Consider the following 255,746-nt stretch of genomic DNA (forward strand, 5'->3'; position numbering starts at 1 on the left):
ATAAGATGATCAAATGAGGCCCCAAGTTCAGAATAAATCTAGCCTCAGACTTATGCTTATATGAGAAGCTGGGGTTTCATGCCCGCTAAATGCCTTGAGACACTTAGAAATTCTAAGACATGCACAGTAGCAATTGCTTCTTCTTCATTTTGATTATGGAAAAATTACAGTTAAGCAATACTGCCTGTTGATCTTGTACACAACCCTTAATTCAACAAACCACTGGGCTTAGCATTCATTCTCCCTCTTTTCCCCTGTCTTCTCTATACTTGGGTTCAGGGTGAAGGAGCAGGTGGACCACCTCCCAAAGGCCTGATATACTCAATCAACCTTGACAAAGTTGACAACCTGGACAAGTTTGGAAAACCCATCGTTGGCATGTGCAAGGGGGTTCCAGCATACATGGCTGAAGAAATTCATGGTGAGTAGCCACCCGACTATGCATTCCAAATCAGTAGAATGCCAAACTATTCTCAAGGTGTGTCCACAGAGAGCACCAACTACTCAGAGATGTCAAAGCTAATACTTAGGTAGTGCTTGCTCCCTGCCATGCACTACTCTATGTGACTTAAGTATGTTAATTCATTTGTTCCTGGATGAGGAAACTGAGGCACAGAGGTCACAAAACCCTTGACTGGGTCAATTCTAAGCCTTTTGGCTCTGGATCCTATGTTCTTAAGGATTTGGGAATACTGCTTTTCAAGGTGAATCTAGAGACCACTCATAGCATCTTCAAAGAAAAGCATGAGTTACTAAATGAAAGGACAATACCAAGAGAGTCTATTGACTTTTTATAGCTGAAGCAATCACTTCATTTCCGGGCATTCAAAGAATAATTTACACAAAAGCAAAGGATCCACCTAGAAACCTAACCTAACAGCAATTTTCCAGATCTTTGAATCAATTGATTTAATGTTGATAGCTAACTAGCTAGATCTTGAAATTGTTGAAAACTATGACATCTAGTTTGGAAACTGTGACATCCCCTTTTCCCCACCTTCTACCCACATTCCCACATTCCTAAACAAGTCCTAGAAAAGATATTGATATTGTGTGTTTTTCTTTTCTTTTCTTTTTACCAGGAACAAGCCTAGCCTTTTCGTTAAAATTGTGCTTCAATACTGAAATAACCCCGTTTTTGACCCTTTCCTTCTGTGGAACTTTATAGCAAAAGTAAGAAAACAAAGTTGCTGTGGATTTAGTCATCAAAATATTTTATGCAGAAAGATATGAGTTCTAATGGATTTTAATCATGTCATACTGAAATGTTTGGTTTCTTTAAATTTCAATAAAACTATTTGGCACTGAATGTAGTTTAACCTAAAATTCCTTATGGTTTCCACTTGATCAAAAGTGTAATGTCATGGTAGCGAGTTGTCAAAATGCATTAGACCCAACGATTAGCCTAATTCAGGAACTGTCCCTTATTAACAACCCTTCAGATGCTTCAGATCTGAGAATGGTTCCAAGATCATTTGACCGCTCTGAAGATTTCTCTATAGTTGATGTGCACAGTAACATTTCAGATCAGCAAGGGTAGAAATTCACTCAAAGTCACATGAGCCAGAAAAGGGGGTTAATTGCCAGGATGCTCAGAAATCTAAATAATCTGATGGGGGGAAAAAGCAGCTTGTATCAAGGAACTGTTTTGACACACAGACCCAAATCTCCTTCTCTCTCCCTGAAGCCATGTTTCACTCTTCTCAGCCCCTCTCTAAATTCTGTTTTCCTCCTCTTTCCATCTAGCAGATGGCTTTTTCTATATTCATGACAGAAATGCCTGAACCAAAATGTTAGCTTCATCTCCCATGTCTACCTGTCTTTCTAGCATAAGAGGTGGTGTCTAATCCTTTTTAATCCTGATTCAAATTTTTCTGGACCCTGTTTGGTTCAACCGTTCATAACCTCCACACTTTGATGGCCAGGGAAGTGAGCCACATGTTCCCAATACAGCATTGGGGTGTCCAGTGAAAGAGGAAGATTTCAGAGAAAATGGAGACTCCAAATATTATGCATTTTCTGTTTGTTTTTTGTTTAAGTCATGTTTTACTTCTAAATTACAATTAACATATAATGTTATATTAGTTTCAGGTGTACATCCCAGTAATCAGTACCATATAAAACTACAGTTTATTTTTAAATGTTAACTCCCATACCTTTTCTTTAAATCTTGAATGCCATAAAAGTATATCTAATCATTCCCATGTCTTCAGATGGGATATCCCTGTATTCCCCTGTGCCACGCCAGCACAGCCAAGGGTTCGGTGAACCTGAGGGAGGGCCTGCAAAGGATGAAGAAAAGACAGACAAAAAGAATAAGTTGGGTCTATGTGGATCTTCTGTGTGTGACTGAGACCACAGAACAGATCCAGACTATAAGGTGATGCTTTATTTTATAGAGGTAGACAAGGTAATTTACAATGTTCTTGTAAGTTTCCCTTGTTTTGGCAGCACTTGCTGCACCTCCCACAGCCCATTAGCTACCAGGAAAGATCTAGGGAGCAGCCACAAGATCAAGCTTAATTATGCTAAGAGGGCTGTGCCCTCTAAGCTGGGACTTGTTTTCGGCTTTGCCATAAGGTCAATCCAAAACTTAACCCTATAGCCGCTCCCTACATTCCCCTACCTAACAAAGACTTGAATTTCCACCATTTGAAACACTGTCAATATTTACCACCCTAATTGGGAGGAAATGATAATTTTCTTTTGCATGAGGCAATTTCATTGCTGTTCACAAGAAGTGTACTGTCAGTTTAGTAGAACTTCCAAAATACTGTATCCTAAAGTAATGAGGTGTGGAACCCTGTCAAATACTGCCTTACTGTGAGTGACAAAGAAATAAAACTGAAACTTACAAGCTGGATACAATGTCATGTGGCTGACTTAGACAAGTGGTGAATCCCATGTCATGGAAAAATTGTCTAGTCACTATTTTAGGTAGGGGCGAGTGGTGTTCACCAGATTGATACAGATTCAATCTCATTGCCAGTGCTGGGTCTGAAGTCACTCAGTAAATGTCTGAAGGTATACCAAGTCTAGCTGCCCCCTACAGGATGCCCACAGATCTTTGTGGTGGTGTCTCAGAGAGTCAGCAAGGTGATGCCAGCAGAGTTTATCAGGCCCAAACAGACTAAGATTTGATTTTGTGAAGGGAGGGCTCTGTGCCGGCTAGGAATATAGGGAGAAAATGGCCCCTGCCCTAGAGCCACACAACTCAGAATAACCCATATTCTGCTGGGAGCCCTAGTTCAACAGGGTGGAGTTATGAAAATAGAGCTAATGGATATCCTGTGAGGAAAAGCTGCCAATCAAGCTTGGGAGAAGATGAGAGGGAGTAGGCCTAGCTCAGAGTCACACAACTTAGCTTATCTTAGGTTCTGCCCAGACCTCCAGAGGAGCCCACATTCTGCAGAGTGGGGCCACCAGGAGTCAGGAGGGTGGGACTGCCAGGAGCCTGGAGGATTTGGCTAGCAGATCTCCCTTGAGGGGGAGGCACCAATCAGATTCATTGGAATGACCCCTACCTCGAAGTCGTACAACTCAGTCATTGACACCCCTAAATCTTCCTGACCTTTACTTTCTGATCCAGGCAGCTGACTCCTCAGCAGGGTGGGACAACATGAGCTCCACAGGGTGGGACAACAGGGAGTCCAGAGAGTATGGCTGTTGCATTGCCCCATGCTTATGCCATGGGAAGGGAGTGCTCCATTTAAGAAAGATGACTTCTGTGGTATGGAAGCGAGGCTCAGCACAGGGTTCCTGGCAACTGTCCCTTCAGCTATCTCCCCAGAGCCACAAACCCCAGTCTCTGCTCACATGACACTAGTCCACTTTGCCTTCACTCCACCTGAACCCAGGGTGAGTGGCTGCAGAGCCCAGGGGAGTGACTATGAACAATATTTTCTGTGTTGGCCCTTTAATAGGGTGCCTGTGTCTCTAACAGACTCTTGTCTCTCCCTGGTGGACAGAATGTTATGTGGACACCTGTTCCCAGCTCTGGTACTCTGGGCTGGGGAATCTGGTGTAGAGTTGAGACACCATGCTCCTCAGGGGGAAGGTGACAAAAGAATAAAACTGAAGGAGATGAAGTAGTTAGCCTTGCACATATTTCTGGGAGAAAAGCATTATGGGCAAAGGAAATAGCCTGTGCTTAGGCCTAATATGTCTAGCATATTCAAGTGGTTGAAGCAGGAAAAACAAAACATAGAGTAGAAGAAGATAAGGGCAAGGAGGTAAGGGGAACCATATCATGCCATTGTTAGAACACTGAGTAAGATTATGAATAAAATAGGGAGACATCGCAGGAATTTGAGCCAAAATAGGATATGCTCTTATTTAATAATAAAATACACAAAAGTAAAATGTTGACAAACTTTGCTATATTAAAAATAAGAATATCTGTTTATCCCAAAACACCAAAATTAGAGTGATAAGCCACAAACTAGTATAGATATCTATAAGAAATAAACTGGATAAGTAATTAGTACAAAAATTATATAAAGAATTCTTACAGCCCTAACCGGTTTGGCTCAGTGGATGGAGCATCGGCCTGTGGACTCAAGGGTCCCAGGTTCTATTCCAGTCAAGGGCATGTACCTTGGTTTCTGGTACATCCCCAGTAGGGGGTGTGCAGGAGACAGCTAATTTATGTTTCTCTCTCATCGATGTTTCTAAGTCTTTCTCCCTCTCTCTTCCTCTCTGTAAAAAATCAATAAAATATGTTTTTAAAAAGAATTCTTACATATTAACAAGAAAAAGATGAATAAGCAATAAAAATTGACATAAACACATTACTAACAGAAAAGAAACCCTGAATAGTAAATCTAGATGTGAAGATATCTTAATTTCCTTAGTATAAGGAAAGTGCAAATTAAACCACAAGAAATCACTTCATACCCATCTGATTGGCAATGAAAAAGTCTAATACCATGTGTTGGAGAAAATGTAGCATGACAAGAACAGCCAGGACAAGCATGAAATGATACAACTGCTTTGAAAAATAATTCAACATTGTCTAATAAGCTAAAGATGTGACTATCCTATGTTCCAGCAATCCCACTCTTAGAGAAATTTTTGCACACAGACATCTAGAAACATGCGCAAGCATGTTCGTAGTAGCAGTGTTTGGAACAGCAAAAACCTAGAAACAATTGAAATGTTTGCCAAAAGCAGAATAGATAAATAAACTGTGATGTGTTTATTTGTAGAATACTAAACATTACCCCCCAAAAAACCAAATTAGTCACAGCCACACACAACAACCATAGATGACTCTGAAAAATAATCTTGAGTCCAAAAAGCAAATTGTAGAAGAACATATACTATATCTATATAAGTCCCACAAACAAACAGAACTAAACGACACATATTTTTTAGAAATACATGCATATCTGGTAAATCTTACAGCAAACAAATAACACAAAAATTCATATGCCGTGTACCCCTGACAGGGAAAGAAAGGTTCATGGAGGGACAAATGGAAGACTTCCAAGATGGTGGTAATACTTTTTCTCTCTCTCTCAAACTAGACTGAGGGGCGAGAGTTCATGAATATGTGTTGTATCATTAACCTTTATAGTTTACATATATTTTAAAGTAGTCTTTTGCATGTAATACTTCATTGTAATTTTTTAAAGTTAAAAGCACAGTAAGTAAGATACAATGAAGACAGTAAGAGGGTAAACCTGTCTGGATGGAAAGAAACTGCTCTTTTCATTCCAACATGAGGCTTCTCATCTGTTGCTCAACTTTGAGGCTGGCGGTTCCAAACATCCAGCCTTTGACCCATGTCCCTAGAAGAGCCGGGTAAGTGAAAATGAGTTCATTCAGCACCAGGATGCCAAGAGCTCTGTAGGGAGAAGCGGCTGCTGTTCCTGGCTGTGCCAGTGCCAAGCCCTGCTGTCCACAAGACTCTAAATCACTGCCTGGAAGCCTGCTGGGCAGCTTCCCATTGACAGTTTTGTTTGGCTGTGTGAATAGCCCGAGTCGCTCATACGGAATCATGGCTCCCCCTCGCACCTCAGCCCACCAAAGTCAGGAGGAGATGCAGGGCTGGCTGGCCGGGTCATCAGTAGTGTTAGTGATTTCATACCCCCAAGAGGCACCAGCGAGGAGCAGATAATATCCTGTTGCAAGCATGATCTAGGAGAGAAGCATTAATAGAAATATTTTAGATAAGCCCTTGCCCATTGTTAGAGTCTCTTTCTGGTCTCCTCCCAATTGTACTTCTGAAATAACTAAATACAATAGTTTAAACCAAACCTCCAGCTGTTGAACCCTTCCAGAACATTCACTAATAAATTTTAACCCAAAGTCAGTTTTTCCAAGGTACTTTCATATGAATAGATACTTATATCTATTTGCTGAGGTTTATACTTCCCAAATATTTGGAAGTTAGAAGTAAACAATTAAGAATTGTTTAGGAAGTACAACCAAATTCAAACATAAAAGAAAGTATGCCAAACATTACCTTTCAATCACTCCTATTCAAATATTCAAAATAGGCTGGCTTTGTTTTCTAGTATTATTTTGATCTACAAGATTCAAATCAGACAACATAAGTTATATCTTATGATAGTTCCCTTAATTAGGAGCATCATCAATATCACATCCTATTTGCAACTCTATATTTATGGCCTTCTTCCTTCCTTCCTTCCTTACTTCCTTTCTCCCTTCCTCCCTTCCTCCCTTCCTTCCCTTTTTACTTCCTTCTTTTCTTGCTTCTTTCCTTCATTTAACAAGTATCATTGAGCATCTCCTATGTGACTGACTTTTCTGGGGACTGGAGATAAAGCAGAAAAAAAGCAATTAAAGTGTCTATCTTCATGAAGTTTACATTTGTAGTGGAGAAAAACAATCAATAAATAAGCAAACAAACAATATAAGTAATAATGGTAATTGCTAAGGAAGGAACAAACTAACATGAGGGAAGAAGGAGAACCATCAATAGAAGGTTGAGGTGGGGGAAGGGTTGTATTTTATATTAGACAGGAAGGTGTGTAATAAAGAATGTTGCTGGCTTCTGTTTCGGGTCCCTGGGAGGTAGTCTCAAAACCCTTGTCACTTCCCAAGTGATGGAAACTTCTTTATTATTCGTAGTGGTCCCCTCAGACCACAGATGATAGTTTATGCTAATAAGATGACTCCTGGTGGACCCTTAGATAGTTTCAGTAAAGGAGATGACTCCAAATGGCAGCTGGTCATGCCAGAAAGACCAACCATGTGATTAGAGGGTTTGGGCTTTGAGCCACATGATAACATCCTGACCACAGGGGCGAGGAGGAGGCTGGAGATTTAGTCACATGATCAATGATTCAACCAATCTAGCCTATATAATGGCCAATGATTCAGTTAATCTTGTCTATATAATAAAACCAAAATAAAAACTAGGAACATTGAAGCTTGGATGAGCTTCCCTAGTTGGCAATACTCTGTATTAAATGTGCCAGTCACAATCCTGACTCTACGGAGAGAGGACAAAGAAAACTTTACCAAAACAAGAAAGCAATCAACTGAATGGGAGATAATATTTGCAAACAACAGCTTCAACATAGGGTCAAAATCCAAAATATAGAAAGAACTCATACAATTCAACACCAAACAAATAATTAAATTAAAAATTGGGCAGAGGACCTGAGCAGATACCTCTCCCAGAAGATATACAAATGGTCAACAGATATATGAAAAATTTCAACTTTACTAGCTCTTAGTGAACCACAAATCAAAACTACAAAGAGTATATCACCTCATACCTGTGAGAATGGGTATTATCAACAACACAGGAAAGGTTGTGAAGTAAAGGGAACCCTCATTCATTGCTGGTAGAAATGTAAATTGGTACAGCCACTGTGGAAAATAGTAAGGTGGTTCTTCAGAACATTAAGAATAGAGTTACCATATGACCCATCAATCCCTCTTCTGGGTACCTACCCAAAACACTTGAGAGTTCTTATATGCAAAGATATATGCACCCTTAGGTTCATTGCAGCATTAGTCACAGTGACCAAAACATGGAGACAATCAAAATGTCCTTAGAGCACATGTGTCAAACACAAGGCCCGCGGGCCAAATCCAGCCCGCCAGGCCTTGCAATGTGGCCCGCACTGCGCTGTCATCACTGCACTCCGCTGTCAGTTTATGACATTGTCAGTTTATGACTGTTCAGTAAACCATTCGGCCCGCGATTTAGGCTGGATTTTAGATTTTGGCCCCTTCTCTGATTGAGTTCGACACCCCTACCTTAGAGGATTGAATAAAGAAGATGTGGTACATATATACTATGTAATACTACTCAGCCAGAAGAAAAGATGAAATACTGCCATTTGTGACAACACAAATGGACCCTGAGAATATTATGCTAAGTGAAATAAGTCAATCACAAAAAGCTAAGAACCATATGATTTCATAAAACTAAAATTCATAGATACAGACAACAGTAAGGTGAATGGAGTGAATGGAGTTGGGGGGGGGGGGGGCATAAAGGGTAAAGGTAGCCAAATATATGGTGATGGAAGATGATTTGAATTGGGAACTCTCTGTACTATCTTCACAACTTCTCTATAAATCTAAAATTATTTCAAGATAAACATGAGCCCAGTGCTTTTTCTCTCACGCATTTATTTACATAATATCATTCATTAAGAGAGCAAGTATCCACTCTAATATAAGAGTAAAATGCAAATTAACCATCACTCCGCTACACTTATAAGCCATGCCCACAACCCAATCAGAAGTGAGTATGCAAATTAAAACCCAACCAAGCTGTCTGTGGCCAAGGAGCAAGCAGGAGGCTTGGGTTTCTCCAGTAATGGAGGAAGCCAAACTTTCCTCACACCGTGGCAGGCCTAGACCTCCACTCAAGGCTACAAAGTTTCAATTATAGAAGATAAATAAATCCCAGATACCAGGGCCTCCACTTGGGTAGTCAGGGGACATGGCTGGCCTGATAATCACCACAGGCCCCTCACCCAGGCTGCCCCATACTCCAAGGGAATCCCCACCCTTATCTAAGACACCCTTTAGGACAAACCTAAAGCTGCCCCGACCCATGCACCAGGCCTCCAACCTATCTAATAAAAGAATAATATGCAAATTGACCATCACTCCAACACACAAGATGGCTGCTCCCATGTGGTCAAAGATGGCTGCCCCATGTGGACACAAGATGGCCAGCAGGGGAGGGCAGTTGGGAGGGAACAGGCCTGCAAGGGAGGGCAGTTGGGAACGATCAAGCCTACAGGGGAGGGCAGTTAGGGGTGACCAAGCGGCAGAGGAGGGAAGTTGGGGGCAACTGGGCCTGCAGGGAAGGGTAGTTGTGGGGGACACAAGCCTTCAGGGGAGAGCATGTGGGGGGAGCCAGGCCTGCAGGGGAGGACAGTTAGGAGAAAACAGGCTGGCAGGGAAGCAGTTAGGCATCAATCAGGCTGACAAGCAGAAACAGTTAGGGTCAATCAGGAAAGCAGGCAGGCGAACAGTAGGAAACCAGCAATCCTGGATTGTGAGAGGGATGTCCGACTGCCCTCAAAGGGTCCCAAATTGGAGAAGGTGCAGGCTGGGCTGAGGGACACACCCCTCCTGTGCACGAATTTTGTGCACTGGGCCTCTAGTGTAATATAAAAGAGAGAGCTTTGATCTGTATAAATATCAAAAGCTAAGTCTTAAATGAATGTCTCTGTTCTTGCTGTGAAGAGCATCAAGTGTTAGAGCTTTGGAGTACAGAGTTCCCATCCTCCTCATTCATGCACACATGCACACTACACATGCATGCATGCACGTGCAGAGTTAATCTCTGTGATGCCCTCCCAGGCCCTTTTGAGTCTTTTAGTTAATCATACAAGACAGTTACTACAGCAACAATTCTCTTTCATGCTTGAGCTCTATAGATGGGCCCTGCTCTTTCAGTTGTTTATCTCTTCCGTGGAGATTGATTAAGAAGCAGTGAAACTCAGCACAGCAATACCCCCTCCTAACCCACACACACCCTAAGATAAATATCATCAACAATCTCTAATAACTTCCTAGGGAAGCAATATAGGCAGAAGCCTTCCCACTTACGTCGCTAGAAATTAGTCTCCTTCAACTCCCCACCCCTTGAGGCAGTGTAGGAGCTTGGTCACACCTGCCTGTAGTACTAGTGTAGTAGACAGTGTGAAGTAAGCACAGCTCAAATAAAAATCTGGCTCTCAGGTAAGTTAATTAACTGCTCAGGGCCCCAGGAAAAGAACATAAAGCTAGTAATGCCTACTGTATTAGTCAACTACTTCATGCAACCACAAAATCTCAGTAGCATTTCTTTTTTATCATCTATGGTCAGCTAGCTGGGAATTGGATGACCTAGACTGGGCTGGGCTTAATCTCGTGCATTAAGTTAGAAATCTAGCTGGCTCTGGTCTGTTCCATATTTCTTATTCTGGGTTCCAGGTGGTAGACACAACGCCAACTTTGAAAAAACTTTTCTCATGGCAAGAACAAAAATGCCGTAAAGCATAGCCAACCACACAAGTACGTTTCAAACCCTGTTTGCACCACAACTACTGTCATCCTATGGACCAATGAAAGTCATGGCCAAGCCAAAAGTCAAGTTACAGAAAGTAATCTTCTACATACTCGTCATGTGACAGGCACTGAAAAGATATGTGCAAAAAGCATGGGCCCAAGAAAGGGTGAAGAACTAGAGCCAGAAAATCAATTGGGGCTGGCAGCTGCCTCTCACATCCATGATGGTAGTGGCCTCACTCACGCCCGCTGCCAATGCCCTGTGCTGGTCCCGATCACTTGGAACCATCAGCAAGTGAGAGCTGCAGCTGCAGGTCTCCATCACCCCTGAGGGCTTCTCCTCCTCCCCCTGCTCCTGAGGGGTGATTGGGGCAGCAGCTATTGCTTACTTCTGCTGATGGTGCCAGCCCCAATCGCTTCGTGCCATCAGCAGGCGCAAGCAAGGCTGGCACTGTCAGTGCATGGGAGCAGTGACAGCTGGAGTGGGGCTGCAGGAAGACAGGGGACCAGGGTCTGCAGTTGGAGGGGCCATGCGGGGGTGCGGAGGATGGGCTGAGACCTGTCCCTGTGCCCACTGCAGCCTCTTGGCCCACAGTTCCTTTCAATAATTGCTGCACTGGGCCCCTAGTTACATATAATAATGTATGCAAAGATGCTGATGCATAATAAACATTAATAAACCTTTTGTTGCACTTCATTGCATACATACATTTCAGGCCCACCACTGTCATGCTCTGGCTGATGTGTATTCAGGCTGCAGTAGACTCTTAAAATATAGCCTCCATCAGTCCCTTACCTCCCTACATAAGCATGCCTTTCCTGAAATCGAAAAGTATAATCTAATTCTTGCCCCTGAAATATAAGCTTGCCTCAATTACTTCTCTTGACCAATAAAGAGAAGGAGAAGTGACATTCAGATACTTTCAAGAATCAGACATACAAAGACTTGCCTCGTCTGAGTCCTTTTGGCATGCTCAATCTTGGACCACTTCTTTTAGAAATTGAGTCTCCAAGCTGTTAGAACCCCAAACCACATGGGAAGGACACATATGCATATTGCATTTAAAAACTCCATCTGAGCTCCCAGATGATAGTCAACATCAACTGCCAGCCATGTTAGTGGCCATCTTGAATATCCAACTCAACTGATCCTTTGGATGACTGCAGCCCAGCTGATATCTTGCTGCAACCATATGGGAGACCCCAACTGAGAAATGCCCATCTGAGCTCCTGTCAACCCACAGAACCATGATCAATGATAATGAGTTATTGTTTCAAGTCATTGCATTTGGGGTTGGTTTATTTTGTAGTAGTATCCAGAATACTAACCAACACTAATCTCTCTACCTGCCCCTGGAGCCATGCAGGACCGTGGGGACAGAGAACCTGCAACTCTATAATTTTCCCTCTCACCTTCAGCTCACTCTTGGTGTCGGTCCTGCCTTCCCTTCCCAGCACTGTCAAAGCCCTTGATAAAGGTTTTGGCATTTGTTCAGCTCCCTCTCCAGATCATTTTACTTCAAAGATGTCCATGGTGTGAGGATTAAATTGGAAGCAACTTTGGGAGATGTAGACACGCAGGTTTAAGTCCTCCCAGGATTTAAAAGGGGATGGCAGTTCTGAGGTCTGCATGCCGGTATATTTCCCCTCCTCCCCACTTCAGGAAGACTCAGCTTCCGATGGACTTAATTGACCGTTGGGCTTCCGACTAGTAGATAATCTTTGCCTTTCACCCCAAACATACTTAATGTCATATTCAAGAGGCACTTGAGAATCCGACTCCCTGGAACTCTGCACTGACCTCTGCTACTTTACAAGCTCCAAGGAGCACAGGCCTGTGGGTAGGCATATGCAGCTGGACAGACTGCCCGACCATGCTGGCAGTATCTCAGCTCCCCCTTCTTCTGAGGTCTCACCCTTTAAGCATGGGAAGGGATGTCCACAGGAGCCCACCACATTCTTAGAAACAAAATGCAGTTGCAACACTGTCATTCAAGTGGCTTCCCTGTTCTCTGATTCTGTACCTCTGCTCTGCAGGAGTCATTTTACAGTAAAGGAACTATCACCCCTGTGTTTGAATTCAAGGATCTTTATCCTTTACACAAGTCAAAGGAAGAAGTCTCATCATCCACTTGCCTAAATATAAGATGGCCATTATTTAAAAACAGTTAGGTAGTTTGCAAATTGATGATACAAAAACAGTAAAATAAAGAAATGTCAGAGTTAAGTATTGTACTTTGTTATGCCAAGCACTGTGTTTTGAATGGAATCCGGGAGATCAAGTTCCCAGAAACTCCTGCAGTGCAAGAAAATTGCACAAAAAGGATTATCATGTTTAAACTTAGTCTTTCAAAACTTCAACTCCTCATCTTCCCACTTATAGACTTGTCAACATCTTTCCCACTATCTCAAAGGGTCACGTGGTGGAAAGAGCACAGACAAATACTGTTAAGTACAAGTCTGCATTCCAGCTCTATTGCTTCCAAGCACACAGATTTTGGAAGAAAGTTATATGACCTCTCTGAGCCTCAGGCTTGAAATGAGGAACATGATACTGAAATCATAGTTGCTGTATTAAATGAAATCCAGCACCTGTGACCTCTTAGGAGCATTCCTGTCTTACAGTAGTTCAGTTCCTTGGTCCATGCTAACCTTTTCTCTCTGTGCTCTAAGTCCCACCTTCCTGCCCCCTCATGCCAACACGCCACCTCTCTCCTTTCCTCCTTTCATCACTCATCTCTAAGTTAAAATAAAATAAAAAATCCCAGGAACAAGCAAACACAAAAATCTCCTTCAATTCAACCTTTTCTGTTCTTTCCCTTATCTCACCTAGTGCCTCTTCACAGTTTTCCAGTTAATTTGTTATATTGTGTCTCCTTTAATCTACTCTGTTTCTAACATTACTGTACTTGATTTGTAAAATTTGCTTTTGAGCTCTTATCCACATATTTTTCATAGTCCCCATCATAACCAACATGTATTCTAAATGTATTCTAAATGTAACAACATGACGCACTATTCATATTTTACAGTCTTCATGTGTTTTCATCTTTTGTAAAAAAATATTTTTATTGATTTCAGACAGGAAGGGAAAAGAAGAGAGAGAGATGGAAACATCAATGACGAGAGAGAATCATTGATTGGCTGCTTCCTACATGGCCCCACTGGGGATCGAGCCCCAACCTAGGCATGTGCCCTGGCCAGGAATCAACTGTGACCTCCTGGTTCATAGCTTGACACTCAACCACGGAGCCATGACGGCTGGGCTCATGTATTTCATTTTAAGGGCCATGTAATATACCACTTTGTTAATGATCCAAAAATGTTTAAATCATTCTCCTAATATTAGGCATTCTTTTATAACTGTGTATACATTTATATATATATATATGTATATATAAATGTATACTACATTATATATATATATGTGTGTGTGTGTGTATATATATATATATATATATATATATATATATATCATGTAGTAATTTACAAACATTGAAGACAACACCAAATATACATATATATGTATATTTGGTGTTGTCTTCAATGTTTGTAAATTACTACATGATATATATATATATATATATATATATATATATATGTTTGTAAATATATATATAATATGCTTTGTGTATACATATGTGTATAATGATTTTTGGTGTTTCTTTTTCTTTTTTTAATATATTTTATTGATTTTTTTTTTTTTTACAGCGAGGAAGGAAGAGAGATAGAGAGTTAGAAACATCAATGAGAGAGAGTCATCGATCAGCTGCCTCCTGCACACCTCCTACGGGGGATATGCCCACAACCAAGGTACTTGCCCTTGACCGGAATTGGACCCAGGACCCTTCAGTCCGTCCACAGGCCGACACTCTATCCACTGAGCCAAACCGGTTTTGGCCATTTCTTTCAAAATTTATAAATTCTCTGTGCTTTTTTTATTTTTCAACCTTTTCTATTTTTAGCCTTATTTTATAAATATCTCCATGTATTGATATCTAGCCCATGTGATTGTTACTCTTAAAGACAACATGGCATACCTTTGTGCTAATTGCTCAATATAATAAAACAAACTTTGCAGAATTCCTTAGCAGAATTTTTAGTAAAATATGAAGCCTCTTATTTTTAAAATATTACAAATTTATATTCAAAATAATAGAAGCAAATAGTTTAAAAGTCAAACTGTCTAAAAGTCTTATAACAAAACTAGAGGCCCAGTGCACAAAATTTGTGCACAGGAAGGGGCGTCCCCTCACCCCAGCCTGCACCCTCTCCAATCTAGGACCCCTTGAGGGGGTGACTGACTGCTGGTTTAGGCTCGACTGGCAGTGGAACATCCCTCTCACAATCCGGAACCACTAGCTCCTAACTGCTCACCTGCCTAACTGCCTGATCACATCTAACTGCCCCCTGTGCTGACCTAATCACTCTCACTGGTTGCCCCTACCCCTTACTATCTCACCTGCTGGCTTGGTCAACCCTACTTCCCCCCTCTTCTGGCCTGGTCACCCCTCACTGCCCCCCCACCCCACCCCAGGCCTGATCACCCACACACAGCCTGATGTTCAGTCATTTGGTCACCCCTGACTAATGCCCTGCTGGGAAAAGAAGGGAAAAGAAGGGAAAAGAAGAGAGAGATGACCATAGCCTGTTTGGTCATTCATTCGGTTGCAATGGTTGCTTCTATAGATGTTCACATTTCTTGCCCCACCATTCTCCACAGCTCCTAGTCTCCACCCTTTTAACTACTTTAGGTAATTCTCCTGACATTTATACATTTCCATGTTTCTATAATAAATGATATGCACATTGCTATATTTTGGTTCATCATTATCCATTGATTTTCTATTTTAAAGGTGAGATTTAACTCTCCTGTGTCAATCACATTGAGGTAGCTATCAATTTCTCTTTCCCCAGTGGCAGAATCCTTCTAGGAGACCTTTGTTCTCCCATCTGGATTGGCTGCTCTCCAGGCCATCTCCATGCCTGTTGTCCTAGAACATGACTTTGCTACCATCCTAAGAATTATCTTGCCTCTATCCTGAGCTGGTGCATTGGTCAGAGTTCTCCAGAGAAATAGAACCAAAAGGATGCATAAAAAGAGAGAGAAAAAGAGAGGAATTTATTGACTCATATAATTGTAGAGGTTGGTAAGTCCAAAATGTGCAGAGCAGGACAGCATGCTGGAGACCCAGGGAAGAGTTAATATTGTGCTCTTGAATCTCAAGGTGGTGTGGAGGCAGATTTTTTTCAGGTTATCTCAATCTTTGCTCATATGACCTTTAACTGTGTGAATGAGGTCTACCCATGTTATGGAAGGTGATCCGCTTTACTCAAAGTCTACTGATTTCAGTGTTGATCACATTTTTTAAAAAAAGTATCTTCACAGCAACATCTATGACTACATGACTAAAAACTAAGGCTTATCCATGTTGGCATGTAAAATTAACCATGGTAGATGAGTTCCCTTTTTCCTTGGTATCATATCTTCATTTTGAGGGGTTTACTTCCTCATTTTTGGTGAAGCTCCTCCAGCACCATCTTGAGAACATATTTGTGGCAAGTAAACTTTTTGGGATCATGCATGGCTGAACATGCCCTAATCTATCCTGTCATTTCATTGATAGTTTGGCTGTGTATAAAATTCTGGGTTGTAAGTTGTTTTTCTTGAGAAGTTTGAAAGCTCCATTACCTACTAAACTCAAATATTGTTGTTGAGGAATCCAAGGCCATTCTGTTCCTTTTTGTTGACCTTATTTTTGCCTGTAGACTCTCATGAAATCTGCTGTGTCCCAAATGCTATGAAATTTAATAGAGGGGTTGCTGGAGATCTATTTTTAGGCCTTGTTTCAAATAATCAGAGCTCTTTTCAAACTAGAAATTCTTGATCTTTATTCTAGGAAATTTTCTTTGTGATTTCTTCTCCCTATGGTCTATGTTCTCACATTTTGTAATTTGTTATTCATATATTGGACCTCCTGCACTTGTCCATTATTTAGCATATGTTTTCCTCCTCACCTTTTTCTTATCTTTTTACTCCCTGAAAGCAGTGTTTTCAATCTTATTTTTTATTTATTTTGTTGAATGTTTTAAATTTTACTATTGGTTCTTCAATTTTTTAAACTCATTTATTTTTACATTTTAAAAAATATTTTCAATTATAATAGACATATAATATTATATTAGTTTCAGGTGTACAACATAGTAATTACACATATATATTACTTATGAAATGATCACCCAATAAGTCTAGTACCCATCTGACATCATATTAATTATTAAAATATTATTGACTATATTCCCTGTGCTGTGCTTACATCCCCATGGCTGTTTTTATAACTGGCAGTTCATACATCTTAACCATTTTCCTTCTTTTCACCCAACAACCCCCAATCCATGTGCTTTAATTTCTAAGAGTTCTTTTCTTTTCTGTGATAATACTTTTTTTCTAGAATCATTTCCATTAAGCTCCTTTTATAAAAGCCACCACAAAACTTCTAGTTGATAAATCTAATTTCAGTTCTATTATCCTTACCATCTCCATCCCAATTGATACTCATGACAATTTCTTTTCTAGAAATGTTTTATTTCCCTTTTTGATTCCTTTCTCTATCAAACTATATAAAAATACTGATGTTCTCCTGGACTCCATCCTTAACCCTCATTTCTTATCACTGTATTCACCTAGCCCAGCATGCTATGCAAGCACATTCATAGTTCCAATTTATATGCTCATGACTTCCAGAGCTCTTCAGACTACTCATTGTTCTTGAGTGTAAGATTCACATATGTAAATATCTTCTGGATTCTAATTTCCCAATTCAATATGAAACACCAATAATCAAATATGGAACAACCAGTTTGGTTTAGTAGATAGAGTGTCAGCCCTGAATGGGAATATCATAGAGAGGAAAACAAAGACTGGGTAGCAGCACCATCCTCATGTTGAGCTCTGCCAATTTTTAAAGGCATCTTCTCTAGCTTCAAGAATCAATTCTGTCTCAGGAGACATAGAGGTCCCTTCATAATGAATGACAAATGACCTTATCAGTGTTACTTTGAACACTGTTTGGGAAAATGCTGTTATATTTGAGATTCCAGGGTGAGCCTACTTCTTAGACATCCATTTTGGACTCATGCTCAATGGAGCCTGAAAATCTGTTACAAAGAAATCACCCAGATCTAACTGCTGCTCAAGCAGTTCTCTAAAGAGTCAGCACTCAGAGGCAAACTTATCAGGTAGATGCATGCCTGTTGCTACCTATAGCTCAGCCCACAAGCCCTTCAGTGTCCTGATTATCCATGGTAGTTTATGAGTAGGGACAAGGATCCTGAGAATTCCTTTCACCCAGACTGGAGGCAGTTTAAGTAGTTCAGATCTTTTCTTTTTGCCATGTGCTCCCTCCTGATCACTTTTGGATCTTCTTAGAGAAGGAGTATCTCATTAATAGTAGGAAGAGGCATTTGTCATGTCTTAACTCATGCACATTCTGGGACAAGCCATCCCAAAGAGTTATGTTCCAACTGCATATCACTGTGGATTCCCTTATGTCAGATCTACTTCTCCTTGGAATTAGCATGATGGGGTAGAGAGGACATGTAGAGTTTCTTCTAGAAGATAAGTTAAGCACACTGTTGTCCCAATACCTGCTTATATATTTGTGTCTCCCAACTAAACTCTCAAGCTCTGTATTGTATTCATTTTTTTTTATCTTCAGTGTAAGATCGAGGCCTACTCTATAATATATATCTAAAAACTATTTTTGAATGAATTGATTAATTAATAAAGCTGAAAATAATAAGATTTTTAATGGATTATTATATCTCAAAATTGTTAGATTATATTAGATTTTGAAGGAAAAAAAAACAGTGTCAGAAAGAAACATCTCGGAATATAACCATTTTCTCAGACGTTTCGTTAGAGTTTAGCTATCTACCATTCTTGGCTTGCAGAAGAAGCAATGCTGCCAATAGATTATTGATAGTCCCAAAGCATGTTTTCTATTTGTTTTCTGCATGCATCCTAGGAAACGATCAACTCCCAGTAGTTCCAGGATGAGCTAGAATCTTCATCTTTGCATTTCTCAATGTTAACAATATGAATGTCTATGGTACAGAAACAGTCGTGTATCATTGTTATTAGAAAAACCAAACAATCTGAAAGTTGTTCTTTTAAATTTATTATTTTCATCTCTAGAAGAAATTCACATGCAATTTCCCACAATTCTCCAATAACAATGAAAGCCAACATCCATTATGTGTTTCCTCTGGGCCATACATGGCATACCTTATCTCATTGAAACCACATGACAACACTTTGAGGTAGATAATATTATAATCCCCATTGTATAGATAAGAAGGTTTGGGCAGGTCATTCATTTGTACAGTCACCCAGTTAGAAATGGAGGAGCTGTGCTTTGCCCCAAATGGCCTGATGTGTGGTCACTCTATAATTAGTCTGTTGTCCTGCCTAGTGATCAAAGAGTTTATGGAAATTACCCGTAATACTGTCTACTTAAATAGAACTGATCAGAGAAGAGGAGTGTATGAGGCATGAGGGAAAGAAATTGGCCACTGTAAGGCTGTGTTAAACTACACATGTTCTGAAAACTCCGCCTCTATTCCTGGTTGCTACAAATATATGTATCTTGAAAAAGCTTCATTGGTTATTCCAGAGCGAGTAAGCCTCCTTGCCATCACCTTCTCAGTGCCTCTTCCACATATCCCATCACACACTCTGAGAACCACTGCTCTTTCTGGCTTTGGATTTGGACACATTAGCCAAAGCACTGAAGGAGTTATGGGTTTGGTGGGTCTAAATAGATTTTCTTCTGGTATCTTAAGTTATAATCTGGCCTGAGGTCTCTGAGAAAGATCCTGGTCATAGATATACTTAAATATCCCAGAGCTGAGCAGGATAGGACAAAAAGGGGCTAACTTGATCTTGGACTTAGCTTTGTGCTAGTCTGATATAGTCTTCCATTAGGCATTTGTAAACCCTGGGTTTGCCAGTTCCCTGCACTGTCCATTTCATTCCTTGTCTGTGCTCTGGGTTAGATTGGCCTTGTCTCTGTTTTAGATGAAATGAACATTTTGTTATCAAGGCTTTTCCTCTGGAGGATCTGATATGTATTTTTTAGGACATGCTGGTATGAGTTACATATTGTTCTCTTGTCTGAGTCTCTGTTGGAATGTGCTCATCACAAGACTTGCTGTGGTAGGCTTTGAGCTTTGACTAGATTTTAGCTGGATTGGGCTATAAGAAAATTGGTGTTTAAACTTCATATTGTGATGGGCTTGGTTTAGGACAAACTGAGATGGTTTGTTGATTTAGCTGAGCTTGGTTTCGAACCAGATGAAACAAAATTTGTCTTTGGGCTGACATCGACTTATCTATGAAATTGGCTCATATTTTTCTGGATTAATCAGAGTTGGGATGTGGCTGTGTTAAGTGAGCCTTATCTGTGCATTTGGGTTAATAGGGCTTTTGGGTGGGATTTTAAATGGCCGAATTGAATCAAGGAATATGTTGGACTACATTTATTTTATAGCCAGACTGGGCTGGGCTCTGGATAAGGTTAGTAATGGGATGTTGGGTTCAACCAGGCTCTGGGCTAAAGTTGTGAATGACCTGGGCTCTCAGATGCCTTTAAGGTATCTTTCTCTAGATCATGGTTCTGCCTCTGGGCTTAAAGTTATTACCATAACCTCTGCTTTTTCTGTGGCCAAAGCCATTATTGAATGATTCAGATTCTTTAGAAACTCTGTTTTTCCAGATAATAAATTGTTTCTGGGAATGCACTCTTGACTACTTGCAAACGGTAGTTCCATGAAGAACAAGCATGAAGGAAATCTAATAACAATGAAAAGAGTCTGTTTTTACTAAATAATGGTTTGCTTTAGAAGGTATCACCAAAACCCAAGTATCAGTGGGAATTCCAAGAACTTGGCAAACACTGGACCTATTTGATTGACACAAATTTAGTAGGGAGTGTCAGATCTGTTCATATTATAGACAGGTATTTCTATGTAAAACTTCCCCAAGTTTTTGCCCTTGCTGGTTTGGCTCAGGGGATAGAGCATCAGACTGAAGATTGAAGGTCCTAGGTTTGATTCCGATCAAGGGCACATGCCTGGGTTGCGGGCTCGATCCCCAGTAGGGGGCGTGCAGGAGGCAGCCAGTCAATGATTCTCTCTCATCATTGATGTTTCTATCCTTCTCGCTGCCTCCCTTCCTTTCTGAAATCAATAAAAATGTACTTAATAACTTTTTTTTTTTTAATCCCATTAGAGCAATTTTCTTAACCGGTGAACTAAAGGAAAGCTTTTTTAAAAAAAATGTCCCCCCAAGTTTTCTTGGATAGTCTGTATTATCTGGAGCTTTTTTTGAACTTTTACCAAGAACCCAGACAAATGGTGCTTTAGTACCCAATGAGACTCTTGGAAGAATAGATGTCCTAACAACAGCAAACTTTGTTTTAGACAGTTTTACAAAAGGGGCTCAGTCACATCTGTTGGAGAGTGGGGGGAAAGTAAGGGAGAGAGACATTGGCAGCTGGTAAACAGGCAGGTCATATTTAACAAATTTTATCTCCAAAAAGGAAATCTGGAAAATTCAGGTAGAACAGCAATTAGGGTGCAGGACTAAAGTTTTAAGATGATCAGTCTAATAAGAAAATTTCTCTAGTCTTTTGGAAGACAAAGGACTTGAAATTCCTGGCATCTTTAGATACCTTGGGGTCCTTCCTGCTAGCATATAAAACATTTACAAGTTGCCCCCTTATCCCTCTCTCTTCTTGAAAGAGAAGTTCCCCTTCCCAGTAACCCAATGCAACCTAACATCCCCTTGTACTACTCCACTGCAAGGTTCTTTGGTAACACAATACATTTGTGTCATATCAAAGGAATGTTCTCAGGGCTTATCTTCTTCACATCCTACTTGTTGACAAGTAGGCACTGTTGACTACTTCTCCCTCCAAGAATCTCTTCCCTGCCTTGACTTTCAGGTTATCGCTCAATCAGTTCCACATGCATATTAAATTTGCCTTTGTGCTTCTCCAGCCTCAAAAATATCAACCTATAGCCCAACATCACCATTTATATTGTTCTAATGCTGACTTGAATTTGAGAGACAGAGGAGTTTCTTACAAAACTCTTGTATCTATCTCTATGGACCTTGGGAAAGCCAATTAATCTCCAGAAACACTGGGGTCCTTGTAAAGGGTTAGAAACCAGGACACCTTCAGTTCAATCAGAGCATCAAGGTGTCCCTTGAGAAGATGGTAACATTTGCATAAGGGGATTTTGATACTTGGATATTTCTGAGCTGTAAAATTAATCTGGGAAATGCAAGCAGGAATCCATTGAAGACTCTTCCCTAGCCCTCCTCCAACCTTTAGTGACATCCAGCTCTCTCCCTTTTCCCTACATGCACTAATCTATATACTATATATAAAAGCCTAAGTGACTGTAATGACTGGTCGACCAAACAACCAGTCGCTATGATGACACACCGACCACCAGGGGGAAGACGCTCAATGCAGGAGCTGCCCCCTGGTGGTCAGTGCAATCCCATAGCCAACCTCCGTGGCCAGCCAACTTCCCATGGTCCCTCCCTTCAGCTGGCAGCCCTGAGATAAGCCCCAATGGCTGGCCAATCCAAGGGACCCCACCCATGCACAAATTCGTGCACCAGGCCTCTAGTTTATTATAAGGCTGCTATATCCCACCAACAGAAGAAAAAATGTTTCCAATTCAGAGAACCTGATAATATCTTTTCTTGCAGACCTGCTGAGCCTCCACATTGAGATCATACTAGGGGCTTCATTTACCTGTTATAAACTCTAGATATCTGTTCAACCTTTTATATCTGTAGCTTAATGTCAAATTCACTTCATGAGCATATTTGTATGATACCTCCTCATAGTGAGTGAGGCTGACACAATTAGAAGAAGTGCCTGGAAAGGAAGGCAGAGCAGATTTAAGATCTATGGAATGGTCAGCCTGTATTAATAGGCCTCTTTCTAGAATATTGGAGGAAGGTGAACATTCAAGTGCTTAAGTCCCTCTAACTATCCCTCTGCCTGATAAAGCATCATCTTTGTCCCAGGGGAGCCTCTTCCACTCCCTCCCATTTCCCACAACTTTGCTTTACATTGAATTTCCTTCCCCCTTGGAGAGCTGTGCTCCCACCTCTCTTTAATAATAGTGTCTTTACAGTGATGTAAACACTTAATATTGCATAATTTCTGTGGGTCAGGAAGCTGGAAATGGCTTAGCGTATGGTCTGGCTTGGGGTTTCTCATGAGGTTGTAGCCAAGATGTTGGCCAGGGCTGCAGTCATCTGAAAGCTTGACTGGGGTTGGAGAATCCACTTCCAAGATAAATCGCTCACCTGGCTGGAAATTGATGCTGACTGTCAGCAGGGAATCTCAGTTTCTTGCTACATGGACTTTTCCATAGGGCTGCATGGGTGGCCTCCTGACATGGCAGTGGACACCTCTTCTCCTGAGCAAGTGATCCAAGAGAGCAAGAAGGAAACCACAATGACCGAACCTCAGAACTTACACACCTTCATTTCCACCATAGATTATAAATTACACCCAGATCAGCCCTATTCAGTTTGGGTGGCGGTGGTGAGTGAATACTAGGCAATAAGAAACATTTTGGAGGAAGGCTAGTGCAATACATTACAATCTTCAAAACTTGTGACAACAAAATTACTGTTTAATGGGTTATTCCAAGACAGTAGGATTCCATGATACATAAGGTGGGGGAAATCACCATGGATGGTCACATTGGGGAGTGAGGGTCTCAGAGGGTCATAAATGAGGGGTCGATGTGTGTCTGGAGAGGTCATTCTGAAAAAGAAGTATATAATTGAGAACTCCCAGACTAAAAGGCATATGAAGCCAAAACTGAGTTCCTGCCTGGAACTGGGGCTCAGGGGCCACTCTAAAGATCTCTCACGTTAGAAAGGCTACACAAGGTGTCCCTGCCAGTCCCAAACTGGTTGAAAGGTCCATACCCTTGTAGACTATTTATTTCCTCTGTCCTACATCAAAGATAGAGAGGGGGGGGGAGGTCAAAGTTCATAGGCTGAAAGAATTATCACAGAATCTCTAAAATCTGGAGATGGAGATAATGTAGAACGCTCAGTCTTTCCATGCCAAGAGGGAGCAGGCTTCTTTGTGGGACTGTTCATGCTGTTCCCAGCCACATAACTGGACCCCAACAGTCTCTTTTGTGATCTGCGCTAAGAGTACAGTGAAGTCACTTGGGCGATGCAGAAAAGTCACTTGGGCGATGCAGATCACAAAAGCCCCGTTCTTCTCTGCTTAATTTGCACAGTGACTTGTTTGCAAAGGCCCCAGTCTGGGGTTGGAGGAAATAACTTCTCATCCAAAGTTTACAGTGATTATCAAAAGCCCCAGCAAAGGAGATGAAAGGGCAAGGGAGGGAAAGGCTAGAGAATGAGAAATAATTTAAAATGGGGGAGAAGCCATGGGGGAAGGGACCGGAAGGGAAGAGAAGGTGCATGAGAAAAAGAAAACCTGCTCCCACGAACGCCGAAGAGCGCTTTCCTCATCTTGGGCCACTAGGTGGCGCCCTTTGGACTCACTTCCCCCATCAAAATAAGCAAAACGGGGTGGAGAGGAGGGAGGAAAGGCAAAGCACTCCCCCAACCAAGAACAATTTGAAAACCCACCCCATAATATTTAAAAACCTGGGACAAAGAACCGTCTGGACACGGAACTGCTTCCATTGCAAAAGCCCAGCGCAGCCTCGGGAGCGCCCGGCGGCGGGCCGGCGTCCGAACAGCCCCTTTAAAAAAAAAGCAGCGGAGTACAGTATTGGGATCCTTGAAACCTGAAACCTAGAAACAGAATCGAAGCGGAAACCAGAAGGAAAACCTTGAACTCCTCCAGACAATTGCTTCCGGGGAGTTTCGGGAGAGCGTGGGGGAATCAAGGGCCCGAGAGGAGGGTCCCCTCGGATGGCGCGTCCCTGAGGGTCCTGGCGAGTTCGAGGCGCGTGGGAAGGAGAGGACCCGACCCTCTCCCCGGGCTGCAGGTCATGGCCACCGCGGAGCCCAAAGCCCTGGGCACTGGCTTCAAGTGGCTCTCCTTGGCCACTTTCGTGCTCCTCTGCGCCGGGCACGGGGGACGCAGGGAGGAAGGGGGTCCAGCCTGCTACGGCGGATTTGACCTGTACTTCATTCTGGACAAGTAAGTGCCCTGAGGTGTTCCGCACGAGGCTGAGCCGAGGATGCTTCCTCCCGGGCTGGGCTTGCTGGCGGGGTGGCTTTGGGACCGGCCGGCGCGCCTGCCCGGGGACCGGGAGGGACCCAGAGGGACCCGGCGCTGCGCCTTTGTCAGGGGAGCGCGCGCCTCGCCTCCCAACCTCCGCTGCCCGCGGCGTCTGCGGGGGAGGTGTCCCTCCTGGTTCGGGAGACAGCTTCTTTTCTGCCTTGCTTTCTGTGACCCAGGAGTGTGCAAGGGAATGTGAGGATGTGTTGACCTACTACGTTTCTGTCAATCTTTCTCCTTTGCTGCAAGAAACCTCAGGGAGAAAAGCTTGCTTTAGGAGAGGCAGAACTTTTTGAGGCACCTCTAGCCTAAGGCGTGGGCTGCTCAGTCTGCCGGTTCCTTTTTTTAAAAAAAACAACGCTGCCCTACTTAATGCAGTACCTTTGTTCCTAATAACAGAATGCATGTGGACCGGGCAGTGAGTGGAAATGTAGGTAGATTTCTCCATCGCCCCGCTATGGAGCTGCCGGCTGGGGAATGCTTTGTTGTGGGGCGGTCTTGTGCATTGAAGGGTGTTTATCAGCATCCCCTGTCTCTACCCACTGCTGCCAAGTGAGGATGCCGGGACCACCCCTCCTCCCTCCTCCCTCTTTCCCACTCTCCCCCCGCCCCCAGTCCCAAAGTGGAGACAACCAAAAATGTCTCCAGACGTTGCCAAGAGTCCCTTGCGGGACATAAACAGCCCGGGACTTGAGAACCACGGATGCAGGCAAATTCAAGTTCTTGGCGATTTGACTGGTGGGCTGCCAGGGAGATGCAGGAGCCCTGGTTTCAGCATGAGAAAGGGTCCTGGTTAGGCATCTGGATTGTGCTCCAGGGAGAGCTGAACTCAGATCGATGAAACGCTTTCCAAATCCCCTTAGATTTGCCAAGCAGCAGGCATTCAAGGAATCTCCATGCTCCCTACTCATAAACAACTTCAACAATAAAAAGGCTCTCAGAGGAGATCGGAGCTCCTGGGGAGCTGTGAGCTCCCCAGCGCCAGGAGAGGCGCTCCGATGCTGCAGTGGTGGGGAGATGAATTTCACAGACTGGAAAGTATTTGGGGATTGGAAAAAAGAGTCCTGCAGAAGAAGCTGGCCAGCTAGAAACCAAATGTGCTTTGCAGTTGCCCCTAGAGTTTGATTTTTCCGTAAAGGCTGTTTTGAACTCCAGATTCTTTGGCTGAAAAGTGAGATCTTTCTTGCAGATTTATGAGAAGGTGGATACTGAAAATATACTCCAGTGCTAAGAAGTGGAATTTCTTTTGTTGCTTCTAGTGGCTGGGAGCACCCGCTCACAGGTTCAGAGACTGTCTGAAGTCAGTCAGAGATCCATCACTGAGCTTTAAAAAAAAAAAAAGAAAAGTGTGTAGGTTTGTTGTTTTTTAAGCCAGTTGAGAAGGATATACAGTGAACCTTAAAAAAAATGGACAGAATCACCAGGTCCCTAAATGGAACTGTAGTCCATACTGTAGAGATAATAAATTCTCCCCAAATCAATTTATAAATTGAATTCAAGTTTTCAATCAAAGTTCTGAATGAGTTTATTTTGTTGGTGAGGACTTTAACACAATAAGTCTAGGTTTATCTTGGGTGGGGAGGGCAAAAGAGCTAAAACATTTTTGAGGAAAAGAATAGTGAAGAGATGCTTATACCTCTGAATATTGAAATGTATTATAAAGTAAGTTAATAAAACAAGAATGGTAAAAGCCAAAAAAAAAAAAATAGGTGGACAGAGTAGAAAATCAAGACATAGTTTCAAGGATATGTAAGCATCTAGAGGAAGTTCAAATCAGTGCGGATTAATTTATTGTTTTAAAAGAAATGATTCTTGAACAATGGTTGATGACATGGGAAAAGAAAAGGTTATATTTATTTATACTTTATATCACACAGCAAGATGAATTCCAGGACTGAAAATTTAAATGTTTAAAATGAAATGATGAAAGAACTAGAATAAATTTTAGGTAGATATTACTATAATCTTAGTTTTAGAGTTTTTAAAAAGGCAAAAACAACAGAGAAAACTATAAAAAGATTTAAATATACTAAAATTTTAAGTTTCTATAAGTGAAAAAATGCCATAAATAAAAGATAATAACCAGTTGCAAAAACTTTTGCAATGCAAATTACTCTTTAAATATATATAAAAATCAGTTTTTAAAAGATCATTCTAATAAAAATAGTATTACTATATAAATAATTCATAAAAATATGTATCAAAGGCAAATAAATTTAAAAGTTCAACTTTACTAGTAAGCAAAGAAAAGAAAAATCAAGATATAATTTGTATTAAGTTAGAAAATGTAAAATTTTATATATATATTATTAATTTTTTTACAGAGAGGAAGGGAGAGGGATAGAGAGCTAGGAACATCCATCATCTGCCTCCTGCACACCCCCTACTGGGGACATGCCCACAACCAAGGTACATGCCCTTGACTGGAATCCAACCTAAGACCCTTCAGTCCTCAGGCCGACGCTCTATCCACTGAGCCAAACCAGTCAGGGAGGCAAAATTTTTTAAAAAGAATAACAATATTTAGTGTTGGCCAACTTGTAAGAGTAGGCACTGCCATATTTTACTAAGGAAAATATAAATTTGTACATTCTTTCTAGAGTTGTGCTGTGCAATGGAACTTTCTGTGGTGCTGGAAATGTTCTTTATCTGTGCTGTCCAATATGGCAGCTACTAACCATATATGGCTGTTGAACATTTGAAATGTAATTAGTGTGATTGAGAAAGCGTACTTCTAAATTTATTTAAGTTTAATTAATTTAACTTTAAATAGCCCACATATGGTTACCATATTGGATAGCGAAGACAGGAAGATAATTTAGCAACATGTATCAGATGCTTTTTAAAAATAGGTTTCTGCTTTTCCATCTTGCAATTCCATATCCTAAAGAAAAAAAAAATCCAAGACTCACATCGAAGTGCTTATGTGTGTGTTCATGGCAGTGCTATTTGTAAATAAACCTGATCATTAACTAAATATTCAACAACAGGAGATTATTAAGTAAGGCGTGATAAATGCCTACTATGCATATTTGTGAGATGTTTTAGGAAAAATATTTAATGCTCATAATATACTCTTAGGTGAAAATGCAATTACCAAACATTATATACATTATGATTCTACCTTTGAAAAAAAGCTTAATAAATGCCTATATTTATCCAATATGTAAATAGTATTTCTAGAGAGAAATTTTTCTCTAGAAATACTATTTACATATAGTTTTGACAAATTTACATATAGTTTTGACAAATAGTTTTGAATTCTGTTTTTATGCTTTTCTGAATTTTCAAAAGTAACAAGGAACATGTTACTTTTATATTCAACAAAAACAAGTTATTACTTTGGGTTTTAAAAAAATCATTTCAAGTGTGAGGAGGATCTCTCGTATGCTGAGCTCTGAGCCTCTCACCATTGTAGAGAATGCTGCTTATTGCACATAAAATCCTGGAATCAATTTCTAAATGCACCATGTCATTATGGACCCCAAAATGCTTCGGGAAACAAATTGTGGGGGAACCTTTACAGGTACCTACTTTACATTTGCCTGGACCCCTCTGACTTCCTTCAGTTGTCCTATTGCCTGAAGTGAGGGAGATGGAGGTGCCGAATGAAAAGCTTGCTAGGACAGCTACCTTTTGGTAGCTAGGGCGAGTGCTGCTGTCCGTAACTTACAGATGAGAAAACTGTTCAAGCTTTGTCAATTCACTGGGTGAAGTGACTACCCAAGAACCTAGGATTAGATCATGGCAGAGCTGGGACAATGTCTGTCCCTGATTCCTAGCCCAGATCTAGCTTGCCATCTGGATCCAGGCGAATTTCTCTGGTTGTGGAGCCCAGAGCCAGAAGCTAACAGGCCCCTGGGTGAGCCCTAAAGACATGGTCTTCTCTTCAGAGATAAGAACTTCCCCAATTAGTGCTGTCCAGCACCCAACCACAGCAGAGCGGAAAGATGAAGAATGCTAACTTGTTTTCCTTTGGACTTCTAAGGTCCTTTGTCCAGAAAGACATTGTCTTCAGGTTGAAACCAGTGGGTCACAGGGCCCTGAATTCACCATTCTTCTCCCCGCCCCTCAAGTCCCCTTTTCCCAGTGGATGGTTCTCCTCTTTTTTATAACATCGAATCTCAGCTCATTTCAGCTTTAAGCAGGATGCATCTCTGGCCTGGAAGGAACCCAGATTATACATTTAATGGAACGTCATGTTTTCTCAACCAGGAGCAAAAGACTTTATAATGATAACCTAGGCCACCACAGTAACACAATAGGGCATTATTAGCGGCTTTGGCGATGGGGTTGGTGGACTGAGCTTCACAAGGCTTTATACCGATGGAATTTCATGTTCATTTAAACATGCTTTTCTGGTGACAGTCAGGAAAAGTAGATGGCTGGAAATTCAATCAGGGGTTTCAAAAGGCAGCGTCGAAAGGCCTTTATCCAGAGGGGAAAAAAAACAGTCAAGGAGCTTCCTTTAAATCTTCCAGGGCGTCCGCTAAGATCGATGCACTCCCATTGACTAATACACAGACAGGACTGTACTTCTCCTCCCTCCCACAGGGCTCTTCTGCTACTGCGCTGTGTATTTATGTATCATATATTGGTCTGTTTTATAGAGAACTATTCACCATTTAAGTGGAAAAGGGTGGAGTCTTCATTGTGGGTCTCAGGAGAGTGCTGGCTATAGGCATGTGTGCCCTAAATACTTCAAAACTAGAATGGCGGCATGGAGAGCTGGAGGAACGGAGGATACAGTGAGCTGGAGGGTGACGTGAGCACTGAATAGCTTTATTTATGGTACTTGCTAAAGCCACAGCCTGTCACCCAATAAATCCTGCGTTTGTAAAGGCCCCCCACAGGCTTACCAGGTGCTCCTTCGTCATTTGAACCTCTGTACCCCTCCCTCTGCCACTTCCTTTTTGTCCAGCACCAATTTTCTCTCTCCCTTAACCCCGCACAAGGGGACCTTGTCTCGCCACTCAGAGTTCCAAGCCCAGGACCCACCACTGAGTGATCCCCTGGTGGTAATGAGCCATCATTACTACGTGTTATACCTCAGGACCCTGGTCATTAAAGATTTTTTATAACATGAGGCTGGGAATCTCACTACCTGGCATACTATATTGTTTTTCTGGGAAAATACAGTCCAGATTCCCAACTACTAACTTACAAAAGAAATCTTTCGAGTCAGAACTAAAGTTTCCCAATACGTATGCCATCCACAGACGTGCCAAAGACAAAATTGTTTGGTAGCTAGGACAAGCCCTACCGTCCTTCACTTACAGATGAGAAAACTGTCCACCTTTGTCAGTTCGCTGGGTGAAATGACCTACCCAAGGACCTAGGATTAGATCATGACAGCTGAGACGATGTCTGCTCCCAACTCCCAGTCCGGCTCTTTCCACTCATCACTGTGCAGTCGGGTCATAATGGGAAGCACATGTCAACACAACGAGAGATACTGGTGAATTCCTGGAATTAAAAATCCTTGCATCAGAGTTTCAGTAAACGGTGGTGTATAAGACAATTAATATACTTAGTGGAAGGATACCACTCTGCTCTTAAGTCAGCTGTCTTAGATTGAACGCTTTAGGACTTGAATCCCCTGCCCTCCACTCACAAAGATGCTTCCAAGATTTGGAGGGATGGATTGGATGATTATGATGCACTTAAAGGTCAAATAAATTAGTAACTTGTTCAGATTGAACCTGATGGAGAAGGGAGATTCATCTCTGTCGAAGTGTAAAAGCACACCGATGTTGCGTGTTTTCAGGTATGCTTGGAAGAGAACTTTGCGTAGTGAAAATGTGACCTGGGCTCTGAATAAGGAAAACAGAGATCATTAGAAGGCGCCTTTAAAATGCTACAGTGATGATTGTAAGGGGAAAAAGTGTTCAGGGGCCAGGAGTGCGGTGTGTGTGTGTGTGTGTGTGTGTGTGTGTGTGTGTGTGATTGAGATGGATTCTATGGTTAGTTGTAAATGTTCCTCCAATTAGCTTCAGTGTTTGGAGAGGACTTATCAGACCAGGTAATAGTTGTTAGAGCTGCCTACAGGTTGGAAGGTTTGGCATATGGATCAAAAATAAATAAGGCACAGTGTTTTTGATGTTTTGTTTGTGTTGTGTTTCTGTCTGGGTCAGTCAAGTAATTAGCTCCAGTTTCCTTAGCAGTGGAGACCTGGTAACACTCTGTCTCAGCTGAGAATAGAATCCAGGAGTGTTGGGGGAAGGCACCCGTCCTGAGATAACCTGTAATTATCTCCAAATGCTAAAGGACTCCCAGTGGCGCAGAAATAAACTCTGGCATCCCTTAGTGAGACTTGGCTGTCACATAAATGCAAATTTGCTTTATGCTAATTTAGAATGTTTGTCTTTTTTATGTCTGACCAAGTGATTAGATTTCGCCTCTCTTAGCCATTACTTGCCAGCAAAAGACCAAGTGAATATCTGAACATTTCTGACATGTTTCTCAGACATGCCAGGTTCATAATGAAAAAAAAAGTAATCAGATTTCTTCAATTTGGTTGAGCATATTCTTTCACTCATTTGTCATAAATATCTTCTCAATTCCAATAACAAATATGCAATCTATTAAAGGCATGGATAACACTATGCCCATTGGAAGCAATGTCCTGTTCTGGGAGATGCAAGAGATGTTTAAAAAAAAAAAAAAAAGGGCAAAAAGCAGTCCCGGACTTGTTACTTTTTAGGCAGAAGCATTCCAGGCTACAATGAGGATTTGGGTAGGGGGCTGGCAGAGAAAAGTTTAGATCAAATAATAGGTAAAATTTACTGAGCCTGTGTTAGCTTCCAGGCACTCTGGTAAGTGCTTTGCCTGTATGATCCGATTTCCTCTCTGCAACCACATAAGGTCAGTACAGTCATCATTTGACACATGAAGACACTGAGTTTTAGAAAAGTTACCCAAGGTCACTCTAAGTGATGAAACTCAGCCTCAGACCCAAGTCTGACTCGTGATCTATGGACAAAGATTAAAAAAAAAAAATCTTAACTTGTAAAAGAACATTGAGTCAATCAGGGTTGGTAAGATTATGCTGTGGTAACAAACAATTCCCAAAATCTCAATCACACAAAACAACTAAGTTACCAACTTTGCCTAGCTACCTGTGATGAGGGTCAGCAGGGGACTGCTCATTAGCTGTTCGGGGAGTCAGGCTGGTGGAGCGCCTTCTCAATGCCTGTTTCCCTAGGCTGGGAGGGAAGAAAATGCCAGGGGGTCTCTGGCTGGCAATGAAATGCTGCAGCCGGAAGTGACATGCCTCCTTCCACTCACAGCCCATTGGTCAGAACTAGTCACATGTAAAGAAGATGAAAATAATGTCATCCTTCCATGTATGTAAATGGAGAGGAAAGCCAGACATAGGTGGGCATCAAAAGCCTCTACTGCAAGCATGTAATTATTCACTGCTTTGGCCTGAGTGGGTCAAGAGATAAGAGTCTTCTAGAAAAGAGTCCATTTGGAGCTCTACATCTTAGATGTCCTTACCGAGGTGGAATTATTATTAGACATGACAGTTCAAATCCACGCGTGAGGCAGTGAGGGCTCCTGTTCTTTTCCTCCCTTCCTCATTGCTCCCATACTTTTTTAGTGGTTCTCAATCTTTGTAAGGCCAAGACCTTTTAATACAGTTCTTCATATTGTGGTGACCCCCAAACATAAAATTATTTTCATTGCTAATTCATAACTGTAATTTTGCTACTATTAATGAATTGTAATGTAAATATATGTGTTTTCCGATGGTCTTAGGCTCTACAGCAGCGGTTCTCAACCCACAGGTTGAGAACTGCTAGCAGAGTCGCTAGCATGTGAGGAACTGTATTAAAGGGTCGGGGCATTCAAAAGGCTGAGAACCACTGCTTTAGATGAGACATCCAATGCAGTGGGCAAAGGTTTAATTAGATGAAATGGGAGGTGGAAATAGAGATCAGACATGTTTCCCTGCTACCTGCATGTTACAGGAATGTACTGGAAATCTAAGACTCTCTTTGCCATTAGTCTGTGGCATATGAGGGAATTTGAAAGGCTGGGAAGGGAGAGCAGCCCCTGGAACTGCAGCAGCTGAGCTGAGAGGATGCCCGGATGTTGCAGAGGCTGATTCAGAGTTTGAGAACAGAAATACAACGAAATGTATTTCTGAATGGGAGTGCTGTAGGCATTTTTGGTGGGACAATTTTTCACTGCAGGATGCTCAATCTTTCTGATATCTGCTTTGTTCTTAGCTTCTTGGTCAATGAGATAACCAATAAATAATGCCTATACATTTGTTTTTAAATACCCTCCCATGAGATGGTACCACCCCAATTGAGAATCCCTAACTGAGAGACTGCAAGATAGAGCAAGGCAAGCCAATGATGCTGATTCCTAGCATCCCTGGACTATATCTGAGCAGGAGGAAGGAGGTAGGCTTTAGTGATAATTAGGCCAGGAGAAATTGTAAACCTTGGAAAGGAATATGCTAAACCAGTGAATGACAGCACCATGAATCCAGCCACTTAGGCAGAAGATCTGGACATAATCCTCTTTCTCATACTGCCTGATCCTATCTGCTCCCACATTTCTCCTGTGTCTACCCCATTCTCTGCCTTGCCATTGTCTTAGTTCTTAGCTCCAGCCATTTATGATCCAGTTCACTGAAACATTCTTTAAATTGGTCTCTTTCATGTCTTTTCTTAGCCACCACCACCCCCCAATACCAAAATTGACCTTTTTAGAACACAAATTGTATCCTCACATTATTCTCCCTAACCCTTTAATCTTGAAACACAGCCAAAGCTCTTTAATTTTTTTTTTTTAACTATAAGAGTTTACTATTGATTAGGAAAGGCTTACAAGTTTTTGGAAGAACTTTCACATCTTTAACATTACAATGTATTTAACCATTTAACAATGGTTCTTTTATTGCCTCTAAGGTTATTTCTTAGCAAGGTACTCAAGAATATTGCACAGCCACTGTACATTCCCTAGCTTTATCTCTTTCCACACTCTGTGGTTTCCAGTAAAGCCACACTATGAACTAACCCATGCCCTCTCTTGCCTTTAGCTATAATACTCTACATGACTCCTCCTGTCTTTACATAACTGATTTACTAATTACCTATGATTACTAATACTTGGTGCTCTCCCATCACTAGTTGTTCATTGACTGAGGTAATAAAAATTAAAAAGAATCACCTCGCTGAAGCCGGTTTGGCTCAGCGGCAGAGCATCGGCCTGTGGACTGAAAGGTCCCAGGTTCGATTCCGGTCAAGGGCATGTACATTGGTTGCGGGCATATCCCCACTTAAGAGTGTGCAAGAGGCAGCTGGTCGATGTTTCTCTCTCATAAACATTTCTAGCTCTCTATCTCTCTCCCTTCCTCTCTGTAAAAAAATCAATAAAATATATATATAAAAAAAAAAGAAAAGAAAAGAATCACCTCTTCCCCAGGTTGGTGTTGCTAAGTGGTTAAAGCATTGACTCATGCACTGAAGGGATCCAATTCCCACTCAAGGGCACATACCTGGGTTGCAAATTTGATCCCAGGCCCCAGTGGGGGTGGGAAACAACCAATTCATGTGCCTCTCTCACTTTGATATTTTCCTCTATTCTTCTCTCTCTTATTCTCTTCCCCCTCTTTCCCCCTTTTTCCCTTCCACTCTCTCTGAAAATCAATGGAAAAATATCCTTGGGTGAGGTTTCACACACACATACACACACACACACACACTGAAATTAATACCGCTTTACATCACATCATTCAAAATTCATTCTCTTTTCAGACTCTCTCATCTCATATTTCCTGATAAGCAGCAGATTGTCCATTATCAAGAAATGGAGATGAATAACTTCTAGTGTTTGTCTTTGTGTCATATTTAGTGGCCTTACCATCTTTTCCTCAAACTTGGATGTTCAACCATATTCAGTTTCAATTATAAGTAGCTGTAGGAACCACCTGGCACAGGGCTTTCCCAATATCTTGGTAGGAAAAGGATTGTGATCAGAATCAGAATCTTCCTGCTATCATTCCCTACATAAAAGATAAGTGAAGCATTCTAACTGTAACTGTACACCAGTCACAGATGTAATGTACGGCCAAGGGATTACAAAATACCATTGGACAGCCATACTCTAACCATAAATAGACAAATGTATGAGTCAGGACAGTCCTGGTCTATGCTTTTTGTCCCAGTATAGCTATTAGTTCCTTTCTATTTTATTCTTGAAAGTATCTCAGTTGAGATTTTAAATTATATGGTCATCTTGATTATTAACTGCCATAAAAGACTATCAAATGAGCAAAAAGTGTGAGGATTGAAGGCCAAACAGGTGAAGTCCTTGTAAACTTTATTCCATTACGATAAGCAACCAGCTCAGCAATCCTGATTCCTTTTAAGTGCCTCAATTTTAAGCTTTTTCTGGTATACCCGCTCCCAAATTCCCATCATTTGTGGAAAATCTCTAGTCCTTCTCACTATCTTAGCACCCATCACTATGAATTATATACATTTCATTACCCTCCATGGGGAGGCAGTGTTGCATAGGTGTTAAGAGCCCAGGCTTAAAGAGCAGAAAAGAGTATATGAGTTTAGTGTTTGGACTAAGAACATGGACAATAGGGCCAGACCACCAGCGTTCAAGTCCCACCCCTACCACTTACCTGTTACTTCGTCTCTTTGTGAACTCGGTTTCCTCATCTATAAAAGGGGAGCAAGTTACTTCGTCTCTTTGTGAACTCGGTTTCCTCATCTATAAAAGGGGAGCTAATCGAATTATAATATAGGGTTGTTCTGCTCAGAACAGAGTCTGATGTACTCATCTAGTGCTAGCAATTATTATTAAATGGAATTGAATATAAAATGTTCAGCACAATGCCTAATGCTTAGTAGGTACTCAATAAATGTTGAGTTATATTGCTTTTAATCTTTATAGATTCTAAAGAACCTACCAGGCATTCAAAAATCAGTTTGCTGAATCATTAAATATTATGTTATATTGGAACCTACTAAAAATAGATCCAGCAGGAAAGAACAGAGAGGGGCCATATGCTTTGGCAAAAATAAAGGCGTTGCTGACCTTTGGAAGTGCTGTGTCTTTAGGGAATCATAAGTGCAGAAACTGAAATTGAATGAGTGAAAGGGCTTTCTGGGAGATGAGAAAGCAAATTTGTTTCTGACTTCTGGAAAAAAAAACCCCAAAAATTCCAAAAGCTGTACATAGACAGCTTCTCCTTCACTTCCTCCCTCACTATCATCTAGAACTGTTCCCCTCCCCCCAAACAGAAAGTTTTAAGGAGGCGTCTGGGGGGATCCTGATTCAGGTCTAAAGACAAAGGACAGGACACTGACCTGTAACACACTTGTGAGAAGTTCCACCAGAAACAAAGCAGATGGATTGAATTTGAAGGAGGTCAGCCAAGGTCTACTTTCAACTCTGCTTCCAAGTTGTAAAAAAAAAACATGTAGAGGAAGATTCTAGAAGAGTCCCAAGAATAATCCCAAATCTGGAAGTGAGATTGCAGTTGCGAGTGGGAAGAAGCGGGATGAGAACCATCCCCTTGTGCCCTGCTGTGCGCCTCAGCATCATGCAGAGGCAGTTGCACTGGGCAGTTGAAGGGGCAGTTTCACCACAAAAGAGTGAGTCCATGAACACCAGGCATCTTTCTGATTTTGCCCTCCCCCAATTCAATCCAGACACATGAAGAAGGACTAGTTTGCCCTTGTGAGTATGCCCTTTGGTTTTAGACCAGGTGGTTTCATGGAAAGTTGTAGCACATCTTCAAGGAACAGAAAATTTCAGTTTTAGTTAAACTCTTCGAGAAAACAGAAAGAATTGAAGTTTCCCAATTTGTTTTAGGAAGCTAGCATATGTCTGATATCAATATCTACCAAAGATAACACATTCAGATGCAAAACTTCTGACCAAATTGGTATAAAAACTTAAATCTGAATCAAATATAATCATAGCAAAACTAACAGTGTACTAAGGAATAATACATCAAGGCCAACTAAAATGTATCCTAGGAATGCAAGAGTGCTTCAGTACTTGGGAAACATATTACAGTAACTCACATCTACTTTGAATGCTGAAGATGAAACCAAGTTATTTCCTCAGCAGAATCTGAAAAAACATCTCTCCGAATACTTAAATGTTCAAAGGATACAGAGGATATGAATAATAATTAATGAGGTTGATTTAATAAATATATTTTGAATTCTATACCCCACAGAGAATAAACTTTCCTTTCAAATGCCCATGAAATATGTATTAGGTCACAAAGAATGCCTCCCTATATATCCCAAGGCACAATTTTTCCAGTCTACACTCTCAGCAATAAATAACAGGAAATGAATAGCCAAAGTATACTAACCCTCAGCTACTAGGAAAAAAAAAAATTAGATTTTTATATTATCTTGTCATGAGGAGGACTGAAAGAAAGTGACTCTCCAGGACATAGGATGGCAAACTATGGCTGGCAGACTGTTTTGGTAAATAAAATTTTATTGTAGCACCACCACACCCATTTTGTTCAGCTACTATCAATGGCTACTTTTGTGTTACAACAGCAGAGTTGAGTAGTTGCCATGGCAACCACATAGCCCTCAGAGCCTACATGACATACTGTCTAGCCCTCCACAAAAAGAGTTTACTGACTTCTGGATTAAGAAAACATTTGTACCCCAATAGAAAATGGGCAGAGAATATTGGGACCAAGGTCAGCCATTGCCCAGGGACCTGCACTCAGTTTAATGCTCTGCGTACACCATCTTTAAATTCATAATAATTTTTGTACAAGAAGACCCTGAGTCATTTTGCATTGGATTCTACTAATCATGTAGCTGCTCTTAATTGATACTCAATGTTTTTAAAACAAAGAAAATCAAATGAACCATAGATATTAAAAAAAAAAAATCAGTGGTTTATCCTATCTAATAAAAAGGGAATATGCTAATTGACCATTATGCCATCACAAGATGGCTGGGCCCACAGCCAATAAAAATGGAATATGCTACTTGACTGCCCTCACCCTCACAAGATGGCAATGCCCACAGCCACAAAATGGCAGTGCCTAGTCCCCAGAGTCCCTCCTCATTCAGCCAGAATCCCCCAGTCCCCTCAGCCCCACTTCATCCAGCCTCAGTCCTCTGAGCCCTGTAGGGGAAGGAAGTGCGGGGTGATCAGGCCAGCAGGGGAGGGCAGATGGAGGTGATTGGGCCAGCAGGGGAGTGCAGTTAGGGATGATTATGCCAGCAGGGGAGTAGTTAGTCATCAATCAGGCCAGCAGGGAAGCAGTTAGGGGGATATCAGGCTGGCATGCAGAGTGGTTAGGGGTAATTAGGCAGGCAGACAGGCGAGTGGTTGGGAGCCAGCAGTCTGGATTGTGAGAGGGATCCCAGATTGGAGAGTGTGCAGGCTGAGCTGAGGGACACCACCCCCGGGCATGAATTTCATGCACTGGGTCTTTAGTAATAAATAAAATGCATCCACATAAAAACTATAATGAAAATCTATATTCACTTAGTAAATATACAGATATTTCGGCAAGAACTAATCCTGAGTGTGGGTGAAGAGTAAAAATATGAGTCTTTCCAATCTTATTCCCGAGGGTTTAATAGTCATGAGGGTGGGAAGTGAGTTCCAGCAGCTACCAAGTCCTGCACTGAGGTCACTGTGTTCCCAGCAGGATGCTTGTCACCTTATAAACATTAGATTTAATCCTCAAAACGATCGTTAGCAGATAGGTGCTATTGTCTCCATTGCATAACGGAGGAGGCTGGCGTTTTAAAGGTGAAACATCTTGTTCAGATGTCACCCTAGAAGTGGAAGAATAGGAGTCTGAGCTCACATCGGCCAGCCAGTTGGTGCTCATAACTGCTGGTCTGGGCAGTCTCAAGAGTACATTGTCTCATATCACTGGGGGAGTTTGGTCATAGTTACCCAAGACTCTTAGAATTTGTATAAACTTTAACCCAGATATTTTTTAATCCAGTATGGAGAAACACAGTAATTAAAAATACAAATGTCTCAAGGTAGAAAAACTTATTCCTGCTGTACCAAAATTTATAGAAAATAAGTGAAAGCTGCTTAGCTTATCTTCGAAAGACTTTCCTCCTGGGTGCAAGTGTGGTGAGGAGAGGGAGCAACTTTCTTCCAAACTGGAAATCTTTGTCCAATGCAAGAATTTAAATCCTCAGTAATTTGTCTTTTTAAGTTTTGCTCCTACCCGCTTCTCTCGCTCTTACAGATGCGTGTTTGAGGGGAGGCTTATTGGGTCCTTGGGCATGCGCTTGAAGGGGGCCTCTGACTTCCCTTGTCTGGTCGTGGTCTCCTGCTGATCATCCATAGATCATATTGGTGGCTTTGGCTAGTGACCTGTGGGTCTCATTTATCACATCTTGGTGCACATTGCAGTTATGAGAAATACCTTTGGGCAGCTAACCAGTTTCCTGTGTGTTTTTAACAACAATGATAACAAGTTTGTGTTGCATTTGCACGAGAGTACCAATAGATATCAGAAAATATTTTTAAATTTTCCTGGTGTGTGTGTGTGTGTGTGTGTTGAAAAAGGAGAATTAGTGGAGGTGAAAGGAGACCGTATTTTGCTATAATATCCTCTTGATCTTGAAAAAATAGTTTACATCTTGACCCAGTATATATACATTACTTACACATAACTGGCCAAAAATTTCACATAGTATTACTTTCTGTATGCAATGTATCCTGATATTTCTAGTCCAGGGGTCGGCAAACTGCGACTCGCGAGCCACATGCGGCTCTTTGGCCCCTTGAGTGTGGCTCTTCCACAAAATACCAGGTGTGGGTGCACACACGTACAGTGTGATTAAAACTTCATGGCCCATGCGCAGAAGTCGGTTTTGACTCTCAGAAGAAATTTCAGTCGTACTGTTGATATTTGGCTCTGTTGACTAATGAGTTTTCCCCCAATCACTAATAGTTTGCATTCTATAGTCATGGTTTCCATAGCCATCTGTTAAATTGACTGAAAGGGAGATTCTTCACAAGTCAGCAGGGTGGAGCAGGGCACCCTGGGCTGGGGTCTGCCTGACACTGGCAGGAGCAGGGTGAGTAACCTCAAACTCAAAATACAGTAGTGCTTCGTGGCTTGGTTTGGGTCTGGACTGATATCTGAAGAAGTCGGGGTGGAAGCAAGAGTTGAGGTCAATCTTTTTGAGCAGGAAGGAGGCTTGGCCATGACCCCAGACAGTAATAGGAGGGTTAGGGCTGAAGGACTGGGCTGCATTTAGGGTTCCAGCCAATTAGCATGCAGTGTGAGGTTATGAGGAAGGAAGGAAAACCAAGAAAGAAGCCAGGGAGTGGAGGAAGGGGGCAAATGAACTTGGGGTCTTTCGTGGCAGAACTAATTGCTGGTCCCTATAGTGGTGCCCGAGGCTGCCATATCCTTCAGGATTAGCTGGGGATCTGGGAGAGTTATTGAGGACATCAATGCCTTCAGCGGGGTGGGGCTAAGGAAAAGCAGGGACTGACAGTTTTTTAATTTCCTCCCTTAAAGCAATTCTGCCCTTCCAGATTTATAAGATTCCTGGGTGACGGTTCCAACCATGAGCTCTCTTTTTTTCCCTTTCGTTTTATTCTAACCCATGTGCAAAAGAAGGGGAAACAGTTTAAACTCAATTAGGCCCTCTTGATTTTTACTCTGGTTGTGTGTGTGGCTAATGGAAAGAGCCTGTGTTTCTAAGGAGCTTAACCACAGGGAGGTTTGGAAACTCACATAAACACAAAAGAATGTATTTCAGAAAACAAATCAGAATGAGACTCAGAGATCTTGTTTTTCTTCTACTCTTTGCATATTAGACCCTTAGAAATAATTGAATGGCAATCTGAAGGCAATGCAAAAATCCCTTACTGGGAACACACAGTGATTGCAATACAAAAAAATGTTGACTTATTTTTTTTTAAAATATTTTACTTATTGAAGAGAGAGAGAGAGAGAGAGAGAGAGAGAGAGAGAGAGAGAGAGAGAGAGAGAGATATCTGTTGTTCCTCTTAGTTGTGCATTCATTGGTTGCTTCTTGTATGTGCCCTGATCAGGGGACCAAACCTGCAATCTTGGCATATCAGGATGATGCTATAACCAACTGAGTTTCCTGGCTAGGGCTGTTGACTTCTTACCATGCTCCAAACACCGGAGAGGGCATCTAAAAACAAAAAGATGTAAGAAATGCTGGGGCTTTCCCCAGCAGTGACCTTGAGGGCTGATGGCTTTGCCTCCCTATGATCTGGGAAGTCCTCAAAGAATAGACCCAGGTATATTGAATGAATCTTCCAGCAAAAAACTCTGTACACTGTGTTCAAGCAGAATTCCTGGGAGGTTACTTGCATTCCAAGTTTCATTGCGACTTATATTTGTGGACACAAAATGCCAAGAAGGGATCCTCTTGAATCCTCTACACCATCCTACTATGCAGCTGGCCCATTGGGCTGGAATTATATTTGAGGTAGGATTTCATTGACTCAAATATCAGGGACCTTTCACATCCACTGATTTGTAAAATGAGCATTTCAACTTTCTGTGGCTATCATTTGTTCAGCTATTGTGTGTTAAAACAAATTGGTTTTTATAAAAATAAAAATAAAAAAAACAATCCACAACAGAGTCCAATGGAACATTTCCCAGCACCACTTATATTTGAGTTATGAAAGAGTTTTTATTTTTTTTCCTTGGAACTTCATTCACAATGGCTGGGAGAACCATCCATACCTGAAGAGAACATCAGGATTCCATAGCTGGGCTTTTAAGATCAGTAACTCTTAAACCGGTGCGCAGATAAATGAGATATTTTACACATTGCAGGGTGGAGAGATGCTGGAATTGGATCCATTCTCTGCCACTTCCCCAACCAACACCCTACTTCTGGCGGTGACCAGGAGTCCACTTAGGTCCTTGGGGTTGAGAGGAAGCCAAGGATCTGAATATGGACACACCACCCTGGATCGATTATTCTGGGAGTAGCTACTGGGGCTGATTTCAAACCAGAAAATCAGTTTACAAGGCAAAGTGCAGATGATGCATGTGTGTTTTAACAGAAAATCCAAACTGAGTCCGAGGCCCAGCATATCCACCCCTGTGGGAGAAGGGAAGGAGGCTGATTGAGGTGCCATGGGCAGGTGCCAGACACCAGGGGGATGAGGTAATTAGAGTTCAGGGTGGTGGTGAGGCAGAGGAGAGGACTGTACACCAGGCAGGAAAGCAAGCCTCTTGCTCCTGGGGATTTGGGTAAAAGAAATATAAGCAACACCCCCATCAGAGCTCTTTCCTTTTCCATGGGGTGATTTGTTCTTGGGGGAGACAGAGCATGGGTTAAGGAGGCTCAGTAATAAGGACTAGAAGAAGTCCTAGGTACAGATCTATTGTAGATAACCCTATACTCTGCCCCTTTAGCAGCTGCGACCCCTTGGGATCTCATGGTAACCCAGAGAACACAAAGCCAGTTTGGTTCCCAGAATCTTAGGAGATTATATTTACCCTCAATGCTTGAGGGAACAAGCTATGTACATCTCAAGTGTGTCCCAGAGGGGTTATATTTTGGTCGAGGCTTACATAATTGTGTAAAGCGTGATCATGTATAAATATGAAACAAACCTCAACAGTAATAGGGCAAGTATGATCAGAGTTAGAATGAGTGAATCAAGCTGGGCAATACCTCATCGCCTGCAGTTTTGTCTTGGGGGCCTTATTTTATTTTATTTTATTATTTATTTTCTCCTACCCATTAACAAGAAAGTTTTCTAGATAGATCTAATCTTTTCTCAACACCACAGTATATTTCTTGACTCTTTCCCTATGTCTAGCACCAGCAAATCAGATGGATACCAAAATTGTATAAATTTTACATGTTATTCAAAAGAATAGTAAAAATGAAATGTTTTAAGATGAAAGAAAGTGAATAATTATGGCATGATCCTTTCTAATGAATAAAGGAATGCAAGTTGATTTGTGGCTGTGAAATAGAGCTAGTCCTTGAAACAAAGAAGTAGTAAACCAAGAAAAGATGGACTCCAAACACTTTCCCCTTAAGCTGAGAGTCAAGAAAATCTCTCCAGTCTAGTTCAAGTCCCCATTTCACCAGCACTTTGCCTCCCCTCCCAGTATAATCTCCTCAAAGCACAACTTCTCTACTGATCGAACTCAGGATAGAGGAGGTATGGAGATTTTTCTTCAAATCAAAAGGCATCTTACAGTCCCTCAGAGCAACCAAACTTTCAAGTAGTACTTGTCCTGGTCATTTGGACCAAAACACAGCATTGCACTTCAGAAATAGACCCAGATGACTAGTGTCTAAGGAAATCTCTTGACTCTAATGGAAAGGCGTTACAGAGTTCTGGATTGGATCATGGCTTAGAGTCAGTCATGTGTTGTCTCTTCTGAGGCACTTACACAGCATTGGGCCATATCCACCAGACTCTCCCCAGGACCCCCAGGACCAGAGCATCTCCACCCCATTGCTGAAGGAGAGCAGCCGGGACCAGTTTTCGAGATTTAAAGTATACAACTGAATGCTTTTCAGGATTATGGCTGAGATTCTAATGAATAAGGATTTCTAAAATATTAAAAGCCCAAGGGTAATATGTGCCGTTCTATTAAGCTCTTAGGAGACTTCCAGCTGCCATGAAGCTCAGAGGTCTATCACGGATGATTAAGTAGGAGCATTTGCCAAGGAGCCGTGCTCTAGACTCATTGGCCCAGCTGCGAAGGCTCCTCGGGTTCACATAGGGTCATGGGAATTGGCTGGAGTCATCTGAGCCCAAACCCAGAGTATTTCACCAAATGAGGGAGGAAGAGGTGATGTCCAGCTGGCCAAAGATCAGGACCTTCCATGAGCAATAGAGCTTTCTCCTCTCCGTGCTCTTCTTTCATCCACTCAACAAATAGATAGGTGCTGGAGAGAAAATACCCCTAAGACCCCCACAAGGGGAGCTTGAGAAAAAAAGTGATTGCAACCTAATATCAGAGGTTGATGACTGAGAGACGTACACTATGCTCTGATCTCAGGAGGCAGGGACAGTGATCCCCACCTTTGTTGTCAAAGGCATCAGACCGAGCCTGAGTTGTGTCTCGAAGAAAGAGTAGAAATGTGCCAGTGTGGACATTGAGTGTCCCAAGCAGAGGGAATATGTATAAAAACTTAGAGACTGGAATGGAAAAGGTTTATTGGAAAGGTTTATTTTTGACAGGAGGGGCCCCATCCCTCTCTCCACACTGACCTCTTTCCCCATCTCCCACCTTCTCACCCTCTACTGTATGTGCTGCTGCCACATGAAAGGGCTGGCTCTTCCCTAAGGTATTTAAATATAGCATTGGGGGAAAAGTAGATTTACAGTTGTAATACAAATAAATAACATAATAATTAAATAACAGCACAATTATGAACTCTGTTTCACTTATAACTGTAAACCTACTTTTGCCCATTCTCTATGCATTTCTATATTTTTCTAGAAGAGTTGAATGATTTTTCAAATACTGATTTGCCATCCTTCAGGGGATTGCCTGATCTGATCCTTTGTCTATTTGCCTTTTGAATGTTTACTCGTACCAATTATTTACTAGTACATATCCTGGATTTGAATCTTTTGCCTTTTATATGTGTTGTAGACCAATCTTCCCTCATTCTTTTCTTATCTTTGAACCTGTTTATGGTATATTTTATAGTTCAGGATTTTTTTATACTTCTGGAGTCAAAATATCCTTTTCTAAAAAAATAATTCCTACTTCCTGCATCTGGGTGAAGAATCCCTTCACTAATCTGATGACATAAAAATCTATAATTTGCTCAGTGGATTTAAAGGTTTGTCATTCCCATTAGGCTTTCATACATCCAGGGTTACATTTGGTATGAAATTGTGATTCAATCAGTTTTTCCCAATTAGAAGTACATTGTCATAGCATCATACTAAAAGGCTTATTCTTCCTCCTCAATTTGAATCACCTCTTCCACTTTATAGCAAGACCTCACACAATTGAGGGCCAGGTTCTCTGTTCTATCCCATTGGCTCTGCTGTTATGTCATGTATTCTACATATGGGGTCATTATAGCTGATAGGGCCAGCTTTCTAATCTTGCTCTTCATTTTCACAATTGCCCTGATGACATTTAGACCTTTAATCTTCATTTCATTTTTAAAGTCAGTTTTCTAGTTTCATAAAACATCCTATCATTTTTTCCCCCTAGAATTGAACTTATAGGATAACTTGGGTAAAGTGAGATATCCCTATGATATGGATTCTCACTGTAGAATTGTAACGTACTTTATCGTTTGTGTTCAAATCAGACAGACATGTCTGTCTAGATGAGGGAAAGAGGTAAATAAATTCTTCTCTAGAGCTGGAATACATTCAGTGAGAATTCTTGGGGATTTTGTACCATGAAAAGGAAAGCATAAGATATACTTTATGCTTCATCTTAAATAGTCTGAAACAAAGGAAAATGGTCATAAATAACTCTCTAGAAGTTAAAATTAAGGTAAATGAAATTAATCTGAAACAAGTGGAAAATGTTTGTAGTAGAAAATGCCAGACTAAAAGGGACAAACTCTAACCTCAACAGTTATTAGAATGATAGGCAGAAATGCAGAGCTCAGCTGAAATAGATCCTTGAGTGAAAAAGAGAGAGAGAGAGAGAGAGAGAGAGAGAGAGAGAGAGAGAGACATCATAGCTTCAGAAAACAGTGGGTTAGAACAGAAAAAATCTACTATGAAGCCATTGCAACAAATTGAGTACATGCACTATGGAAATAATTATAAGCTAAATTGAAGCCATGATAAATAGTATCAGTAAAACAAAAGTCAACCTTGAGAAATAAAGAAACCCCTTCCAGATTTAAAATTCTATAATTCCATGTGCCCCTAGAGAATATTTCCCTCTTTCTCCAGTAAGGGATTTCCTTTTTAATAAATGAAAGGCTGTGTAGTTATTCTTCTTTTATTTTTTAGAATGACTAGTTACACTAGATTTCCTTACATGTCAAACTGTCAATACACTCCTGAAATAAATGTTGCCAATTAATCTATTATTATTCTTTTGGATTCCTGTTGGATTCATTTTGCTAACATTTTCTTTGGAAAATTTGCATATATATATATATATATATATATATATATATATATAATTTGTGCTAATCTCATTCAACTAAATTGGTGTTGTCTCCCTGCTCTTATGAAAGAGTAATTTAAATAACACACAAAAATAACAGTTTCTTAAAGATTTGAAACTAACCTATAAGTCTGATTGAGCCCCGGGTTTGTTTGTTTGTTTGTTTGTTTGTTTTAGTGAATGAGTGTGTGGCATGGGAATAGGAATGAGTGGGAAGTGCAGTGAAGGAGTTCTTTAACAAAACTTTTAAGAATTCTAACATTAACTCTAAACACCATTTCAGATAATTTCCAAACTTACAGAAGTTTCAGAGAATGAACCCAGTTAATAGATAGGTCCAGCATCAATTAATAGAATATGAAAAGAAATGATGAAAGGTAAAGGCAAATGAATAGCTGATTAAGTAACATCTGCTTTTGTTTTCCTAGATCAGGAAGTGTGATGCACCATTGGAATGAGATCTATTACTTTGTGGAACAGTTGGCTCATAAGTTCATCAGGTAAGAAATACATGCATAGTTCTTTGCCATGAGCAAAGCCGGCCTGTATTTGCTATTCTACAAATTACTACTCCAGGGATACTTTTTGACAAAGGTAGACCCTCAAATCTTGGACGAGACTTTGTTTTTGTCTTTGCCACATATTAGACTATTAGCTTCATGTTTTCAAGAGGACCCCGATTTAATTGAAAGACCAATATTTTAACCTTGTCCCTCTTTTGCTGAAAAATACATTCTTCTAGAAGGATAATTAATGTTATTGCACAGTGTATCAAGCTGGAGCCATTGGCTCATTGTAGGAGGGAGTATAGGTATATGTAAAGTGACCAAGTCATCCCAGTTTACCCAGAACTTTTCCAGTTTTAACACTGAAAGCCTCACTTTCTGGGAACTCCCTTGTTCTCCGGGCAAACTAGCTATGTGCTCTATCAGGTGGAATTCTCTGAGCATTCCCAACACTGCTTTCCTAGAGAGGACAATGCAGTTTTGAACATCATCATTCTAAACATTGTAGGGATCTTGGAGGTCCCACTTTCCAATAAGTATAGACACTCACTAGTGAAGGAAAGAAGGCAATTTCAACCTCCTTGGGATAAGCAACTGTAATAGCTTTCATTGAAGCCAGCTGGCAAGGTCTTTGGTAAAATTGTTTCCAATTGTAAATTCTAAAGCAGCTCCTCTCATCCTGGCCAAAGTGGCTCTGTTAGTTGGTTGGGCATCATCCTATGCACCAAAATGTGGGTTCCATTCCCAATCAGCTTCATCCATGGTAGGGAAGTGTACAGGAGGCAGCCAATTGATTTTTCATTCTCACTCCAATCTCTCTCTCTCTCTCTCTCTCTCTCTCTCTCTCTCTCTCTCTCTCTCTCTCTCTCTCTTTCTCTCTCTCTCTCCTCCTCCTCCTCCTCCTCCTCCTCCTCCTCCTCCTCCTCCTTTTTCTACTCCTCCTCCTTTTCCTCCTCCTCCTCCTCCCTTTCTCCCTCCCTCCCTCCTTTCCTCTCTCTCTAAAAATAACTTTTAAAAAATTAAAAATAATAATAAAGCAGCCGAAACCAGTTTGGCTCAGTGGTAGAGCGTTGGTCTGCAGACTGAAAGGTCCCAGGTTCGATTCCGGTCAAGGGCATGTACATTGGTTGTGGGCACATCCCCGGTAAGGGGTGTGCAAGAGGCAGCTGGTCGATGTTTCTCTCTCATCGATGTTTCTAGCTCTCTATCCCTCTCTCCTCCTCTCTGCAAAAAATCAATAAAATATTTAAAAAATAATAATAATAATAATAAAGCAGCTCCTCTCCTGCTGATGGCCTCTGTAAAGTCTTCCAGCCAATATGAGTAACCATACACTTTTTGAATGAAGTTTTTTATCTCAGAAGACAGTTCTTCTCTGAGATCAGGGTGATGACAAACTCAGTTAACAATCTCAACATGTACCTGCCTGCCAGTTTGGAGGGATATATCCTCTCTGTGATACCAAAAATTGGAAGCTGCAGCAGGAAGCAGCTACACCCTGATGAATGAGAAAAACAGATGCTGAGAGGAGAGAGGTGAATGGGGGGAAGTCGGGAAGTCGAGAGAAAAAAAAAGAAGCAGATACACAAGTGGCATTAAATGCAAAATATTTAAGAGACTTCTAGAAGTTTAGAATTGAAAGGAACAATCTACCGATTTATCTATTCCAAGAGGCATTCCCTCTCAACTTTAATAGCTTTGGTGAGAAACTGCTGCCCATTGGACAGTTCCAGTTTCCAGAAAGGTCTTTTTGTCATCGGGCCAAAATATCCTCTCCTGCGCTTTACCCATCGATCCTGTGGAGTGATAGAAGACAAATCCGCTCCAGACATTAGACAGTATCTGCTATGTCTCTGTCCTTCTGGCCTTCTGTTCCCCTGAAATGGAGGAATCTACCAGGAGAAGCTTTGAAGTTAGGCAGATGCAGATTTTAATCTAAGCTCCATTGTGCAACCCTAGTAATTAACTCGGCTGGACCCTAGTTTGCATGTAAAGATTATGGGAGAAAACCTGTGCAAACCAACTAGCCCAGCACCCAATTTAGAGTGGGTGCTAGACACTTCTCTTTGCCAGATCCTTCAGCAACTCCAGACACTTCAGTGTCTTAGAATCAAAGGAAGTTAGAGGGGAGGGGTTAGGGGAGCTATGAGACCACTTAATCCAATCCTCTCATTTTATAGATAAAGAAACTGAGGAGCATTGACTTGACCTAACCCAGACCTCGAGGCACTTTCCTCTGGTTATCGACACTGTCCTCCCTGGCTATGGGCCCCATCCAAGTGTGGCACCAACACATTACTGTCACGCAAACTCCAAGCAGGAGAGACTATTTCATTGAAAGACCAACATTTTAATAAGAGTGCCTGACATAACAGTGCCTGGCACTTTGTATATGATCAGTCAATAATTTGGAGTAAGTGAGTACATTTTGAAAAGGGATGACTGGTTTTTATTTATCATTGTAATAAATAGTTTAGGCAGCTGATACAGCAGAGGAGAAGTTTATTCAATAACAGTGATTGATAACGGTATAAATATGTATATCATTTCTCATTTCAGTGAGATCCTTGAAACTTGAAGTCCTATTATTTGTCTTTATTCCAACCCCTTCACATTGTCCTAATAGTGAGTCTAACTTCACCATTTTCTTTAAGCCTCCAAGCTACACCTCACACCCATCACTCTCAGCAAGGAGCCTCACTTCCTATTTCACCAGGAACCTGGAGAATAGCAGACAACTGAGTATCTCAAGTTCCATGTATTATCATCACAAGATGCATGCATGTCCTTCTCATTGTCTCTGAGATGCAAGTGCCCCACTGCTTTAGGCCAGTTCCCGCACTGTAGTCCATTTTATCCCACCGTTTCCAGTCTCCTCCAGGTCTTTATTTCTTTTTTAAGTTTTTCTATACCTTTCCCCTGCCTCCATTTCCACTGTTAATAGACACAAACTAATCTCTACTGCCCCTCTTCTAAAAAGGAGAAGCAACAAATCTCTTGTCATGTGTTCCTGTCAATACCAACATATCTTACTGGTTTCTCACTCAAATATCCTTAAAGACTCTATCTGTCTCTATATTCTTACTTCTTTTTTAAAATTTATCTTTATTATTGAAAGTATTACAGATGTACCCTTTCTTCTCCCATTAACACCCTCTACCCTACTCCTGCCTCCCCCACAGGCCTTCCTTATATGTGCATATAAGTTCTTTAGTGAAACTGCACCCCCCACCCCTGAAATAGTCTCTGGACCTATTTTGTCTTTGGTTCATTAGTTTCCACATACAAGTGAGATCATCTGATACTTGTCTTTCTCTGACTGACTTATTTCACTTAGCTTCTTTTTTTTTTTTTTAAATATATTTTATTGATTTTTTACAGAGAGGAAGGGAGAGAGAGAGAGTTAGAAACATCGATGAGAGAGATACATCCATCAGCTGCCTCTTGCACCTAGGGGATGTGCCCGCAACCAAGGTACATGCCCTTGACCGGAATCGAACCCGGGACCTCTCAGTCCGCAGGCTGATGCTCTATCCACTGAACCAAACCGGTTTTGGCCACTTAGCTTCTTATTCATCCCTTAACTCACTGCCAACTGGCTGCTATAGCCACCTTCCAGCTGCTTGTTCTCGCGAAGGCTCTACATGGTGCCCTAGAGGACAGAGCCTGTGAGCGCCTTGCAGCTTCTTCAGCTGGATAGAGGAACCCCATGGAGTCAGGTTTATCTTTCCTTGGAATTTCTCCTCCTTTGGCTTCCAGTTCTCCTTTCATCTCACTGACCAGAGCCAGGCCTGTAAATGCTGAGGTTGGTTTCAAATTTGGCTCACATTCCTCCTTGCTGTTGACACTTTCTTTGAACAGTTTTACTCACATGCTAAGTATGCTGAGAACTCCGAAATTATGCCTCTAAGCCCAGACTCATACACCAACAGCCCCTTGGAGACCTGCGTTTCCCACATCAACACTGTATTCTTCCCAAGATCTGAGCTCTCTGTAAGGGAGACAGTGCCCTTTAGTGCTTAAGAGCCCGAGTTCTAGAATGAGAATGTTTGGTTTCAAGCCCCAGATCCACCATTCTCCCACTGTGTGACCTTTATCTTTCAGGGTCTCAAGTTTCTTTTGTGAAAAGTAAGAATAATAACAGTACTGATATCACAAAGTTGTTCTAAGTGTATTGAGATAATACTCGCAAAACACTCAACAGTAATGTCGGGTACATAGTAAGAACTTGATAAGTTTGGCCAAAATTAGTATGATCATTATTATTGTTATTTAGGACATGGGCCAGCACCGGTGAGGTAGTAACAGGTAGTTACTGTGGTGTCATGCACAGAGAACCTAAGTCTGTTTCAGAAACCAATACTCAATACACAACTGCTTGGGCTCCTACCAAGCATTAAATACCATGCTAACGGTTTCCAAAGATGCTTCAAACATATGACAGGTAATGAATGTAGATTTCATCCTGGAAGCAATAGGAGCCATTAGAGGTTTTATTGCAAATGATTGACAACATCTGATTTATATTTTAGGAAAACAATTCTGGGGGTAGGGGAACAAGGAATGATGATAGATAAGGTCATCCCCAGGCAATAACTGCAGTGGTCAGATAATTGAGGTCAAGTTCTTAAGCTAAGAGATGAAGGGAAAAAAAAAAAAAGAGGGACAGGTTTGAGAAACATTTAGGAAGTGAGCGCTATAATAGTTGGGGCTAGATCAGGTTTGGGGGGGTATTACATTGTGAAGAAATAGGTTGGTGCTTATTGGATGAACCAGTTGGCCTCACAGTGACAGCCCTGCAATCTGACAGTCCATCCTGCAGACAGGAGCATATTTGGTCCTTAGCTGAGAGTTGTTCTGACTCCCATAATGGGTAAAATTCATCAGTTGTACATTGACAAAGCTTCCAAATACTGCTGTATAAAATCATGCCAATATATTAATTACTAATGAGAAATATAACTATCAACTGCATTGATATGCTTGTGGCCCATCAGCACATTCTCTCCTTATCGGATAACCTCCTTGGGAAGCCAAGTAGAAATTAAAAGCTGATGGGGTGATCCTACTTTCAGAGCCAAAGGAGCTCATGTGTGATCTTAATGGCTGATGGGAACTAGCTGCAACTATCTGAGACACTCTCTTCCTTATAGGGTACGCCAGATTGACTGCGGAGACACTCTCAAATTCTGTCTATTGAAATCCCCTTTTTGTAGACACAAAAGTCCTCTCGAAGGGACACTCTTCTTCAGACAGAGCACAGGAAGTGATGAATTGTAGCTTTCTTCCTTATAATCCGCGCTCACTGAGTGGTGGTGCTGAGTCAGAAGCAGGCTCCAGGCAGACAACATGGGTCTTCTCTTTGGTCCATAGCTTCAAGTCTTCTGCTGGCTAAATGTTTACACCAATGATGGAAGCCCCTTGGGTTGTAAGTCCTCGGTTTTGGCAGCCTTCATATAAAGGGCAGGGCAGGGAGGAAGCCTGGATGAGAATGGCATTCCGCTGTCTCTCTATTGGCCCTAATAGAATTTCTTTTCCTTTCCAGCCCACAGCTAAGGATGTCCTTTATTGTCTTCTCTACTCAAGGAACAACCCTAATGAAGCTAACAGAAGATAGGTAAGCATGCCCCTCCCTGTCATAAAAATGCTCATCTTTCCTCAAGTAGTTCTCCTATTTCTGCCCTACTGCCAACCTTGACCTGTCGATCATTTTAATCTAATAGTTCTCTATTTTCACGAAAGCCTTGAACTTTGCACACTGATCCATCTGCTAGTTTACTCTGTGATGATTTTGATGGAATTTCCTGATGTTGGTGAAATTTTATAAGTGACTAAATCACATTAAGGTAAATCTTGCATTTGATTGGTGACTCGGTCTGCTAACTTGGAGCAAAACGTTAGCAAAACCATTTCTTAGGGGACTATATTTTCTTTTCTTTTAATTAGATTTATTTTGTGGGTTAAGGTTTCAACATATAATAAGCACACTGTGAGAGAGGGAAGATCTTGAAATATTGTCATACATAATTACTAAGGCAGGGGAGAGAAAGGGAAGGTTTATAATACCACAAAATAAAAGGAAATTTGAATCAAGTGTGGGAAAATGCTGTTGACATAAAAGGATTTGTTAAACCTAGCTTAACAAAAATATTATTTTGGATTTTACCACCTGCAGATGAAAACTAATGCTTACAGAGATGTTATCATTCGTTCATAGTTAGGATGGTATATTGAGAGTAGAGATGATAGTTTTGAGTTCATGAAACTTTGTTTACTTTTTAAAAATTAATGTGGTCCCCATGAGAGATGCACCATTAAGTTGGGGTGAGGGGGGACATGTGGGACTTATGTACAGACATATTGGAAAAAGGGAAGGAAAAAGGGTAAGTCTAGGGAGGGCAGGAAGACTTTATTCTATAACATTCTTCTTCTAAAACTAACAGGACAGAGTAAGGTGTTCTGGATTTTACAAGGACACAGCAAATCGGAGCTAGTCCCCATTTTTCTCCATATCTTTGTTTTCTATTTGTAACAAAAGGAGTACTTCATACCATCTAGATGCTTTCAATCCCTATTTCTCTTTCAGCAGTATCTATTATCAGAGGCCCAGTGCATGAAAATTCATGCACTCGGGTGGGGGGGGGGGGGTCTTGCAGTCTGAGACCCCCTTGGGGGATGTCCACCTGCCAACTTAGGTCCCCAGGGTATCAGGCCTAAGCTGGCAGTCAGACATCACTCTGGCATCCTGGGAGCCCTCAGGGGGTGTCCAACTGAAGCTTCAGTCTGCTCCCTGGCCTAAGCTGCAGTCAAACAACCTTAGCACTGCCAAGGAGGTGGGAAAAGCTCCCACCACCCCTCTATGCTCACAGCCGTCAGCCTGGCTTGTGGCTGAGTGGAGCTTTCCTGTGGGAGCACATGACTACCAGCTCCTGTGTTGAGTGTCTGCCCCCTAGTGGTCTGTGTGCATCATAACGACTGGTCATTCATGGTCATTCTGCTGTTAGGGTCAATTTGCATATTACCCTTTTATTATATAGGATATGCACATATGATTTGAGATTAACAGAAACCTATTTTGAAAACAGGAGTTTCTGCCCTGTCTGGGTGGCTTATTTGGTTGGAGCGTCATCCTGTGCACCAAAAGGTTGTGGTTTGATTCTCAGTCAGTGCACACACCTAGATTGTGGGTTTGGGGAGCATATGGGAGGTAACCGATATTTCTCTCTCACTTCAATGTTTTGCTCTGTCTCTCTCTTCCCCCCCACCTCTCTAAAATCAATAAAAAAACAAATCCTCAGATGAGGGTTTAAAAAACCTCACACAGGAGTTTCTTATTCTTTATTAATAATAGGAGAAACTGAAGCTCTTATCAGTGAAAGTGGAGGATTGCTTTCCCCACTTGGTGCTGGGGGTCGGATCCTTAGCAATATCTTGAGAAAAAGAATTTTCTGAGGCTCACACTGGAGGATGAGAAATTTTCATTTGCATGGAATTATATCTCTTGGTTTCCAAAGTCCTATTTCCCTTAATCCAGTCCTGGAAGATGTGCAGCTGGAAAGTTAGCAAAGCCAACGTTCAAAGTTTTCCTTCCACAGTGAAGTGGGGTCCAGTTTAGTGTTAGGCTAGTTGCAGTCCATCAGTCCTGTATGGATGGGCCATGTGGGTGAATGCAGGGGAGCCAAGAGAACTTACTGTCTGCAACAAGAGTCCCCAAAACACAAAAGCGCATGAGCATGAACCAGGAGAGTGAACTCCTTTGTTTAGGAGATTAAACATCTTATATCTTCCCACGCTTATAGTGGCTGTGCCTACTCTGGCCAATGACCTGTTCCCAGGTATGACTGACAGACAGGTGCCTTCCCTATTTCTCCTTGAATGTACTGAGCATGCATCTCAACTGCAGCTTCCTAGCAAAGCTGCACAAATGACTATAATGTTTGGCCTTCCCTTTGCCCCTTTGCATTTATTAATAACTAGGCTAAATTACAACAGTATCAAAGCCATATCTTGTTCCTATGGATAGCAAACAGAACCCACACTGGTCGCAGGCCCCACATTTTCCCACTCTGTTTTGCTGCCTTACATTAAAAAACAGAGAATCACAAAGCCCAAGGAACCTATGATCTTTTAAAAAAATATTGGCCAAGAATTTTAAAAAGCTCTGAAAAAGTGTCTCTCATCCTGTGGGGTCTCTATTCAAGACTCCTAATCTTTCTCTGCCTTTGAATGATGGCATCGTTATGTGGAGATGTCTTTTATTCATAGAAAACTTCCCTTTCATCCATTGTTCACATTTTCCTACAGCCCGAGGCTGCCTAGTGCTGCTTCTTGGTGATGATTCCACCCACTCCATGACTAAGAGTTTAGTCAAGAGACCAATTCACACATCACATCCCTTGTGGATATTTTGTGTGCTACTGCTCATGACCTTTGGGAAGTTGGGTAGGGCAGAGGGAAGGTCACAGATTTATAAACACTCATGGAACACCAGGTTTTCAGATCCATTTTAGTTCTGCTAGTTCCGAGTACTCATCTGAATCCTACTTTCAATCTAATTTTTTATGCCTTCACTTCACTACCCCTAGTTTCCTGTGCGAAGGAGAAGACAGAGGTTCGAATGTGCTGTTTGCTAGAAGCAGGATTTAATAATTAAGGGCTGATAATGTAGCAAACAACAGCCAGAAATGCTTTCCTAAAGGCTGTAAGGGTTTCGTGTGGTGATTGCTTAGCCTAACCTGTGAGTCAACTAACAAAGCATGACATGGTTTCCTGACACATCCCCAACCTTATCAACCTCTGTGAAAATGGGGGAAGCCATCTCTCTAAAATACTTTCTCATATAAGTGGCTTCAAGAATTAGGCTGTCAGAACTTCTATGCTGGTACTATTTCTGAAATATATGACTTTCAGTGTTTTAGTTGGTCACAGGAATTTGTATATATTTTTTCTATATCTCATTTGATCTTCACAATATCCCTTTAAGACAGTTTAAAATGCATTACTATATGTAGTGATTGAGGAAACATACAGAGTTTTTAAAACTTGTTTAAGAACAAGACATGAATTAGCAGAGATCCTCATTTCAACAATAACAAAAGATTTGGGATAAATATAAAGAAATAATATCAAAGGTATATTTGCATCCAGTTCTTGGGATCAAATCACATAGGGGTAATCATGAGAAGGTTGAAGAAATAGAGTGAAAAATAAATGGTACATCAGAATAGATAAATGTGAGGTGCCAAAATGTAGATTTACTATGAGAATCAATATCATTTGTGTCTTTTATATGCTAAGTTCTTTATGTATTATTTCTTATCTATCCCTATACAGCCATTATTGGTTCAATTTCTAATGCAATCTCTGTGGTCATTTGATTCACTGTTTTATATGTAATATGCCATTTTTCACTGTTTTTAATATTTTATTTTTATCTTTAATTCTCAGCAGTGTGAGTATGATGTGTCTAGGCATGGTTTTCTTTGAGTTTACCTCATTTTGGCTTTGATGAGCTTCTCAAATCTATAAACTATGTCTTTCACCAAATTTGGGGAATTTATAGCAATTTTTCTGCACTTGTCAATTTTCTCCTCTCCTTCTGGTACTCCAGTGGCACAAAAGTTAGATCTTTTGATATTATTCCACATGCCTCTATTTGGTTCTTCTTTAATCTTTCTGTTCTTCAGATTACATCATTCCCATTTATCTATCTTCATGTTCACTGACTCTCACCTCTGTCATCTTTATTCTGCCATTGAGCTCATCTATTTATTTATTCATTCATTCATTCATTCATTCATTTATTTATTTTACTGCAAATGCTGTATTTTTTAGTCCTAAAGTGTCTATTTGGTTCTTTTTAAAAAATTTATTTCTTGCTGAGAACTTTTATCTTTCTATTTACTTCACGTGTTTATCTTTACTTCATACAACAGAGTTATTAATAACTGTTTTAAGTTGTTTGTTAATTCCAACAGCTCAGAATTGCCATCTTAATTGTCTTCTCCTGTAAGAATTGGTCACATTTCTAGGTACTCTGTATGTCGGGTAATTTTAGATTATATTCTAGAAGTTTGTGATATTATGTTTTTTGGAGAAATTTTTTTTCTTTGTTTGCTTGGTAAGAAATCACCCTGGCTAGGTTCAGACTACAAGTCCTTTCACTTCTTCTGTGGGTGGTTGTTTTTATCTCGGTCCCATTTTCAAAGGCTTTGCTAAGCTGCACTGGGTCTATCCTCCACATGTAGTTCAAGATGAACCTGGGACTTACATAACTTCATGCACAGAATTAAAGGGACCCCCTTCTCTAGCTCTCTCCTCTCCAGCATTCTTCAATACTATCTTCCCCACTGAGGACCCTCTTTCCAAGTCATCTAGCAAGAAAATTGGGGTTTCTCCTGGCAATTTGGCCATCACATTGCTTCATACAGTTCTCTGCTTAGACCACCCTTGGAGCAGCCAGGAGTAATAAAATAGAAATAAAAATGGAGATTTCCTCTGCATTCTTTTAGCCACAAGGTGCTCTTTCACCAGAGGCCAGAAATATGGGGACATTCTAGACCTTTTAGGTAACATTCCAGGCCACTGCCATGTACTAAGACCCACACTCAGATTAAAGGCATGAGAAAAAAAGAGGAAAACAAATTGGGGTTCATGTTTGTGTGCCTTATTCCTCCAGGTTTTAACTGCTTTCCTCAATCCACCTGCTTTGTTTACTTTTCAGAGCCCTGGTGTGTTTGCTTTTTAATCCTGCTCAGAGTTCTGTTATACTAGTAACCAGCAGGGGTTATACTAGTAACCAGCAGGGGTGATAGGCAGGGGCAAGTTTGTTTCACCTTACCTGCTGTTACTTTAATTTTACTGGTAATGACACTGAAATGTAGAGAATAGATAACTTGCTAAAGTCAAATAATAAAAATGGCAGGACTAGCATTCTGTTTCTGGATTCTGGATTTGGTCCAACTCATGTGCTTTGCTCTTCCAAGATTTCTTCGCTTCATCAGTTTGCAAAGCAATAAACAAACTGTAACAAAATTTTTAGGCTTCTTCGTTAGCATAATAAAGGATAGATTGTTAATTTAAGTACTATTAGAATTAATTAATTTAGTATTAATTACTGCATATAATTTCCTAAAAAGAAAAAAAAAAAAAGCCCTGGAATGTGTTTCCTGATCTTCGTTGAAATAGTTTAAATGTTTCATTTGGAAATGAGATCATGTCAAGGAAGTCCAACTCTTACTTTAAAAGAAATCAGGAATAGATATTAAGTTTAATCAAATGCATTTTTGGCATCTATTGAGATGATCATATTTTTCTTTGACCTACTAATACAGTGAAATGCATTAATAATATTTTTTAATACTGGATCATTCTTGCATTTATGGTTATACTTGTTTGTAATATATTATTATTTTAATGTAGAGCTGAATTCTATTGATATTTCTGTGTTTTATTCAGAAATTTAGCACCATAATTGTGATTAGGCTGTTATTGTTCTTTTATGATTCTCTTTACTTCTAGTATTTACTGTAATTTTTTTTTACATTTAGATCTCTACCTCTTTTAGAATTTATTCTGATGTACAGTGTAATACCAAGATGAATCATATTCTCTCCAAGTGTTTAGACAGTTTTTCCAATATCATTTTGCTGAATAATCATTTGCTACCAATGTAAAAAGTTAAACCCTTCCATAAACTTGGCTCCATTGCTGTTTTCTATTCTGATGTACCGCATTTCTGTCTGTTCCCATGTTAGAACAAAATTACATATTTTAATTAGTTTTAACATCTGGAAGACTAGTCATTCCTCACTTCTAATGTTGTGTGAAAATTTCCCTGGTGTTTAGTGTTTTGTTTTGTCTGCTGTTTCTTACGATGTGTATTTTAAATGATTTTTATTATGTTCCAAAATATTCTGACGAATTTTCATTTGAATTGTATGAAAAAATATAGAATAATGTTAGCAAAATGGCATTGCATTTTACTATATCTAGCTTATTTAAGGATATATCACTGCTTGTTTATGGCCTTCAGTAAGGTTTTGATATTTTCTTTAGATCAGCCTCATACAATGTTTCCTACATTTATTTCTATGCACTTTAAAGTTTTTCCCTCCCACTGTGAATAATTTTTGTCGTTGTATTTTTTAAATTACCACTTACTGTAGAGCAATTAACCTATAATTTTGGAGTCCATGGGCTTTTACTGAGCTACATGAAATGATTTTTTAAAATTTGCAATCAGAGAGATTATAATTTGTATCAGAAAAGGCTTATGATCCCAAAATTGTTAAGAAAACCTGGTTTGGGGGAAAACTATTGGTTTTATACATTTATTTCTCACTCCATATTTTAAAAATGTTTTTATTGATTTCAGAGAGAGGAAGGGAGAGGGAGAGAGAAATAGAAACATCAATGATGACAGAATCATTGACAGGCTGCCTCCTTCACTCATGTGCCCTGACCGAGAATTGAACCGTTGACCTCCTGGTTCATGGGTCCATGTTCAACCACACTGGCCAGGCTCTCAGCATTTTAATGAAACATTTTATTGGTTCCAATACTTTGCAGTTAATTTTGGAGTGGTTTTTAGGTAAAATAGTTGTACTATTTGTAATGAATAACTTCCATTCTCTTTTCTAATATTTATAGCTGTTATATCTTCTTGTGTGTCTTATTACAAATAAAATTTTCAAATTTTAATGGGAATGTCTTATATTTAATAATTATGTACTTCATTGGATATTGAGTTCATAGAGGTATTTTATTTACTGTATTAAGGAATTATTCTTCCTATTTTATTTAATTTTTTTATTAAATGAATGTTAAGTTTTATTAAATACTTTTTGGTCATATCAAGATAATTATAGCTTTCTTCTTTTATTATTTTTGTTCTTCCTCTCCATTTGAAAAACTTTAAATCAAATGATTTCCTGGTGAAAAATTGCAATTCATGGAATAAATTTTATTTATCATGGTTTACTTGATCTGTGAAGACAGACATAATTTTAAAGTTTTCACTATGTTACACTGGAATATCCAACACATTGTTTTATAATTTATATTAAATTATTTAGCTCACATGTATTGGGTCGGCAACTAAGTAATTGCGGATTTTTTAAAGAAAATCAAAGACAATTTTTTCATGGAACTAAATAACTTTATTCTGTAATGTATTGCCCATTTTGATCAATGACCTTTTGCCATCTTTCAGGCAGCATCATAATCCCACATTCAAAAAACTTCTGGTTTTTATTAGCAAAAAACTGAATCAGGTACGATTTGACATCATCATCATTATTGAAATTTTTACCATTCAAGGAGTTTTGTAAAGATCAAAACAAAAAGTAATCAGATGGTGCAAGGTCAGGACTATATGGTGGATGTGGCAAAACATCCCAACCAAGCTCCATTAATTTTTGCCGAGTGACCAAAGATGTGTGTGGCCTTGCATTGTCATGATGGAATACAACACCTTTTCGATTTGTCAATTCGGGCCGCTTTTCTTCAACTGCATTGTTTAATTTTGTTAGTTGTTCAATGTAGACATCAGAATTGATCGTTCGGTTGGGTGGTAAGAGTTCAAAGTAGACAATTCCTTTGTAATCCCACCAAACTGATAACAAAACCTTCTTTTGATGAATATCAGCTTTTGATGTTGTTTGAGTTGGTTCACCTGGCCTGCTCCATGATCTTTTCCGCTTGATATTGTTGTAAACAACCCATTTTTCATCGCCAGTTATCAGTCGTTTTAAAAATGGATCATTTTCATTACGTTTCTTTAGCAAATCTTTAGCTGCTAATGCGTTGCGTTAACTGTGATTCTTTCAGTTCGTAAGGAACCCATGTATCGAGTTTTTGAACATAGCCAAGTTGTTTTAAGTGATTTTCAATGCATGTATGTGATACATGAAGCTTCTCTGCAATCTCACGTGTTGTACTGTGACAGTCCGAATTGATTATTGCTTTGATTAGGGCATCATCAACTTCAACTGGACGACCAGAGCGTTTTTCATCTTTGAGTGAAAAATCACCAGAACGAAATTTGGCAAACCAATTTTGACACTGCCGTTCTTTTAAGGCTTCGTCACCATAAACAGCACATAACTTTTTATGAGCTTGCGATGCGTTTTTCCCTTTGCAGAAATAAAAAAGCAAAATATGACGAAAATGTTTCTTTTGATTTTCCATTTTTCAACGAACGCCAAACGAAAACTACAAAACAGATCAAAAAACTTTTTTTTACTGATTAACAGCTGAATAGCCAACTATCAAATAACAAAATATGTTTTACATTTGTACTACGTCTGCAAACCTAAAAATTCAACTGAAGCCATATATGTGTGAAACCCGCAGTTACTTAGCTGCCGACCCAATATTATCATTATAGAATATATTTCCAATCAACATAAAATAACCTGTTTGTCCCTTTAATGCTTTCTTCTTTGTGTTATTGTCTTCTCCTTGATGCTTGTAAAAATTATTTTTCTTTATCTTTGGAATTTTTAAAAAGTCAAGAGAATATGTCTAGATGTGGGTTCTCTTATTAATTTTGTGTAATACTTTGTGTAGGACTTGAGCTATTTCATCTGACAACTTAATAAGTTTCTTCAGCTTACAAAATTTTTCTTTTATTCCTTTTATTATTACTTTTTCTTGTCGTGCATTTTAGTCTTGAATTTATCCAATAACTCTTTTATATTCTACTATAATTTTTAATCTCTATTTTTATTTTTATTTTTTTATTTTTTTTTGCATTCTTGGCAAATGATTCACTCTGGTCCTATAATTCTACAATTTAAGTTTTGTTTTGTTTTTGCAGCATTCCACTTACTGTTCATGGCTTCCATTGCATTTTTTTACTGTGGTAAAATTCATGTGTCATAAAACTTACTATTTTAACTATTTTTAAGCATGCAATTCAGTGGTATTAAGTTGTGAGATTATTCATCTCCAGAACTTTTCCATCATCTTAGACTGAAACTCCCACCAGCCCCTGGCAATTTCTATTCTACTTTTTATGTCTATGGATTGCCTATTCTAGATTCCTCATATAAGAGGAGTCATATAATATTTGTCCTTTTGTGTCTGGCTTATTTCACTTAGCATATTTTCAAGTTTCATCCATATTGTGGCAGGTATTAGAATTTCATTCATTTTTAAGGCAGAATAATGTTCCATTGTTTATGTATTAATATACCACATTGTGTTTATCCATTCATCTGTCAATGGGCATTTGGATTGTTTCCACCTTTTGTCTGTTGTGAATAATTTTGCTATGAACATTGGCATGTAAATATCTGTTCAGGTTTCTGTTTTCAATTATTTTGGGGTTGGATGTAGAAAAATGAATTGCTGGATTATATAATAATTCTTTTTGATTTTTTTTTTTTTTTTTTTTTTAGAAACTGCCATCCTGTTTTTCACAGTGGCAGCAACATTTTACATTTTACCAATAATCTACAAGGAATACCTCAACATCTTTTCTGACACTTGTTATTTTCTGGGTTTGTTTCTTTGTTAGAACAGCCATCCTCATGGGTGTGAAATGGTATCTCATTATAGTTTTGGTTTGTATTTCTTTAGTAATTAGTGATGTTGAATACCTTTTTGTGATCATTGGTACATTTGTATATCTTCTTGGGAAAAATGTTTATTCAAGTCTTTTGTCCATTTTTTATTTGGTCCTTTTTGTCATTGAGTTCTAAGAGTTCTTTATATAGTCTGGATATTAATCCCTTATGTAATATATTACTTGCAAATATTTTCTCTCATCCAACAGGTTATCTTTTCATTCTGTCGATAGTGTCCTTTGATGCACAAAAAGTTTGCTTGTACTTGATGTCCTAGCCCAAGAAATCATTGCAAAAATTCAGTGTCATAAAACTTTTGCCCTATGTTTTTTTTCTAAGAGTTTTATAGTTGTGTCTCTTACATTTAAGTTCTTGATTCATTGTGAGTTATTTTGTATGTGGTTTAAAATAAGAGTCCAATTTTATTTTGTTGCAAATTCATATTTAATTTTCCCAGCACCATTTGTTGAAGAGCTTGCCTTTTCCTCATTAGATGGTTAACACCTTGTCAAAAATGACTTGATCAGATATGCAAAGTTTTGTTTCTGGGTTCTCTATTCTATTCCATTGGTCAATTTTGTCTCTCCTTATGCTGGTACCACACTGCTTTGAGTACTGTGGCTTTGTAGTAAGTCTTGAAATGAGAAAGTCTGAGTCTTTCAACTTTTTTTCTTTATCAAAATTGTTTTGGCTATTTGCGGTCCCTTGGGATTTCATATGAATTTTAGGATAATTTTTTTTCTATTTCTGTAAAATGCCATTGGAATTTTGATAAGGATTGCATTAAATCTATAGATCACTTTGGGTCCTATTATCATCCTGGTAGTATTAAGTCTTCTGATCCATAGCACAACTATCTTTCCACTTATTTATGCCTTTAATTTCTTTCATCAATGTTTTATATTTTTCATTGCCATTTCAAATTTTTTTAAGTGACAAATGTCTTTCAACCCTATGAATATTTTCTTGATCCTGAATTTGTGTGTGTGTGTGTGTGTGTGTGTCCCTGATATTGTGTTAGAGATGGAATGCCTTCATCATGAGTATGAATTAGAAAGGTTGTATGTTTCTTAAAATAGTTTATTTCCAAGGGGAAAATTTCTCAAATTCTTCAAATTGTTCCTCTTCTTCCCAACTTCTGAGACATTTCCTTAGTATGGTGACTCAAAAGAGAAACAAGTATGTTTTTTCAGTAATGGGTTTTGGGCTAAGTCTGTCCGACATCATGTAAATCTTTGTTGAAATGTGAAGATCCCAGGCTAAAGAAGACAGGAACGTTTAGATGTACATAATGTAGTTTTTTCCCCTGGAAAGTCTGAAGACCCAGTAGTATATCGAAGGTAGGGAAGAAACTGAAGCCAAAGGAAGATGATCAGGTGTAGATGTTGGATCCCTATGTTAAGAACCTATCCCATCACCAATCTCAGGCTTTTCTTCTCATGTCCGGGAATTCCAGGCTGGTAGGTCCTTCCTTCACCATGATGTCAGCCGCTCCAGTTTTGCAGGAATTCTTCCAAGTGTCTGGTACGCATATGGCATCCTTACCTATTTTCCAGCAACGACAAACATTTTTTTCTATTATGTTAGGTTAGCTGTTTCTACATCATTTTGGACAGAAAGGGGGGAGTCAAAATGTGTAGATCATCTTTAACTGAAAATTTCAACTTTCTTATAAACTTTGCAAGATTATAAAACAAAGCATAACAAAACAACAAGTCAAATAACTATTATGTCTTACCCAACCTACTGGCCTCATTTCACTAAGGAAAATTATTCTCAGAGATATGGAATTATTTGTCCAAATTCATATTAAGTAGTTGGTGGCAGTGGAATTCTTTTTAACTCACAAAATTAAAATATTTAAATTTAGTGATTTTTTCCCTCTACTGCATTAAATAATGTACCCAATTCACTGCACATATATGCATGCTGTTATCTTGTTTCTTATCTGTGGAATACTTAAGTGGAACCAATCGCTATGTATATGTGCAAATGCATAAATGCATATGCATTTTTAGTCTATATACAATCTTTTATTAATGGCTTTCTTATGTACCAATATCTTAAAATATTTTTCTCAGCTATAATAAGAGAAAATGATAATACCTATCCTGTGAGGTTGTTATGAAAACTACATTATTTACTATAGGTATTATATAGGTGGGGATACTAAGTCGGAGAAGGCCACTCTGCTGTAAAAGTGTAGAAACCTAGACTTTAACCCAGGTATCATGATCCCATCCCTACCCCTCAACCACTATACTATAGTTTCCCACAATTTTACTCTTATATATGGTTTTAAGTTTTAAAAAATTCCAATTCACAATTCACTACCCTAAACCCTGAGGGGAATAGTTCCCAGAGAAATATATGCCCTCTACACATTTTATCTTCATGGTTTCTTAGCAGCTTCAGCTTGGAAAGGCTCCTCACAAAGAGAGAGGTAAAGAGGTAGCATCAGCATTTCGCAGATGGGGTGAAGAGGGTAAGTGTCTTGCTTACTGCTTAAGAAGTTGCAGTGAGAGCCAAGAACGCTTGGCTCAAACTGCTGAGTGGAAACCAAGAGACCACACTTCTCTATCCCTCTCAGTCATCTTCTGGTTTGGTTGGGAGTGTGGTTTTGCCATTAGTGTCACAGGGGAAAATGACATATTCTGAACACACCGCTTGATTCCTGGAGCAGAATGATTATAGGCTGTTGTTACCAAGAGACAGTTCTAAAAGCCTTTTCTAAATATAAAATAAGAGAGAAAACGTCTTCAGATACTTTGTGCTTGAAAGTCCTGGGATTTGTTCCATTTTGAGATATTATTCACTTAAATGCAAGAAGCTTTGATGACAAAATTAAGAGAAATAAAGCAGAGTATTTATTCTCCGGTTTGTTGATTAAAGGATCATATCATGGGGTCTGAGTTAGTTGCCTTCAGCCGTCTCTGACTCTGTGTCTTTGTTTCTTATCTGTAAAACCAATGTAATGGCCCAGCTGATGCGGCTCAGTGGTTGAGTATTAACTAAAACCCAGGAGGTCACAGTTCGATTTTTAATCAGGACACATGCCTGAGTTGCAGGCTCAATCCCAGTAGGGGGCATGCAGGAAGCAGCTAATTGATGATTCATTTTCATCATTGATGTTTCTATCTCTCTCTCTCCCTTCCTCTCTGAAATCAATAAAAATTATATTTCTTAAAAAAAAATGAATATAATGATAGTCCCTATCTCATAAAACTGTTAGAAGAATTAACAATGCCAGACATATAATAACAAGTGTCTTTGTTATTATTGTGGTTGTTGCTGGGGTTTTGACAAACATCTAAGGAATTACCCCGAATCCTCCTGGATACACCCCCCCTCAAATCAGCCACATATCCAACAGTAATTCAGAGAGTGTGTCCCCAGCTCTGCCTGGTCCACCTCTTTCTCTGAAGCTTTTGGCTGTCCTGTCACTATATAGAGGCATAAAGGAAGATCATTCTGCTCCAGCATGGGGCCACATAAAAGTTAGTGTTTCCTTGGTCTGATGGTTCTATCCATCAGACCAGGCAATACTATCTCTGGAAGCAATTGTTTAAGGAGGGGTGGGAACCTTTTTACTGCCAAGGGCCATTTGGATATTTATAACATCATTTCTTTAATATAATTCACTTAATATAAATTTATGTTACTATGAAAAAAAAAAAAGCTTCTAGATTTATTGCATTTTGAGTCCCGTCTGCGGTTGCCTTGGCAGGGCCAGACCAAATGATTCCGTGGGCCTTATACTGCCTGCAGGCCAAATGTTCCCCTTCCTGGACCCAGAGGGCTACTCATACTGAGTCTCAATGGTAAAAAGACCCCACCGTGAAGCAGTGAGAAGGTCGGGGAACAGACCGATTTGTGAGAGAAGAGTGGGCCAGTGTTTCTCACGCTCTTCCTCCGGAGCATCCTGCTAGCAAAAGAAAGTAGGAGTGGGCCTGTGGGGTTCTCAGGTATAGTTTAAAGTGGTTTCTTGAAAGCAAGAAAATTCTTCAACATCCTTTCACCTTAACAATCTATGTGCACTTGTAGTCTATTCTACAATGTTTGATTTTATATGAAAATCATGTTGAGTTCTTTCTCAAATTTTGGAGTACAATTTATGCTTCAGAAAATAGATAGATGATAGATGATATTGTAGATAGATGATAGATGATAGATAGATAGATAGACAGACAGACAGACAGACAGATAGATAGATAGATAGATGATAGATAGATAATACATAGATAGCTGTCTATGTATACATTCCTGTATCTTTAGGTATAGCACATTGTCCTATGCTTACTTTGGACACCACAGATATAATAGAAACTATGCAGGGTTTGTGCCAGGACTACTCTGGGTTCCAGTCTGGGCTCCATGTTACTGCACTCCCCTGAAACTATTTTCTCATTTGTACAACCAAGATAGTAATGCTCACCATATGGTGGTGTTGGGGTACTTTTGTGAATTGCTGCATGAAAAGTGCCCAGCAGAGACAGTGGCACAGCATAGAGACCCCGAAAATGTTGCCTCCCTTCCTTACCTACTATTTCTCATGTGGGAAATACGTTTAAAGGATAAAAATTGACAGAGCAGGGTTCAAAAATAGTCTTGTTTGGAAGAAGCCAGCAAGACAAACTGCAGAAGTAGCCAACAGAACTAAAAAAAAAATGGTAGGTAGAGTTCTGAAGCTACACAGCCAAAACTACTAGATTTTCTGTGACCCAACAAAATCACTTCCACAATTGGTCAACATCAGGCAGGTTCACAACTGTCCCTCAACTAACTCAACCCCAAGGTGTTAGCTTTAGCACTGCCTCCTCGTGAACTGCAGGTTTAGCCTTTGCTTCTCATCCTCAATAAATTTTTTAATTGTTAATTATTTGTGTGCAACAGAAGTGTACAAAGGATAGTGAACAGTCATTATCTACCACAATGTTAATGAAATAGAATTTACAGGTATCAACATGACTTGTGTACACTCCCCTTTCTCTTTTCTTATCAGATACAATCACTATCCTGAATTTAGAGTTTATCATTTTTATGGATGCTGTATATTTTTATACAACATTGATCAATATATGATATATTTTCATATTAAATTTTATAATTAATAGTCATATTGTGTTTTTCTTGAAGTTGCTTTTTTATGCTTAACATTATGTTTCTGAGACTTTTCCTACATAGGTACATGTAGCTGTGTTTGCTTCATTTACACTTTTGTGCATTGGGTTTTTTATTATAATAATGTACCATCATATACTTATTTATTCCCTTATTCATAGACAGTTAGTTTGCTTCTAATTTCTTTGCTGTTATAAACAAGGCTACAATGAACATTCTTGTACCTGTATCCTGAGGGAGTAAGAAGCAAAAATTTCTTTAGGATATACAACTAGGGATTGAATTGCTAGGTCTTACAATATGTGAATATGTAACTTCGTTGGGCATGATTTAGTTATTCTCAAAGGGGCTGCACCAATTTATACGTCCAGTAGTGGCTTATCAGAGCTGCCGTTGCCTGTCATTCTCCCGATGTCTTATATGATCCCCCAACTCTTCTTCTCAGACTGTGTCCACATATGACATGTGGGTTGGATTATCTGGTATGGAACAGTGTACATCTACCTACTCCCACCTGCAGCCCAATATTGCTCCAGAGGGTGGTAGGGAAGTCCTTTGGCGAGAACTGCAGCCTCTGCCAGCATATACTAAAAAGGTGTGAGCTGACCAAAACAGGTCATCTGCCCTAGGGCTGTGCACTTTCTGCTTCCATCCAAGATGGTGGGCTCCACAGTCTCTGTTCACAGGACTTGGCAGAGTGCCACTCTATCCTATGCTCACTGTGGTCAGTAGTATTGAACTCAACTATACGAACCTGAACATTTTATATGTTGCCAGCACCAGGAGAAACCCAGTTCTATTGAACTAAGAAGAGCATGAAACTGAAGATTCTCATGGGGGGAAAAAAAAAGCTATCGATTTGGGCAACCCTGGATATAGAGTCCATTTTCTATCTCCTGCTAAATATGGCTCAACCGGGGGGAAAATGTTAGCTATGGGAATATCTTACAGGGATTTATTTCAGAAGCCAAGTGATGCCATAGGAAATGCATGGTGAAAATCACTGTCAATTGAATAACCAATCAAAATAGAGTTGTACTAAGAGGAGTTGGTACAAATTCATCATGTTGTCCTGTGATTAAACCATCACTCCTGTCCTTTATGCCTGCTTAGGCTGCAACCTTTGGAAATTATTGATGGGCTCCTCTCCATGAACTTCAGTTAATGGTCTGCACTTGACCCCATGTCCTATCTGCCAACTATGGCCTCTCCACTTCCCAGCCGATGTCCAGGTTCTGTTTCTACTCATCCTTTGGTCCCTATCTAAAATCTGATGCACCATTCTGAGCGGAAAGGGAGCTGGTAGATCTTAACAGTTCCACATCTTCGCTTTATATTTGAGAACTCTGGAGTTGAAATGCCTAGGAAGTGGCAAAACTAGGATTAAATTCCAACTCTCTCTTCCGCCAAAGTCCGTGTACCATTGATTGGCACTGAAATCTTGGAAATAAGGAATTTACCTTAAAACTGTAGGTATGAAGATAGGGAGATCTGATTGAGTTCTGGGGCACTCCCAATTTTTAGAGTTCTAAAAGAAAAGGAAAAGCCTACACAGAAATAGGAGAAAGAACCACAGATGAGAATATCCTGTAATGGAAATCAAGAGAAGAAAGCATTTTAAATTTAGGGAAAGGTTAACTGCGTCTGTTGCTGTAAGGCTTTGAGTAGTGAGTCCAGAGAAGTGTCTGAGGATTAACAAAGGGGAGATCACTGGTGACCTTGACAAGAGCAGATTCGGCAGAGTTGTGGAGATAAAAGGCAGAGCGGAATGGGTTAAAAGGTGAGGGACTTCAATTTTAAAATAAGGGGCAGAGACATTTTTGGCCCTTCGTCTCACAAAAAGCAACCCAAACCAGAAGACTATAAAACAAAACCACCATGCCCATCATTGAGGATACTAAGAAATAGTTCAACCATAAAAACTCTGTATATGGGGACAAGAAGAAGACACTGGAGTGGGAAATAATGTAAACGTGTGGAGAGAAGTCAGATATAGAAGTCAGATATAGCCCTTCCAGCACCCTGGAAACCTCAAAAAAACTGGAGGTATTAGATACTATAAAAGTCAAGGAAGGGCTACGTGAGGAAAACTGGAATATTGTTTACAAGTTTATCTGAGGAAGGTAGTCAACCTTTAGAATCACCCACCTCTACTATGTTTAAAAACTACCCTTTCTGTAGCTCCACCAGAGAATTATATTCTCTGGCAGAATTAAACAAGAATGGTTTCACAGTCAGACACTAGATGTAGGAGATTATGGAGACATCTGCATAACAAACATTGTGACTTTCAGCTCTCATCCTTGTCAATTTCAGACAGAACACCCAAGGAAAGAGTTTGAAAACTAGTAACAACCTATAGAAATAAATATCTCTGAGAGGGAAAAAGTTACATATGCTCCACACAAAAAAAACAAACAAAACAAAACAAAAAAAACTCTGTGGATAAAAGCTGGTTGTCCACCAATTGGCATCTCCCAACATGCATTCAGAGCTTCTAACAACTCTTAAAATCTCGCTCATTCACTATGAAAGATAGCCAAAGGTCACTCCACATTTGAAGAACCTCTCCACCAGGAAAGACAGAGGGGTGCAAAAGGGTTTCAAGAAGTTCTGTTATGAAGAGGAATGAAAATAAATTGGTCAATAGCTAAAGGGAGATATGGGGTCAGAGAGGATTGATTTTTTTATTGATTTTTTACAGAGAGGAAGAGAGAGGGATAGAGAGTTAGAAACATCAATAAGAGAGAAACATTGATCAGTTGCCTTCTTTACATCCCCTACTGGGGATGTGCCTGCAACCAAGGTACATACCCTTGACCGGAATCAAACCTGGGACCTTTCAGTCCGCAAGCCGATGATGCTCTATCCACTGAGCCAAACCGGTTTTGGTGAGGATTAATTTTTTTAAGATGAGAAATACTTGAGTGTATTTATATGCCAGTCATCAGTCAGTATCATTTTTCTTCCTGATTTGAGACAAATGTGTAGTTACAAACATTTAGAAAAATACTTTATGGTATGCCTGCTTCTAGTTAGGATGTGAAAAACCTTCATTTCCATGGTCTACCAGAAAAGCCCAGGCAAAACAGAATGCATATGTTTCTATGGGGCTAGTAGACAGAGGAAGCACTGAACAAACTGAATTACAGAGAAACGAGCGCTTTGGAGCTGAGCAGAGATTTCAGAAGCTTCCATTCTTGGGGTGGATGCCTGGTCTGGGTATGGGCAGTTGGAAAAGCAGGTCAGCCTCCAATAGAGACTCTGCAGAAAGGAGGAAAAGCCAGCTGAACCCAGGACAACCGTGTGTGCCAGAGGGATGGATTACATGAAAGATCCCCGAATGAAGAAAGAAACCTACTAGCCTTGCAATTCTTCTGCCTCACCCATACCGTTTTTCTCATTGTTCTAATAAATTAACATGGGAGAAGTTGCTGAAAAGTAGAGAGAAATTGCATAATCTTGTAAATTCTTGTGTTGCTTGGATTCTGGATTCCTACCAAGGTTAAAGCTAAAGGTCAAGCAAAAGTCTGTGAAGCTGCACCTAACCTCCTCCAAAGCACTGAACAGACCATAAGGGCAGGGCAGGCAAAGGGCTGGGAGTTGGGTTATTAACAGGAAATACACTCTAATTATAGCTGTTGCCAAGTCCGAGCTCAACCGAACTTAAGGAGGATCTAAATAACCAGTCCTTCATGGTAAAAAGCTTACACTCTGCACCTAAGTAAATAAAACAAATTAATATTACACCTAAGTCTTCTGCTTTGTTTCCTACATAATGTCTGAAATACAAATTAAGTGATTATAAAACATGGGAAAAGGCAGGAAAATATGACTCATAGTCAAGAAAAACACAGCAATGGAAGCAAACCATGGATGACTCAATTATTGGAAGTAGCAGACAGTTTAAACCAACTATTATAGACATTTTAAGAAATTTAACAAAAAGGTGAATATAATGTAGGAAGAAATGGGAAATCAGAAAAAATCTCAAAGAACCAAGTGAAAACTGTGGGATTGAAAAATACAATATCAGCAGAAAAGGAATTAATGAATTTAAAAACAAGTTAATATAAATTATCTAAACTGAAAAAGAGAAAAGGAAAAGACTGGGAGGTGGGGAGTATGAACCAGTTCTATAATTTGTGGGATAATATCAAGTGGTCAAGTGTATATGTAATTGGAATATCAAACATGGTGTTCCACACAGAGATCCAAGAAGCTTTAAGAATCCCAAGCAGGACAAATACAATGAAAATATCATCTAAGTACATCTTAGTAAAATTTCTGAAAAGCAGAATAAAAAGATAATCTTAAAACCAGTCAGATGGGAAGGAGAAAAGGTATATTTCAAACAGAGGAACAACAATGAATATCACTTATTTTTCACCAGAAAAACAAAACAAAACATGCAAACTAGAAGATAAAAGATTAATATCTTTGGGAAATAAAGTCAACTTAGAACTTTATATCCAGTGAAAATATCCTTAAAACGGAAGGCAAGATTAAAACATTTTCAGAGAATGGGAAGAAAACCCTTAAGAGTATCATCACCAACAAGTCTGCACTACAAGAAAATAAATGTTAAAGGAATTCCTCAGGCTGAAGGAAAATGATACCAGATCTAAACTAGATCTACAATAAATAAATAAATAAAAATAAAGGAAGAGTAATAGAAATTATAGATATTTTCTGATTCTCGGAAGACAAATAACACTGTTTTGGAGTTCATTATATAAATGGAAGTAAAATGGCAGTCAGCACAAAGGATGAGAAGGGATTATGTGGAAGTATAATATTAAAACTTTCTTCCATTATATGAGAAGTGTTATAGTAAAGTAAATCCTCGATTTTGCAGACTGTGATTTAACGCACTTCAAATTTAACAGACAAAATTTCTGGTCTGTATATCAATCTTAACCAACATTTGCTTATAATTAAATTAGTAGGTTATTTTTTGTTGTTGTTATTAATTCACTGTTATTTTTAGCGACTTTCAGTGAATAGGCCATGTGTTGGAAAAAACACTGTAGTAATTTTGCCACCATAAATAAATATTACATATCTACAACTATAGCCTACATATTTAAATCCAAGAATCATCAGTCATAAACAATGTTTGCCAAATGATTAGCATGTGATCACACCGCATCACGCCAGGTAAATTGGTTTTGTTTTCCGTTGGCATGACTTTCTGCAGTAGTTTTAACAGTGTGCCAACCCACACCCCAGTTGTTTGCATTTGTTACTTGTGGTGATGGGTGAATGTATGCATTTACTAAACCTATTCAGTATAAGCTTAACATTCCTCTAGTACACTTAGAAAACTTTTCTATGAAATTAAAACTTTTCATACATACTTAATTGTAGTTACACAAATGTGTCTGAATAAGTAAAAACAGGTAAATTAATTTGTCAATTTTTTAACATACGCATTTAGAAAACCTACTTTATTATATAATTAGCCTTTGGCTCAAACGAATTAGTCCATTATAGTGAGGTTTACTGTATTAACTTATGGTAGACTCTGATAAAATGAAAATTTATATTATAATCCATAAAGGAATTGCTAATATGGAACCAAAGAGAGGATGTTACTATAGAACCTACAGTTAAAATATCATAAAGGGATATTATAAATAACTTTTGTAATTAACAATTACAAAATAAATAAATAAATATCTTTGCATGTTACTATATGTAAATTATACCTCACTTAAAAATATAGAGAGACCTGGACGGGTGGCTGAGTTGGTTGGAGCATCATCCCATACCCCAAAAAGTTGCGAGGTTGATTTCCAGTCGTGGCACATACCGAGGTTTGAGGTTCAACCACTGGTCGGGGCACTTATGGGAGGCAACTGCTCAATATTTCTCTCCCACATCCATGTTTCACTCTCTCTCTTTTCCCCTCTTTCTAAAATTAATAAACATATTCTCAGGTGAGGATACAAACATATTTTCAGGTGAGAATATATAAACAGTATATCTATTTTATAATAGCCCAGTGGTTCAAATCCCCTAACGACCAAAGACTGGTCACCAGGAGGCTGTGTGCACGGTGAGGCACTCATGGGTGGGCGGTGCTGTGTGCACGGTGAGGTGTGCGCAGGTGGGCGGGGACTGGACTTTGGGTCTTGCAGCACGATAGGACTCGGGGGGAGTCTCTGGGCATGGTGAGCTATGATTCAATATATAACTTTGTGCATTAATCACGTTGGCCTATTCTTAGGGAAAAGCCCAAGGAGGCTAATTTACATACATTATAAACATATGACTACGGTCAGTTGTGGAATTTCATGACTCCAAAAGTAGCAGCAGCATGACTTTAATCAATCTACGTTTTTGTTTGGTTCAATTCATGTTTTGGGAAGACAACACTAGAGTCCTGGGCCATCAGGAAATGCGAATGCAGCATTAGTGGAAATAAGCAGTGTGGTGTGTTTACTGTATAAATTGAGGCTGCAAAGGCAACAACTGTAGGGCATTTGAGGGAAGTTGAACTCCACAGGAGCTCTTTCATGGGAGGCAAGAAGTCAACAAGGCAAAGCTGATGTTGGGTTATTTGGGGGAGGGAGGGGTGTTATAGACTGAAAATGTAGTGGACATTGCATAACCCCAAGGAGGATTCTGCAGTAGGAGAATCGCTGGAATACTTGGGATAAATGATTATTGAAGTGCTTCTTGATGTGCTTATGTGTGTTTGTCCTTTCATCAGCAAATATGAAAGTGTTGCTAGACAGCTGGAATCCCAAAAAGTAATCTTAATGAAGTGTAGAAAAACTCCGCAGGCCAACAAAAAGTCCAGCAGACACCATCCCACTTTTCCACACCCCCCATTCCTACAAACCAGACTAATGCTGTGTGTATGATGCGTGATCAATAAATAGTTGTGGAAATGAATGAATGGATTCATGAATGTGCCCAAACCTGGATCATTCATTCAAAAACATACAGTCTATTCTAGGCCCATACTTACATGCTACAGGGGTTGCAAAAGGAACACACAAGACATGTGGCCTGAGAACCCTTACTTCTAAGTAAGAACCCTGGCAGACATGTGAAACCACCAAGGAAAACAGGAGACTCTTAATAGCAGCCTGTCTTCCTAGATTCCCGGCCTCTCTCATTTCCCAAGAAGATAACATTTCATTTGGTAATAACCAAGTCTTCAGAGAGGTTCTTATCGTCCCCTTTAACAGATCTCTCTCCCAATTTCTTTCATTTCTAAGAGAGCATTAAAAAAAAAATGGGCCTTTAATAATAGTTTTATTGTCCCAGAATTTAAATGGACCCACCATTCCCATGAAAACATCTGTTTCATTTGCTTCGATGTCGTGGGTGCTCAGAGAAAGGGCAGGGGGCAGGGAGGTGGGGCATAAGTCATCTGGTCTTCGGAGAAGGAAGGGTGGTATCTGGGAGGTTGTGATCACTGCTTGGGATACTGAATTATATCTTGCCAGACACAAAGAATAAGGACAGTTTCCAAACCAGCCTTTGCTTGTTCTGGTACCAAAAATATAGAAAGCTCAAGAAAATACTTGTAAAGAAAAGGAAATAGGCTTAGAGGAAACACCCCAGTTCCCAGACTTTATTTGGCAGGGAAAGAATACAGTGAAGCCAAGGAACCTTTTCCATTCCCCTAATGTGCCTTTTTTAATCTCTCTTTCAAGCTTCGGTCTTAACACACTATTCCAATTTTAGTGTTACCAATATAGCCCAGATCTCACTAGTCCATGACCAAAGAGTAAGACCACAATACTTTTTTTTTTTTCCACATTTACCTTTAATGTCCAATCTCCTACCCCGTAAGTGTGAGAAACTAGCTCCCTCTCGCTCCATAGAATCCCCCGGTGATTCTGAAGGTTCCATGATACCATGTCTGTGTGCTCAGGAGCAAACTCTGATTTTCCTATCCCTGCCTCACCCTCATACTACCTGGTCCTTGCCATTACCCTCATGAAATTGCCAACCTTTAAGGACAAAGCTGCTCTCGGCGGCCAGGGCCTTCCTCTGTCCTCCCAATGGTGGCCTTGGTGGAGGACTCTGCTCTCATCTTTACCCTTCCTTCCAAACCACAGAGATAGGCCTCTCTTCATTACTAAACAATAGGGTTGAAATTAAACTATGCCTTTTGGGGGGGAGGGGGGGTAATGTATAGGAGTACAACATAGAAGATGGTTTATAACAACCACATGGGCACATACCTCAAGTCCATTATCAGGTCAGTTCCTGCCTGGCCTTCCTCCCATGCCAAGTGAAGCTGATCCCTGCCCCCAAAGTTGACCTCTTCACAGGATGATTAAAGTGGAGACATATGTTCCCTCCTCTCACCTCTTCAGTAAATATTTGTTGACTATCTAGAATGTTCCAGGAACTGTAGTAGACATAGAAGATATAGAGTAGAACTAACGGAATTTGATGACAGATTAAGTGGGGTAGCGTAAAGAGAGAGGAGAGCCAAGAAAAGGGTCAAGGAAGGGTTCCAGTTTTGACTTGTATGACTGAGCATGTGGTCTGCTATTTGGGCACTGGTGAGACAATGAAACAATAGTCAGTACATTTCCCAGAGTCTGAGTTACCTGGACACCACTATTCCACCTGTGAAACATCAGTAACCTAGGCCAGGGGTGAGCTCAGGTGAACCCCTTTTCAGTTTGTCTTGTAAATCCTCCAACAGCCTGCAAATCCAGCCTCATCCATGGCTAGGCCATTATATCAGTTTTAACAAGAGGTTAATTTTGCATTAGACTTTCTCCCAAGCAATTGCCAGAATAGACCAGCAATAAATGTCATTCTTCAATCAAAAGAGAGACAGTTATCATGGTTATTGAGAATAGGGTCTCTAGGTTCTAATCCTATGTCATTTAGTGCTTACAGGGCTTTGGGACAGTTAGCCTCTCTGTGACTCAGTTTCCTTCTGTGTGAAATGGAAATAACTGTTATTATTTAAAAGAGCTATATTTTATAAGGCATCAGTGAATTATTGTGTGTGGTGTATTTCCAACAGAGCTTAGCACACTTGAAGTGCTCAGATGGTGTTAGATGTTGCTATTTCTCTTCACTAATTCGAGTGTTACTGAAAACTTCCCACTTCTCCAGCACTGCTGTGTGCTAGCAGGCTGCTTGGCAGAATAGAACGCCTTTTTAAGTCAGACAGATTTGAATTCAAGTCTCTGATCTTCTACCTAATCTGTAAACCCAAATTGTCTCATCTATTATATGTGGTCAATATTACCCACTTTGCATGGTTAGTGTGAGGATGAAAACAAATCTTTGAGTAGGACTTATACATAGTAGATGCCTAATAAATGTTGGATTCTTTGCCTACTCCAAAGAAGCTTCCCTTCCTCATGTAAATAGTGCACCCCCACCCTCTGTCACTAAAGAGACCCCAGTGAGAGAAGGTAATTTAAAACTTCCCATAGACTTACAGTTTATGAATAAGGCTAATGTTTTTTCAGAAATTACACTTTCTTGCCCTTTCATTACAGTGTGGGGCTATTTAAAAGACAGGAACATATCTTACATCCCAGAGAGATGGTCCACAAAGATTCCATTTGGTCCCCTGACCATTCATGTTTCCCACTCTCAGTCAGACCCTTTCCTAATGCCATAACCCACTTCCTCTTCCCGCCCCAGGGCCACCTCGAGCAACCAGAGTAAGAAAACACAGGCATCAGCCACAGAAAACACGCTCTGTTGTCCTGGAAAGCATAGATTGCCTAGACTTTTGTTTTCAAAGCTGACTACACGGTTTCCTTTGGCACAGCTCCGAGGGTGGCAGAGTTCACACCAGACGCGTGCCCCTCCCACCAGTAGTCCTTGTGGTGGCCGTGCCCTGGTTTCTTGGTACTCGCCTCTTTCTGGTTCACAAGAGCCATTTGCATCTTGACATAAAGGTGCTGAGGTTGCTGTGTGTCCCCTCAGGAGCAGTTGCATTATAAGGCTCATTTCCAGTGTAGAATGAAAACTTTGTCCTGTTAAAGGAATAGAAGCCCTTCCTGGGTAGCTCAGTTGAGTAGAGTGTTGTCCCCATAGCCAAGGTTGCAGGTTTGATCCCCGGTCAGGACACATTGAGGAACCAACCAGTAAATGCATAAATAGGGTAAATGATTGAACAACAAATCAATGTTTCTCTCTCTCTCTCTCTCCCTCCCTCCCTCCCTCTCTCTCTCCCCTCCCCCTCCATTCCTCTCTCTTTAAATCTACACTAATAAAAGAGAAAAATGCTAATTGACCATACCTTCACTATGCCCACAGCCAATCAGTGAGTATGCAAATTAACCCAACAAAGATGACAGTTAATTTGCATACACTGAGGGAGGGAGGAGTGAAGACAGCATAGAAGGAAGAGGGAAGAAAAGTGGAAAGCAAGGCAGCTGCCAGAGGGAAAGTGGAGGCGGGTTAGAGCGGGGTGGGGCAGGCAGCAGCTGTGGTAGGCGGCCACAATGGCGACAGTGGCAGAGGTGGCGGGCAGGGTGGGCGGCTGCTTTGCAGGAACCTTCCTGCAATGGGCTCCAAATTTAATAATAATTAAAAAAAGAAATGGAAGACTTTCATGAGCAGATGGAGATTCCTGAAGAAGGGGCTTTAAAGTCTCACTCATCCAATGCTATGGCTGAATGGCTGGCCCTGCATGGGGGATGTACTGCAAAAACTTTCCCCCTGACAGGCTTTTGGGGGACCATTGGGGCAGTATAGGCCATCCACAGAGATAAGGAAAAGACTAACACAGCACAATTAAAAAAAAAAATGCTCTAATATGACTAATCGGGTGTCTTTGGGTTTCAGAGAACAGATTCGTCAAGGCCTTGAGGAACTCCAGAAGGTCCTGCCAGGAGGAGATACTTACATGCATGAAGGATTTCAAAGGGTAATTTTATAACAGTTTTCAACTCCAAACATAAAGTGTGACACGGAAACGTCAACCTAAGGATGGCTGATGATGAGGCACATGCATTGAGGGAACTGAATGACACCCAAAGGCAAGAGAGTAAGAAAATTTCCCCATAAACTTACACGCTGATAACGCTACCCAAAAGAACTGGGGTGATTTCCTTGCGCCTTCCCTGACACTGGTGGAAGGTTTGTTGGCTAATGCTTGGCGGACAGGAGTCACGCCACACGCAAGTGCTCCCCATTCCCACAGTCACCTTTTCTACAATACATGTTGCTTCAGTGATTGAGACAGAAATTCAGTGATTTCGATCTTGAAGAGAACAAGTCCTAGTGTATGAGAAGTAAGACATCAATCCATGTTCACAAGTGTATTGGTTAAATGTCGACATAAGTTTAGATGAAGGTGATCCATTGAGATCTGTGTGAAGTGTGGGTGGATTACATGAAGAATCAAGACTGAGCCATGGCTGCATACCCAACACCAGAGCCCACTGCCCAATATATTGAATTTGGAGTAGCAAACAGTGGCTGTCTGTCTAATGGCTCTTTCATGTGTTTTCCAGGCCAGCGAGCAGATTTATTATGAAAACAGTCAAGGTAAGACTATCTTACGACCTACCATGATGGACTAGTTAACTTTTTTCTGTGTTTACTTCTGAAAAAAATGCCTCCGTAATTTTTTGTTTCAAAAGACATATTTGATATTGCCTAGAATCCTTGGACACACACTTCATCACGAAGAAGGAATACTTAGAAAGATGACACGTACCAGGCCTAATGCTACTATCCCGTTGATGTCAAGAAAAGTGATATGAAAGTAATTAGATCCCATTATGGGCCCCAGTCTGCAATGTCCGGGAACAGTTTTGCATCTTGAATTCATTAAATTAGTAAATACTTGGATGGGTTAGTAAAGTCTTGGATTTTCACGTCAACTGTAATTTTCATGTCTTCTCTGGGCTCCAAGCCCCTTCACCCCTTTATTACTGTGACTGGATATGGTGGTAAGATTAAGATACCAGTTCAGTTTGAAATTTCCTTTACTTAAATCTTTTCAAAAAGCAAAAATTTTACTTAATAGAGAGCCTAGCACATAGAACTAATGTTTATTATTATTATTAATATTATTATTTTGGCTATTATTATGATTATTATAGTGTATTTTATGAATAGCCTTTCTTTATCTGAGGAAAATCTCTTTTAAAAGATTCAATATTGCATTGGGGAATTTTCTCCTAGCCTGTAGAGATGTCCATTTCTGATTTCACTCTAAACTACAACAAATAAAACAGATCCAACATCAACACCAACATTTGTTAATATATTTCAACCATCAGCAATGTTACTAGATGCCTAACAATTACTGGAAAAACTCTAGTAGGTTTTGCCAACTGCTGTGATTCAGTCAGCTTGTAAATCACGATGACTAGGACTCTTTGCGCAGCTCTTCAAGGGCTGTGCATGTGGTCAGCTACAGCCTGTGAGAAGGACTTCTGAACAGCCCAGGTGGTAGTTTATTCCCAGAAATAAGAGTCGTTGGAGTTATTCCTATCTCAGTCCAGAAACCATTTCACCAGGGTTAGTCACTGGTTTAAGATAAGACTGAGAAACCCAGAAACAAAGCCTATTGCCCCTAGAGTCAGTCTTGGCACTCTTCTTCATGCTGGAATTGTTTCCAGTCCCGAAAGAGAAGTTGCTGATTCTCCAGATATTGACCTCGGGTGGTTGAGCTTAGAAGAGCCAGCCTCTCAGGGCTGAGAGAGGGTTCCCTTGGTGTGGCAGGAGGGACTGAGCGGGTCTGTGTTGTGTTGAACAGGATACAGGACAGCCAGCGTCATCATTGCTCTGACTGATGGAGAACTCCATGAAGATCTCTTTTACTATTCAGAGAGGGAGGTAAGCGACAGTCCGGCCTGTGTCTGCCTAAACATACATGGAAAAGGGCCTCTTCCTTCTGAGATGGGCTGCACTCTTTCTACTTGGCAAAATGATAGTTACCCTTGATTAAAAAAAATTTTTTTAAATAAATAAAAAATAAAAAACAAATAAAAACACCACAAAAAATCCACACTCCTGGATAAAATAGTGTCTTATACATTAAAAAAATAATAATAATATATTTTTAAAGTGAATCTTCATGTCTTATACATGGTAGATATTTTTTCCTCTTTAAAATATTTCTATATTACTCTATGTTGGGGGGAGGGGTAAAATGAATCTAGCATGCTTTTATTGGAAGCACTATATTGATTTAGCAGTTTTGAAACACTATCCTTTTTAAGCAAAAACTTTTTTTTTCTGAAAATTTCCCCATATTTTCTACTAAAAACAGAAGGGGAAAGAATTACTTGACATATGTAAGAGCCAATCTTGGCAGAATGGGTTAGTCCGTGAGAGTCTCACTCTAAGAACCAAAGTTGAATATTAATCGGAGGCAAAGTAAATTATAATCTCTCCTTTGATAATTTGTTTTCCTTTTCTTTGTGTTCTCATAAAATACTCCTCACGAATGCTCTTTAAATGAAACTTTCAGTTTGCATAACGAGATTCAGAAAAGGGAATTTACTCAAAAATTAAAAAGTAGTCATTTATATTTAAGAAAGCCTGTCCTTTCAAGTAGTAGATGTGAGAGCTATATGTATAAGTGGCCCAAAGAAACCAGTTAACCGTGGGAATGTATTAAAGCCTCCTTAGTGACAAAGCCTTATTCAGGCCAAGTTAGAAAAAAACACAATTAGACAGTGAGGGAGGGGGGTTCTGGCTCCCAGGGAGGAGTTAATAAGAACATTTCACTTATCTCAAGCCCTTGACTACTATTTAATTTAAATTCAGCTTCCTTAGCAAGCAAGAAGTATATATTCATCCATCCATTCATTCATTCATTCACTCAGTGTTAAGTGAGACAGTAGCTGCTCTCATGGGCCTTACCATGTAATCATCATGTCCAGCTTATTGAAGCCTCTGTGGGCAATGGGCATGATCAAAGTATGTAGGTGAATACATTACTCACCTGCAATGGGAAACACAACGGGACAATTCACAATGAGAAACACAGTAAATATGACAGGCACTCCCTGAGCATGTGGCAACAGATATAATTTCTATTCTCTAAAGTCGACACTATGTAATGGGAATGCAGGATGTCTTATCTGAGTGCCAAACAACAGTCACATGAAGTGAAAACCCTAATAAGGAAATAACTGAATATAAAATAAATGATAGTTGTCAGATGATTAAAATAGGGGTTAGTAGAAAAGAATTTGAGGTATGGCCCATACAAACTTGGAAAAATAGTTGGAGTGCCAATACCAATAGAAAGGGGGTTTCTGAAAACGTAAGATAAAACTCAAGCTCTATAGCGCAAATGAACCTTTCCATTTTTGATAATTCTATATAAAGTCCAACTGGAGGAAAAGAGGCATAGAAGTTGTTGCAGATAAGACTGGGGCTAGACTGGGTCTAAAAGTTTGTTTTATCCTGAAAGCCTCAAGAAATATTTCTAACATGGAGGAAAAAAATACATGTTTTTTTTATAGTCACAAGTGGGTTTGCATACTAACAGAGTAGGGAAAAGAACACAATTCAAATCAATAAGCACATATTGAGCACCTAATATATCTTTACTATCGATTATTTATTAAGCACCTACTTTATATACCAAGAATTTCCAATTATTGTTTTCTGTTCTGAAAAGTAGAAGAACTTTGAAATCCATTATCAGAGCCTTTCACAAATCAAATATTAAAACCAAGCCAAAACCTGGATGTTGTTTTTTATGTTGCCTTCTCAATAAAAAAGGTCACGGGTTCACCTACTCAAATATGGACCATAATTACCATACCATGAAACAATGTGTTCTGTGGCAATGCAAATGGCTTTATTTCTAAAGGGGACTGACATTTATGAGCATCTGCATCCTCCTAGACCTTGCATGAGGAGCTCTGCACTTATTATATCATTTAATCCCCATCACACTTTCTAGAGCAAAGCCTAGTGTCAAACCCAGGTAGATCAGGTTCCAAAGACCATATCCTTTCCATTATACCATGCTGCCATCACAGAGGAAGAAAAAGTATGCCAAAAAAAAACTCATCAGAGAAATAAATAAAACAATCATTTCCCCAAATTATTTCATACGATTTACCCTAGCCTACAGTTTCCTTTTCCTCTCCTTGTCTTTCAAAGACTCTATTTATGTGGCTCTTTCTCACCACTTCCCATTAGACTAATCACTTCCTTGTGCCCATGATGCATTAGGTTAGAGTGGGATGTCCATTGGAGTATAAGCTCTTCGAGGTCAGGGATTACCTTATCCACTGTGGTATCTGACATATAGTAAGTAGGTGCTCAGTAAATGCCTGATCGTTGCAGGTAGTCTGGCTAGTCCAAAAGGAGTATGTTTGCCTCTTCTTCTCTCTCTAATATCTTTTCTCTCATTGCCCCAGGCTAACAGATCCAGAGACCTTGGTGCTATTGTTTACTGTGTCGGGGTAAAGGATTTCAACGAAACACAGGTATGCTCTTGCTTTTCCTCCAGTTTGGGAGGGTACCAAGTTTGTGAATGATTCGGTGCAGAGGGTGCAGCAGCAGCATAAACAGCCCTTAGATGGAGTATTTTTCCAGAAATGCTAATAAGCATGAAGGGAATTGCTGGATGAGTAAGGAATGGAAAGCCATTTGCTGATGCATGTGGGGGCCTCTAACACAGACCATCCAGACAGCATCTTTCTTGGTAGATGCTAAACAGCCAAGGTGTCAAAAGGTGGGAAACTTGTTGTTGCTGTTTTTATTTAATGTGATGAATCTTTTTTTTAATGGCAAACATCCCTTTCTTCCATTAAATATGCAGAGTATTTTCAATACAAAAAAAAGGGAAAAAATTAGCAAGTGGGCAAAAAAATGTATATATAAGCAAATTGAGAAAATTTGCTAACAACCTAAATGAACGTTACTTGTTGTAGTTTGTAATTTTTGTTTTGTTTTGTTTTAATAACATGGGACAGCACTCATGATATGTTGTTAAGTAAATAAATTAGGATTGCAGAATATCGGGAGTAGTATGAGGCCAGCGTTTAAATAGATATGTGTATATTGCCTAGAAAACCTATGAAAGACAATATACGTCAAATGAACAATAATAGAAATGTGATGGATGGAAGGATGAGTGGATAAGTACATGGATTATAAGTAACTTTTTATAAATGTATTTTAACTAGCCTGGGTTTTCTGAAATTTCCCAATGACACAGTGCCATCAGTAAACACCCTGGTACCCACCAACTGTGACCCTGGCCGTTGCAGGAATGTGCGAAGATGGGGCGGGGCTAGTAAAGCTCATAGAGCAGCTTTTCCTTTCTCCAGTCCTCGGCTCCTTAAAGCAGGAGTAGCCAAACCATGGCCGGGGTCCTCACCTCACGGAGCAGGTTGTGTGAAGAAGGCCCATTCGCAGGCCTTCCCCAACACCAAAGCTTGAATTTATTTTTAAAGTTGCTTGGAAAGGAAACAAGTTGGTTTGGTTCGAACATAGTTGCCAACAGAAATGTGGGTGAATGGGAGAAAAATGAGCCAATGGCCTGCCCTCAAATCCATAAATACACCAACCCAGGCCAAATGTTCATCTAGCGGGGCAGTCTTACCTCGGCTCCCAAGGAAAGAAGTATTACAACAAATGGAAGAGCTGGCGCCAATCCCCCGGGCTTGCTCCAGGGAGGCCGCTGGTAAACTCATTATTACGGAGGGCTTTTCAGTGAGGCCCCTGAGCCCAGTCAAAGCCTCGAGTTCCTCTGATTCTAAAAGTAGATGGAGTCCCCTAAACCCAGTGGCTTTCCTGCCTTCTCCATATGTGTTTGTGTTTGTTCTCAGCTGGCCCGGATTGCGGACAGTAAGGATCACGTATTTCCTGTCAATGACGGCTTTCAGGCTCTGCAAGGCATCATCAACTCAGTGAGTAGAGAGCCTCCTTTGAGACCGGACATTCGAGCCCCTTCTGCCCCTGATCTGTTGTAAATACCCCAATCCCATCCTTCCGAGGCTGGCGTTTTCCTGCTTGAGAGAACATTCCTTTGCAGATCTTCGTATCTGTCATATCCCACTTCTGCCTCCTGCCTTCCACTCCTGTTTCTTTCTTCGTTCTCTGTGCCAGTTCTACCCTACAATGGGAAATTCGACATGGAGGGGAACCCTGCTCTGGCAGTCGGGGACCCAGGCTGCCCCCGGACTGTGGCTAACGGTGCGCAGTTACAGGCCTATTTTCCCAGCCACAAGTGTACTGACCACCAGGGGGCAGCTCCTGCGTTGAGCATCTTTCCCTGGTGGTCAATGCGCAACATAGCATCTGGCCAAGCGATCGTTCTGGTTGTTCCACCACTCAGTTGCTAGGCTTTTATTCTATAGGATCACCTGAGAATCTTGTTTACAATACTCACTCCCAGGCCCCATTCCAAAGGTCTTCTTTTGTAGTGAGTCTAGGATGGAGCCTGGAATCTGCATCTTCTCTTTAATAAATGCGTCAGATGTACTCTCAGAACATTGATACATGAGACCTTAAGTTTCAGATTTGTGAAAAATAATATCTCCTCGGGCTGGGTATTTCTATCTTAAGTATGCACATATGACAATCGTCTTCTTCCAGATGTGTTTGTTTGCAAGGAACAGAAACTCACTCAAAACTTTCTTAACCAGAAAGTGGAAAAAATTGAAAGAATAAGAAAGTATCAGTTACAATTATGGATCCCCAGGAGAGGGGCCCCTGCTATAAATAATATCTGGGGTCAGGGTGGCATCCTTGACAATATAAACAATAAGAACTGCAATAACCATATAAAACAACATCCAAATGGTGCAAGACAGGATTAACAGCGGGATTTGGGTCTGACCATGAATCCTTGGGAAGCTCAGAGGTGGGTGATACTGGGCTGGAGCCTTCATGAGAAAGTGGGGCAGACGTGAGCCTCTGAACCACCAAGGAGGGGAGGTGGTAGCACCAGAGAAGAGATGACATGACTTCAGCCCAGAGCAACGCATTTTCCAAGGACAATAATAATGCCTGTCTGTCTGGTGGGAGAGTTTGAGTGAAGGAGTCAGGAGCGATGGGACATAAGCCCAGACATTGGGTTGAAACTAGATTGACAAGAGCCTTGAAGAGGCTTTAACTTAAACTTAGAGGGTATAAGGAACTGAAACATTGTGAATGTCTAACCAGTGATGTTTAAGAGAATCTGATGGCAGTGTGTAGCTAGATGGGAGCCTGGGGACAGCCAGAGGCAGGAGCTCTCTCATGAGGCTCCTGCAGAAGTCCTGCCCCAGATGGCTGTGTTCTGAACAGGGACATGTGCCTACCTCACTCAAGAATTAGTTCCTCCCCAAGAACTTTGGATTATTTTTATTACATAATAAAAATTATAATTTTTATTTGCATAAATCACTGTCGTCCTTAAATATTTCAACCTAACAACTCAACCCAAGCTCAACTTGAGCCAGGATGTTTATAAAGCTCTCCTCGCCCCCGAATGGAAATGATGCCAACTTTTAGCAAAAAATGTCTCCCCAAAAGGGAAAGAGAATAATAATTTGAGACTCCAAACTTTTAGCTGAATGATAGCATTCTTAGGGGCTTTTATCTGGGAGTTATGATAGTGGTTTCGTTCCTTCCAATATGTGAAACCTGTACTTATGGTGGTTGCTAATTTGTTTGCTTGGACAGAGAAATAGGGACAAGCGCAGCAGGGCTCATCTTTCTCAAGTCAGACAGAAATAATTATGGCTTAAAAGTTGGCTATTTTTGCGAATTAGGTTCATTTATCCTTGTGGGTACTGAAAAGAACGTTCTCGTTTTCCCGCCCATCTAAAGCTTCTAGTGCAGCTTGTGCCCATGGATTTTGCTTGGTGGCTGCTTGTTTTCTCATAATAAAATGGGAATGGGCTTCATTATCCAAAATAAGAGTGCAGGGCAGCTTGCAATAAGCTCAAGAGGTTTGTAAAGGTCACTGCCCATAATGACCTTGTTTTTAAGAAGCAGGGGCTAGTATTTATTTATTCATCAAGTACTTATTGCAAACCTCTTATGGTGGACTCTGGCCATTCAATTAAAAGTAAAGCAGACAGAGAGACTCTACCCTAGTGGAGTTTAGCATCAAGACTGTAGATTCTAGAGGGAGGGACACATAAAAACAAGCAAATCAACATGTATAATTAAAATTGTAATAAGAAATAACATACTATAGTTCTGAGATTAAGAGTAAAGGGGGTGACAAAGAATTCAGGTTCTTTTGAAGAGATGACTTGAAGGATGAAATGGAACTATTCATTAAAGAGCACGGATAGAATCTTCTTGGCAGAGCAAAGCCCTAAAATGTAAGAAGGGCAGTACTTACGGTGGAGAATGGCCAAAGATGAAGTGAAGAAGCAATATGAGGCTAAATCATAGGGAGCCTTGAAGACCATGGATATTTTACTGTAGGGATTGTGGGAAACTGTAGTCAGACACAGTCTGACAATAGAACAGTCACGCTTGAAATCAAGGCTCTCAGAGAACATGAGATATCCATATCCCCTTTAAATAACAAATAAATAAACACCATAAAGAAGAAGAAAAATCATTAGAATTTATTGAGCATCTTCTGTGCACCAACTCCTCTGCTAGGCACTTCAAAAACCCCTCTCTGAAGAAAGATTCATTATCCCTAGTTTGCAGGTGAGGAAACTGGGATGCAAGCAGGTTGGATAAATTGCCCCAAGTCTGCCTGCTCATGACGATAGAATGGGAAATTTGAACCCATAGCTGCAGAGATCCTGCTCTTTCCACTTGGGCTGTGAATGTCTGAGGGGATGGAAAACTGCCACTGAATCCCAGAGCCTGGATTCATCAAATCCCGGATTCTCTGCTTCCTCAGTCTGACACTTGTTTGGTCTTTTTGCTGTTCCTCAACCCTATCTACTTTAAAGGGGAAGTCCTCATGTGTCAGATTTGTATTATGTGTTATTTTCCAAGTGCTCTCACCTGTTTTTCATTTTAGTCTCATTGGTGGAATGTAGGGAAAGACAGAAAGAAATCAACAGCTGTAGATAACTGATTTGGGAGCCAAATACTGTTCTTTCATCCCATTTAATTTAATATCATTTAAAAATCATAACAACCCTGCGAAGAAAATACTCTTATTCCCATATTTTAGGTGAAGGAAATGAAGCTCAAACTTCCTACTCAAGGGCATATAGCTCTAACGGGGAAGGGGGGTTAAAACTCAATTCCATGACCCAAGAGTCTATGCCCTCTCCCACCTCATTTCCTTAGGAAGGTAAAAATAAGAAATGCCACCATTTTTTGAGTTCTCATGTATTAAACACCATGCAAATAATTTTATACTATCATCAGATTCTCATGACCACGATTTAATGTAGATATTGTCACCCCCTCTAGAGAAGCAGACAGTCTAAAGAACAGAGAGATTAGCTAACTAACTTGTCCAAGGCCACACATCCATGGGCTGTGATCTGTATCAAACTCAGCTCTGTCTCTATGGTCATGAGGAGAATGACCACAGGACACCAGAACCCACGTGGTCTGACTGCACTGGCGTGGGGGGGGGGGGGAGCCCCGGGGGGGGGGGGGAGCCCCTTGCCTTTAACTGCTTGGTGGAGTCGTGGAGAGCATCTCTGAAAATCCCAGGGTTTTTCAGAGATGCTCTCCCCAACACACTTGATCAGGGTTCTACCTGTGAGGACTGTACTCCTACTTGCTTTTGCAGAATCTGGTTGATAAGCTTACAAGACAAAATGTGGTTGGTTGGCAGATGGCAGCCCTTTAAGCCAGGAAGACTGGGAAAGGAAGAAGCTATTCCTGTTACTGTGGCTTCTTCAGGGAAATTCCAGGGACCACACTGGTACATGCAGCGCCAGCCGTGGAGTGCAAGTCTGTCTAACCAGGCTCCGGGTCTTGGTTTGCTTTATCAAAAGTGCTGCAGGCAGGGAAACGGGAACCTGCCTGAAAGCTGGGCTCAGATAACACTGAAATGGTCCGCAATTTTGAATCCCAGCCCTTGGCCTTGACTGAGAGGCCAGCTTCTGCTCCCAGCTGTCCCCACTTAGTGTGCAATTGAGGGCAGTGCCTGGAACCACGCGCGCTGTCCATGAGAAGAAAAAACCCAGCTCCTGGCACCACGCCACCTCCATCTAGGAGCATTTCCCTGGAATAAATATTTGCGCTTGCATCAGGCTTCCTATTAATGAGAGGGTGAGTCAGTGCACAGCGCTTCCTGCATGTTCGGTCAAGTATTGAGCAAACGACTGTATTTGCAAGAATTTCTTGCAAGTTTTGGCATGAACATCCTTGTTAACGAAGAAACTGTAAGATCAGCAAATTTGAGGAGCAAATCTAGTCCATGGTGTATATGTATTTGTTTTATTTATAAAACCATACCCTTTGCTGACCTCCCCCTTCCGCACACGGGAATGTGAAAGAAGTGTAGCCCCTAACATGGTCCGGGTCCTAGCAAAGCTGTGACAAAAGGCAAAGCCCATCTTCAGGCCTTCCCTCCCACTTACTCTTCCAAGATCCCACTCAGGACTGCTCCGGGCTTCCCTCCAATCACAGTTTAGCACAGTTTCACACAGTCCCGGAAAGTACCTGTCTTTACAGAACTAAGCCTCTTTCCTGCCTCCAGCAGCACCAGTTGAAACCACTTGCCTGGCTCGTGGGTCTTTTTCATGCTCTGTGCTGCTCCTCTGGGTCAGTGGTAAATTGTGTGATGACAGAGACTGACCTATTTGTCCTATTTCCCATGGTGTCCAAGGTCGTGCTGTGCTTATTTATTCATTTACAGCAGCCCGGGGGTTTGCATGCCCTTCGCCACCTACACTGCATGATGAGGCGGTGTGTGTGTGGATCTATGTCATATAAAATCCTCCGTCCTTCCCCCTTCCTCTCTTCCAAGGCCATGTCTATAAAACATGGTATTTTGGACTCCATGCTATGTGCCTGGACACAGAAATAGAATCAACTATAGTTTCTATAGTGAGCAGAATATCTGTTTTAAAAAGTATTTACCCCAGAAGTCATTAATTAGGCTCTGACTTTGCAGGCATTTAGGCCAGTCATTTCAACTAAGCTATTTTTTCCATTTGGCTTATTAATGAATCCAACTGTAATAAAAATAATAGCAGGAAGAGGCTACAAAGATCGCAGAGAGCCATGCTCAGTTAATCCTCAGCACCCAACCCCACCAACTCCCCCAGCTCCACCTCCTGTATCGAGGAATCTGTTAAGATCTATTACAAAAACAACAGCAGAATTTAGAACAAAATCCAGTGAAACACTCCCTGCAGGGGTCAGTTCTCAAGGAGAACCACTGCCTTCGCCAATATTCAGGTCAACAAGCTCATCTTACCAAATAAACTACGTTTTGAAGTTCACAGTTATCTGAGCGTTCCTTCTGAAAACAAGAGAGGAAAGTGATTTCCTCGAAAAAAAAATAAAAGGATTTCCTCCGCTTCAGAACCTTGTTTGTCCTATACTCCTTCCGAGTGAAATTAACAAGAAGAGGAGCATTTATTTCAGTGAGCTGGGCGCTCCCACCCAGACAGAAACTTGCTTTATTGTCAAAATTCAGTAAAACCTTCCAAATGTTTCTTGCATGTTAGAGTATTTAGTTGGTATAATGTAAGTATATATAAAGTCATATATGAATCCCAGAAAGATGTGTACATAATAGTACATTTTTATTTTATTAATAGTAATGCAGATTCTGTAGAAAAGACATGGATCTGGGATAATGTCCATAGTTGATAATAAGTGTGATTGGTTTAAATTATGGAGTGGAATTTAGTTAGGAAAGGTGATTTCTCTCCTTTTTTTTTTTTTTCATTTCATTAGAAATCAGATACAGTAAGTCCTCAATATTGTAAATAGGTTCTTAGAACTGCAGTAAAATTACATTACTGAAACCAATTTTACCATAGCTTAGCTGATATAAACAAGAATTTTTACAGCATCTCAAACATAATGAAATGACGTTAAGTGAATCGATGTTATTAGAGGATCTGCTGTAGTTTCAAAATTCATGGGGGAAACGTTGACAGTCCTGAAGGCTTGGAGGAGCTGATTGTGTATCCCACGGTTCCTGGCCCTTTAAACTAAAAGCAATGCTCTCCAGGCCTATCCAATGTGCATTCTGCCCTCAGCTGTAATAGTGCATATGGTCTTTCTGTGGGAGCCTGAGCCTCGCCCCCTACACACAGACCTCTACATGTTTTTCCAGTAAAGGCATAAGGGCTTTTACAAAGCAGGCCAATCTAGATCTTAGACATGGAGATATGATACACCCACTGTGTTAAAATAAGTACCCTGAGAAAATGGTCCCTAAAGAGGGTGGTGTGTAATTAGAAGGAGGAGGTGTTAAAAGATGAGGAATAAGACCCTAAGATTCTAACTGCAGGGAAGAAGGAAGACCAATACATAATATGCTAGAATGCCAGTTACTGAAGTCATGCAGAAATTGTCCCAGTCATTCAATAAATATTAATTTTTTGAAAGTGCCTACTATGTGCCATGTTAGGCATTGTGGATATAGAGGTGGGTAAAAACAAGTCCAATCCTTGCCCTCAGAGAGTTTATAGTCTAAAGAGGAAGATAGACAATGAACAAACAATCCAAAAATAATTAGATAATTACAAACCAAGACAAGTCCTCTGAAGGATGGTAATGTATATTAAAATATTGGATGCAGAAACATTTCACTGGTAAAATCATTATGACTTAGATGGCAAAATCCACATTGGACAGAGAGAGTGAAATTAAGGAAAATTGCTAGGTTTTATCTTAAAAAAGTAGACAGATGGATTTGGTCAATAGTTAACCACCTGTGGACTAGCATGTCCCAAGCCCCGGACATCTTAAAAGCAGATCAGATTGTGCCCTTAACACCAAATAAGACACTAAGGAACATGCTCTGAAAGATGTGTGGAAGCAATGAATGAATAAAATAGGCTGGTCTTTTATACTCAAACACACACACACACACACACACACACACACACTATCAGAAAATGGCCAAGTAAATGAAAATTGCTTGGATATTAGGGAAGGAGGCAGAGCAATTAGAAAAAAATTTAGGTGTGCCTATGGCAAAGGAGGTGTTCCTAATACTCTATGCAACATTTATAATCCTTTAAGGATTCTTGCAAAATCTCTGTATAAACTGAGAATTTTATGAAAAAGGACGTTGGGTTTTAGAGTCCAAAAAATGAACTCTTATATACAACCTGCACTGGTCCACAATGGATTTCACTTTAAATATACTGAGTAGCTTTTATTATTTGGCAAAGCTCTGCCGCCTCTTTTACTCTGCCAGCAATCTAATGAGATGGGCAAAAGTAACTATACCAGTAGCAACACATCCAAGTTATATAGTTCTTTATGGATTTTAAACATGTTTCCCCATATAGCTTCTTTTTGAAATCTTTCCAAAGTAGGAAAGTATTATTAGCCATCCTTGTTTTTTTTGTTGTTGTTTTTTGTGTGTTTTTTTTTTTTTGTGTGTGTGTGTGTGTGTTTGTTTTTGTTTTCGGTTTTTTTTGTGTGTGTGTTTTTTGGTTTTTTTTTTTTTTTGGGGGGGGGGGGGCGTTTCAGGAAATTAAGCCTGAGGCCAGTGTTGGGTAATGAGATGTAATCATCTATGAGCTACCATCTTGGCCCAACAGTAATAGTGGTGGTGATCAGAAAAGTAATAACAGATATTATGGTTTGAAAACCAAATATATGGGGTTGACAAAAGGTGATTTTCAGTTTAATAAATAATAATATAAGAATAAACTCTGTTTCACATACTCACAACTGTAAACCTGCTTTTATTTGTCAGACATTCTCCTACGCGCTTTACTAAGGATGTTCTGAAGACATTTCTTGGTGAATTTTTTACATGAAGGGTACATTATGGCTGGTGGCCCAACTCTTGTGAATAGCTATGGATTAATCAATCACACCTGTTTGTTCTGTCCTTAAAATGCTTGTTATATTTCCTTGAATTTCACTCTCTTCCTCACCCTCCAATCCAATATGAGTTTTGTCACCTAAGTCCAACTGACTTTACAAACTAAATATCTCTCCTTTCATGCCTGTTATTATTTTGCCATCATTCGGGTCAGTGTTTTTCTTATCCCCATTTTATAACAGAGGAAACTGGGATTCAAAGTTTCAATAACTTTTCCAAGTCCACAGGCAAGAACGGGGTGGAGCTTGGGGCTCAATAATAGCAGCTGCCATTAGTTGAGGACTTATCTGATTTCAGGCCCTGTGCTATGGGCTTTATCTATGTTATCTCATTCAATCTTGCCAACTCTACAAACTTATGCAGTAGGTACTGTTCTTATCCCACTTCTACAATTGAGGACCCAGAGACTCAGAGAGGTTATGCAGCTTGCCCAAGGCCACACTGTTCATGAATGAGCTCCCCAAGCAATTTGATTTCAGGTTCTAAGCTGTTACTCAGTATGTGAAATTGCTCCCCAAAATTGGGGTTCGGGAGAGTTAAAGGGTTTGTCAAGGACCATAGGAAGGGTAAGTCCAGGACCAGGGCCAGGAACTAACCCCTCACATGGATTATATTTGAGGCATGTAGTGGTCTTACCCCGTCTCCATGACAGGCCAATTATAGCGTCAGCTATGACATCACCACGACTCTATGTGAGGCCCTCCCACTCCATCTAGTGATTTCACTCCAGCGATTCCCCAGTGCTGTGTCCACACCTCTTCCATGGCTACTACTGTGCTGAGGGGGGACGGATCCTTCGCCTTCCCATCCTCATCTCGTCTTTAGCCCCTACACTGATTTGCTGTGTGGGGGAAGCTCAGGCAGAGTGTTTACCGTGCAGTCTGGGCTGCTAATAAACAAGGAAACCCCCCAAATCTACCCAATGCTATTGTGACTGCCTACCTTTTGAAACCAGACATTTCCCATTAGTAGGAGCCACAGTGCCAGACAAATCCTGCCCTTCCCCCCTCACTGATAAATTTTACTCTGTTGGCGGCAATGCGTTCCTTCCAGATGGTTTAGGTTACGATTGGGAAAGTTGTGTTTTTACTGGATTGAATCACAGCACTTGGCTGACATTTTTTGGCCCTTCTTACAACTCCTTAGATTTATCAACTAATTGCAGACACTTTGGGAGAATAATGCAGCATGTGTTTATGATGACAGACCCTGCTAGTGTGTCTTTGCGCTCAAAGATTCACGGGTGTTGCCTTCGCTGACCCCTGGTGAAGTATTAGAGTTGGATCGAAAACACTGGTTCAAAGTCAAGAACTTACATGGGTGAAAATATTTCATTTATGTGTTTTGGTGGAGTTGGGGATGGAGACAAAGTAGATCCAATAGCCCAATCTTTATTCTTAAACTGTTTTTTGGATATCTTCTGTTGTGGATGATAAAATGATTTATTAAGGGATGTCAAATGCCTTAGGAATTTTATTTAACACATCAAAAAATAGCTGCGTGGTTGTTCTAATGCCACTATTTAGTAAGTTTCTCCATGTGGGCGAATTGCTTCTTCCAATGTGGCCTGTTTGAAGACTTGCCTGCGGACACATTGAGGGGGGTGGCTCCATCATAGCAACCACTGGCTGAGGTGGCCCTTCAGGCAGGAAGACCAAGCATAGCAAATGTAGGGGAGAGATTGAACAATCGGCATCATTCAAGTCAGACAGCTGTCACCTGGGATTTGAGTCCCTACACATCAAGGTTTTGGTAAGCCTTAATCCGAGGACATCACTGCATACATAAGAGACCTAGAGGACCAACCCTAGAAAAGGGAAGGAGAGATGGGAAAGCCAACAGGGAAACATGGGTGCCCGGGATCCATCCTTGGGGTGCCTGGTCCCAAGTCAGAGTGACATTGAAGAGCACTCAGGAGCTAGTGGTGATTCCAGGTCCCCAGAGCCAGCTGGGTAAGGACCACTGACTCTCACGGAGGTGGGCACTGGGCTGTGGGGGTTGGGGGCCCCTGAATCATTCTCCAATTGGAGCAGGTTTAGGCACTAGAAAGAACTGAGGCTGATCCTGTGTTTGGGGTGGGGGCAGAGATGGCTGGGGAAGCCAGAGGCCCAGGAAAGAAGGCAAAAGCTGACAGAAAGACAAATTGTTTCCCACTGTGAAATCAGGGGGAAGCTGAAAACAAATAGCAGAATCAAAGTGTGAAAATGCCTTTAAATTGTAGAGGGGTGGAAAAGAATGTCAGGAAAAGTAGCTGGAAGTCTGAATTTCAGAACTGTCAAAAAAAGACAAACTGTTCTTTTGTGACTTTCAGGTATATATTACCTAAAGCACATGGTGGTGAGGGAACCTGTTTCAGGGAATATATCTTAATGTTTTGTCATCTGCATGTGAGATTTCTGAAGCGTGTTGTTCGTTTCCTTTCACAATGCTTCTCTATGCGGACGCCCAGCTTTCTCTCTGGAATGGGTAAATATTATCTCTTCAGAGAAACTAGCTTGTTTTCACTCTACAGCTTGAGAATGTCATAAATATTGTCTGTCCTCATTTGCTACTGGAAAGCTTAGAACTAAATCCATGAGCCATTCTTAGCAAGGAAATAAACTCTGCACAGCACATTTTTCCTGCGATGTTCTCACTCCTTGTTTCATCTCCCTCTTATTTTCCCTTTAGTCCATTTCCTCCCCTTTTGCAATTTGTGTGTCTTTTATTTTACTGTAACCCGTGATGTATGTTTTAGTTAAGCTGGAACAAAGTAGCACATGCAAATCAATACATCAACACAAGAGTGTTTCCCAATGCAAAAAAAAGATGCTTTTCCTTTTAATGACTCAGTGTTATAATTTCACTGTCAATTCCTCTAACAAGTGCCCCTTTTATAAATAGAAAAATGACTTCCTTCAGCCCTCTGAACCATCTCTATCTCCAAATTAAGGCCCAAAATAAAGATAGTGCATTTGCTTGGTAAATTAATTCAGTATCCTATACTTGTTTAAAATGCTTAGTTGAAATTTTTAAGAAACATGACTTAGAAATGGTGGAGAGAAGCTTAAACCCTACTAGTCAGATACCCTGCTTTGACCAGAAGAAGCCTTCCTTGCTGACTCCCTAAGCGGTCATGGGGCTCCTCTATAACTCCCCCAACCTCACCGGACTCTTATTTGGGAGAAGACTACATTTCCACTGAAGTAAAGCATAGGGGGTCCTGCCGAAGAGGGGGGCACCACAAAGCAGCCCTCAAAACCCTCTTCCTCAACTTCTTGCTGAACTTTTCTAACAAACAGGGAACTGCATACAGTCACGTGAAAACGATCCTCTAGGGTTGCCCATCTCCATCCTACTCTCCAGCTATATCTATTATCACTCTTTCTTTTGTCGATTTTTTAAGCTCCTTATGTTCCAGCTTAGGAGATTTAGGTATTTCTACTTTCTCACCTTTGTTAATGCCATTCCCTGCCTGGACTCCAACCCTTTCCCTAGCTCACTTCACTCCACTTGACTGAGTCCTACCCTCAGCACCCATGGTTTCCATGAAGTCCTTCCCACGTACCAGACCTTGGTGATCTCTCCCCATTCTCCCACCCCCGTGAATTCCATAGCTCCTTCTGTTTGCCCCTTCATCCTGGCACCTACCACACATGACCGGCCATTGTTATTTATATTTTCAATTGTAAGTTCTATTTCCCCAATATCTCTCCATAGCTAGGTCTGGCATATCATAGACTCAGTAAATATCTGCTGAAAGAACCAATGAATGATATTTTGAAAACCATCTAACACAATGTTGGCTCATCGCATGTTTGATATTAAGGGTACTAGTCAAGCACTCCCCAACCCATCACCCACTGCAACACAATGTCCTTGACTCTTCCTATCTTGGTAACTGAAAGCAAACGTTACGTCTCTCTTTTAACAAAATAAGCTGTGCTTTGACTGTTTTATTTCTTCTCCTTCTAGATTTTGAAGAAGTCCTGCATTGAAATTCTAGCAGCTGAGCCATCCACTATATGTGCAGGAGGTAAATTGAGATTAAGTGCTAATTGCTCTCATACAAATGATATTTTGATCTCAAATCACATGTTGGTTTCATTGGTGGGAGAGAAGGGAAGAAGGCAGGAAGAGAGAGGGTAGAGAGGAGTAGAAAAAAAATGCTAAATACATTTGCTTTTAGGAAAAAAAGAAAAGAAAGAATCAACATGTCAGTTGTTTGAAACTTTGAAAAAGTCTGTCCAAACTCTCTTTTCATGGGATTAATTATTCGCACACATCACCACCAACAACCCTGTTTTGGATAGAAGTGCAGTCTAACCCTTCATGCTCAGGTACCAGATGGTCAGGGTGATAACAGGCCACCCCCGAATGCTAATCTATTTAATTATTTAATTAGTGCTGGCCTCTCTCCATAGTTAACATATTAATATTAATTGCCCAATCTGCCAGTCCTCATAAAATAGTGTCGGCAACTCCAGTTGTTTTAATAAAAGACCATTATAATTTTGTCCTTAATACAGGAAGTCTCTGCTTATCCAAAGGATCAGCCTTTTGGGAATCACAATATTTTCTCTAACTGATTCATATGGGGTCTCATTCTTGTCTAGTATTGTAACAGACTGCAAACTTCAGCTATGCTGGCTCTTTTTGTATAATTGCTAACAGGTTTCTCCTCGCTCTTATTTAAGTACCTACTGAATGTCAGGCACTGTCCTGGGTGCTGAAGATACAAAAGGATAAACCCTTCCATGAAGGCTGGTACTCCAGGAGCTTGAGTCTTTCACCCTTGAGAGGTCACTGTTAGTGTCACCTTTCTAGTCTCCCAAATACCAGTGCCAGTTATTATTTATCACAGAAAATGTATTATATGATCCTGTAAGCATTGAAGAACACCTTTCAGGCTTTGACAAATACTGTACATTTTGATTCTTTATGACATTGTATTGGTATAAATGAAATAATTCCGTAAAGATTTCGTCCCAGTTTGTTGGCTATGTTTTAGAGTAGCTGAACGACTTTCAAGGAATTAGAGGCCCTGAATAATATTTGCCAACAATAAAACATTAAACACATATGTAAACATATAAAGTTGGTAATAATACTTGGTGACCATTCAGAGATATGTGTACATTCCCTAAAGAAAAGCAATCAATAAAGATTATCTACTGACCTTTAAATAAATTGCTACCTGGTAGGGACAACTGTGGTTGCCACAGGGCCAGATCCAGAGAACCTCTTTAAGAAAAGGAATTGAGGCCCTGGCCAGGTAGCTCAGTTGATTAGAGTATCATCCTTATATGTTAGTTAATGTTACAGGTTTGACTTCCTGATTGATTGAATTCATTAGTATTCAATCAACTAATGAATACATAAATAAGTAGAACAAATCAAAGTTTCCCTCTCTCTCTAAAAAGAAAGAAAGAAAAGGAATTGAAAAATCTTACCTTTGCAAATTTGATAAAAGCGTATGACCACGTGAATCCAGTGCCAGAGCCTTGAAAGGGGTCTGTGCAGTAAGGAACCCCCAGCAGGGTTCATTAGCATCAAGGTAAACCCTGCCCCCACAGTTTCTATAGTTCCTTCTTTTAAAAATGGTGGGGAAACAGGGGAGTTCCTTAATTGTACAATTACCCCATTCATGAGGAAAACCAGACTTGTGGTTCCACCATCCTACTGAATGTGTTCCAACCTTGTAATGAATCAGAGAGTCTAACAACAATGAATACAGGTCTATTAATTCACCAGCATAATAAAGTCCCCTCCTGCAGGGTTCTTGAGGACAATTAAGGAATTTTATTCCTCTCCACTTCCTAATAGGGTACACAGCACTTAACTATTAGTCAATAAATCTTGACTGAATGTCTTGATTCCTATGTTCCTTCAACAAACAATGCTCTGATTTTTGCCCATTTGGCCCTTATTAACCCCTTTCCCTTCACCTTAAGAAATTATCATATCTTTGAACTATCTAATTAAAATGAACAAAGATTGGAAAATAATACCCAAAGGCAAAAAGAACAAGAACAAAATAAAATTTCAACTTGGATGATATATAGAAAAGTATCTTCCTAAATAATTCTGGAATCTGAATTGACCACATGAACCCAGTGGTCAAATAAATGATAGAAAGATTGGGAAATCGTAATCTCTTTTACACATCATTGAGGTATTTGAGACAATAAAAAAGACCACACATGTAAAATGAATATGGCACAGAAATATCAGGGTCCACAAGAACTGATGCTAGCAAATTCATTGAGTTCATTATATTATTAAATGGAAAAGAAAAGTAAATTAGTAAAACATATTTTTAAAGTCAAAAAAATATTAAAATGCATTAATAAAGTTAAACAAGTTAAAGCAATTCAATTGGTAACTTTTCCAAGAGCTGTTTCTTTGGCAGAATCAATAAAATAGACAAAGCTCTGGCAAATCCAATTCAAGGAACCTTACTTTAGACATTTTTTTTTTAAATCTCTGGCTTATGTACAGTGTAACATATTTTATAGACAAACCATCGTTCTCTATGTCGGGGTAAACTATCCAATTCTACTTCCTTTATTTCTTATAAAGAAAAAATTAAACAAGACACAGAGATGGAAGCTAGCCCTGGGTTTTGAAGAATCAAGCTCCCATCTCTCTTGAATTAGAATCAAAATGACTAAATCAGGCTGGTTAGAGAATAACTTCACTAGGAAGACAATGGAAACCCTTACACCAAAGTTCTTCCATGGATTTCTTTCAAGGTCGTTTGCTGATTACCCTCTGGAGCCTATTTGATTGTTCATGACTAGGAACTCCTGTCAAGTAGAGCCAAACATACCCCCTCTGTGTTTTCTTTAGGCTACTGCCAAGACTCAGAGTTTGTAGGCTGTGAGTCTATAACCTCTGATAGGACTTTGAAAAGCATACACTGTTATTCAAAACAAGGAGGCATTATTATCATCACTATCATTTTAAAACAGATTGAAGATCAATGTGAGAATCTTAATGTTGATAACATTACACCATCCAGAGAGGTGCCTAACGGCCTGAAAATGAGACACTTCTATATTCTATATTAGATGCTTAAAAACAGACACATGAAAGAAAAAAGAAAAAAAAAAAACATGCTACAGAAAAAAATATTGGGGAGAACTTTGATAAAGTTCAGAGTACCTACAAAAGGATTAATTCGTGTGCAAGAAGAGAAAGTAAACAAGGAAATAACTGATTGTTCATATGTCTGAGTCCAATGGGGAACCAAGCCCTAGACAGATTTGTGGGGGGAAAAGGGTAGAATTTGCTTTCATTAAAAACCTTTTCTTGCCAAAACCGGTTTGGCTCAGTTAGAGCATCGGCCTGCGGACTGAAAGGTCCCAGGTTCGATTCCGGTCAGGGGCATGTACCTTGGTTACGGGCACATCCCCAGTAGGGGGTGTGCAAGAGGCAGCTGATCGATGTTTCTCTCTCATCGCTGTTTCTAACTCTCTATCCCTCTCTCTTCCTCTCAGTAAAAAATCAATAAAATATATATTTAAAAAAAAAAAAAAAAAAAACCTTTTCTCTTAGCCCCTGCCCCTCTCTCTCTCTGAATAACTTCCTTCCTTGGCCCCCAGAGCAGCCCTGCTGAAGCCCCACTCAGGCTTGTCCACTCAGGACACTCATGGTGACTAGTGCATTCCCCCAAGACAATGATCTCAGCTCCTTAACCAACAACTCAACCACAGCCATCGTTCTGACAGCAAACTGCTCTGAGAGAGGCCGAGAGATAATGCACTGGATGGACAACAAGACTGAGACCCAATACAGATCTTTGTTATGTTGGGCTGCAAATAACAGGGTGACATTTAATGGAGCAAACATAGAATGTTGAACTTTGGTTCAAATAGCCAGTTTCACAATCAAGCAGGCATAGGGAAACCTGACTTAGTTCTTCAATATGAGGGAAAAGAAAAAAATAAGAAGAATCATAGCTATCTTAACATCCGACCAGTTTGATTCTGACAACAACCAAAAAAAGGCTGATGCAGTCTTAGGGTGAACCAATAGTCATTCAGTGTCCAGGTCAAGAGAGCTAACTCCATGGCCTACTCTTCCAGGTTCAGACTGTGGTTCCAAGCCCCATATTTTCAGAATAGCATGACAAAGGCATGTCCCTATGAGAAGAGGCGATCTGGAAACCACTGCCAGAGATTGTAAACTAGCAGCCTACAAATGCTGCCTGGTCTACTCATATGTCCATCCTTTCTTTCTTTCTTTCTTTCTTTCTTTCTTTCTTTCTTTCTTTCTTTCTTTCTTTCTTTCTCTTTCTTTCTTTCTTTCTTTCTTTTTTTTCTTTCTTTTTTTATTTCTTTCTTTCTTTTCTTTCTTTCTTTCTTCCTTTCTTTCTTCCTTTTAAGAAACTTTAAAATTTATTGCTAACAGTTAAAAATCTGATTTTTCCTAAAAGTTCAGATTTTCATCTAATCTTATAAAAAAAAAATAAGATCTAGCAACATTGGGCCTGTATTTATTGCAAGATAATAATTACTGAATAACTTCGTTTAAAAGAAGTATGGACTCTTCTCAGTTCACCATACTCCTCGCCACTCCCTATTGTCACCTAATACTCAGGCCAAGCACATGGTCACCATTTAGCATGGTGCTTCTGTCACTGTTTTACAGTCCCTGTGCTAAAACGTGTCAGAAGTCACTTGCTGTGTGGAGAGTGTATATAGCACCTTTCACCCTTCTCATACAGACTCTTTTTTAGAGTTCCTAATTAAATATTTTTGCAGATGAGTATAATTAGAAGAATCGACCCATTGTTGGGTTGGCCCTGACTAGTTTAGCTCCTCTGTAGGAAATGCACCCTTTTGCCTAAGCACAATTTTCCTCAGGCCCCACTCAGTTGGCTGTTAACTTGGACACTTCACAGTGTTCTGTGTCAGCAAGTAGTCCAGGGAAGAGCTAATTGGAATCAAGTGTGCAACCTGCCAACTGCTCCACATTTAAGTTTTTGTTCTCCAGAAATGGAAGGAGGTTGTAATTAACTCCTCATATTGTCATTTCAGAAGCAGTTGTATTATTCCTGCTGTGTTGTTTCGCACTGTTTGTAATAAAACTGGGTGGGGTAGCAGGAAAGGAAGGTAGCCTTAGGCTTCACATTTACCATTTGGAAATTAGATGCTTAAAAACAGACACATTTAAACAACACCGGTGGTTTCATTTCTTTCATTTTTCATTGTGTTTTTTAAAAATATATTTTTATTGATTTCAGAGAGGAAGAGGGAGAGAAAGAGATAGAAACATCAATGATGAGAGAGAATCATTGATTGGCTGCCTCCTGTACGCCCCCTACGGGGGATTGAACACGCAACACAGGTATGCGCCCATGACTGGAATTGAACCCGGAACCTTTCAGTTCACAGGCCAACGCTCTATCCACTGAGCCAAACCAGGTAGGGCTTCATTGTTTTTCAAAGCACTCACACCAGGCCCTGAGGCACCTCTCTGGATGGATTGATTAATTCTTTGTTCCATCTTTCTTTTCATTTAAAGATATTTCTATCTGGAGAAGGGATTTTCATATACTGTTGATGGGAATGTAAAATGTCAAAATAATTTTGAAAAACAGTTTTGACAGTTTATTAAAAACTTAAACACATACCTCCCATATGGCTTGGTCATTCTAGTCCTAGGTATTCACCCAGGAGAAAAATAATTCTATATCCAGACATACATGCATGCAAATGTTGAAAACAGCTCTATTTTAATAGCCAAAACTGTAAACAACTCAAATGTTTATTAGCAAGTAAATGGATATACAAATTGTGGTTTATAATATACATTATATTATCTATATATATATATAAAAGGCTAGTATGCAAAGTGTCCCCTTGGGAGTTCGACCAGGAGGCCGGGAATTTGATCACTTGCTATGATGTGCACTGACCACCAGGGGGCGTGGCGGTGGAAGGCCTTGATCGGCCCTGATTGCCAGCCAGGCCTAGGGACCCTACCCATGTACGAATTTCATGCACTGGGCCTCTAGTGTCCATATAATAAACAATAGTCACCAATAAATAAGGCTAGACTATGCGTAAATATCAAAATAATCTTGAATAAGTCTTAAGATAATTATGCCACATAAAAAGAAGTTAGACAAAAAAAATTATTCCTGTATGAGCTCATTTACATAATATTCTAGAAAATGCAGACAAATCTATAATAGAGATCTGATCAGTGGTTGCTTGGGAGTGGTGGTGGGGAGGAGCAGGAGGGAGAGCTTACAAAGGGCACCTGGAAACATTTGAGATAATGGGTGTGGTCACTACTTTGTGGAATTGTCCCATGATTGTGTACATATGTCAAAATTTTTCAAGTTCTATACCTTGCATGCGAGTTATTATGTCAGTGACACCTCACCAAAGCTGTTATAAATAAATAAATAGCTATAGAATTTTAAGAGTTCTAGAACAATTTAGTCACTATGTTATATTTTTAGATGCCACATTAAGCATCGAATAGGAGAGCAAAATAAACTGACCCACAAGATGACATATGATTAACAACAATTTCGCAGGAAAGTCTTGGGAGACTAGCACAAAAGGAGACTATAGACGTGTCTCATTTTCAGTTACAGTGAATGAAAGTCAGTCTTTATTAAGGTCATTTCCAATTTATGTGTTCCACATTTCACAGAAAGAAAATATACAAAAGGCCAGAGTGGAATAAGTTTATCAAACTATTCACTGACCTTTTTTTTTTTTAATTGAGCTAAGATTCACATACCATAAAATTCACCCCTGTAAAAAGTACAATTTAATGGGAAAAAGTACAATTTAATGGGTTTTAATATATTCATAAAGTTACAAGCATAACTACTAATTCCAGAATATTTCCATCACCCCAAAAAAGAAACCCAAAGTAGTCACTACTTGTTCCCCCCTTCCTCCAGTATAGGTAACACCAATCTATTTTATGTTTCTATGGATTTGCTAATCTGGATTTTTTTTATAAGTGGAATAATACAATATATGGCCTTTTGTGTCTGGCTTCTTTCACTTAACATAATGTTTTCAAGATTCGTCCATGTCTTAACTGGTCTTGAAACTTCATGGGTGAATAATATTCCCTCGTGAGAATAGCGTCGTCAGTCAGTCAGTCGATGAATATTTGGATTGTTTCCATTTTTGGCTATTATGAATGATGTGAACATGTACAAGTTTTTGTGTAGACATACATTACAGTACTCTTGGGTATAGATACCTAGGGGTAGAATTTCTGTGTCATGAGGTAACTCTATGTTTAATTTTTTGAGGAGCTACCAAACTATTTGACAAAGCACATACACCATAGAATGTATGAGGTTTCTAATTTCTCCACCAACACTTGCTGTTGTCCATCTCTTTTATGATAGCCATTCTAGTGAGTATGGAGTGCTATTTCCTTGTGGTTTTGATTTGCATTTCCCTAACAACTAATGATGTCTTCATTCATTGGTCTTATAAATCCTCAGAAAATAAACAGGATGAGACCTGGCTGGTATCTGAATAAAGGACCACCTTGTCTTCCCTCTTTATTCCCTTTCTAAGCCAAGATGACATTTATTAGTCATTCAATAAGTTTATACTGAGACTGACTCAGCCCTGAGTTAGACGTGGTCAAAAATTCTGAAGAAATAGAAATGATGGCCTCTACCATCATGAAACTTAAACAATGATAATTAAGAAGAATGACAAAAATCATAATGAACATATGTCTTAAAGATACCTTAAAAACCTGTATCTTAAGAGGTTAGATCCAAGATCATTTTCAAGTCGAAATTTCTTCCTGAAGCCCTACAATCCCTAAGCACTTCCTAAGAGCTGTAACCCAATGTGCACATTGCCTGCAAACACTCAGCTGTACATACTTTGAAGAGTACGTTCAGGGCTGTGTGGATACATGGAGTTAAATCGCTAAGCCCTGGTGCTCACTTGCTGGCGCATTCATTTGACGGGGTTTTGTTACATAACATGTGTGTGTGAAGCACTGACATTCTGGTCGGGCTGCTGAGTCAGATGTTTGGGCTCTTCTGGAAACCACATGTGCGCACTAGCACAGAACCTGCACCGGCGGGTGGGAGCTCGCCTCTCTCCTTCTGTGTTGCCCAGAGCGTCCCTTCCTCCATCTCCTCGGGCCCAGGAGGTTAAATTGTTGGGTTTCTACCATTGCTACGTCATGGATTGCCGTTGTCTTTTTCCTAAACATCGTGAGGTGGGGCCAAGCAGACATGTGGGCAGCCTCTTTTACAGAGGATTCGGCAGCGGAGCTGGGACATGTTATGTTGTTAGAGAGGAGACCTCTGCGTGTAGCCTGCGTTGCCAGGGTCTCCTTTCTCTCCTGATCTTGGAGGAAACAAATGAGGCACCCAAATGAGGCAGAAAACCTGCTGAATCAACAAAAGCGTCCAATGACAGATTTCTGGAAGGCTAGCATTCAAACTAAAACCAGAAATAGGTTTCTATGGGTTTAATTTGAGTAACTAAGATACAAAAAGGTTCTTCCTCAATGTTTTTGAACCAACACCATCATAAGTCACGTGCCAGGCAGACATCTAAAGAAAACTGTTAAATCCATCCTTCTAAACTTAGCAAATGTGTACATGCACTGACATGCATGTGTCAATACTTCATATTCATAGGACTTAGGGTTCTGGAAAATCATGTGCCTGTGACTTTAATTAAAATACTTTCAAACTAGGCAGCGAACACTTGGATCCAAGTCCCAGTTTTGCTGCTTACTAATTACATGACCTTGGGCAAGTCATGTAAAATGTCAGAATATCAAGTTCCTTATTGTCATGGTTCATTATACTCGTAAAAGGCATTCTGTTCTTACTTGTGCTCTTTGTGGCACACGCAGTGCCTCTGGGTTCTTTTACTTCAGTTTTGGTTTCTTGCTTTCCATCCAGGCCAGCTCCACTTTTCTGCAAAATGGGCAAGCCTGCCTAAAATAAGCTTTTAAAAAATCACGTCAATCTCTAGCTTAGTCATATGTCACAAGACAATGAGGATGCAGTTTCGCCGAGCGGTAAAGAGCATAGTGCGGACATGGCGTTGGATTCTGTTTCTGATTCTGACAACTACTAGCTGTGTGACCTGGGACGGGTCACTTAACCTCACCAACCTCAGTTTCCTCACTTGTACCTCCCTGGGCTGTGGGGAGGTTTAAGTGACCTCAGACACATACAATGCTGAGCATGGGGCCTGGCACATACTGAGGGAGCAATTACATCCGTTATTATTATCTTGGCAAACATCATCCATCTCTAAATTAGTTTCCTAGGAATTAAAGTGGCATATACTCATAACATTTATTAAAGTTTGGAACACTTCCGCATGCTAGTCTTCTAATTCCATTCTTCCTCCAACAAAAATCGCTACTTGGATAGCAATGTACAGTTTAAGATCCACTTTCGCAAATATTGCATTTTTTTCCTATGACTTTTAGTTGAGTTCTTTTTTAATATGCCACGCAGCATTATCCCACGCCCCAGTTTTTTTACACACCGTAGGATGACAAAAATAAAGTGGAGCATTGACTATCAGCTACCATCAAACTTAAGCAACTATTCCTAAACATTTAACTAATTAATTGGCAAGAGCTGTTTCCTCCCTCCATCACCCACAGCAAGACTAATGCAAACAGGTCATTATTTTTACTTCATAAGGATTTTTTACCATGAATTGATTCGACATGCATTATTCACATGTGAAGTTAACGTGTAGGGTCAATTCAAACAGGTAATGCTTGACAACTGGTCACCAATTAGCAAGTCTTTGATGTTTTGCTAACTATAATTACCACGACACACCACGAGGCATCAGTGCTGTATGCCCAGCAGAGGCAGGAGGGCCAAAGCAGTATCAAACAATTCTCCACCAGCCGAAACCGGTTTGGCTCAGTGGATAGAGCGTCAGCTTGCAGACTGAAAGGTCCCGGGTTCGATTCCGGTCAAGGGCATGTACCTTGGTTGCGGGCACATCCCCAGTAGGAGGTGTGCAAGAGGCATCTGATCGATGATTCTCTCTCATCCCTCTGTATTCCTCTCTGTAAAAAAATCAATAAAATATATTTTTTTTAAAAAACAAAAAAACAATTCTCCACCAAAAGGAAGGTATTTCTAGTTGTGGAAGAAAAGGCAAGGAATAATAGCACATAATCACATGTTCAGGACAGACTGGGCATGCCAATGCCATATGTCAGTGGTTTTCAAAAAATGTTCGGCGCCTTGAGCTCTAAAGAAATCCTTTTCAGGGGCATCCAGTGTGTAAAAGAGACACGAAAATAAGAGTTGATGAAATGGAGAGCCCGCCCTTCCCCGGTGGCCCTCAGCTGCTGAGATCACAGTTTTCACAGTTGCAAGGGCTTGAGGGATGGGGAAGATTTGAATGACAGAGACGGGAGGAGGGCACTGCAGGGAGAAGGAACAACGCGAGCGAAGGCAAGAAGGGGAGAATTCAAAGTAAGACGTCTTCCTTGGGGACGCCTTGTAAGTGATAAAAGGCACCTAACAAGGTCACTTTTGGTTTCCATGCTGAACCAATTTTTCAAATATGTGAAGCCTGGTGAAGTCGTGAACAAACATCCTAAATCAGAGAAGATGGGGAGCCCAAGGCTAATGGCCTGCCGTCAAATAACGAGTCTTGTCGTTGCTCTTGATTCCAGAGTCATTTCAAGTAGTCGTGAGAGGAAATGGCTTTCGACACGCTCGCAACGTGGACCGGGTCCTCTGCAGCTTCAAGATCAACGAGTCGGTCACGCTCAGTAAGTGCTTGGGAGTGGGTGGGCTTCTTCAGCCTCTCGGGGAAGGGAACGCCAGCCCCACCTTCCAGCAAGGCCTCGCTCGGGAAACCGTGCAGAGGAGGGTCTTCCCTGCAGGAAGCGCATGGCAAGCCCCTACCCCACCCTGGTTCTCATCCTGGGAGGCGCACCCACACGTGCACTGAGTTACTCCTTCCTGGTCGTCCATGGTGGCGCTGATTGGTGAGGGGACAGGAAGCTTGACACTCCTTAGCCAAGTATGAGGGTCTCTCAAGCATAAGAGTGAAACACAGAGAGTCTAAATTTATTCATTCGGAATGAACCAAAAGCCAAACTGTAAGGTTTGCATGTGTCGATGCTGGAACTGTTTTCAGTCTGGAGGATTCTTGCTTGGAGTTGCCAAGAAACTCATCATGGTGAATATCTGACATGAAATACAGGAATATGAAAGCAAAACTAAGTGCATTGCATGCAAGAAAAAAATGAATTATCATAACATTGGCACTCTTCCAAGACATGTGTAGCAGGCAAGTTCTTAATTTAAAGACTGACTGTGGGAGGACAGATGTCCAGGAAGCCTGGTTATTATTTGCACCTGGCATCCATCCCACAGCTAATTATTATTTAGCATCTGCAGTGATGAACAGTAAAAATAGGTTGCATTTTCCACAGTGCCATGTCCTTTTAAATGTTTCGCATCTTTTTGCCACAACAGCCCTGGGAGGTAGAAAGAGAATGGGGGCGGGGGAAGGGGGGAGGGGTAGGGTCACATCCACACTATTCTGTCCTCCTGTTCGCCTTATTGAGTAGGCACTGTCCTGTTTTTAAAAAGGAAGAATTGAAAGGTATGCCTTGTTTTTTCTCCTTACCATCTTAAAACCCTCTTGACTATTTAAACAGAGATATGCAATGGCTTCCTTACAAACATCTGGAATTCCTGGCCTTGGAATAATTCCAAACATTTGAAACGTTCAGTGAGCTTTCTTAAGACTTGGAAATACTTTCATATCTCAAAAAAATATTCGCTATTGGACAACATTTTGAAATACCCCTGAGCAGACACAGTGTGAAAGTTGGATGTGCGCCCCCTACAGGGTTCTTCCTCTTTTCTCCCTTCCCATGGTGATGTCGCTCAAGTCTGCCTTCCCTCTCCTTAACCATCTCAAACCCATACATCAATGCCTTCCAGACTTCCCAGATGCCCGAGAGCCTTTTAACCAACCCCTCTCTGAAGATGACTGGGAATGGGGACAGTGTTGCCTTTGCTTCAAAGGTGACACAGGGGTCCTGCATTAGGATGACATGAAATGCAAATTTCTATGGATTTGCAGAGTACGTTTTGAAAGCTTGTTTTCCAGTTTCTCCATGGAATTTTATTTCTTGGGGAATCAGCTTATCCTCGTTCTCTCGCTCTTTCCTAACACCTGCATAGCCCTCCACCTCATTCATATAAAAAAAAATTTTTAATAAAGGCTGTTGGGATAGGGATTCGGCTTAAACCACAAAGCTAACCGTGCCTCCAGCAAAGTGCTGAAAGTTTGGAGAAGAGGAAGGCAGTGACCCAATCACATTATATGCTTCAAGCAACACTCCTAAACTCAGGCATATGGTTATTTAAAATAACTAAGGGGGAAGTATTGGAATTTGAAAAAAACCTGTCCTTTACTTACTAATTGGCCCATTCCTTAATAATGTGCACAAGAAACTATGAAGGACAGAAAAAGTAAATTTTTAAATGCAAGATATTCAGTCTACATTTTTCTATCAACCTTACAAATGTAAGTCTGTTGAGTTGTCACTGTAAAATAAATTTATGTTCCTTTACTTTTCCCATTCTCCTTTTCTACCTCTATAGCCCAAGTTTTAAAGTTTTATCTGTTTTCATTTTTATAGTATATATTTCCTCTTTCTAGATGTTCTCCTAAATGCTGCATTGTTTTATAATAATAATATGTTATTAATCAGAAAAAGACTAAGTAAAGGACCAATGATGAAGGTAAGGCTTCTGTCGCTCTCTGGCCTGTTCAAACATGATACAGGCTTCAGAGTCATCAACAAGTAATACAGTAGCAGATTATGTGAAGCAAAACTGTTAAACATAAAAGAACAAGTTGAAAAATAATATTTTTAGTGGGATACATTAGTGTGACTTTCTGAGTATTTAAATGGGTATTAAAAAATGGAAGATACATATACCTTTTTAAAAGGCTGTGGACATCCTTAAACATTTATTATACTAAGACACAAATAAAATGCCAACATATTAATGCCAAAAATGTAAAATATATTCTTAGATGTTAAATATAAACAAAATAAAAACCATAAGGTAATACTTACTTCTGCCCACTTTCCTTGCCTTTACATAAAAATAAAATCAATGAATCAACCACTTAGAAATCTAAAACAATTTCTGGACTTGTGATTGATATAATAGGTCCAGAAATTCTGGATAAAATATGGTTTTAAAAATTGTAGCATGTGGCCTTGTTCAAAGGAATGAAGAGGAAACCCTTATGTATAGGAAACAAAAATGGAATGCAAAATCTAAGCAGAAAGCTAAGCTGTGTGGGCTCCAGGCCTTGGGGGTCTGCAGGTCATTCTCCTGATACTGATCCAAACACAGAACCCCAGTCTATGCCTGGCAGTGGGCAAGAGCAGCCCCCCTACAGAAATTAGTCTCCAAAGAGCTGCACCACACATTAAAGGGGGGTTGAAAAAGCTCTCAGTGACTCAAGGCAAGAGAATGAAGATATTATGCCACCCAAAATGTGTCCATGACCATCCTGATCCCTGTGGCCCTGGCAGAGGCAATGAACACTCAACCCACCTATAGCATTCCTGCCGTCAACATCCCCCTCTGAAGATGGGCTCACAGTACTGAGTGGCAAACAATACGAAAATGAATGAAAGAAAGGAGAGCAAGCAAGGAAAGAGAACCAGAGAACAATTTGAAGGAGAATAGATAATAAACACATTTAAAGTGTGTAAAGAGATCAAACATACCGAAGGGGAAGAATGTTCAACAAAGGCAGATTTGCAGAAGAGCATAGTGTAAATTCTAGAACTGGAAAAGTTTAATCACTGGAATAAAACTTCAGGGGTGGATTAAGCAGAGTGATTAGACACAGATGAAGATGAAATGCATGAACTGGAAGAGAGATATGAGGAAATCATACCCCACCCCCACCCCCAACCAAAGCACCAGACCCAGATTTTTTTCACCCATGCTTTACCAGACATTAAGGGACAGATGGCCAATATCTGATATGGGTCCAGGTATTTTAGCCATAAGCATCTTTGTCATAAATATCTTTTTTAAATTTCTTTATTGACTACGGTGTTACATATGTGTCCTTATTCCCCCATTACCCTCTGTATCCCTCCCCTCATGCCTTCACCTCGCCCCCCTGTTGTCTGTATCCACTGATTGTCATAAATATCTTGACCAGAAGCATTTTCACTGCAAACATCTTTGCTGCACAACTAATTGGCAGTAAGGCAATTTTGCTGTAAAAGATAAAAGATCTGGCTGATAGTTGGATGTGCATCTGACAGACTTAATGTGTTTAATCTACTTGTCACTTAGTTTCATTTGTCCATTGGTGAAGTTCTTGCAGTTACTCCCACTGTTGTATTATGTTTAAACTAGGGGTGTCGAACTCAATCAGAGAAGGGGCCAAAATCTAAAATCCAGCCTAAATCGCGGGCCGAATGGTTTACTGAACAGTCATAAACTGACAATGTCATAAACTGACAGCGGAGTGCAGTGATGACAGCGAGGTGCGGGCCACATTGCAAGGCCTGGCGGGCTGGATTTGGCCCGCGGGCCTTGTGTTTGACATATGTGGTCTATACCTTAGCTCTCCTAAAGGTCTATCCAGTGACGAGTACACCTGGCCTTAAAATAATGAACAATAACAACTACTATGAAGCCAGATTGCATACTATTCTAGAAAATGATCACACATCAGTTTGGAAATACTTCAGGGAGCACAGTCATCTCTACCATCCATCAAAATCAAAAGTTTGCCAAGCTACGATAAATATAAAAGAGGGGCTACTAATTCACAGTCTTTAAGATGTTAAAATCAACTATTTTGTTGGCAACTCATACCTTTCTTAATGAAGTAAGAAATTGCAGCAAAAAAAGAACTCTACACCAAACAAGAAGACAAAACAACAAACAAAAAATGTATAACATTGTGAACAAAAGACTTCAAAGACAATGTATTTTTATTTTTCACAGTAAAGTCTTTTTTATTTTGTTAGTAAATTTTTATTATTTTTTTTTAATTTTCCTTTTTAATTTTTCATTATTTTATCTTTTCTGGTGAAATTGCCATAGGTCAATTAATGTTTGCAACAAAGATGTCTATAGCAAACATGCTTATGGCAAAAATACCACACACAAGTATAAACACTGGAACCAAACTAACTATTAATAGGAAAAGAATCCTAGCTCTGTCTTAAAGCTGTGTGACCATGGTATGTAATTAAACATCCTCATGCCTTAATTTCTCTAATAATATGGAAATAATAGCAACTCTATTGTGTATTGTTAAGAGGTTTAATGTGGGAAGTGGGGCATAGACCGGAACCTGATACACAGCAAACTATCAATGTTGGCCAGTGGTATTAATTTATTATTATCATTATCACTATTATTAAATGGAGCAGCAGCTATTATAAAAACATCAATTGTCTTCCAATTAATATTTACTTTTAGTACCATCCAATAGGATTGTATTGAAAGTCAACAAAATAATTCTAAAGTTTATATGTAAGAATAAACATATAAGAATAGCCAAGAAAAATATGGAAACTTGCCCTAGCCAATTTTAAGATGTATACAAAGTAAATGAAACAATGCATGGCTGGTGCCACAAAAGGCAAACTAAGCATTGGAACAGGAAAAGCAAAGTCCATAAACAGAGCCAAACACTTATGTTAGTTTAGCATAAAATAAAGCAATCTTTCTAATCAGGGAAGGGGGGCAGTGTATTATTCAAACAATGATGTTGAGACAACTGGCTAAGCACTTGGAAAAACAATTAAGTTCATTTTTATCTCACACCTTAAACCTAAACAAATTCCAGATGAAAAAGTAAAATGGGAAGATGAAACTATAAAAATTCTAGAAGGAAACAAAAACATTTACATAGTTTACCAGTGGAGAAAGACTTTTTAAGCATAACACTGAAGGGAGATACCATAAAGGAAAAATTTGAAAGTTTGAGTACATATTTTTTTTTAATTTTCTGGTTACCCTTCCTGCAAAATCTAAAGGGAAACAGAATACTGGCAAAATATTTATAAGACATGTAACAAACAAAGAGCCAATAACTTCCATACATAGACCCCTCTTAAAAATCAGTAAAAATAAATAAATAAATAAAAAATGACCACATGAATGGGTAAAAGATAAGAAAAGGGAATTTACAAGAAAAATAATGGTCAATAAGCATATAAAAAATGCCACCATAACCAAGGAAAAGCAAATTGAAATAATCTATCAAACTAACAAAGATTAACAAAAGTACAGTGCCCAGGATAGGCAAAGATATAGGGGAAATAAGTATTTTTATTCATTGTTAGTGAGAGACCATTAAATCTTTTGAAAGTCAATACTTTTTTAAAAAATATTTTATTGGTTTTTTACAGAGAGGAAGGGAAAGGGATAGAGAGTTAGAAACATCATTGAGAGAGAAACATCGATCATCTGCCTCCTACATACCTCCTACTAGGGATGTGCCTGCAACCAAGATATATGACCTTGACTGGAATTGAACCTGGGACCTTTCAGTCTGCAAGCCAATGCTCTATCCATTCAGCCAAACCAGTTAGGGCAAAAGTCAATTCTTAAAAATGAATCAACTGCTTTTATACATTTTTTTACCCAGAATTTCAACTTCATCAAAAGGAAATGATTGGGAATGTTTACAAAGACTTGGCCATAAAATGTTCATCATAATACTGCTTATGATAGCAAAAGGAGAGGAGAGTGAAGGAGTGGAAGGTAGGAGGGGGGGAGGGATAAAGGGAGGGTGAGAGAGAGAGAAAACCAAAACATTAAAAGATTAACAAAAAATATTTAATAGATAATTTGTCATAAAAATTATACTTTATTCCTAAACAGTTAAATAGTATTGTGTGAAGATGTAGCTTCATGTGTTAATAAGTTACAAAGTGTATTTGGAGCTATTTCTGTTTCATACACAGACATTTGTATGCAGAGAGACTGAAAGACACACATGGAAATGTTAACACAAGTAACCTCTGACTGAGACCACTCTTCATTTTTGCTTTCTTCTTTCTGTATTTTCTAAGCTTTCTACAATCACATGCCCTTGTGTAATAAGAAAAAGCCCCACAACAGTTATTTAAAATTTAGTTTTAATTTTTTGTTAATGATTTAGGCTTAGTACACATCTTAAGTTGGCATTTGGTTGGTTCTCCAATGACCAGGCTGCTCTTACTCCTGGCCAAGAAAATATCTTGGAAATCTTCACACAAACTTTATTTATTCTGGCTGCACTTTTCCTACTTCAGTATTCAGTGTGTTGTGCCAAGAAAAGATCCACTTTCAATTGGAAATCCATTTGTGAGATTAGAATGCGAAAAAGGAGACACGGGTATGAGCTGAGAAATGATCTGTTTTAATGAACAGTAAATTTTCAAAAATTGACTTTTTTTACTAACACGATAATGAAAAACATGCTAGATTATCCCCAGCCCTTGTGTTGTGTGGAGACGTCTGAGATATTGCTATAAACCAAAGACACTGGTTTTTAACAAACTCACTAATATTCAATTCACAAGCCATGTGAGAAATCAGATTCCTGGATTTATAGGCACCCTTCTTTTTTTTTTGATGCAACATTTTATTTCCCAGCTTGATCTTCAACAGAATTCACTGGGCATGGCTCTGGTTTACTTTTTGTTCACTCTCAAAGGATGAAACTTGGCCCCCTTTGAAGATCATTTTTCAAACTGAACATTAATCATGAAGGCAATTCTAGGCGTTCTAAATAGCAGCTCAGCTCCCAGGAGGATGAGGGACAGTGCTCACTCACATATAGAATTCCCAGTGTGTTTGTTTTTAAAAAATCTATACTTTATAGTCCAGAAACTATACTTTATCTTAGACAACATCTGGGCCTGGGCTGCTGTGGGCACCCCAAGGAGATCACTGAAGTGCACCGATGGTGGCAGATGGGCAGAGAGAAGGAGAACACAAAGCTTACCACACAAAAGCCTATTGTTTCCTTTCTCCCCGGTTAGAGTGTTGCATCTGTTGGTCAAAGGTACACAGTGCAATTTGGATGCATACCTGGTGGTCCAAAGTCATATGAAGATGATGGGATGTCACTTGGTGCAACTTAGAATGAAGACACAGGGGACCACCTCATCCGGTGGTTCCCAATCAGGCTGCACAGCAGAATCACCAGGGAGCTTTGCCCCCATGAGAGCAGCTCGATGGAGGAGCACCTACCACGTGCCCTCCCCAACCTGTCCATCCCATCCTTGCAGCAGCCCAGGGAAGGAGGAGTTCGTTGTAGCCTCGTTTTGCAGACATGGGAACTGAAACTCAGAGAGATGAAGTGCCCACAGTCACCCAGATGGCTGGAGGTGGAAGTCATTTGGATCCCAAATGGTCTGCTTACCCAAGCTTTGGACCTCTTCTCTACATTGCTTCCCAAACACAACTCCCCATGGAGCCTTTGGTCCCCTGGCCCCCAAACACCCATGTCACTGGTCCCTCACCAGCCCCGCTTGTTTTACAGACAGGAACCTCAGCGCCCAAAAAGAGCTCTTCCTGAGGGGAGCGGAGCAAGTTTGCACAGTCCAAAATTAACCCAGCAGCAGATGGCCACCCTCTACGTTGCCCCTGCTCTATCAAGTATGCAGTTGCCTCCAAGTGCAAATTTTAAGCTGCACTCAGGCAAGCAATGGCTGGGGGAAAGATTTGCTTTGTGAACTTCCTTAAAATTCATTTTCCCCAGCCCTGCTGTCCTGATAGGGAAAGCTGGACCCCCTCTACTTCTGTACCACCTGGCTGGACTTTCAGGGACTTTGATAGGATGAAGGAGGAGAAAGTGATTAACACAGAGGTGGGCCAGACTTGTGGGAACCCCAGCAAGAGAAGTTAATAATCAATGCCCACTTATAACTTATATTCGTTAAATATTTGCTCAACATTCATTTAGGAGAAAAGTTGGGTACTGCTGAGGGAATGGAAGAAAAAGAGTGCTATCCGTGGTTTTCTCCTCCATGCAATTCAGCTCCGGTCCCCAACGTGCATACCACGGCAGCTTAGTAACATCCACTGATACTCCAGTGTATGCCCAGGGTCTCCATCCCAGCTCTCCTCTTAGTTTCTGCGTAGGTTTGTGTTCTTTAAGAGCAGTCAGTATTTGCTCAATTCATGGCCCTGATTGTGTGGAAGGCTTTAGCCATCTTTGCAGACTTGCTCCTCAATCCCAATTCCAAGGTAAAATCCTTCCAAACCTAATTGTGCACAGCTGCAAGAGTTTGAGTGTCAGGAGACACATACCTTGTGCATGAATCCTGAGTTCACTTCAACCAAGCAAAAACAAAGCTTTAAAAAGTGTATTTACTCTTAGTCAATTGCAGCTGTCTTGAGTGCACCACTTATTCGGAGCTCAAGCTTACAACATTTTTAAAGGTTGATATTTTGCTTAGAAGATAATTCGTAAGTTTTATAAATGTCAACAGTCAAGAATTTTCTGGTGTAGATTTATTGAGAGGATCAAGTATTTTGCAAGAGCCCTGAGCCCCATTATCTTCATTTCGTTTCCTTGCAATACTTAAAACTGTCCCGTTAATTTCAGATAGCGATGAATGCCATTGACCATGACATTTTGTATAATGCGATTCAAATTATGTAAAAAAAATAAAATGCATGGAAAAATTCTGCATAGTGTACCCCAAAGCATTAACAATGCTTATCACTAGCAGTTTGGATTGCCAAGGGTTTTTGTTTCTTTTGGTATACTTCTCTATTTCTGATTTCTCACACTAAACGTGTATTACATTTATAACTAATAAAGCCTTAGCTTACTTTTCTCAGTTGATAGTGTCGGCCTGTGGACTGAAGGGTCCTACGTTTAATTCCAGTCAAGGACACAAGCCTGGGTTGTGGGTTCAATCCCCAGTAGGGAGTGTGCGGGAGGCAGCCAATCAATAATTCTCTTTCATCATTGATGTTTCTATCTCTCAATCCCTCTCCCTTCCTCTCTGAAATTAAAGAAGAAATTTTAAGAATCAACAAATAACACTAAGTAGGAGAAGCCAGGTTAGCTGTACTGAGGACCAGTTCTAAAAGCTGGTATGCCCAGACCGAGGGGGCCGGGAGAGGGGGAGTGAATTACAACCTTGTGTGGAACTAGGGAATGTGTAAACCAGAAAAAGACAATCCAGAGACTAGCAAGGCTGCTGGATCCCCTCCCTGAGCTCCTCTGGGAATGAACTTATGGTCCTAAACCTTTTACTTTCCCTCCTGGGGTCACCATGTAAGCTTGACCCTCACAGACACAGTGACCAAGATAACCCACTTTGTTTTCTTCTAAGGCTGTGCTCAGCTTAGAAGAGTCCTATATTGCTATTTATAGATATGATATTCTGAATCAACAGCTTTCCCACCCACTGCAGCTTAGAACTCAGCAGCCATCTACGCCCCACTTTTGGAATACACGATTTCAGTTATAAAGCCCCACCAAGCAGAGTGGCTCAGGTGCTATGCCACTAGGCAAACCGGGACCCATTGAAACCCACATATAGAAATTTACCAACATCTCTTTCTTACTCCAACCAGATGTCTTCCAGTAGCCAGAGCCGTTACACCCTGTCCCTCCTCTACCCACCATCCTATAACACCTCTGAACTTTCCTGAACATTCTACCAGTACCATGGGGGCTGTGAACCACCCCATAATATCTGTAAGATCCTCTCTGAGGCACAAAAGAAAGATATAAAGCCATGGTAGACATTGTACGGGATTTCAAACTTTAACATTTTGGGCCAGATAATTCTTTGTTGGGAGAGAGGGATGCCCTGTGCATTGAAGGGCATTTAACACTATCCCTGGTCTCTATTTATTAAATGCCAATAACACTCCTCCTCCAGCTTGACAACCAAAACTGTCTCAGCCATTGTCAATTGTCCTCTGAGGAACAAAATCACCCCCATTGGAAAACCACTGCACTATCTACATGTCCACCAATCCTTTCTGGATAGTTGACTTTCTTCTGGTCACTCCTATACCATGTAGCCCTGACACAACCCAGTTGATACGTTGCAAGACCTACTCAGTTTGCACACACGTTCACATCTTGTGTTTTATAGGTGCCTCAGACAATGAGCCCAGCAGTGCCCTGGTTTAGTAATAATGGTGACATGTGTCAAGTGCTTGTTAAGTGTTGAGCATTTAATCATTATCACCTCATTAAAATTTACAATGACCTATGAAATGAGTATTGTCCCCATCTTATAGGTGAGAGTTTTGGGCCATGGACAGGGTTATATAGCCTATGGGTGGCAGCATTGTGATGGGACTCCAGAGTCCTCTTAATGCGCTCATTGTTTTTCATCTTTCTTCAATCTGCTCCAAAGAACAGGAAAGGAAACCAAAAGCCATATCCCCAGGATCTATAATAAGCAGGAACGGGTGATATAGTTAGGCATAAACCAGGGAACTTCCCTGGAACCCGCCAAGCTCATCACCTAATCTCATGGTCACTAGCCAGTGACAACTTCCAGTGAAACCTGGCAACAACGTCAGGCCAGGAAAGGAGTGGGTAGGTGTGGATCATATCTGTGGAAACGGACGGTGGCCAGCTTGGTTCTGCCATGTTATAGGCACCCCTCTGGCTTCAGCTGGCCACTGGAGGACACTGCAATGGCTATGCTATGTTTTAAATATTGCTCCCAACTTGGCTTCACCCACCTGCACTTCACTACCATCACTTCCCATTCTGTTTTGATTCTTGTTTCTCATTGCTCCAAACTCAGAACCACTACTTAGCCTTTCCAAGTAGAAGTCACTCTCTCCACATTCAGAATCTCAGCGTATAATGTCTTATAACAACAACAAATATCCATAGGCTTATTATCTCACCATCTATGAAAACTTTCCAGCTCACGGTCTGACACGTAGTACATGCCCAATAAATGTTAATTTCTGTCTACTCTAAGCAATGGATCCCCGTTAGCTTTGCAGTACATAACCTGCCCCACCTCCTCACGTTTGTGAATTGTCATTGCAGGAGCCCCAGGAGGGCAATCAACCATCTCTTTTCTGGCTGGGATTCCAGAAAGTTCAACCCAGCTTTGAGTTTCAATATCATCTTATTTCAGGTTTTTGTACAATATTTGAGAAGCCTGACATTTTTTTAAAGCTGCCTACTTTTGAAGTCAGTGAAAAGGTAGAAACATCCATCCTAACTTCAGCCTGTCTGTTCTCATTCAGGGACACATTCCCAAACCAGCTGATAATTTAGTGCTGAACAGTTATACTTGGCGCAGGGATGCCATAAAAATGCTCCTTCGACCCAGGGGAGATTGAGAGAAAGAGCAGGGTGAGCTCATTTAGTCCCCAACCTCCACTATTTTGTTCACAGTAGGAATATAAACTCTTTTTTGGAGCTTACATCAGCTTTTGGAGAGTTTCAGCAAGCTCCCCCAGATAAAACAAAGGGTTATTTTTCTTTTTTCGTTTGGTCAGAAATAAATATTTATATCAAGAAAAGATTGCCAAGACTTGGAAAGTATTTGAATTATTTAATCAGCCCTATAAAGGGATTCACTGTGATTGGTGTTTGAATTGGCTAATGAATTTTAATCCTGGTTTTATCCCACATCCATTAGACAGTCACCAACTGCAGTGAAGAATTCTGGGAACTTCTTTACTGTCTGAAAAGAATTGCATTGGTCCAAGGTCAAAACTGGGGAATGTACACATTTGACTGTATGGTTCTGGAATGTGAGTTCATTATAGTAGGTCTGGGCCTGGACCTCATCACAGAGCTTTTCAACCCTGGTCCCTTTTCATAGTAGATATACCTTCTACGACTCTAATCCCACTTTAACCTGCGAGAGTCTTGACCATTTGCCTCCAAAGTGGTCAGGTCTAAATAGACTCAGCTCTCAGGTGCTTTTGGCTACATCATAAAACAAGCTGTGCAATTATGACAATATAAAATGCTGATTAATTTAAATTACATCTCTAGAAAAATTAGCTTTGTTGACCTTGGCAAGTTGTTTCAATAAAACCTGAGTTTGAAGTCCAGCTCTGACATTTACTACTGATTCATTAACTAACCTCTCATAGCCTGAGTTTCCCACATTGTAAATAATAAAAAAATAATAATGTCAAATGAGACCATAGGTATAGACTAAAAGTGGTCTAGAAATAGATCAGCGATTTTCAACCTTTTTCACCTCATGGCACATATAAATTAATTACTAAAATTCTATGGCAAACCAAAAAATATATTTTTTACTATCTGAAAAAAAATAGGTATAATTTTGATTCATTCACATTGGACAGCTATTGTTGCGTTGGTTGTTGTCATCTTTTTATTTGACAATCTAAGGGAGAGGAGGTCAGTGACCTAGACTAAGTAGTCAGGTGTTGTATATTTTTAAAACTCTTATAACACACCAGTTGAAAATCACTAATATAGATGATGTAGATATAGATACAGTTATAGGTTATATAGATATGGATATATAAATATAGATATACTAGTAGAGTAGATATATATATATATATATATATATAGATGTAGATATATATAGATAGAAATATAGTACAGGTATAGATATAGGTATAGATATACATAATATATGATATGAATGTATGTGTCACTAAAAATTTTTATTTCCTAGGAATTCATAATGACTAAAAATATGTTAGTTTTGATAGAACAATATAATTAAGCAATCAGATTTTGGAAATTTTAATTCCTCTTATTTTAAAGCACACATTCATATAGACTATTGTAAAGGTATGGATGTTTGTGTAATAATGTGGAATAACATTTACTGAATGGTTATTAAGTGCCAAGTAACACGGTTTGCACTTTCATGCACTCTTACTCCCTACACAACCCCATGTAATGATATCATCATCATTGTTTACAGAAAACTTGTCCCCAGTCACCCACTAGTAAGAAGACCTGGGATTTGAACTCTGGTCTGCCTTGCCCCATTCTATGCCTTCTGCATTCATCCTCAGGGATGCCCAGCTCTCAAGCTTGGGGTGTTTGGCAGTTTAGCATAATGACATCTATAGTTCCCCAAATCCTTATTTAAATCAAGCTTCTGTTTGATTATCAGACTCATAGACAAACGCTTTAGGCTAACCTGTCATATGTATGCACTGAATTCTGAATACCTTTGGTAAAAGGCAAAGAACTTAACTTCTGGTTTCCAACTCCTGCCCCTCCCTAATTTTCTCCCAGTTGCAAACAAGCCAGCGCTGGTCTTAGCTCCCATCCCCGTTTGCCCAGCCCACTCGGTGCTAATGCAGTGAAATGGCTGCTGCCCCGTGGGCAGAGGATCTCAAGCCTCAGTCGTCCTCAGAGTGGACCATGGCCCCATAAACATCACAGCACCTCAGGCTTTGGCAGAGGTGGCAGCAGGGCTGGCCTGGCACCTGAGCCAAGCGTGGCCCAGCCCTGAGGAAGGCTTTATGCCCTGGTTCCCAAGTGGACGTTCCAGGAAGGAGTCAGATGATCTGCGTTATGGAAACCAAATGGCCCTCCTTTGTTTAGAGAGAGAGGGGGAAAAAGTCACTCATTTTTGTGGTGAAGTGAAAACAGGCTCCAAACCAAACAATCCCTCTCAGAGCAGAAAATGCCAGCTCCCCAGAGTGGGCCCACAGCTCGGAGGCTGATAAACTGATGCAAGGCTGCCTCAGGCCCGTCCTGCAGCCCCGGCAAAGCCCCCAGTCCTCCCAGCCAGCTTTTCCTCTGCTTTGCTCCAGAAATATTTGGACTCCCAGGCAGGGAAGGAAAAGGAAAGGAGGGAGAAAAAGAAATGTCTACTTGACTAGGTCAGTCTCGTTCTTTCCCTCCTTTCCTGGGATGGAGAGAAGGAGAGGAGCTGAGCAGAGAATGCCTCAGAGTGAGCGTGGGCACTAACCACGTGGACATGCTGGGCCCTGGTGTCTCCCGGGCATGCCACTGCAGGGCGCCAACTCGGAAGCCTCCTCAGTGTGACCCAGCTCTTCCCACAGAATGCAGCCAGGAGTCACGAGGCCTGCTGTGGCCGCTCTGTGGCTGCTCCGTGGCTCTGTGGGCAGGCTCCGTGGGCAGCGATCTGCACTCCCAGGTATTGCCAGTGCATGCACAGTAGGGTAAGCCATGGCCAAAAGGAAATAAATGTAGGTGCTAGTCAGCCATGCCTGTCCCGATTTCAGTTTATTCTCTAATACAAGCCTTCCTGGGATGGAGAGCCTCTTGGCCAGGGAAAACCATGGAAAATTCAGTTCTAGTCCTGGCGTTGCCTCTGACATGCTGTGCTTCCCTGGGATGGGGTTGCCTCTCTGAGCCTCAATTTGCATCTGGAAAATGAGTCTAAAGAACCCCGTCTTAGTTTACAAGGTCACTGTGAAGGAGATAAAGCATGGGCTCTTATCAAGAGGTGGCAATCGGACTGCCTGGATATGGATCCCAGCTCCCCTTTGTAACATTGGGCATGTTTCTTCCTGTGTCAGTTTCCTGCCTTTAAAATGAAGGGACTAACATTTTCACTGATAGCACTCCAGGTTAAATTTGTTTATATGATGTATGCAAAGCACTTAGAGAGCATGTACACACAGCCTGCCCAGGGAGTATCATTGTCATTATTGGCATTATAGATAAGAAAACATTCTATATAACAAAGAGGTAATATGCAAATTGACCCTCACACCCTCATAAGATGGCTGCATACGACCAGGCAGAGGGGGGTTAGTGAGGAATGACCAAGCAACTGAACAACAGGCTGCATGAGGTGACCAGGCTGGCGGGGGTGGGAGGGACAGTTGGGGGCAACCAGGCCAGCAGGGGGGCAATTGGGGGTGATCAGGCTGGCAGAGGGGGACAGTGAGAGGGATCATGCCAGTGGGAGGGGGCAGTTAGGGGCAACCAGGCAGGCAGGTAGGTGAGTGATTAGGAGCCAGCAGTCCAGGATCGGGCCTAAACTGCAGTCAGACATCCCCCAAGGGGTCCCAGATTAAAGAGGGTGCAGGCTGGGCTGAGGGGACACCCAACCCCATGCATGAATTTTGTGCACTGAGCCTCTAGTCCTATATAATAAAAGCCTAATATGCTAAGTCTTCGACCATTCAACCAGTCTCTATGATGCACACTGACCACCAGGGGGCAGACTCTCTGACCAGTAGGTTAGCTTGCTGCTGGGGTCCACTGATCAGGACTGGGCAAGATGGGCTGAACACACACTGGAGCCAACCTGCCTCGGTCCCTCACAAGCCTCTAAAATATTTCATCTAATTGATTTCCTTTCAATGTGCACAAATACATGCACCAGGCTTCTAGTCTTGAAAATATAATGCTCAGTTCAGGCACTGAGTGATCTGCTGTCATCAGATCCATAATTTCAGTCAGCACACCCTCACTATTCCGCCAACATTCTGAATTTGCTAATGCTAATTCCACATTAGAGGGGAACTTCTAAGAGCTTCCTGTTGCTCATAGGAAAAATCCCCGAAGCCCCACCATGGCCTAGAAGGCCTCGGTCATTTGGTCCTGCTGCCTTTTCTAGCCTCATGTTAAGCCATCATCTCACTCCAATGCAACAGCCTTGTTGGCCCTTTTTCAGTTCTCCAGAGTCCTGGGCTCCTTCCTGCCCAGGATCTCTGCAGTGCCGCCTCTCTCCCACTTCATATACTCTCCCTCCTACCTCCTTTCCTCAGGGAGGCAGCTCCTGACCTTCCAGATGAGAGCCGGCCCCTTCCTTGTCCTTCTTTGGTGTCACCACAGTTATAATTAAACTAGAGGCCCAGTGCATTCATGCACCAGTGGGGTCCCTTGGCCTGGCCTTCAGGGATTGGGCCAAAACTGGCCCTCTGAATCCCCCAAGGGGTCCTAGATTGCAAGAGGGGAGGGCAGTTCTCAGGTGACGCAGCTCGGAATCAGGGTCCCTCCTCTCTGCTTCCAGGTGCATCACCCAAGAACTGCAGCTGCCAAGTCACTGCAGCTTGACAGCTCCTGCGTTGAGTGTCTTCCCTCTGGTGGTCATTGCGCATCATAGCTACTGGTCAGACAGTCAAACGGTCAGACGGTCACTTAGGCTTTTAGATAGATAGATAGATAGATAGATAGATAGATAGATAGATAGATAGATAGTAATTTGTGTAATTACCAGCAGGTCAGCTCCTTGAGTGAGGTGCTTCATCTCTTTTGTTCAGTGTGAGGCCTAGCACAGTGTCTAGCTCATGGTAGATATTCAAAAGAATATCTATATAATAAAGGGCCTGTGGCCATAATGTGTGACGCTGTAACAACCAAAGGTTGGTCATCAGGAGGTTCACAGAGCACCTCTTGGTCCCGGGGCCCACAGGCTCAGCTCACAGCAAGGCAGGCAGCAGGCAGGCAGGGCCATGTGGCAAAGAGAGCACAAGGGGTGGGTGCCAGGCGGGCAGGGGTGGGAAGCACAACACGGGTCTGGTGACAGAGGGGAGGCAGTATGCGGGGAAGGGCACAAGCTGGGAGAAGAATTGAGGCAGAAAGTAAAAGCTGTTACTAAGGGAAAGAGCCAAATGGTTCAGAGCAGCCAAGGACTCTGACACTCAACACTGGGAAGAGAGGAATGAGGACCAGCCAGGCACAAATGAGCTCGAGAGGCCTGCAGCAGCAATGGCAGCAGTAAGGTCTTGTGTCCTGCCCTCTTCCCACCTACACCTTCCAAAACTCCCCACCCCTCCATGGCACCTGCAGCATCAGCAGAGCATCGTGGGGCACTGGCCGTGTCCGCAGAGCATGTGAGGCGTCGCAGGGTGGCAGACATGGCCCTGATGGCAGACTAAGCCTAGGGGACCCCACATGCACACGATTTAATTGTGCATTGGGCCTCTAGTTTTTTAATAAAAATGAATGTGTTTAATAACTATCTCCCCTATAACTCCTATGAAGTCCATGACAACAGGGGTTGTTTCTCTCTTCAAAAGCTTGCATTTCTAGCACACAGTAGTCCTTCAATAAATATTTGCTGGATGGATTGGTGGATGGATGGATGAGTAAATGACATGGAATAACTTCCCTAGCTTCTCATACTGATCATTTTCCTTAGACATCAAGGGGATACTGTAACTGACCATTCTCTTCCTCTTCCTTCCATGAGGACATAGTGCTTAGCACTCAGACATGTCCTCTGACTCCCATCCCAGGTATGTCTGCTCCTCAAATCCAGGCATCGAAGGCATGGGGCTTACTAATCTCCACTCGGGCAAGTGTTTAGTGTCAGCCACATTAAAATGTCATTGAGAGACTTCAATTTCACAACAAATGCCAATAGTAGAGTATTGTCTTGCAATTAAACCTATGCCCAAATCCCTGTCTAACTCATCTTGGACCAATCTTCTTCCCATACAGATCTTTTAACATCCTATTTATGTCCTACCCTTGAACATACTTTTCATTTTGTTCTGTCTTTGCTCATGTCATTACTCCCACCAGAAATGCCTCTTCCCCATCTCTCCCTGGAACACAGCTCAAGTTTTGTGTTCCCTGTGACCTCACCATGTCACCCATGAAATGAAGCTCTCTGTCTTCTGAAGCCAAATGCTATTCTGGCTAGCCACTTTTTGTGCACTTTCTCCATGGATATGGCTTTCCTCTCAAAGTAGACTTAAACCCAAAGCTCCCTTAGGACCAGTCTAATATTTTCTTATCTCTTCTCAGTTATGCCTGGTCTATGGTAAGAACTTGGTCTCTATTTGCTCATTGATTGACTTAACTGGTCATACAGGGTCAGAGACTCATATTTAGGCAGGAGGCCTTGAGTTCACACTAGTGACTTTTACAGCTCAAGATGCATTTCTATTTCATAGAGTCATTGCTTTTCTAGTGTCTCCCAGGATTTGGATAACAGTCCTTGGGAGACTCTGAATTTGAAGTTCTAAACTTGCCTCACTCCTCTTAATCCAGTGACTTCCCTTTTACAGACGAGAAGCCCTTTGCTGTGGAAGATACTCATTTGCTGTGCCCAGCGCCCATCTTAAAGGAAGTTGGCATGTAAGTTTCCACCAGCAACTAACCTCAGAGAGGAGCGAGGAGATAGAAGGGACAAAGGGAAAAGAAAGAAGTGTATATCTTAATTGTCATAGTGGGGCCTTTCTCTAGACTCCTCCAAGATATGATGATGAACGATAATGTCAGTGAGCCAGGCTTCGGGATAAATGTTTTACAAAGGGTGTCTCACTCCCATCTTCCCAAGTTTCTGACAAGATACTTGTCATCTTGAAGATACTCACATCTTCCCCGTCTTACAGAGGTGGAATGAGTGGCTAAGAGAATTTACTAGTAAGTAAAGCTCGCCCAAGGTCACACAGCAGTATATGAAAGAGTTGGGGCTCCAACTAAGGTCTGTGTGGCTTAATCACAGCTACTGCCCAAAGCACTCTCACACACATTACTTTGCCCTGTCATCATGACTGCCCTACCAGGTAATTATCAACCCCGCAGAGATAAGGAAGTGCAGAAAGGCGAGGTGGGTCCACAGATGGTCAAGGCCCAGATTCAGACCATCCAAGGCCAAGCTCAGTGCTCCTTCCTCTGAGCCTCTGTGGAGCATACGGTATTCATCCAGACTGCCGGATGCTCCCTAAACTAACTTACGGGGGAAATGCCATGATGGTGCAATTATAATAAGTGCTAGTGAAATGTGATGAGGAAAGAGTCACTGGGAAAAGAAGGAGAATTAGCACCCTGAACAGGAAAAGAAATTTGTGGGGACCAGAGAAGCAATGTCTGTGAGAGAAGACAAAACCTCTCCGTAGATGTGCCTGTAACAGGCTGAAGACAAAATGGTGGCTTTAAGGGGAAAATGCCAAATTACAAATGTGGAATCGGTGGCTGAGAGAACTTAATTCATCCGAATTCTGCCTTCAAAAATGTGTTCAAATTGTAAGCCTCCAACCCTGGTTGCCTAACATGGGCCTGTGATTCATTCATTCTGTTGACTCCACAAATACCCCTATGCCCAGCCTACGAAATGCAAGCTCCTGATTCAGTGAGTCTCATACAGATGAGGAGGTAGAAGGCAAATTAGTTCACCTATTACTGCACTTTGTTCACTGGATAGTAACAAAGCCGCCTCCACCAGAATCACATCGCTGAGAATCCAGATAACAACAACAGAACATTAGGTTTACAGCTTGATCAGTTTAGCCCCGCTGACTGGGACCATTTTTTAAGAATCCTGCATCTTACTACAATGTGACAAGTAAAATAAATGGCAGCAGGCTTTGACCATTCAATGCAATTTGCTGCAATGCAAGAGAGGCTGAATGCACTGCCTTGATATGGCAGCCAAGTGTATCTTGATATCTCCCTGGAGTTTCAGAGGTGGGAATGGCCCTAGACACCATGCTGCTTTTGCAAAGGAGACAGCTTAGGCCCCAGGGGAAGAGACTACAGTCCAAAGAGTAGTTGTGAGCAGAGCCCATAGGGGACCAACGTGTCCATTTCTCGGTCCCTTGCACCCCATGCTGAGTGTCTCTGGTTCCCTTGCTGTCTTTGCAGGAAAGCCGCACTCCAGGTCAGCATGAATGATGGTCTGTCTTTCATCTCCAGTTCTGTCATCATCACCACCACACACTGTGTAAGTCATCGCCTGTCCGTTTGCCAAAGGCTTAATTGTCGTTCTCATGTCCCTGGTTTGCATTCTGTTCTCTGAATTTTCATCCTGACACTGCTAGGCCAGATACAGGCTGGGTGAGGGGTGTGCTGCACCCCAGAGTATGTCAGGAGTCCCTGTGTCCGGCTTCTCCAGGCTCCCTATTTCTGTGATCGTGGATGAGACCTGAAGGCACTGGCATGACCAGATGGCAAGACAGGCCAGTGTCCGTGGAGTAGTGAGGGGTGATGTATGGATGGAGTAGGTTTGGGAGAAAATGCAACAGAAAGAAATTGGACAGCATATACAGAAAGCTTGTCTGAAGGAGTTTTTCACAAAAAGGGAGCAGGAAAATGGGGCAGTCACTGAAGAAAGATGTATAAAGAGAGTCTTATATTTAGAATGGGAGAAATCGCAGCTTGTTATATGGCTATGGAAACAATCCAGGAGAAAATGGAAAATGGATGAGGCAGGAAAGAGTGAGGAAGGGGCCGTATGCCACAGGGATTGGGAGGCAGCGGTAGGGACTGTGTCCTCCCTGCCAGCTCCCCCAATGCCCCTTCTCTGGATCCTGCTGTCAGGTAGCTTTGGTTTCTCTCTACACATTAAATCACCTGGAGAGCATTTAAAAAACATTGCTGCCCTGGCCTCATGACAGTCCCATATAAAGAGTCTCCGGCTCGGCCTGTGTAGTTGCTCCCACCCATTGTCAGCATCTAAAGAATTTAGCCCGTCAGTGGGCAATCTGGGCATGATCAGCTTGAATACAGATCTCAGCCCCTGACACGAGCATTTCCAAAATGACCTTTGTCTGAATATTCAGATTCTGCAGCCAAATGTGCTTTTTTTTTTTTTTTTTTTTTTTTTTATCATTTTAGAGACAAATGAGTTTGATCTGATGGTCAACTTGGGCAAATGCTATGATCAATTCCTGGCCAGACTTTGAAGGACATGTTTGAACCCCCTCAATAACAGGTTCGTGTCCTTAACACCATCCCAGATAGAGGAGAGAGAGCAGGCAAGGTTAATGAGCAGGAAGCCAGGCCTTGTGACAGAGAGCACTCCCTCCAAATTCCTGCCTCCCCACCTCACCCCCCGCACACACTTTTCATGTGTTAGGCACTAACCGGTCTTCCTGAAAGCAGTGTAAGCCAGTGCAATGGGTACAGACAACAGAAAAGTCTTACTTGACCAAAGCGACTAGAGTTGTCACAAAGAAGTGTCTGAGAAACGTCTGCATCTCCAGGATCTGTCAGCGGAACATCAAATCCAGAGACCAAATATGAAAACTGTGTGCACAAGCAGTACATTTTCTAGAAGTGTGCCCTCCCTGATTCTTTTAGAAACTGACCCTTTTGGAGCCTGCCAATTTGCAGGAAATGATTAAAATACCCCAAATCTAACAACTTCATTCCAGATTCCTCCCTGCTCTGAATGATCCAACAATGTGGGCCTGTATTTCTCATTTTGTCTGATCATACCAGAGAAATAGCCATGACCTTGAGGCTGCCTGGGCAGGGAAATGAGAAGGGAAAAACATCTCAACCAAACCTGTAGAATGGTAAATAAAAATCTGATTTAAGTCCTGGGCCTCTAAGCCAAGAAGAAAGGGTGTCCTTAGTAATGTACTGCAAAATAAAAATAAGTCCCAGTAAAATCCCTCTGTACCTTCCTGACTTACTCCAGCATACACTTACACCTTACATCTTCATCTGGGTGCATGTCTCTAAGTTTTCTGATCAACACCACTTCATAACACCTTTGCATTATTCCCCTTTTCATTTGAGAATGCTGTATTTCTACAACAAAGTTATAACTACCCTACGATTTGAGATCCAGGTCCATTTGTTCATTTACTCAACAAATTTTCATTGATTATGCACAATATGCTGGGCACTACCCTGGGTGCTTGGGATACATCAGAGAGCACAACAGACAGAAACCTATTGGGGAGGGGATGAGAAAGAAGGCAGATAATAAGTAAGAAACATAATAAATGAATCACACACTATGTTAAAAGATAATATGTTCTATTTAAAAAATAGAGCAGAGTAAGAAGATTTGGTACTTCTTGAGTTAGTAAAATGTAAATAGAGATATATTGAGAAGGTGGCAATTGAGTAGAGACTTTGAAGTTAGCTGTGACACTACTGGGGGAAGAACATACCAATTAGAAAGTCAAGTGCTTAGATTCCAAAACCAGACATCTGGTGTGTCCTAGGAAGAGCAAGAAGGGTGGTGGTCAGTTGCTGGAAGAGAGTGAGCAAGGAGAACAGAGACAGGGAGGTAAAAGGGATGGAGAGTGGAGGGTCTGGTGAGAACTTTGACTTTTGTACAGAGGTACAACATGATCAGATTTATATTTGAAAGATCACTCTGCCTGCTGGACCAGCCTAAGGGATGGAAGGACTATCACTGGTTAGGAGGGTTATGGCAATATTTCAGGCCAGAGATGATGCTGGCTTGATTCAGGAGGGAGCAATAGAGATGAGAGAAGAGGTCAGCATCAGATATATTGTTAAGGTAAAGCTAATGGATTTCCCAAAGCATTGGATATAGGGCTTAAAAGGAGAAGAATCAAGAATGGCCCCAAAGTTAATTTTACCAAACATTCAAAGAAGAATTAATACCTATCCTTTTCAAACTATTCCAAAAAAATTCAAGAAGAGGGAAGACTCTCAAGCTCATTTTATGAGGCCAGCATTATTCTAATTCCAAAACTAGATGAGGACATTACAAAGAAAGAAAATTATAGTCCAATATCCCTGATGAACATAGATGCTAAAATTTTCAACAAAATGTTAGCAAATCAGATCAAGCAATACATTTAAAAGATCATACACTGTGACCAAGTAGGATTTATTCCACAGCTACAAGATTGATACAATAGTCACAAATCAATAAACACGGTATATCACATAAACAAAATAGATAAAAATCATATGACCCTATCAATAGATGCATAAAAAGCATTTAATAAAATCCAGCACCCATCTATACTAATAAAAGCCTAGGTGGCATCTCACCCTCACATCATCACAAGATGGCTGCCCCCATGTCATCACAAGATGGCCACCACAAGATGGCTGGCAGGGGGGGGGGGGCAGTTGAGGGTGAACAGGCCAGCAGGGGAGGGCAGTTGGGGCAATCGGGCCTGCAGGGAGCAGTTAGGCACAGAGAGAGATGGTGATAGTTACAGGGAAAAGCGGGTGGGGAGTGGTAGAAGAGGCAAAGGGGGGATAAGTGAGGACAGAAAGGGACTTTACTTCAGGCAATTGGCACAGGATGCAGTGTGCAGATGATGTTTTGTTGAGTTGTACACTTGAACTCTGTACAGTTTTATTAACCAAAGTCACCCCAAAAAACTCAATAAATAAATAAATTATTTTTAAAAAATTAATTAGCACAAAGCCTGTACTATACACCAAAAGAGTTGCAAGTTTAATTCCTAGTCAGGGCACATAACTAGATTGCAGATTCAGTCCCCTGTCAGGGTGCATATATAGAGGCAACTGATCTAAGTTTCTCTCACATCAATGTTTCTCACTCTTTCTCTTTCTCTCTCTCTAAAAAAAAAAAAAGATCAGTAAAAGCATATTCTTGGTTGAGAATTAAGTAAAAAGAGAATGGCTCCCAAGGGTTTTGGCCTAAGTTACTGAAATGATGGAATTGCCCTCAGCTACAGGAGGAAGATTGAAGGAGAAAATTTGGGGTCGAGGTGGAAAATCAGGAGATTGGTTTTGCTGTTGACTAGTTGTGTGGCGTTGACCAAGTTGTATTAACTCCTGTGTGCCTTCATTTTCTAATCTGTAAAATTTGAATAATACTCTACATCTCTTAAGCAGTGCTCTCATTATGAAATGAAATAACATGTGTAAAGTGCTTGGCAGAAGGCCTAGCAGGTAGTAAATGCTCAATAAATATTAGCTGTTATTATAGTGGAAGTTTAGTCAAAATCACTGAACTAGTTGGAGATCCTTCCCAAAGAATTAGCTCCTCACTTCAGAGCCTTAAAATAACAAAGGAACTCTTCTGAGACAAGATGTATCCTTAGGAGTACATGGTTGTCACTCAACGAACCCCAGGTGACTAAAGGGGCAGACACAATGTCCAAATTCGCCCAGAGGGACCTATATTCAAACAGAAAGCTCCAGTCCCAGCAGGGCCCTGCACAGAAGCTCAAATTAAAAAGACTGAAGCCGCCCTAACCGGTTTGGCTCAGTGGATAGAGCATCAGCCTGCAGACTGAAAGGCCCCAGGTTTGATTCCAGTCAAGGGCATGTACCTTGGTTGTGGGCATATCCCCAGTGGGGGGGGGGGGGGGGGGGGGGGCGGGTGTGCAGGAGGCAGCTGATCGATGTTTCTCTCTCATCAATGTTTCTAGCTCTCTATCCCTCTCCCTTCCTCTCTGTAAAAAATCAATAAAATATATTAAGAAAAAAAAGACTGAAGCCATCTCTGGGCTAAACAGAGAAGCAGGTGGGATGTGTGGTCATCCAGAATGTGAAGCGAGGTCTTGGCCTTGCGTTTGGTTCTCGGGCAGCAGCTGGTTTGGAAGACAAGGTTTTTAGATCAAAAAAGATCCCCTGGGCCTGAGTAAAGGGTTAGTCTTGTCAATGTCAGTTGCAGCCTGCCCAGTCCATCAACTGGAACCAAAGGTAATTTTAAAATATGTAGTTGAGCCTTTCCTTCCCTCACTTTATTTGGTGCCCATTTGGACAACCATGTCATAAGTTTTCAAGATTCAGAACGAATAACTGTTGCCCCTGCCAGGAGCAGAAATTCCGTGAAGTTTTACAGGAAAAAAGATTTTTCCATCCAAGAGCTAAAAGATTCCTATGCAAATGGTAAACAGAGCTCCATGGCTATAGAAAGCGGTCAGACAGCCAAAGTCCTCTTTTACCAGCATATTTAAATGCCTCCCATCTCCCTAGTCTCCTCTCTCTCTCCCTCTCTCTCTCTCTCTCTCTCTCTCTCTCTCTCTCTCTCTCTCTCTCTCTCTCCCCCCCCCCTTTTTTTTTGTAATCCTCACTCAAAGACTTTTTCCCACTGATCTTTAGAAAGAGTGTAAGGAAGGGGCAGAAACATCGATGTGATAGACACACAATTGGTTGCCTCTAGCATGTGCCCATCCTGGCAACCCAGGTTTCTGCCCTTGACTGGAATCGAACTGGGGACCCTTCAGTCCTCAGGCCAACACTCTATCCACTGAGCCAAACCGGTTATCTCCATAGTCATAACTCACCTCCTGTTCTTCCCAGCCTCTAGCAATTGGTGAGAAAGATCATTAATATGGTGCCATTTTAAGAGAAATATCAAAAAGAAGTTTTTCCTTTTAAGAACAAAGCCAGCAAACTTAGTGCTTTAAAGAATTTTTCATGAAAGGTTGTCTTCTTTTAGATAAAAACTTTAAATTCTATCATTTCCACCCCAAAGTGTACAAAAATCAGGGAATCATTCAACAAGGATTTCTCAAACTCCTACTGTGTATCCAGTGCTCTATTTACTACAGTTTATAAGGAGCTTAAAGTCCTTATAAAGAGAGTCCAACAATCCTATTAAAAAAAACAAAGCACAGGACTGTGCGACCCAGTTGTAAATGTGTTAGCATTTCAGAGAAGGGAAGGAGAAGTGAATCCAGGAAGTCACAGGGCTTCCTGGAGGAGCTAAAACCCAAGCAGTGATCTGAGAAATGGTAATTACAGGTGAAGAAGCAGGAAAGGCTCTCCCTGAAGAGAAACCAACCTGGGCAAGGACTGGATGTGTTCATGAGCATCCCTTCCAGAGTCCAGGGGTCCTTTTTTCTTTTCCTCTCGTTTGGTACCAACCTCTGGTGCCTTCCCATCTGAGACCATTTCTCAGGTTAGCTACCACTCTCCTAAGATGTTCATACACTTCACATCCTCGATCACCCTCCCCCTCCATATGCAACAATGAGGCCCAGCTGATGCACCTCCCGGTTAGCTGTGATCAGGATTTCATTTGTATTGGTTTCCAGGTTCGGGAACCACCATCTTTGAAGAAAGGAAAGAAATCTAAAGTTAATCATGAGGTAAATCAACAGTAAATCAGTGAGGAAACTTCTCTTTCTCCCCTAACTTATTTTCAAGACAACCTGGCTACAAGCAGTAACAAGGTCCAATAAATTTTGTGAACCCATGTAAAGTCACTATTCCTAGAAATTCTCATTAAATGAAAATAAAAACATAACAATCTCAGCCCTGAGCACCAAAACAAGAACTGCCCTATAATTATAGCATAAGGAAGGAATTAAGAAAATAGGATATTGAGTCAAATATTCTAATTTCAAATGCTAGCCTCTCCTCTTTTCAGGGTGATCTTGGGCAAGTTAAGCTGAGTCTATCTCAGAGCCTGTCCTGTATGACCTTTGCAAAGATGAAAGGTAAAGTATAGAAAGGACTGGAGCTACATGGCAGCCTTTCAAAGAATGACAGCTATTCACTAGTACCGTGGTCGGCAAACTGCGGCTCGCAAGCCACATGCAGCTTTTTGCCCCCTTGAGTGTGGCTCTTCCACAAAATACCACGGCCTGGGCAAGTCTGTTTTGAAGAAGTGGCATTAGAAGAAGTTTAAGTTTAAAAAACTTGGCTCTCAAAATAAATTTCAATCGTTGTACTGTTGGTATTTGGCTCTGTTGACTAATGAGTTTGCCAACCACTGCACTAATATATAGACATTCTCTTTTCTTGCCAAGTAAAAGTTGAATGGCCAGTCTCATGAAAAGGTTTGCTATTTACGAACAGTAGATTATAAACAGGCAGTGTTTCCCTGAGTTCCTTTTGAGTCCATGATAAGTCTAGGAACAGCCTGAGGGAAACTGAAGATGTTGCCTGCAGGATAGCAAAGGAAAATAATAACCACAATTTAGGTCTGGTGATAAACCAACTGGGATTAGATAGCAGTTTCTTCACTATTTTTCCCCCCAATTATACTTGAAGTTCAATATTACATTAGTTTCAGGTGTGTAGCATAGTGGTTAGACACTTAACAAGTGACACCCCCCCCCCATAAGTCTAGTACCCATGTGGCACCATACATAGTTATGACAATATTATTGACTATATTCCTTATGCTGAACTGTACATCTTCATGACTATTTGTAACTGCTAGTCGGTACTTCTAATCCCTTCACATCTCTCACCCAGTCCCCCAGCCCACCTCCCTCTTCACTGCTTTGAAAAAAAGTTTTTCTCAGTAAATGAATTAAGTAAAGAGCAACATAAATAAGGAGAATAGTTCGACTATTAATATGAATGAATTAAAACAAGTGCTTACTAAAGTTGATGCACTAATACCACATGGAAATTTTCTATTGTTATTTAAAGCATTATGTCATGCCCAGAATGTTTGTGGGCATTTTATCAGAGGAGGCATCATGTCAGGCAGATGGGAGCGCAGCCTCAGAGAAGAATCCTCTGTTATGCCCTGAAGGAGCCACGAGTCACTGCGGTTTTGGAGTATGATTTGATTTCTAAGGGGATGAACATGGTGCCAATTTGTTTACCAGGGATTTTTTTTTTTTTTTTTACCATTTTATCCTTCAAGATTTTGTGAATTTAGACTATTCTTTTTCTGAACTAGTGGTATTTTTCTATGGATTTTTGAGAGAGAAAGAGAGAAAGCATACAATATACTAGAAAGAACCCCTCCCCCCCCCCCCCCCACACACACACACACATTACAAAGAATTATCTAGTCCGAAATGTCAATAGCACCAAGATTGCAAAACCCAAATGAATTGGAATTTTGGGGGCAGGGAGCCCAGGATTTTGCTTTGTAGTAAGTTTGCCAAGTAAATCATAAACATTCATATCTCTTATCATTCTACTTACCTGACTCTAATTACCCTCCACAGTTTAGAAAAAAATTATTAAAATCTATTTCAGAAAAATGATTTTTCTCTCTTGATTTATTCCCAATTCCATTCATTTAAGAATTCCAAGATTTTAAAATCAGAAGCCTCTCTTTTATATTCTTTCTTTTGGATCATATTTTCTGCTATAAAATCAGGAATTTGCCTAAAAGAATAAGTTTGGACCATATGTCCAGTCTAGGGACCTTCCCTTTTTGTGTTGCCAAACAAAGACTGCAAAACTTTCTCTCCAAATGCCTCCTTTCCATAGTCCAAGTCCTTCCTTCTCTTTTTTCACTCACTGTTTCGAGAAGAGAGAGCCCAATTATCATCTGTATTGTTTTTAAGGTGTCATAGTTCCCAATGTCTCATAAGAATGTGGTCTCCAGCTGCCATACAAAGGTAGGTTATGAGTCTGGAAACAGCTGGAGAGGGCATAAAGAAAGCACAGGCAATGGAAAGATCAATTGTGTCTCGTGTACAGTATAGCCCATGTGCTTCTGGAAGAAAAACAAAGGCTGTGTCATTTAGAGGCTTCCAGAGAAGATGGTTAATAATCCAATATGCACATCAAGAAGCATGGGGAGCTTGAGCATAATTTAAGAAGAAAAAAAAAAATCTGCCTAAACTGGTTTGGCTCAGTGGATAGAGCATCGGCCTGTGGACTGAAAGATCCCTGATTCATTCCGGTCAAGAGCATGTACGTTGGTTGCGGGCCCATTCCCAGTAGGGGGTGTGCAGGAGGCAGCTGATTGATGATGCTCTCTCATCGATGTTTCTAGCTCTCTGTCCCTCTCTCTTCCTCTCTGTAAAAAGTCAATAAAATGTGTTGAAGAAGAAGGAGGAGGAGGAGGAGGAGGAGGAGGAGGAGGAGGAGGAGGAGGAGAAGAAGAAGAAGAAGAAGAAGAAGAAGAAGAAGAAGAAGAGGAAGAGGAAGAGGAAGAGGAAGAGGAAGAGGAAGAGGAAGAGGAAGAGGAAGAGGAAGAAGAAGAAGAAGAAGAAGAAGAAGAAGAAGAAGAAGAAGAAGAAGAAGGGGGAAATCTGCCAATTGAGAAGTGACAACCAGTTAATCCCAGGCAGGGCAGAAGTCAGAAACCTCTGCAGAGCAGCACCAGCTCCTGTAGCAGCACACTCTTGTCAGGGATGCATCCCTGGAGAAGCGGGTCTGCAAATAGCCCACTCAACTGGGTCAAGATTCAGGGAGGCCCCTTGTATATGAAAATCTACAGCACAAGGCCGGATACTAGGTAGAACCATAGAAACTGAGAGAGAATCTAAGTTACTCATTTTGCTAAGGCCAAGGAACACAAAGATATAAATACATGGGAAGCAAAGAAGTACTTCAAATATTTGTAACTTAATGTGGCAAGTGCCTTAATAGAGAAATGAACAATGCCCAGCCCAGTGATTCCAGGAAGTGGAGTGTCTCAGGAATCAAAGAAGGGTTCACAAAGGAAATGATAAATGAACTGGGTCATGGAGAAAGGACTGGGATTAGCCAGAGGTGTGGCCTGGGTAAAGGCATGTTTAGGGCCACTTTGACTGTAATTGGTTGGATTTGACAAGAGCAGAGATCAAAGACCAAACAATTGGGACCAGTTGGAAAAGCCTACTCTTTCTACCATGTTTTGGAATTTCTTTAATATTTAATGTAAACATAGTACATAATGCAGTTTTGATGTTAACTTATAATTTCTCCTTATTCAGGAAATAAACATCATTTTTCTTTAAAAAAAAAAAAGGGGGGGGGGATCTAGGTAATTACAGAAAAGCTTTGGAAACAATGTCATGGCCTGAGCTCCCCCTGGAATACCGGAAACTTAGGCTATGGAAGTTCTACTACAGTGGCCGGCCAAGGCTGAGAGTGCATGAACTGCTTTGATGAGGGCTGGCTCAGAAGCGGGTGTTCTGGAGCCCAGAGATGGAGGCTACCGTGGCTGCAGCTAAGACAGACTGCAAAGAGAGGGCAGGGACCACATCCCAGAAATGGTTGCAAACTTCTGTCCTAGGCAACTTCCTGGGTCTGTTTTGTAAGTCAGTTAAATTCTGTTACTACTTGTTTTGAAATAAACCTAGAAAAGTACAAACCCAGCCCAGTGTTGTAGTCATAAGGCTAATTAGGTAAACAGAGAGTTGGCAGGTCTGCCCTTGCCAAAATTTCTTTAATTTCACCAGCCTGATAGGGAATAAATCCAGTCACCTGTGCTGAGTGGTGGCAATCATGCCTTCCAACATAATAAAAAAAATTATTGCATGCTATTCAGAAAACGTAAAAATCAGAGAAGACATTTTTCTTCTATTTCTTTTCCAGGGTCAGCAAAAACAGTCCATCAACCAAAATAGGTGGCTATCTTTGGGATAGATAACTCATGTCAACAGCTATAAACATGTGGGTCTCTTCATTAAGAGGAGAAGTATAGGGAAGAGGTTAATGCTAGCTAATAGGGCCAAAGAGCAAGACCAACATGTATTTAAATAGGACTATGAGCAAAGTATTAGGAACTCAAAAAATAGCTAGGCCTTGACCTCCAGAAGCTTACAGTATTGCTTACAAGGCAGGATGTATACTCCAAGAGGCAAATATTATACCCTTTGGAGTCTAAAAGACAAATATCACACAGGCATCCAGAAATTCCCCATCTGTTCCATATTCACAAGCCTTTGGATAAGTAAATTGGCACAAGTGCATTATCAGGACTATCCTTTTAATGGATCCAGTGGATTACTTCCCAGTTATCCAAGAAGGTGTTCATCTTCTTGCAAGGGGAGCTGGACTAATCATTCTGGACATTCAGGAATAACATGAGCAGCTCATGATTTGCTCAGCCCAAAAAGTCTTCCCCAAAAAACCCTCCCTCAACTGTTATTGCAATTCTAAGAAACAACCCTTGGAGAAGACAAGCCCCTTCCCAACAACCAATCTAGGAGGACAGGACCAGGGCCCACACCCTGACTTTCCCCTATAGATTCCTTCATCCTAACATTATCCCACTTCCCATGCCCACCTGTCCCTTTTTCGCACAGCCTGGAAGAGGAAGGGGAGACTGGAATGGAGGGGAACTAGGAGGCTGACCTTGCAGAGGATTTGAATGACAGAAGACAGAGTTTGGGTGATGGGAAGCCATTCAAAGAAAGCACAAAGCAAAATTTTAGGAAGATGAACCTGGCACTTGAATGTTCCAAGTATATTAACAAACTAGCATTGATTTGGATACCACTGATTTATAAATTTGGTCATTGAAGGGGAGTAGGCTCCAGTGTACTTTTACATTTTGGGGGCTGAAAGGAACTTTGCACCCAATGTGACCAACCCACAACCCTAGGGCTACAAGTGACTCATCAATGTTTCCTACTCAGCCCTCAAAAAAGGATGGCCTTTATTATTGCTGTAATTATAGGTGATATGTCCTTTGAAAGATGTAGCTTAGCAAAGCTCAGGGGAAAGACTTAGTTGAAGGAAAGCGGGAACAAGCATGAGCTTTGGGATCAGATCAATGTGGCTAAAATCCTGGTCTTTAAATAGTTGGCACAGGGCCTGGTACATAAGAAGTACTCAGTGTGAGTCTCCTCGCATGGATGGTGTGGGCTCTGTAAGACTCAGTTCAGTAATGTGTTCCCCAAAGAGACTCGGACTCTGGTTGAATTAACAGCAGTATGGTCTCTCAGTCTAAAGAAGTCACGGAACCTCTCATTTTGGAATATCCACTCAACTATTGTATTAAATAAAAGAACACATCAGAGAGAGCCGAGAGAAACAGAATAATTAAAAAATAATGCCAAATATGATAGATTATGTAGAATATGCTATAGAAGTGGGTGTTTAGCCTGGAGGCATGAAGACTTAGTGACCATTTTCAATATTTGAAAGGCTATCCTGAAACTTACACATCTGCTTTTACTGTATAGATCCAAGGAGTAGAATAGGCCAATAGACACAGCTTGTGGCTCAGATTTTAGTCTTTCTAAATGGTTCCTGGAGGAGGGAGCTCCCTGGTATGGTTATATTCAAGCACAGGCAAGTTGACAACTTGGCAGAATTATGTAAACACCGTTCATGCATCAGATAGGCAATTGAAGTAGAAAAGCTTTCAGACTCCTTCCTATGCTGAGGGTCTGTAATTCTAGAACAAAAAGTATGCTAGTGAAGGAGTAAAGAGTGTAACAAATGAGTTTGCCTTCGATATTTTGAAAATAAATATGAGAACCTTTTGTTGGTAACACTGGAGATGGATTCTCTTAGTAAGACTCAGATTGTCCAGCCTCCATCTAATAATACAAAGGAGATGATATTTCAGTCCAGATGGTGCTTAAAACTCCTTCTGAGAACAATTTGTTGTCGAGTAACCTCAAAGCACACCCTTCCGTTTACAAACAATTGTTATACTACTCACAAACCATTCTCGCCTATTTATTGGCTGATCTCAGTAGAGCCATCCAAATTCAAGGTCTTTTTACAATGTTCTAGTATTTTTTTATTATTATTATTTTAACAAGATGACCTGTGGGTTTTTTTGTACTGTCATTAGAAAAAAGCAAAAGACCACGGGAATATCAAAATGCAAAACTCAGCTCTCAGATGTTGTTTATGAACTGAAATATCAATAGTTTGCCAACATCTCTATTTTGATAACCCTTGTATGCATAAAAATATCTTTTCAAATATGTTTTGGAGGATTCGTGCTGATTTGTTTTTCTTGGATGTTGGAGCAATTGACTTTCAGTATTTTAATCTCTAAGTATTTTAAAGAATGTTTGCCCTAAGTTTGAAATTTCCTTGTTTTGAGAGTAAGTGAGAAGAAAAACAAAAACAATTTTTCTGAATCTATGCCTCAGAAAACGCTGTGATAAGCACATAGTGAGATTGTAATATTTATTTTTAGAAATAAAAGTTAAATCCAAACAATCCATAACCAAGATAAATGTAATGGACCAAACTCAGCAGTTAAAAAAACACAGACTAACAAATTCTGTTTTAAAAAACAGCAGCCACTATATGCTATTTACAATAAAATATACATTCAAAAATATAAAGACATAAAAAGGTTGAAAATATACTTTATGGTCAAACAAAACCATTATTGGTATAAAGAAGACCATTACACAATGTTAAAAGGAACAGTTAACCTAGAAGTTAGAATTCTAGTCTGCATTTAATGACATATCCTCAGCATATATGAAGCAAATATTGCCAAAACCGTGAAGAGAAATTGATGAATCTACCATTACAGGAGAAGATTTAAGTACAGTTTTCTCAGTAATTAATTGATCAAGCAGCCAAAAAATTAATAAAATATAAAATGTAATTGTATAATGTAATTGTACATGATCTAGTGGCCACACAATAAGGCTACAGCAAAATGTTCTAGGTAGGGTCCAGAATTTTTGTTTGAATTAAATTAGGGTTATGCAATTATAAAATTAATGAAAAAAATCCATTATTTCACCAATCTAAGGCACACTTTTTTCACATTTTAACCACTGAAATACATGTTTAATATAATCAATAATGTATCATAATTTAATTGACAGTGTTTGTTCCTAGTGGCTCATAATGGATGAACCACAATAGATGCATCTTAAATTCAGTGAAATCTTTCCCATCATTCTGTACTATATCAAAAGTAATGAAATTCATGCTGAACATCACATATCAGTCACTTTCTCTCCACTTCCCATCCCTATCCCTAGCCAATAGGCTTTTCTCCTTTGGATTGTGGGGGACAGGGCAGGAACTGATCACCAACCACCTTACAGTCACCTTTGTGAGATGGCCCGGAGTGCTATGCAGGGCTTACCATGTACAGCACATGTGTCAAACACAAGGCCCGCGGGCCAAATCCAGCCCGCCAGGCCTTGCAATGTGGCCCGCACCGCGCTGTCATCACTGCACTCCGCTGTCAGTTTATGACATTGTCAGTTTATGACTGTTCAGTAAACCATTCGGCCCGCGATTTAGGCTGGATTTTAGATTTTGGCCCCTTCTCTGATGGAGTTCGACACCCCTAATCTACAGGAAACCCGCATGTTGAGAGATTGCCTATTCCTTTTTAAGCACACTTTGAATGTTTATAAAAAGTAGCTATGCATTAGACCTTAAGTCAAAATCTCAACAAAACCAAAAAATTCATGCCATATGGACCAAAAAGATCCACTAAAAATTGATTGCAAATCAATATTGAAAATCTCATGTGTTTGGAAATTTCAAACACACATCTGAATCTTTTATAAGCCAAAGTAACATTATACTGGAAATTGGGAAATACTGAAAACTAGTCAGTTATGAAGATGCCACATAAAATTTGTGGAATGCGGCTAAAGTGGTCTGAGGGGGAAATTTGTAGCCTTAAATGTTTATTTTAGAAAAGAAGAAAAGTTAGCGAAACATGAATGACCTCAAGATGGTAGAGAAGAGCAACAGAGTAAACCCCTTCAGAAAAATAAGACAAAAGTAATTTCTTTAAAAAAAGACAGAATAGAAGAAGAAAAAAAAAGATAGGTAAAGAAAACTATTGGGTGGGGCAGGAGTGGAGAAATAGACATGTATCTAAAGGACTGTGTTTTCACTAGTCAGTTCTGGATGGGAGGAGGGACCAACTTATTGCTGTCTCAGGTTCGGGTGGCTGGAGTGAGATTATTAACCTAGGGAACCAGGAAAATGCCTGCAAATTGAGTTCATTCCCACCTACTCCTAGGTCTTTCCTGCTATGAAAACCTTTTCACTCAACATGGATGTCATGAAATATTATACAATGTTTACATCTTACTCTCTGCCGTTGTTATCATGAACTAAAATTTGGCAAAATACTATGAAATCCTCCATTTTTGAGGCTATTTGTTCTTAGAATGGCCTTCTGATCTGATCACTATGTGTTTTTTGTTTTGTTTTCTTTATTGATTAAGGTATTACATATGTGTCCTTATCCCCCCATTGCCCCACCACCCCATGGCCATTCATGCCTTCACCCTCCTGCTGTCTGTGTCCATTAGTTAGGCTTATATGCATGCATACAAGTCCTTTGGTTGATCTCTCCACTTTACCCCCACCCTCCCCTACCTTCCCTCCGAAGTTTGACAGTCTGATCAATGCTTCTCTGTCTCTGGATGTGTTTTTGTTCATCAGTTTATGTTGTTCATTATATTCCATAAATGAGTGAGATCATGTGATATTTATTTTTCTCTGACTGACTTATTTCACTTAGCATAATGCTCTCCAGTTCCATCCATGCTGTTGCAAATGGTAGGAGTTCCTTCCTTTTTACAGCAGCATAGTATTCCACTGTGTAGATGTACCACAGTTTTTTAATTCATGCTGTTCTCCACAGTGGCTGTACCAGTCTGCATTCCCACCAGTAGTGCACGAGAGTTCCTTTTTCTCCACATCCTCACCAGCATTTGTCATTTGTTGATTTGTTTATGATAGCCATTCTGACAGGTGTGAGATGGTACCTCATTGTCCTTTTGATTTGCCTGTCTCAGGTTATTAGTGACTTTGAGCATGTTTTCATATGTCTCTTGGCCTTCCTTATGTCCTCTTCCAAAAAGTACTTATTTAGGTCTGTTGCCCATTTTTTAATTAGGTTGTTTATCTTCCTTTTATTAAATTGTATGAGTTCCCTTTAAGTTTATGGTTCTGTTTCTCCTGGCCTCTTGCTTCTCAGTATCATACATGTGTCTTCCATTTGAGATGCACCCTTCCTTTCTCATTTGATAGTTTACACTTCTGGGAGCTCAGATATCAGATAGCAGTCAATCTTGTCTCAAGTTCTTATGCAGAGACAAGAATTCTTATTTTGTCCTATATAATAAAAGGCTAATATGCAACTAGACCAAACAGTGGAACAACCAGTCACTATGATGTGCGCTGACCACCAGCGGGCACGCATGGAACATGGCGGGTATTGGCAGCAAGTGGCAGAGCACAGAACATGATGGGCATCGGCTGCAGTGGGATGGTGGAGCAGGTGAGTGGGGGCGCCAGGCCAAGGCGGGGCTCCAGTCACTGTCATCAGGACGAGCCTCTGGTGGTTACTGAAAATTCTTTGCTCCAGAGCATCACAGTCCCACCCAGCGCTTACACCTGCTGCTGGCACCAGAGCCACCTCTCACACTCGCTGCTAGCCACGGCCCCACTCACACCTACTGCTGGCACCAAGCACTGGCCCAATCTCTGGTGCATGTGAGGCCAGTTCTGTTAGCACATGGGAGTCGGGCCAGCACCATCAGTGTGTGGGAGGGGCAGCAGCAGGAGCAGGGCTTCCGGCAGACAAGGGTCCGGGGGCTGTAGTAGGAGGGGCTGGGCAGGGGCGCAAAGAATGGGCTGAGACCCACCCCTGTGCCCACCACAGGTTCTCACAGCCCACAGTTCCTTTCAAGGTGCGTGAATTCTTGCACTGGGCCCCTAGTATATTTAGGTGCAGGGTGAGGTGGGGAAGCCTTCAGGGGAGATCAGGCCAGCAGCTGCAGCTCGAACCCGCTGATGGCGCCAAGTGATTGGGACTGGTGCAGGCACCTGCAGCAGGTGCGAGTGGGGCTGGCACTGGCCCTGATTGCTCCTGAGGTCTGGCGCTGTCAGTGGGTGCAAGCAGTGGCTTCAGCGCCAGCAGCAGGTGGGACCCTGGAGCATAGGAGCAAAGAATTTCCAGTAACCACCAGAGGCTCACCCCTATGATAGCAATCAGTACCCCACCTTGGTCTAGCACCCCTGCTCACTTGCTCCACCATCCCGCCACAGCCAGTGCCCACCAAGTTCCGCATATGACCCCTGGTGATCAGAGCACGTCATAGTGATCAGTTGTTCAGTTGTTCCACTGTTTGGTCTATTTGCATATTAACTTCTTATTATATAGGATAAATATATGCTCTGAGTACTCAAGTTTTAGTGAATGACCAAAGTGTCCATTTATGCCTACTCCTGGTTATTGGGACTGTTTCAAACAGCTGAATTTTTTTGGTTGAACATTCTGGATTAGTGAATTCCGTTGAAAGAGAAACAATTGTAGGAAGAAGTGCACAATTTAAAGAGATTGCAAAAAGTGGATGGGGAGGGGAGACTGAGAGACTGAGAGAGGGTGGGAGGTGGGGGAATGGGAAGACAGAAGAGATGAACAGTTTGGGAAACAGGACCATAAAGCAAAACCTGAGAGGATCTGCTTTTTGCCAACACTAAAATAGTTGCCATTTCTTTAAATGGTCAAAAATTGGCTAAATCAGTGGGTTAGGCTGTCACAGAATTGGAGGTGACAGCAGCCCACCTCAGACTATATTGTCTTAGTTGGCACTTTATAATCACATTGCACCAAATCACAGCCTGCCCCAGGGTCATTACATGCACCTTGTAATCAGGATATTATTTGGGATCGGCATGATTTGTATTGCTTGCACTCCCAAAAGAGGCCAACTTCCCTCTGCTCCCTATAGAATGACAGTCACATGAAAGTATATAAACATTTTTCCATTTGCAAAGCAACCAGCTTCTCACCTATTCATTAGAGCACCAAGGAAATTCAAAGATTAGTTATTTAATTTATATATACCCAAAAGAAGATTCTGTGTCACAAGCAATACATAGCTAGCACTCTTTGTCATTGCTGTGGTTGCTAAAACAGGCGTTAGGTTAGTCAGTGTTCGAAGCAGAGAGCTTAATGTTTTGTTCCTGTGTGCTTTTTTATTAAAAAGAACTTGCATAATTGACAACTAAAATATTTCTGGGTCTTGCCGAAGCCGGTTTGGCTCAGTGGTAGAGCATCAGTCTGCGGACTGAAAGGTCCCAGATTCGATTCCGGTCAAGGGCATGTACATTGGTTGCGGGCATATCCCCGGTGGGGGGTGTGCAGGAGGCAGCTAGTCGATGTTTCTCTCTCATCGACGTTTCTGGCTCTCTATCTTTCTCCTTTCTTCTCTGTAAAAAAATCAATAAAATATATTTTAAAAAAATATTTCTGGGTCTCTTTTACACATAATCAAGCATCAGAAAAACTGCTTCCTTTGTCAGCCAAGGAAATATGAAAGACAATTTTATTTTCCCTGCGTGGCTAAAATTCATGGTCTTCGCAGAGGTATCTATAAAGCTTGAGATTGTTTGTATATAAAAGGAACAAATGCAACCAAAATAAATATCTAACAAATGCTGCATGATAGAGTCCAACCCCGCCACCTCAGTTGACCCTGAATTGCTGGCCTTAAAGTTCGTGAATTTACTGAGCCCTAATAAATAAAAATATTTGCTGATGACCCAACATTTTCATTTTATATATCCTCACCCTAAATAAAATTATCTTCATTCCTACCTCTGTGCCTTTGATCACACTGTACTTTCCTTCTGGCACACCCTCTCATCTTCTCTCCACATCCCCACATCTCACCATGGCTTCAAGGCCAGCCAAGTGCTTCCTGGACCTGTCCCAGGATGCCTCACTGACCTTGGCAAGCCTCCTACACTCCCTGTGCTCTGAGCTCAAGCACTGTGGGTTATAGCAGCACTTAGAGTTTAACAACACAGTTCTGTGCTGCTTCTAAAGGAGCAGCACTGTGAGTCAGCCCTCACTTCCTAACAGGACTCTGATAACATCTTCCAGAATTGGAGGATGGCTTCTTCATCTTTCTGTGTCTCCTATTGCTAAGCATGTGTTAGAAACGCAATAGAAAATGATTTGTTGGTTTCCTGATACCCTATTATGCAGTTTCGAGATATTGTTTTAAGGAATAGTTCATCGTGTAATCACTGGTAAAATCTGTCTCCAAGAGGCACCACCCATAGGCATGAACCTTCCTGAGTTCATAATCTAAAGCAAGAGCCAACAGTATGCTGTAGGCATACTTGCTTACTGAAAACAAGTAATAACAATGCTGGCTAATATGAAAGGGATGATCAATAAGACCAATTGAGCATATACATTAAGTAAATAGCTACACTTCGGGGAAGTAGGCAAATCCCTGTATCTAATGGAACAAAAAATGAAAACAAGAAATTAGCCTTTCTCTTCTAGTATCAGTGTTTGAAATTACTAAATAACTTTTCTTGGTAATCCTATTTTAGCAACCTACTCACAGGAAATACTTTAAGGCATTGTGAGTATTAACGAGCTACATCTTGTCTGCATTATTTTCTAAAAACTGGTTTTGATTAACATCCCTATGCATTTTATGGAGAGAAAAGAAAGTACTGAGTGAATCCAAGACTTGCTTATGACCACTCTCGCCATTATGAACAACATGAAATGTCTCTAATAAGTCAGGGTGACAACAGGACCAAGATGATGATGGACAACCTTGATGTAGAGGACCTCAAAGCTGGCACTTGTAAAAATGTGGCATCAATCTTCCCCTTAATCACATACGAATGGTGGCTTATCTACGTCCTTCTGGTAATGAGATTTGTAGTGAACTAGAATTTATATCCAAGTTATTGCAACTCCTTCAAAATATTTACCTTGGAAGGTCATGCCCTTTCTCTAAAAACACTGTCACTATGACAACTATCTTCTGAACACCTGTTCTTGGAAATGGCATAACGTTGAAGGCACAGTATTTGAATATCCTCCTTAGGGCAATAGGAGAACATCCTCATCATTTGATTTCAAAACAACGTAGAAGTTGTAGGCATAAGGAATAATGAATGGTGGGTTATTGATCTGGGAAGCTCCTTGGTGAAAAACAAAGCATGGCTCAGAAGTTGCAAGATTTTCTTTTTGTGGCCTACAAAGTGGTTTCAAAAACAGTTCCACGGGAGGTGGTTCAGAATGCTTTGAGCAATGGCGACATCATTGGAGAGTCTCCAGCATCCAAAGCCACTGGTTTGGAATTGGATTCATGTGGATGCGGGAGTTCTGCCATGCGCACTACATGGACAGCCTCACTGCTTTAGCCATGCTTTTCAAACAGAGTTCCACAAGGGCATAGGTAATTCTCACCTCATAGTTTTTCTGTGCTGCTTACTTTATGGATTAAGGAATCCAATATCTATCAGTTTCATTCCCATTTCTCACCCAGATTACCTCTCAGGTGGCAAGAATGAATCATAATGTTTGGTTATGCTTCACTCTCATTAATGTTTGATCAACTTTAAAGAGGGATATAAGTTTAGCATTGGAAAATCCACTTTCTTTGACACTGTGATGGCAACCTGAGGGCCTGTGGTTTCCCAAATATGTAACCTGGTATCACCCATCAACACCACAGCTCCAGTCAGAATCAGCATGATGTTCACAAGAATCTAAGTCATTTACATAGGCCAAGCCTTGGCACATCACAAGGATCATGGCTTGGGCAGGGGAGAATGGAAAGGGAAGTCACATTTATTGAAGGGTGGCCATGTTCCAGGACCTTTACACATAGAAGTAAATAGCAAATTAATCCTGGAAATAGAAATATCTCAATTTCATATATGTAGAAAAAAGGAAGGTTAAGAGAAGTTGGGTAACTTACCCAAAGTCTACTAATTAATAAGTGGGAAATTACAGATTTAGATAATCTTTTCCTGACTCTAAAGCCCAAGCTCTTTATAGTGAGGGTGGTGAGCTGTGTCTAGTGATGGGGCCATGGAGGGGGAAGTGAGCAGCCTCAGGCAACATTGGCTCCAGTGCCATTTCTGCATGCTCTTCCCCACCACCACCATCACTAGCTATAGCAGGTGATATCTTGCTAAATTCTCATTTCCCTCAATTTAATAAATAAGTTGAGTGACTATTGAATCCTATATTGAGAATACATGTCAAAGTTACAAAGATGAGTAAAATCCTCTAGGGGAATATGTCAGTGAGACAGACAAGCACATATAATATATAGCGTCCAAATGGTGGAACGACTGGTCACTATGACGTGCACTGATCACCAGGAGGGACATGCTCAAAGCAGGAACTGCCCCTGCAGGAACTGGTGGTCAGTGCACTACTATAAGAGGAGAACCACTCAGCCAGAAACTGGGCTCATGGCTGGTGAGTGTAGCAGAGGTGGCGGGGAGCGGGCCTAAACCGGCAGTTGGACATCCCCTAAGGACTCCCGAACTGAAAGAGGGCGTAAGCTGGGCTGAGAGACTCCCTTAGTGCATGAATTGTGTGCACTTGGCCCCTAGTTTCTATAATATACAATAGGAGCTAAGATAGAGACATAATAAAAAATGGGAGCACAGACTCAGAGTTGAGTGGTGGTATTTACTTGTCTGTGTTCCCGACTCAATTATAAGATCTGTGACTGGAGAGACCATGTCCATCTTTAATGTTAGTGCTGTAGAAGACCTAGATCATAATAGGTTTTCAATAAATATGTAAGGTATGAATGAGTCAGGTGGTGCCTGATCCAAGACTTGAATGATGAGAAACAGTTAATCAAGCAATAAAAAGAAGAAAGGGTGTTTCGGGGAGAAGAACATGAGAACAGCAAAGTGTATACATGGAAGTATATATAGTTTGGTTTAGTCAAAGCACAAAGTATAAGGAAGGAAATGGTGGGAGAGGAGGTTGGAGAAATAAGAGAGGTTTGGTTGTGAAGGACCTTGAGTGGCCTAAGGACTCTTGTACCTAGAGGTCCATAAATGGATTCTGGGAATTTGATGAAATTGTTATTGAAGTTTGTAAGCTTGTGTGTAAGTATAAATGTGTACTCTCTGAGGGAGGAGTATATCACTTTAATCAAATTCTCAAATGTGAAGAACTCATACAGACAATGAAGAACAGTTAAAGAGTTCCAATGAAAAACTGTTAAAGAGAGCTGTCAGAATAACATTCTAGATAAATAACTGTAGATTTACAGAGGATGGAAGTCAGGGCAGCAGCAAGAATGTTGGTGGAGAAACCAGTGAAGAGATAACTGCAAGTATTCAGGGAAGAAATCTTAGGGTTCAACACATAATCAATGGTGTTGGAGATGGAGCAGACATGGGTGAATTCAAGAATGAGGGGTTTGGGGGTTGGAGGGTGGAAAGAGATTAACTAAAGAACTTACATACATACTAGAAGCCCACATGCACCAGTGGGGTCCCTCAGCCTGTCCTGCATCCTCTCAAAATCTGGGACTTCTCAGGGGATGTTGGAGAGCCAGTTTCAGCCCGATCCCCACAGGCCAGGCCAAGTGCACAAATCCCCACAAGTGCACAAATCCATGCACCAGGCCTCTAGTATGTATGTAAGTTCCTTAGTTAATCTCTTCCTGCCCTCCCCCCTTCCCTCTGAGATTCATCAGTCTGTTCCATGTTTCCATGCCTGTGGTTTCCGCTCCTGCATTGAGTGTCTACCCCCTGGTGGTCAGTACACAACATAGCTACCAGCCGGTCAGCTAGTTGGCCAGTCACTTATGCATAACTCATGGACACATTTGAGGTAGCAATAGGACTTACCAGATAGTCGAATGACCCTAACTCTGAACCTGAAGCATGAGAGATCAAGTCTAAATATAAAGATTTAAATCATCAATATCTAGATGAGAGTTTAAACTATGAAAGGAAATGAAAACCCATGAAAAGTTTTAGAAAGAAAAGGCAGCATGGACCAAGACTGTGTCCATGACTTGTACAGCACCATAAATATACTAAATGTCATTGAATTGTACACTTAAAAGTACAATAGTTAGAAAGGCAAATTATATGCATTTCTTACACTTTTTAATGTGTAAGAAAGTAGATAAACACTTCAGGCAAAGTAAATGGTATATAGTTGTGTGTTGTTCTTTTAATGGATCCATGGGGCATGCCAACATTTGAGGAACTATATACAAAGAGAACCCCACGGGGAAGGTGGACAAGGAATAATCAGAGAGATGGGAGGAAGGGGGCTTAAGAGAATGCTGTTACAGATGCCAGGGGAATAGAATTCCAATAAAATGCAGGATGGGGTGTGCAGAGAAGTTAGAATCACGAAGGTTGTTTCCAGAAATAACAGTCAGAATATATGAGCTCTGGGAGAGAGAGAGAGAATTCTGGTCTCTGGCCTTGCCCATCCAGAACTTCTCAGCAGCAGTCAAATGACTTAAATTTCATTTTTCAAAATAAAACTTGCCATGCTCTGCCAGTTTTGTCTGGGCAGGAAGCAGAGCTCAGACCAGCTGCTGAGGATGGTTCTAAATTCCACTTCAGAGCCCTGGAATGTGATGCCTCCGGAGTGCCAGCCTCTGCCCTGGGAGGGAGGGAAGCAGCCTGAAGCAGAGGGAGGCACAGTGGGGCCCTCCAACCTCCCTCCTCCCGGGCTGACACTCCTCTGACTGCTCACAGGGTCTCCCATCTGAGCAGGACAAGTCAGGACTTTCCTCATTCCTCATCTCTGCATATTTTCCTCTCACCAAGACGGCTTCTTTGGTATTTGGACAAAGCAGGTTGCTATGAAATCCCAATGTCACAGGAGCTGCCTCTGGCCTAAAGGGTCTCTCCCTGAGGACTTCAAAGACAACCTCATCCAATACCAGAGAGAGGGGGACAGGGACAGGCACAGGAGGGAGGAAGAGGGACCACTGAGCAGCGTCTCCCCATAGCAAATCCGCTTGGGTCATGCTGGGGTCCATGAACCATCATCATTTACCAGCTGAATCCAGGAAAGCAGTATTGCCAGCTTTATGAAGCTCTAATGGATCATCAGCTAATCTCCTGTCATAATTTTGGCAGTGTGTCTAATATTCCTTCAATGTGGCAGGATAAGCCTGCTAACTCATTCTTTCACGTTAAGTGTTTAAAAGATAGTCTAATATCTTTTAAAAAGTGGAAAAACTCTGAGTATCTTCAGTAATTCAGAGTTAATACTCAGAATCTGCCGAGCGGAGCCCAGAACTACGACAAACCCACCACCAACAGTGAGGGTTCTAGTAACACCTTTGCTAATAATTTGTGTATCCTCTGTTGTCAAAGGGTAATTGTTACAATTACCAGGACCCATCCCGTTGTAAGTTAAACTAAGAGATATTGGGGCTCACTGTAGTGGGGGGCAATAAAGCATGCGACAAACAGAAGATGTAAGTAGATGTAAGCCACAATATTGATTTATTATTGTGGGCTGGAGACTATGCTGAGTGTGGCAGCAAGGGGGCTGGAAACTGAAGCCCAGAATTAAATAGATTTCCCAGCCCTGTCGTGGGCATGGGGCCTGTCTGGGGAAAACTTACAACCAGGGGCACTGCCCCAGGAGAATGGTGAAGCTTAGCTTCGGGGATCCCCATTTGAAAGGGTTCCTTCTAGCCTCCTCTTAGTATTTTACTTTTGTATTTTTATGTTCTCTTTCTTCAAAAGGCCCCCCCAAATTGTATAAGCATCCAGTCTCCCCAAAATCTGCCTGCATGGGACAGAAGAGGACAGTGCTGCTCCTCGGGGCAGCATGCTTGGCAGACTTCAGCCTTATTCACAGAATGAGTAGAGGGGAAGAGAAAGTCCTGGGGATACATGGTGTGCCCCGACATGGAAGGACACGTGGGAGTGGGGAAGAGAGTCCCCCAGGCTGGACGGCAGACCCTTCGTTGGCTCTGTGATGGCCCGGTGCCTGGCGAAGGCAGAGTCTTCCTCCAGACTTTGAGATGGAGGATTTCACAAAGTTGCTTTCAGCTGGCCTTCCCCCAATCTCCCTCTAATTCCTCTCCACTGCATGCTCCTCCCTTGGCCATGGCAGCCCACAACCCAGCCCGAAAGCAGCAGCCGTGCCGGGTGCTCTGGTGTCCGGTGGCCGCTGTCTCTGTCCTGCCCCGGGCAGGCCCAGGCAGCTCTCTCCCGCCAAGAAATCCAAAATGACCTACAAACCTCCCAAGTCAGAGATGCTTTCATTATTCAAGCTTCCAAATCCCAACCCTGACACACAGTGCCTCTTTTCTTAGAAGACATGTCCTTGTTTGGTGAGCTGGGGACAGAGGCTTTGGAGAAAGCCAGGATGCAGAGATTTGGCCTTTCAAGCCAGACAGCCTTGATGGAAGGCCATCCTAACAACACAAACGCCCCGTAAGGAGCAGCGCCCGGGAGCCCTGCCCTCATACTCAGTGTTACACGTCTGCGTGCCCACAGCAGGCCTCTGTGACAGCGTCTTCCCGGCAGCGTTTGCCAGGGGGAAAGGCATAAAACGGTGATCCCGCCCCCACGGGAAGGTGCTCCACCTGAGGCAGCTTGTGGACCACATGCTTCCTGTTGGCTCCAGTCACACACCCCAGAGACCCCACCTCTTGCCAAAATGATTTTTTAAATTAAAGGGCTCTGCTGGGGTTTTTTTTAACTTTATTTTTACTTTTTTATTTATTTTATGTTTTAAATAAATTTTTTATTGTTTATAGTATTACATATATCTTCCCTTCCCCCCCACCCCTATCCTCCCAGCCCCTGCCCACTCCCCTGTGTTTTCACTACTCTATTGCCCCTGTCTATGGTGCTTTTACTTTTTTTAATGAAATAAGAATTTAACTTGTGCTGATATTTGGGCTGTTGGGGAGATAACAATGGTAGGAATCAGTCTTGGGCTATTCGTCTGCAGCTTCTTTCTCCCTCAGAAATCTTTTTCGAAGGCTCTGGTGAAGGGCATGCGGGCCTGCCCAGCCCTGCAGTGTCAGGCTGAGAGTTTGCTGAGCAAGTCGGCTTCTGTTCTCGCTCTGTGTCCTAAAATCAGGCGGGTGCAGGTCCCAGCCTCAGTGGGGGAGGGGTCCGTTTCCAGAGCCTGGAGTGGGGAGGGGTCCGTTTGCAGGCCTGTGGGCAGGCTCAGGAAGGACAGGCGTGCGAGCAGAATGCCAGTGAGCTCTAGGAGCCACCTCGTCTCTGCCCGCTAGTCACCTGAGACAAGGACTAAGCAACTCCATGAGGGACCACTGACCTCCATGGCTCCACTCAGCCTGTGGTGACCACGTGACCCTGGGGTCTCTCCAGTCCTGGCCCACCTTTTCCCTGGGAAAGGGGGACATCAGAGGCCAAGCGACCCACGGGTCCTGAGTCTGGCTGAGAGCAGACGGGAGCTCATAACCTTCCTGGCCTCTGACCCAAAAGCAGCTTTTGGGACCGGGGGGCAGGGAGCTCAGGTTGTGCCATCCAGAGGAAGGTCTTTAACTAACAACAAGCTTGGAAAACTCGTGTGATTGTGTCCTCCCTGAGAGCACTGCTGTCTGCGTGGCTCATGCATAAACGCTGAGGGTCCAGGAGCGTCCTCACTACCAAGGCATGTCCAATCCTGGCCCCTGCACTCTCTCCCCACCCACTGCCCAGCCCTGCACCTGCCCCTGCACCTGTAAGGCTGCAGCTCCCTCTGGCATTCCCAGGTCTTGGCTCAGGGCTGGGTGTTCAGTTCCCTGGCCTTTGGGTCAAAGACATTCCAGGGAGTAAGAGCTGCCTTTCAACAGCTTCCAGTCGCCCGCGCTGAGCACTCAGAGTGGGAGTGAGCCGTGCTTCGGCTCCACCATTACCGGCTGTGTTACCCTGCACAGGCCACCCCCTCCTCCGTCAGCGGGCCGAGGGGCGGCTTTGAGAACTTGACTGTGCTGTGACTGGTCTCCCCTGAAGAGCATGCACCAAAAATCATGGGGGTCATTTCAGGAGGCCCACAGCCTCCTGTCCGTTTGAGCCCATTTGGATACCACATTGGTCCACTGACCCTGAGTAAGAGCCCGAGAGGAACCCTACATGCAGATTTTTAAAGTAATTTATTTCAATGGTTTATTTCCCCATGATATTTTTTTTTAAAGAAAGGATGGGGTTTTTTTAAAAAAAAAAAAAAAAAAGAAGGAAAATACCATAAAAACATTACCAGCAAAACTATTAATATTTTAGTAAATATTCTTCAATCTTGCTTTCTCATCTAAAAATTCATTAATTATATCAGGAATGTTTCTCATGTCATTTAAATACTATCTGAAAGCAAAATGTGTGCATGGTAATTGACTGCACGGTAATTCTATAGTGCATAATTAGCCATTCCCTAATTGTTAAACATTTAGGTTTCCCCTTTACTATTATCTGCGCAGACATTCCTGATTGTTTTCTTGGACTAATTGTGGAATTGCCAGCTTTGCTTAGAAGGAGTACCTATAACCATTAATACCTTTCTAAGGGTAAGCCCCTTGCCACCTCCCCTCCCGAAAGTTGCACCCATTTCCACTCCCAGTAGCCAGGAGGGAGGCAGAGTGGAGGAGACTTACATCTGCTTCTTGAGCCAGCAACCCCAGAACCCCAACACTGAGTAGGATCTCTGTTTACTAAAAGTTAACAACTACCTCAGGCCACAACAATCATGTCTCTTTTCAGGGCCGGCCTAGGCACGTTTTGAAGTGGATGGAATTCGCCTTGGGTGCCTGCCTCACACTCTGGCCCTCAGCCCTCACATAACCTTGGCAGCGTTGACTCAGCCACCACACCCTCCCCTCCCAGGTTCAGCAGCAGCTGTTCCACCCTCCGCTCCCTGCAAGCCCTCTGCCCTGTATTGCTTTCTATCAGCAGCCCCGGATTTATATATATATATATATATATATATATATATATATATATATATATATATATATATATATAATTGATTTTTTACAGAGAGGAAGGGAGAGAGATAGAGAGTTAGAAACATCGATGAGAAATACTGATCACCTGCCTCCTGCACGCCCCCCACTGGGGATGTGCCCACAACCAAGGTATATGCCCTTGATCGGAATCGAACCCAGGACCCCTCAGTCTGCAGGGCGACACTCTATCCACTGAGCCAAACAGATTTTGGCAAGCCCCGGATTTTCCCTTCACAGCCTCGGGAAGACCCAGGGTGTGGGAGGCTGTCACTGGGCAGAGAGTGAGGGCCCAAGTGATGGTCAGTGGTAGGCCACCACAATGCCAGGTGCTTGGGCCGCCGCCTGCTCTGTCTCTTGCAGGGTTGGTCCTTCAGTATGTTACTCAAAGAGAAGAGCAGGACTAATATTTTTCTCATGAGAATTGGCTGCATAGAGTGAGTGGTTGCCCAGAATGATGGGCAGTTTCAACAATTTGCTTGATAAAGCGTGCTGCATATTGGTGATGGGAGGGGGAGAGCACAGGTGTTGCTTTGCCACACTCTAGCTCAGATGCTTGTTGCACACATGGCCTGCCCATGACTGACCACCTTTCTCTTGGCCCCGCAGTCCGATGGCTCCATCCTGGCGATCGCCCTGCTGATCCTGTTCCTGCTCTTGGCCCTGGCTCTCCTCTGGTGGTTCTGGCCCCTCTGCTGTACCGTGGTAAGTGCCCAACGCTCCTCCTTCTTCCTTGGGCCTCGGGCCACTCAAAGCAAAGGGTGACACAAAGTTAACAGGACCATGAGTAGGACAGGGTGACAAGACCCTGCAAATATTGAGGACAAGTCTTGCATGGCTTATACAATTAAAAAAAAAAAAAAAAAAAACCGGATAAAGAAATAGTGTTGTTCCATGGAATCAGAAATCACGAGGAGTCCATATGGGTTGAGGAAGTGGGAAATCCAATGGACACATCCTTTAGGTAGGTAGCTGAGGTAGCCGCTCTGGCTCCCAGCATAGGAAGAATCCACAGAAAACTGTAAATGATGAGTGGTATTTGACATGTCATAAATATATGTGCATGTGTATGCATAGTCCAAACACATACACACACATACACACACACACTTGTTGAGTTGCTCTCGCTGATACTCTCCTCTTAGCAACCAGTCAGCCGTCTGAAAGAACGCCTCAGGCTCTTTATTTTTAACAATAAAGAGTGGCGCCTACCTTTATTTCTTTCCTTGTAGCTAATACTTACAGAACACACCTACTGTATGCCCTGCACTGGTCTAAGCACTTTGTCTGCAAGGTCAGTAAGAACCTGCCTCCGCATCTGGAGCCACCGCATAGCTCTGACCAGAGTCTCCCTGAATAGCTTAGGGCCTGGAAGAAGCCGCCTTCATCTGCCACGCCCAAATGATATTGCCTCATTATCCATTTCTATTCCTTGGCCCCTAGACTGGAAAAAGCCCAAACAAAGTAATAGCCAAAAGAAAAGAAAAAAAGTTGGGCTCGAAGAGAGTGCTGCCCAGCTGCCATTGGCACCTTCCATTTCCTATGTCTTAGTTCTTCCCAGGAAGGTCCTGTGGGGGCATCCATGGGGAGAATTTCTAGCCAAGAGCTTGTCACATGTTATCTCTGAAACACCAGCACTCAGCACACAGTGCAGGGGTCTCACATCTGTCTGGAGAACTGAGCTGAACCAAGACCATAACCTCGGAGTGCTAGATGTGAAGAGAAGGGGAGGACCTTGGAGTGACAATCCAAAGAAGGGGAATGAAGGAGATTAGACACTCTGCCAAAAGGTGCATCCTTGTGGCAGGAACTTGTGGAAGGAGAGAGGCTCTTGCATCAACAGAAGCCCCTGGTGTTGAGGGAAAGAGACGACGTACAGCAGACAAGAGCGGGTGTGTGCAGGGTGGGGTTCAGGACCTGTGGGAGTCTGGGGTCAACTAATGGAATCCAGATGGGCCTGATCTCACCAGCATGTTAAACTGGTTCCTACCATAGTAGCCCCAAGAGTTAGGTGTTGTTTTAATACCTGTGGCTGCACAGCCATTTTAGTTGGGGGGATGAGGGTAGGGGGAAATCATGAGTGGGCCAGAGTACTTTCTATAGTGATTCAAAAATTTTTTTTAAAGGGACATTTTCAGGTCTGGAATTGGGGAGGGAGAACTTGGCAATGAGCTCTTAAAAAAGCAGGTAGCCAGGGTTCCTGATGCTGGCAACAGGCAGTGAAACCAGGTCTTCTGTTGTAGTAGGCATCACTCTTGTTCACCTTGTCCCTTTGATGATTAAAAAGTTACCTCTGGGCAAGGAACAGTAAAGCAACCAAGCAAGGTTTCACCACTTAACTAGTGACAAGTTACTTGGCCTCTCTGTGCCCCAGTTTCCTCATTTGTATAGTAAGGACAATAAGAACACCAACCTTACAGGTAGATGATATATATATCAGAGGCCCAATGCACAAAATTCGTGCAAGAGTAGGCCTTTGAGAGATGCAAATCAAAACAACAATGCGGTACCATCTCACACCTGTCAGAACGGCCAACATCAACAAATCAACAAACGACAAGTGTTGGCGAGGTTGCGGAGAAAAAGGAACCCTCGTGCACTGCTGGTGGGAATGCAGACTGGTGCAACCACTGTGGAGAACAGTGTGGAGTTTCCTCAAAAAACTGAAAATGGAACTCCCATTTGACCCAGTAATCCCACTCCTAGGAATATATCCCAAGAAACTAGAAACACCAATCAGAAAGGATATATGCACCCCTATGTTCATAGCAGCACAATCTACAATAGCTAGAATCTGGAAACAGCCTAGGTGCCCGTCAGCAGAGGATTAGATAAAAAAAACTATGGTACATCTACACAATGGAATACTATGCTGCCATAAAAAAGAAGGAATTCTCATCATTTGCAGCAACCTGGATAGAATTGGAGAATATCATGCTGAGTGAAATAAGCCAGTCAATGAAAGAGAAATACCACATGACCTCACTCATTTATGAATATTAAAGAACATTATAAACTAATGAACCAAAAGACAGATATAAAGACAGTAAAGCAACAAGCAGACTGTCAAATTACAGCGGGGAGGGGAGGGAGATCTGAGGTAGATAAGAGATCAACTGAAGGACTTGTATACATACATATAAGTACAACCAATGGACATGAAACTCTGGGGAGGGAGGGTATGTATGGGGGGGGGGGCAATGTTAAAATATGTACACAGATAATAATTTAATTTTAAAAATTAAAAAAAAAAAAGAGTAGGCCTTTACAGCCTCAGCTGCCTTGGCCACCCTCACAGCCCTGGCTTCATCCAGAAGGTCATCCAGAAGGTCATTCGGATGGTCATTCTGCTGTTCAGCCATTTGGTCAATTTTCATATTACACTTTTATTATTATAGATATACACAAATATATTTAGTGTGTGTGTATGTGTATGTATGTATTACTTAGAAATAGCACCTTACACATACAGTAGTTAAGTGCTGTGTACTACCATTAATACTTAAAAATATTTACTATAATAGGAATATTTTACTGTATTATATGTCATTCAATTTAAATTAGTGGGAAATCTTTTTTCCAGTTTTCTTGAGATATAATTGACATATAACATTGTATAAGGTGTACAATGTAACATAATGATATATGTTATATTGCAAAATGATCACCACAGTAAGTTTAATTAACACCCATCACGTCAGTTACAAATTTACTCCCTTGTGATGAAAACTTTTAAGATCTACTCTCAGCAACTGCCAAATAAACAATGCAGTATATTAACTAAAGCCATCAGGTTGTGCATTACATCCCAGAACTTACTCATAATAGAAGTTTGTATCTTTTGATCACCTTCACCCAGTACCCACACCTTCCATCCTCCTGCCTCGGGCAACCACAAACCTGGTCTCTGTTCCTATGACTTCATTCTTCTTCTTTTTTTTTTTTTTTTTTTTTTTTTTTTAGATTCACATAGAAGTGAGATCATACAGTATTTGTACAGTATTTGTCTTTCTCTGCCTGACTTACTTTATTTAACATAATGCCCTCGGGGTCTATCCATGTCAAAAATGGCTGGATAATTTTTTGTTTGGTTTGTTTTTTATGGGTAAGTAGTATGATTATATATATATATATATATATATATATATATATATGCAATATAAATAATAGTAGTGTTTCATTGTTAATATATAATGTTATATATAAATCACATCTCCTTTATCCAGTCATCTGTCCAACACTTAGGTTGTTTTCCTGTCTTGGGTAATGCTGCAATTATCTCTTTAGGATAGTGATTTTATTTCTTTTGGATAAAAACCCAGAAGTGGAAATGCTGGGTCATATGGTAGTTCTATTTTTTATTTTTTGAGGAACCTCCTTACTGTTTTCCACAGTGGCTGCACCAAATTATATTTTCACCAACAGTGCACCAGGGTTCCCTTTCCTCCACATCCTCACCAGCACTCGTTACCTCTTGTCTTTGCAATGAGGTGATATCTCATTATGGTTTTTATTTGCATGGAAATGTCTCTAAATTAATGTCTTTTATTATTGGAAGCAGCGTCATCAAGGCCATATTATTTTGCAATATTCAAAATATTTTTCAATGAATGTATCTGGTTAAGACCCTGTTGCTTTGGAAGGCAGCCAGAATGTCTTCATGTCTGATTTTGTAAATCCTGAAAGATTTCTTTCCAAGGAAAGATCCTGGAGATTAATTTTCCTACTTATGATGCCTATAAAAACTGTCTTCGCCCTTACTTCAGATGCTTGATGTGACCCCAAACCAAATTTATCACTTGCTTCCTTGATGAGTAATGATGCTCTGAAGGGGACAGGATACAGCTGGGTGTTTTCTAGAGAGAGTATGCAGGGAGGAGGCCAAATATGGCTCCCACCCTCACCCACTCCTCACCACAATGTTGGGACTAGTGAAAGGTGTCCTTGTAAATATGGCCTGAAACCTTCCTCTGTCACCCTCCCCATCCTGCCCCAAGAGTGAGAAATGCCCATGACCTGGCACCATAACTGCCTCTCAAGGATGGGAACGAGCCAGAGAGTAGAAGAGGCCTACATAATGTGGAGTACAGGAGGTTTGTCTCCGCTGAGCCCCTTCCTTCGATTTCTGCAAAATTCTCTCTGGGAGTCAAATTATTCAACAACTCCAGTTGCAAGGCCCCAAACTCCAATCCCACCTGAGCCAAATATTACCCTTTTCATAGCTGTTTGATGGAACATGAAGGCCAGGGTTGTCCAAGAAGCCCCAGCGGGTGGCCGGGGTAGAAGGGCAGGTACTCAGGTCCCTGTTTACTAAGCATAAAGATATTTTACATGTAATGACCAGACCAGGCATGGTGGTTACTGGCAGGCCTGCCCTCTGCCTCAGCATCCTCTGGCTTCCTCTGGCTCTGTGTGGAAGAAGAAATCTGATGGGTGAGAGCAACTGCTGCTATCCATTGCCTTTCCTAAAGGACCCCACTCCCACCTAGGTTCTTATCTTCTGACAAGAGAGAGAGAGAGAGAGAGAGAGAGAGAGAGAGAGAGAGAGAGAGAGAGAGAGAGAGAGAGAGAGAGAGAAAATGGCCAGATTCTGGTTCAAAACCTTTGGTGATTTCCACCTTGGCCCTTGGTGTCCTTGGGTAAACCTTTGGCTTCTAAGATTCCAGCACTTATTCATTGGCACAAAAGCACCCACAGTGAAAAGGAAAGAGGCACTGCACTATGCCCCCTGGGCTTATTTGCATTTTCAAAAAAGGAATTCAATGGGTTCAATATTTTGTCTAAACAATCAATGAAGCCCTGCCTCAGTTTCACCAGGGGCCTGGCCAGACCCTCTAAGCCATGCCATGGCCATTCCATCTACTCATAAGTTTGGTCCAATACGACTGAAATCTCTAAATTGAACTTTAAAAGAAGGAAAACTAGGAAATCTGAATGAGAAGAGGACCCTGAAAAAGGAGTTGTAATGTATTAGGAGAGTAAATGTACGAATGGCTTGAATGTATATATAGAGAAAAAGACAACAATAAATCAGTGATGTTAGAGGACTAACCTGTTCCAGAAAATTCAGGCAGCCCTGAGGGTGTAGACAGCCAAGAGGCAGTGCCTGCTGTGAGCCTGCAGCCCAGCTAGGCCGGTAGCTGCTTGTGGACAACAAAGACCATCACATCTGCCTAAATTTCAGCAGGTAGCAAGACACTGATAGAGTCTGATGGACACTGGGGACTGGCTCCTCCAAATCAGACATCTGGGGGATGGAATAAATGCCTCCTGCATGGTCTTTCAATCTACTGAATGCTCTCATGAATACCCTCAACTCCCTAACTCCCACCTCACTTGCCCTGCTCACCCCTACACCTCGGACTAGCAATGGTGTGTAGTCTCCTCTTCGCTCCCAGGATGCTGATCACGTCTGGAGAGAACTGCCAGCCCAGCATGCTGATGGGGCCACTGCACACTCAGGAGGCTTTCAGCATGCTTAGCCCATTTTATCTCATCTTCCTGGAGCCTCATATTTCATCCTCACACCACCTCTCCCAAGTGCTTGCCACTGTCCCAGAGATCCCCGTCCTCCCTCTGGCTCTTCTGTTCTTCGTAGACAATTGCTCCTCTGTCTCAGTGAAAAAGCAGAAGCTGTCCTGTGAGAAACCCTTCCACTTCAGGTAACACGTTCGTGAATGGCCTCCTCCAACACCCTCTCTCAGAAGCAGTTGTCCCTTCTCCCTGTTTCCACTGTGTTCTTCATTTTGTGTCCCCTCTCACTTCATCCCTGCCTCCGGTATCGTTCCTTGCCACAGTCTTCCCCCCCTCTGCCTACAAAAGTATGCCAGCCTCCTCCACCCTTCAAAATGGCTCAGACTTGCTTTCCCCTTCAAGCTACTCGCTTCTTTCTCCCTTCCTTTCGTCTGCAAACTTCTTTGCAGACACTCCGCAATTCCTCCCGTTCCCTTCAGCCCGCTGCGGCCTGGCCTCCAACCCCATGATTTCTCCAGTCCATTTCTGGCAAGGGAATTCCCTGGGCAGTGGTCTCTGCTCATTCCTCATTCTATAACAGCTGTAGGCACTGCTGACTGCTCTCTCCCCCAACGCTCCTAGACTATATACTTAAAAATGATGGAGATGATAAATTTTGTTATGTGTTTTTTCCACAAGTAAAAGGGAGGGGAGATCTTGCAGTCAAGTTGCAATTCTCTGCAATCCCACTAATAAATCACACTAACTCAAATCAAATCATCATATTCCTGTTCAAATAATGGCAACTATTTTTATTCGGTTTGCTGGGACAGGAGAGTGTGTGTGCACTCACACATTCTCCCCATATAAACAGAGTTCTGTTCTTTGTTTTGTTTGTAATGGCCTTGTAGGTCTCTTATGAACAGTTAAGTTTTTAAAGAATTTATGTAGAAGATCACGTTTAACTCACTACTGAATTTTAAGGATAGTTCAACATATATGCCCTTTGGATATCTCCAATGACAAATTGCAAAAGGCAAAAATGAATCAGGAAGTTGATGTGCCTTAAATGAAATAAAAATAAAGTCTTCAGGTAATGTTCTCTGTACCTTTAAGCGTAACATTTAATTTTCAAGCCTAACCTCACCAAAGGGATTTACTGACAGTTTGTTTAATAGCAGCCTGACTAGTACAGGCAGCTCCTTTGCCTAGACCCGTCGTGCTCCCTGGAGTCCGCTCCAGCCTCCACCCTTTCTCATGTGGACACGCCTCCCCCTGCAGCTGACAAGCTTATTTCTCACTGACACACTGAGCTCTGCCGTGGCCTGCCCTCACCTCTGGAGTTCCGCAGCCCACGCCCCACACACCAGTCTGTGCTCTTGTTCACCTTGCCCTCATGGCTTCCCTCACTCCCACCCAGCTGGCCTCACAACTTGCCTGGTAGCCCACCCACCACCTCCTTTCCCCTGCTGGTGAACTGGAAAGGTGTGCGCTATCATTAAAGACAAATGGGTTCCCCCCTAGCTGGTTTTTCTCAATGGTTAGAGCGTCAACCTGCAGACTAAAGGGTCTCAGGTTCAATTCCTGGTCGAGGGCACATACCTCGGTTGCAGGCTCAATCTCCAACCCAGGTCAGGGTATGTGTGGGAGACAACCAACCGATGTGTCTCTCTCACATCGATGTTTCTCTCTCTTTCTCGCCCCCTTCTCTCTCCCTTCCACTCTCTCATAAAAAAAAAAAAATCAATAGAAATATATATTTGGGTGAGGATTAAAAAGAATAATAATTAATTAAAAATAAAGATAAGTGGAGATCTTTTTCTAATCAATTCAAGGTAAATCCTTTGAACCTTAATTTCTTTAGGTGAAAAATTAAGAAATTGGGATCATATTGTCTCTAAGGTTACCTTATATTCATACCTTCTATAAGTGAGTCTGCTCTTTCCTTTCCAGACTAAGATTCCCTGGTCTGTAATTCTCAAACCTGGTTACACATCAAAAACACAAGGGATTTAGACAATAAGTTTGGAAGAGACCATTAAACTCAATCTTCACTGTAGGACTTCTCAGAGCCTTTAGGAGAATAATTTGCATTGTGAATCTCTAAACTTATTTTGACCTTGGAACCTTTCCTTGGACTATCCCTATTCCCACCCATTGACATACAGACATCTGAAAGGACATGTGTATTCTTCCAAAAACTGTGTATAAAACATAACCCTAGAGAATGTTAAAGCAGCCGATTCCTGAGTTCTGAGGTGCAACATTTTCCCTGCCCTCCTCAAAGGCTGAGTCCTTGCCAAAAAGCTTGAATGTACAATGAACAGTACCAACACCTCCTGTCCCCTTGTGCCCTGCTCAGGTCCCACAGGCACTCCCTGTAGCTGGCATCACCTTACCTATAACCCAGGCGGATCAGACCCTCCTCCTCCGAGCCTCAGGGAATCTGAATTCGTGGTGGTTGTTATTTTTCACTGTCTCACTTAGAGTTTTGCAGTGACTCTGACATACATATTATCTAATGGAGACTGCATTGCCATTATTTTAAATTGCCATGCAAATCCCTTAGCCTTTATAAACAGGAACGAGGAAATTCCTGCCACTATTCTCACTTTATTTATTGGCGAACGTGGCCTTCTAAACAATCCCAATCTTAAGAAAGATGAGAGGAGAAGCCAAAAATTATTTAAAGTTTGAGTTTAAAAAAAAAAAAAGCTCATTTCTTTGAAAATTTCTTGTACTGTGTTCTAGATCAATACTTGGCATTGGCCTTTGATAAACTTCTATAGTGTAACACCACTGCATTCAGGCAGCCCGTGGCCAGCATTACCCTACTCTAATCAGCTGGGAGGTTTCTACTAAATTTATACCGTTTCTATAGTAGTAAGAGTCATTTGTCTAACATTAGCTAGCATCTCATACTTCATAGGCACTTTCCACATCCAGTCGCCTATTTTTCCCCGGTTTCTTGATTTTAATTAGAAGTGTATTTATTCTAAGGACTAGGAATCAGAATGGAAGTCTAGAATGTGAAAGCAAGAGAGCAAGCATCTCCTTCTGTCTAAGACAGTAAACCTTCTTCAGATGGCCTTTTAGATCTCGATTGGCCTTCCTTCTGCACACAGTTCTGTTCTGGGGGCTCCTCCTCCCACAGAACCTTTGAGGCCAGGGAGGCAGCAGAAGAGGTGGTGTTAAGAGGTGAGCTTAGAAGTCCCAGGATATGCAGTGTTTCAATCAAAGGCTTCAAATATCTTTAACCATCTAAATACACTTATTTGAGCTTCCTCTCTGAGCATGCAAGAGGTAACCATTTGTGAAAAATCAATTACACTTAATTGGAGATACAGTGGACTGCATAACCAAACATTACAAGAAAATAGGGGACATTTCCAGGGCTAAAATAAAGGCAGATCTGGAAATATGATGGTTAGCTGGCCTTAAAGCAATAGTGGTCCTAGGAGAGCTATTCTGATCTTAATTACCCAGACATTTGGTCTAATAGCCCTACATAGATAGGCCCACAAAAGTTTGGGAGCTGGAATTGAGTCTTCTGCCTAAAATTGGGACCTTAAGTGAAAGAATGGGCTATGCATTTGGTGTGTGTGTGTGTGTGTGTGTGTGTGTGTGTGTGTGTAAGAATTCAGAACCATATCCTCTCAGTTTTAAAGTTCAAATATGTACGTACTACTTGGAGTTCTGTAAATTACAAGCTGAGAAGGTCCCAGTGTGGAAGTGTTTAGGAATCTGCAGAAGGAAACTTGAGACCTCTCTGGCAGGTTGATTCCAAAGCCCAGTCCTCATAGGATTCCCATAGGTAAACACAAACTACACATGAGCTCATAATCCAAAATTACCAAAAGCCCAAGGGATATGATTACTCAGGCTCCTTGGGCTTTTACTAAACATGGAAAGTACAAAAGACCAGAAATCAGATGAGGAACTCAGGCCCAGCCAACGGTCTCTCCTTTCTGTCTCCAGAGTTAACAATAGTTGTTAAGTAGCAGATGCACCAAAAGTTCTTTAGATTCCATCACTTTTCCTATAAAACGAAGGCTGTTCCTAAAAAATATCACTGCATATGGAATTTCAGCCCCATGAAAATAACTGGACTAGTGGAGGGGGAGAGGTTCAGAGCAGATCATTCAAAACTGTGCAATCTTATAAAACAATACCCTTTTAAAAATTAAAAATAAACTAAAAAGACCTCACCATTTGAAGCATCTTATATTTTTAATGAAAATAATGCTGCAGTGAATGTAGCCCTTTTCCTTGATTTTTTAAAAAAATAAACACACGAACTCTCCTGGTGGATGAGTGTGATGTAGCACTGTGGCTTTGCGTTACGGAGACAGGACGGAAGGAAGGACATTCTTAGATCGGAGTGTCACAACAGAGGTGGATGGCGGTGACTCATAGTCTTGTTATTCCTCTGCACCGGCTTAAAATAGAAACCCAGCCTTTGTTGTTTTGCCAAGTTTCTCTTTTCATAACAACAAAAAAAAAAAGTTATTTGTGGGGTTCCAAATCAGACCAAGTGCCAGGAAAGTACTGTTCTGCTGTTGTCAGCAGTTTAGCCTTTTCTTTAACCCACGGTGCGTGCTTCTGATGCAGCCAGCATGTTGCCCTCACTCATGACAGTAAAATAGTAGTCAAGTTTTCAGGCTAATTGAAATTGGCTAATTGAAATAAGCGAATATTCTAGAAAAATCAGTTGCACTGGACAAAAAAGCTGTTCCTAAAGTGTTAACTAAAATTTTTATTGGCAGTTCATCTCATGGTAAAATTACGTCACTCGTGACTTTAAATGCAACATCTAGTGAGCCAGGGTGGCTATTGCCTGGGAGGAGGAAGAGGGTAGACTGTGTTCTCTATTCCATGGCCCAGGACTATAGCAGCAAAGTGATAGCAAGAATGAATCAGGTGACCAGAATCAAATCATACAATCTAAAAGCTGCGCTTGGATACTTCTGGAGAAAAAGAAACAAGTGTAATGAACTCACCATGTGCTTAATTTCACCTTCACGTTTTATAAAATAAATTTTAAGAAAGAGCTTTATGGAGACCTAAATGGTTGAACTTGACTCATAAAGCTAGAATAAGTTCCGAGGTGTCAGGCAGGACCTGGGCATGTGTGATCTTCCTGCTGTATTTATTCCAACATAACGATATCTCCACATCTTCCCACATGACTATTTCCAGCAGCCAAACTAAGAGGCGTACGTGAAAACGTGATTTTGTTCTGACTTACATTTGCCAGTAAGATTTCAATTTAATAAGATTCTACCTGGTCTTTTCTGGATCTCTTTCCTTAACCCATAGAATATTCATTGTCAAATCTGACCCCATCTCATGTCTACCTAAACAAAGATGGCTAAAATCAGGGCTAACAGTGGGGAGAAGAAGCTTATCTCCCAGTGTACAACAGAGACAGTTTCAAGAAATTCCCAGGTAGCAAAGAAACATTACTAGAATTCAGAAGTTCCATATCCCGCCTCATTTTTCTTACTCCCATTTACTTCACCAGTCCACCCATTAATGCCAAGTAACTCTAGGGCAGCTACTCCAAGGAGGCAAATGGGCACTTTCTGCCCATCCACAATACACAATACATAAGACAGTACATGATGGGGTGGGGTGTGCCTCAAGAGGAGAAATGCAAAAAATATTCCCAGATTCATGCTGCCATTTGCTTCTACCATGTTGTGTTTATAGATACGTTGGTTGAGGAATTTTCTTTTTATTTTATTTATTTATTTATTTTTTAAATATATTTTATTGATTTTGTACAGAGAGGAAGGGAGAGAGATACAGAGTTAGAAACATCGATGAGAGTCATCGATCAGCTGCCTCTTGCATCACCCCCTACTGGGGATATGCCTGCAACCAAGGTACATGCCCTTGACCGGAATCGAACCCGGGACCCTTCAGTCCCCAAGCCGACGCTCTATCCATTGAGCCAAACCGGTTTCGGCGGAATTTTCTTTTTAAACATTTGATTAAGAGTCCTTTCAAGCTTACCTATCTTTAATGTGATCCTTCTCATGAGAAAAGAGCCTATGAGCCCACTCCCAACCAAGAGGAAGCTCCCAGAACCTTCTGAGAAGGGAGTGGGCCAAATCGAGCCTAAGCTTGGTAGTGCTCCGTGGAATCTAGTTTGCATTCTTGTTGGAAATACTTTCTAGTCAAATTACGTGGAAGCAAAGAATTATGCAATTAACCTTTTAATTACCGTTGACAGTGCTATTAAAACACACACACACACAAAAAAAAAAAAAATAATAATAATAATAAAAATAATAAAAAACCAGGTTACCTGAGACCCCACGAACAGGGCCTTGCTTGTTCTATGAGGTCACAGACTTCCCAGGGGAGGTGCATGGGGCGGTAGCGGGGGGGGGGGGGGGGGGGGTAGTTAGCATTTTATCCTGTGAACCCTGGGCCACTGCACAACAAGGAGGCAGCAGCACTGAATTCAAAAGCTGCCCACCTGCTCCACCAGGCAACGTGTCCTCTGGACTGGGAGGGGGGGCCGGGGGGGAGGGGGGTGGAGAAGGCTGATGTGTCCCTGTGCTTAGGTCACTTCTTTGGGTGGCCCGTATGCCGGTCTTGGCAGGAGGGTTTGGCTCATAGTCTATCCAGTTTCAATGCTTGGAAAAATCATGACTTCAACTTAGCCTGTCTAGATCACACTTTGAAACATTCCCCTATGGGAGCTGCTCCCTGAGCCCGATGGAAGACTGGTGATGGGGAGAGGGGGAAGAAGGGAGGGGGGATGCTGTGAAGCATTAGGGAATTAGGAAGACTTCTTCCTCATTCCTGATGAATATAGTCAGACACCCAACCAATGAGACCAGATTGGAGGTGCCTAAACCCTGTTAACCTGAACATGGTGGCATTTTTCCAGAAGCTCAAGTGCCCAGTGTACAGCGAGTCAGCGTGAAATCTGGATTATAAATTAGTCCACCTTTGATTAATACTAAATGGAGTATGTTGGCACTGTCTTTTGGTTTCCCCTTGGGACACTGCTTGAATGGCAACCCATAGATGGGTTGGTTGGGGTGGTGGGCCACTTGCTGCGGCCCTTCCTCGCTGGTGGCACGTGCCCACACATATGTGGCGAAACCTGCTGTTGGCTGGCCTCCTGTAGCCCCTGGCCACTGTCTGAACACCAGCCTACTGTCACTCCTGGCCTCTAAGCTGCTCCGTCTGGAATTGGCCATACATAGCCTTTTAGTTCACACAGGGGTTTAAGTGAAGCCTTTGTTAAAGATGCAATAAAGACAAGACACAGAGACGACGAGAAAGGAAAAGGAGAAGAAGAATAACAGTCTGAGCCATTGATTGAGCACCCACTGTATACCAGGTGTTTTACAAATACGATTGCTCTTCGTGACTCGATTCCTGCAAGGTTAATGTTTGACAGATGAGGACAGTGGAGCTCAGGGAGGCTCAAGAACTTGTCAGATCTTCACAGTAAGAGAAGGGCAGGTCTGGGGTTGCTCAGACAGCTCCACTGTGCTGCCATGCAGTGAGGGAGGAAGCTGGGAGCCCCATCAAGACAGAAGCTCAGCTGCTCTGTACCGAACCTCCAGATATCCACGGTCCTTCCCATGCACCCCTGTCATTATCTGTCTGTCTTCCCAAATGTCCTGCCCCCTCTTCTTCCGCTCCCTAACCCTGCCCATAGAGAGGAGACACATTCTAGATGGCTGTCCCCAGCCTCCCACCTTCCCTCCCATTCCCAGGCATTTCCTGTTTTTAAATCATCAGTCCCTCTGGGATGATGAGAAATCAGCTCTGGGCAGGAATGGCCCTCCCCAGAGATTTTCCTTAAGAAATTCGGAGCCAGTGTTGAGTGGGTGAGCAAAATCATGGCTTCATGCTTTCCAGAGACCTTCAGCAGACTTCCCACAATGGCCAGGAAGTGGAGGCAGATGAAATGATAGCTTGGAACCCCTGGAGGGCTTAACCTCTGTTGTCCTTAATTAATTGAATGCTGTCCTTTTAGATGAGTGGAGTCTCAGTCCCCAGGCCAGTGTTAATAGAGCCTCAAGCCAGTAGCCTGTCTCAGCATACAGAGATGACATGACAGATAGTGGTAGCCCAGATGATAACAGTGGGAATCAGAGCCCAGAATACTCATTAAGTCAGAGGAGATGTGTGCTTAGTAGGCAAGAGCTTGATGCCTAGAACGCAGTCTGCTCTGCAGCTAGGAGAGCTTTCCAACTAGATCAAGGAACTGGTCCAGTGGGCAGTGCCCAAGCACCCATTCACAACTGATCCACACCAGCCCTGGCACTAGAACATCAAAAGATATACACTGAGTTGCCATATTATTATGATCTCTGAACACATAATAATCAGGACACTTGGTCTGGTGCATGAATTCATGCATGGGTGGGGTCCGGCCAGCCTGGCCACGGGGAGGGGACATGGGTGTTGGCCTGCCTGCCTGCTGGTCGAATTCCTGGTTGAGGGGACAATTTGTATATTAGCCTTTTATTATATAGGATATACATTGAGTAGCCAGATTATTATGTGTTTAGAGATCATAATAATTTGGCCACCGCAGTGTATAATGAGCTTTGTATTTACCAGAATTCCTTAAGGAAAAGGACTGTCTTATATGTAGCTGGCCCAACATTCCATTAATAAGCTTGAGATGAGAAGAGGAAGCTACCAAAGGCATGGTAGAGTCACCATGATAATGACCAAACTGCCTTGTAAAAGACTCTAATTACTACAAGGGCTTTCCTTTTGTGAAGGGGGTGTGCAAGTTGGGGACACAAGTAAGGAGAGGCCGCTTACTGCCACCCAGCTGTCCTTCTTCCCTGTCCTTCTCCCATGTGCCACTCATCCTCTCGTTGGATGGAAGGGGCCCCCAAATGCTGCCTACCCATAGTGTCCACATGTCTCTTTTCCGCCCCAATGACAGAGCAACTGCAAAATACAATCTTACAATGTTGCTGTATAAACCTTTGTACTCCTTTAAGTTTAGGGCCCTGAAAAAAAAAAAAAACCATGGCTACCCCTTCTTTGTTGTCCACTGTTGAGAATTTATCTGCCTGATATTCACACCATACACCCTCCCTAGATGGGCGCTACTTGGGACCAGTGACAGTTAACAGAACTACCACCAGCTCGCGGGGTCCATCCCTGGCTCCTCTCTGCAGCACCATCTTAACTTCTGTCCTGTACCTTTGTTTGTTAAATATGTAGCTGGTTGGATGGATGGGTAAATGATTTCATGAATGAATGACTGAATGAATTAATGAGTGAATAAATTTGCATGATAGCTACCTAGGATAAGAGATGAAACTGTTATCTATGAAGCATTTTTTCCTTTATGAATGGAACAAACACCATTATGAATGGAACCCTCAGCCTGGACCATACTTTAACTAGCTGAGCTACTCTGCCCACAAAAACACACCATGCCATTGATTAAGCCTGCCTTGCTTGTGCCTGTTTCAATGACAATTATGGCCACCCTACCCAGACACCTCATGAGAGCAGCCTCTTGAAAAGCCGGTGGCTGGAGATTTCCACTGACTTGTTCTTTATTTTTTCTTTCCAGATTATCAAGGAGATGCCTCCACCTCCTGCTGAGGAAAGTGAGGTGAGTGGCCAGAGCCTGGTGCAGCCAGAGGGGCAGGGTGGGACCAGTGACAGTTAACAGAAGTGGGGTGGAGAGCTGGGTGGGCCGGGCTGAGACTCGGGCCCCTGCAGAGCAGAGCTAAGTTGGGCCCAGGCTCCCAGTGCATGTGAAGCAGCAGCAGGGAGATCTTCGGCTCTTTCCCAACCAAAGATGAACGGGAATGAACTAAACTGAGAGTCATAGGCAGAGGCTTGGGAAGGTTTTACTTGCACAGATAAAATTTGAGATGCAAACAGAAACGTTTTTATCACTATAATCATTTTTCCTCTAAAAGAGACACTTTAGGGATCTCTTCTCCCTTATGCTTTATGTGTGCAGATCAGGGAAAATCTGTGATTCTAGGAACTGCCTGTTCTTTAATTTAAAACAATGTTACCTAAAGATTTGCCAGAAAGTAATGAAAATATATTGGAGGGGGATATGCCGTGCTCTCAAATCCTCATCATTTGAAGGAAAAAAAAATACCTTAGACTCCACCATAAGTTGGCCAGTGAGCAGTTTGCCTGGGTTAGAATAGAGTGGAGGCATTGAAGGCTGATGGTGAGGAGGACCATATGGGGGAAGAGGAGGCAGGAGTGCCTGGCCAGTGGCTTTCCTGGGCCTCTGATCACTTCCGGGAGAGCTGGCCACCCTGGATGCAATGCTCGCCAATTTATAAACCAGGGTTCAGGTCTGAAAACCCAGTGGGACCAAAAGCTAGAATGATGAGGTTTCTAGTTCATGGTCCTTAATCCCATAAGGTCTGTTGTGTGCAAACTGAGCACCACCCCCTCAGCATTCCTCCTCCCAATGTCTTTGTCAAGTTTCCTACATACAGAAAGAATCATGATTACATTTAAAATTCCATGTGGCTCTTATATCCTGAACCATATGCATGTAAGCCAAGGGATTTAATAGCTGCCATCAATTAAAGCACATCTTGTTGGAATGCTAACTTCCTGCCCAGAAATCAGGGGAGGAAATTACATTGCCGTGCAAAGAGGAGGGAGGGAAAAAATAACACCCTCTTTACATCCACAAAAGCCTTTTGCTGATCTTTCAAGAGAAAGCACCGTGGTTAGTTCCCTCAGGTTCCACTTTGGCAGGGCTTCTGCTGCGTGCAGCTGTCTCTTGTTCTTCCAAAGAAAAATAGGTCAAGACACTCTCTTGACGAGGTTGGTCTGTTTGCCCTGTTCCCTCCCCTCGTTATTTTCAATTAGAGGAGTCGTTGCCCTTTCCTCTATGTTTGTCTTTGGAAGGTGACGTGGCAGCTACTGTGGACAAAATATGCCAGGAGACTTAGGTGTAAGACTGTGGAGTATGGCTTGCCACATCTAAGCACAGGACTGCACACACAGAACAAGTTTATAAGTGTGTGTAGGATGAACTACCATTTTGGAGGGAAAGTAGGACTCGAACCTAAAAAAAAAATACCAAGAAAGAAGCTGAAAGCAAGAGAAGTAAATGAGTTTTTCCAGATTCACCTACTATTCTTAGAGAAGTCTCACCTGAAGAAGGCAGACCTGGTTTTTGACACAGAAAGACAACGTCGGGGTGCTTGAGGCTTAAAGGGTTGTGCTAGCCAAAACCGGTTTGGCTCAGTGGATAGAACACGGGCCTGCGGACTGAAAGGTCCCAGGTTCGATTCCAGTCAAGGGCATGTACATTGGTTGTGGGCACATCCCCAGTAGGGGGTGTGCAAGAGGCAGCTGATCGATGATTCTCTTTCATTGATGTTTCTTTCTCTCTGTAAAAAATCCATAAAACATATATATATATTTTTAAAAAATAATAGAGGGCTGTGCTAGACCTAAATGAGTTTCCGTACTGGCAAGCGGGCTGCAGGCAGTGCTGATTACCTTAGCATGCATCTTGGCCATGAGAGTCCCTTGGCCCTGGAAATTAAGCAGCCCAATTGCCCACCTAATGTGTTTTGGCAGAAAAAAATAATAATAATAAAGAAATCCCACAAAAACAGATAATATAACTTAGCCCACGCAGAGTATTTTATACTATGCCCTGGAAATCATAGTTGAAATCCAGACAGCCTTCTCCACTCCAGCTCTCTGTGTTCAAAGCCCACCAGCCCTTCAAGCACTGCTCATGTGCTACTCTCTCTGAAACCACACTTTCATTCCTTCCATCACAACTCATCTCTCCCTTTTCTGCATTCCTAGGATGCTTCATTGACTCTTCCTTCTACGTCAATGTTTAAGATCATTAGCTAGTTAAAGATCAAAATCTATATCTAATTAATCCTTGATTCATCTTCAGAGAGCTTAACATGTTGTTTAGCACTCAATTTTTAGCTATATGAAGTCACTCTCTGCCATCCACATGTAAGCAAGTCAAGGATCTGTTATTCCAACTTTCATCAGATCTACTAGCATTGTATCCCAAGAGACAAACATCTATGTGAATAATTAAACTTTAAGAATGAACACAACTTTTAATGCACTCCACGATGATCCTCTTTAATAGGGAGTATCAGTATGCACAACAAAAAAAGCCATGACTATTTGAGATTCCATGCAACCAACAGTGATACTTCTGGATAAAGGGGCATCAATGAAAAATTAACTGAAATGCCAAGATCTCAGAAAAAACAAGGAAACTCAATTTTAACAACTGAGAAGGACATTTCTTCTCTAATTGGCAGCAGAGTGAGGTTTCCTCACTGAGTTTCTAGTTATTCCCAATAATTGGTAGTTTATGGGAGAAACCAATAATGGAGCACTTCAGCTGCTAATTTAGTTCTGAGTAGTTCCATGGACTTTCTGACTCTGTGTAAGAGGGAGAGGGATGTGTATTGAATGCATCCAATTAACAATAAGCACCTCCCTTTGAATGATGAGCTTATTTTTAGGTTTATTATCACTCTCACTGATCCTAACAATTTCTCCAAAAACTTTTTGGATGATAATAGCTGAGTGATGGAAAAATTATACAAGTTTTCTAGGACCAACCAGCAGTCCTGGGGTCCCTCACTGCTATGTCTACACAGACAGCCAGAGAAGCCTCCCCCTTTGGAGGGGTGAAGGGCCAACCTACCGCCAGTGGACATCAACTGCACACTGATACACACTCACACAAGCACATACATGTGTACATGCCAAACAGGGGTACTAGAACAGGCCCAGAATTCAGTATTCAGTATTTCAGTAGTTAAAAAAAAAAAAAAAAAACATTACTTCTTAAAAAAAAAAAATGAATACACTATTCTTTATTGAAGAATGCAAGAAATCCGTTGCATCATCCTTAGTCACGGTGTGTATGGGATGACATGGTGTGTTGGTGCCATGACATGTTCTACAGCTTAAATCAAGGACATCTTAGGTCATTTGGAATTTTTATATTTACAAACAAAGGGTTTGCTGGGTTTTTCAATTCACTCCTAGGAATTAATCTCTAAGACTGACATTGAGGATGACTTCTTTGGCTTATCCCCAAAGGCGTCAGATGACACAGCAGCCAGTTCTACTTTAGGTTCAGCCCTTCAGAGCCTCCTGGGCCTGGAGTTCCTGTGGCCTTTGCCCTTTCCATGCTTCATGTCATCACCCTCACCAAACTTACTCCTCTATAAATGTGAACAATCGTGTTGACAGCAATATCCTCCTTATTTTTCTCGAAATATCACACTGCACTGGCTCAGAGGACTCAGCCACAGTGGCCAAGTGGGTGAAAGATGGAATGGACAAATAGAATGTTCTTATTTGGAACTATCAGGGCTTATCACAAGGATTTAAGGTGGGTTATGGTTCATCAAAATGTTAAACGGATTCAGAGGCTGATTTAAAACTATTTCCTTGGGCTCGATTCTGTTTCAGTTACATTCTCCTTTCCATAGATAGTTCCCTCTATCACCTTCTTGGTTTGAGAGCCTATTTGGGTCAAGCTGGCCATCTGGATATCAGAGAAGCAGGAATGTTAAAGAATTTGTAGCTTGAGTCTAAGAGGGCCACCATCTATATGCACAACTCCAGGGGGAGCTGTTCACATCAAGACTGGTGTTGTCCAGGACATGGAGAGGTACAAAACCCTGGCATGATTGGAAAGACAAAAAAAGTTCAGTGTCTGAGGGCAGTATGGGACTAAGCCAGTTTGGGGCTAACCCAATGAGAGCCTCTGACCTCAGAGTCTACAGCTATTTCTTTCTAGAGCAGGACTGTGACCGAGGACATGCCCAGGTCTACCTGAGGACAGGCAGGTCAGATGGTCCTCTCCCATCTGAGAAATGTGACCCAAACATCAGCCAACTGGATGTCTGGGGCCGCCACATCCTTTAAGATTTAAAAGTAACTTCCCCTGATGGGGAAACCAGCACTCCTCCCCAAGCTCTGTGTCTCCTCTGATAACTCCCTTCTTCGTTTGCTGGACACCATCAAACAAACTCAAGTCCCACACTCCCCCAAAGGCACTGCTGGCACAAGGCCATCTGCATAGGGACTTTTGCTGAAAGATTAAAAGTATGTGGTTGCAACACAGTGCAGTCGATGAATAACTCCTAACAGAATATTAAGCAGCCTCTTCTGTAGCATCACTGTCATTCCCGCTGCTGGGAGGATCTCAGCCATCTCCTCAGGTGGGATCTGGTAGCTCAGTTCCACTCTCCTGCTCGTCTTCTGCCGACTGCCCACCAACCCCTGATTCCTATGGCTTTGCTCACACAAAGCAAGTCAGCTTATCCATCTGTCATTCAATCATCACAGTGTATTTCTACATTGGCGGTGCCCCTCCCTGCTACATCCTTGAAGAGCAGTGTGAGGACAGCTTGCCAAGAGCTCTTGTACTTCATTAGATGTGAGGGTCACCTCGGGTGCTGCCGGTTTTCTTAGTGGAATTGCTGGGGACTGTTATTTTAATCCACCAACTTTTGGCCAAAGACACATCAAAGATTCCCTTCTCCTCCGAAGATTGCAAAACCCTCCGGACTCTAGAATGTGTAAACAGAGCCATGGTAACTGCAGGGAAATTCCAACTCTCTCATTGGTCAAAGCTTGGGCCTTTGTGTTGTCTTCTGCTGTTGTTTGAGTTTGGCAGGCAGGCTCAGGTCAGGGGATTTAAACGGCAGGCTTGGTGGATCAAGAGCACGTGGAGCTGATTTAAGTGTTGGCATTTCCTGTTGTGGAAACACGGGTCCCTGCACATGCGCAGGAGGCTGGCCCCGCCTCTTTTCTCCAGCAGAGCCCAGAAATAGAGGTGGCAGCAAGTCCTGGGCCAGGAGGGAAGAGATGAGTGTGAAGGCAGCTGGCTGTGCAAGTGTGGGGGGAAGATCCTGGGACAAGGCATCAGGAAACCTGTCTAGAACTTCAGTTCCATTGATGTCCTCTTCTGGGCGATGGAAAAGCTCAATTAGATGGCCTCTCCTGGTTGTCCTCCTGTCACTTAAAAGCGCAGGAGACTCATCAAGCCATTTCTGTTTCCTAGTGAATAAAGCAGCTTTATTCTTGGAGTTTCTTGTGTTCTTGGTGCCGCTGTGTTCAGTTTTGGATGATAAAATTTTAGGTATCTCCTTTGGAAAATGGCTCTAGGCCAGGGGTGCCAGGCATTTTGAAGGCCTGTTTCATAGATATCACACACACACACACACATATCCACCTCCAGCATAAAGTTTAACCATGTAGGCAAGATGTCTAAAGTTCCTGGTTTGACATCGCAAGCCTTCTGAAACTATATCATGGGAGGAAATACTGTGAATTACTTTGTTATTGGAGGTGTCTGCTTTTATTTGATCATTTCACCCAGACAGTCTCCTTTTGTCCATGTTGCCACAGTGGACACATACCTACAGCATGGTGCTTTGCCTCCTTCATGTCCACACTGTCTCTGCAGGAGGAAGATGATGATGGTCTGCCTAAGAAAAAGTGGCCTACGGTGGATGCCTCTTATTATGGTGGGCGAGGTGTTGGAGGCATTAAAAGGATGGAGGTAAGCCCTGGTCGGTGTTGCTAAATGATTAGAGTGTTGCCTGTGTACGAGAGGGTCCCGGGTTTGATTCCTGATCAAGGGTGCTTACCTGGGTTACAGGTTGATCTCTGGCCCCAGTCAGGACAGGTGAAGGAGACAACCAACCGATGTGTCTCTCTCACATGTTTCTCTCTCTCCCTCTCTCTCTCTCTCCTTCACCCCTTCCTCCTTTCCACTTTCTAAAAATCAATGGGAAAAATATCCTTGGGTGAGGGCTAATTTAAAAAAAAAAAAAAGATACAGGTAAGAGAACAGCTTAATGCAGGGGTCCTCAAACTTTTTAAAGTGGGGGCCAGATCACGGTCCCTCAGAGAGCTGGAGGGCCGGACTATATGAACTACTAATTCCTACTGTAACACCTTGGCCGCGCTCACTGCCCAAAAAACCTGGTGGGCAGGATCAGACTCCCCTGGGGGCTGCATGTGGCCTGCGGGCCGTAGTTTGAAGACCCCTGGAATGTATAGTAGTCCCTTCCCCCCTTATCTATGGTTTCACTTTCCACAATTTCACTTACCTGCAGTCAACCATGGTCCAAAAATTCCAGAAATGAACAGTTCTTAAGTTTTAAGTTACACGCTATTCTGAGTAGCATGATGAAATCTTGATCCCGCCTAGTGAATCCACTCCATCCCGCCTAGTGAATCACCCCTTTATCACATGTATCCACACTACATGCTCCTCGTCCCCAGGGAGTCAGTCAGTAGCCCTCTTAGTTACCAGATAATCTGATGAGGCAGTGTAGTTCTGGTGTTCAGGTAGCTGGTTTTACTTCACAGTAGCCCCAAAGCCCAAGAGCAGTGATGCTGACAGTTTGCACATGCCGGAAAGAAGCCATAAGGTGAAAACTCTCAACTTACTAAGAAAGAAAAAAAATCATATGCTGAGAATGCTAAGATTTAGAATGAGAACAAATCTTCAATCTATGAGATTTGTAAAGAAGGAAAAAGAAATTCATGCTAGTTTCCTGAGAAAGATAACTTTTATAATGGTATATTGTTGTATTTTATTATTGGTTATCACTGTTAATCTCTTCCTGTGCCTAATTTCTAAATTAAACTCTATCATAGGTAGGTGTGTATAGCAAAGTAGGTAGTATACTTAGGGTTCGGTAATATTCGTAGTTTCAGGCATCCACTTAGAAGACATCCCCCAGGGAGAAGGGAGGACTGCTGTCCTCATAGCTATGTGCTGACTACTCACTGACGGAAAACCCAAGCAAACTGATGAAAACTCAGACCTGGGATCTGGTAGGGATGTAAATTGTGAGGCACTCGATGGGGAAATGGAGGGCACAGCCTTTTAACTGGAGACCCCCATATCTTGCCCACCACGAGTTGAAGAAGTTCGCTCCTCTGCTCAAACCCCCAGTGGTCTCTTCTCTCCCTGGAACAAAATCCAAGTTCTTACCTGCTCCTGCAAAGCCTTTGCACCTGCTCTCCCCACGGCCTGGACAGTTCCACTCCCAAATATCCATCCACATGGTTTGCTCTCTCTGCTCCTTCAGCCCTCGCCCTTCCCTTTCCCACACCTCCCTCTTCCCTGGCCCTCAAAGCCCAGAGGAATTGAGGAGGTGGGAGCACCTGCGAGGCCTATCACATATGTGTTTGTGATCCCCATTCCCTGGGGACATCATATTTTATTTTGTCATTTGGGTCTTCTGTATGTTATTTCATTTAGGTCCGTTGGGGAGAAAAGGGCTCCACAGAAGAAGGTGCTAAGTTGGAAAAGGCAAAGAATGCGAGAGTCAAGATGCCAGAGCAGGAGTACGAGTTCCCTGAGCCTCGAAATCTCAACAACAACATGAGGCGGCCCTCCTCCCCGCCGAAGTGGTACTCTCCGATCAAGGTGGGTCTCTTTCTGCTCAAAAATCTATCCTTACTCCTGACCAAGCACTTTTAGTAAGCATCAGGCTCTTTGACATGATGAAATATCAAACCAAATTCCAGATCATCACAACGGAACAAATGTCTCAACTCATGGATGTAAAAAGTGCAGGTACTCACTTTTTCTCAATTTCCACGTTATCAAGGCTGAGAACGATGCTTTTTTGAACCATCATAGCAACGTAGTGGAATGAAGGTGGACTTGGATAGTAACCCCAGAGGATCTTTATAAATTGTATAACGTCTCATTTCATTGGCAAGCAGGTCCTCTTGCCGTAACATAAGCCCATTTCCCTCCTGCCAGTGTCTAAGCACACACTGGTGGATGGTGTTGATCATCAATCTAGGTCTTACTCTCTCTGGCTCCAAGCAAAACCTCTTTTTTCTCTATCATCTCTCTTCCCCCCACAGCTTCGAATCTTAAAATCTCTCTGGCGTACCAAGAAGTTTAAACCACAGGAGGCAGTCCATGCTTCCTGAAGGCCTGTTTTCTCTTGCTCTGGGGTACCAATGTCTTGGAATATATGTGATTCATTCAACACCCTTGCTCTTCAGGCTTGCCCATTAACAGCTGCACTGTGCCAGTTGTCAGAGCATGAGAAAAATCATAGCTTGAAAGACTCTGTCCCCACTCCTTCATTTCATAAAACTCCTTCAGAAAACTGAGGTAAGTCAAGTCCTCGCTCTACCCAGATCCGGGGCCCACGACACCCCTCCCTCCCCTCCCCCCCGCCCCAAATCCGGTCTCTAGCCTCTACGCCTGTGCTCCAAACAGAACTGAACCAACTCCAAGGCCTCAAGTGAAAGATTTAGTAAAAGAGCCCGCTCTCATCACAAACACTCACACACGCAAACACACACACACACACACACACACACACACACACAGCCAATGACAGTAAAAATAACAATTCATTATTCTCTGAGTTATTCGCTCAGAATAGCCCGTCTCTTAGGAAATCAAAGGAATAACCGTTTTAAACAGCAAGGGACACTTCATTGGTAATTGTCTTTCCCCAGCCGAGCCAGCTGATGCCCACACTAATTGCGAGGTATTTACATTTTGGCTTGCCCGTGTTTAAAGCAGCGGCATTCTTTTTTAAGATAAAACCCCTGGGGCAGTGGGTTGAACTCCAGAAACATGTGGGCGAAACGTAGCTGCCTGCCTAACAGCTGTTTGCTTGTCGTTGTTGTCCAGTGTGGGACGCGCAGTGGCGTGCCTGCGTGCGCAGACAGGAAGGAGCCGCAGAGGATCTCAGAGATGAAGACGAAAGGGTTTTTTTTCTCTGAACCAATAAGCAAAATAGAGACAGGCTCATAGATAGAGAGCAGGCAGATAGCTCTGGTTGGGGGGACAGGAGGGAGGAATTGGGGGAGGTGGGAGCATTGAACAAAAAAGGGAAAAAGAGAGAGAACTCATGGACATGGACAGCAGTGTGGTGATTGCTCGGGGCAGCTGGAAGAGGGCTGCCCCCAGCAATATAAAGGGGATAAATGGGGGGGGGGGGAATGTTTGCAGAGCCATGCCATATAAGAATGCAGCCACTGTTGAAGTCAGGGGGTCAGGGAAGGAGTAGAAGGGATAAATACTCCAGCCTCTCCCTAATCTTGCCCTCTCATCTCCTTCTGGGGCCTTCTATTGGCCAAAGCGAAGGGAAGCCAGATGATGCCATCTGAGAGGGTCAGGTTTCCAAGGCACAGAGCCAAGAAGGCAGAGAAACACAGGGAGTGGTGGGGGGGCAGGCAGCTCATGGAGACAAACCATTCCCCTCTGCCCCTATGTACACAGGGAGGACACCCCCACCCAGTGCAGAACTTTCAGGGGGTCCTGGGGAGACTCCTCGCTCCCCGGTGAAAGTGATCGGAATCATAGACATCTTTTAATGCGTTGCATTTGACTCACTTTTTTTTAAAATACATTTTATTGATTTTTCACAGAGAGGAAGGGAGAGAGATAGAGAGCTAGAAACGTCAATGAGAGAGAAACATCGACCAGCTGCCTCTTGCACACCCCCTACTGGGGATGTGCCCGCAACCAACGTACATGCCCCTGACCGGAATCGAACCTGGGACCTCCCAGTCCTCAGACAGACGCTCTACCATTGAGCCAAACCGGTTTCGGCAACATTTGACTCGCTTTTTTCATGCATTTTATAAAATAGATCTGAACAGGTGAGCACATTTGCTAAGCAAACCCAGTGGGAATTCACCAAGCGAAGGAGTCCACAGTGGGCTTCTCTCCATCGTCCCCCGTCTAATTTTAGGCGCTGACCACACTGACCACACTTCACCCTTTCCTCATTCCAGGCCCATGACTATTTGGCCTGAGTTTCCCTTTGCTCGGTTTCCACCCCCTGGATTTACAGCGCCCCATGTTTCTCATTAAATTGGGACTGACCATTTCAGACAAGTTAAGTCATGCCCAGATATATGGCCACCAGATAGATTAAAACCAGGACTGTGTTCAGGTTCGCTGGAAGGCTTGCAGCCTTCAGAGAAACCATTTTTCTCATTTTCCAGTAGCTCCTCCACATGCCTGGAAATGACAGAAATGACAGCCGGAGGACAAAAGCCAGACCCTGGCGGGCCAGGCAGCCTGGCTGTTCCCTGCGAGAGCCAAAGCGGCCTGTGCCGCTCGCAGGGCCTGGGAGGGGGCAGTCTTCTGTTCCTTTTCTGTTCGGCCCACCTGTTGGCCTTGGCCTTGAGCCCCTTGACCTTGTAATCAAGCAGCTTCCAGTCATGTAACTGTCGAGAATGAAGCTGTACGTAGCTCAGCAAAACACCCTAGAGCTTTAAATGTTGTCAGATGTGCGGCTGACAATGAACAGATTTTTATTGTCCCTCTTCAGCTACTTTTCAGAAAGGTTCCAACTTTTTTTTTTTAACAAAAGACCAACAGAAGAAGGAGCAAACAGAAATTACCGTCTGTGTATATATAAGCATCTGTGGGGTGAGTTTGTATATGTGGAGAAGGGGGTGTAGGAAAAGTTTCCAACTTTATGCACTAATTTATTTCATTTGAAGGGAAGCGTGGGCCACAATATTTACCATATATTTGAAGATGCAAAAATTCCAGTGTTAGCCTATAACGGCCCTATAAGTTCAACCACTCTCAAAATTCTCAGCCTCTGACTAACTTCCGCTAAGGCAGACAAGCCAGCAGAGAAGACACAGCTGCTGCTTGCCAAAATAGATAAATAAATAAAAAGGAAAGAAAAACCCAGCCAACATGCCATGCACCACGTGCTTTGAGTAGACGGGGGGCATAACCCTGCCCGGCGCAATCTTACGGTTTAGGAAGAAGCAAAGCCCGAGTTGACGTAGGACCTCTGCTTTGTCTCACTTTGCGGATCAGAAGTTTCTGTCCGAGGCTGAGATGCGTTGGGAGCCTGGAATGCTAAATGTCTCGCTGTATGGTCAACGTGCCTCAAATGGAAGAAGGCTATTTTTAGACGTCAGCTAATACAGTCTGGCCAAGGGCCCCCAGCGGGTTGGGAAAATCTCTTAGCTCACAGAAGCAGCTGGGCATTTCTCCTGGGGAGTGGGGACCAGCATCTTGAATGTGTCCCGTGGAGAAGCCTGTGCGTGGTGGACGCTCAAAGCTAGACTAAGTGGCGGGGTCAACCCGAAGGGTCCTCCCCAGGCTTGGGATGAGGCCCGGGGACTTGGTTGAAAGAACCCCCTGAGGGTCTTCTGGCCCCAATGGGATGCTGTTAATAAGCACATTAGCTACCGTCTTAAACGACAGGCGTCTGCCTACATTCAGAAATCAAGGCTCCATGAGCCTTTGCGAGGCATTTCTCTTTGACTTTATAGAGTTATTCTTTATTCTCTTCTTGGTTATAATACTTATTCTAAAGCTCCCTTCAGCTCTTGCATAAAAAGCTACCTATTATAGGCATAGAAAGAGGTGTTGATTAACAAGATTGTTTTCGATGCCAAAGAATGGGGACTTTAGGGTCGTGTGTGGGACAGTCAGACTTCGGCATACTGAGGATATAACTAGAGGTAGCTAGTCTCTCCTGGGTCAGGGGAGTCCAGCTACAGCAACTCGCCTGGGTGAAGTACTAGCCTGGAGGAAGCCTGTACCATAAGTCAGGCCCAGATCCAGAGCCTTCCATGCACTCATTCCTTTATTTCTCATAGCAGCCCTTCACAATAAAAACGAATACAACTCCCGTTGTACAAATGGTAAGACCAAGGCACAGAGAGGTTTGGTAACTTGCCCAATTTCATACCTTTAGTAAGATGTTTCCTGCTTTATTGTATTAACTGCAAGGCATTCATTTAAACTAGCAATAAAAGCTGCTATTGCTCAAGTAGGAGAGAAGATAGGGAGCCTACAAGTAAAAGATTAGTCAGGAAACTGGTATCAGAGTGAGTGACGAGGTAAGAGCCTGGGCCAAGGCAGCAGCACCCTGGAGACGTGGGTCAGGAGGGGCCAGGAGGAGGCGGCTGGGAAGCCGTTACAGAGAGAACATCCCCACCGTGTGGTGGGATTTGGGCGTGAAGAGGGGCAGCAGCAAGGAGGTGGGTTCGGCTTGCCCACCTGGATGGATGGTGGTGCCGTGAACCAAGGCAGGGTTTACAAAAGGAGGAGCACGTCAGGAGAAAGAAAACTCAACGTGTGGTGTTTGGTTTTCAATACCTGTGCTGTGTCTAGTTTAGAACTGAGATTGGTAAGTCATTGGATACCCAGATCCAGAGCTGAAGAGTAGACAAAGCTGAAGATGGGATTTGTGAGGCAGCGGCAGAAAAGGGGAAAGTTTGACCCATGAGACCGACTGAGAGTAGTCAGGGTGAGCCTCAGCCTAGGGGTGAGACTAGAAGACCCAGAGGAACACCAGAGTATAGGCAGAGGGGAGGAGCAAAAGAGGCTGAAAAGAACTCAGAGAGAGAGAGAGAGAGAGAGAGAGAGAGAGAGAGAGAGAGAGAGAGAGAGAGGCAGGCAGAGGCTGATGGCACAAGAGCCCACGACCAGTGTGCAAAGGGAAAGGCCCACATCTCAGATCTCTCAGAAGAATGGAGTAAAAGAGGCACAAAGGTGGCCAAGACATTTGACCCTCGGGCTGCCATGGGTGGCCTTAGCAAGAGCAGCTTCGGTGGAGTGTTGGGGCCACTGAGCACTGCCAGAGAAGCCCAGCATTGTCATGCTGAAGAAGAAGTGTGGCTCGCGGGAAAGGGGGAAAGGGGTTGAAAAAGCACGGAAGAGAGGATCCAAATCATTGGATCCTTACACTCTGCATTACATTCTTTTCTGTCGTTCTACAGAGGCTCCCAAATGGTCATCGTAATGGCGTTGCCATGATCATGGATAACATTTAATGAATACTGTCTATGAGACAAGTGCCTAATTGCATGCCTCATACCACGTCTATGGGACAGACAGTATTATTACCGTCATTTTAAAGATGAGAACAGTAAGCATTAGGGAGGTGAAACAACTTGTCCGAGGCCGCAGAGCCAGTGAGGGATAGTCCCGGAGTACAAACTCAGGCCGTTTGAGTTCCGTCATTTTGTGCTTAAATATTACGCTATGATCTGTTGACACAAAGAAAAACATAATTTACCACCCGTTTTCCTGATGTCATACATTTAGGTGGCTTCTGCTCTCTGGCTTTGCATGTAGTTTTAAATGCCTGCTGGGTTAATTAATATGCTTCAACAGCCACATTTTCTTTCGGCCTTACCTCATTGCCCCTCATCCATCAAGAAGTTGAGTGGCTAGCACCCAGAGCGCTGTGGGTGGGCTGATTTACAAAACCTAATCCTGTTAGTCACCAAAAAAAAAAAAAAAAAAAAAAAAAAAAAAAAAAAGGAACGAAAAAGAGGCATTCTTCCAGAAAATCCACCTGGTTATATGCTGAACTACAAATGCTTATCCCAAAGAACCCTAAAAAAAACATGCAACTGGTGATTGAGACGGGTTGAATTCAGAAAACCCTGCTGAACACAGCATTCTAAAGTCATTTCAAAATATTTTCAGAGGCTTTCGTAAATACGTTGCCAAAAGAGATGAGAAACACTGCACTTAGCAAGGCAAAGTTAGCCCACAAGAACTTGACCGACAGTTGATAAAAGTTCAAGAGCATACTTTTGGTGTCTGACTATAACCCACCAGGAACTCATTTCAGAATATGAAGTCTTCGACGTGATATTCTCAAGTTAGCATTGCCGCTGTGAAAGCTCTGTGTCACAGAACTTGAACTCTCTCGATATCCCCAGCCTTCCCAGCACTGTCCTTCAGAGACTCTCCCAGACCCTGTTCTCCAGCATGTCTGACCGAGACCCACGTGGGAAATAACATGTTGGCCCAGTATTTACCTATGCGTGTACATTGGTGCTCACATGTACACTCATACCCACACCCACACACATATATCTGAAACATACTTTTCACAAAATACTTATCCTCAACATGTGCAATTAACTAATATTTTCTATCTTATTTTATTTCTTAAAAATTCTGTTCTAACATACAAAATTGTTTCATAAGCACTTAAAGAGTTGCAGCCTACAGTTCAGAAACTCTGTTCTAAAGGATCTAAATTCAGGTGCCTCTGCCAGAATTGTCCGAGGAAGAAGCTACCATTGGTATAGTAGAAAGTATATGGGCTTTAGAATTAGACAGACATGGGGTCCAATCGTACCTCTCCAGTGAATATCTACTTTGGGCAGGTTAGTTGATCTCTCTGATCATCTATTTCCTCTCCATAAACCTTTGGGGCTGCTGGGAGAATGAAATGAGAGGACACATGTAAAAGCAGTTAGCTCAGCATGGAGTAGTACTGAATATATCTATTCACCCAACAAATATTTATTGAGCATTAGATGCTGTCCTCGGGGCTAGACACACAGCAGTTCACAAAACCAGTGACACCTCTGCTTTCATGGAGCTGGCATTCCAGTTGGCAAAGACAGATGATAAGCAAATGAGCATAGACTATGTCAGGGAGTGATAAGGGCTGTAGTGTTTCCCGTTGCTGCTGTAACAAATCAGCATAAACTTGGTGACTTAACACCACACAAATTTATTATCTTACAGTTCTGGAGGTCAGAAACCTAAAATGGGTCTCGTAGAGCTAAAATCAAGGTGAGGCCAGGGCTGCATTTTTTTTTTTTTTTTTTTTTTTTTTTGGAAGCTTTAGATGAAAAATTTGTCTCCTTGTCTTTTCCAGATTCTAGAGGCAGATCCACTCACATAGCCCCCTCCCAACAAACCTGCCCAAAAGCACACGGCTTGTTCACTGCAGAGGTGGGATGGGATCCCATGTCTGTCTAATTCTAAGCCAGCAACTGTGGATTGAGTCTTGTCACTTGGAGCACTCTGACTGTGCCTCAGCGGGCACATCTCCTTCACTGACTCTGACACTTCTCCCCCTCTTTTAAGGACCCATGTGGTTAGATGGAGGCCACTCAGCTTACTCAGAATAATCTCCCCACCTCAAGATCCTTAGCTTAATCACATCTACAAAGTTCTTTTGGCCATGGAAGGCAACTTGTTCACAAGTTCCAGATAATAGGATGCCATCGGTAAAGGTGGAAGGAGGTTTTTTCCACCTACCACAAGGGCAATGACAAAAATGAGGCAAAGTAAAGGGGACTCTTGCCTGTTAATGGAGTCATCAACCAGGGGTAATATTAAGAACAAAGCTAAATAAATGTCTTTTTGTTTGTTTGCTATTTGCAATGGCAGAAACCAGCCTCCATAAAGCTTGTCTAGGGCACTAGAATGGCCAGAGACATGAGACTGCCTTTATCATATACTGGGGAGACACTCTTCTCAGATTCAACCAATTACACACAGCTACAAAGAGGTTGTGATTTGTGGTCATCTGTGATTTTTGGTAATATGTCCCTTGAGCCATGGATTCCTGAACGAGTTGTTCCTGCCGAGTGGGGATAGGGGACAGCCAGGTATCTGCACCCAAGGGCCTTTCATTGGTCTTGCTCCTGGATACTTCTGCTTAGTAATTTTCCTATATCTATCACCACTGTTTTCATTTATGAACTCTGGGTACTAAGGGAGGGGGGAAAAACTCTTAATGAAAGCTGAAAAGATAGACTTGTGTTAAGATATGCCCAGGAATGTGAAAAGGCAAAAGCCAGCCGCCTGAATGAGCTTCTCTGTGTTTATAAACTTGGGGCTGCACTAAAATCTCAAGTGCTTCCTGCATCAGCATCAGGGTCCTCTGTAGGTGTCTCTTCTCCTTCGCTTCTGAATTCAGGGACTAAAGAGTCCCTTACTCTGTCACAACCACATTGCTGATGCTGTGTTTTCACAGGAATAAAAGAGCATGGATACTCCACAGGTCTGTGCTGGCCACTGGTCTGCTTTCATATGTAATCTTGGTGCTTTTTTTTTTATTATTTCAGGGAAAACTCGATGCCTTGTGGGTCCTGCTAAGGAAAGGATATGACCGCGTGTCCGTGATGCGTCCACAGCCAGGAGACACGGTAGGACTCAGAAATGGTGTCACACACACAGTCATTGTCTGACTTCCTCTGTGTTTGTATAGCTAGAATAACTCCAGGTAAACAAATCCAGCTGTTATCTCATGCGGTGACAAATCAGATACTAGTTTACCAAATTATGGGTTTTACAAGACATTGCCTTGACTTGCTTTTCTGAAAAGGATTTTGTCAGAACTAGGTTGGATTTAGCTTCCTACAACCAGAACTTAAGTTATAGGTACGGTAAGTGAATAAAGGGGGGCTGGTTCTGACATTGGACCATCGCGGGAGAGAGGCCTGCTGCTCCTCACCACCCTGGGCGGGGGCGACAAACAGGACGCCAGAGCCACAAGATAGGGCAAGGGAACAGGGCCCACAGAAGAGTCCCCCCATCTTCCAGCAGCAGGTGTTGGGCCCAAATGGTCCAGAATCATAGGAGTATTTCTGTCCTGGTAAGGATTTGTCCCAAAATTGTCCAGACCAAGCTTAGAGCATCTCCAATGAAAAGGAGTTAGAAAGTGAGGAGCCAGCAGAGACCTGAGTCTTCGTTTGATAAAGGAGGGAACGGAGGAGCTGCACCACTTGCCCTGTTCAGATCGTAGCAGCACTGGAAACAACCTCAGTTCTGCAGAAAACACATCATTTTCATGTCCTCTTGTTAGAGACGGTCTCTCCTCATAAGTTTAACATAGCAAAAGCTTGGGACCAAATACTCCCTCAACTATCAGCAGCCTGCATCTCCTATTTCTTGTCAAGGAACCAGGCACATTCACCCAAAAGCACAATGAAGTATCTGACTCAGCGCTCCCTTCAAATCAGGTGGAGCTGAGCTTGAATCTCTCTTCCTTTCTGGCTGGAAGTTAACTCCAGGCAAATCACTTAACCTCTCTGAACTTCATCTTTACAACATAGGTGATGATAACTACTTCATAGTGTGATTGGTTGGAGAAGGTAATATTTGTAAAGCATTTGGCCAATACTGAACACATAGTCACTTAACTTGATTATATACTTTATGTTTTTCTACTATCCATGGAAGGTTGGTGCAAAAATTCAAACCAAATTGCAACCAATGTGTATCAAACATACCCATATATTTGCCATGTCCACCCTTCAGCATGACATAAGCAATAAAGCGTGAGAGCAGAACCTGTTAGGCAGGCTCCTCTCCTTCGCACCTGGTTACAATGGATGGTGTGTGGCTGAGGAGATATGGTCTAACTTGGTCATAGTTTGTGCAAGCTACTGCCCTAATTAGCTGTTCCTACTCTAGGTTGTGTCCGGGATGGCAGGCAAATATGGCATGAAAGAAACTGAGTCATAGAAATACTTGGCCACCTTGGCCTTTGTGACATATGAAATTTGTATTTTGTCTATGGAGATCACCAAAAACACACTGCTAGAGCAAACTTTACAGTATGAGCCGAGGCCATAAACTTGACACTCAGGGTGGTATTTGGCCTTATAAGCTATACATCTAGTTTCTGTGGAAAATTTAAAAATCTTTAGCATACATGAAACTCATCTAACAGATTAAGAGAAAAAAACACATCATTTAAACACATCATTAGCAACCTACACTCAGGGTCAGAAGTGCTATCTTTTGTGACAGAACAAGCCCATTTCAGAGCAGCTGAAAAACATCTCTACTGAGCAGTCTGGCCAAAACAAATTCATAAACTGGGTCAACCTGAGAAGTGGGAGGGTTTGAAAAAAGGAGGGATGGAAAGATATATTATCATATGTAAGATATAAGAACCAACTGGGGCGGGGGGCGGGGAGGAGGAAGAGGGGGAGGCTGATGGATTAAATCCAGCAACAATGAATTTCCTCTAATGCATCACACCTAAATTAAATCACGTATTTACTACTTGAATGAAAGTTTGTATTGACATGTGAAGATAGTCTGTGTGCTTTTAAGAAACACAATACCACCTTGAATTATCATTATCCAATCACATGAAACAATAGATTTGAAGTCCAGGAGGTCAAAGAATTAGGACACAGTTGACGCAGGTCTACCACGAAATTTTTATGGTTGCCCAGCCTACTTTCAGGTGGGCTTTCTTTATGGCATCCCTGCTGAAATTTTAAGATGCACAGGAGAAATAGATGCAGAGAATTGTGCCCCTATAGTTATGACAATGGCCACAAACATCTTGATGTACATGCAAAGTTACATAAGATAGGTCACAGATTAGTTACGAACGAGAATTCAAAGTTGCCCTGTGACAACTCAGAGGCAAATGCCAGGGAAGGGAGGACTGTATTGTAGCTCTGACTATATGCTTCTTCTGTTTTGTTTTGCTTTACCTTAAGAAACTCTCAACAAACCTACATTACTTACAGGGTGATGACTCTTGAGAATTCCTCAGCACTGATTTATGGGAATGACCACATTTTCCATAAACTCAAAATGACTGCATCCAGGCATGTGCTCATGAACAAGAGTCACAGATTCTGGACTTAAAACAAAAACAAAAATCACCTAATTACATTCTCAGTTTATTTCTAAATTCTTTCAAATGCACATAGACCTCACAGAAACCTGGCAATTCTTCTTTCTCAGTTCCTGTCTCCCCCACTCCTCCCATTAACCCACCCCAACCCCACAAATGCAGACTCCGTCTGCCCAACAAAGCTTTGAGGCTGCTGAAAGGGCTGAGCACCTACAGGACCCACCGCAGAGCAGATGGCTGGGGGAGGCCTGAGCTCAGAGCCACACCCTTTCCTGGGATGGGTGCCCACCTCCTAAGAGCTGTCCAAACCCCAGGTCAGGGAAAACATGAATGGGACCACAGCGGGAGACCTGAATGTTTTCTGTCCACCACCACCCATCTTGCTCTTTCTGCCTGGGGTGGGCTCACAATCCTGTTTCTCCTTAGAGCCCACCAGGAAGTCCCGGGCCAACATACTAGTAAAAGAGGAAGTGCCAGAAGAAACCACTTAACTAAGCAAACCAGCAACACATCTGATCCTAAAATTCAAAGAGTGCACTAAGCATATGGTATCCTTTGCTGAAACCATCCCTCACAACATGCTTCCGGTTCTTTGCCACCGCTGTGCTCTTTCTAAAACACAGATCTCAACATGCCATTCCAAGGCTTCAGATTTACAGAGATGAGGAAAAAGCACAGAATCCTTAGCTTGAGCTAGAAAGACCTCCCTTTCCATTTCATCTACAACTTACCCCAGGTTCCCTCATTACTCCATATCGGCCCTAGTCTTCTGGAATTGTTCACCATACCTAAACATGCTTCTGAGTCTCAGTGCCTTTACATATTCTAATTTCTCTGCTGGAGATGTCTTTCCCGTCATCTCTGCCCAATAAACAATCCCCTTGGCAATGCTCTCATTGTCCCCTGTAAACACAAAGAGTTGCTGTTCAGACCCACGCTGTACAGGGGCTTTGCCGATGCAGAGTGCGTTTGAAGACTAGGCAACGTGTGGAGATGAGAGCCTGTGTCCCGTGAGCATTTTCCAGGATGGTCCCCACGCCTTCCTGCACACCTGGGCCACTCTTCAGGTTCAGAAGATGTGTTTCATGGGCAAATGGCAGCAGGGGTGGAGAATGTTTACCTGAGAAAGACTGAAAGGCACCCTCAGAGCTTTTAACTCGGTCGTTTCTTAGTCATCACATTATGTGTCCCATTTGGTGACCCTGTTTTTTTAAATCACTTAACCATATTCAAGGAATTATTTTTAAAGGAATTATCTTTGTTACCACGTATTCTGGTAAAATATCATTTTCATGACCATGTCATTTTCTATTGTCTATCTGTGACATAATATTTCTGCCTGTCTTCTCTTTTAAATGGACATTTATTTCTAAATGTTTATTGTATAAATGAAGCTCTAATCAGTCACATTATTGTCAAATAGTGTGCACATTCATGAATGTTTCCTTAGAATAAGTGTCCAAAACAAGATAGCATGCAGAAGTTCAAAGCTTTGATAATATTGCCAGGTCCTGAAACCTGGGTTAACCCTCATGTCCACAGCTATCAAATGCTCATCTCCCCAGATATTCACCAATATTATTAAATTTAGCTATTTGATAGGTGCTAATTTAATTTGCACCTAATTTATCATTGGGTTGGAACCATTCTTTAAATGTGTGGGGTTTTTTTTCTTTTGTCAATTGCATATACATGCCCTTGGCCCATTTTTTATTAGATATTTTAGAATTGGTTTTTATATGTTATTCATTTAACCCATCTTTGCACATTTATTACTCAACTAGAGGCCCAGTGTATGAATTCATGCACAGGTGGGGTCCTTTGCCCTGGCTGGTGATTGGGGCTGACAGGGCCGGCCAACTAGGGAGAGGGACTATAGGAAGTTGGCTGGCCTCCAGAGGTTGGCTGTGGGAGTTCACTGACCACCAGGGGGCAGCTCCTGCATTGAGGGTCTGCCCCATGGTAGTCAGGGCACATCTTATCTACTGGTCAGTCATCTGGTTGTCCTGTCGTAATGATCGCTTAGGCTTTTATATAGAGAGAATTTTTTGAGAACTTATTATGTGTCAGACTTTGTGCCATGCATTATGTATACGATGCTTATCTTATGAAAGTTAAAGTCTAACATTATATAGAAAGCCATTTTTGTCATTTACCTTTTAACTTTTAAAAAATATTTTTAAGTTATTTATAATTTTATAATCTAATCTATTGACACAATTGGAGAATAACTGGCCTAACTTAAATCTAAATATTTAGCCCCAAACAGTTGCAGAGACATCCTTTCAACTGCAGACAGTTTGGTTCCTGGGTTACCAGTTACAAACGCAGAAACATAAGGATCTTCACCACCTGTGGAATCCTGTGATTCTCCACCAGGTTGCAGGGTGTGGTCACCTGGGAGCTTTAAAGCACTGTTGCCAGGGCCCCACCCCAAAAGTTCTATTAAATTTGTCTGAGATAATGTCTGGACATTGGGGGTTTTTTAAACCTTCCCAGGTAATTCTAATGGGCAGCCAGGGGTGGGAAGCAATGATCTGGTCTAATTCCTTGTTTTTCATCCAGGGCAGCATCTTCTCTTTCCTTCTGGAAGTAATTTGAAGGCAACTCCCCATACTCTTTAGAAACAAGCAGAAGGGAAATGGCTGATTACAATCTCCATGTACTTTCAAGTCCCTCTCCTATCAAGAAGGTAGTTAACATAGCTTCTGGCTGCTCTATTATTGCTGCTCCCTGGGTAAAGAGGATGGAAATGAGAACATATAACTCTGTCCTGTAGGTCTTTTCAGTCAATATATCAACCAGTTCAAACCCTCCCCGAGCATTTTTACCCCAACTCAAACCCCACTTCCCATCATGAGCTCTGGGAGAAAGCCACTGGGGTTGGATGTCTTCTTTGTTTTCTGCTCCTGGGTCTCTCCCAGATCTGGAGCCGGGAGACTGGGTACATTCCATCACTATCAGCACAAACAAAAATCCTAAGGCACACTGAGCTTATTTTGCAAGGCTGGGCCTCCTTGCAATCAGAAGAGACCAGGAAACACACACATAAGTGAATGTAAACAATGTTTGAAGCTCGTCTGAAGCACAGGGGTTGTGAAATCCTCTCCCAGAGCTCAGCCCCAGGGCTACTGCCTTCTGTGCAGCTGCTTCCAATAAGGGAGCCTCCAGTCACATGGGTACCAAGTCCTCCTACTGTCGCAGTAGTGATCTGGGCAAATTATCTCCAGGGGGAGAGAGCGCCCTCAGCCTGGTCCTTCAAAAGCAGATGAGACTTCTGTCACATAAGTGGACTCAGAGAAAGAGTTTCTCTGTTTCTCTCTTTCTCTTTCCTTTCTCCACATTCTCTGCATTACCCCTTTCTCCTTCCTCCTTGACCTTGGATGTCTTCCTTCAGACATCTACTGTGCTCCCGCTAAGAGCCCATCACTGGGCCGGGCACTAGGGACACCAATGAGAATAGGACTTAATTTTGGCTTCCTGGAGCTTGGTGTACGATCAGGCTGTTATAAAAACACAAACCCACTCACAATAACTTTGAGAATAACTATGATCTCCATTGTACAGAGCAGACACTAAGGCTCAAGGGAGGTTACTAACATTCTCAAGGACACACACTGGTAAGGGGTGAAGTTGAGGCTTGAATTTGGGACTCTCAGACTTGAGAGTGCACACTAGAGATTCCTTAAGCCTTTCAGGAATTCAACAAATAACGTGTTGAGCATTTTACTATGAGCCTAGCACCCTGTTGAGACTGGATCCTCACAGATTAATTAGCTGTGCCCCTGCCCTTGAGAAGCAGGAACAAATGAGCAAGTCCCCAAACACAACCTCGTGTGAAAAGCCGTAGTGGAGCTGAGTAAGTGAGATGTTGTGGATACGCCCAGGAAGGGCATGTCACCAGCCTTGGCTTTTAGAAGTGACGCTGAAACCAGAAGAAGAGTTGTGGAAGGAGGATATTCTGGTGAGAGGGAAGCTTAAGCAAGGATCCAAAGTGGGCCTGTGGCTCCTTTAAGGAGACACAGGAAGGATGTGTAGGAGACAGAGTGAGGCAGTGAGAGGAAGGAGTGTGGAGAGGAGGCAGCATGGAGATCTGGTCACGGGAGCCCACTCTAGGACAGTGGAAAATTACTGCAGGTGCTTTAAGTGGAGTGTGTCAGATGTGTGTTATAGAAAAGTCACTCTGACTGCAGTGTGGAGATGTTTGCAACAAGAGATGGTGTCAGCCTAAATGGAAGCAGTGGTGGGCAAGGAGGAAAGAGTCTGGATTCAAAAGATGTTAAGGAAACAGAATGAGTGGATGTGGAGGATGAGTGAAAGGGAGGTGTTAAAACCAGTTTTGTGTGTGTGTGTGTGTGTGTGTGTGTGTGTGTAGAAACAAACATTCACATTTGAACTGCTTGTTTGTGAAACAACATTCACTTGTCCTAAGTACCAACACATCAGTTTCCCAGCACCACCAAGCAATGTGGTGCCAAGTGATCATTGAGCATCCAGAATACACGAAACTGGTTGACATTCCATAGGAACTGAACCCACCAGAGGTAAGAATTCAGAAAGCACATTTTGCCCTGGTCAGTGTGACTCAATTAATTGAGCGTCGTCCTGTGCACTGAGAGGTTGCCAGGGCACATGCCCGGGTTTTGGGCTCCATCCCCAGTAAGAGGCATGCACGAGGCAGCCGATCGGTGTTTCTATCTACCTCTCCCTTCCTCTCTCTCTCTCTCAAAAAAAATTTTTTAAATCAATAAAAACATATTTAAATCAGTGGTAACTAAAAGAACCAGTTATCCACAAATTGAAGTCTCTATGTGAAGATCAGTCTTTCTTTCCACAATAGACAGTAAGCTTTATATTGACTTTTTACATTGAGGAAACAGAGATCTTCAAAGTGTCTATTAGTATCTGATACCAGGTTATAATTCCAAAAAAAAAAATCTAGAGAGAAAGTCTAATTTGCTGGCCACTGTCTCCTGACCTTTTATAAATGTTTGTCAGAGTAGGTCATTTTTTTAAGGGGGGGATAAAAAAGCAAATTGTAGGAAATGTTCCTAGAGGGTGTGATGTATTTTGGCACTGCACCTTTTTGGATGTTTGAATTCCCAGTAGAATTTATTCGGTTCTCACCCTTGGAAACCTTTCCTCCACTATCTCATTGGAGAGTGAAATGAGTTTTTTAAATTCTTGGCTTATTTTCCTGAACTCAGACAAAATAAAAAGTTCAAGGCATCCTCTGTTCACAGCAAAAACCAAACTGTACCCAAAACCTGCCAAGTCAATTTTCTTCAGAGAAGCCAAATCTAAAGTTGATGATGCAAAATATACCATCTTGAGATTTTTTATTGCACCAACTTCTTTCCCCTCAGTAGGAGGTCTCTTTAAATAAATAAATGTGGAGACAATTGATGTGGTTGAGGGCTCTCCCTCTTCCTTCCCTCCCTCTGCCTTTGAATCCTTCACACGCATACATATTCACACTCTCATCATTATTATCATCGTCGTCATCATTTTATAGTTTTTCTTTGGACTTACACATTTAAATTGCTTCATCTCTCAAACAGCTGTAGCAACAGAAGGTCAAATCTTAGTACCAAACTGCAAATAGCAAACAGAGGAGAAATAGAGGCTGAATGAGACAGAGTTGGGTAATAAAGACACCCCTGTTCAGATACACTTACTTCATTTTTTCCTTCCAAACAGAATCAGGATTGAGGCAGGTAGGGCTTGGTTCTAGGGTAAAATTCACCCAAGTACATAACGTATTGGGAAGTTCGCTACTTTGTTCAAATGTGCTGTTTATGTCTAGCCATTTGGCTGCAGTGGGCCTGTCCTCCAGCTGAGAGCATTGAAAAAGTTCATCTCTAGGGACAGTCCATGACTCTGGGATAGGACTCAATTGAGAATAACCCTTCCCCGGGCTGGCAGGAAGTTCTTTTCTGGCCTGAAAGTGTTTGGTTGAATCATAGAGAGCAAAATCTGACCTGGGAGATGGCCTTCCAGAATTCACAGTGTAGAAAAGAGCCAGCCTGATCTATATGCCCCCCTATCTTCTCTCAGAATCTCCATGACCATCCCACCTCAACCTGACATTCAGTGTCAGGAATGAATTGGTATTTCCACATAGTTCCAGTCCCTTCATTTTACAGGTAAGGAAACTGAAGTCTAGACAGGTGATTGGGAGACTTGTGAGTACTTCCTAGTACATTTTCTCCTTTGTTCCCCATCACCACCTTATACTCTTTTTTGCATGTTAGGAATAGAGGCTAAACTAATAAGGTCCCTGTTTTGTTCAAGGTCACAAAGGAAATTAGTAGAACTGGCAAGACCAAAACCCACCAGCCCTACACTGCCTGGCACTCCTTGACTCCTATCCCCAGGCCAGGAGAAGAGGGTAGGCATTGTGAAGGGCCTTGATCTCTCAAGGAGAAGGTAGAACCAAACCCACCTTTGGAAGGTGGAGTTAGTTCCTGCCACCCAACCACCTCCTACCTGTTTGTACTTCCCAGCATCTTTGCATTTTCATACCCTGCCCAAGATGACATCATCACTGACACCCTCCCACTCTGGCCTGGCCTCCTGCACAGTGTGCTGTACTCTCAAATTACCTCGTGTGTTTTTTATCTCCCTGATTCCACTTTTCCCTGCCTTCCCCTTAATTGCCAACAATGTGTCTAGGACAAGGTATACCCTAACTTTCAAAAAATAGGTTTTAGCTCCTACTCTACAGCAAGCACCAGCGAGGCAGGCAGTAGGGGTTTAGCATGAATGAGACAAGGTCCTGGACCTTGTGGACCTACAATGGAGCACTCAGAAAGGTGCTAAAATGCAACTCGATGTGATGAGTGGCATGGGGGGAGGAATTTGGGGTTCCCTACATACATAGAGCAAGATTTAACCCAGACTAAAGGGATCAGGGAAGACTTCCAAAAAGAAAAGATCATTTGGTTGAGACCTGGAGGAAGTGAGAAAAGGCCTTCTGGTGGGAAGGAAGGGCAGGTGTGAAGGCCCAGATGGGAGAGGAAGTGGAGAGAGGGAGGGGAGCACATCGACACACCACCTTCTCTCTCTGCCTTCTCCAATCTTTTGTCTACTCATAGCCTTCATCCTTCCCGTACTCAGAAGTTCCACTTCCTCCTAGGCCTTCCCCAGCCCCTGCTCATTATCCAGTCCCTCCTTCTTTCTGTGCTTACCGCTATTGCCACAAAGTTTAACACCATTTTAATTTAAAGTCAATACTGACTTTGCACTCCATGAACACACTGTGACTTAAAGAAAGGGACCATCCTCATACTTTCTTACCTTCACTCACAGCACTGAAGACATGGCTTCATTTGTTCCCTTGTCCCAGGAATTATCACTTCTTCTTCAACTCCCAGGTGGTCTCATCTGCTTGTGAACTTTTATAACATTCCCTTCATTGGCAACTGCACGTTAGTAGTGGGCAAAGATGTCTCAATAAACCTTCTGCCTCTTATTAACCAGAGAGCTCACAAAGTCTTCCAGGGGCATCTCTAGCTAAATGAGGCTGATTAAGAGTTATCAACATGCTAAACATTTATTGCCATTTATACTTTTTATCTTTGCCATTTATTAATAACTTTAACTTTTTTTAAAAAAATTGTTTGAAAATAGAAAGTGTAATAGAAAACAACTGTCTAAAACTTTACTAGTCTCTCTTTATAAATTCATCCTTATGGCATTTGTTTAATATTTTAGTGTTTTTCCATCTTTTCTTTTTGGCTAATAGCATCAAGAGCAAAGTGTTCAGAACCCACAGTGATGGCAGAGTTAGCTTTGGGTGTGTTCACTCCCCTAGCCTTCAGCACCTCTGCGTTCCTGTGTTTCCCCCCAACATCTGGATCGAGTTGAATGGTGTGGCTCTAGCAGTTGGCATCTAGGCATTGGCCTCCATCCGTGGCATAGCTACTTTTCAAGGACTCTGTGGCTCTGACTTAAATACAAGCTCTAAATGGGAGTAAATATTGTGTGAGCTTTTCCATATTCTGTACTGTGCACTAAAGGTGATTTGTAACGGGAAACTCTTAAATGTCAGAGCCTGGAAAATTATACATCATAACAGACATCCATTCCCCTTAGTGGTGTAACTAAAAACAATGGACCCACTGCAAAGGCCACTGTGGAAGCATCCCTCTGGTGTGTGACAGTGTTCCCCTTTTTTCTCTTTCTAGGAAGGGAAGGAGTTTTGACAAAGCAAGGTTGAGTGTCTTAGGCATGGAGGTAGAGAGAAATGGAAGGAGAGTGTGTTTCCTTTGGTGGTGGGAGCAAGCTTACTAGAGGTCATGAAGTCTTTGCCTCAAGGCTCCACCACATTTACAGGCCTACAGGATGCCGTGTGGTCCTCCAGATATAGCCAAAGTAACTTGTGCTTATACACAATAAACACCTCTCCAAACCCAGAATAAGTGCACGGGAACTCCCCATGGCCCCGGGGCCCCACAGCAGCCCGTCAGCTGCCTGTTTGTTCGGCACTAGATCCAACCTTGGCTTAAGGTTGTAAATATGCTTGCTAATGGGTCAGAACAGTCACCTGGCATCAAGCCAACAACCCGCCTGTCTACATCCATACTAGGCCACTCATAAGCAACATGAGGGATACTTCCAAAGATTTCCCCTACCTTTGTGAAAACTCCAGTGTCATTCAGCTGCCTTGCCGTGCCTTCAAATTGCTCTAGACTCTGATGCTGGAATGAATGTTCTGCTCCTGAGTGTCATCCACAGCCAGGCTCTGATGTCTGCCCTTTATGAAACTCATCTAATTCATGCTCAAAACCTCCCAGACTAGGTAATATATTTATGTGCTCAAAAAAAGAACAATAATTTTGGGGCAAATTGACTGTAATAATTTTTCTGCTCTCTCTGGATAACGTGTTTAGTTAGTACTAGTCCATTTTCAAGTTTGGTTTTTATGTTATGACAACCATTTGGTCATTGAAATTCTCTGGCTTTGTAAACCATGGAACAAACTGTCCCTCCCTAAAGAAACACAGATTCCTGTAAATCTTCCCTCGAAATAGCGGGGGTAGAGAAGGTCCTATCCTTTCCCCTCACTTTACCCAGTCAAAACATCATCATGATGATTTTAAATGCATAATCTCCCTATCATTTTCAGAAAATAGATAAATGATTGATAGATAGAAAAATAGGTAGATGATAGATAGATAGATAGATAGATAGATAGATAGATGATAGAAGCAATTTCAAATAGTTTTACATGTCCTTGAAAGTCCATGAGATCAAAAGATAAAAGTACTTTTGTGACAGGAATTTAAAGTCTTAAAAGAAATTTCTCTTAGGCTCTTCAGTGGCCAATGGAAGAGTCAACTAGGACATTCCTCCATGTATAGAATAACAAACTCTAAGCAAGTTGGTGGGATTACAGATGGAGTCACATTTTTTAAAATTACTTTTTGCCTCTCCTTTTTTACTCCCAAAAGTAACAAAAGATGGTTTTATACCTTGAACACCTCAAAAGTAAAGCCTACACTTTCCAGTAAGGCAGCCACTAGCCACAGGTGAGTGTGGAGCATTTGAAATGTGCTGGCTAGAAACGGATGTGCTGTAAGTACAAAATACACTGTGGGTTTTCAAACATGTAGTATGAAGGAACAGATGTGAAATATCTTTTTAGTAATGCTTATATTAGGTACATGTTGAAATATTGTGGATACACTGGGTTAAATTAGACATATGATTAAAATTAATTTCACCCATTTCTTTTTACATTTACAAATGTGGCTACTAGAAAACTGAAAATCACCTTTTTATTGGACTGTGCCGGTCTAGAGTACTGGCCACTGTGGGAAGAGGGAAAGTATGATTTTATTCAGGCCCTGAGTCCTCCAACCATTTTTATTTTGTGGACACAGTGAAAATTCCAGAAATTATGGCTCTCTGTACTCTTTCCTGATTTTCTATTAGGTCAACTATGACTTTGCCTTTCTGAGTCAATTCCAATCAGAAATTTTGTGTTCTTAGCTAGAAGTCTTTCATGCTATAGGTGATTATTAGACGTTAGGGAGTGCCCCTGACCAGTTTTTCTCAGTGGTTAGAGCTTTGACCCATAGAACGAAGGGTTGCAGGTTTGTCCCGGCCAAAGGCATATACCTTGGTTGCAGGTTCAGTCCCCAGCCTCAGTTGGGACACATGTGGGAAACAATCAATCGATATGTCTATGTGTCTCTGATATCAACGTTTCTCTCTCTCTCTCTCTCTCTCTCTCTCTCTCTCTCTCTCTCTCTCTCTCTCTCTCTCTCTCTCTCTCCCCTGCCCCTCCTTCTTCCCTTTCACTCTCTCTAAAATTTAATGGAGAAAATATCCTCAGTAAGGAATTTTTAAAAAGTTAAGGGATGGATGCCAATTCAGTTTAAGGAGCAAATTACTTAGAAGACTCTGCACCAGCCTTTCTTGCTGGTTTACTGTTTTTTCTAATCCTGCCAATGATGTTATTTTTTGCTTCACCTACTTACACACCGAGCCTCCAGAAGAGCAGAAAATATCATAATTTTTGAGCATCCAGAAGATTATGCTAATTAGGCAATCAGAAAAGAAACATTGTCAGATTGATCTCTTAACTCTCTGTGACCTGTTTACTGAACCCCACCCAGGGGTACTGATTGCTCTTTTTTCTGAACCCATAAGGTTTCATAGACAGCACACAATTTAGTGATGACCACTAAGTTTCTTTCTTTCCTCCAAAATAACTTTTCCTCCAAAATATCTGACAGTAAACCAGAGATAGACACTTGGCCTAGTCTTTTCAGTTTCTGCTTCCTCAAATCCATGATGCTCCCAGAAGTTATGTGGGGGGTGAGGGTACATGCTTCTTTTTATAAAAGATTGCTTTATTCATGAACCTCGTTTCTTTCAGAAATCCCAAATCGATCAAAGTAACCCAACACTGAATAGTCAGGGACATCCTTTATTGTTATCTATGCCTGTAGGAAGGTCTTTTTTAATCTAAGCCTCTAATTTAAATGGTTCTTGTTGACTCATCCAAGTTGTAAACAGTTCAAGAGTGGAGGAAGCAAAGGCCAGGCCAGCCCGCAAATGTTACTTGCTTGGTTGACTCAAACAGGTTTCAAAATTCTACTAAATGTAATCATATTGCTCAACGTCTTTTGGGTTGCAGTCTAGCAACACAAGTCTATTAATGGTCCATTGTCTACTTTATTATGGCCATTCATCTTTTTCAAACATCTGATGATTCTAGTCTACCTTCCCCTTCTCGCATTAGGAAGATTACTCTGCTGAGTTGCTGATTTTGAAAAGGAGAGAATTTTGTGATTTGAAAAATGGGACATTTTTATCAGAGTTTCTGGTGTTGTAAGAGCTACAGTTAATGAACAGGCAGTAGAAATCAATGATTAGTGTGCACTAGTCTTGGGCAGGTGTTGAAATGTTCGCTAGTAGTTCAAGCTGCATTATTTACTGGTTGGGAACTGACCCAAGACTGAAACATAATGTTTGCTACCAGAGTTCTCGAAATCACAATATATAAAATCATGTTCCGAGTCACTACAATATCTGTGATCTAGTTAGAAGCAGGAAGGGAACCCAAAGGAAAATAAGGAAGGTAGGAATTTGGATTGAGTTCACGACCAATTTAAACTATACAAGCCTGCCTCTGGAGATAGTGAAATCCTCAGCATCATATTGAAAATATGTGCAGACTGTTTCATAATACAAGGTAAGTGAAAGTTTAAATGGACTTAAAAAGCAGTAATACATTCCAGAGTGAAGACTGCCAGACTTTAGAATTTATGGATCAGTAAATTAAAGATAATAAATAATTGAGTAACTGATTTTTTTAAATATGCATGTTAGGGCTTTCTTTTTTTTTTTTTTTTTTTTTTTTTTAGCTAATAAGCATTTAAAGAAGTCTCTCCTACTGCTTCTTCCCTCCACTGTCATCACAGGGAAAGACAGACTTGTAGGATTTTAAACTTTGTTCTAAGTTTTTGCACATTTATTGGATTACCTACTCTACTTTATCTTTGAAAAATTCCTGGAAAATATATATTATCCCCATTTTACCAAAAAGGAAGCTGGCTTCACTTGAGCAATACTAACTAGTATTTGCCAAGAATCTAGTACTTTGCAACTATTTTTACAGCGTTTCCTCCAATAACCCTTGGATGTAGGTGTTCTCATTTCCATTTTACAGATGAGGAGGTTATCTTTTCAGAGGTCTCAAGATAAGTGGGAAAACTGTCATTTATTCATTCAAGACATGTGTATTTGTTATGCTAAGCACTGGTGAGCCAGGAGGCCGTGTCCATTCATAAAGCTTGCACTGTAGGGCTGGCTCCCAGCACCCAAGTGCTAAGTGCTATGCTGAGAAATAAAAAGGGTGGTGGGATAGAAAGAGAAAGGATGATTAGCCTGTGAGGTCACAAGCCCTCTCTTCGGAGAGGTTGACATTGAAGAGTTGACATGGAAGGTGAGATCAAATGACAGGAAAGGACTGGCCACCTCAGGATCAGAGGACAAACAACTAGGGCAAAACCCACAAGGCTGAGTGGAGGAAGTCAGCACAGTGGAGGAAGTCAGAAGCCAGCGTCGGGCAAGCTCAGTGGGAGATGGGAGGTCTGTGGGGCCAGAGAGAAAGGTAGGGGTCTTGGCAGGCAGGGCTCTAGCCCAGGGATCGGGTTTTACTCTCAGCACAACATAAAGGATTCATGGTGTGGGGGTTAAAGGAGGAGCATGATCTAACTGGCGCTCTGCAAAGACCTTGGTGCGGTGGAAGAATCCACTGTAGGGAGGCCAGAGTGGAAGCCAGATCGGTGAGGTGGCCATTGCAATAGTCCTGGGTGGCCCTGTGAGGGCAGAGCAGAAATGGTGAAGCATGGGTAGGTTCTGGAATGTTGTGGAGCTAGAACCCGTGAGACTGGCTGATGGAGGCCTTAGCCCTCCTTTGGCCTGATGGTCCCTCTAGCCCCATCCGCCTCCCGCAGTGTCCTTCTCAACACACACTGCCCTGGGAAGTCTGATCCCTCTGGATGATGCCCAGAAAGAAGAATGGAAGTGGCAGATGGCAAGTGTTGGTTGCCCCATTGTTTTGCCTTGTTAATTCATCGCCTGCTTAGCTGTTAGCCTCCCGACTGTCCATGCTGACCCTTAGGAAGACATCATGATGAATGATGAGCCTCTAGCCTCGCTGTCCTCCAGAATCACTGCAGAGGAAAGAAAAGTGAACTGTCTGTTCTTTCTATGTCATTTGGGGGCTGGCAGAACGATGAGTTCGTTGCATATTCATTTGCCCTGAAAAGCAGAAGAATGTAATGTCATATATGCCAGAAATCAGCATATGCACCATGCACCCTGGGGCTCGGCATGGGACAGGCACTCCTGAGTAGGGGACAAGGAGATGGGGAAGGAAAACTGTATTTAATGGTATGTCATAAAATGCTGGTTTGCTGCTACAGTAAGATGAAGAAGAGAGAGATCATGGGTGGAGGGGGCAAGCCGGAGGCCAGGGTTGGTCCACATAGACTGGGAGAGGAGGCATGACCTAAGCTTTTCCTTAGAGGATGCTCAAGCTTTGTCTAAACAAAGAGAAGGAGGGAGGATATAAGATTCGAAAGGGTTGCCAGTCAGCAAAAGTTTACATGTGCATGCATATGGATACGCAACTCCTTCTCCGGCCAAGGAAAACATTTTCTTGGCCTGTGCACTGAGCCTTCGCTAATACCCAAGGGCAATAAATGCTCTCAGTGCTCAGGAATGAGAACGCGCCCTTCCTCACCTACCAGCACAGCCAGTCTCTTCCCGGGAAAACGGGGGGGGGATCAACCGCGGAGCAGGTGTTTGGCACGCCAGCACACACGCTCCACACACACACACACACCCCGCTCCCAGACGTGAGGTGGATTTTTCTCCTCCACAGCAGTAAACTCTTCCCCCTCAGAATCCTTTGCTGCCTCCCCCTGCCTGCCCACACAAGGTGTGTTTTGCTGAACACTAATTCCACAGCTGCTCATAGGCACCCTACGTTTGGAAAATACCACGCTTACCAATGTTAAGCAGGTCTTTTTTTTCCCTCTGTGGGACTTCCAGGATCCTTTAATAAGCTGGTGGAGCCCTGACTGGTTTGGCTCAGTGGATAGAGCGTCAGCCTGTGGACTAAAGGGTCCGGGTTCGATTCCAGACAAGGGCATGTACCTTGGTTGCGGGCACATCCCCAATTGGGGGTGTGCAGGAGGCAGCTGATCAATATTTCTTTCTCATCGATCTTTCTCACTCTCTATCCTCTCCCTTCCTCTCTGTAAAAAAATCGATAAAATATATATATATTTTTTAAAATAGGCTGGTGGACCTTTGGAGAAAGGGGGACTTATTATACAGCATTTCCCAAACTGGAAATGGCTCCTCTGTTTGTATAGAGCACATGTGTCAAACACAAGGCCCGCGGGCCAAATCCAGCCCGCCAGGCCTTGCAATGTGGCCCGCACCGCGCTGTCATCACTGCACTCCGCTGTCAGTTTATGACATTGTCAGTTTATGACTGTTCAGTAAACCATTCGGCCCGCGATTTAGGCTGGATTTTAGATTTTGGCCCCTTCTCTGATTGAGTTCGCCACCCCTAGTATAGAGCATCACCGGGCACTGGTGCTCTATGGAGGCATCGGGAAATGCTGGGTTAAACAGGACTTCTCCCACCACCATTCACAGCCACCAGAACCTGCCTGACTCCCCGTGAGTCCCTCATGAAGCAGCCTGCCCTCGGAGGCACTATTTCAGCAGATGTGCCTTTTGAATTCCTGCCTCTAGGCCTCCGCTCACGCCCTGCTCTGGCCCAAATTATCCTGGCCTTTCCTCTCCTCTCGCTGTAATCCAACCCAAATCCTATCCTCTCTGGAAGCTCTGGAGATGCCTCTGCCTCTGAGCCATCATCACATGCTTCTTGTTCCACTCGTTGAGCATTTCAGCGCTGGTTTCTACCCCTTCCCCCTCTTAATGTCGCACACGTGGCAGGTATTAAAGGCGAGGAGAGGCAGGAAGGAGAAAAAGGAGGAGGATGGGAAGAAGGAGGGAGAGGAAGAGGAGAGAGAGCATGGAGGTGACAAAGGGAAGGAGAACCCCCGGGATCTGAGACATGGTGCTTTGGTTGAATGTAGGTGGGTGGCCACGCCCAGGGAAAGCCCGTTGGTCTCCTCGTGGGAGACAATGCATGAGTTTTCCTTCCGTGACTCGCTGAGGTGGCCCGGGTCTGCCCACTGTGCTGAAGGCCAGCACCCATTTGTGGGCCATCAGTTTCAACTGGAGGTGCCATGCCTGAGCATGGGCAGCCGCTGTGACCCCTCGACCTCAGCCGGCTTAGTAACATAATCATTACTATAATAATGACATTAGTAAGAAAACAGCATATGCACCCAATTCTTTGTTGTTTTTGTAGGACAAAGTAAATAAAGTACAAATTAAATTAAATTAATTAATTAATTAATTAACCCTGAGCTAGTGCTGTCAGAGGCCTGTGCCTCCCTTTTACCCAGGAGGGACCTGAAACCACCAACCAGCTTGAGCTGGGGCTGCAGCCTCAACTCTACAGCCCAGCCTTCCCACCAGCCAGACGGTTCTGAGCGCTGCTTCTCGTGGCCAGGCGGTCTGTGCTCGCTCCATCAGCCCAAGGGTCAACTGCCTGAGATGGAGACACAAGAAACATTCCCACGTCTGCTTCATGCTTCCCACTCATACAAAAATGGCCCCCTGTTAAAAAACCTGCTTCCTGAAGGGACCAGACCTTCTTTCTTTCCCTGTGCATTTCAAAAATGGCAAACATGTGGCATAGGCTGTCAACAAGGTTAAACACACATCTTCCCAACGAGCTAGCTCGTCCTTTGTAAAACGACAGCCGTTTCCATGGATGCAGTCACCTTTGGCAGGGCCAGCGGCCCCGCCGGCGTCCCACCCTGGAAAAGCTCATCCTATGGAAACCCAGCTTGGCAGGCTCACAGACCCCACCTCTGAGACTCCGTTAATGCCCAGATGTGCTTCGTGCGTGTTGTGCACAAATTCCACGTCAGCATGTCAGGCACCACCTCACTCAGGCTCCCGGGTTCAGGGAAGGAGCCCGGATGCCAAGAGGCTGGGTTCCCGTCAGCATGTCCTCGGACTTTTACAAGTTACCAACCGATGACGATGCCCCAGGTGCCAACAGCCTTAGGAGGTGGGTGGGGGCACTGAACACTGGGCATAATGGGCCGATGTGGGTGTGGAAGAGAGGGTGGCCCTGCTTCTCTGGTCCCAGAGGACCCGTGGTCTGGGGCAGTGGTGGGCAAACTCATCAGTCAACAGAGCCAAATATCAACAGTACAACGATTGAATTTTCTTTTGAGAACCAAATTGTTTAAACTTAAACGTCTTCAAAATAGACTCATCCAGGCCGTGGTATTTTGTGGAAGAGCCACACTCAAGGGGTCGCATGTGGCTTGAGAGCCGCAGTTTGCCAACCATAGGTCAGGGGGTGAGGCCTGAGCAAGGTTGAGCCAGAGCGAGAGAGCCGTCTGCACACTAAGTCACAGCCAGCCCCAGAGGAGAAAGAGAGCTGAGTGTGGGTAAGACCTGAGGATCTGCAATAGCCAAGCCTGGGCAGATTACTGAGGCCTGTGAGGAGGAGGAAGAGAAAGTGATACTGGCGTTTCCACGCTCAGGGCGACCTCTTTCTCCCCCTCTGAGCTCTGGCACCTGGTTGTGGAGCAAAATCGAAATAAAACTTTGGTTTGTATTTCCCTTTCCTCCTGCCACAAGGTACAAACTGGTTAGGCCGGATTAATGTTTGTCCCTCTCTTAGGTTTTAGGCAGGTTCTCAATCAAAATCACACTCACATTCAGTGGATAGGAAGTCCAATATAACAGAAGACTTCAAACCTCAAACCTGATCCAGTCCAATCTCCCTCTTCCCAGAGCTGGGCTGGCCCCGTGGAAAGGAGGGGTGTGACTGTCGTTCCCCTATTCCTCCACTTCACTCTTCTCCCTCCCACTCCCATCTCAGCTTCTCAGCCAGTTTCTTATGCCTCCTTGGCAGGGACAAGTGACAGGAGTAGGAAAAAAGGTAGATCTTCCTTGAGCTGTGACCATTAAGTTGGCTTTATGCTCTGTGGACCCAGCATGGGTTTAATGCGGATTTTTCCCCCCATGCGGTTTCTTTGTGGATCCTCTCTCCTGCCATTTGCTTGACATGGGCCATGTCTCCTTTTCCATTGCTTTCTCTTCCATTGGGGGGGGGGGGGGGTGGAGAGGAAGGAGAAAGAGAGGAACATCGATGTGAGAGATCCATCAATTGCTTGCCTCCTGTAATCACCCGGACCGGGACCGGAAACAAACTTGCAACCCATGACCCTTCAGTGCAAGGTCCTACACTCTAATCACTGAGCACACCAGCCAGGGAACTGCTTACTTTGTAGAGCTAGAAGGTATCTTAGATATCACCAGAGCCTGTGGTTTTCAAATAGTTTTGAGCTAGAAAGAGAAATCCTTTCAATACAATCTTACCAGAAGCCCAATATGCAGAACAGATAAGTGAAGCTGATCTGGTAGATGGGCAGTGGACCAGGCCAGCCACATGCGCACAGTTTCCCCACAGTAGTCTCTGAGCCTCCCCCTCAGAATTCCCAAGTGCTTATGAACCACAGTGTGTCCTCAACCAACACCATGGTTGTCCTTAACCAACACCATGGCTGAGGGCTGGGCTCAAAGGTCAAAAGAAAATGAACAGAATTAGACCCCTCCCTTCTCTCCCCTCCATCGGGGATCCGACCTTGTTCCGTCCACTTCCCAAATGCCTCATCTATTCTGTAAATGTTTGCTAAATCAAAGAAAGAGCCCTTTCACGGGGTCACTAAAGACTTCCCGTGAGTTTAAGATGACCAACAAATATTTACTAAGTGCTTGCTATATCCTTGACCTTGCTGTCATTGCCACATTCATCAGCACTCTTTGAATGCTGTTTGTTCGGCCTTCTTCTCTGAACCATCTAAATCTCAACTGATCAACCCACCCACACCCACACCCACACATGTCCATCTTTTCTCTAAGTGTGCTAGGAGCCGCCATGTGGAGTGATTTGCTGAAATGCAGATAAATTACATCTGTCAGCCCCCATCTCTGAATCCAGTAAGACTTGCAGAAAAAATGAGGTTTGGCACAGCTCGTTCTCTGCAAACCTTTGCTCACAAGGGTGACCACTGTTTCCTGTCTTTGGAACTTGTAAGCCATCTGTTTAATAATCTGCTTGAGCATCCTGCCAAGGACTGAGCTCCATCGCGCCAGTCAGCAGTTCCCACCGAAAGTGCCGCGGGCCTCCCGCCTCTGCTGCTGGCCCATGTTCAGGACACGGAAATGGCTCCTTTGTCCCTAATCTCTCTAGGTTTTCTCGGAGAGGATGGGCCACTGGCGTGTTACAAGAGCACGATGTGGAGGATGGAGAGATCAACTTAGTGTAGTTATTCCTGCATCAGCAATACCAATTCAGGGCTCAGGATCACTTTGCTGTGAGCCTAAGAACAGAGACTTCATAGTGAGGCACAGCGAGGTTTGGAACTCAGCTCACCACACACTGGGTGATGTTGGTTAATTACCCTCTCTGAGCCTGCACCATGAGAAGGTTGTGAGGGTTCAACGCAATATTGTACCGGAAGCGCTCAGCACAGGGGCTGACATGTTACCATCATTATTGTTATGAAAAGAAAATAACCCTAACCAAAACCAGTTTGGCTCAGTGGATAGTGCAGACTGAAGGGTCCCAGGTTCGATTCCTGTCAAGGGCATGTACCTTGGTTTCGGGCACATCCCCAGCAGGGGGTATGCAAGAGGCAGTTGATCAATGTTTCTCTCTCATCAATGTTCCTGACTATTCCTCTCTCTTCCTCTCTGTAAAAAAATTAATAAAATATATTTTTTTTATTTTTTAAATATCAATATATTTTTTTTTTAAAGAAAAGAAAAGAACCTTATTGATCAACTGCTGCAGGTCAAGCGTAGGGACAGGGCAAGAAGGGCCTATGTGAGGGGCATACTTACTGGTTCACAATTTACTTATTTTTCTAGGCATTGTGAGGTATTCAGAAAGATCCTCTTCCCTCTGGTTTGGATTCTTCTGGAGAAGAAATCATGAGAAAATACCTGTCCCCTTTTTTACCTGCTTGTGAACTTGCTGTTCTCGGGTCAGACTGAGGTCAAGAGGACTGGCTCCAGGCCAGTTCCTACAGCTACTTTTCAAGGCCACACAGGTTATCCTGTGGGCAGGTTCTTCGGGGCAACTTCTAACGTGGGGCAACTCAGCCTCTGAGCATTCTGAAGGAGACAAAGAGGAGCCGGGCGGGAGGTCCGTCAAAAGAACCATGTCAACCCCGGAGGCAAAGGTTATGATAGTCTTTGCATCCAGCCCTCATGGGAAAACGGCAGAAAGGTCACCCCGTGGCTTTGTTGATTAAAATTAAGCTAATGGGATTCAGCTCCAGTGCATTTTAGAAGTCCTGGGTCAATTTCTAAAGCTAATTTATTTTAAAAGTCCTTGAACCAAAGGCAATAGCATTAAATGACAACTGGGAATTTTAACTTTTCTTTTCAGTTCTGAATAAAATAAGGGGGTTGGGCATCCTTTCATTATTTTTAATTTATTTTTTAATTTTTTGTCTTTTAAAGAAAGAAGGGAGAAGGATAGAGACGTAAAAACATCCATGAGAGAGAAACATCCATTGGCTGCCTCCTGCACTCCCCCTACAGGGGATCTAGCCCATAATCCAGGTGCCCCAACCAGACATGGAACCATGACCTCCGGGTCCAGGGGTCAACGCTCAACCACTGAGCCACTCCAGCTGGGCTTGGGTGTCCTTTTATATTTTCATATATGTCAAAAGGGTAATAGGAAAATTTTATTGTCAGTTTAATGTGCCATAGTCATGGATTCACACTGCTTGTGTAGGTTAAGGTCCTAGGAGAGGGAAATGGTGCCTCCAGGTTGCTTTTTTCATAAAGCACCTACTCCAGCCTGTCTGGGGGAGCCAGCAGCTCTCCTAGGAGAGGTGATACTTCCAGCCTTGACTTTGACGAACTTTGATCAGGAGTCAGAAACCATAGTGAGTACAAAACCACAATGGCCAGGCCCCTAGCACCAGAAGGCGAAACCCAGCAGAGAGCCTCTGACCACTGTTACTTGCAGCATTAATAAGAGACTCACAAAAAACCAAAGGCCTATTAACTATCCCAGCCCCACCTGGGCTCACCACTTACTTGGGGTGTGGGCCCCGGAGGCAGAAGGAATATAGATGGTTCCAAAGGTTGGAGAGAGAGGGTCTGAACGGCCCAGGTCCAATGAAAACAAGCCAGGGCCTTAATAACTGCATGATTTTGGCATCAGGAAACACATTCTTAGTTCTGCTAATGGCTATGATATTATTATTTTCTTTATTTCATGGGCTTAATTGATGCTTGAAAGAATTAAAGCAATAAGACCCCCAGACCAGAACTTCCTCAGCCAGCACAATTGGGCTACTTTTCCCAGAGCCCGCCTTTTTAAGGAACAAGTCCCCACATTCCTTATTAGGACTCTGGTGGCCCTATTATTAGATTTGGGGCTTAGTCAGAGCATACTTTGAGCACAGGAGCCCATAGGCTCCTGCTGGGATTAGAACACTTCTCTGGGCATATGCATATCCCCAACCTGCCTGCCAGAGATTCTTCAAAAGGAGAAATCATCTCTTGTTTTGAAGGACCTTGAACCTCATTAACACCCCAGTGTCTATTAGCACACACACAATGGATGAAAATTAGGATATCAGCCTCCCTTTACCAACTGGCAAAAGTGTCCTTTTATTGAATTAACATATATATTTTTAATATATTTTATTGATTTTTTACAGAGAGGAAGAGAGAGAGATAGAGAGTTAGAAACATCGATGAGAGAGAATCATTGATCAGCTGCCTCTTCTTCACACCCCACACTGGGGATGTGCCCGCAACCAAGGTACATGTCCTTGGCTGGAATCGAACCTGGGACCATTCAGTCCGCAGACAGATGCTCTATCCACTGAGCCAAGCCGTTTGGGCCGAATTAACATATATTTTTATTTCTAATCATTGGGTTCTTTACCATGAGAAAGGCACTATGCTTAATAAAGTCATTATCTTCGTGTAGCACAAAACTTTCTGATTATAGCTACTTTCAGAGTGTGTTTGAAAATGACAGACTCCCTTGGTAATACTGACACAGTACGTCTAGGGCAGGATTTGGGCGCCCGTGTTTTTAACAAAGGGCCCAGACGATGCTTGGGATCAAGTCGTTCTGCTGGGAGGCTTCCCAGTTTTCCCAAAGCCCTCTCGGACGGAGGCGCTCCCGATTTCTTAGCAGGTGTGACTCATCACCGCAGAGCACAAGGGAGGAGGCAGGTACCTGAGGGGTGCTGACCTCCCCGTGTGGCCTGAGAATCCATTCGCTTTCCTTGGTCAGCCACGCAGCTGCCTCGTGTGGGCCAGACAGTCTGAAACCCCCACATGCTCCTCACCAGACAGTGACAAGGCCAGGGGCCCTGTGTGCCAGAATTGATTTTCTCCGCTTGAGTGCTAGACCTGGCTTTTAATTATAAACACTGTCTTGTTGAATGTAGCCTATTGCTCCAGCATGTCCAATTCTCTCCTATCCTCCCAGGCCGCAGGTACCCTTCCCAGCCAGGGTCATCAGCATACGCTGTAGAAAGTGCCCGTGTACCCTGTTCATCTGAACTTGGCCACAGCTGCCTCCACCATCCAGAAGTTCCCTGCCCTGTATGACGAGCCTTTCCAGAAGCATCTCTATGCTTCTGTGTAGTTTTTATGTAGGCCTGAAGCTATTGAAAACCAATATACTGTAAGGGATTTTTATTGGAGAGAAACCATTTGTTAAATTCTCAGAGCTAGAGCCATGATGTAAGGAAATGGGAGGCCAACTAACTTGGAGTCTGTTTTATTGTAGTTAACGTTTACCTTGTCGATGGTCTCACCTATTGGACGGGCAAAAATATGTAACAGAAATAGCCACATAGGAAGCCAAGAAGTCTCATGGCTGCCGAGCCACCTTGGAGCTGTGCCCTGACCTCCCGCTCTGTGGCTCAGTTTTTCCAGCCATATTAGGCGTGATGATTCCTGCCGCCTGCTCCACTCAGACCTGCAGAGGGACCCTAGACGATGTTTGCTGGGCTTGGGTTTCCAGAGAAAGTCTAACTGTTGCAGTTGAATATCGTCTTCTGAAACTAGGTTTCCTCACCCACCGCTATTCCCACTAGTGCCTGGAATGGTGAGAAACGCTTACATGGAGGTGAATAGACAATTCATTGAGAGTTTTTCCATGTGTTGTTGATGGAGCAACAAGTCATTGCTTTGAAACCTCTGGGTCTGTGACACGAGGAAAATTATAGCTTGTGTATATCACACGCAAGGCCACTCTGAACTACATAATTATACATTCTAATAATTGCTCTTATAGCAGGGGTGTGTATTTTCTATATTTCTTTAAAAACAACTTCTCAAAACACACATTCCATGTCTTAGCTTCAGTTGAATGTACTTCTTAGGAAGGATGTATGGGACAAGTGGTTGGCTCTCTGTGGGTTGTAAACACAGGATCCATTGTCATCTCACAAGTAGAGCTGGCCAGAGACCGATCCCCACTAACTGTGAAACTAAAGGATGGAGCCTTTGACCCCAGGAGGCCCCTGTTTGCGCTCCAATGATTCCTCTTCCCTATATCAAAATTTGTTTTGAGACTCGAGGTGATTATTGCCTCAAAAACAAAGGGCGATTTTATTTGAAATGTCCCTTGTGAACCATCATAATAAAATGAAGGTCTGTTAGTCAAACATCATTTACGGAAGAGAGGAGCTGGGAACATCTAAGCAATATTGCTTTCTACACTGAGAAGTGGGAACATACAGGAAGATGCTTTGTTTTTGTTGCACTATGTGGGGCTTTTGAATCACACTCTACATTTATAGCAACTGCTTGCTGGCCAGGAGCTATAAAGGGACCCTCCAATTACAGAGGACCGGAACCCAGCGGGCACTCTTCCCCAGGATAGCCATGTCCATTGAGGCCCACGTAAAGACACCTTTCCAAAAGTACCTGCATAACTTTATGTGCCTGAAACATATGATATTAGAGTTTGGAGGTTTTATTTGCTCTTATATCAATATGACAGACTACTTCTTTTCAATCCTCCGGATATAGCTCCATCTTGTCCCTGTATCATAATTCAACTTTAAAGTGAGTTAGAGTATAGGGATCTAAAAGTAAAGTAAAAGGCGTTCCGTGGGGGGGGTCTCAGTACTAATCATGGGACAGCGCTTCTAAGACAGACTATCAGTGCGTCCATTAAAGTTTGCCTGGGCTGTTTTTCCCTCTTAAAAAAAAAAATAATAATAATAATAATAATAATAATAATAATAATAAAATAAATTTGGTTCTATTGCTTCACCCGAAAAGGGGATCCATTAAGGTGTGAAATGGTAAATATGGAAGTAAACAAATAGGTCCCAATATTTTAAGAGTGCTCATGTTGGGATAGTGAGCCTCAGGGGGTTTTCTCTCTCTTTTTTTCTATAAAGTTCTTAATGCCCTTAATGCTGTATATATATTTAATGAAACAAATGGTAGTTGAAGAAAAGAGAGAGGAGGAAGCAGATGTGAGCTTTATGGGATGGCTGTAGAACTGAATCTGTGATGTCTGAGCTGGACTCTGTAGTGGGTAGAAGGATGTCCCAGCCCATTGCCTCAAAGCCCCCGTGCGGAGCCTGAGTGGCTGGTCACACTGGGACACGGCAGTTCTCTGCCGTGGCCACCTCCGCTTCCATTGCACCCAGCACCCCCTTCGCTTCTGCGGCCCAGTTCTCCCAGACGCTCATTGGCAAGAGCGCCATCATTACAAATCATTCTCTGCTCTCCTTGTCATTCTGTTTATCTAATGATCCCCCAAGGTTTTGAACTCAGAGCTTTGGTATGAAATTCAATCTTCATTTAGTTCACAGTTTTTGTGTTACCCAATGACGAAGTGTGATGAGGTAATGTTTTCTGGCAGTCTGGCCCAAGATTTGAACCCTTAAAAATAAAAAACATTGAGGACTCAAAAAGCCAGCATTCAGTATTCTAACAATGGTCTTAAGTGGATAATGCTGCTTTCCTAGTGTTAATTCCAGAGTGACAATACATCACTGTTTCCGCCGCAAAATTGTAATTAGTCATTCTCTGTAGCAGTAATAATGAACTCTAGCAATTTAAAAGAAAACTGTCTTTTCCATCAGAGACTACTTGGTGGGCTAAGTATCTCTATATTAGAGCAACAGCCAAGACCAGTTTGGCTCAATGGATAGAGCATCGGCTTGGAGACTGAAGGGTCCCGGGTTCGATTCCGGTCAAGGGCATGTACCTTGGTTGCGGGCATATCCCCAGTAGGGGGTGTGCAAGAGGTAGCTGATCGATGACTCTCTCTCATTGATGTTTCTAACTCTATCTCTCTCCCTTCCTCTCTGTACAAAATCAATTATATATATATATATATATATATATATATATATATATATATACACAATATATATTGTGTATATATATATATATATATATATATATATATATATATATATTTTTTTTTTTTTTTTTTTTTTTTTAAGAGCAACAGCAGGCCTGAGGGGGTGGAAATGACCCAGAATCCCTGGCTGGAGAGGAAGGGGCTGGAGAGTGAAAGGTGCTGGAGGAAGAGGCATCTTTATCTAGGTTTCCGTACAGTAAGGCAGGACAGGACCAGGGTCCCAGCACCAGCATATCCAGACAAACTTGTCAAAGGATTCTCCTCACTCACAGGAAGAGCTGTGTTCCGAAGCAGTGGGAGACTGACATGTCTGGCCTATAAATCATGCCTGGCCCAGAACTTTCTCAAAGTTTATCTTGCATTAATTATACTTTTATAATCTCTTTCTAAAACTGCTCCTTTTTGAACTCCTTAAGGCACTTTCAGATATAAATGTGAAGAATGCATACATTCGTGATTTGCCTTCAGAAAGAGCCCCTTTGTATCATCATATTCCACACTTTGGGAGTTTCTGGAGGTCCCAGAGAAGCAAGGAAAAGAAGGGCTTTCTTCCAGCCCAGAGCGGCTCTGAGCAGACCTCGGGTCACCCCAGCTCAGAAGCCCCAGAGGCTGTGCTGATGGGACCATGGTGCACAGGGGAGATCGCTTCAGGCTGCAGGAATGGGAGAAAAGCTGTACAGACAAGAGTGACTCGGGGGCAACAGCTTGGACACTAACAGGCCAGGGGCAGCGCCATGACCTTCTCAGCCAGCTCCTTTCATAGGAGAAATTACAGGCAACCTCCTATGTTACTCAGGCAAATAAATGAAGTCTGTGACTCCTCAGCCGGTATGTGCCTGATTTCCCTTTCTAAGTCCCCGACACTCTCCCTTCCCATTGTTTTCCGTCTTTGGTGCATTAAGTTTTCCCTCCTACTGAGTCACCAACCTGGAGAGAGGAAGGTTCTGAGTTTTCTCACACAATGGAGCTATAAGAAGAGCTATCTACTTGAGCAAAATAACTTGAGAATGTCTCATTAGCTCCTCTAAGGCTGAATCAAACTCCCAGGTCATCACTGAAACTCGGTTCAGACAGGGCCAACACTTGGGAAATATCATCACCATCATCATGACCAAAATGACCCCAAAAAAGTTTTAATTTTTTTTAGGAAGTTTGCCTAGAGTGGAAAAAAAAAAAAACAACTTTCATTGAGTGTTGGCTCTGTCAGTGTAATCAAATCAAATGGAGATGTTAAAAGAAAGAATTTCTGAAAATCAAGTAAGATTATGCCTAGGGAAACCAATATGAAGTCCCTAAAGGAGGAAATGGCTTAAAAGTATAGTATTCCAGCTGAAACCGGTTTGGCTCAATGGATAGAGCTTCAGCCTGCAGACTGAAAGGTCCCAGGTTCAATTCTTGTCAAGGGCATGTACCTTGGTTGCAGGCAAATCCCCAGTAGGGGGTGTGCAGGAGACAGCTGGTCAATGGTTCTCTCTCATCGACGTTTCTAGCTCTCTATCCCTCTCCCTTCTTCTCTGTAAAAAATCTATTTAAAAATATATTTTAAAAATACTATACTTTTTGTGTAATCTCAAATGTAGATGTAGGCCCAATTTTAGTTAACCATTGAGCTACTGAATGTCAACAAAACCACACCTCCACCGGTGCCCTTTGAAATTTAAATTCTGGTGCATAAACTATGTTCATATCCCCACCTGGTCCTGCCGACAGCCAGACCGGTGCCGTCCACTGTAACAGTATGGCCGGAGGGCGCCCCCCCCGCCCCTCTGGAGCAGCATTTACAGAATAGAAAAGCAACTACTGTGTCAGTGGCCTTCAAAGATGACTCGTGTCAATACAAATTCCAGGTTATCTCTGGCACGAGCAAGTCAGAAAAACAAGGCATGAACTTTGGGGACTTCATTTTTAATTCCCCTAAACAGTGGTCTGCAAACTCATTAGTCAACAGAGCCAAATATCAACAGTACAATTGAAATTTCTTTTGAGAGCCAAATTTTTTAAACTTAAACTTCTTCTAACACCACTTGTTCAAAATAGACTTGCCCAGGCCGTGATATTTTGTGGAAGAGCCACACTCATGGGGCCAAAGAGCCACAGTTTGCTGACCACAGCCCTAAGAGATATCAGCCTTCTGGCCAAGTTGTATATGATATTTTGCCAGAAGCTTAAAGAAGAGGTCATATTTCCATGACTGACAACTTCCTTGAAAGCAGCAGGATTGAAATCCCTGTTGGTTTTCCTTGACTGAAGATTGTGTCGATACGCTTTGAAAATGAGCTGAAGTGACTCAGAGAGGAATCGGCCTCTGATTTAGGCTACAGCTCCTCCTAGAATTGCTCTGTTCCTGCGAAGAAGGAAGTGCTGGGTCCCTTTGCGGCTCTTCACTTTAGTTCCACCACCTTTTTCCCTCCGTGTTCCTCTCTCTCCTGCCCCCAAAGCCCCACCTAGGCCAGTAAGTGCCCAACTTCAAAGTTTCAGAAAATGGGCTTGCATTCCATTCTTTCAGGAAGTGCCTAGCAAGCCCCACCCTTAGCTCAGGCACCCTCTTCACAAGAACATAAAGGATTGCCCGACATCCTGGCACAGCCCTGCATGGCAGTCCTCAGACAAGAGCAGAGGAGTTCAAGCCCCTCCCTTTTGTGAAAATATTCCTAAAATAGGACAGCCCTGTGACTAGGCCACATCATATCAGGTGACTAGCATGTGAAAGAAATCTCCTTGGAGATTAAACCATCTCTCTGGGGTTCTTTGCTCACTTTGGGAAGGGAAGCACTAGGTCAGAGACCCAAGGACATATCTGTGGTGCTGCCTTCCCTCCCTTTCCTGTGGTTCCACCAGCCGAGAGGGATGAGCTCATGCGCTAACATACTGGCCCGCAGCCAGCCACTCGCATCCTTTCTCTTCAGTGCTCTGCACATTGTTATCCTTTTGCCTCCCCACTCCCACCAAAATGTGGCCTTCCTGTGTCCCTTTCTCCAGACCACCAGCACCCCAGACTTAACAATCCCGAGTGCCCTCTCCTTGGCCTCAAAAGGCTAGATAATTGTGTTGATAAATTCACATGTTGCCGTGTGCCAATGCCCAGGGAATTTCCCTCCCGGTAACAGTTGGGCATTTTTTATTTTTTTTTTAGATATATTTTATTGATTTTTTTTTACATCGAAGAAGAGAGAGGGATAGAGAGTTAGAAACATCGATGAGATAGAATCATCAATCAGCTGCCTCTTGCACACCCGCTACTGGGGATGTGCCCACAACCAAGGTACATGCCCTTGACCGGAATCGAACCTGGGACCTTTCAGTCTGCAGGCTGACGCTCTATCCACTGAGCCAAACCAGTTTCAGCTACAGTTGGGCATTTTAAGAGGGATCTCTGTGAGATGCCCTCAGAGGACTCTTGAGGTTGAGAATATCAGACCCAGCGGTAGGCTGGACATGCCTGGGGTGTAGGGGTGGGAAAAGAATGTCTCAGGCAAAGCAGTTTTGGAGTTCCACTCAGCTCACCCCACAGGCATTAACGTCTTGGGTTGGGAGGAAGCAAAGAAGGAGGTAGGATGGAAGAGACCGTTGAGCTGAGGAAGGAGAACGGAGCTCAGAGACAGACACTGTCCACTCCAATCTCCCTCTCCAGCTATGTGACCCTTCAACCCCTTCCTGCAGCTCATTGATTGCAATAGTAAGTGTCTCGTGCTCTTCTTGAAGCTTACTTTAGACCAAGTAATATGACAAAGTCCCTGCCCTCAAAGAAAGAAGGCTAGAAAACATGGAAGGTCCCGGTGGAAACTGTGATGGCCAGAAAGATGGCAAAAAGTATTGCCCATTGGGTTTCTTCCTTATTCATGATTATGCCGCTTCACAGTGGAAGCTCCCAGAGAAACAGAGTGAGCCGTTCAGAATCGGGGTGCATCCCCACACAGCCTCGCCACTGCATTCCTCTGCCCCGTCCCAGCCACATTTCTCAGCCTCAAGAATCCTCCTCCTCGGTGAACTGGGAGCGGGTTGGTGGCTGCGGCATCAGAAAGGCGAATGGGCCAAACCACTAGCACAACCCCCATCCCCCATTGCAGGTCTTCAGACAAAGAGCAAAGACTGCTCTTACTAAGCATGAGGTCACCTTTCTGTACCCTGGATTCACACTGTTTATTTGGGTTCTGCGGCCGAATTCACTCCAGAGTTCACCTCTGTGACCAGAACCCAGCACCCAGCTGGGAGAGGCCCCTCCCGGCTTCCACCAACCTCCACAGCCTTTAATACCTGGAGGCTGGAGGAATCCTGCAGAACCCTGTTCAAAGGCAACAGCGTTGAAGGAAAAGCTCATCAGCCTCAAAGTTAGACCAAACTAGGTTTGAATCCTGACCCTGCCACTTACTATTTGTGTGGCCCTAGAGAAAGGTCCTAGCCTTTAGGAGCCTCCAGTTCTTTATCTGTAATAGGGATAGTAATACCTACTTTACACAATGGTGGTGAGATTTTTAGAATAACATATGTAGGGCTTGCATCAATCCTGGCTATTACACTTATAACACGATGACGGCCAGTGACCATTAGATGGGCTTTTAAGTTTATTCACAGGAGACAGTTCATAATGTTTGCATGGCTTAATGTGGTATTTGACAAATGTTTTACCATCTTCCTAGAAAGCAGGGTCTGTTTCTTCATTCTTTTATTTTATAAACTATAGGCCCAGGTGATTGTCTCAGCCCGGCCTGTGTTCTCTCGCAGACCAGGGGCCCTCGGTGGATGTCCAACTGATGGCTTAGGCCAGCTCTCCAAAGGAGAGACTCCTGCCACCACTGCTGCACTTGCCAGGGCTTCTGGCTGAGCAGCGTTCCCCCTGTGGGAGTGCACTGGCCACCAGGGGCAGCTCCTGCATTGAGCGTCTGCCCCCTGCTGGTCATAGTGCATGCCATAGTGACTGGTCCTTCCACTGCTTGGTTGATTTGCATATTAGCCTTTTGTTATATAGGATACTGTGGCAGCCCTCCCTGCCAGCTCTGGGTGGGGAAGGAATACAGTGGGCAACAAGAGCTTTCCATATACATTGACAGACAGTTAATGACAAAGTTTGATAAGGAAAGAGGCAGGAAACCATGCAAGAAATTAGCAGGTGGGCCTCATTGAGATTGGGTGCCACCAGGGAAAACCTCTCTGGCAAGTGACTTTGAGCTGAGACATGAGATGTGAACAGAATTTAGCCAAGCAAACATGGGGGGAAAGCATGTTCCAGGCAGGACACATACAAAGGTCATGAAGTAGAGATGACCATGGAGTTGAAAGGAGGTGTGGCGCTGGCAGGCAGGGAGGAAGGGGAGCTGGCAGGGAGTGAAGCTGATCATGCGGGCCTTATTGGCCACATCGATATTTGGGATCTTAGTCATATGGAAGCTGGGGAGGGGGTCTAGGATGTGCATGATCCTGAGATGTGAGGCTCCTGTGGCTGCCTTGTGGATGTATTGGGACGTCAGCAACAACGTAACTTATTTTCTAATTTTATAATTCGCAGATTTGGGGCTCATGGATGTGGAGGGCCAACTGTATAGCCTTACTGAGTTAGGTTTAAATGGTAGTAAGGGGAGCGGAGGCACCAGGTAAATCAGTAAAAAGCCTGTCTGTTTCAGTACTGTTCTGAATCACTATAGTGGCTTAAAACAACAATTTGCTACTTTCCCTCACCGTCCTGAGGGTTGACCTGCTTGGCTGTGTAAGTGTCTCCTGCAGTTGCAGTCAGATAAGTGGCTAGAGTTGGAGTCATCCCACGGTTGACTGGACGGGTCGTCCAAGAGGGCTTGGTCATCCAAGCTGCTGGGTGTCTTCGGTCGCCTCAGCATGGCCTCTCCCCACAGTGAAGCGGCCTAGACTTCGCCCACGGAAGCTCGGGGCACCAAAAACAGGGAGCAGAAGCTTCCAGGACTCTTATCAGGCACAGCATCACTTCCATCCTATTCCGTTATTCAAAACTGTCACTGACTGCTCCTGACCATGAGGGAGGGCCCCTGCATGCGGGAGGGAAGGAATGGATGCAGCCACCTTCCAGACCAGCTACCGCCAGGCAGGGAGAGAGAATTGTTTGGAACCGAAGAGATCCTCTCTGCCCAGACTGCTGAGAAAGGGCCCCGCCCTGCTGCTCTTGGGTGGCCCGATTACCAAGGCAGCAAAGTCACATTTGAGTAGATATCATTATTTGAAAGAGTTGAGCAAATATCATTATTTGAATAAGGGTGGAAAACTATACCACTCTAACACTCAATAGATCAAGCAGTTGAAAAAAAAAAAAAAAAAAGAGGCTTTAACTAATCTACTAAAAATAATTAGTGGATAGTAAATAAATAGTGCATCCATAAAAATAGAAAAATTCATATTATTATTTAAATTTGTAAAAACTGACTATATCTTGGGCAACAAAGAAAACCTTAAAAAAAAGACAGTATTTTTACAGGCCACATTTTCTCACCACACACACACATAAAAATCTGGAATTTAGCAAAAGGGAATAAACTTTTTTTAAAAATAAAAGCACTTAGTTTTAGAACATGCTCATAAATTACTGTTCAGTTGAAGAAAAATTAAAACTACAATTACTGGGATTCTGGAAAAGTGCTAATTGGAATGCCACAATAAAAACTTAATGGCGTTTGGAAAAATCATAGACCTAAATTTTATTATTAAATTAAAAAAAATGAAAACAAATGAGCTATGTAAGCATTTAGTTAAAACTTAGAAAAGAATCTAAAACAATCTAAGGAAAACAGAAACAAGGACTCTAATAATAAAAGAACAAATTAATGCTCTGGCCAGTTTGGCTCAGTAGATAGAGCATCGGCCTGCGGACTCAAGGGTCCCAGCTTTGATTCTGGTCAAGGGCACATGTCCTGGTTGAGGGCTTGATCCCCAGTGTGGGGTGTACAGGAGGCAGCCAATCAATGACTCTGCCTCTCATTGATGTTTCTATCTCTTTCTCCCTCTCCCTTCCCCTCTGAAATCAATACAAATATCATAAAAGAAAATATTAAAGTAGAACAAATTAATTAAAACAAAGCAAAATCAATGGAACTGAAAAATAAATCTTAAAAATTTGCTTTGGCAATGCCAATTTTATTGACAAATTTTTGAAATTTGTCAATAAAATTGGCATTGCCAAAGCAAATTTTTTTTGAAAGTCAAAAAAGAGTCATAATATATAAATATGTATAATAATACTATTCTAATATTGATAATATAAGCAATATTGCCACAAGTAGATTTCACTGTAATAATTTTCTGTGTGTGAAATACACATCTGTAAAAATGCTTTTTAAAATCTTGATGAAATTGAATGATTTTCTAACAAAGGATAAATTTGGAAATGGATTCAAGAAAAGGTACAAAATCTGTGGTACAAAACATTTTAAATTATCAAAGATCTGTACTCTAGAAAAACAGCATGTTCAGAAAGATTTTGAGAGAATTTTCTGTTTTTGATTATTTCATGCTATTTCAGAAATATAGAGCACATAAAAAATGAAAACCTTCCCAATTTCTCTTGTGAGGTTAACATAACCTTGATGACAAGAGAGTAAACAACAAAAGAAAAATGGTCAATCTCCCATATGAAATTGGATGCAAAAATCCTAAGTCAAAGATTAATAATTGATTCTAGAACTTTTCAGAAATTTATTTTAGAAATGTAGTGATAATTAGAAGTTAGATGAACTCTTAATGCCCAATAAAAAATTTAATAACTGCCCTAACTAGTTTGGCTCAGTGGATAGAGCTTCAGCCTTCAGACTCAAGGGTCCCAGGTTAGATTCCGGTCAAGGGCATGTTCCTTGGTTGTGGGCACATCCCCAATAGGAACTGTGCAAGAGGTAGCTGATCAATGTTTCTAACTCTCTATCCCTCTCCCTTCCTCTCTATAAAAAATCAATAAGATATACTTTAAAAATTTAATAACTGCATTTTTTGATAGAAGATTATGCAACCATTGAAAATGTCAGGGGAGAAATGGCCACAGCATGTTATTTTTAAAAATTTGTATAGGGCAACTCCATTTTTGTAAATATATGTACCACTGTGTGTGTGTGTATGTGTGTGTGTGTGTGTGTGTGTGTGTGTAAAAGGAGCAAGATCTGCAAGAATAAACACAAACTAACTCTTTGAGAATTATAATTTAAAACTCTAATCTTTTTTCTTCCTTCTTTTGTGCATTTTACAAATTCTCCACAAAGAAAGTGTAAAACTTTGTAATCAGATGGGGGGGAAAAAAGTGAATGTTGTTAAATAAGCCTTATCTCAGTAGTAATCCTTAACAAACCCTATGTTCGCACATGTCCCACTAAAGATGTACCATTTTTATTTCTACCCTTCCATTTTTCTTGTTTCCTCTTGTTACCAAATATTTCCTTCGCGCTTTCATCTAACGCTCAGTTTGGCATCTGAAGAAGTTATTAAGCGGAGCGTGCCAGCATGTGTGTCAGCAAAATGAATCAACTGAAAGGATTGACCTTGGCTCCTTTTCCATGAGCAGCACATAAAAGGCAGTCTATTATGTGAAATTTATAGACAGGGCAAGTTCAAGGTGGAGAGACGGGAATCCAGAAGGATCCTGGCCTCACCACTCACAACACACCCTTCTCTTTGCCCCCAGCTCAGGCCTTGATAAAGAAGAAAAAGCAAGACAGGTTTTCTGTGCCACTTTGTCCCTATAATAGCACTGGGCCTTTGAATGAAAGCTGTTAAATAAAAAGCCGAGTATGATGGCTTCATTTCAAATGATGGGCCAAAGCTGGAGTGTAGGAAAGGAAAGGGGTGGGATGTCAGAAAGAAATGCAAAGGGGGCATGGCCAGAGGCCAGTTCCTGCTCAAGAACTTGGATATTTTCCCTTAGAAGGCAGGGAGGCATTGAAGAGTTTAAGCAGGAAGACAATGTAGAATGTGTGTCTATGTGTATGTATATATTTATACATGTAAATATGTAAGCTTTTATTTATATAGGCATATATACACCTTGTATATATACATGTGCATACATACACACACACATATATGTGTGTGTTTCTGTGTGTATGTGCATAAACACTTTTATTTGTATATGTGTGTAGACTTCTCCCATGTATATAATTTGCATATGGAAACCAAAATATCACTGGAAAAGAGAAAGACTGAAGGCAGGAAGACTGGTTTACTTAGTGGGCCATTATAGAAGATGAGCAGTAGTGAGGGTGGGGAGGAATGCATGGGTGTGAAGGATTTTTTAGAGACCGAATCAGAACTCTACTTCTTCTTGAATGTGGCAGAAGAGGGCCACCCCCAGTTCCCACTCCATCTATGCAAGGGATCAACCATAACTGACTGATTGCCTATTACCTCAAGAAGAGAGAATCGAATTGGCCTAGCTCAGAGTAGGTATCCACCTCTGGTTCAATGAAGTATGACCAAGAAGGCCAGTGTCACAGAGCACAAATATGATTGTTTGTGGGATCATTCGATTGCTGCCTCTCTCCACCTGTAGACAGTGTTCTTCATGAGGACAGAGGCTGCTTTTGGTTGCTCAACACTGTCAGCAGCACCTCAGAGGATGTCCAGGTCATAGTGAGCACTCAAAAACCATTTGTCAAAAGGATGAATGCACAAAGGACGTAACAAATGAAGAGAATCGTGGGATAGAAAACACTGTGAAGTCATCCAATCGAGCCCTCCATCTATCTACTGCTCATGTGTCTCATGTATCATTAGAGCACTGACTTCAGCAGGATTACATCAATTGCCTTCAATAAGCCAATGAGCTTTTGTGGTCTAGCCTGAGAACCGATCTCCATTTACAAGAGTGACTTAAGTTAGAAATTATGCTCCTAATTCTAAACAAATGACTTAAAACAAATTTTGGAAACCCAATCCATTTGTAACTTGAGAAATACCTTCAGTCCTCCCAACAAGATAATTAATGAACTAGGCCAGAGAGAAAAGGTATTTGTCAGAAGAAACTTGGCATACATGTTACACTTTTTCCATCTAATTATTTTCATATTCTTCCTGTGAAACCCAATTTCCTTAAGTGACCTCTGTTCATAGGGAACTATTTTGTCTAATCTGTGGGAGTGTGGCATATTTTTAATGATCTCCAAAGGCCACCTCCCTCCACACTGATCATGCCTGATACCTAAATAAATGTTTTATAACACTCAGCACACATGAGATCACCACTGGCAAGTCAATTGCACACAATCAGCCCACAGTTCTTCTCACATTCCCCTTCATGCGCAAATTCAAATTCAGATTTTAGAGGAAGAGGGAGAGAGAGATGAAACATCAATGAGAGAGAACACTCATCAGCTGCCTCCTACATGCACCCTACTGGGGAGCAAGCCTACAACCCAAACATGTGCCCTGGCTGGGAACTGAACCAGTAATCTCTCCATGTCTGGGACGATGCTCAACCAACTGAGCCACACCATCCAGGGCCAAGCTTGAGTCTTTACCATGGTAACAAAAGAGCAATGATGAAGAGTCTAATTTTGAAATTCAATTTATTAATATTTTATAAATATGACTAGAGGCCCGATACACAAAGGTTCGTGCAAGAATGGGCCTTCCTTCCCCTAGCTGTGGGCACTGCCTTTGCTGCAGCCAGAGTTGTCATTTTGCTCAGGCCCAGAGCTGCCTTTCTGCCTTCCCATGCTGCCCAGAGGCCTGGAGCGGCTGGGGCAGTGCAGAAGCTCAGCACCTGCATATGCAAATTAACCTACCATCTTTGCATAACCACTCCTGATTGGCTGGTGGGTGTTGTGAAGGCACAGTCAATTTGCATCTTACTCCTTTATTAGTGTAGATAAGCAACTGGAAAACACGCAATACAAAGTGTTAGCCAAACTAAGTAGTATTAAAAAATGTGCAAACTGCCCCAAAAGAATTCAGATTAAAATATTTGAGTAAAGAGCTCCAAAACAACTGGAATGTTGATTTAATCATAAAACATTAGGGCTGAAAGACCCTTGGTGTCATCTAGCTAGCACAGCTCTGTTTTCCAGATAAAGAAGTTGAGGTCCATAGAGAGAAAGTGACATCACAGGGTGTACCTGGGGGGGCAGAACAGAAGGCAGCACTGCCTCCCAGGCCTGGCCGGCAGGGCAGGCCACAGCCCAAACCTCCAGCTTCCTGTCTCTGTTCTCCATGGACCATTGGTGTCTGCCATTCAAAACTAGCAAAAAGCCAGAACCTGGGCCACACGACCTGTCTACACCATGATTGTATCAGTGTGTGTCACCTCCAATTTAAGTAAAGGGTTTTGTTGAGGGACAATTTTCTTTGATAAATCAATTAAAAATAACTATTCGTGAAGGTGACATGTTAGCATGACTAGTGTGGTGGAAATCAAGGGGAGCACACAGGATGCTTGCCAACCTTTCCCCCAAGAGCCTAGATGTCCAGAGACCATGAGAGAGTGGCCAAGGAGACCTGGATGCACAGCCGTGAGTTCATGGCTTTGATCCTCTGAGAACCTAAACTTGCAGGGAAAATCAGAGCTTTCAACAAAGGCTCACTCCACCCTGGAAACCCTCAGGGGTGTGAGCAGTATTTGTTGAGTGCCCACTTGAACTTGAACAATGTGCTACTTTAAAGATCTCAGGAAGAACCCCCAGATGCTGCCTCAGAGACGCTCACCCACCAGCTTGGGAGAGATGTTCATACCGAGAAGAGTACCTAGTGGCATAGTATTATCTTTTCCTGGAACAAATATTTGTGGAGGGCTTGGGATGGACAAGCAATAAAAGAGCAAGAAATTAATTAAAAGGTGTAAGTCAGGACCCTGCCTCTTTAAAAAAAAAATAAATCACTAACAAGTGTGGAAAAAAGAAAGATGGAAATCAGGACCAGATCTCAAAAGAACTGAAATGCTATCAGAGGGGGTTGGGTTTTATTCTCAAGATGATGGAGAGCCATTGAAGGATCTTGAGCTGGGCAGTGAATTGGCCAGACTCATATTCTGGAATGATCTCTACATAGCTAGGTCAAGAGCAGATGGATGGTGGCCGAGGGCCGCTTCGTGTGATACCATCTACGAGCGCTTCAAGAGGTTCTTTGTGCTTCAGTCTCTCCTCGGGATAACACAGTGCAAAGAGGAGCAGTGCCTACAGCAAGCAGAACTGGTTCAATGCAACTTTTATCAGGCCCCGGCTGGGCAACCTTGGGCACATTATTTACCTAAAGCTAAGCTCTCCCTCTTTTTTTCTATACAGTGAAGCTAACAACACTTAGCCCATAAGGTGTTGGTAATAAAACAGATGATGTGCCTGAACATTTCCAGCACCGTGAGATTCAGTCAGATAAAAGTGGCCTTTCCCAGCCTAGGAGGGACGCCACCTACACCCTGCCAAGCTGCCACTTAGCAGGAGATGCTGTGGCATTTTCCTCGTGGAATTTATCCAGAGCGTTTTGTTGCTAATGTGTGAAAATAATCGCCATTCATTCTCCATCAGTGAGCGGCCCCGAGGTCAACTGAGATCAAAGCTCAATCTTAGATCTGAGTCAAACCACCCAAAAACAATCCTGCGGAGAATTAAACTGGGTTGCACAGACCAGTGCGGGGACTGAGGGCTCCCATCGTCCTAGCAACACTGGAAGCAAACACTGGTGCAGATTTGCTGGCGTGCACGGCGCTGAGCACATCTGGCCTTCCTATTATCCTCGCGCAAGCAAAAAAAAAATGATGTCGTGTAAACTGATCTTCAGGCCAATTATATGGTCTAAGTGTTACAGTGTTTGTATTGGCTCCTCAGGCTCCAGGTTTTAGGGACTTCATTTTAGCCACACCCCTCCCTGAAGCCCTAACTGAGTCTTACTGTAACTGACCCCAGGGATTTGTTTGTGCGGAACCTGCACCTTTTGTTCAGGATGGTCAGTGTGCGTAAATGCTTCATCAGTCAACTGGGTGTGCAAAGCACTGTGGGAGGTCCTATACGAATAAGTTGCAAGAGTTATGTGGCTCCCCAATAGGGGGTGTGTAAGAGGCAGCTGATTGATGATTCTCATCGATGTTTCTAACTTTCTATCCCTCTCTCTTCTTCTTTGTAAAAAAGTCAACAAAATATATTAAAAAAATAAAATATAAATAAATAAATAAATAAAAAGCCGAAACCGGTTTGGCTCAGTGGATAGAGCGTCGGCCTGCGGACTGAAAGGTCCCAGGTTCGATTCCAGTAAAGGGCATGTACCTTGGTTGCGGGCACATCCCCAGTAGGGAGTGTGCAAGAGGCAGCTGATGGATGATTCTCTTTCCTAACTCTCTGACTCTCTCTCTTCCTCTTTGTAAAAAATCAATAAAATATATTTTTAAAAATTAAAAAAAAAAGAGTTACGTGGCAATGAGATGATAGAAGAGGGTGCAGAATGGGGCGGGCTCTGGGGGCTGCTCTGGTCACATGTCCAACGCTACATTTTGGCCCTGAATGCCAGAACTATCATAGAGGCCAGGTGTGGCGTGCAGCAGCTTTCGTCTGCAGCTCCCTTAGAAGGCACTACACTAGAAGTCGGCAAACCTGGTACTACCTCCAGCTCACCTTTCCCCAGTACATAAGCTCATTATTGTGTCTGTATTTCCCCATCTAAGACTCAGCTTCATTTTCCAAACACCGTGTGCCCGCATCACCAGCATTGACGAGGTTAATGCTCATAATGACTGTCAGTGGCAGGTGGTGCTGTATCCTCACATTGGGGTGTCATGCAGCAGGGCAGGGCAGAGACGTGAGCTTACCCTCCCCTCTGGCTGCTTAAGGAGTGCTCTGGGCTGTCGTTCTGCCAGGTCTAACGGACTGGGGGCTCTGAGGAGCCACAGCCCAGTCCTCTGGAGCAGGAGACAGTGAGTGCAGCCCCGGGGCCCCCCGGGAAGGGGGCTTCTTGCCCTCCCCACCTCAGCCCGCCCCAGCACCCTGCAGCTTAGACAAGAGGCCATGGTGGCAGCTGCAGGGACTGCCTAGGAAGGTCTTTCTCTCCTATTCACCCTCACCCCCACCCCCACCTCTAGATTAGTGGGCCTCCTCTCTTCCCCAGCCCACCTACCATTGCTGATCCCTAGAGGAAGGGAGAAGCCACACGGGGACCTGACCCCAGGCACCAGCAGCTCCTTCCCCAGGACTGGAATTTCACCAGGGAAATGAGCCTCTCGTCTCTGGGTCTGACTTAGCACGTCTAGGAACGAAGGGCAGAATGCACAGCACAGTAAATCCCAGCTCTGACTCGTCCATGACAGGAATGTATCACAGATGGTAACCATTAGGGCTCTAACGTCTTGAAGGAAAGCGCTTTATCCAGAATCATAAATAAACCGTAACCAAGGCTTAGGTTTATAAACCTGTAAAAGACGACTGCGTGCCCCACTGGGAATTCACAGGACTGGGTTACAACATCAACTGACGCGTGAGCTTGCCCTGGGCGTGCTGGGCGATGCAGTGAGAAGACGGCAATTTCTTTCTGCAGTTAGTGGACCCCCCCAATCTGAACCTAACAAAGTCAGGCCCTGAGTGCATCTCATGAAATGGGAGCTCAGAGAAGGTGGGGTGCTGGCATCTAAATATGGCATTGTCATTCCTGAACCGGTCCTGTAGCAGCAAACTATAAAACAAGGCCACTCCCTTCAGAGGTTTTCATCTGGTCTGGGAGGCAAGGCACTCACAAATCAAACAAGGTTAGCACGCAGGCTTGGTGTGTGGCCGAGATTATAACTAGAGAAGAGACGAATTTGGGGGAGAGGGGGGCGGAGCTAAGGCTGAATGGAGGCTGGAGTCATTGGGAAAGCTGTGTGGAGGGAAAGGGACTTGACTTAATGGGCACCTATGAGCAAGGTTTGCTCACTTCACATCTCCCAGCAACATACCTGTGTCCCTGCGGTGACTCTCATCCCAAGCCGAGTCTCCAATCACACACTTGTATATCCTACAGCAGTGGTCGGCGGACCGCGGCTCTAGAGCCACATGAGGCTCTTTGGCCCCTTGAGTGTGTCTCTTCCACAAGATACCATGTGCGGGTGTGCATATACAGCTCGATTGAAACTTTGTGGCCCATGCGCACAAGTCGGTTTTCTGCTCTCACAAGAAATTTCAGTCATTGTACTGTTGAAATTTGGCTTGGTTGACTAATGAGTTTGCCGACCACTGTCCTACAGGTAGCTATCCTGAAGGTAATTGTTCCTCAAATGCCACCCACCCCGCCTCTTCCTAGTTGTGTGGCCTTGGGAAAGTGACAGCTTTTCTGAGCCTGAGTTTCCTCATCTGTGAAGTGCAAATGGATAATAATCCCTGGCTGACAGGGCTGTTGAGATTAAAATCAGTGACCTCTGGGCGTGGCTTGACCCTATTTCTCAGTTAAGGTCAGGCCCCTTCTTCTCCTCCTCCTAGAGAGACAAACTGCAGGGAAAATGCAGGTTAACAGGTAATTTGCAAGCGTGGGAAAAGGAAACAAGATGCCTGTTGTATGCCAGTAGAGTGTTGGCATGGACACTGGTCTGCTGTGTACATATTTCTCTCAGGCTGCCCACCACCGCTCCCACCTGCCCTGTTGGAAGGTCCTAGCTTCAGCTCACATCTTCTCTCTGATCTCTTCCAGGGGCGCTGCATCAACTTCACCAGAGTCAAGAACAACCAGCCCGCCAAGTACCCCCTCAACAACGCCTACCACACCAACTCGCCGCCTCCTGCCCCCATCTACACCCCCCCACCTCCTGCTCCCCACTGCCCTCCCCCACCCCCCAGTGCTCCCACTCCTCCAATTCCATCCCCCCCTTCCACTCTTCCCCCTCCCCCTCAGGCTCCACCTCCCAACAGGGCGCCACCCCCCTCCCGGCCACCTCCCAGGCCTTCCGTCTAGAACCCAAAGCTCATGCTCTGGGCTCTCTCAGAAACTCTAGGGAGGAGGCTCCTCTGTGGTGTTAGAACGAGTCTTCCCAGGTAAAGGAGGCTTCTGCTTTGGAAATGAGTGGCGACAAAGCCCACTAAACATTCACACATTCTAAAAACTGATTTATAATGCCAATGTGCCGACAATTGTCATCAACGGAAAGAAATCGAACTGTTGAAATGCCTGAAAACAAATGACAGGGCACCTGCAGTCACAATTATAGCCAGCCAGCCATCACCTCTAGAAGGTTCCAGAGACAGTGAAACTGCTGAGATGCTCCAAATGGGATTGTGTCTCATTATGGAGACCAATAAGAAATCATTTCTCTGAGGGTGAGATGCAGAGTCGGATAAGAAATCACATTGCTGAGTTTCTAAATGGTGCTTTCTCACCTTCCCTCCAACTCCATCATTTAACCTTGGACCCTTGGCCCAGGAACCAAGGAATCCTCACCCCTTCCTGTGCACCACCCAGGAAGGTGGAAGCCCTTTGCCTACTCATTTAGGGGAAGATTGGAGTAGCCACTGTGGCAAGAAACTCAACATCAGACAGATATCCAAAAGTATGTCTTACTGGGGTTTTCAGAGGAGCAAAAACACACCATATTTTCCTTCCAAATCCTCCCAGTTTCCAAGTGAGGAAGAGAGCAGGTGTTCACTGATGGGAAAAGGTATGTTGCCATGTTGCTGTGTATGAGTCAGGTGTGTGCATTGATAAGGGGCACAGTGATGGGAGCATCCGACAGTTTCTAAAAACCACAGCCATCAGCAGCTGGGCGTGGCTGGCTTTGGCCTACATCTCCCCATTGTCAAAGAGCAACCTGTTAATGGTGCATGTTAAAAATGTAGATTGGCTTTGGTTTAAATCACTTGAGATAGGAAGAAGTGATTGTGATAAATGTGAGTTGATCTTCCCAAAATGGCACCACTAGCACCTACCACACCATTTCACTGATTTTATTCTTCTTTCTTGGGAAAGTTATTCACCTGAGACTTCTAGATAGAGCTGCGAGACAAGGGTCCTGACATAATAAGGAAACTATCACCCGGTTATTTGATTAACCCCAAAAAGGCACATATGTGAATGCAAATAGATTTCTCCTTGGCTTTTCAACATGCTTGCAATTTATTATCAGCTATTGACCCCGAGGAAATACACCAGAAATGCTCTGCCTGAAATTTCCACCATGCCTGGGGCCCACTCCATCGTTCTAAATCCGTTGTGAGCAGAAGCCCTGTAAACATGTTCTAAACACTGGGTCTCATCACCCAATGGTGAAAAGAGGGCCATTGTTGAGGGCCTCCTGCACCAACCTGTTCAAAATTATCTCCTCCAACTTTCCACAGTTCTTAAAATTCTCCTCCCAAGCTCCTTAAACCTTTCCAGGAACAAAGCAGAATATAAACATAAGTGTCGTGCTTTGGACTCTGGTCTCCAAAGATCCTCCAAGAACCCATCAAGCCAGACTCATTGTTTCACTTTGCTTAGAACAGAGACATGAGGACCTGGCGTGTGTTCCATAAACACCGATTCTTCTAGCCACGACAGACAAAGCTAATCAATCACAACACTATTTCCCATGCAGCCCAATGACTTCTTCCTCAGTCCTCAAATGACAACTCCAAAGAATCACCACTCACCTATTAGAGGAGAGAGAGAGAGAGAGAGAGAGAGAGAGAGAGAGAGAGAGAGAGAGAGAGAGAGAGAAGAGCCACAAGCTCTATTGGCCAACACTATTTAGAAAACAACAAACTTGGGGGAAACCCTCAGGCAAAAAAAGGTACAGTCAGGGGAAAACAGATCCAGGCACAGTGCCTAGACTACAGGCACTAAATGTGCAGTGTCGATGCCCAACTGACACTTCTCCAAGTGTACCTCAGCCCTTCTCCCAGCCTGCCACTCCCAGAGAATCCCCCAGCCTTCTCACAGAGCTAAAATCAGAGATGGTGTCCAGGACTTAGGAAAGCAACCTCCCTCCCCAACCCTCAACCTGGCCTGTATTGTCTGTTTTTAGAATACTAGGCTTCTTCTTTAGGATAGTCCTTCATGAAGTCGGAGCCAGAATGTCTCAGCCACTTGCAGGGACATTGCTGGGCTCCAGAAAACCATTCCCTGGAAGAATGGGACCCCCAGGCTCACAGTGTAGGGATGTTGAGCCCATGACAACTGTTTTGACTGCTGGCAGTACAGAACAGTCCACCCCACACCACTGCCGCATGACTTACTGCGGCCTTAAGAAAATTCAAGCCTAGATGCTGACATTGCGAAAAAAATCGGGTGCGAATGCAACATTCGGGACTCCACAGCACATCAGTCAGAAGCCCTGTGCAGTTTCTGAGATGTTGTTTCATGAACTTTTTTTATGAAATAGGGAGCTGCAAATATATGATGATTTTGAAGAGGATTCGCAGGGTTTGTCCTTAAAACTGACTCATTGTGTCATCCGTAGTCAGAATTACAGTTGAGAAGGAAAAACACCTGAACTGTATAAACAAGGCAATATTTTAAGAGTAGGCTATTACAGGCAGGAAAATTCTTGAACTGGTTTATAAAATCTATCAGTACTTGTATTATTCCCTGTAAAAGGCAGCAGACATATGATTGTGATCAAGAAACTGCACAAGATTATTTTTTAAACCCCCCGTGTTGTTGTCTTTGTGAAGTTTTTTTTATAATAAAACCCAACATTGTGTTGTATATATTCGTATTCCATGAGTTAGATGGAAGCATTTCCTACCCAGTGTGAATAAAAAGAACAGTTGTAGTAAATTATTATAAAGCCAATGATATTTCATGGCAGGTTATTCTACCAAGCTGTGCTTGTTGGTTTTTCCCATGACTGTATTGCTTTTATAAATGTACAAATAGTTACTGAGATGACGAGACCCTTGTTCTCACAGCATTAATAAGAACCTTGAGGGGTCCCCTCTGTTAATGACCAGCCCACGAACAGTTTCTGGCCTGGATCTTGGCACATATTCCAGTGAGATACAAGGCCTCTCTTTTCCCAAGTCAAGAACAGAGCTGGAGGACAAATTAAAAAGTAGTCTTGGATACCTGGCCATGGGGAACCTCACTACAAATATCACTAGAATGGGCAGAGATGTTCGCAAACTTTCATATAACTAAAGTCCAAACACTGTCAGATAAGGGAAACCATCAAAACATCAGGAAAAAATAATAATAATAATTGTGAGATAATGAGCAACGGTTTGAGCCCGATGCGAACTTAATAAAAATAATTAATGCTGTGCGAAATGGGTTGAATTAGTTTGCAAACCTTTATAAGATGTACTCAGTAAAATGCCTATTAATGCACACCAGGTGGGAATGGGTGTTCTGGTCAGTTGCCTTTTCTAGTTATCTGAGCTCTACTATATTATCATACTTGGATAACCAATTTAAAAAAACTAGAATATGTTTTTTAAATACACTTAACACTAAACTCTTCTTCTAAGTCTTTTTTTTTTTCTTTCTGTGATAATTCAGAAGACAGTTATGGATCTCCAGTTCCTCTGAGTCGTTATTAAAAAAAATTACTAATCGCTGTACCATGCTATAGGAGACCAAGCTAAGACTGTACAATGACGAACTCTGGAAGTTGCTTTTTATAAAAAAAAATAAAATAAATTCCTAAAATCAACTCTTTTGCTGGTTGTCTCTTTGTTATAAAAATAAAACGTAGATTGTTCAAGAGTTTAACAATCCCGGTTATAATAAAATGGCTGCCCTTTGCAACTGAAATTACGTTTCACAAATTGTGTTGTGCCCTCTGCCAAACTCCTTACTGTCTTAATTACTCTTTCTTCTTTAGCTGCCCAGCATTCAAAATAGTCTTTGTTTCCAGTCATTTTACATTTTAAAAAGTAATCAATGCTAAGGGGAAATGAAAGATGGAGACCAAGAATGCAGAAGAAATATGTTGTCTCATTTAGGATAATGTGCCTGCGACAAAAACGTGGCTATGATTGATTTGACTTACAGAGCAAGTATTCCAGAGGTTTGCAGCTGCTCAAGAAACCCAGCAGTATTATAGATAGTGCTGCAGTAAATACCCTTTTATCAACTTACACTTCAAAATATGTTTATTATTGCCCGGCCAGCGTGGCTCAGTGGTCGACCTCTGAACTAGGAGATCACGGTAGGATTCCCTGTCAGGGCACATGCCTGAACTGTAAGCTCGATCCCCAATGTGGGGCATGCGGGAGGCAGCTGATCAATGATTCTCTCTCATTATTGACATTTCTATCTCTCTTTTCCTTCCGCTCTGAAATATATATATATATATATATATATATATATATATATATATATATTCAGGAACAAATAAGAGATACTTTTACCTACAAAAAAAAAAAAAAAAAAACTAGGTGAAAGAGCTGAATTGAAGCTGCTAAGGAGAATAAAGTGGTTTGTATCAGAAATAATAAACATTTTGAAAATATTTTTATTGATTTCAGAGAGGAAGGGAGAGGGAGAGAGAAACCTCAATGATGAGAGAGAATCATTGGTCAGCTGTCTCCTCCATGCCCTACATTGGGTATTGAACCCATAACCTGAGCATGTGCTCTGACCTTGGAATTGAACCATGACCTGGTTCATAGGTTGACACTCAACCTCTGGGGCTGAATTTTTTTCTTTGCACGTCCTCATTAAGCCTTGAATTTATCTTAATTGAAATTAAAAAAAAAAAAAACATCTGCAAACAGAAAATCATGGCACAATTTATTTCCAAGATTTCATTAGTATTTCATTTTCATACCATTTGGGGCACATAGACATTTTTAAAATTACATTCTTAAACATTGAGTCGTTTTGAGATAACCAGCTAGCAATTTGGACGGGGGTGGGGGGAAATTAGAGTCCTTCCTCACTCCTTACACCAAAATAAATTCCAGCTGAATTTAAGTGTAATAAATAAAACCAGAAACATATTAGAAGTAGGAAAAACGCTTACTGTATGGTATGAAGAATTTTTAAATCCTGCATATTGTTTGCATTATCGACCAGCTTTCTGATGAAATCACTTTATCTACCCTGAATAGTGCTCCAATGTATTACGTTGACTAAGCAAAGGAACCATTAGGGACAGGAATAAGATCATTGAACAGGTGCTGACCATGAACTTGAGCTGGAGATCCACAATCATTCATCACTAAATCCAGTTTCCTGTCTTCAGAAAATATGCCTTTCTCTGGAGTCTCACAGGTTATCACAATCATAATAACACTTTGTCTCACTAGATATATAGTAAACAAGTTTAATATTGCTTATAATTATCAAACATTTGGCAGAAGGTTATGGAGTTGGCATATGCAAAACACATGGATTTTATTCTGATTACAGTTATATTGTGTTGACTTTGAGTTATCATACCTAAGCCATTTAGAAGCATCATAATTCCATTAGGAATAATCTTTGATTCCTCTCCTTCTTACTGAACATTCACATGGTCACTTAGTCATATAAATTCTCCCTGAATATCAATAAATAAAAATAAATAAGTAAATAGATAGATAAATAAAGGGCTATCTAATTGGGGGAGGGGGGATAAGGTGAAGTTTCTACCTCTGCTGCATAAAAAGAGATTTCACGTGGATTAAAGAAAAGAGAATGCAAGAAATTTTTCTTGCTTGTAATTATTAGTAACTGTGTCCACTGATAGCACTGTCCTAAATGGATGAGTCTTATAATCTTACCAATCAGATAGGTCTCAACTCCCAGGGCAAAGCAAGAAAGAATGGAAAGAAGAATGGAAGGGCAGGAAGGAGTTATACTCTCTACAGTCAAGGCAAATATAAGCATAGAAAAGAGAAAGGCTCTTTTCACTGCCCCCCCCCCCCACACACACACACCCCACACACTCAGATACCTTAATAAAGCATGTATTAGTGTAGCCTCCCCACCCACAAATCTATGCATAAGGTGCCTGTCACACAACAGGAGTTCACCAATGTTAGTTGAGTGAATAAACACAAATGAAGAATTTCAATGTCTGAATGTTTAAGCAGATCAACAATAGAAATGGAAGCTCTATCTGAGACCATGTTTTCTTTCAAGACCCAGAGGTAATAAACAAGTTCTCATTTTCTCACTGCCTCTGAGCAACTATTCCAAGTGAGAACTCTCACTGGGTGGTACTGAATGAATTATTATGAAAATTTATTAACTTTGTCAGCTGACTGGATTACTTCTCATTGCATACACATTCTTCCACATTCTGGGTCAACTGAGGTCAAAGTCCCTTTTGCAGTTGGCCTGGGAGGAAAAATAAGAGTAGATGCCAGAACTTAGGGTAGGAGCCAGAAGGAAAAAAACGGCGCCAGCACTGGCAGTCCCCAGAAGAATTGGCTCCAATTTGCCTCGTTTGTTTATCAAGTGTCCTGTCACAGGCCCAGATTCCCTGCCATTCCATGAATTCATAGAGCAAGACTCAACGGTTGTGTCATGGTTCATTGAGGAAACAGCAAGAATCCTGAATCAGGAGTCAAGCTGTGGTGATACCCATTAACAAAGCAGCTATACACAAAGCAGCTGTTTATTTGTAGATTTATGTTCTAATGTTTCACAGCAGCCTGAAAGGGCTTTGTTCAGTCCTTAATAAAGAGATCTCTTCGCCTCAGTGTGCTGAGCCTGTTCTGTCTCAACTACTGCCAAATTTGTTGCCTTTTGTAGATTACAGAAGCCGAGGCTCACTTTTTTTTTTTTTTTTTTTCATAGACTTTATATTTTGGAAAAGTTTTAGATTTACAGAAAAATTAAGCAGATAGTGTAGAGAATTTCCATAAGGCCCCACTTCTATGCACACAATTTCTTATTATTAACATCTTGCATTAGTGTGGTACATTTTTACAATTGATAAATCAATACTAAAGCCCATAGTTTACATTAGCATTCACTCTTTGCAATATACAGTCCTAATAGAATCTAACAAATGCACACAAATCCACCATGTTTTCATACAGAATCATACACAATAATTCCACCATTCTTCATCCTTCCTCCTCTCTTCCCTTGAGCCCCTGGAAACTTCTGATATTTTTACTGTCTCCATAGTCTTGTCTTTTCCAGAATACAATAAATCTGGAATCGTATAGTGTATACCCATTTCAGATTGTTTTCTTTCACTTAGCAATATGCATATGAGGCTCTTTCATGTCTTTTTGTTGCTTGATTGATCATTTTTTTTATTACTGAATAACATTCCATTGTATGGATGTACTACAGCTTGTTAATCCATTCACCTATTGGGCACTGATATTAACTTTCTGACTAATTTAAACAGTTCATAGAGAGGAGTCAGTAGAATGTGCAGTTCTATTGTATAACCTAAGGTTTTCTGTATGTGTTCCTAAGGTATAGGTTGGAGGGAAAAGTTATTCATAATTCCAACATCAAGACAAAACCTTTTAAATATTTTTATTTATTTTCTTTCAGTCATTTTTGTTTTTACCTCCCCATTTAAAAATATTGAAGTCATACTATAAATACAATTTTCTACCTTGTGTTTCTTTACTTAATATTATGAAAATTTGTAGTGAATAGTTTAACACTCTGCCCAGATCCATTCTTCAAGGCCGATAGAAGGCATACCCACCCCAGCTGCTGGGAATATCATCTGCTCAAGCTAATCTTTGTATTTCTCATTTTCACTACTATCAGTCTAAGCAAAAATTTGTTTATATCGCTATACATTCATTGGGCTTCCTGAATCTGAACTATGCATGTATGTCCATCAAGTCTAAATTTTTTTTAGTCATTATCTCTTCAAATATTTCCTTTCCTCCATTCTCTCTCCTTTTCTTCTAGTACTCCCAGTAGACATATGTTAGACCTTCTCACTCTGTCCTCCATGCCTCTTAACCTGTTTTTCATATTTTCTTTTTGTCTCTGTTATACATTCTGGATAATTTCTTCAGACCTATTTTCCTGCTCATGGATTTATCACCTATATCTACTTCTCTCTTTAAATCATCATTTGAGTTTTTATTTGAATTTTTATATTTGACTTTTATAAAAATTCTATTTGGTTGATTTTCATATGTGCCTGTTCACCTTTCATAATCACTTGTACCTTAAATGTTTAGTCACCACTTTTCTTTCTTTAAATATATAAAACATGCTTAATTTATATTTTATAATCAATAATTCCCACATCTAAAATCTTAGCTGGTGATTCTGTGGCTTGTTGTTCCTGCTGGCTTTTGTTCATAATGCCTTGTCTCCTTAAATGCTTTTTATTTTGCCTCAGAGCTCATATTCCTCAGAATTTTATTCGTGAAAAACTTGCAGCTTTGTTTTGTGATTGCATTTCTCCAAAGAGGACTTATATTTGCTTCTGAAATCATACCAATCCAGAACTATTTTAAAATAAATTCTGACCAAAATTTATTTAGAATCATGCAGATAGTGTAAATTTGGATTACAAACTTGCATAAATGCCAGTTTGTGCTTAAGAATTCTCAAGAGATTTGGGAGAGGGGGTGGTAAAATATGTACACAGGTAATAATTTAATTTTAAAAATTAAATAAAAATTAAAAAAATAAAAAGAATTATCAAGAGAAAATGTTCTCCTTTAACCTGACATTGACAGGCCAGATTCCTTCATATTTTTATCTTTGAGGTAGAATATTTTTCTAGTTCATTCATACGCTGATTATGTTGACTCTTAGGGTCCTAGGTCCTTTCCTTGGGTTTTGTCTTTTGGTATAGTATATGTTAGGGGTGTCGAACTCAATCAGAGAAGGGGCCAAAATCTAAAATCCAGCCTAAATCGCGGGCCGAATGGTTTACTGAACAGTCATAAACTGACAATGTCATAAACTGACAGCGGAGTGCAGTGATGACAGCGCGGTGCAGGCCACATTGCAAGGCCTGGCAGGCTGGATTTGGCCAGCGGGCCTTGTGTTTGACACATGTGGTATATGTAATCAAAATATAAGCATGTGCATGGTAATAATAAACACTAATTTCAAAGAGTGGTTACCTCTAGGAGAGAGGAGAGGGAAAACATCAAGAAAGGTGACATAGAGCATTTCAACTATGTTAATATTTGCTTTCTAAAGCATGATTCAGAGATAGCTTAATGTTAGTCTCATAGAGCTATGAGTAGGTCCAGAAGGTATCAGATATGTTATTCTTGGAGTGTTTCTCTTTGTTTGAAGTATTTAATAACAACAAAAAAGTTTCATAAAAATAAATTCTACTTCTCCCACTTAGTATTTCTGTGATCTTGAGTTTCCTTTTTTTTTTTTTTTTTTTGGTTGCAAACAAGACTAATATAATGCCTACTACATGGGCTATTGAGAGAAGTCAGGACACGGTCAGAAACCAGCCAAGACATCTGTGTGGAGTCTGGAAGGAGACCTCAGGAGCAGGCAGGCACTGGGATGGATTGTGGTCCAGACCAGCCAATTGGACATTCTCTTCTACAATGATGGCCGATTCTCCGTGGATTAGAATGGTTTGGAGGAATGAACCTGGGTCCTGATGTTCCAGTTAAAACAGAGGCGGTTTGGGTTTGTAAACCTCTCTGCTTCTTCTGGCTGGCCAGGCTTACTATTTCCACTTCTGTCTTCGGGTCAGCGGAAGCCAAATATGTGAATGTAAACGTACATAGTGCTTGCACAAGAGCACTTCAGGAACCCAGATTCAATCCAGCAGATCTGTAAGGGCTGACCCCACCTGTAGCAACCGGCAGCCACCTAAGCAGACGAGACACAGAAAATAGCTGAGAGAAGACAGGCCAGTTAGAAATGGCTCCATCCTTCCTTCATCTACCCTCTGTGGTGCCCTCACTCACTCAACTCAGAGTCAAGCTTCTTCTCTCCATCCCCAACACTTATGACTGCTATCCTTCCTGCCATCTCTCTCCTCTGTTCCCCCTAGAATCCTCATTTCTAGAGAAACTCTCATCATCATTGCTTCACCACTGGCCTCCTCCTGCCCTTCAGAGACCTGGCTCTCCCTGGCAGCACTTGGACCCACATATCACAGGGCCCAGAGCAGTATTGGAGTCTTCCTCACTATTCCCACCACCCACACCCCTCCACCTGTCCTCAAGGATGTCATCAACCAACTTGTCAGGAACAGTCCTCAGAAATCCTGATGTTTCCCAGAACTCTGACCTTGACTATCTTCAAACCACATATTGTCTTCATATCCATGCCTGTGATTTTCATTTTTCTCATAAGCCTGGGACTCCCAAATCTATACCACCAACACAGATCTATCCCCAGCTTTCCAGACCCATCTCTCCAACCACTTCTGGATGTGACTACCTGAGCATTGTATAGTTGCCTCAATCACACTATATTCAATGCTGACTCATTCTCTTTTTCTCCCCTCTCCCAAGCTTGCTACCTTGGACTCCCAAATGTGACAAACAACCTCCATGGCTCAGTCACTGAATCTGGGCCTCATCTTCTCCTAACTCCCACTTCTAGCCAGTGACCAAGTTCTGTTGATTCTGCCTCTCAAGTAACTTTCCTAATAGCCTCTTCCATTGCAGCCCCATTTCCTGTCTAAATTCAGGTGCCATCATCCATTGCCTGGTACATGGTGCAGTCATCCCCTAATTCGCACCCTGACTCTGGCCTAACATGTTTCCCAATGGTGGCTCCAGAGTAATGTCTCTAACACAAGCCCCAGTAGGGGGCGTGCAGCAGACAGACTTTCTCTACAGAGAAAAAAGTCTCAATTAAATGAGTTGCACTATGGATGCATCCAAAGATTTGGGGATCAACCATCCCAGGTATCTCTGGGAGAGGCAACCAGAGGGGGGCGGGGAAGGAGGTTAAAAAATTAAGAATCAGTTAAATCTTGGAAGCCGTCCTCTATTCCACACAACTGGGCAGCTGCCAATGGAGTTATATTAATGTAAGCGCAGAACGGGAAGCTAAGCAAAATACTAACACTATTTGGGAAGGATGGGGAATGGGAAGTGTGCATTTTCGCATGGTCGGGGCCAAGGTAAGCATTGTAGAAGAAAGTTAAAGCCCCATCTTTTTTACTGGAAAAGCAATAGTGAGTGCCTAAAGAAGCATTGCAAGCAAACTGGTTAGAGATATGGAGGAAAATATCACACTAGTTGAAAGTGGTTGCTTCTGTAAGTCAGTCAGAGAAAGACAAATACCATGTAAGTTCACTTAAATGTGGAATCTAAAGAAAAAATAAATGAACAAACAAAATTGGCACAAACTCATAGACATAGATTGGTGGTTGCTAAAGTGGAGAGAAGTTGGGGACTGGGTGAAAAAGATGAAGAGATTAAAAAAATACAAAGTGGTAGCTACAAAACAGTCACAGAGATGTAACGTAAAGCATAAGGAATATAATAAAAAATATTGCATTAATCATGCATAGTGCCAGGTGAGTACTGGAAATATCAAGAAGAACACTATAAAGTATATGATTGTCTAACTACTAAACTGTACACTTGAAACCAATACAAAATAAAATTGAGGTGTGGCTGCTATGGTTCAGTGGTTGAAGGTAGACCCAGGAGGTCAAGGTTCAATTCCTGGTCCAGGCACCAGGTCACAGGCTCGATTCCCAGTAGGGGGTGTGCAGAAGGCAGCCAATCAATGGCTCTCTCTTATCATTGATGTTTCAATCACTCTCTCTCTCTCCCTGTCTGAAATCAATAAAAATATATATTAAAAATAATAATAATAAAATAAAATTGAAAGAGAAAAAAAAACAGTAGTTGCCTCTAGTAAGCAAGAAGGGGGTGTCAGGAGACCGCCTTTTTTATGTATTTATTATCCTCCCCTTTTTACAAGAGCTCTATTGAGATATAATTTGCATACCACAATGTTCTTCCCCTTTAAGTGGACAATTCAATGGGTTTTAATATATTTACAGAGTTGTGCAACCACAACCCAATGTTAGATTCTTTTCATCATCCCAAAAAGAAGCCTGTACTGCTGTTTTAATGACAAGCCTTGTAGAACTATCTCACTTGTTAAACCACAATAAAATAAAAAACTAAACTTTAGCCGAAACTGGTTTGGCTCAGTGGATAGAGCGTCGCCCTGTGGACTGAAAGGTCCCGGGTTCGATTCCGGTCAAGGGCATGTACCTTAGTTGCGGGCACATCTCCAGCGGGGGGTGTGCAAGAGGCAGCTGATCAATGATTCTCTCTCATTGATGTTTCTAACTCTCTATCCCTCTCTCTTCCTCTCTGTAAAAAATCAATAAAAAATATATATTTTTTAAAAAACTAAATTTTAAACAGAAACAAAGCGACAATTAAGACTGGTTTCCTCTAGGAAGCAGGACTCGGGCATGAGAGGCAGGAGCTTTTCGTTGTTGGCCAGAATTTCTGTGATGTTGTCTGCTTTTTTCTTTTAATCGTGTGCAAGCATGAATTTTCATTTTCTTGCCAAGTTAGAGGCGTTCGTTCCCTAAGCACAAACTTCATGGAAAGTGAGAGTTACACGTGAGGCAGCAGCATCTGTAAACGCCCTCCAGAAGTCCTTGCAAGTGAGAGCTGCTGTCCTCCCGGCAGCACAGCTGCTGAGAAGGGAGCACCAGCAGAGCGTGGTTTGGGGACTGTGTTGAGCAGTTTAACACCTGCAGGAGGGGTGGCCTCAAGCTGGAAGACAGGGTTGTCCCCGCCACAAAGGCCCTTTGTGGAGACCCCTGGGCACAGGGCCTGGGGTAGGCCGTGTTTGGAGAGGGGGAGTGAGAGGACAGTGCCCCAGAGCACACAAGGGGCTCACATCCACCATCAGAGGCCCCGCCAGGGCTTGTGATGTGCAAGATGAGTGTCCATGACCTGGGAGGGAAGAGAAACGTGGCATTGTCCTCTCTGCCACAGTTTCTCCCCTCAAACAGCAGATTCCACTCCTCCTGAGATGAGGAACTACCGGTACTTTCTTTTTTTCTTTTTTAAAAAATATATTTTATTGATTTTTTTTTTTACAGAGAGGAAGGGAGAGGGATAGAGAGCCAGAAACGTCAATGAGAGAGAAACATCGATCAGCTGCCTCCTGCACACTCCCCCCACCAGAATCAGCTGCCTCCTGCACACCCCCTACTTGACCGGAATCGAACCTGGGACCCCTCAGTCAGCAGGCCAATGCTCTAGCCACTGAGCCAAACTGGTCCTGGTGAGGAACTATTTTCTTTTTCTTTTCTTTTTTTTAACTAGGTAGAATTTTCCCAAGGAAATTTTTTTTAATTCTTTATTGTTAAAAATATTAAATATGTCCCCCTTTTCCTCCATTGACCCCCTCCAGCCCGCCGCAGGCCTTCAGCACCCTGTTCAGTCTGTTTCCATGGGTTACCCATAGATGCATAATAGGTCTTTGGTTGATTACCTCCCATCCTTCCACCCCTTCCCTCTGAGATTCCACGCTCTGTTCCGTGCTTCCATGTCCATGAGGCACTTTCTACGTTTTGCATTTTCCTTCACTTACAAAAAGCTTTTAAATGACCCCAAGTTGGACTGACTCTTTTTTTTTTTTTATGCTAAAAAATGCTGCCGTGCCACATCGAGGTGCTCTTGCCTCTGCCTGAAACTCTGTTTCTCATCTGGCTGTCGACAGAAGTGGCCCTTACCGTGCCAGCAAACTGCCTCTGGGAAGAAAGGAATGGAAAATGTGAGGAAATTTCCTTACAAAATCCCAAAGAATCCTTGCCACAGCGTAACCAATGAGAATTAGCTGCACAACAAACCACACCAGAGGGGGGTGGAAATCGGGTCATAATTCCTCAGGGCCTGCGGGCATCCGGACTTACAGCAACATCTCTCTTCCTGGTCCCCAGAGATGTTCCCAGGTTGGGGGAGAGGGCTTCCGAAAAGGAATGAAGAAGTGACTCTCGTGGGTGAGGTCTCCTGGCAGGGCCCGATGGAGAAAGAGGACTGGTCACCCTGGAAACGGAAGAACTTGAAGGCATGGACTTGAGACTGGTAAATGAGACAAACACAAAGGGTGAATGCTCTGTAAAGGTGGGTGTTAGGCTGCCACAAGCCACGGAACTGCCAGGAGGTAGGAGAGAGGTCTGGAACAGCTCCTTCCTGGGTGCCTTCAGGGTGCCAAACCCACACCCTGATCTCAGGCATCTCGCCTGCGGGACTGTGAAACATAAATTTTTGGTTAAGCCGCTCAGCCTGTGGCACTTTGTGACAGCAGCCCTAGTAAGCTGGTAATATATACTAGTATTCTATTTCTACTTTATAGATGAGAAAACCAAAATCCAAGATCTCAAGGTCACACAATAAACAGGAGGTAGCTGACCAATAATTCTCTCATCATTGATGTTTTATCTCTCTCTCCCTTCCTCTCTGAAATCAATAAAAATATATTTTAAGGAAAGAATGAAGGATAAAAAGCATATGATCATTCAATAAGAGATGAAAAAGTATTTGTCAAAATATAACATTCATTCATGATTAAAAAAAAAAACTATCAAAAATTAGGTATAGAAATAACCTATCTCAACATTATAAAAGCCATCTTTGACAGATCCACGGCTTACATTATGGAAATGTAACTGATATGTAACATCGTATAAGTTTAAGCGGTGGTTTGTGATGGTTTCATGCTCATGTAATGTGAAATATTTCCCATAGGAGAAAAAGTGGAAAACTCACAAATCTGTAGAATCATGTATGAGCAGATAGAAGAGGCCCAGCTAACATTGATTCATTGCATTGAAGGTGGCTGATCATCAAACATGTCTACTACCCAAGTTCTCTACCATGTATGCTTGAATTATACAATTACTATAGTATACACTATTTTTAACTTGCTTCTCTATTTCATGACTCCACTCACGTTCCCCATTCATTCTCTACCATTATGTGATTTTACAGAACTCGTGGAAGCCTGGTGGTCCAGTATTTCCAGTTCTTTAGATTATCATCTATAATAATAAAAGCATAATACTGTGTTTCCTCGAAAATAAGACATCCTCCGAAAATAAGACCTAGCACATGGAAAGATAAGACATCCCTGAAAATAAGACCTAGCGCAACTTTGGGAGAAAACATTAATATAAGACACTGTCTTATTTTCGGGGAAACAGGGTATGCTAATTAGACAGGCTGTTCTTCCAGATGACCTTCTGGATGAAGCTAGGGCTACAAAGGAAGCCCAGGTCTCAGGTGCCAGAGGGAAGCTGGTGCCAGCAGCTGAAGGAAGAAAGGCCTACTCTTGCATGAATTTTATGCATCTGGCCTCTAGTCTATATATATAAAAGCATAATATGCAAATCAAACGGACAGCTATGATGGGCACTGACCACCAGGGAGCAGACACTCAACACAGGAGCTGCCCCCAGCCCACAGGCATTGCCTGTTTGAGACCTGTGGGCCAAACTCTTGGTTACTCCCCCTGGCGGGCATGCTCTAATCACCCAATAGGGAACGGGGAACTAGGAGGGGTAACAGCAGACACAGGCAGTGCCAGGCCAAGGTCCCAGCCCTGTCAGTGGCCCCACACACAGAGGGTGACCGGCAGTGGGGGTTGGGACTGGTAAGTGGGTGAGAACAGCCAACCTCCAAATCCCTCCCTATATCTGGCAAGCTCTGATTGTCCAATGGGGAATGGGGATCTGGGGGTGGGTGGCAGTGGGACAGCCAGGGAAGATGGCCCTGATGGCAGACCAGGCTAGGGAATATACCGATGCACAAATTTCGTGCACCATGCCTCTAGTGTCATTAAATAGATTATTTTTATGCCCTAGGCAACCAATTTTAGTGCCTGCATTCTTATCCTCAAGATGATCCTAATGCTAACTGGTATATTTTACAAGAGTGTATAAACCATGCTAAGCTTCAGTTGAAATATGCAAGTACAAAATGGAAGCCTACCATTTTCTCTTTCCAAGGTCTGGCTGTTGAAGTCTTTTTGTATGCTGGTTTTGTGTTTTGTTTTTTTAGGGGAAGGGAGGATGTTGCTGGGTTTGTGGTTTTGTTGGTTGGTTGGTACCTGCCTTTTTTTCCTCAGTTTATCTACTAATTTTTAAATTTGAACATGAATGCAAATATGTGTCTTATCAATGTTCTTTCATTCCTTTTTATAATGTATTACTAGAGGCTTGGTGCATGAAAATTCATGCACTGAATGGGGGGGGGGGGTCCCTCAGTCCAGCCTGCCCCCTCTCACAGTCCAGGAGCCCTCAGAGACAGGAGGCAACCTGATGATCAGGGGAAGACAATGCCCCCATCACACCTCTGCTGCTGCCACTGCCGGCAGCACAACCCTGGCCCGGCCATGGTTTCCTGCACCTCGGGCCAGCCCTGGGTGGCTGGGCGGCCACCATCCAAGGCTTGCCTGAAAAGTGGGCCAGCCCTGGATGGCTGGGAGGTTGAGAGGACTGGGGGACTCTGGAGGCAGACACACAGAGTGGCCAGACCCACCTGAGAACAGTCCCAGCCATGCCACGCATCTGCCACCCCAACAGGGCTGAGGGGACTGGGTGCTGCCATCTTGTGGTTGTAGGTGCTGCCATATTTGAGGGTGTGGCAGTCAATTAATATATTCCCTCCTTATTGACTGTGGGTGCTGTCATATTTGAGGGTGTGACAGTCAACTAGCATATTCCCTCCTTATTGGCTATGGGCGCCACCATCTTTGTGATAGCATGATGGTCAATTAGCATATTCCTTCTTTATTAGATAGGATTCTTTCACTGTGACTCCTACTTTTTCTTTTCTTCTCTTTAACTATGTAAACATCCCTGGATTTGTAGTCTTTTCCAGATTGTTTTTCTATGACCTCAAGTTCAGAGTTACTGACTCTTCTGTTTATTGTGTCTACAAATCCTTGTTCATAGTTTAAACTAAAAAGTCATCTTCAACTGAGTTTGATTTTTCAGTGGCAATCTCCTATGTGCAGAGTGATTTTCCACCTGCTTCTGCATGTTTCCTAGAGGTAACATAACTAGGACCACTCTTTATGTGAACCCTTTTAGTTTAGGATAGCCACTGATAGGCAGTATACATTCAGTCTCCAGAACCTCTCAAAGCATAAGCTTGTGATTTCACTTTTTCAACTATTCCCCCCCTCCCCCCCCCCCCTCCTCCCAGATCCTAGGTGGAGGCAAACTTTCTCAGCATCTTCTTGATTCAATGACTGGATTTTTTTTTTTCTTTTTCTAATCCTCCTTTCTCGGAGAGTTCAACCCTGCGATTGCCCACCTTCTTGCTTTCTTCTTTAGGCCCCTAAAGCACTAACTGAAGGCCTTAACGCATCTCTGCATGGGCCCTCACCCAGCCTAATGAGAGCTCGGACAGACATACCCACACCCCTGGCTTGCTGCAGCTTTACTCACCACTTCCAGCTGTTTTTCCATTCCTCCTTCAGTTCCAGCAACTACATTAATTTGGTTTTCATTTTATTTGCATTTCTATGTATTTGTAATAGGAAGAGGCCCCCATTGTTCCACTCCTCCAAGTCCCCTTTTCCTTCACAGAGACCCTCAAAAGCAACCAAGCCTCAAACCCTCTTATAGGAACCAGAAGCAGATGCCTGTGGGGTCTAGGGTAGACCCTACTGTAGGAAGTATCTCCAGAATTTGGTCAGAATCTTTTTGAGAAAAAAAAGGGACGGGGCTTGTCTGATTACGAACTGGATAATTTCTACTTAACAACCACCTTTCTGTTCTTGTGCTGGGACTGAATCGGAATGCGTCTTCCCTGCCAATGTCAGTGGGTGAGATCATCCTCACAAAGTCCTGGGGGAGACATTAAGTCAGGAATCTTTTATAAAAGAAATCCATGTGGCATGTAAGACTTGATGGATTATCTCTTTGAGAAATAGATGCCGTGGGGGTCTCTAGGATGCTTTTGTTGTTGCTTTGGGAAGAAGGTTTTCCAGGTTTTTTTTGTTTGTTTTGTTTTGTTTTAAAGAAAAATAGCAATAAGCCTAGGCGCTTGGCCCTTTACTGAGAGAACACATACCGTCAGGGGTCAGCAGGCTGAAGGGTCACAGCTGAGCACTCTGACAGCGGTCCAAACTGTCTCTTTCCAGCAGGAGAGCTGTGGGAAGGCAAGAGCAACGTCTGCAAGTATCTCAGGAAAAGAGAGTCATGGAAAAGAGCCCAGATTTTGAAGTTCATGACAGAGACAAGCCCCTTGCAGTCATTCCCGGTGCTGGCTTCCTTCTACATAGAACGTCCCGTGGGCACCGCACCCATGCACCTGGACTGGAGAGTAATCAGCCCACAACTAAATCTCCTGATAGAATTCCTGACCTCTAGACTTACTGATGTCCTCTTTCCATGATATTCCCTTTGCTCTTTTTGTTCAAAGCTCAGTACCCTTCTCAGAGCCAGAACTAGCTCCAAGGAAAAGTTTAAGTCATGTGCCATCCACACCTTTATGTGAGTTTAACCCAAGGTATTGTCCAACTTTTAAGAAATATATTGTCCCTCGCCACTGTGCCTTAAGAAGAGTAGGCTGGAGCCTCTTCTCTGGTCTGTGAGGCCCAGCCGGACCTTTCTCTGCCTCGGGGAGCAGCAGCGCCAGGCAGGTATGGGTAATGAGTATGCCCAGTTTTTATTTCTATCACCTCAGTCTCTGAATCACATCCCCACCTGTCAGGTCTACTTGCTGGGATCCTAAAGGAAATAGGAATGATGAGGAAACTCAGTTCTTTTCTCTTAGGGAGTCCCACTTCATGGGGAAGTAGCTTGGAGGCCCGTTAGCTAATTCCTTGCTATCCCCTAGGGAGATTTCAGCATCCCAGGGAAATAACCAAAGGAATTTTCCCTAACCAATCTCATTCATATCAATCCAAAGTCCAATGCACTAAACTCTTTTGTGGGTGTTAATCTCATTAAGAGCTGCTTTTATAAAGTTGCTCTAACACCAGCCACAATTTATGTGGGCCCAAGTTTGGAACACAGGGCCCCATACCCTGGCCAGAGTTGACTGGAACCCAAGTGGATACCTGGCCCAAGAGAAATCAACCAATTGGTTGGGTTGAGCCAATCAGATTCTCCCTTTCAAACGAGAGGCCCAGAGGGTAAGATGGAGGTAGGCCAGCGGTGTGCCATGGTGAGCGGAGCCAAACGCAGGATGGAGACAGATGTCTATAGACGTGAGAAATGGAGCTGCATCCTCAATCTGAGGTCAGTCAGGGACAGCAAGAAAAAGTTAAGAGGACTCATGTTCTTTACCCTGTACCCCCGTTGGAACAGAGCAGGAAGTGGGGAGAAATCCTGAAAGATAAGTAATTACCTCACAAAGCAAGAGACCTCACAAGTACAATGCATCTGGAATCAGACAATCAATGGGTTCAGGCTGCCTGGCACTACTTGAGCCAATTAAGCAGAGACAGGGTTGAATCATATATGAGCGTTTATTCCAATAATGCCAGCATTATAGGAGAGCAGCAGGTCATGCATGAAAATCTGGTCTGCACCTCACCTCCCATTATTTGGCTGCTTAAATTGGGTAGAAGGGCAAAGATTACATGGGGAAGCAGGCAAAAGGAATGAGAATGGGTATGATGGTTAGAGGTTACAGGCATTTGGGCTGGGTCCTGGAGTCTCCATTATTTGGCAACAAGGTTGTTATAATGGTGTTTCCTTGATAATAGTTCTCCTGATAAAGAGAATGGACTCCATTTCAGGTTAATTTCCATGTCCAGGGGGTACAACTCCCAGCCAGGTTAAAATGTGCTTTCTTTAATCAGAACAAAACAATCACAGTTAACAGAGCATGATTAACATTTCTTATAACTATAGCTAGTCCCCACTATTCAATTTCTCCTTCCCACCCCTAACATACCTAGTGTTGAACGCTGGGGCAGAGCAATGGCGATGGGAGAGAGAACAGACAATGCATAAAGGGTGGCCCATCTGATAAAAGAACGTAGGGACCACAGAACATGTAAAAGGCCTCCTGGCTGCTACCTCTTCTTTCATTTTTCCCCCCCAGATGTTTCCAGTTTCCCTCCTTACAGCAGCTTTTTCTGAACTTCTTATTCTATCCCTCATTCCTACATTTTCACACGCAGATCTGCCTCCTCTGTCGGTAAAAAGATGAAAGCACCCAATTGGAGGTCTGTCAAATGACCCTCACTCTTCCACACATTCCCCATTCCATCACCCACCCATCTTCCTTATCTGTTACCAAGGAAACACGCCTCCTTTACCGAGCTGAGTCTTCCATGTCTTATGTTGATCCTACAGCCTTGCCCCCCAGACCCCTCCATCCATCATTTACCCACCTGCTCTGCTGCATCTTCCATCTCTCTCCTCTGATTGCACCTTCCTGTCTGCCTGCAAATGTGCTCCAGAGCCTCCAACACTGCCAACCCCTTCCTCAACCCCGGTATTCCCTCCAGCTACTGCCTTACTTCCTCATTCCCCGCACAGCCAAGTTTTCTGAAAGAGCAGTTTATACTTCCGCAAGTCTCATTCAGCCTTCAACTCACTATGCCCATCATACTTGGGAAATGGCTCTGGGGAAGCAAAGCAAGCTCTCAATTGCAAAATTTTATGTCCTGGTTCCAGCCCTCCTCTTGCAGTTTAACACAGCAAGCCATCCCCTCTCTATTGGTCAGGGTCCAAACAGGATACAGATGGCACACACAAGCTTGGTTGCTTTTTCCCAAACTATCTCACACCTCTATAAATAGTCCCTTTATTCACGGGGGATGTTGCAGTGGACTGGAGCCAGCAGCAGAGAGAGGAGCTACCACAAATAAACTGGACAACCAATGGGTCCGGGCTGCCTGGCACTACTTGAGCCAATTCAGCAGAGACAGGGTTGAATCATAGATGAGCATTTATTCCAATAATGCTGGCAGTATGGGAGAGCAGCAGGTCATCCACACAAATCTGCTCTGCATCCCACCATAAGCCAGCTGCTTATATAGGGTAGGACAAAGATTACATGGGGAAGTGAGCAAAAGGAATAAGAATGGGTATGCAAAATGGGTATTATAAGTATGGGGAATAGATACTATGGGCTAGGGCAACTCCATTTTGGGAGCAATAAGGTTGTTAATCTTTCCTTGATAACAGGCAGTTCTTGAATGAGAATGGATCACATTTCAAGGTTGACTCCCAAGTCCAAGATGGACAATGGGGGGAGGGGGTTTAGGGGTTGACTCCCGGGTCCCCGGATGGGCATACAACTCCCAGCCAGGTTAGAATGTGCTTTCTTTGATCAGAACAAAAGAATCACGGATAGCAGAGCATCATTGATATTTCTTACAATTATTGCTAGTCTCCACTTTTCTATTTATGCCAGAAACAGAGTGAGCTATGTGAAGAGGATCGCTCAACAGGAGTGGGGTTCTCTGGTGGAGTATAGGAGCCAGGGAAATATACCCCCCAACTTACTCTGCTCTACCCTCCAACCTCCAGCCAGCATTCCCCCTTGGCTTAAACCCAACCACAGTCCAAAAGGCAAGGAAGCCCGTTGCTACATGTGAGAGGGTCTTCTCCCAGGGCCCAGGGCCCCGTGAGAACAATGCAGGTGGAGGATCTGGACCCAGAAGACCCAGCACTCCCCTTCCTCCTCCTGACTTGCTTCTAGTGGAGGGTTTCTTTTCACCTATTCTTCTGGTTGTTCTCTCGATGTTCTAGCCATGGCTTGTCAGTCTCATCTGTCTTCTGAAATGTCTTGCCCTAGACCCTTTGTCCTATTCTCTTTTTTCCTCCTCTCTCTCTCTCTCTCTCTCTCTCTCTCTCTCTCTCTCTCTCTCTCTCCTTTGCTAGAAGCTAATTCCAGCATGTTATAAATGCAAGAAGTTTTATCAAAAGGTTGATGAAACTTGGAGATTCAGCAGGGGCTGCACACATCCCCGTGTTTCCCCGAAAATAAGACATCCCCTGAAAATAAGACCTACCGCAACTTTGGGAGAAAAAATTAATATAAGACACTGTCTTATTTTCAGGGAAACAGGGTATTATCTGCTGCTGGAAATGGCTAAGGGCATTTCCCAAAACCTAAAGATTTGAGTAGATGATTGCTTGCTGCCAGACAGCTGAGGGCATTTCAATCTACATGTTATTGCCTCCTGCTGGCCAAACACCTGAACAACTGAAGGCAGTTCCCCAATCTAATAATGCTTACTGTATACCAAACTTACTTTTGATATGTATATCTACTTTGCCTTAGAACAAATTGTGTTACTAAAGAGCAAGGGGTCTGGAGATTCAGGAGGACTTGGTTTCTTTAGCTAAGTCTCCTCTGGTTCCCCAAAATGGCTTCCAAAATAATGTTTTGGCTCTGGACTCTTTAATAATTTACTGCATCCCTTCTCCAGATTCCGGAACCCTTCTAGATGCTGGACAAGACCCCCTGGCACTCCTTTCTTTGGCAATTTCATTTCTCCCAAGGCATCCACTATAACCTCCTAAGATCCAGGTCTACATCTTCAACTCTGACCTCTCACTCACCTTTTGCTGACTTCTCATTGAACTCTAACCCCACTAGTCATCGCCATACCATTTCCCACAAGGAAAATGTGAGTGCCTCAAATGCAACACATCAAACAACTCATTCTCTTCTCCCTCAGACTCTTGCTTGTGTCCCCCTCCTCATTGGCCGAAGGCACCTTTGGTTCACCCATACTCCCCGAATCACCATCTGCATTTGAGCAGGATCCCCAGGTGGCCATACACACAGGAAGATGTGGAAGTGCTAATTTGCAGCATACATCACAACCACGCCTCTTTCCATTTAACACGGTGTTAACATGAACCAGACTTAGAGGCTTAAATTGAAACAAAAAGAAGTCAACTCTACACAGCAGGACCCCTGTGGGATCTCCTCTGCCTCCCATCCCCTCTGTCTTAGTGGAGCTGCTTTGTGGAGGAGGATGTGCCTATAGTCTCCTATTGTTTTAAGAAATTCTAACCTTTTTTCTTTTTTTAAATATAGCTTTCATTTCTTTCTTCTTCCTTCTTTTCTTCCTTCCTTCCTTCCTTCCTTCCTTTCTTTTAAGAGAGAAGGAAAAGAGAGGGAGAGGGAAATAGAAACATTGATGAGATAGAAACATGGGTCAGCTGCCTCCTGCACACCCCCTATTAGGGATCAAGCCTACACACCGGGTATGTACCCTGACCAGGAAACGAACTGGTGATGGTGCTCAACCAACTGAACTACACTAGTTGTCTCCTTACCTTTCTTCTTGCCTATATCCTTAGAGAACTCTGAAAGGCACCCTTTTGAGATTACCCTTTTTGTTTAAAAACAGAGAGAGAGAGAGAGAAAAAAAAAAACAGGCAATTTGGGGTTTAAAATCAGAAGCCCATCTCTTTGAAAAACTCCCAGCTGACCTTTGTCACATACACCATATAGAAGACCTGACCCCAGTTTTATCTCTCTGAGCCTATCTATAAAGTGGAGAGATAATGGTAACTGTCTTATGTTTCTATAAGGATTAAAAGCGGTAAAACATGCCGTCCCAATGGCCAGGGATCGAATGTGCACTGAATGAAGTGAGGTGTTATTAACACACCGGAGCCTCAGTGTGCCCGATGTACAATGAGGAATAATACAATACCAGACACCAAGTTCACTAAACATAGGCTCCCCAGCTCATCTCTATCATATGTCCCCACCACGCTCACCCACACGCACTAACATGCACTTCCACATGCATGCACACACCCACCGACACATGCACATGCAAGCTGAGGTAGTCACACACATGCATTCATGCACATATGAGCTCCCATACACTCACACATACACATATGCATTGCACACACACAAATACACACGTACACACACAACACGGCCACAGGAACTCTAATGTTGATGGGGAACTCAAGAAGTTAAAAATATGTTAGCTTTAGATACATAGTTAATAGGCTTGGTCATTAATGCGTGAAGAAAGCTGTTGTCCAGGGACCAGTATGTATGATCTGCTCTGACTTCAGAGACCCACGAGCAGTTCGACTTTTGTGTCCCAGGAGGACTGCAGGCCACCAGGATCCTGTCTGAGCAGGTGACCATGGCCGGGTCTGAGCCGGAAGAGGGGTCTGCAGCCCAGGCTGCAGATAACGAATCGCCGGTCAGCAGATGAAGGGATGCCCGAAAGTCACCCAGTTGCAGCTTCTATCTGATCACCCTTTTCCTGCATCCCTAACCCCTTCCCTACACTTTTCTTTTCCTTATAGAAAGGTCAGCTTCAGATGAGATAGAAGATGGTTTTAGGGTACGAACCCGCTGTCCTTTCAGATGGCTAGCCATCTGAATAAAGTGCCCGTAAGAACCAGTCCTGGTCTCATCTCATTGGTTCTGGCAGCACAAATGCCGACTCTTCAGGTTTTAGTGTCCCTGGCATGGCCTCCTGCTCTCCAGATCCTCCCGCCTGGGCGCCTGCAGAGCCTCTGCTGCCTCATCCCCCCTTCCCTCTCCCCCCCCCCCCCCCCCCCCCCGCCCCAAGCCCCCTCCACTCCAGGCACAGCGCTCATTCTAAATTGTCACTCTTGCTAGAAACCCTCGCACTGTAGCCAGGCAAACACTCTCCATCCCTGAGCAGCCTGTGTGCTCTCATCCTCTGGCACTTTCCATAGAGAAATCGACAATCTTCTTCTCAAGTGACTAATTCTGATTTGTCAAACCTCAGCTGCTGCGTGGCCTCCTGCAGCTTCCTCGGTGGCTCCCACCTGAGGTGCTGCTCCTCGCTGCTCTCCGGGCTCTGGGCACTCAGGGCAGAGGAGGCGGAGCTCCGGTGTCATCCTATCCTCCTCCCCCCAGGCTATGAGAGCTCCTCCGGCCGCCCTGCCATGTCTGACTGCTTTCTCTGCCCACCAAGCCTGGAGCCCAGGGGAGCCCAGCAAACACGCTGTTATGGGAGAGTGTGGGCAATACCGCTCCCCCACCCCAGGTTACCCCCCAGAATCAACTGCAGTCCGAGGATCCCCAGTGCTCACAGGACACCAGTCCCCCCCACCAAGGGCCCACCATCTCCTGTTCCCAGTGGGGAACAGAGGCAGCATCAGGACACTGTAGACCTGTCCTTCCAATTGGAACGGCCAAGCCAAGAACACAATGCACAGTATGGTCCTCGCAAGAAGCCAGCTCCCCTGTTGGCACCACCCCATCAGACCGCCTCGTCCAGCCCTGGCCTGTGCAGGGAGGCGCCGAGCGACGGCCAAGCTCCTCCTGACGTGCTCCTTCTCCCTCAGAGCAGGAACACCATGCTCCTTCCAAAAGGCAGGAACGCTGGGAGGAGGCGGCCCGCCCAGAAATAAAGACCCAGATTCCCTTCCCCAGGCCAGAGATTTGTCCAGACTGGTCATCCTCACCAGGTAGCATGCCCCAGCCCCAGGAGCTGGCGTCTGAGAGATGCCTGAGTGCCAGCATCACAGGGACCCGTGAGAGACGTGGACAAGGACGTGTGAAATGAGCGGGGGGGGGGGGGGGGGGGGGGAGGGGGAGTGAGTGGAAATGTTCAGCCCTGGACGGGTGCCTCAGTTGGTTGGGTGTCATCCCACACACCTGGGTTGCAGGGTTGAATCCCCAGACAGGGTACACATGGGAGGCAACCTATCAATATTTCTCTCTCACATCAATTTTCTCTCTCTCTCTCTCTCTCTCTCTCTCTCTCTCTCTCTCTCTCTTCACATGAATATTTCTCTCTTTTTCTCTTTCTCTCCTTCTCTCCTCTCCTCTCCTCTCTCTAAACATATCCTCGGTTGAGGATTAATAAAAACACGAGTTCTGTTCACACGACCACTGCCTGCACAAAGAGGCCAACCCTCTCCATCCCCCTCCTCTGAATCCCAGGCTCCATCCCAGCAGACGCCATGGACACCAACATTGGTTGTCCATGGGTTTAGGGGAGGCCTGCCGGGGACGGGCACTCCGCAGGGCGATTGTGGAGGCTCAACCTATAAGAACTGACTGGGCCTCCGCCCTCAGATACCAACGCTCTTCACCCTGGCTGGGTACCACTGTGGGTTTGAAGGAATTAGACAGCAGTTCTTGCTCTAGAGAAACATACACCATCTTAGAGGCAGGGCATAAGGCACACATGTGGGGAATAAAAAACCCCCTGAGGCAGGATGTGGCCAGAAGCTAAAGTGGGTGGCACAGATGTTAGCTGCTCTGAAACTTCAGAGAAGAAAGGGAAAGAGCTGTGTGAATAGAAATAGGAAGGCAAACACACACACACACACACACACACACACACACACAAAAAAAAAAAAAAAAAAAACCCTCAATAAAATAAAGAAAAATTAAAAGAAATAAGCCTGCTCAGGAAGGGGCCCCAGGAAGGCTGGGTCAGGGAGGTAGAGAAGGCACTGCCGATGGACCAGCTCGGGCAAGGCACAGAGGGCGGCTCCTTGCAGTGTGTCTGTAGCAAAGGCAGGGGTTTCTGCTGGTTAACTGGTTATGGCTTATTTTGACTAGTGATGTACTCTGAAACCAGCCCTGCCAGGGCTCCCTGTGGCCCAGGGGCCTGGCTGGTGAACCTCCTTCTTGCCCAGCCGTGTAAACACATCACAGAGCAGAGCCAAACCACGGGAGCTGGTGAGACCAGGCGAGGGAGGCGGCCTGGGGACCAGTGCTCCCTCCCTCCCTCCTCGAGGGAGGAAGCCAGGCCCT

At 42.5% G+C, this 255,746-nt stretch overlaps 2 protein-coding genes across 2 annotated transcripts in view; both read left to right on the forward strand.

Moving 5' to 3' along the window:
* The window catches only part of GKN1 (gastrokine 1), a gene marked incomplete at both ends in the record, with an annotated part of 5,785 nt that extends 4,617 nt beyond the window's left edge, over nucleotides 1-1,168 (forward strand). The window contains 2 exons of the mRNA XM_084900963.1: nucleotides 280-421; nucleotides 1,083-1,168. Of these exons, the coding sequence (XP_084757089.1) occupies nucleotides 280-421; nucleotides 1,083-1,168 (228 nt within the window). The remainder of the gene's footprint in view (nucleotides 1-279; nucleotides 422-1,082) is intronic.
* Nucleotides 1,169-24,175: 23,007 nt separating this feature from the next.
* Nucleotides 24,176-232,852, forward strand: ANTXR1 (ANTXR cell adhesion molecule 1). Its single transcript, XM_084901202.1, has 18 exons — nucleotides 24,176-24,722; nucleotides 46,353-46,424; nucleotides 51,976-52,047; nucleotides 77,918-77,999; nucleotides 78,589-78,622; nucleotides 79,842-79,921; nucleotides 82,471-82,539; nucleotides 83,887-83,967; nucleotides 95,961-96,021; nucleotides 106,671-106,769; nucleotides 124,957-125,026; nucleotides 126,536-126,614; nucleotides 154,531-154,626; nucleotides 169,952-169,993; nucleotides 175,844-175,939; nucleotides 177,656-177,823; nucleotides 186,238-186,318; nucleotides 228,919-232,852. Exons 1-18 carry the CDS (start codon nucleotides 24,571-24,573, stop codon nucleotides 229,177-229,179), a joined length of 1,695 nt encoding a protein of 564 aa, XP_084757328.1. The 5' UTR covers nucleotides 24,176-24,570; the 3' UTR covers nucleotides 229,180-232,852.
* Nucleotides 232,853-255,746: the final 22,894 nt, after the last annotated feature.

Source organism: Pipistrellus hanaki, assembly GCF_964339955.1.
Source record: "Pipistrellus hanaki genome assembly, chromosome: 12".
NCBI lineage: Eukaryota > Metazoa > Chordata > Mammalia > Chiroptera > Vespertilionidae > Pipistrellus > Pipistrellus hanaki.

Coding starts and splice junctions, on each gene's coding strand:
- ANTXR1 (XM_084901202.1), top strand. CDS start 24,571: ATGGCCACCGCGGAGCCCAAAGCCCTGGGCACTGGCTTCAAGTGGCTC. Junction 52,048..77,917: donor ATGAAGCTAACAGAAGATAG/GTAAGCATGCCC, acceptor TTTGGGTTTCAG/AGAACAGATTCGTCAAGGCC. Junction 169,994..175,843: donor CTCCTGCTGAGGAAAGTGAG/GTGAGTGGCCAG, acceptor CTGTCTCTGCAG/GAGGAAGATGATGATGGTCT.